Source organism: Genypterus blacodes, unplaced genomic scaffold (genome assembly GCF_046128005.1).
Source record: "Genypterus blacodes isolate CSIRO-AG114 ecotype Tasmania unplaced genomic scaffold, CSIRO-AGI_Gbla_v1 ptg000029l_1, whole genome shotgun sequence".
Classification (NCBI taxonomy): Eukaryota; Metazoa; Chordata; class Actinopteri; order Ophidiiformes; family Ophidiidae; genus Genypterus; species Genypterus blacodes.
This window is the reverse complement of record NW_027466842.1, coordinates 3,350,882-3,639,239: the sequence shown is the minus strand read 5'-3', so window position 1 is coordinate 3,639,239 and position 288,358 is coordinate 3,350,882. Positions and strand designations below refer to the sequence as shown.

Genomic DNA, 288,358 nt, shown 5'->3' with positions numbered 1-288,358 from the left:
TGAAGACTCGTAGATAAATATAGATGTCTACAGCTGATTTGTGTTTGTTTTATTAGAGGCAGAAGAATTCTAATGCTTCCCGTGCATTAGTTGTGCATAGAACAATATAATTATTATTCTGCAATCTGTCGTACAAAAAAAATCATTCAACAGCATCATCTGTTAACAATTGATTTAAATGTTTAACTTTCATCAGCCATGGCTTCATGAGTGCACATAGCCAGTGAGTGATGATTGGTGGATTTATGGTATCAGTCTAAGAGGTCAACAAGTCATGAAAGGGAAAATGAGGTCAACACCTTCCTAAACACCAGGTCAACAGGCAGGATCATCCAGAGCTGACCAGGGTTAAACAGGACTGTCAGCAAATCCCGGGTAAAGGTCTTGCTCATCTCTGACCCTAAACACACAGGGGTCACGGGCTCGACACTGGTGAACAGGCTTTTAAAGTGAGATGTGACGACAGAATGGCTCATTTCCAGGTTAAAAAAAGGTTCACAATGTGCAGTTACTGGAAATCTGAAGTAATTTATCAAGTCAAAATAATAAGAACACTCGTTATTAATATTATCACTACTTGTATTATTGTTATGATGTTGTATTATATGTAATATAATTATATACATTATTATATTGTATCATTAATATAATAGTAGTAGTAGTGTGACCATACTTATGCAGGTCACACACACATTTACACACCATGTTGCCAAGGTACTATGATCCAATACAAACATTGAGTAAATTCATCGAACAAATCCAACATTTAGATGTGATGAAATGTTTTTCAAACCAAGACCTAGGTGACGTCATCCACTCGGACATGAATTTAAATCCATGAATTTGAAGCAATAAATCCACATTAAGACAATTATGAAGTCAGCATACAGACTATATTAAGGATTAAAGGATTTATGTCTCAGCAACGTTTGGAAAAACCTCTCCCTGCACTTCTTTTCAGTAGGCTTGACTACTGTAACGGCGTCTTCACAGGTCGATCAGACAGCTGCAGTTCATTCAGAAAGCTTTCAGAAAGGCTCACTAAGACCAAGAAAGTGGATCATATTACTCAGTTCTCAGATCTTTACACCGGCTTCCTGTCTGGTTATTTACTGCATTTCTGGATGACTTAAAGACTATGTAAAACCATTTGAAGAACAAAAAGATTAGAGTAAATTATACCAAAATTATACATATAAGCACAACTAATCACCTTTTTTAGTGAAGACATTTTTTCTGTAGCTTTTTATAAGATAGATGTACAACTGTAAAGTACAAACAATGAACAATAAACCTCACAAACACCAAAGTCTGGGCAAATCCATGTACTGCATGTCTTATGTATGTAAGACGATGTAAAGCGCTTTGAAATCCCTTTGTGTTTGAAATGTGCTCTATACATAAAGTCATATCATAGTTCATTTACCCAAAAGTGAAATATATTCTTAATGAGAGGCTCCTTATGTGGCCAAGAGTGTATCGTGGAGTAACCAGCAGATGTCAGCAAAACATTGTTAAGCTTGGTACGACTGCTATTTATTTTATTACCCTAAGAATTTTAATACATAATACAAGATTTCCAATGATTTATTAGATATAGATGTGCTGTATGCAAATGTAAGTGTTAATAATAATACTACTCTAGCTCTAGTTATGCTCTTAGCTGTTGGTTTAGGAAGGAAATGCGCTTACGATTTCTTGTGACCTGAAGTTCTTTTATCTACCTTTGTTGAACACACTTATTGTAAGTCGCTTTGGATAAAAGCGTCTGCTAAATGACCGTAATGTAATGTAATGTAATGTAATAATAGACACAAATTGATAAAAAAGGGACAACAAAAGACAAATCTCAAGTGATTTTGAACACATTTTCCAGTTTCTATATTGACGTTATTGTATTATGTATCCATACTTCCGCAGTAATTTGTTTGATTTATACTAATAGCTAATATGTATTTATAGATTTCTCTGAAGTCTCTATGAAACACTTTCTCCTCATGCTGCCCACACACACACTGGTTTCATTTCTCTATCCGTCCTGGGTCGGTGAGGTCTTGGGGGCATTATTTAACTGAGACTTCTGCTCCGAAGCTTTGACTGCCAGGCTCAGATGAGCTGATGTGACTCGGAGTTAACGGCTCATGCGGGCGGGGAAACAAAGCCTGACTACAAATTATGTGGCTTCCTGCAAGGGGGGAAACACCATGGCAAATGCATGACATCTCTCTCTCTCTCTCTTTCTCTCTCTCTCTCTCTCTCTCTCTCCCCCCCCCCCCCCCCCCCCCCCCCCCCCACACACACACACAGACACACACACACACACACACACACCCACACTCCCCCTCTCTCTCCAATTGTTTGTGGGAGTCATAAATCAAATGTGAAACAGTACAGGAGTTGCACACAATCGAAGTTGTAGCACGTATCGCACTTTTTCCCCCCTTTAATCCGTCAATAATGGATTCTTATAAGCGATTGTGTGATTTCCTGTATGTGGTGCAATGACTGAGGTATTTCTACTGTAAGTGGGACGTTTTGGTTCTTGCATGAGACTGTGAGTCACCGGCGTTGGGGTTATTTTGTCGTAGGCGGGGGGAGTCACGTGTTTTATGGGCAAATCAAACTCAGGACCGATTAAATATGACTCAGTTAGCGAGATTTTAAGTTCACACAAACACATTCCTGACTTTGATTTTGTTTTTCTTGTCAGACTAATGATGCCATAGTGAAAGTAATGTGGTTTAAGTGAGAGCAAGCAACAATTGAAACTGAAGACCACAGAAGAAAACCAAAATATGCCTCAAAATTAAGCATCAGAGGTCACCAGAACCTCAATCTCCATTATGTTCACCGCTAGTTTTGTGTCTTTTTGGGGAGTACAAACTTCTGTGTCACGTTACCTTTATTTTTCATCCACTTGACTCGGTAATGAGCATTGCTCGCTTATCATTTTACAGTTGCGTTTCCCTACAACCTGAGGTCGAGGGGCCCAGCGTGAGGGTCCCTCGACCTCAGGCTTTGGGAACCTGAGAGTTCCACCTACCACTGACCAAAAAGGTAGTTTTCCTTCCCATTTATGAGGCTGCTAGTTTCGACCTGAAGAGGAACAGGTACGGTTTCTGTACGGGTTACGGGATGAGCATGAATTTTCCAGCCCTTTCGTTTGCCGTCAGGTCTGAAAACTCTCACCGCCACTATTTCTATCTATACTTCCCCTTTATAATATTCCACGTACATCACATTTCTATACATTATTCACATGCATTAGTCAGTGATGCTGTTTTCAACCAACATTGCCACCATCTGTAGATACTCGCAAACCATTTTTAGACATCAAATGACAAAGAAATTGGTGAAGAAACACAATCCTTATTCTGATAAATCACCATTTCAATAAAGTTCACCACAGGCCTTTATACTGTCTATGTTGTTTTCCACCCTACAAGCATTCGTTTTAGTTTCCACTGGTTTGACTGAATTCAAAGGACTCTGACGTATTTGGTTTTCAAGACAAACCCGATTCAGCTGAAACAGATTTTTCGTACCATGTAGCAGCCAAGGGGGGAAACAATTTGTGATAACAGCTTCCTCTGCTGCACCACCAGACCTGAGATAACATCTATTTCTCTCCCATTCCTCATCATCATCCTGAATTGAGATAGACGACGGACTCCGTGTTGCATATTATTGACTGTTCTACTCAAACTGTGTCTGTGTTTAGAAGTGTTTCACCTGCAAACGTGGAGACTCAATCGTGGCCTTTTTAGCGCCCCAACTCGCGTCGACGGGGTCAACTGAAGAATAGCGGCGTTCATTCACGTTGACGCTCCCTTCTATCCCTCCGACATATCAGTGTTATTTCTCAGGGGCCATTCTTCCTGTGCACCTGTGCTAGTACTTCCTGTCTCACTCGCCCTCTACTCCCCTCGCCTTCCCTCCCCACCACCACCAACACCGTGCTCAAACCGCATCCTTCACACTGTCACAATAATACATGCACAGAAAATATATGATCACGAGTCACACAAGACGCTTTAGAGACAGGGCAGTTTGGTGTGTGCGTGTGTGTGTTTGTGTGTGTGTGTGTGTGAGTGAAAACGACAGGGTCTTCCCCTCCTCTACCCCTCGTCGCCATGCCAACACTGCGATCACCAGGGGGGATCGCTCCCGTTGGGCTTTAGAGGGGGAAAATTCCCATTATAGATGATAACAGGAAAATGAATAACACACATGCACGCAAGTATTACAGAAATAATATTTAAAACAGATAAATCTCATCATTTACAACAACTTCAGATGGGGAATTTGCTTGATTCGTACATAATATTGATAGCAAAAAAACAAGTTTGAAAAATGGAGAAGAGAGTCTCCTTTTCCTCGTCCGGTGAAATTTTCACATTCATGACGGCTTGCAATTTACATTCACATATCTTCCCAGGGTTTATGATCGCGTGTGTGTGTGGGTGTGTGTGTGTCAGTCTTGAATGTGCTGTAGAGGTTTCGGGGAAGGATAGTCGACTGTAAGGGAGGGGTTGTGCTCCTGGATGTGATCGTAGGCCCGCAGGTAGTGGTCATTGCTCTGCTGGGAGTGGTACACCAGCTTTCGGGCAAACATGGGCTCCACCTAAAACGAAAGGATCTTCAGATGATCCCACGTCTAAAAGAATATCTCAGCTGTGGTTCCATTCAGTATCTAAGCTTACCTGTGCTGTGATCATCTTCCTCGAGCGCTGCGGGTCCGGATACTCGTCTCCAAAACACAGCACCACCTGGTGTCTGGGAGTGTGTCGGCCGTTAAGAGCAAACTCCTGAAGCTCTGCAGAGACACAAAAAAGGGGGAAGAGCGTGAGATGCGTGACCCACAAACCCAGAGTCTGCCCTCAAACACAGCGTGACACATTCAAGACCCTCTTTATGCAATCTGAATTTTCCTAATTGAGTTCAGTGGAGTTTTTTTGCTGGAAATTACTGATAAAGATGGTGGAAATTTTCTATGTGAAGGCACAGAGAAGTCTCACCATGTCGCCCTGTGTGGTGGACCACAGAAGGTGGGTGGGGACTCCACACACTCCGACCCACTGCTGAGAATGTGACTTGCTCCTTTAATGTGACCTCCACACTGACAAGGGGGGGACTTACCCGGCTATCGCACCTGTCGATTTTCCTTCATTATCAGTGATACGGCGCCACCGCCCCCCTCCAGCGTTATGACATCATCGCCAGCTTTATTGCTTTCTTTAACATGATTAATTTGAGCTTGACTGAAAAGGCACCGTGACAATCAGTCAGTCCTTCTCTTGCCTAATTTATGAGAATCTAAGCATATCGGGATTGTATGTATTTGCAGAAATGTTTTCACTCCAGCAAACATGAAAAGCTGTCAACACATCCTGTTGGTAATCAAGCTGAATAAGGTTCCACTTTATATAATTTGGGTCACTTAGTAAACTGTATAACCATTTTAAAGATAAAGCTAAACATCTATCCATTCTTGACACCTGATTAACCTCTTCAGGGTCACAAGGGGGTGGAGCCTATCTCAGTGTCATATATACCCCAAATAGCAACAAAACTTTCATCGATTTTAGCCCATGAACATCTACATCTGGATGTCCTTGTACCTGCAAGAATAATGATCACCTTCACTGAAAACTACACATTTTGAACCTTGTAGGTCTTCAAACTTAAAGCAAATATCCTCACCAAGAAGAAACTGCTGGGTGTCGAACAGTTTGCACGTCTGCTCCTTCTCCAGCTTGTTGGGTTTATCCACGTACGGTGCCAGGGGTCCCTCCCAGTACACCCGGCCCTGACACAGGCGCTTGGCGTACAGCCCGTCATGCGCCATCCACAGGAGCACACCCCTGTCCAAGATGTTGGCCAGTATCTCGGCGCCCTGCCTCTGAGACTCGGGGTACGGGAAAGGGAAGGAGATGACCTCTGCCCCGCCGTACAGCTTGTCCTCCGGGCACGGGGAGGAGGAGGAGGAGGAGGAGGAGGGGGAGGAGGAGGAGGAGGGAGAGGAAGTGATGCGGCAGCCTTCGGGACTGGTGGTGGTGACCTGCTTCACCAAAGACTCTCTGTAGAATAGGGACACGTGCAGGCTGAAGTCTGGAAGGAAGAGACGAGGATTTAGCACAGACACTTACAAAAAGGTGTCAAATTCTTCTCGTCTAGTCTTCTAGACATACAGATTTCTAAATTAATTTCCTTTCATTCGCGACCACAAGCGGCTTCTCTTAAAAAAGGGGAAGTAAGCATTGTGCATAGAGTTTGTAGTTTCTTATCTGTAAATGCAAACACGTTACAGATCGTAAACACGCATTGGTCCGATGAATGTGAGTGTGTCTGAGCTGAGATCCTTTACCAGATGCGACGCTGCTGCTGCTGTGGTCCACTGTGAACGCTGGCGGCTGGGAGTCTGAGAAGTAAGTATGGAAGGAGAGCTGAAAACCTGTGGGGAATACAATGTTCAAAGAAGATCTGGTTATTGGCTATGGTAATGTTGAACCAAGAATAACAAATGAGCAAGAACTTCAGCCGGCGCTTCTGTGTGAAGAAACAGATGCGAGGATGTGGCGAATTAGGCCTGGTGGAAGTCTAATAAATCACCCACAGAGTCCTGAGGAGAAGGCTAGATCTGTCAAAACGCCTGTGAATGAGTTGATTATCGTTCTAATTGTTCACATTCAAGTCTTGAAGTTGAGTTGCTGTTACATATATGTGCAGGTAAACATGACAAGATCTAAGAGAAGACCCTGATCACTGGCTCTCTCTATAGTCTCTTCACTGTTATGCCATCTCAAACTCTGTGACGTTTGGTTTGACAGGATGTCACAGTTAGTTGTGGTTGGAAAATATGTCATTATTTGTATAATACAGACACACACACACACACGTACACACACACATGCACGATGAGCTACAGCTTGTTTTCAATAAGGCAAAAGAGAGCAGATGAATGCCAATGATCTTTGAAAGCCAGGATTCTGCTGCACATTAGAGTCATGTCATGTCATGTTATAGTTTCATGCACCTTTAATATTAACAGGCCGCCTTACCGTTCTCTGTGTGCGGCGCAGGCCAACCCCGGCTGAGCGGTGAGGGATAGTGGCACTGGCCGTGGCCGTACTGCAGCTCGGCGTGCGATCCATGGTGATGTGTAAGCGTAAGCGGCGGCGGCTCCTCTGGGGCCGTGTAATCCCGCCAGTCCCTCCTCTCCTGGGGAACTGCATAGCTGGGAATCTGAGAAAAGGAGCATGAAGAAGGCCCATTTGGAAACATGCATCATCATCAGCAGCACATAAACATGACGTATCCTAATAGATTCATGTTTTAGATCTATGGTTTGTCCTGACCTGGTTGTACAGCGGCGTGTATGAGGGGAGATAGCCGAGAGTATTTACATGTGATGCTGTCTCCTCCAGGCCCATCTTGATCCCTGTAAAAGAACAAAACACAGTTAAAAAGGAGCATTAAGAGAAAATCTAAACAAAAGCCCAGATCAAAAATCTATTATTTCAAACAACAAAATCATTCTAATGTTGTTTTTTTATGCGGATTGATTGAAAACCACTGCCACTTTCACTGGAGTGCCATGGTGACACACAAATGAAATATGTGCCAATCTAAAGCATGCATATTTTGAGTTTGAACCCACAGAACTCAAATAGAAAGCAACGTTGTGATGTAACCGACGTGTGATATCACGTTGGATGCAAAGGTCTGTAACATTTGCACCCTGCACATGGTAACCGAAGCCCTCTAAAAAAAGCACTCCGGCCTTTTTTGGTTGATGCTTTGGCTTCCTTTGTGCTTCCTGCCTGATCAGAGTCGAGTGCGGTGTTGCACATGCATGTGTAAAATTACCAATAACACACAATATGATGCGAGTTCCTTTGTGAAATGCAGCTGTAGATGGGCTTCACATTACTATGTCCAGAAACTATTTCCCTTCTGACAACTTCACTTGCTACCATTTTTCAACCTAATTCAAGCCTGACAAAGTCTAACAAAGTCACTCTGCTTTGCCTAATTCAATGTTTATAAGACACCGTACCTCTTTTTGCTCCTTCTGGAATGATCCTGTAAACTTTATACGGCTCAGAGATGTCCAGCTGGCTCTTCTCCACCATCTCGTCAAAGTCGTTGCTTTTATTAAGGGCACAGCGTAGCCTGGTCTTCCATGTGGGGGGGTCCGGCTTGTCCACACCTTCCTTATATTTCCCCTTGAACAAGGCCCAAGCCTGGAAACAATCAGTAACACACCAAATACATCAATATACAACCACACTTCCTCTTTAATTGTGTCAATATACAAAGCCATTTTTGAACAGTTTAGAGTTTTGTACAGTAGATTAACATGCTTGTATCCCTTTCTTAGTGCTGATATTTTAAATTATAATTCACAGTAGAGCTCCAGCAGTCACAGGTGGGATGGATCTGACCTTGAAGAGTGCAGCATCCTCGTCTCTGTTGTAGTCTTGTTTGCCAGCGTGTTTCCAGGGAATCCTGAATATGGATTTGTCGTCGTTCTCCCAAACCAGGCCGGGATACCTTCCGCTGTCAATCTGATCGATCAGCCACTGTCTGAGCTTGCCGTTGCCGCAACTCACTGTCAGGCCGCCGTCCTCCTCCAAGTTCATCTCTGCATAAGAAAATTAAAAATAAAATAAAATAAAATAAAATAAAATAAAATAAAATAAAATAAAATGAAATAAAATAAAATAGAGGAGTTTTCGTAACGTGCAAAATATATTTAATCTGATATTTGAAATTATTTCCTGCAATCGACTTTAAACCGGCGCCGTCTTACCTTTGATCATGTGAGGTTGAAATCACTTCTAAAGCTCTCTGCGTGCTGTGCTTAAATGTTATCGCATCTTTATTTGTTAAAGGAGGAGCTTCTATCGGAACTACAGAGGCTGAACAGTAGATCCGCAGCACCGTGCAACACGTCGTTTCTGTGAAACTTTGCGCCTACACTGCAGTGGGGAATCCCTTCTATAGTGGCGACCGCCTGTGTGGAACACTTTACCTGCGTTCACCACCCAGACATGCTATTTTTAGAAATTTCTCGATAACAAATTCAGTAGCTGGTGTGTTTATTTCCATGAAGCCTTGATTTCGTTTTTGTTATTTGTAAAAAGCTGATATTAGTCACAGAAATGAGGAAGCAGGAGGAGAGTCAGAGGAGGATGTGCTAGTTGTGTGCATATTACTGCCCTCTAGTGGCTAACACCGCACACGTCCACCTTCCTCTCCTGTTTATTGACTTTCACCACACTATGTTGATATTAAGTGATATTATCTAAATGCTTTATGACCGAGAGCAGAGAGGGTCATTATGCTGAAGCCACTGATACACAACAACGTCTTCTTGGTGTGTACGGTTTGCCGTCACGCACGACCTTGCTCGAACACGAGACAAACAGGAAGAGAACCAGGAAACAGAGAGGTAAACAGAGCAGAAAATGTGTTATCATCACCCTAAACAGCCGCGACAGCCCACTGAACAACTAACACCTTTAACAAACACAGAGGTTCCTTATTTTATTTCACAAATTGCAAAACACAATGACACACTGTACAAAAACACCACTGTACACAACATCTATAAATTAAGTGAAAATGGTACAAGAAGCATCTGTCGTCACTCAGTAAGCCTCACAAGCTGTGCATGTTAATCGTCTCTTCCGGGTGTCAGCGTTCGTCTCGGGCCCGGGAAAGGAACGCGAGCGGGTCTACTACTCCAAAGCAATCCTCCAGTAGATCCGGAATAGCGTCATACTGCAGTGTAAACCTCCAGGTGGAGCTGGAGAGGATGTCAGGGATCACCCGGTGGTGTGGATACCCGTTTTTCCACCTCCTCCCCATTGACGTTAGAGGCCCTGGCGAGCAGGAGGCGTATATCGGCCTCGTCATTGAACGGATTGTCCTTGTATTCCTTCCGCAGCCACTCTCTGAACTACAGGAGAGATTGACAACAAAGTTAATAACTTCTCCAAATATTTCACTCTTTTCCTCCATGCAGTATTCATGTCGAGTCCCCCCCCCACACACACACACACACAGGACTGACCTCATCAGCCTGATTAGCCTCGAACTCCTGGAGTTGCCGCTGGAAGCCCAGATTGGGGCCTGCGCAGGGCCGCGCCAACCTCACAGCTGTCAGCACCTCCTGCCAGCCCAGACCCGTCACTGTCATGATGTAGGCCACCACCAGGGTGACGCTGCGGGACACCCCGGCCAAACTGCGGGATGAGACGGAGTGTGAGACAGGGAATCCAACTCTAAAGACCACATAAGGGGCACAAGCTTCGTCTGGACTCAGATCTTCAAACTAAAAGCTTGAAGATCCCCCCCACCCCACCCCCCTCTATTTGTGGGGGGGCCTGCGTCTCGGCAGATATGAGCGGGTGAACACACAGCACGGTCAGCTACCCTCAACACAAACACAATGTTCAGACCGGTTGTGTTTTGGGAAGTTCCAGAATAGTCTGCGTATCTGTTGATCTCTTCTAAGCAGCAGTTACAAATGGGTTCACTCGTGTCTATTTGGCTGAACAGCTCGAAAATCAAGCGTTTTTATTTATATAACTAACATGTCTGTGACTGTAATATAAGATGGAGGCAGGAAATCTGGCTGGTTTGGTGACTCAAGCAGCAGCAGCATGTGGAGCTTCCAAAACGCAACGTGCAACATACGGTCGTTCTCTCACCAGTGAACGAGGCAGCCTTCTCCCTTCAGCCGCGACTCGTGCATGAACACTATACTCTGTTTAAAGTGCTGAGTCCTGTGGAACACAAAACAAGGTGGTTGTAATCTTATCACAGGTTTATGAGCACATTACTTCATCGCGAGACCACAACAAGACGTATCTAAAGCTACAACGCGTCTACAGCTACCTACATTCATTCAAAGAGGTCGGTTGTGTTTGTGTGTTTGTTCCTGTGCATGTGTACGCGTGTACTCGTCAAACCTTCTCACCTCTTATCCTGGAAGGACCAGGATGAGGGTGTGTGTGTTCAACGTCGTGTTTGACTACAAGAGTAATAGTTCACATGCAGGTTTCGCTTAGGAGGATGAACGGAAGACAGAAGCGTGAGGTGACTGGGGCAGTAAGAGTGACAAGGGCATCACTATGTATATATACGTGTGTGTGTGTGTGTGTGTGTGTGTGTGTGTGTGTGTGTGTGTGTGTGTGTATGTGTGTGTGTGTGTGTGTGTGTGTGTGAAGGGAGGTGTAAAAATAGAGGCACGCCACCAATCCTCTTGCTCAAAGTGCAAAACTGAGCTGCGAGACTTCCTTCCTGCACAAAGATGAGATCGCCTGAAACATGAATTTGGCCACTTAAGATTTTTCTGTGTGTACATGTGAGTCGAAACAACCAAGGTATCCCTTAGCAACACAGACATTAAATCCACAAAGATCATTTACATGTCAAAGAAATCAAATAAATAGACCCAGAGGCTGAATTCTTCAACGTCCCTGTGATCTCGTCAGACAAACAGGCTCGCAGTTAAAACGTTGCGCTGGTGAAAACGTATCATTTACACGTTTCATTTTAAAAGAAAATGAACCTAAGACGCCCACACGGTGCAGCCTCAGATGAATGTGATGCTCATTCTCTCTCTCTCTCTCTCTCTCTCTCTGCACCAGCCTTTCATTGTGCTGCTCTGTGTGTGTGGATGTGCTGCAGATTTTGGCTACTCACAGGTTTTGTGTAGGCAGGTCAGCTGCCGATATGCAGAGATAGGTCATCTCCTGAGGGACAACGTACACAAGTTAGGGTTTGATGGTGGATCAACTTCACACACACTCACACACAGAGATCAATGACATAGAGACAGTCAGGCAGATAATAAATGCCATATTACATCCATACGAACATACATGAGACGGGTGTTAAACAATGTTTTTGTAAGATTACTTGTGCAGTTCGGTAATCGCATAATTGCGGAGCTGCATCCAGTTGGTCCAGCTATTAGAAAAGCTCTGTCAGGCTATTTGTCCTATATAGTAATCATAATAATGTTCACTCCATACTGACTGAAGCATGAGCCGCCCACTCTCTCGCCCACACAGGAACAGGACTCAGCACACTGACCGAACCAACTGTTGTTGACTGGATTTCTTCTTGGTTTTTAGCCGGAGAAACACAGGCATAATAAACTCCTGTGTTTATCGTGACCTCATTGAGGAATGAATGAGTGTTTATTCAAGGAAGAAGCTTGTTTAACGGATGTTCCAACTCTCAGGTAGCATTCCCTGAAATACCTGACAGACTGGTCTGCATGTGGGCTCTGAGCCGATAACACGTGACACGGCACCATTAACACAGCCACACACTCTCAGTCTGATATGTAATTTAAGAACAATTAGAAGGTTAATAGTTATTAGTCGTAGAAGCACACGGAGATGTTGGATTGGAGGGAGACTCACTTGCAGGATTGGAGCTGCACTGTCATGAATGGACAAGATGTGTGTGATGTTATTTCTTGCCAACTGCTCCCGGTCTCTCGCATCTAGTATTAGAGAACAACAACATCAATAAACAAAAACGTGCAGATGAAACTTCAGGGATTAAAAAATGACAGAATACTCATCATACCTTTGAAATTCCCCAAATATAAGTCAGGCAGGACCTATGGGAGTCAACATGAGAGCAGATGGTGACAGAGCAGCCTTGTTGAGATAATATGATATACATGCAACAGCTGATGGAGCTTTAAACAAATGCGTCTAAATGTCAACACTGCATATATGGTGCGATTATAAAGACATTATAATGGTTGCATTCTTCTCTCTCTAGCTCTCTCTCTCGCTCTCTCTCTCTCTTTGAATGTGCGTGTGTGTCTGTGTGTGTGTTTCTATTAAACTCCCAGCATATAAAGATATAAAGGTTGAGTGATGTTTGTCTTAGATGCTTGAACGCTACGTCACTAATTTAAACTATAATGACCGCAAACTTTTAATAGACTGTTCGACCTCTGAAACTAGCGGAGGTAGAAATCTACACACTCGAATCGACAAGGACGAACCCGCATGTGTAAACTTCCCCCAGTGTAACACACAGACACACACACAGACACACACATCATACCTTATTGATGCCATTGCCCATGCTGACGAGGTGCCGTCTGAAATGCCTCACTGCTTGTTGGAATTGTGTCCTGGACGGTTTTCCCAGATCCACTGCGAGAAAAGCCTGTGGGATCGCGTCCGAGCGAGCTGCTGCCTGCCAGCTGCCTGTTCCCCGCGTTGCATGCTGGGACTTGTAGTTTTCAAATGACAGGGAAATGCACTTTGCAAGTATCTCTGTGTCATTGGGAACAGGTTCAGGTTTCTACAGGATGGGAGGGGGGAGGTAAAGGCAGAATGTGGAGACTCACATCTGGACGTCTCCTCTGACCTGGAGACGACGTTCTAGTTCTAGTCTAGGGAATCTGTATTAAATGGCCAGATGTGGATACAATTCTGGTTTAAATCTCCACCGTCATGTACAGGGTTAACCGACCCAGTTAAGGCCTCAACCCAGACCAGTCGGCCCCCTATTGACTCCATGTCCCTTCTGTTTACTCACCCTGTCCTCCCCCAGTTTATGGACAGCCCCTCTCAATCACCCACACAGCCACTAAGCCATCGATGACAGTCAGAATGAAGCTGGAAGTGATGAGAATTACAAGTCTTTTATTACTTCTGTCTACTTTTGTACTACTTAACCTTTACACATGTGTGTGTGTCATTCTACTAAGACAGTGCCCAGTAAACTGTAACTGGCAGCGCAAGAGAGGTTTCCAAAATAACTTGAAGATTACCATCAATAAGCGTGAATTACAGAAAGAAAACAAGCAGTTCACAGAAACAATACCAGGCAGGTAAAATGTGATAGCTTTTGCTTTGTTGTGGCTTTGGTGTGCAGAGGAGGAATCGCCTGTCGTGTGTGGGCGTTCAAAGTGCAGGCTGCCCAAAATGTAGGCCGACATGTCACATGTCGCCCACACTATCACAGGATACAGTTGAGGTGGTTTCCCACTCTAGTTTCACATAAATGCTTGTTTTATCAATGAATCTACATTTTTGTTTTTCAGGCTGCCGTTCCAGTTAAGACAGGCCTTTTTCCAAAACATCAATAAGTTCTGCTCATTTATTAAAAAGGAAATCATTAATCATTTAACATTGTATGACAGTTCTATAATTGAACAACTTAATGGAAAGAAGGAAAACAATATTTATAAGTAAAAACACCCTGAAGTGCCAAAGGTGCTGTAACAACTTTCACCAGTAGATGACGACAAAGCCAAACGATTCCAAGTAGTCCTGTTTGAGATTAAAACAGTGTTTCAGAGATCTTACAAGATAAACGAGATAAATCATGTCAACTCTGAATTCACAAGATTATTAATTAAACCGCGTCCATGCCGTTTGCTTTACTGTGTGATCTATTTTGAAGCCTTTCGAAACATCCATGCTTCCTGACTCCTCTTATCCACCTTGATCTGTGATCGACTCGTAGGACTTGTTGTAGTTTTGGGAAGCCAGTCTCGTTTCACTTCTTCGCACGACGTCGAGGAAAAATCCCGGAACTGCAAACAAAGTGCCACGCCGGGGCTCTGCTGGAGTTTACTGCACTTTTTCGGTAACGATTTTACTCCTTTTATCGATATTACTCGTGTATATTGCGTTTTGACTGAAGATATTGTCTTACGCTACCGACTTAAAACTTCCTCAACTACGAGGAGTAACTTCCGAGTCTATCAAACTGTTTTCGTTTGTGTGGATGACTGAACATGAGCAATAACAGATGGCTATCGTCTCCTCTCGACTTGTGTCGTTTACATTTGCTATATTTAGCAACATTATGCATCCGATGTGTCTTTGTTTACTATTATTGACGTGTTTATTACTTGACTAGGGATGGCCACCGCGCCCGAGTCACTTCACATGAGATCTACCGACCTCATCAAAAAAGAGGCCCTGGACTATGGAGGCTTCGGGGACGTTTTCCTCTGCTACCATAAAACCCTGGGCCATGTTGTGCTGAAGACGGTGTACACGGGCCATCTTCGCAATGAGTGAGTCCCTAAATGTCGAACATACTGGGTTTTCCCCTCCATAACGAGGATCATGTGTCCAGCAGTGTCCGATCCTGAGTTGGGTTGATTGTGGATAGAGTGATTGAGAGAAATACTGTCTGTCTCCTGTTGTTAACCTTGTGTTGATAATGTAAAACCCGCTTATCAGTACTTCCTTGTTAAAATTGTCTTATCTGAGAAGCAGATTTCGGTCTAACACACACACACTCACGCACTGAATGACATTTACTTTAATTTCTATAGCGACAATAAGAGGTCACTGCTGGAAGAGGGGAACATCATGGCAAAGCTGCAGCATGAGCGGGTGGTGAAGCTGCTGGGTGTCATCATGGAGGACAGAGATTGCTCCCTGGTCATGGAACTCATCCCAAAGGGCAACCTGTGGGCCATGCTGGTGAAGGTCAGTGGGTTTACCTGCTCGGTTCAGACTGAAGACAGAAAGAGCAGTTTTCAGGGTAAAAAAAATTGTCACCGTTTCTCAGGTTGAGGTGCCAATATCCATTAAAGGCCGAATCATCTTGGAGATTCTTGAAGGGATGGTGTACCTCACAGAGAAACGTGTCATACACAAAGACATCAAGCCAGAAAACATTTTGGTGGATAAGGATTTCCACATCAAGGTATAATACACTTTAGTTGTGATCGTAACTTAAGCTTTCTGCACCACGTAAACAAAATGCTTGTTTTGTTGTTTTTTCAGATTGCCGACCTCGGCCTGGCCACCTGCCAGACGTGGAGTAAACTCACAAAGCAGGAGTCTCGCAGGAAGAGTCGCCTGGTGCAATCGGGCTCTGCGAGAGGCGCCGGTACGCTGAGCTACATGGCGCCCGAGCACCTGGAGAGCATACACACGGTCTCCACGGAGAAGTCGGACGTCTATAGCTTTGCCATCGTGGTCTGGGTCGTCCTCACTGGCAAAGAGCCGTACGAAAGTGAGTGGAGAGGCCGCGACCGTGCTCGAGTCGTCATGACAAAACACACTGAGCCATGTTGTTGATAGTTAAACAATGAAACGAGGATTTACCGACCGGGCTTATTGATTTACTGTTTCACCTTTTTGTGTCGTTTACTTTTTTCCAGATGCCAAGTGTGAAGATCATATCAGCCAGTGCGTCCGTAGAGGGGATCGACCTCATGATGACTTCACTCCAGCTGACACTCCTCAAGAGATCACTCAGCTAATGAAGACTTGCTGGCAACAGGATCCAAAGCAACGGCCCACGTTTAAAGGTGTGTGTGTGTGTGTGTGTGTGTGTGTGTGTGTGTGTGTGTGTGTGTGTGTGTGTGTGTGTGTGTGTGTGTGTGTGTGTGTGTGTGTGTGTGTGTGTGTGTGTGTGTGTGTGTGTGTGTGTGTGTGTGTGTGTGCGTGTGCGCGCGCATCATAACATACACTGGAGCGGTGGATAAAGAACAGGTGTGTGAGAGGCACTGGAAACAGCTGTAAGGACCAAAAAGAGGCTTTGGAGACTTAAATCATGTCACCCGCAGCCTTTCGAGGTCAGATTGAATTCAAATTCACATCCTGTTAGTTATTCAGCAGCAAATTCGCACCTTGGAAATGAATATTTTGCCACTTTCACGCGTCATTGATGGCAGCTGAATCATAGCTGCTGTTGGGATGAGAAACTGTCAGATCGCAGACTTCATTGATATTCATGATTATAAAACAGAATCTACAACCCAGAATGAAACACATTATCTAATCATTCCAGTCCTTCTTTTTTTCCCCCATAATAATGGATGGTTGAACCAACTGGAGATCAGTGTGTTAACGCTGTCGCCCAGCCTCCATGTGTTGTCACTGTGTTTGCATATCTGCTGCATTGTAAACGCTGTTTAGCTGGTGTGAACTTCAGTATGACCCCTGCAGCTCTCACCCTCTGTCTGCTTTATTTCAAAGAGGGTTACGACTCCTTCCAGCCTTTCTACATGGACAAGCTGGAGCCATTTGTAGAGAAAGACGCACTGGATCTGAGGGTAAACAACAACTCTTCTCATTTTATTTGATGGTGACGCCCTACATTTCCACCAGTGAATTCAAATGATCTGTTGTTTTATATCTAAATTCTCTTGAGCAGAATTTGTATGAAGGTCCAGATGAGCTTGTGGACAAGTTGAAGTGTTTATCAGTGACTCCTGAAAGCCTTTCTGCAGGTGAGTGTTGTTGGTATTCTGGACGTACATCTAATGTTCAGGAAAGAAGCTTAGGGAAGAACAATCAAGTGGAGATGAAGCTTCATCCATGCTCCCATCCTGTCTTCTCACAGATTGCCCAGCTCCTTTGTTGAGTTCAGACTCGGGGATGTCCGTTCCAGTTGAAGCCAGTATCGAGGACTTTCATTTCAGACAGTTTGAGGGGGCGACGGAGCCCAGCATCCAGGCGGACGCGCAGGCAGGCCCCAGCCCTCCACCTCTGGAGGAGAAGCTGAATCGAGAGCTTCAGTACCACATACACGGCAGCTATAGCGCCGAGGACCAGCGCTACCCTACCAGCGGGTCCCGCAACAGACACTCAAATCACTTCCCCGTAGACCTCACTCATTTAGATCACAATATTAGGCAACCGGCGGAAGACACGCCCTCTCACGCGTCCTCCGTCCAATCCTGGAAAGCCGAGGCGGTCCATCCCGTCAGCCAGGAAGAAGCTCGCTGGCGCCCCACAAGTGGCATGTACGAGTCCATGAGCACGTCACTGCCTCAGGTTTCCATGTCCGTCAGCACCTCCTCTCTCCCACATCTCGTCCCGCAGCATCCAAATTCCCACTATGAACGTCAGCAGTCCTTGCCAGTGGCTGCCAAACCTATCGACAATGTCGCTGCCGAGCATTGCCTGGCCCCTATGAAGGGCGGCTCGCTGCAAGACACAGGTACCTACTTCTGTCTCTGTTGTGGTTAAGCTTCTATTTAATAGATATGGCCTGAAATGTAGACATAGGCGTTGATAAGCTGGGGTGAGAGTGTGTATTTACAGTATGTTTGTGTTTGTTGCAGGAGGTGTGCACATTCATAATGCCAGCGCCATCCAAATTGGCCATTACAACACAATGAGCATCAGAGGGGTGGAGTCCTTGGATAGTTTATCACCAACTCTGATGAACAACGGCTCAGCAAGCTCTCTGCTCAGAGACGCCATTAGTAAATACGGTAAACAAAAGTTCTAGTTGAATATAGAATGCAAAGAATGGCCAAATAGCGCCGATGGCTCCCAAACATAATTATCGCATCTTCTGTCACTCCGTCCATGCTCAGAGGCCTACGCCGTGACGGAGGAGCATCTGAATCTGCTAAGGGAGAACATCGGCTCCACCTGGAAGCAATGCGCGCGCCGCCTTCACCTGACCGACGTGGAGATCGAAAGTATTGAGCACGACAACTCCATATACGGCCTCCAGGAGATGGTGCACCAGATGCTGGAGTGCTGGAAGATGAAGGAGGGAAGCGTGGGCTGCACCATCGGGAACCTTTGTCACGCACTGGAGGGTCGCATCAAGGTAGAGATCATCCGACAGATATTGTGCATCTGCGCCAATAATTCTTACGACTGACTTATCAAATTTGGAAACGTTCTCTTAACGGTGCGTGTCTGCCATCAAGTCACAGGTGCTTGGTTTGAACATGCGTTCTCTCTGATTGTACACCGATTTCCTCCCATTTGTCAATGATCATGAAATTATTTGATTCATGTTATGCAACTTGATTCACAGCAATAATGACTTAACAGCTACATTTTATAGTAAATGGCTCAAATCAGGACGAGACTGTTATGTGAATTGTTACATATTTGTTAAACACAACATGCTGCCAAATGTGTTTACAAAAATGTTCTGTGTGGTGGCATTATATAAAAACACATTAGTTTTATATGTTTATGTTATCTGAATGGTGTATGTAAGACTTTTACTAATTCTACATGGCTGTAGTCAAAGTTACAACAAAGGACAAAAACCTCAATGCATTGTTCAGCTTTATTGTTGGTGTGATTGCTTCCAGTACCATTCAAACATCAACATGCTCAGCATATTCTGGACATTATTCGCTATGACTTAATGGTGGGGTTTGTATCTTCTGATATATTTAGCATTCACCATTAAAACCTATTCAAATGTCTTCAGGCACTTCATGGTGGACTGGTTTGCCTTAGGTGACTGAATGAATTGTTTCATGATTCCACAAGTAAATCCAGGTGATGGTGAAAGCAAATAAGTGAAAGGGAGATGGTTTGCTTTTAAAATGCATTTGTGATATTCGAGGAAATTGATGTTGTGACTCAAATGATGCGGGTGAAGTCATCGTTCTCTTCTCTATAGGACTCCTGCAGCCTTACAGGCCCAGATAGGCAGCTTGGAAACATCTAGGAAGATTACATAATTGTTTTGGACTTCTGCTCGTCTCAGTTGAATCACTTCATGAATATCTGATGTGTTGTGAAATCTGCACAGCCTATGTATAAGAGGTCAGAAAGTCTGCAGGGCGGTGAAGTAAAAACCAGAATACTCCCACCAGGACTTGAACCTGATACTTCCTTTGGATGTGTTAACCATATGACACCACTGGAGTTTGAGAGGTTGCTACAGCGCCCTGCAATGAGTCATGACTGGCTGTAAGGACATACGTTTTACCTTAAGACTTAAGAATTGAGTGAAACACAAATCAAGTGTTGTAATTTCAATGCTCATTAAAAGTCAAGTGTAGATGTCAAGTCATTGTTTGAGCAGAGCCCCGTTAGCCAGCACATGTCCAGGTACGTCACAGCTCTGTCAGGCTCAGCCAGCTCAGCCCGTCTGGACTCGAACCTGGACTCAGCCCGTTTTTCACCTCCCACTGCGAGGACGAGGGGTTGGATTTTTGGGAGGCACCCACTCTACTCTAGCTTTGTCATTTTAAAATGCAGGATAAATGATACTTTGTAATTTTAATGGCTTACCCGCAAATACAATCATCATCTTTAAAATGTGTCCAGAGTAAAATTTGTCCAGACGAGGACAAGCACACAAATCAGCAAATTAAGTTTCCTTTGATTAAACATGGACGTGAACCCAATGCGCCATTGTATCATTGTGTTTGTGAGGAGCATGCACAGCTGTGGCCGCTGTGATAAGCTCCAGTTCCCTGCGACCCTGAACAGGTCTAGAGTTATGACAATGGTTGGATATTAAAGCTGTAATATCTGTCACAATAGCACAGAGTTAATGTGTTTTTCATATTTCCTCACACACGTTTTGACGTTGTAAGCTGTTATTCCACGTAGCACCACTAGATGTCAGTGTCACCCCACAGGTTATATCACATAGACCACTGTTGTATTCATATTATGTGAAGTTCAAATTTAAATGAATAAGAACATGTTTAAACCAAAAGATGGAATTGAATTGTTCAAATAATGTTGTTTATATGCTAGTCCGAAATATACAGGATTTCTTCAAGAAACTGCGAATATATTGTTACCAATTAAATACAAAACGGCTTGTAATTAACCGGTTGTTGTGCAAAATACAAATTTCCGTGCCTGTAGAGGTAAACAGACAAATACAATTAAATATGAGAGGTTCACACAAAAAACAATGTTCAATATTTTAATGAAAACAAGCATCAGTTGGTTTCAGAAAGTGATCAGTCAAATTAATTTACATTTAATGTCATCGGTAAGTAAAACTTGCCTCTTAAACTACTGGCTTTGGAAATGGAATTTAAATTAATTGTTTTTTAATAACTTTATAAAGGTCATATCTGTGTGACTGTAGCACCCTGTGAGCTTTATTTACTGTGTGTATTTGATGTAATATCTAAAAAAATATTAATTAAAGAGAATAATGAGACGTTTTGAGATAGTTTTAATAGCCCAATCAAAGTTCCACACGATTAATTAAATTAAAATCAAATTAATTTAAACAAACGTGACGTCTGCCGTCGACTCAGCGTGTCGGTTTGTTTCTGCGCAGCTTCATTAGAGAGTGGCGAGAATTCCAATAGAACGCGAAGGCAGCACGCTTGCCTCACTGCACGACAAAAACCGGCGGCGGAATACGGAACAGAAACAGAGCAGCCGGCAAATTTGAGACAAACACACTCGGGACAGTTCGGTCTTCAGCCTTTCCACGTGAGAATATGGACGTGACAGCGTTTTGTCAACACTGCGCAACCGGCTGAGACTATTTTGTCTGCAAGTTAACTAACCGGAGACGCACGCACACATTCACACATACACACAATAACCTCCCGCCGCGGCCGCGTTCACTTCCTCGCCCACTGTATCGGATATCTCAATGGCGGACCCAACCGAATCAGCCCGGGGCGGCTTGGAGGAGCCGAAAACGGAGCGCATCGACGACGCGGAGCTGGCGCTGAAAGGCATCAACATGCTCCTCAACAATGGCTTCAAAGAAAGCGACGAGCTCTTCAAGGCGTACAGGTCTGTGTGTGTGTGTGTGTACAGTATGTCTGCCCTCCCCTCCTGCTGTCTTGTTCCAACTGCTGCTGTCTGGGGAAACCAAAACAATGATCGTTAATATCGTGACTTTTTAAATTCCCCTGCACCTGATTTTGCAATATAATTATAATCACGATTCGCTGCTTCTGAACAATATGTACTGAAACTAATGTGGTGAAGTGTCTCCGTGCCAGCATCTCTTTGTCCCCGAGCATTTATTAGTGTTGCACCACATGAGCAGCTCACAAGGAGGATTAATATTCTTCCAACACCCTTAGCAAATGTTTACACCCATCAGGCATGTGACTTATGATGGTGGCTAATTGCTAATCATCGTTAGGAGTAATCGCTGTGGTGAAGATGCGAGCTCCTTACGCATGTTGTGACCATTAAAACTCGTGAAAACAATTTACACAGCCGTGGCGGAAGTTCTTAACAAGTCAGGATTCCCCCCCAGCCCCCAGCCACACAATCTAGCTTTCACTTTGTTTTATCTTCTCAAAAAATCAAGGTTTGTTTGTGCTTGTCGAGGAGTGTTTTGCCCTCAAACTATCAGTCAGATGAGTTTGAACACAGAGTTGGTAAATCCATTGATCCTCGATTGTGTGAGCTTTCAAGTTTAATAGTTCCTTTCCCCCCTTAATGCCACAGAAGGGCAGCCCCTATGTGTCCTCCTGACCTCCCGATGAGAGCTTAAATGCCACCTCCTTCTCTAATTACCTTTAGCACTCGGTGTCATCCTGCGGTTTGTGAATCAGCAAGAGAGATAGGGAGGCAAGTGAGTGTAAAGTGATGAACCAGGCTGCTTAATAAAGACCCCCAGAGGTTTCACGACTTGTTCAGAGTTGCATTTACTGTTCAGGAAAGATCAGGACGTGACTATGAAGAGTGTCTGTGTCTTACAGAATATCTCACCTTTCCTCTTCTCTCTCCGTTTCAGGAATTACAGTCCTTTGATGAGTTTCGGGGCCAGTTTTGTGAGTTTTCTGGTGAGTGGAGTTGAGTTGCGACATCATATTGCATCAAAGACAGAAATGATTGCACATGTCTGTACAAAAGCCACCGAAACAAATACACACACCCAAGTCTTTTTGAATGACTACAGCTAATGTGGCTGAACTCCACTGAACAGGTCGTCTCCTAGGAGATGTTATTTGACTCTATGGGTGGTCCACTGGTCATTTAATGAGGCCTTTAATGAGCCGGCTTCCACTATGGGGGAATTCCTGCTGCTGAAAGTTCAAGCGGACTTTCTTGCACTTGATATTAAAAACAAAGCAAAATTTAAGAATGCGCCGGTTGATCCGTTCCAAGCCTGCTGTCAGAGATGGAAAATATAGTAATACATCCACAACAAAACAACAGTGTGCTTGTTTGTGGGCCGGGGGCCGGGCACCGGGCGCCACTCGATCTCAGCAGCCGGTCCCTGAAGGTCAAATGTCCCCGGCTTGAATGTGGACGGCAGCCATAGTGAACACTCACACAGATGGAGTGACATTCAGACCGGCCACATAAGCAAGGGCCGCTTCAGCCCGGTCAATATACAGTATGGATCTAAGAGACCGGCTCAGTCCAAGCTTCTTTAAAATTATTGTTTTCCTATTGAGTACAATAATAGATGCCAGTTTGTCTATGGATAGAGAAGTGATGAAAGTTAGTTTTGTTCTCCTGCTTTCTGTATGAAACTGTCCCTTCCGCTGCACTCTTGCTCAGCCCCCCCTCCTTCCGCCGAGTCGCCCTCGGGTGTTGAACAGCGTTGCTATTCTGTCTGGGCTTTGTAGAACGCCATGATGACGTTTGAGGAGGAGAAAATGCAGATGGCCTTCGAGGACCTCAAGGCAACAGAGCGACTGTGTGAGAGCGAAAACACTGGCGTCATTGAAGCCATCAAAAACAAGATCAAGCGGAGCGTGAGTAGTGTTTGCAACGCGCGTGTGTGTGTGAGGGCTCGCCAAACCCGTCTTGCACCGCCCCGGTGAGTAAGTGTGTGTGTTGTGTTTGTGTGGGCAGATGGACTCGCAGAGGTCAGGGATCGCCGCCGTGGACCGCCTCCAGAGGCAGATCATCATCGCAGACTGCCAGGTTTACCTCGCAGTGCTGTCATTCATCAAACAAGAGCTGTCAGGTAGGACGCAGCGTCTGCTAATGAACGACTCCCAATCACACGAGACTATTGAGTTACAATGATCAGAGTGGATTTAATCAAAGTTTTATATTCCTCCATCCCCCCTGTGTCAAACATTGCATTAGCTTCCAATACTATTCCAAGTATCGTGTCAAAGTTTGAAATGTTAGTATCACTACAACCCTTCTGTCTACTGATCTTTAACATGCACATGTAAAGCTGCAGGTCATATGAAGGAAGGTATATTTAGACTTCCTCTTCCGTCCCCTGACAGGGTACATCAAAGGAGGCTGGATCCTCCGCAAAGCCTGGAAAATGTACAACAAATGCCACAGCGATATCACGGCCCTGCAGGAGTGCAGCAGGAAGAGGAGTGCGTCAGAGCAGCAACGGACGCCGCCGCCCCCGGCTCCGGCGTCCTCCTCCTCTTCCTCCGACCCGTCCACCCCCGGCCCCGACCCTCCGGCCGGGCCGAGCCCCTCCCAGAGCTCGGGAGGCATCGACCTGGAGGCCCTGGCCAGGCTGAAGGGTTCTGTCAGCTTCGGTTACGGCCTCTTCCATCTCTGCATCTCCATGGTGCCGCCGCACCTATTGAAGATCGTCAATCTGCTGGGCTTCCCCGGCGACCGCGGCCAGGGCCTGTCAGCCCTCACGTATGCCAGTGAAAGTAAGGACATGAAGGCCCCCTTAGCTACGTGAGTAGGTGTGCCAGCAGTATGGTGCCATGACGTGCCTGTACAGTACATTTGTGTTTACGTGTTGTTGTTGTAAAGAAGCTGACTCAATACTGGAAACATACATTCTGGAAAGAAGCGAAAGTAAGGAAGCTGCAGCTAATGCGAAACAGGCGATTAGTGGAAGTGAAAATGACTGAGAAGCACATTAATATGTAATGAGTTAATCTTTTTTTAGCCACGGTGGTTGAGCTGAAATGTCTTTAAGATATAAGCTACAGAAAAGCATCAAAATTGACTTCAGATTGTAAAATATTCAGCTTTAGTAGCAGACCGATGCCCTCAACCTCTGTAATGTATCCTTTTTAAATCTGAGAATTCTCAATGTTGTGTGCATTAACAGCTGCTTGCACTTTGAAGGAAATCAACATTTCATTAGAAAAATCCCCACCAACCTGATCATCCGGCTTTAACTTAAATTGGTGTCATAATTGTGTCTTCTAAACTCGTGACTCTCTCTCTCTCTCTGCTCTCTTCAGACTGGCCCTCTTGTGGTATCACACGGTGGTGCAGCCGTTCTTCGCTCTGGACGGGGCCGACACGCGGGAAGGTCTCCTGGAAGCCAAATCCATCCTCCATCAGAAGGAAGCCACCTATCCAAACTCCTCTCTCTTCACGTTTTTTAAAGGCAGAGTACAACGGCTGGAGGTGAATGCTTGTTCCGTGTAATCTGCCGACTCGGTAAAGCACACATTGTTGCATCGGTGGATCACTCACGCCACAATTTTGCCTTTTTAGTGCCAGATCAGTTGTGCCTTGAAGTCCTTCAACGACGCTTTAGAGCTGGCCTCTGACCAGAGGGAGATCCAGCACGTGTGTTTGTATGAAATAGGTATAACATGTTTACCCTCCCAGATTTTTTCAAAGCACCCCAATTTGGAACCAGTCTGTAGTCTGAAGTCGGATGTTTCAACGTTTCAGGTTGGTGCAGCATGATTGAGCTGAGCTTCAAAGACGCCTACAGGGCCTTTGAGCGACTGAAGACCGAGTCTCGCTGGTCCCAGTGCTACTACGCCTATTTAACCGGAGGTACTAAGAGCGCGGATGAGTTTGGCTCGGAGGGTTTGTTTGGTGAGCGACTGTGTTGGCACTCAGTTTGGGTTTTGTGTGTTTTTTTTATTTCTGTGGTTCAGCGTGTCAAGGAGCTGCAGAGGATCTGGAAGGAGCCGTCGCCGTCTTCAAAGACGTCCAGAGACTCTTCAAGCGCAAGAACAATCAGATCGAGCTGTTCTCCATGAAGAGGGTGAGTTCTGTCGAAGCCAATCCTCGAATTTGAAACCCTCCCCCTGCGTCCAAAGTGAATGTCGCATATTTCGCCAGGCGGAGAAACTACGGACTCCCAGTCTGACCAAGGAGCTGTGCATCCTCGCCGTGATCGAGGTGCTCTACCTGTGGAAAGCTCTGCCCAACTGCTCCACGCCCAAGCTGCACACCATGGCACAAGGTATGCGTTCACACCTGACACCAAGACGAGCGGCATAACATGCAAATGGCATTTTTGTTTCCCCGACTGGGTGTGAGCTCCTCCTCCTCCTCCTTCTCTTCTTTGAAACGCAGTCCTGCAGGGAGTGGACGACGCCTCCTGTACCGGCCTGAAAAACCTGCTGCTTGGTGCCATAAGCAAATGTCTTCATCATACCAAAGATGCCATCCAGGTACGCACAGTAGACTCCTCATGAATATTACAGTGCTGCAGATACTGGCTGCATTTTAAAAAGCACACAAGGTCTTTACAGTGACACCAATATCAATATGTCAGGTTAAAGTGAGACCCCGACTATGAAGTAATATACGTCTTGGCTACGTACACTACCCATTGTTTTTGGTAGTTGAGGCATTCTGGAGATACTTACCAGGTGTGTTAGTCCTTTTAAATGGACGTAAATATTGTAAAAATCGTGAAATTTAGTCAAACATTGCTGGGGAGAATCTGCTGGCTGATCTATTGGCTGATACGAGTGCACACAAACAACCATTTGTTTGGCAATGATTACTCAAATGTAGTTATTGAATGGCTGGAGCACAGATCTATCAAATTGAACTTGAACAAAGGAAAATAACTGCTAATAGCCGCTGCTTCTGAAACATCAATACAGCGTAGCCACCATACGCACTCGTGTCATTATTTGATGAATCAATATTGACATGTCACCGATCTGCCATGTTTGTTGTGATAAAACAGAATAGTGGAGGCTGCAGTGTATTGTCGTCCTAAATGTTTGTTTTGTTTTTTGTCTCCTTTTGTAGTATTTCCAGCTGGCTGCCGGTGACGAGTTGGGCCGTGTGACCAACTCTTACGTGCAGCCGTACTCCTGCTACGAACTGGGCTGCATGCTGCTGAACACGCCAGAGGCAAGTAGCATGCGTGTGTGTGTCAGCGTTGCTTATCTAAGTTGTGGAATAAGTTCTGTATTGTAAAGCACCTCCTTCTCGCCCTTCCAGTCTGCAGCGAGAAGCCGCGCGCTGATGCTCCAGGCCAAGGTACTGTATCATTCCTTCACTGCATGACATTTTGCTCCCGACGATTAAAAGGGATAATCCTGCATTTGTGTTTCATCTGGCAAATGACATCTAACAAGTCGGCGCCCGAACAAATCAATGCAACGACGCCGCCATCATGTCTAAATATAATTGTAGTAGCCGACGTTTATTCTTACTTCATGCGTTCCATTTGTGCAGGAGGACTTTGCCGGCTACGACTTTGAGAACAGGCTCCACGTCCGGATTCACTCCGCTCTCGCTTCCATGAGGCCCGTCGCCGATTCGTGAGCGGAGGAAAAGCCACCGCAACGCCCCGGGCACAAACGTTTCACTGTTACACACTATGTATTGTTGGCATACAGGGCCAAACACTCTTTTAAAAATGCGTGTCGTAAGTCGGAACGACTCACCCTGACGTCTGAGTGGACAAACCTGTGTTGCAATGCGTTGTACAGTAAATTATGTTGCAACACGGTTAACAGCCTGGACAGTCGGAGAAGAATTTATATTAGTTTGAAACTTAAACAGCAACAGTGACAATCCACCCATTCAGTTAGATTGGGAAGATTTCTTTGATTACATATGGAATACTACTGACAAAGCACTTAAAACCAACTACTCTGCTCCGTATTCTATCATCTCCATATTTGGCTTGGGACGTGTGCGACTGTAAAAGCTTTGCTAATCTGTAGAAACACGTTGGAAAAGGCCCTAATGGATTGTTTTTGTACTTCGTCGTAGCTCTCGTTTTTTAAGCTGAATTGTTTATCGATTAGTGTAAATACGCTTCGCACGGGGGTTTTAACAGACGTGCCAACACAATAATGTCACTTTGGAGTGGCCTCAGTCGCACAGTGTTACTCTTTGTTGTACACCGATTCCCCTTTCTATTGTTTCTGTTGTAAGCTAATAAAATGGACTAATTTTAAGTAGAGGTTGGATTGATGTGTTCTCTGTAATGCGTACAGTAGATATAAATTGGAATCAGGCCTAAACGTTCTTAAAGTAAAGCAAAAAAAACACAAATCTTAGCATTTCTAAAGTAACATTCAACTTTTATTTAGCAACAATAGAAATTGTGTTTCATTGATACCCCAAGAGAAAACAAAAACAATCTATAGCAGCTATCCACAACGTTAGAAAGGAATATTCAGTGCTTGTGCAGTGTGGGCTGTTGTTGTTTTGAAGGTGCAAATAAGGCTTGCATAGTCAAAAGTGATGCACATGCGTTTGTTGACAGACTTGAATGAATTCAAATGAGTGTGTATAGCAAAAGGAATATATTTATATATATATATAATTATACCTACTATGGCAAGACCTTTATACACACACACACACACACACACACACACACACATCTTAATGTGGGCAGCTAGAGCTTTAGTATGATTACAAGACTGGAAAACGGTGCGACTGGGACGGCTGAGTCCGGTAGTTTTATGTGCAACACTTGTACAATTTAATTAACTTCCTATACATTTGAGGCTATCATGGCCATTTACTTAAATCATCTTTAGAGGAAGTGTTTATAATATAATGCACGGGCTTCACAGACATATATATATATATATATATATATAAATAATCAATCTACATTAAGCAAAAACGTCTACTTGTCTCATTTGGAAAATTGAGGTGAATATACCTGAATAGTCTTGTCGTTGTTAAAGCAAATGTATTTGCAATGAATACAATGAGAATGTTCACCTTAATCTTCTAAATAACAGAACATAACATGAATAAATTAACTACTTTACATGAACTTTTTACAATACACCCTAATGTTTCCTAAACATGCTTATAAAGAAGATAAAAGAGTTGCTTTTGTGCTTTTAGTGTTGAAAGATCTGGTCACATTGAGTGTTTTGGAGCCTTTGACTGCTTTAAAGACGCATTAGGAGCACATTCTGGCATACTGAGCCCCATACCCAACTTGAATATCTACACTGACCTCATTACATCGCCGCGTGAGCCGATCTAATAGTCTGATGGTAGGTTAAAGTAGATAGCCATGCGTTGTGGTGTCCAAGTGTGTGTTGTTTGCATCTTAGTAGATGTCGGGCAGCTGGGTGTAGCTCCTGTCCCAGTAGCCTTTCAAGTAGAGCCAGTCCTGAGCTTTATTGTGGGGGTTCGCTGCTTGCTGGAACCACCTGTCAAGTTTGAACGAACACAACATCGGCTTTAAATTTGAACACAGTGTTTGGTGATAGACAAACACGCAAAGCCTAGGCACTAGTTGCAGTTGCATGTGTTCTCCTGAGGAGGGCGGTGTAGGGCAACATTTTCACACGAGCAAAACTACTGCAAAGAAGCAAATCAAAAGCCGGGTGCAATGGAACAAACCAAACCTTGGGCCGAGTGCAGAATTCCTTCTCAGTTACAATAAAGGGGACGGCAGGCAAGGTGGTCGACACAAGACAGACAGGGAGGGAGGGAGGCGGTTAGTAAATCAGAACGATAAAAAGAGACAGCACTCCTTCCTGCAACATTACTCGGCGACTAACCTCGTTTTCCACTCGTCCGTCGATTTGGTGCGGTTTTTCCGGGCCATTCTCTGTTTCTCCTCCAGTCTCTTCTTCTCGCCACTCGCCAAGTCTGCAAGACATGGATACGGGACACTGAATACCCACGAGTGTTAAATCGAGCAGGTGTGACACAATGGGGACATCACATCAGCGCACCACACCTATGTCGCCGTTCTCCATGGCGCTGATGTCGGGCCTGAGGCGGGAGTCGGTGGACGGGATGACTCCCTCCATGCTCTTCTCCTGCTCGTTCAGCTGCATGGCGAACGTGGAGAAGGCGTAGAACTGCCACAGGGATGGCAGACGGATTAGACGGCAAAACAGACACTTGCAAAGTAAATGCTTCTCATCTTCATCCTCTCTCTATGTCCCTGTACCTTGGCTGAGTTGTCTGGTCGAGGGGCTATCTTCCAGATGAGTTCGCTGCCCGGAATAACCTGGACCGTCTCGGCGTCAGGTGGGGGCATCTCCTCTGGCTCCTCATCCACGCTGCTCTGAAGCCACAGACATGAGAGAAACACACACAAATTCACCTTTAACGTAAAGCTAAATGAGGAAGGGTGTGTGAGGTGACAGCAGTAAATATATTATACCTGTTTGTTTCCCTTTTTCTCCTCTGAACTCTTCTTGTCTGACTTTTTGTGTGCCTCGAAGGCAGCAGGGTCGACTGTGTACAGGCATTCAGTCCACTTGCCGTATATTGCGCAGAGCTTCTTTTTGCTGCACACAAACAAAGAACAGAGCGTGTTAGTAAAGCTGGTATGAGATGTCAATTCATAACTCACACTAACTTTAGGAAGTACATAAGATGAGTACAGGTAACACAAGTAAACAAAAGACCTTTTATCTAGAATGTATCCTTCCACTTTATGCAGCTCATTCCCAAAGAGGCCACAGGGCTTGAACGTCATGCTGCATCTCTCTCCGGTCCTGCCACACAATGACAACAGAACTAAACTAAAGAAAACTTTCAGCCATCTTGCAGATCCTTTCATGTTAATTTGCAACAAACGTGACTTTACTTGTGGTTGATCACTTCCACGTTGCCGTACTGCTCGATCCAAAGCTGGCCGACGATGATGTTGTGGACGCAGCAGGTGGGGTTTGTCCAGGTGTACGCTTCATTATGTCTGCAGAGAGAAAGAAGAGGCAAATGGCAGAGGACGACGCGGCTCCAGAGGGGATTCAAAACTGATCAAATTGCGTGTTCGCTCACTTGGGGAGCTCCAGCGTGATGATTCCTTTGGGCTCTGCTTCTATGCTCTTTCCCCAGAACTTAAGTTTGGGGTAGATGGAACCATGGAAGACAAAATCCTCCTTGAAGCCTTCGGCGTGAAAGGCACTGACCGGAGGGTGATGACTTACTTGTTCCGACACCCACCTGAAGCCCAAGTCATCCCTGATGGAGAGCAGATGTGTGGTCAGGACAGCAAAAAGTCCAATAAATATAAACCAAAGTCATGCACAGAATCCTTTGTGTATTAGTGTATCATTGCTCCCACACACACACAGTTGTTTTGCGGCCAGCGTCTCACCTGATCAGCTCGTACGTTTCCCCCAGCAGTGGGTTGAAAGGCTTCCCGGTCCTCTCCCACTGTGACGCTACTGCTGACACGGCAAATGCTGCAACACACTAAAGGATAAGGAAATGTAGCAATTACTAAAAACACATAAAGGGTCCAAAAACAACGATGTCACACAATTCAGCTCTAGTTAAGTTGCTGTAATTCGTATGCAGTGCCCATTACTTTTGGGGAGGTTATCTTGAATGAGAGATTTTACGATAATGAAAATCCGGGAAAAACTGTAACGGATGTAATTGGATAATAAAAATATTTATTAGATAATTCTTTGGATTTTATAGTGGTGTAATACTGAAAGCTGTCAGTAGATGGTGCTGATTGCAAGACCATCTTATTTACTGTAAGCAATGATGAAAAATGTGTCCTTGCAGCATAAAACAAACAACTTTAGGCTGAAAATAAAACAACAGATATGATTTATATCAGTCAAGTTCAGGGGAAAAAATAATCCTGAGCCCTTTGTCTCGTAACCGCATGCTCGTTGCTATGTCAGATGCTTTCTTCAATAAAAATGTTCTGGAAAAAATTAAAAAAAAATCACATAATAAATAATAGGGATCTCTTTTATCTTGACTAAAACACTGAAACAACTTCTTGAATGAGACACTGAATGACTAATAAACTCATGTTGTTATATACCAATTTATATGCAAATGTATAACTGTGGACACGGTGGTACCTTCATCCTCTCCACAGAGTCTGTCAAGGTGTTGGCCTGGTGGATGAGGTAGGTGTGCTCCATGTATTCCGTTAGCCGCTGGAGGAAGCTCAGGGGCTCATTAAATATCACAGGCATGGCAATCTTTGACAGCTCCTATGAGACGAGGTGGAGATGATCAAAGAAACGGGATGGACGTGGGCAATGAGATGGATGTATTGCCATCTAGCCTCTTATTACATGGAACGTGCGCAGGGTTTTCTTTCTTTTTCTCCTTCTTTGAAACCGTCAAGACCAGGAACCCAAAAACCATTCATAAGTGAACCGTATGCAACGCCGTGCTTGTGTTTCCTGGAATTGAATCCGTCCCACACACACGCGTGCTGAAATCCACGGAGATTCCATTGAAATTTGTTATTGTAATTTTCTTTTGTTGTCAATTTTCCCTGAAGCAGAATCAGAGTCATCCAAGCAGAAATCTTTGTTTATTTAGAATGTTGTCTTACATAAAAGACTGAAAGCTTTAAAAACTTTCTTGATTTTACTTTATCTTAATAACAAACCATTATATTCACATATTTTCCAATGTAAGGTCAAGAGGTATCCCCTTATATGTGTGTTCAATGTAGATACATATTTTTAAAAGATATCTAAAATAAATAGCACTTAAACAAACAAACATTTTACTTCCCTATGTCTGTGTGAATCATCAGCTTTATTTGACTGCTGAATAAAACATAAATATTGATTTGAAAATGTAATTATAATCAGGGCGTAGCTGGAGCTGGAGAGGTGGGATCCCTTAGGACAGGAGTACTAATGATAATACTTTTAATGCCACCAAGAGTCAATGATAAAGGACAAAACTAATGCATCACACTGGCCCTAACCTTTAAAGTTGGTGATAATTCAACAGTCCTACCTGAAAACAAAACCTCTACTCAGCATTTCTCTTCCCCAAACAGCACACAAAAAGGGGACAGTAATTTGTCTGAGGACTAGAGCATGTATGTGTGTGTTTGTGTGTGTGTGTGTGTGTGTTCTCACCATGCCGATGCATTTTTTCAGGATACTCCAGATGCTGATGTCATTCCTGGAAAACATGGGAGCCGGCAGACATGTTCTACAGGACAGCAGGGCAGAGAGAGAGCAAAGTTTAACAGCTACACGTCGCTGGGAGGGCACATACCTCCACCAAGGCCCAACATTCCTGCAAGGTCACATGTTTGACAGCATAAAGCCAGACTACCTTCACCTTTAAATCAGACAATACTCATAACTACTATGGATATATGTCAAAAGTGTTTAATAGTGCAGAATAATTGTCATCTTAGCGACACGATGGTGGAAGTTGCGTACGATAAATCAGATCTGATCAATATCTCTATCTGTGACGCATTCTTATTATTTTTTAACCAAGCTAATCTCCCTCCTGCCCGATCATTCCTGCCACCGTAACACATGAGACATGATTGACATTGAGGTAATGGCTCCCCGTGTGGTAAAAGGGCGGTACTGTATGTTCCAAAAATCAGAAGGGCCGCTGCAGAGACAATATTTTCCACGGAGCATGTAAAGAGGATTTCAACTCTAGCCCCACCTTTCTACAGAGTTACTCACTACAGTTACTTTGATAGTGAGAAGCTATTTCTGTGGCAAGACAATGTGGCTAAATACGAGAACACAATTATGAGTGCAGTTACCCATTACAAAGCCAGACATTAAGCAACCATCCTGTTTACCGAATGCAGCCAGTTTACGATTTAGAACGTACAGAGTGGACCGTGCTTGACCCGCGGCTTGGAAACAAAGTTACCAGACACCTGCGAGTTAATGAGCTATCACCTTATCTGGTCAACCCTCATGCAATACCCATGATAGGATGTACAACTGGGTGCGTGTGTCTGCTGGCATTCGTGCACACACACTTGCTACATTGCTCTGCCTGCATGTTGAGTGTTTATGCAATGAGCCGTTTTGCAATCTATTGACAGCAAAAGAAAAGGGCACAGAAAAGCTGAGGTGTGGATCTACTGATACAACTGATAGTAAAATGTCGATAGCTGTAGTAACATTCATACAAAAGTAAATGATTTGGAAACAATTTCATTCAATTCAATACAACAGTTTTGACACAGTCTCATTAAACAACTACACTTAGGCTCATCTACATGTAACTAGGGACTGAAGCTTTTGAATGACAGCAGTAATACCAAATAAACAGACACCTCATAAATGTTTAATACACAACAGACACACACACACACACACACGCACACACACACACTGGGAGCTAGTCAGCCAGTCCAACTCCTTCTCTTGGCCAGCACATGCTAAATTATTCATGGATCACTTGTTGGATTAAGGAAGAGAGGGCGAGCCAGAATGAGCGCGCGGCCACAGAATGGAAATGAGATTGTCCAATCTTTTGAGAATGAAACGCCAAATGTCAAACGTCGCCGATTGCTGGCGAGGAGACTTCAGGCCGGGAGGGGAAAAACAAAATCGGCCTATTCTCTGTGGGTATTCAAACAAAAACACCTGACAGCAAAAACAGACGGAAAGGTGTCGCGTTACATCGACGGTGCATTCGCTGGCCTGGGCTACGGCCGACACAGAACATATGACGTATAAACTAAGCAGCCTGTCTTATGTATGATGCAAAGTCGCTTATTAATGCTATAATGTGAAGTTTAAATACGGATAAATCCTCCGAACACAGAGCGCTCCATCACACTTCCCCCACCCGCCCTTTTGCACTGCACCGAAAGCGGTAAACAAGCATGACTTCATAAATGGAACATGTCCCACCTGTGCTGCTTGACTCCGTTGGACTGGGCTGGGGGGTTGTCATGGTTACCCTCCCCTGACATCCCGGCGGGCCCCCTGAGCGCGCTGCGATGGTGGCTGAGGCTGCTGGGAAGGGGGGTGTCTCGGCCCTCGTCCTCTTCACAGGAGTGGCTGGCCACGGACAGGAAGCCGCTCACAGAGAGCTCCGAATCCGACTCTGCGCAACGACAGGGCGCCAGGTCATGCCAAAGGCGGACTTACTCTCACTCACACACACACACACACACACACAGACACAGGCGCGCGCACACAGTACACCGGCCAGCTCAGACACCTGCAGCTCTGCAACCTCGCTGTTGACAAATAAGCACCTGTCCCGAAGTTCCTCTCCAACTTTCCCTCCCTCCCTCCATCCCTCCCTCCCTCCCTCCGCCGGCCAAACCCCACCTGGGGATTGTGTCCCAATGAGAGGCCACGCAGAGGCTTCATTTCCTCTAACATTGTTTGCTCTGCGCTCGCCGGGAAGCTACTCCTCCCCTCACCAGCGCCGTCGGTGACATTACCCTGACACGCACAAAGGAGGGGAAGAACAATGAGGTATTTGTACAATGCCGAGGATGAGACGCGCTTGTTGACAGAAATTCTAATGCCAGCCGTAACAAATCTATGTGTGCGCTCTGTTTGCCGAGTCACAAGCAGGTGTGTGGCAAATCCAACGCTGCTTCATAAACCCACTATGTAAACATATACAGTATATCTATACGTTAGGGTTGGGCTCTCATGGGGACCCGGTGTCTCTGGGCAAAGGAGCTGTGTGTGATTAACCTAATGTTACCTGAGCAAAAGAAAAGGCTCTAATGCACGAAAGCAACTCTACTGTACATAATCAATAATCTGCTGTAAACATACAACACATTAACCACTACATTGCACGATATTAAATACAGTGTGGATTTGTGCGAAACAGATCATATTGTGTTCCCTTGGCAACCCCAAAGACAGACAGACACTGGACTGAGCTTTGGGTCTCACTGTATGGAATTAAACGTGTCGCTGGATGTGTTTTCTTTGACACAAATAGGGAGAAAATAGAAAGGAAAAAACAAAAAAAAGCTGTGACATCTCAACAAAGACAGCACTGCGGTGGGAGGGGCGACGGCGTGAGCGGACAGAAATAGTAAAAGCTGGAAATGTGCAAAAGATACAGAGAATTCACCTGCAGATCAGATTTACAGATTTAAACCCTTTGACGGCTTAAACAACAAAAATCAAAGATATAAAATCGATTAACTATAAAAACAAAACAAAACTAACTAACTAACAAATGTTGGTATTTACATCATGAGAGCGTGAACAGAGACATACCTGACTGAGCATCGTAGAAGTCATCCTCAGTGACGGTGCTGTGTGTGGGCGACCTCCTGCTCTTACTCGCCGACTGCTTGAGCTCGTAGCGATCGGTTGCCAAAGTGTGCAGGGCCTCAGTCAGAGCTCTGTTCTTCTCCACCTCCTGCTCTAACTTCAGACTCCACACCTGCAGTCACGAACACACACACACACGCACACACAGATAACAGACAGTGTATAGTGGATACTGTTCAAATATACACAGTGATCCAAGATTTCCTGAATGAATGAATGAATGAATGAATGAATGAATGAATGAATGTGTTCTATAGATTGAGTGGACTGATGAATGATTGGATTGATAGGGGAGGTATTGATCTGCTTCTGTAGCTGTCACCGTGTGCGTGTTTGCGTTGTGGAAGCTGCTTGCGTTGGCGGGTCATTGTCCTATCTCTGCCTACAGATTTGGTTTCCTCCGGCTCGGAACCAAACACCCCAGTCTCGCAGAGCTCCGCAGCCCAGGATTGGGTGTCGGTCCAGGGCAACCTGAGCTAGGCTACTGTCGTACAGACCGGATCAATGTTTCCTATTGTCTGATGCCGCTGTTGTGTATCTTTTACCGGCCAAAACCGAAGGCAGGAAACTCAACGAGAGACCAAAGATGCTCTCACAGAAGATACAAAACACAGGGAGGTATTTCTTCATCTATGGAAACTTTCTGAGAGGACATTTCTGTAACTAATGAGCAAGAGAGAGAGAGAATTTCATCATTACAGCGGATTGCATTCGTCAATGTTTCCACAAACTTAATAAAACCTCCCCTGCGTCACCGTGCGGAGGGCATCCAAGTCTGACAGACACGGGAGCTTATATATAGCTCACTGTAAATCTGAACGGATAGAAAACATTCCAACTTCATCAATTATTCCGTCCTGCACGCACAGTCGAGCACAAACGCGCAGCCGTCAACACGTCCGTCAGCGCGCCCGATGTAGGTCAGGAAGCGCTGGCTGTAAAATTATATCTGTAGCTCATTAGTTTTCTTAAACAGATGAGTATGTAATATATCTGCAATTTAAAATAACACAACTCAGACTGTCAGATAGTTTGTGAAATGGGTTTTGTGTGGCTCAACTCATGTTACGTCGCATGGTTCCTTCCGACCGCTTGTTCCCCTTTACTGTCCGTGTGTGTGGCAATCAAGCCGTAATTACATTTAACCTAGATTAGTATCGAAGGTATGGCTCTAACGCACTTGCAAAACGTGGAAGATCTCTGATAAGTGGAGCCATAAAATACCCATCAACACACATTAAGCCACATTAACGCACGTCGCATTCATAAACACGCACGTCTACAACACGCTTGTGTCTTTGCACCTGCACCACCAGCAGCTTCTTTCACACCAGATTAGACAGCTGTCTGGCACCTCGACTCAGAACTTCACAGTCACATCTGTCTCTAAATACTCCTCTCACACGTGCCACAGATCCGATGCACTCCTATGCTTGTTCTGATGTAGGGTTGTAAGGAAAATAAGCGCAATGTTGTGTATAGGAAGCCTGTGCTATCACTCAAGGAACTTGGCTTAGGAGCCCATCCAGAATGCTGTTGAGCAACCATCCCAGCCAGCTCTTTGGCTCTCACACCATCCTCTCGCCTGAGCACAAGCAGCGCTATTTTAAGCCCTGCTGAGGTCTGTGTGTGCCCGTGTGTGTGTGCCCGTGTGTGTGTGTGTGTGTGTGTGTGTGCTCTGTGCCGTGGCTGCTGCTGCTGCCAAAGCCTGGAAGGAACGCTTCTCCTTGGTTAACATGCCCGAGGGACAGAGGGTTTATTTTGTTCGGAAAATTTGCTTCCCCTGCTGAAATGGGCAGCAAACATTACAGCTGTAACCTACACATGGTGCTGTGATGCTCGCTGCACGTAATAAGAGCCGTTTGTTGTGGGGAAAGAAACCTGGACACCATCTTTAAGTTGGATAGGGAGGCCAGAGTCACAAAAGGTGGAGAGGTCAGATTTTTCACACTGTTAACCCCAATAGAGGTCAAAGATGACATAATTCAGTACCAGTATAATTAAAGGAAGGGTCACATGACATTTTGTGTGGACTGTCCAATCCCTGAGGGTTTTAACAACTTTCCCTGAGAATAAATGCGATATTCTGGCTGTAACAATGTAGCAGCAGATGAAGCGAGGTCGTACCGCGTCTGCTCTGTTCACAGCTGCCAAACAGAGCGACGACGACGACACACACACACACACACACACACACACACACACACACACACACACACACACACACACACACACACACACACAGTGACTCGTGCGTCTACGTCACACTACATCTGCCCAGATGTCGTAGCACAATTAGAGCAGCACATGGGCGCGTTACGCAATACAGGAAACGAGGGTTGTAAGTGGAACAAATGGAGACATCTGTGCGGCAACTCCGGGATTAGAGTTAATGCTGCCTAATGAGCCAATCTCGGCACTAGAAAATATAATCCAGTTAGTAGCGTGTAGTTACCCCAACTCAGCACGGAGCGAATGCATCGTGCTTGTTAGCGTTCGACTGCCGTTACCTCATATGACCTTGAGACCAATTCGGTGGTCATTTTATAGACGGAGTGAAGGCGTCTTGGGTGATAAGTCTCCTGTGAGGTCTCTGCCAGTTTATTTCCCACCACAGAATAGCAGCTGATGTCAAATAAACTGCACGCCGTCAGCATTTGGGGATTGTTAAGTTGTATTGCACCCGCCTGATTTCCACAATAGCGTTCTGTTGTATCAGGTGAGACCAAACACACACGCGCGCAGCTCCTTTGTTGCATCTGCACATAAGAATAACCTTAATGTCTTGTGTTACAAATGGTTCCCAGTGTGGTGATTCTGGCACTTTTAAATTGGTAATGAGACCAAAAAAACAAGTCTCCTCGCTCCTAAATTTAAAATGTTAAACCACGAGGGAGCAACTGCTGAAAAGTAGAACGCTGCAATGGTGCAATCGTTATTTCAAAACGCTCGCGCTCGCGTCATATCAGATGCTGTAAATCACACACACATTCTAATCTGCATAACGCGAAAGTGCATCAGCTGCTGGAACTGATTACTGTTAACAACGACAACTTCAGCATATTGATGACTCGATTCTATCCGATCCAATCTATGGCACAAAAAAACACTACAAACAACGTGGAACGACGCCGGCAGCGAATAGATGACAACAAAAAGTGCAGAGAGTAAGAGAGGAGAGAGCAGCTGTCTGGTTTGTACCTGTGTAGATGCTGGATGAATGTTGCTGGCACCCTCTGTCCCCTGTGACCGGACGCTCTGCTGGCGTGTGGAGGTACAGTGTGCCTGGCGAGCGTACGACTCCCAGCGTGTGTGAGCGCCGACGCCTGTGTTCTCGGCTCAGCTTGTGAATATGCAGGCGCTTAAGTTCCCTCGCTTAATGCACAGGCTTTCCCGAGAGTGAGCGCGCGCGTGTGTGTGTGTGTGTGTGTGGCTCCAAGTCCAAGGTGTGTGTGTGTTTGTGTGTGTGCGTGCGTGCCAGCTGAATGCAGACCTAAGCATAAAAGCGGATCTTGTCTCTATCCTTCCTCCAGACGTGCCAGTGATTATCACACAGTTTCATTCCTCCTCCAAGGGCACGGCGCAGCCACTGGGACAGGTGGACACAAACACAAACACACACACAGACACACGTAGAAACTTATTCATACCAATTTGATTGGTATGAATCAGCTACTATAAAGGGAGGGGCTAGAGGATTTTATAACAATCCAATACAGAGAACTAAAGCTATACTGAAAACCCCTCATCCAGATTTTCTACACATTCACCGTATGTAAACGACTCGATATCGCCTCACGTTTCTCCTCTATCGGTTTCTCCTCTTGCGGCGCGCTTTGTAAGCCGCTTTGGTTGAAAGTCTCTGCCAAACGAATAAGTGTAATATCACCCTACCTCCTCTTGTTTTGACAGAAGTCCAAGGCAGAGATGGAGGGCGGCGCAGGTTTCACTAGACAGCTCACTGGTCTCTTTGGCTTTCAGCAGAAGAGGGGCGGCCAAAACTAAAACAGCAGGGGGTAAATCTTCAGTTAGTCTTCAGTGCCAGTGATGCTGTCGAGATTCCTGACATAGTTTACACTAGCAACACAAGAGGCTAATTCCATAGATGAGCAAAGTCAGGTCTCATACCGGAATGTTCCTCATTTTTCACCATAGTTAGGAAAATGGATACTTGACTGTCCAGCTTCTGTTGGCACACATTGGCTGCCTAAAAGATGTAAACAATGGAACCCTCACGACTCAACTAGAGATTTAAGAACACAGGAATGATGTGTTTGGATTCCTCAGGGTCGTGTTTACAAAGCGCTTTGTTCTAACCTCACCTGAAGGGCTTGAGTCAGGTCTCCCACTGTCCTGCCACTATCTGCTTCTTCATCGCCAATAATCTGCTCCTGTGTGCAGTGGCGAGTGCTGTAGGCCGAATGCGCCTCAAGAGCATCCAACCATTTCTGACAAAACACACACAAAAACTCACATAAATCAGTGTAAAGGGAACGGTAAAGTAACCAACCAACCATCTCATCTCACTTTTCTTGTCGCCATGGAATTCGTCTTTGAAGAGACTTTAAAACAAAGCACGGTGTCGTCAAAACATCTGAGCGTGAAGAAGCAATGATCCCATGGTTTGATCTGGAGACACACAAACGTACATGTCAGGCGTCATCATAGTGCAGAATATGACCCTTGTGTCGTTGAGTCAAACCTCTACCTACCATGCAGTAAGCTTGCATTAGAGCTTTGCAACCCTGTTTCCTTACACCAGCTAAAGCATCAGCTCTAGAAAAATGAAAACACAAAATGAAAAGCCTGGTTGAACAGCCACATCGCTCTTCACATTCAGCTTCAAATCCTGCTTTGACACAGCATACGGGCTTAAAGGAGAACATCTGCCATAGCATACAGTATGTACATATGACATGTGTAACAGATCTGTGACCTTTGTTTAGTTTTGAAGCTGTGTAGGGGCAAAGATATCTCACTGTCTGGGGTACCAGGAGAGCATTCCATCCTCAATGACCACCCAGAGGGATCTCCATCCAAGAAAGCGTGAGCTCTGTGACATAGGGAATGATATAAATGCACATATTTATAGGCATGCACATAGTATGTAGAATGTAATAAAATATACAGCAATTATTGTAAACTATTTTATTGTCTCTACCTTTGAAAAATTGGTTTTCGGTCAAAATGGGTGCTGCATTTGAATGTGACAGTGTGTATACGCACGCACGCACGCACGCACGCACGCACGCACGCACGCACGCACGCACACACGCACGCACGCACGCACGCACGCACGCACGCACACTGAAATGTGTTTGAAAATGTGCTTCCTCCTTCATCTGCCTACCTTCCACAGAGGGCCTTCAAACCTCGACACCCTGCTGTTCACATCCTTTGGGGAAGAAAGTCATACTTGAATACTTACACTTCCCTTGCTTGCTTTACTGAAATACAGATTAACATTAAAACTAATTGTATCCAAAGTCAGGTCAACCTATACTAACCACAGAATCTGAAACCTGTGAATCGATCCGTTATATAACAGGAAAATCCGATATACAACTGAGTAAACAATGCTCTGGTCAATACGGTGCCAGTAAAGTCAGCTCATAGGTTACAGCCATTAGTAAGAAGCCAAATGTCATGTTAGGTGTTGATTAAGATGATTTTGACATCAGCAGTGGCCTTAGCAAAAAGGTCAGGGGTCATAAATTCATTATGAGTCATCCTGTGGTGACTATAAATAGCCGTGCTACATTTAATAGCCACCTGGTCAGTAGTTATTGATATATCCATTTGTAGTAAAACAGCTCATTTGTATTACACTCAGACTTTTGGATCCCACATGCTTTCATTTCCATGTCTTGCAGGCGAGTGCTACTTAGTTTTTGCCTTCTTAAAAGGGAAATATTAATATTTTAGCAGAGAAAAGGAAGAGAATATTTCATATGCCCCATTGTCTGCCCTCACCTTGTCTTGATATGCTGCTAGAAGGTGTCTCAGCTCATCACTGCAGACCAGATCTACAGCCGTCTGGTCTGCAACACAGACAGCCGTACAAGTGTCAGAGTACCTTATGAACCCGTGAGCCAGAAACATCAATCAATCAATCAGCCTGGAGGTTGTTAGTTATTGTTATACTTGTCAAAATGAGTTTTACGTGCTGTACCGTTGTTGTTCTTCATACTGGGACTGGCTCGAGACTTGAGCAGCTTTACAATACACTGCTTCTGCCCCCTGTAGGCTGCACAGTGTAAAGGCGTGTTCCCCACTGAATCCCTGCAGTGGATATCTGGGGCTTCCTTTAAACTGAGCTGAAGAGTAGAAACAAAGAGTTATATCAAATCCCAACTAAGAGACCCAAGTCTACAGTTTTTCTTAGGTTCTTAGCTCTTAGGGAATTACCCAACAGCTGTCCCATCAATTCAAAACAAGCGTCTTCGCTCATAACCAACATCCCATTTCCTTACTGGATAATTAAAATTTATTCCAAATAAGTGAAATGCTCTCAGAAAAGCTCATTATAGTCTGCCAAGGTTAAAAACAGGGTCAGTCTCTAACCAGCTTTGACAGAGTTGAAACGTCTCCCTCTCTGGCCGCTTCCAGAAGCTTCTCCTCCCGCCTCCTCGCCTCTCTCCTGTCTGCAGCTGCGTAACCCCCCCCCCAAAAAAACACTTTTTGAGAACAAGGTCAGCTCACCAACAGTAATGAGAAACCATCAGCCTCCTGCCATCATTTCATACCCTCGAGCATGGTAATGATTTCGTCATCCTCGGTGACATCTTTGGGGATTTGGGCTGTTCCATTGATTATGTTGGCACAGGCGTCGTACCGCAACAGCAACAGAACAATCTCCTAAAAGGGTTCGGTGTAAATTTAAATACACCTTTGTCCATACTTTCATCACTCAGAGGAGAAAGAGAGTGAAAGGGCAGAATCTGTGACAGTGATCAAAATTGGCAAAACCTTGGCGGAGGAGAAAGCAGATGGCAAGCTTGCAATCACGATATGGAATCTGACAAGGAAGTCCCTCTTAGTTTTTTTACCTTTCTTCCAGTGGAGGCTGCTTTGTGCAGAGGCGTGTCACCTATATTATTCTGGAAGTTTGCATCCGCGCCGGCCTGCAAACAACACGGATATGAACAGTTGCAAACAGAGCACACGGCAGGAAACACACAGATGATGCACCGTGACCCTGTGATCTCCTGAACACTTCATCTACGACGCAAGGCTGCAAAGCAACACGTGACCTGGTTTCAAACTCCCCCTCGCTCACTTTCCTAGGAGGGAAAAGTCTGACTAAAAGTAAAAAAAAATGGGGGGGGGGGGGGAGGGTGAAGATTTTGTTTAATAGTTTCAATGTGTAACTGGACTGAAAATGATGCATCATTCTTGTATAGACCATTTAAGCTTTGTATTTGTATGTTACTGACATGTTCAGCATTAAAAAGGGTGTAATTATTTCCAGCAATTTGAAATGTACTTCCCTTTAATTCAGCAGACACTAAATCATGATTTGATAGAAATATTTTTATATATTTTACATTTTTTCCTTTTAAACATCTACATTTTTGTTCATGCATTTCTTATGGATTTCAGGGGTTTTTTTCATCTATCATATTTTCTTACTACAGTTTTACATTCTGAATTTTAAAAACTATGATTAATTAGTCATGTATGGATTCACCTCAGAGATTCTCTAGTTTGTAATTCTGTTTCTTATTGGAGACAAACAGACAATTCGGAAGAAAGTAAACCACAGACGAGGCTAAACTCAAGGATGCTGCATGATTAATGTGGCCTCACCTTGAGTAACTCCAGCGCCACATCCCCGTGTCCATGGTAACAGGCTAAATGGAGAGGTGTCCATCCTGTAACAGCCTTATGCTTGGCTACAGTGGCAGAAAGGAAACACATCACCCCTCCGCCGCGAAGACATGACAACCACTTCAGATGAATAAACGAATGGTATTCATCAGGTTCACTCACATCTGCAGTTGATGTTGAGAGAGTTGTTTTGGTCGATCCTCAGCTGAAGGAGCCTGTAAACATGAGCACAGCTGCCCTCTGTGGCATTCAGGAGAAGCTGCTCCTCCAGTTGGCCTCGCTCCATTAACACTTGTCTTAAGAGGACGTCAACATATCCCTGTAGGTGTAAATCAGCGCCTTTACTGACACCCTACTTGTGAAAATGACGTCAGGTTTGCACAAGTCTGTTTGCCCTCTTTTTAGTTCAAAAAAAGCGCGAGGAAATGCCACAAAAAAACAACAAAATATTCCAAAAGCCGTCGCAGGAAGAGACGTAAACAGACAATTTCACCGAATATAATTAATTTTGCGTTAACTATAAAGTGGTAGAATGTTAACGGAGCGTAGTAGGTGTTTTAATTACAGCTTACTCACAAGTTTGCCATGAGTTCAGTCCGAGTTTCCAGCCTGACACCTGGTTGCTTCAATCAGCTGACAGCCGGAACGAGCTGATCACGTGACCAAACCGGTTTGTCGTCAACCCGACCCCCCTTCATGTACATTAAGCTGGAGTGAAGAACACAAACAACGAACACTTGTGTACCGATATTGAGATTGATAGCCATAATTTTACTATTTTTTTTTTTTTAATTTTACAAATCAAAGAGTGAAGACGCATCTTTGTTTGTGCCATATCCAGGGGACCTAAGCAAATAAATAACAATCATTTTTAAATTAAAGAATTTGAAAGAGTAGAAATTATACCAAATCACCTATTACAACCTATTGTTTTATTTCTATTTTCAAAACAGAAATGTACAAAATACAACTGTACAGTACAAACATACCCAACAATAAAACAACCCCATTAACTGTACATTACACATACACCCATTATCTATTATTATTATTATTATTATTATTATTATTATTATTATCATTATTGCTCCTCTTGTGTGCATTTCCAGTGCTGTCACACCTGAGACGTCCTCACAGAAATCCTTCCTCTCTGTGTTGTAAAACCTCACACAGACCAAAAGCTGCATTATCACTTCTATCATTTCATTCATCCACTGCTAACCCTTATGCATGGTGCTCTCTTACTGTCAGCGTCAAGCTGTGTTTGCACTTCCTCTGCTCATACTTCAGATCCTCTACAAGCTGTTGTAGCTGACAGAGGGATCTGCCTCATTGTACCCCTCTGCTCATTTTTTGTTTGCCATCTAGCAAAGTCTCTACAGCTGCATAGATGCACTGCTTCACTATCTCCCCATCTATAAATGGCTTTTTATGCTCTCCAAGCTGCTGGGCAGACATTCATGAGATGTCTTCAATATAGGCAAGTAATATCTTACACTTCTGAAATAATTATGGAGGTTTTGACCTCAGTGACCTCACAGCTACAGTCTCAGATCAGGCGCTTGTGTATGTGAAACTCTAGTCTGCAGTCACTTACTTCTACATATTTCTTATTCTGTACACTAGATGGAAGCATTATCTGCACCTGGTGAAGTCTGCACAGGCACAGAGCTGTGTATATTTTCTTAGCTTCTGTTCTGAACACCACACACTTTAATTGAGCCATATTCCTCTTTAAAGGTCAGTCAGACATTTCAGAATCTATTATTTTGTGTAGAAAACTGCAGGTTGCTGCCTTTCTGAGGCGTGCAGCACCATCCTGTGTGTGGCTTTGAAGGCTTGGTAACACAAGAAATTGGGTCCCCTGAGGGGACAGAGATTTCCCAGGCTGATGGGAGGACAAACCGACTTCAAAGATGAGTAACATCTTCCTCTCTGGAAGGAGATGTGCTTGTATTAGTCCAGCAACTTTTGATCACAGCGAAAGTTAGGTCACTATCAAACTAGGGTGAACAAAATAAAGTGACCTCACAATGTTTATCTCATCAGCTGTAAAATAAATAGCAGTCAGATTTTTAAGTGAATGGTTTAAATGTGGGTTCATTTAGTCGTAGGTTATGATGATCACATTTGTGTTTGTGTAATAACAATGCTTTGTATTGTTTTTTAAATCCAATTAAGTGATCCAGAACATCCCTCAAAGGGATTCCATTGTCACTCATTAGCAATAATCTTTTATTTTATTTATTAACCTTCATCATTAATTGTTATTGGTGACATACTGTAGGTAATTACAAGGGTTCAGAAGTTATGAAAACACCACTACAGACACGAATCAAAGCATATTCATCTGATCAGGTCTGGCGAGGGAAAGGAGCTCACTGGGCTAGTTCTGGCTAATTAGCGTGGCAATTATTGTAAGCTGTCACAGTTCTTAAGCAACGGGGTGGACCGTGTGTGCTCCAGAGCGTAATCCTTCACAAATTACAAGATAATGAAGGCAAAGAGAGGCCAGTGCTTCAGAAGGAACTAGGAGATAGTATCCCCAACAGGGACATTTTAGGGGCAGAGAGAGGTAGAGAGAGACAAAAAGAGACGGACAGAGAGAGAGAGCGGTAGAGAGAGAGAGACAGAGAGGGAGAGAAAGGTAAGGGAGAGAAGTGCGGTACATATTTTATTCCCTTTACTTAGTGCACTCTGAACAGGAGAGGCTCATTCAAAAGATGGCTCCATCAGAAACAGGTTGGACTTAATGTCACAGTATTTACTTCAATTATATTCCTGTAAATGGACACAAATCAATACTCAATCTGTGTTCAATCTGTTTTTTCTCACCTTAAGTCAAACATGCATATGGAGGATCAGAGTTGGGGGACGCATGTGGGACGCAGCAAGTCATTTGTTCTTTTCTCCAAATTCTTCAAAATTCTAATTTGTAGGATGGCCTCCTGGTGTCTATAATAAATTTTATTTAAGGCTAAAGTGCTCAATATGGAAATAAGTTTCACAATGATTATAAAGAATAAGTCGTCATTTTCACATCAAATCTTATTCATCTACATCACCAGACACACAGCTTGTTTCTGTTAATACTCTTTGCAGCCTCATCTTCAGTCTGTTGTTTGGATAAACCCCAGTGGATCCTTCTAGAATCACCAGGTTTAGTCATTATATTCTCCAACTCTTGTCAATAACGTGGGGTCAAGCCAGTGCAGTGATGAGATTTGTGAGAAGAATATCAGCCTGAAAACAAAGCTTTAATGTTGCCTTTCAGATAAAAAAAAATGATGCTATTTGGGAGGTGATTACGTCGGGTTATTCCTCTGTTGACCTTTTGGGAGAAAATTGAACAAATTACAACTACATTTCAAAATATTTTCCATCAGGTGCACAATATGTTTTGATAAGAGGGTGTGGTACAGTTATACATGGATTAATCAGCAGGATAGGATTCCTGGAGCGTTTGAAAATGAGATGAAAAATTTAACATGTGAAACTGCAGGCACACCCACGGCATTCAAATGAGCTGCAGTGGCTCTGGAACATTGAGCAAATTCCAGCATGCTCGAGCCAGCAAGCAGATCTGCCAGACAAGCTGTGGGACTGGGATTCCATTGAATACTAAGCCAAATAGGATTTATTATTATTATCAGACTTATTATTATTATTATTATTATTATCCTATTCCACGTTATTGTGGTCTCTTCAATAGGATTACGTGAGGTGTGAGAGTTTGGCTGATATTTCTGTTTGTTTATGAACACAGTGTTACGCCATTTCAATAACATTAAGCTGAATGCACATGCAGCAAAGTGACAGGTACATTGTTATTGGGTCATGGGATATAATGTTGGCGAAAGAGATTTAGCAAAAACAATAGCAGAGATTTAAGTCATGAAGACTATGCAATCATTCTGTGTGCACTCCAGAATCATGTCACGTTTGCTGACAGATTCAGGGCTGCATTAACAACCACGCAGCTGTAGAAGCCTTCAGTTATAAATCCATTTTTGCAACTAGTCAGTGGATGTTTGTGACTTTGGCAGCAAGTAACGTTGGCTGTCTTTCAGGAACCACTGAATTATTCTAAACTTGTCAGAGCCAAGTCAGAGTTGTTCACTGCAACACGATTAAGACTCATGACAAATGACAAATGTAATCTAAAGTAATTCCTCTTCTTTTTAATGTGTCTACACCTGTGTCCCACGTTCATGGAGAATAGCAACCACTCTTATTGGTCATTAAAACAGCCAAAGTCTTTTGTCCAATCACAGGGAATCTGATCTCTATGACATCGCAAGGGTTACTTCCTGTTTCTCTTTTGAAAATAATGGGTGCAAGGTGCAAGACTAGAAGTTAAAAGTGTTCTTTCCCCATTTATTCAAATTATTTACATTAAATTTATGAGTTAATTTGTTATTTTCTCTTATGCATATGTGACGAGACCTATTTAAATCTAGTGGTAAATTTCAGTGGCATGAAGCAGGCGATGCTTTGAATTGCATTTGACCCAAATTTAGTGATTCATATATTTATATATTTATATAACACCTGCAGTTGATTAGTTAGTTCATTTAAATGGAAAAGCTTTGGTATGTTTCTCTATAAGCTGAATGTGATGTGTGAGAGCTGCACTGCCCCTTTAAATCTATGGCACGAAAGTGATCACAAGAGAGAGTCATCATGTTGAGTCTGTGACATCTGCCCACCTGAGCTGATATTAACTGTGACGTCCACACATTTATACTACCAAGTTGCATATTACAACCCGCTGCGTTATAAATACGCTCTCAGCACGACTGCTACCTAACCTCTGCTGATCAGGAACCTGAACTGCATGTTGTGATTTTATATGAGCGGTGATGAGAGTGGTTAGACACACTGTTGTGACAGCATCAGTACTCCAGTACAGCATTCAAACACAAACACTTGAGGACCAGAGTAATGGAGAGCCACAGCAGGGCACAGTATAATAGCCAGCACTCGAGCGTCTGTGTACCCTCTGTGACAGCGCTTTGTTTCTGAGTGTCCTCCATATTCAGATGAGTCAGTGCACTTGTATTTCCAAATCCGACCACGATGCACCTGCCAAACTGATTGCTTCCCTGCTTTTTTTTTTACACTCTGTTCAATATAGTTAGTGGCCTAACATGTTAGACAAGAAAATGATTGTTGTATTACTGTTATTATTGAGCTGTGGACAAATTATTGACTCCTCTGTGACGGCTACATTATTCATGACCCTTTTTAGCAGCGTTTTCAAAAAACAAGAGCAATGCTATACTCTGTGTGTTTGTCTGTCATTTGCCTCTTAAACACAGTCGAAGCGATAATTTCAAGTTTTTTTCACGCTCTAGGTCATTTACAGTTATTCATCATTTGTCTTCCAGTATTATCTAATAACTGTCAACCCATAATACATGAATCCACACGTTAATCACAAAGGTGCAACTTCCAATGAATTTTGAATGAGCTTGTTCCTGTTACATTTTAGAATTAAATATACACTTGTCTCTCTTTTATGAAAACTGACATGTGTGAAAATGTATCATTGAATTTGATTGAATTGCACATTTGAGGGGGAATTTCTGGGAGCTGATATGATTTAGTTTATTGTCAGCTACACTATGCACGTCCTATAGGAAGTGTGCGTCCACCCATATCCAAGCCTGTCTGTGCTGCAGCTGTGATGTGAGTAACTGTGAGGTTGTGGTTCCATTTTTGAGAAAATAACAGTAATTCAAGCCAAGCTCCTTCAGTCACTTCTACTTTCCTGTAGTGTGTTTCTCATTTCGTTTGGACCACAGCTGTGGGACTGACAGGAGAGCATCAGAATGCAAATAAGGTGTGTTTACTCTTCCAGTGCACCAGTGGGAGGGCATAAACACTTGAAGAGCTAAACAAAAAGATAAAGATTCCACACATATTAGACTTTACAATACCATATAGGCCTGAATGCTTATGAGACGTGATGATGAGAGTTTAAGACACTGAGAGAGCCCCTGAGTATGGATGCAGATGCCTCCCACTCATTTCTCTTTTGTCCATCATGCTGTTATGGTCTAGCATTGAATTTCATATCAAGCATATTGAAGGCGTAATCTGTGTAAGGGATGGAAGAAAGAAGCAAAGAGGGTCGAAAATAACATCTTAACAGGAGGAGAGGTTTTTAAAAAAAACAATAATCACAACACTTACATAAATCAACACAAAGCTCGACAAAATATACAATGTTTTGTGCTTTTTGCGCCCTGTGCCACTTTCCCTTCAACATGCCGTGTTCATGTCAGGTCCTGAATCCTCTGTGAATGCACAGCATGCTCATTTGTAGAAAGCACCAAAATTGAGTGTGTGTGTGTGTGTGTGTGTGTGTGTGTGTGTGTGTGTGTGTACTTGTGTGTGTACTTGTGTGGTTGTGTGCACACCCATACCTACGCCATTATGTCTGATATTCAGGGGGAGCGTGTTGCTGAAAACCAAATATGATTCTGTGAATAGGACGGACAAAGACAGGGCAAAGATACCTGAGATACTAGGAATTATGATGAAGAAATTCAAAAGCATTGCATGCAGGTAGATAATAGAAATTGTCACAATGTGAACGTGACACTTGAGAAATATAATAATTAAAGATAGAATCAGATAAGATAAGTGCAGTGGGTAGTAAAAAAAATCGAATAAATGTGAGTACTATTATGTAACAAATTTTGATTCCGTTCACTTAGAGTTTGAACATAAAAGGGGAAATATATCCTTTGAAGTCATCCAATTTATTGAAATTGCCATTAAACAGCAAAAAGGTAGTAGTAATCGATTAGTGATGAGCTTCAGACACAAACATGTTATAAAGTTTACAATGGAAATGAATGATATAATTTGCCATAATGGTAAAGAATATGGAATATGGAAAATCATGTCACGTATCAAGCCCATCAATTGCTTTAGTATTTGTTATATCACCTCAGTCCATTATACTCTTCTAACGGATCAGGTGATGAAGTGAAAGTAATGTCTGGAGTTGAACTAGCAGCTCTAACAGGTAGCTGGTTGAGTGATGCGATGACTCGTCCTGGCTGCAAGCTGTGATCGCCTCTGTCTCTGTCTCTCCCTCTCTGGGTTTTCATGCTCACTTTCAGCACAATCGTGAGTATTCCAGAGGATGAGGGGCTGCTGGGCGCTGCTCTCGTCCCTCCGCTTCACACCTGTTGCTCTAATATTCCCAGCGTCGCTCTGCTTGAGGATTTATTAACGATCAAAAAACGGGGACAATGTCGGAGGAACAAAGTGATTATAACTTCAGCGGCTCTTATTTTGACAAAGACACGAGCAGAGTCCAGAGCAACTTGGTGTTTTCCGGACCTCTGTTTGTCGTCTTGATGGTGATGATGGTGACTTTGGTGGTGGTGATAGTTTTGGGAAACGCGTTGGTCATTTGGGCGTTTAAAGTGGACAAAAGTCTGAGGAGACAGTCTAATTATTACTTCCTGAACTTGGCAATATCAGATTTTCTTGTGGGTAAGTTCAACCTCAGCTGCTCTCTATGTGATGTGATATGTGTCCACTGCTGATACATATTAGATTATTTTAGACTGGAATCATTGTTATTGTTGCTGATTAAAAAAACAACAGCCCCAATACAACAACTTGGGAGAAAAAAGTCCAAGTTAGTTGTTTCTGTTATGTCCATCAAAGTCCAAGATGGCATCAGACATGTGACATTTAGAAAAGGACACATTTGATAAGGACTATCTGCAGCAACTGAACTAACAGGGAGAAGGAGAAGAAAAAAATAAATAAATCACAGGTAAACACTTACAATAACATCAATCTTTGCTGCTACCTCCAAACAACAACAAAACAAGAAAGAGTTAGTCTGTCTCTCTCTCTCTCTCTCTCCCTCTCTCTCTCTCTCTCTCTCTCTCTCTCTCTCTCTCTCTCTCTCTCTCTCTCTCTCACTCTCTCTCTTGCCCTCTATTCACAGCAGTCTGCATTTACAATTAAGTGGTTGCAAATGAATTTATGTTGTTTATTTATGCATCAAATACTGCTAGATTGGAGCGGTGGATGCATTTTGCTCACCTGTTTTCCAATTCACTCTATGTCACCTCTCCTTCTTTCCTTCATTCCTTATGCACTCAGTATGTATATGCGCTGGTACGTGAACCCTCTGCTCTGCCAAATCCTGCTTTCTTAGGGGCGTTTTGCATCCCAGTCTACATCCCCTACATCCTCACGGGCAGATGGATGCTGGGCCGAGGTCTGTGTAAGCTCTGGCTGGTCATGGACTACCTGCTCTGCTCTGCGTCTGTCTTCAACATCGTCCTCATCAGCTATGACCGCTTCCTGTCTGTCACCAGAGCAGTAAGTGTGAAACGGTATCATGCTGTATCTCGTGTGTGTGTTTGTGTGTGTGTGTGTGTGTGTGTGTGTGTGTGTGTGTGTGTGCGTGTGTGGGCTTGAATTAAAGTCTGCAATGATCTTTCTTTGTACCCACAGAAGTGTCTAATGATGGTGTTGTGTTGCTTTGCGTCTGACTGGTGGCTCTCCCAGGTCATTGTTAGGGCTAATGCCACCTCGTGCTCCCAAATGTGCCCATCTGCAGAGGTTAATCATTCCTGACCCGTCCAGGCCCAGTGCCACCCCTAATTATAGCCCTCCCTCATGATGAACATTTAAAAAGTCACATTTTAACTTCAACAACAACACGGACTTTAGAAAATATGCAAGAAACATCAGAGGACTATTAATAAGCTTGACAAAACAACAAATGTAGCTTCGAAAAACTACAGTTCAGCAGAATGCAGTCTCACATAAATTACGTAATCTCATTCCATACAACATATATATTGATAGATTTAGCTATACGGCCTCTGTTACATCAGTTGTCCTTTCAAACTTGGCACATAACCGGTAGTTAGCATAAATTTCCGAACCACTGCAGCTGTTAGTCCCATCGAACCTCTTGTTGGGGTTTGTAGTGCAAAAGCCAGGCGACTGTGTCCTATACAGTTGTGTGTTAACTCAAGAGTGGGCAGAGGCTTGGCATAGAAGACAAAGGGAGTGTTCTGTTTCCTTTCACAAGCAAACACTTCAGAAAAATGAATACAAATAACACCAGAGAGAGAGGGCCTCTTCTTTAATTAGCTAGCTTTGATCATAGAGATCCTCCTCCGTGCCTTGGTCCTTCCAACCTGGAGAGATCAATCACGGCAGAAACAGGCCACAGGCAGCCAAGCAGCATTTTCCTAAAAGCATTTCTCTCTGAACATAGACAGACAAAGCGGCTGCAAGAGTCAGAGGACAAAGTTTCCCTTTGAAAAGGAAACACTGAGGTATAGTAAACGCATGGATTTGACAGCCGGCATGTTTGACAACTGCTGACTGACTGACTGCTCGAGTACAAGACAGGAGAAGGAAGAAGATGATGTCGTGAGTTAAGATTAAACATGGAAGGCCTCGAAATATCATTCATCGTCAATTGATCGTGTCATATTGATCAGATGGAAGAAGGGAATCAACCACTGTAACAATAAGCAAAAATGTAATAATGATTGAAATGGATTGATAAGTACTAAAGTGACCCTGATGTTTGGTTTTTCAGTGAAGTGTAAATTCTATGACGTTTCATAACAACGGTGGAATCCAGCATTTATGCCTTAGATTATGTGGCCATATGTAGACGTTAGATTTATATTCATTTATTCTGATTTCTGTTACTGCAGGTAAGTTATCGTGCCAGACAGAGCATGACGCATCAAGCCATAATCAAGATGATTGCTGTCTGGGTGCTGGCCTTTGTCCTGTATGGCCCAGCGATCATATTCTGGGAGCTGGTGGTGGGCAGAAGCCGCGTGCCAAAGGATGAGTGCTTTGCTGAGTTTTATTACTCTTGGTACTTCCTACTGAGTGCCTCCATGCTGGAGTTCTTCTCTCCTTTCATCTCTGTGGCTTTCTTCAACCTAAGCATTTACCTCAGCATCCGCCGGCGGAGGAGATGCCACAGCAGGGAGGCCCAGCTCCAACTCCAACTCAGCGAACCGGCGTCTGCCCAGGGGGAAGGGATCCCATTGTCCCAGAACTGGGGCGCGGGGATGAAACTGGCTGTGAGGGGTTCCATTCACTCTCAGACCTCCTCTCCGTGTCTGGGTAAACTTGACGCCTCTGCCAACAGGGCTTCCCATCCTAGCCGTCTGTCCAGGGACAAGAAAATTGCTAAGTCCCTGGCCATCATCGTGTGTGTGTTTGCCATCTGCTGGGCACCGTACACCCTACTGATGATCATACGTGCCGCCTGCAGAGGGCGGTGCATCCAGCACCACTGGTATGAGGTCACCTTCTGGCTCCTTTGGCTCAACTCGGCAATTAATCCCTTCCTGTACCCACTTTGCCACAGTAGCTTCCGTAGAGCCTTCAGTAAGATCCTCTGCCCAGAGCGGCACACCACTACACCTTCATCTGACCTTCGTGCCGGCCAGTGATGCCCACGGATGAGACAGGGACGAATTGTGTGCCAAAACTATGTAATCGAAATATTCCAAATCTAATCCCTCAATTCCAGTGTTTGTCCGACCAAGCTAGACTGTGTACCTCACTGTAGATGTCACTGTCTCCATGTAAGGTTTGTGCTGTATAATGTGATTCAGTTTGCTGTGCTAAATAGTCATCCAAGGCATAAAAAAAGCTGTAATAAAATAAAGCTCAATGAATGATCCCTTCACTCATACTATATTGATAAATAGCATGTGGACAATGTAAACACATGGCAGATCAGCTGTGCATTATGTAGAAATATGGTCAAGAAAAACATTTTCCTTGAGTAAATCTCACATAATCCACATTAGATACATAGACATCAATTATACTTTACATCAAGCAATTTAAAGTGAATATATGAGTTATTAGTATGTTAGTTAACCCACAATCCAATGCAATCCGGTCAACTGCATCATGACGATTGTTCTTTTTGAGCCTGTGGTGAATGATGATGTTTTCCACTTCAATTTAATGTTTCTCCTCTTCCTTCCTTCTAGTTTATGTCTTTCAGAGTCGAGGAAACACAATAGAGTTAACGGACGGCTTTCATATTGGATCGTTGTTGTGTGTATTGAATAGTTCCCGTTAGTTCAACTCATAGATAAGAGTTCCATCCCAGACTCCAGCTACGGAAACACAGATCACTGTCACCCTCTGCTGTTAGAAAGTTTGGATCAATGCATTAAAACACAGCGACAAACACAAATGTTACCTCATCAAAGACTGGAAAGCAATACTTGTTATATACAGACATGATATTGAAGCATTGAATTTCTCATCATGTTGAATACTTTGTCTGCACTATCAACACTACTGTAACATGAAACCAAATGTGTTGTTTATGTCAATGTACAAAAGCAAAACACACAAAAATAAGAATTCATTTTATTAGAAATTATTTAGAAAGAACTGTGTGATATTGTCTTTGGCTTCATCTGGGAAACTGTATTAACCCTTTCATTGTCGAACTAGCCTTTTTAAGTGATAGTCAGGTGCATGTGCGTATCTATGCCACTAGATGTCAGCAGTAACCTTTCCAGCTTTCTGTGTGCACGCTACTTGGATATTTGAAGCTTCAATGCAGCATAAGGTGAGATCACTCCTGGACTCTGGTCTTGGTTTCCCTTATATTGAGTTCAGTTGCTTGTGTTGTTTGTGTTTGAATTAAATACAAATTATGTTTTTGTGACATGATTCTGATGTATTTGAGGTAAATTAGAGGGTTTGGATGGAGATCGCTTTGGCATCATCATCATCATCATCAGATCTCAATGGCTGATGCTTTATTTAAGCTTTATTTCACAGTGAGTCATTTCAGTATCATCAGTGCAACTACCAATCTAAATAGAATCGTGATTGAGTATATGATTTTGACATATATAGTATGTTACCTTATGTAAATAGTTGTTATTGTTATGGTAGTGGCCTAAATATTGTTTCCTTGTCTCAGAGGAAAGGTGTAATAATTCAGTAAGTAAATATAAGAAGCGATTTACAGAATCCAGGCAAATCTTTATGCTAAGTAAAAATTAATATTTAACTAATACTGAATAATTTGGGCTATAAATGACAGTAAATGTGCTTTGTACTGCCGGTCTACCTAATTGGGTCAGTGATCAAGCAAACGTTTCAGGGTCAAGTACCAAGCGGCTTGTGTTTGTAGTAAAGACGAAACGCTGAGGGTGCAGTACCACTTTTGTATTTTTCCACAGTCTAGGTAGGTTTGAATTGATGGATTAAATAGAGTCTTTCCAGATGTAGACTTATTAGTCCTGTAATTACGCCATCATGTTAGATAGTAGGGTTACGTTTGCAGGTGCCTGGCTCCCACAGGGGACTAACATTGCTCAAATTGTTGCTGTTGCCCGTGTGCACATCTGGGCCCCCGGTCAGGTGCTGGGAATAAGGGCACAGCTGCAGGGAACAGGCCTCTGCTCCCGCCTCACTCCCTCCCCACCCCCAATGGCTTGGTGGGGGGACAGAAGCACACTTGTGACCAGAGGGATGCAGACACATTTCCCTCGGGAGGACAGAACTGCATCTATCAGCAGAATGGCAAGTCTCGGTTTACTCCCCGTGTATCTAAATGCAACATCGAGAGCCACATCACTGTAAGGAGAGCATTGCATTGTGAGGCGTTATATTAGGAGGAGTACTGCTATTGATTTTGTTGATGGATTGAAATGTCATGGCATGTGTGCCAACTGGCTCCTGATTGAGGCCGACCAAGTGAATGATTCGGGAATCACGGCAGGTTAAATTAGTGTATGAGCAGTAGCACCACGGAAAATAAAGATGAGAGATGTTAATTTAGTGTGTGTGTGTGCGCGCATGTGTGTCTGTTTTAAAACTATTCCTCGTGTGTTGATGGGTCTTTTTTATGTCTGTGACTCCAAGCAATGTATCTAAAGAGCTATGACCCCAAATGGAGTGCACCTGTGCCCTTAAGTTTATATAGGCCCATTAGCAGAGACCCAGCCAGAGAGAATCTCTTAATAGTTAAAAGTCTTAGACGTTCCCCTTCAGCACCAAGTAATGACTTAATGCTGAAATCCTTTGTTTTCAAATTCCACTGGATAACCCCTGTGGTCGATGCTACTCAGTGACAACAAGAAGACGCGGAATGGAGCCGCTGTAGTGTCTGATACGAAGAAGAGTGCAAGAAGAAAACAGACATGCTACATTTATAGTATTCTAGTGAAATTCTTCTATCCAAAAGTGGAACAACACTCTGCTGCGGCTACAGGTCGTAACCGTGACCTCTTTTGAAGTAGTAGCTTCACTTAGTGCCCCACCCCCCCACACACACGCCTGTGTGGGCTGTTCACTTTCTCCGCAAACTAAATGTAAACCACAGTAAATATTTCATGAGGAACATTTTCAAAAGAAAAACAGACTTTCTGCTTGATTTTTGCCTTTTCCGTTCTTCCGCTTCCCTCTGCTTGTTCCTGCAGTGTACTTCCTGACTAGAGATTAAATAATTCCATTGGAATCCTCATAGGATGGGTTCCCAGCACTTGGCAATTAAACAATTACATTTAATCAGCATGGGGCGACGCTTCAAGTCACCCTCATTTCAGACGTTGATTAAAAGCAATTCTGCAGTGGTTATTGCTGTCGACTTTCGAAACTGTGGTTCACTTAGGTTTACTGCATCTGTGGGGTCAGGTTGGATAGCAATATGGCAGGTTGAGTGGTGGTCGAGAGTTGTATCTGCCTCTGGTGGGTAGAGCAGTAATGACAGAACTCATGGCGGATCTTATATTGTCCCTCAAGTCAGAGCTAGTTAGATTACTTAGAGACATTTTGACCTGGCGGCGAAGAAGATTCAACGAACAATGGAGAGGAGAGGGGCATCAAGCTATGCACGAGGGAGTCCAGCTGATGTGTGTGGATGTGTGTCTGTGTGTGTGTGTGTGTGTGTGTCTGTGTGTGTTTTCTAAATTCCATGCGTGTACTTCAGCATCGCTTCTTTTTGCATCTGTATATACTGTAAGTGCATGTGGCTTGAATGAAATGTGCCTTGACATATACAATTTCATCATGCTATGCAATAACATCTCCCTCTGTGATGGCAAACAAGCTGAGCGAGGGAAGAGGGGGAGGTGGCTTCTCCGCCAACCACATTTGACATTACGTTTGAGTGAACGAGTGCTATACGTGGCGTCGCACTACAGACGACTTGTGATGGAGGCCCGGCCCCCCTCTTGTGAAACCCAGGTGCCCCTGTTTCATAAGGCACCCCGCCGGCTCTCCAGCCCTCTTAATTAGCCGCTTCCGTCAGCTGGCACCCAGGCCTTCAAGCACCAGTCACTGGCCTCTCTCGTAGCTGAAGAAATCCAGTTCGCTCCAGATCATCAGCGTTTCTAATACATGGATACACAGGAAGGATTGGAGTCATCAAGTTTTACTAGTATCTGTGAATCAGATGCATGGTGGAAGGAGGAGAGGGGGGGAAGAGACAGACATGCTGTAGTCAGTATATACAGCTTGGCTTTATTAAAGATGGGCACGTGTAGAGAATGAGCCATGAGGGCTAAGTTCAGACTCAGCTGTAGATATTCTGTAACGAGACTGATGATTTTTATATGACGAGTTCAAATATAGATAAAAGGTTTCAGCAGGATGGGAACGTAGCCTTTTTCCTCTGTGCAGTATCACAGCAGCACCGTAACAATAGTCTCTTCTAATGACATTCCCCTAGTAACTTCTTGCCTCTATGAATCTCATGGGGGAATTGCTACAAAAAGTGATAATTACATGAAATATACATAGAGAATAAAGAGAGCATGTTTACATAACCAGGCCCATAAATATCTGACTGAGAAGACATTGTTCTCCGACTCCTTTTAAGCTGATCTCCCAGGGATGCCATTTTAATGACATGATGGTTTAAAGAGATGCTGCTCCATCTTGTTCCATATTTAATTAACTTTTGCGTTTTCTGACGCAGAGGAAAAAACTGAATAAGAAGAAGAAAAAAAAAAAAAAAGGCAAGCGTGATAGAGACAAACACACAAACACATGATAGCGGAGGAGACAATAACAAATAGCTGGGAGAACAGAGAGGGGAGGCAGGGGGAACACGAGGCGAGACCGTGTCGTGCTTTTGTGAGCTGTTTACAATACAAGAGACGCAGGGATGAGGTGGCGGTGAGGTGAGGTGGTGGAGAGGGGAGAGGGAGCAAGACAGACACGGGTGAGGCAGGAGGGTAGCAACAGATGAAAGAGACAGCAGGAGCTTGAACGAGGATCCCAAGAATTTAAGGAGAGAGAGGGATGAAATTAAGGGAGAGGAAGTGAAGGAAGGGGAGGGATGCAGGGATGGTGAGGAACAGCAGGGGAACTAGTCTGGAGAACCCAGCTCTTATCCTCCCATGGGACTCCATTAGGGTGCATTTCTTAGTTCATCACCGAACGCAAACAAGAGCGAGACTGACAGTGTGAAGCAACGTATTTAACACACAATCCCACATCTAGAAGAAAAAAGGAACGACAAAATAAAATAAACATCCCACAAAACTAAAAACAGAGAAAAGCTTTTTTAGTATTCTGGTGTTGCCTCCTGCAATTTTTGCACACATACAATATGAGATTGCTGTCTGTAATACACAGAAATCGTTAAATGAACACACACCAGATGTCAGTGTTCAAAGAAAATTTCATAACAGTGTTAATGTGCAGATTTGCAGTGAAGATTATGGCGCGGTGGAACATCTGAACTAACTACCGCTGTCACAATAAAACCCAAATTATTTTAACCATTTGAACTCAGCCCAGATTCTCTCCGTCTTACTATCAGGCAGCGTACTTTCTCATTTTTTTGTTGTTTTCACAGGTAGCTGTATACAGTTTACGTTCCATTATTGATACTCCCTCTCCCTCGCTCCTTCTTGTCAGACTTTTCCCTTGTCCTCGTCTCATCACGTCGGCCACAGTGGCTCCCATTCGGCCCCGCATGGTCTATATTTCAGTATGTGGTGTTTAATCCATTTTTGAAAATCCACAAAAGCAAAAACAATCCAGGGCCTTATCTATTTCAAGTAGTGCCGTATCAGTGAGTCAGAGGGAGATGACCGGAGGGAGATACTCACCTTCAGCTCTCCCAGTTCAGGAGACAGGGGGGATCATTAGCTATCAGGACCACGGGAGGAGAGCTGCAGAGGAGGGAAGAGCTCTTGCCCTCGCATGGCCTCTGGGTAGGAGAGCTCCAGAGCCAAGTGAGGAAATCATCAGCTCTTCTATGATTGATGTAATGACAGGCGTGATAGAGGGCAATTGATGTCTAAGAGCTGCTAACAATATGTCACGGGGGCGTAAATAAAGTGTTCAGTTGCTGGATTAAGCGTCAAATAGATCAAACTCATCTCGCTCCGATGAGATCAGAGTCTGTGTTAAAGTTTTGCAGTTTGCAGCTTGAGGAGCAAGATGGAGGCAGATATTTTCTGCAAACACCTGAAGGTGACGTTCACAGCTCTGTGTACTCTCCTCTAATTATCACCTTAAAAAACTTTCTTTGGCATCCATACATTTGCAGACCGGAAATGTGAGGAAAAACACATTCAAGTATCACTTTAAACCTGCCTTCTAAATCAACGCGAATACACCTGATACATTTCACAGCTGGGTGTCTGTAATCCCAAAGTATTTGTGACACAGCAGGTATCACTCTGGTTTTATCCGCTATTATTGCAAGAAAGAATTAAGGAAACGTAAACAGGCATTATAAGGTATTCAACATTGCACAGGAAATGAAGAGGCAACAAAGTCTGGTTTTGGCAGGGCTGTACAGAAAGGTTGAGGCGTCCATTTTGCTGACACAGTTCTGAAGTGAAAAGATGGCTCTCTGGATGTGGAGCGCCGGTGTGAGAGATTGGGTTACCCCAGACACTCCCAGTGGATCCCCCGGCCAAATGGATCTGGATCTCACGCTTGGGCGCACATATTGAATGCCATAAGAGGTCTCCGAGGTCTCCTTCAGCGGGAGGAATGCGCAGCCTAACAATGTGGAGTTTTCACCAAACTAAATTTTCCACCAAAGAAGAACGGCAGCAAGGACACGGTAACACAAGGGACGAGCACTGAACGCGTACTTATATCCGTTGATGGTTGGTCATAAGGGATGAAAGAGGCAGGTTTCCAGCTTTCTGGATTGCCACACACTGCACATGTTCAGTAGACACTCATAATTCTTTAATAAAGTCTTAACACAGGTCCCCACTTTCCCTCCTGAGCACTATGGCTATGAGGCAGTCAAATAAAGGCTCAAAATGCTTCTCGCCACACATCCTGAACGAGAACAAAAGCATTTTTGCAACTCCTGAACATCTGGCCTAACTGGCCCGGCTTCACTCAGGGCTGGCCGGCCTCTTAGTAGCATCGAGTGCCACTTGCATTGAGGTAATGTTCGAGCGACGACACCGCAGAGGATCAGCTGGGCTAAGTTATCTCTGAACAAGCCATCCATTCTGCTGCTTTCTGATGGAAGAATACTTGGGGGCTGTGTAATTATATTGCTTTAAATGAACCCTTGAGAGCGCCCCTGCCAAAGCACCCCACAAAGTCTCACACTTGGGCGAGTGTCAGAATCACAACACTTGTGTACGCACTCGTGTGTAGCTGTGTATGTGTGTGAGTGTGTGTGTGTGTGTGCGCGCGTGTGTTTTGCTGCTTAGGCTGGCGTTAAAAGGGAGGCCGCAGTGGTTCTGATACGCCTCACAAGTGAATTTAATTAAATCATAAATATGAGCTGGAGGCCGCCACCCAATTTAATGTAATGGATGATGTGGGCCAGTCCATCTCTGGCAAAGCAAAGTTCTGGACCCGATCAAATGCCCTTGAAGCTTATTAAAAGTGCCTGGCACAGCGAGACGCTAGCAAAGTTGTTTAATGGATGCCCAGCTTGCATTCAGTATGACAGTTAATGTTGGGCTGTACCATCTTTGATGTGGACGAGGGGTTGCGTCTCCATTGTGAGGACCGTCACAGCGAGAGGGGCCTGTCCATTCCTCATCTGAGCCTCATTATTGTGAATGTAATCTAATCTAGTAGATGACGGACAACATGCGCATTTGATGTAATGCTGTAAACGAGGAAACACAATAAAATAAACTCTATAAATTATGTAGCCGCTTCTATAGAATTGAAATATTATAACAAATTTGATATGTGATCTGCTTGAGTTGGAGTAACACCGTCATCCAGAATCCAATAGAAATATAATCCCGGTCTACTCGTCTTCTTATTCTCATCTATATTTACACTTATGATAACAAATTGAGCTTGTAAATATATCTGTGCATCTGAGTTTGTTTTCCTCTATAACCTACTTATATTTTCATAGTTATGCAGCGCCGAGCTTTTTCAAAACAAAACCGAAAGCTTGGATAAATGTTGTGCTGCGAGTGTCACCGTTGATGAATCATTTGCCGGGACAGACAGATGTTGTTGCACGGGTTCTGTCCCATTCGGCAAAGGCGGAGAAATCTTTTCCTTGGTCCCCCGGAGTGCTGGAGGCTCCCTAAATAGACCTAGCACAAGGGTGTATAGAATGGGACCGCACAGGGTGATGGGTAATGGAGTCATTAATAACACAGACCTCCCTTAAGATGCTCAGATGTTCGTTAGCGAGAGCCACAAGGGAGAGAGGAAAAATAGAATGCAATTTGATACGAGGAAAAAGGCAAAGTAAGCTTCTGATGATGATGGTGTTTATGCTGTCATGTCTGATGCGCTAATTGTACACACACACACGCACACACGCGCGCGCGCGCGCACACACACACACACACACACACACACACACACACACACACCGGGCACACACACACACGAACACACAAGTCTTATAAACAGAGAATGAAGGGACACATGAAGCCATTTCTTCATACAGTTTTTAATATTTCCATCACATGTGCAACACAAAAAAACGAGTTCTGCCAAATACAGAGCTCCATATTTGTACAATACATTTTAATAACATCAGAGATAACTGTCCTTTTGCGGCAGGAGATGGTGATTTCCTGTAAACTGTATACGAACAATTCTCAATCAAAATGTCAAAACATTAAAGTTTCATACAAAAGTGCATTTCAGGTTCAATGAATGCAAAACATTTACATAACAGAAAGGTTTAAAGAAGTTTCGTATGAAGCCACAATGGCTTCCAGCTTGAGCAGAGCAATGCAGAAAATAGAAGAGGAGCGTGCGGGCACTCTCCAGGAGAGCCGGGGATCCAGTTTTTCAAAACTAGTAAACCCCCGAGACGGACGAGAATCGGTCATAACCCTCGAAAATCCAAACGGATTCACTCCCCCCCTCCCGTTTGCAAAAAAACAAATATGAAGAGATAACCAAACATAAAAAAAACAAAACAAAAAGAGAATCCAGTAATCTCCAGGCTTCAGCGAGCAGTAAACATTAACAACAGAATTGTACAGGTTGAGTCAGTGGGCTGGAGATCCCCCCCCCCCCCCCCCCCTCCCCCTCACCCCCCCATGCTCTGAGAGCCACATGGGAGCTTCACGCCTCTGTTCACGAGCCAACCAGAGGAGCTGTGGTATCTAGCCTTTTCCAAATCTGTGTCACTGCGTTTGCATATATCAGCATCCTGTCCTGTTTTTCTGTTATCTGTTGTTTTTTTTCGTCCCCCCCCCCCCGCCCCCTCCCTCCCTCCCTCTCTCTCCCTCTTTACTCCGGCGCGTCGGTTTAGCGCAGATTAGTCGCGCCACTGTTCTCAGCTGGTCCTCTGGCAGCCATGTTACGACGGACATGCAGGCATGATCTCGGCCCGTGTGTGTGTGTGTGTGTGTGTGTGTGTGTGTGTGTGTGTTTGTTTTTTTCTTTGTTGTTGACGAAATCAAGCGTTAAACGCCGCCGTAATAATGGACTACCAGGTCAGGATGCAGGAGTGACATGCTGCGCAGCGAGAGTGGAGCTCATCAGAAGATGGTCCTCTTGACAACACTTCCTCCAGATTGCTACACTCTCAGTGGCACCCTGTTTCTCCTTTAAACACAACTGTTGGAGTCCCATCTGGTCTGATTGACAACGGCATTGATTTTTTTTCCCCTCCTCTTCTTTTTTTGGACATATATTTGAACTGTACATTGGCAAATACTGTATAAGACTGTAATATAGCTGTAGTTAAGCAACACATGAAGAATTCTATATACAAACATATTGGCTTTTTCTTTATTTTGAAATAACTGTTATAAAGAACGGAGAGGGTTCATTTATGATCTTTTCCCCTTTCTTCTTTTCTTTTTTTTAATCTTTTTTTTTCTCTCTCTTTCTCTCTCTCTCTCTGTCATTGTGACACGGTTCCTTGTGGTGTAACTGAATCAAAAGTTCAGTGCAAGAGAGTCAGCGGGAAACTGCACTGACGGTAATTGGCGGTCAGACATTATTTGCCGCACCACGTGATGCTCGTTCCCGGCCACGGCGCTGATCTTTGCCACGTTAGCTGCTGTGCTGAGTCAACGTGTGGTTCTGCGAAAGACACAAAGAGAAACACGGGAAACATTATGATCAGAAACAAAGCATTCCTTTCATTCGATACCTTCTGTTCTGCAAAATGGACACCGGGGCGTTGTTGAACGTCCACGCCGACGCTTTTTGCGAGTTACCTTAAAATATCGTGATTGACAAGCGCCGTCTCTTGACTATGCTGGTATTTGTATGTCGTTATCAGTCGTGCATTATCTCAGTCCAACTAACCTGCACGGTGGTCAAATCTGTGTGTGGATCAATAGCGTTTGGGATTAAGCACAGTTAAATCCTGGCTTGAGACAAAGACACAAGAGCACTGACAGATAACGTCCCATTCCTCCGTCATACTACATCTAAGATCAATGACTGTGGCCATGGAAACAAACCCTGATACACCTGATGGAAGATTATCAGCATTGGTGTGTTTTCTCAGCGCCTACACGTATTGAATAAGCTACAGAAAAAAAAGTTAAGAAAGACTTCAGTGCATGTAGAGGCTCATCATTCCAACAGTACGGCTGAGTTACCAATTGACGATATCACTTAGGTTTGCTCTATCTCCCAAATGTATGCACACACACACACACACATGCACGCACACACACACACACACAGAGACCATTGAGAGTGGTTGTAGTGGGGCAGCTGTGCCAGGTTCTTTAAAGGGAGTGTGGACCAGGGGGGTGTGTAACTGGTGTCCCTGGTGGGCTGAATCCAGGTCATCTTTTGAAGTGACTGCTAATCCCTTTAATGCAAACTACATGCCCCACTTGCTGCGCTCTGTTTAAAACACGGCCTTGGACTCGTTTAACTGGCATGGACTAGACACACCTGTCACAGGCTCATCATGCATGCACCCACCCACCCACACACACACACACACACACACATACAGTATGTACATAATTGAGTTTTAAACCATTTAAGATAACTTCCTTGCTGCTGCTCAGCTACTTTTTCAAATATGACGTATGAAAGATTTACAGATTTACAGAAGCAGTCACCTTCAGTTCTCGCAGGACAACCACACCCCCCTCCCTCTCCATCCATCCCTCCGTCCCTCCCCGCCTTCCTTGCATTCACTCCTTTACCCTTTCAGGTGCCTCCCATATAAAGCGTTTAAACACCTCGACAGCTTTGCTTTCAGCGAGGGCGATTACTTCCCGACAGGTGGGGTAATAAGCTGTTTGACGGGGGAGCAGCAGTGTGACCCCTTGTAAGGGTTAGCGTGGCTCGCCTGGGCCCCCACTCTCCCTTTTTTTTCCCTTTTTTTTAGAGAGGCTGCCCCAGAATGCTCCTCCGCTTCCTCTTTCCCTCTCTCCTTTCTGCTGAAATAAAGCTCCTTTAAGTGAGTCTGGGAGGAGACTCCCTGTGGGACACTCTCTCCTCTCCTCTCCTCTCCCCCCACCCCATCCTCCTCCACCTCCTCCTTACACTCCACCAACCCCCTACCCGCCTGCATCCCCCTCCGCCCCCCCAACCCCCCCGGTGAAGACATCCTTGGCGTTGCCGAGGAGGGACAGGAGCACGGCAACCTTATTAATGAATGCGGCCCATTACCCGTCAGCCTGGCTCCTCGGCGACTCCCAGAAGCCCCTGCAGTACGTGACTTCAAATGGCAGGATATTGACACAGGGAGAGCAAAGCAGCTAGGACTCGGTGTGTGTACCTCTCCCTCTCTCTCTCGCTTTGTGTGGGTGTGTGTGTATGTGAAAGAGAGAGAAACACAGAGAGGGAGAGAGAGAGTGAGAGAGAATGTGTGTTCACCTGAGTGTGCACTGCTTTTGTGCAAGTGTGCCAGTACGTCTAGGTGTGTATGTGTGTGTGTGTGTGTGTGTGTATGTGTGTGTGAGTATGGACCCCAAAGGAATGTAGCTCCTTGGATATAATGTAGGGCTCGTAACAGCTATTAGAGGGGAAAATAACCCCTCTGGGGAACGGCTCCCCCCCTCTGCATGTCCCAGCTCTGTCTGACACACACTGCATTCTACCTTTTCCTTAAACATGCCAGGAGTTTTCTCGCTGAGGGCTTTCTCAAGGACGGAGTTAAACGACTTCAGTGGCTGTGGCAGCCATGCAGACTAAAGGGAAATAGAGGGATAGAGGGGGGGAAACATTAAAAGAAAATGAAACTGATACCTTTATCTCTATGGATAGCGAACTCCGCCGAGGAGTTCTAAACTCTGCGAGTGTGTGTGTGGAAATTCATTCTCCCCATCTTCATTCTTGTCAGGTTCTTCCAAGTATCTCTGCACCAGTTTTCTGCAGGTCTGGGCTGGTTAATTTAAAGCTGGCAGTAAAAGGTGCCACACACACACAGACAGCGAATACACGCAACCTCTGCGAACTCCAGATCACAAACAAAACAACGCTCACTATTCAAAACTTGCGAAACAAAAGGCGATTCCGGGGCTCGAAACGTATTTGCTCCGTCCTTGCCACCATCCCAGCCAGGAGGATGTCACAGATTGTGTCACATTTTTCCAGAATTACAGCAATTTAGGATTAGATGCCCTCCATTAAACCTTTTTAGCTCTCGTCTCTAACTCAGCCTCTCAGCGCCATTCTGCTGCCCTGAACCCTCTGCCATTCCGCTTATCATCCATTTCCTTCCCTTCCATCCAACCCTTAATCTCCTCCTCGATCCTTTCAACCACCTGCTGGTCACACAGGCCTGCTGCAGGGCCCGGTTACCAGCAGTGTTCAGGTAAACCATAGCAGTCAATTCCCCACTAAATTAAATTTTGCTCTGATCAATAATGCGCACCCTCTCCTCCTTTATGAAGACAGGCTGCACTGGCTCCCAGCGAGCCTCTTCCTCCTCTCCTATTCTTTTTTCGCCGGCTCTGTGCCATCGCTCTGCCGCGACTTTCATCTGATTACATCACCCTGCTGCAACGCCCTCAGGGGTGGTGGAAGAGGAGGGAGAACACCCGGCAGGGGTCTTGTGTACCCATGCAAACAGGTGCAACATGTCTAAGGAATTTAATGCTGCAGCAGAGAGGGAGAGAGGAAGAAGAAGGGGAGGCAGGGCGGCAGATAGAAGAGAGCGCTAAAGTGCAACTAAGCTGGGGGAGTTGATTTATTAACTAATCATTCTTTATGTTGTTTCCCATTCCTCTGGTCTCCATCGATAGCACCCGGTCTCAAGTGAGGCAACAGAGGTGCATCTCTTACATCAGCCCTGCAGCAGAGGAAGGCCAGTGGACTAACACACACGCGCAAGCACACACACATCCTCCTTTCATCTGATGCCGCCGTATTAAAAGGCAATCTCCACAATGTCCGACATCACAGGGAGGAGACACAAAGCTTAATTGCAACACTAACCATGTTTGATTAGCATTATGCTAATACCTGCAGAGGACATGTTAATTAGGTTGTGTCTATACTTCCGCTTGGTGGTATCCAGCATGTAAAATGAAACCGAGGGGTTTATCGAGCGGTTAGAGAGACGATCGAGCAAGAACCACTTTTGACGCAGTGTAAAACCGGCCTGATCTGAGGTTGAAGGCGCTGCATGCAGAGAGGTGACCACCACCATCAGTGTTAGTGTATGAACCTACACTCCACGAACAAGCGTAAACAATGCAAGAGTCATTAATATGCTTTTAAGTAATACAGCTGAAAATGCTGCAGTTAAGCTGCAATAATGGAAAATGTACTCTCCCACTGACTGGAACGTTATTCCTGCTCATGTTGGATAAGATATGCAGCTTTAGATATTATATTATAGTTAATCAAGCCTTATTTATGAGCTGGAAATTAGTGTGTTTCTGGTGGATCAAAAAAGGGTTAATAAAGAGAAATCTCCATCCGGAAGGCAGGCGAGTAAGTTTGAGTGATACAAGTATGAGGTCATGTGTTTTGTATATGTTTTGGTTCATTTCTAATGTGTACACAACTTTTTAAACTTAAACTAATGAATGTGTTTGGGTGAGAGAAGCATCCTCTGTTAATGGAGATATAACAGAATGCAATAAAATAATTTACAGTCTTATAAATATAGTCTTATAATTATAAAGAGACATTTTTCAAGCCTGTAACGCTTCCAACAGTAATGACATTCCATTCAGTGTTACTTATTCTACGGTAAAGAGAGGATTACACAACAAAGAGACGTTTTACTTTGAATGTTCATATCGCCTATAGCCAAAGTGCCTTAGACTCTCTTCGCATACAGTCAAACATTTACAGGAAGGAGGGAGACGCGCCTCCTTCCAAGCCACTTCTGATTAAAAGTCTTATCACCGCGTGCAGAGATTCTCTCTTTACCGTGTGCGTCTGTCTTACAGTAAGTCTGGAGCTGCATCTGGAGCACGGGGAACGCGCGCAAAACCATCTGAGACCCACGCACACCCGTACTCATCACTCAGGAATTTAATTAACGCAGAGGAGGACGTCATCAAACGATGCTAAAACAAAGAGCCCGACATCTTCCTGCTGGGTGACTTTAAACGCTCCAAAAAAAAAGGGAAAGGAAAAGACGGAATGACGGACGAATTCAATCAGTGAATTTCGCTTCATCTCCAATTGGCAACAAACTTCCAAAAACCGGCTCTAAGGGGAGGAATGGGGAGAGAGTTGCATTCAGCCCTGGATCTTTAATGGCGCCTTGAACTCGGTCCAGCGTATTGACTCAGCCGTCCCTCCGTGCATTCCCTTCTGTTGACCAGTCCACTAAGGGAGTAATCCTTCCCCGCTCATGACCCCGGGGCCAAGCTCACTGCTGGCCAGTTCAGCCAATGAAGAACGCAATCAAATAAATAAATAATTCGGCGAGGTTGGCATTCTCCACAGTCAACACTTATCAGGGCCATGGGGGAGGTTTGACCCCCCGAACGCTGTTGTGCCACAACCCGGCCTGGTCTCCTTGGTAACAGACTGTCTTGTTTGAAGTAAGGTGCCCGGGGAGCAGTGGTCACACAGCTACAGGGCGGGCGCTGACAATAACAACGGATGTCAGATTCCTTTCGTGTGTATCGTTTTGCGTTTCGATCTCATTGTATGAAAAAAAAACTGAAAGAAAGAAAATAAATAAATCCATAATACTTGAAATGCTTTGATTAGACGTCTAACTACCCCGACCAGATACTTCTGAGGTGTAACTAGAGATGACGGACCACCCTTTTCGTGGGCTGGTGCTTTGTAGCTCCAAATGATACTCATTACCCTGTCTAAGTAGACAAGTGAATGGTACTAGAAACACACTATGCAGTGATCCTGCTGTTTGACTGAGGTAGCAAAACAACTGCACAACTGCTGTGTTATTATGGGGCCTCATTAAGTGAGGAGAGAGTGGGAGACGGGGAGAGAGAGAGGGAAAGCAATAGCAAGAGAGGGCCGCGGAGAGAGAGAAGGGAGAGGAGGGAAAAAACACAAGAGAGCGATACAAACTGTATTCTGAGGTGATAGCAACACACAGATGCCTTTCCAGCTAAAATGAAGACTATGACTAAAGAACCCAATTAAGGGCTTTCTTAGGGGAGCCATCTTGGGAGGGGGATGGGTCTTCCTGGGACATGAGCCCTGGGCTACATCCTCTAATTAGACAGAGCGAGGGGGGAGGATCTCTGCCTGTCACTGGGAGGGAGATGGGGTCCATGGGGTTCCACATGTCAGTCCCAGAAACAAAACACAATTACTCTCACATTTAACCACTTCAGTCGGGGACAGACTTTGACTAGGGGATGCTGCACAGCGCTGTCCCACCCTCCCCTCCCCTCCCCTCCCTCCCTCCCACCCTCCCACCCTCCCCACCCTCGCTCGTTGGCTTGCTGCGAGATATGCCACTTCGCAAACGCAGAGATTTTGAAGACTAAATCTTCCTCCTCCTGCATTTCCGTGCTCGTCTCTCTCTCTCTCTCTCTCTCTCTGTCTCTCTCTCTCTCAATCAGACGAGTGGCGACAAACCGAGAGCCAAACTGCGCTCTCATGTTTTCCCACCGAATGGAAGCGTGAGTCAGAATATTATAGGCACACATATTTAGTGGGCCTATCAAGTTTAATTGCGGCGGTCAAACGTGTGAAATTGAAATTTGAGGAGTAAATGATTGTGCCAACAGTGTCTTTATTGGACAATATAAGTGACACTTGAAAGTCAAATCACCGCAGACAGCAAATTAAACGTGTAGTGAAAATCCCGAGAAGTGCTGATGAGGCCGTTTATCAAAGTTGTTGAAAAGTCAAGCAGAAAAAGTAAAGAAGACGTTTGTGAGGGAGAGATCCTGTGATGGATTTGACGCACCAAGCGTCTCTTCTTTGTTTGGATTTAACTTTCCCCAGTGGTGCAAACGCAGGAAGAAGAAGAAGAAGAAGAAGAAGGAGGAAAAAAAAAGAACAGCTCAAAGGCTTCTGGGAGTTTTTGTCATGTCTCCCTCCAGACAATGTGTTTGCATGCACACATCAGACCCTTGGAGAGACAGAGACAAAGACAAATACATACAGCCTGCACACAGATGTATACGCAAACACGTATTCACACTCACGCACACACACGCACACATTCACACACACTGAGAAACACAATATCCTCTTAGGATCATTAGGTTTGCTATGCTGTCTAATTCTGATCTACCTACAAAACTAGAACACCACTATTGTGATACATCGTCAGTCATCCAAGGGTGTTTATGTCCCATTTACAGTACTGAGTGTTGTTTGTACATAATTATAAATAACCTTAAATATTAACGATGGCGCCTCGCGAGCTGCTGTCTTTTAATTCATTCTTTCATTTTTGCGCCGCAACTTTTTTCAAATGGTGACAGAATTCTGAGCACCTGGGGTGATGAAGACGAAAACAAGTTGTCATATAAAAGGGAGAAGGGAAAAAAAACCAAGATACAACTTTCAGAAGCGCGAGGAGCTGTCACACTTGGCAGATCGAGATATTCAGAGAAAGCCGAGATGTTTGAGAGCCACTTAGGGGCCCCCGACAAATGAAGCTTTGCTTTTGTGTGACACGTTAGGGACGTGGGGCATTTAGGGCATTTTTGAGGGCATGTTATGAAATTCATGACAGAAAGAACTCTGCTTTGGTTCTTAACATGGTAAAGATTGAACCTCCTGAGACAAAGACAGTCATTGTGTATGCATTTTTAATTTCTCCTTGCTTGTTTTGGATTAGTGGGACCTAATAAGTAAAGTAAAAGTAAAGCGTGTGATCATGAACACAAAGAGTATGACACATTTCTCCCTGTCTGCTGTGTTTTGTAGAGACCGAAAGCCGAATTTATACCAATAGGGGGCAGTGAATAATGTCCAGACAACAGCTTTAACAGGTTTAAGTTAAGCTGGAGGGAAGGAAAAATGTGTCCACATATGAGGACACAGGGTCTCAGGAGGTTAATGAAAAAAAGCTAGAAAAGGGGAAGTGGCCATCCAGAATCAACTTTAGGCTTGTTGTTTGTATATTCAATGAATTAATTTTACATTATAGGAGAGGCTAAACACATTTTTCGGTTGAATTTCACCAACACCTTCCACTTATTACTACTTATTTCCTCCTGCTCCTCTTGGCTCTCCCTTCCCTCCTCCTCTCCTCCTCTCCTGCTGTCCATCCCTCTCACCGTCTCCGCCAATTTCCCGTCTTAGACAGACATTATGACATGCGTAGCTGTTTACACTGACCCGGTGACCGTGCCGCCTATAAATATGCTTAATTAAAACAGTGGAATTGGTCACAGCTTGGCAATAATGGCTATCACACGGGGAGAGGAGAATCTCATTTGTGTGGGGAAGTAGAACATGATGCAGACGTGCTCTTGTCACTTTCAGCACTCATTAAGGCCGGGGTAGCTTTGGATTGTCTTTGAAGGAATCCTTTTAAAAGATACTCCAATTAAGGTACGTGTCCTGCGGGCGTCTGAGGAGAGGGAGAAGTCATACAGTACCCCCAGTCCTTCCACTCCTGCGTTGATCGCGCCACGACTTAACACATGACTTACAATCAACGTGTCACTCCCAAAGAATGGTAATGAAATCGGAGGACGGAGCGGATAAATGACGGGCCGGCTTAAAAGGAACCGGGGAGCCCGGTGTAGAAAATGTCATCCTCGCTGTTGTGCGACTTCAATCTCACTTCGGAATTGTCTTCGGAGGGGTTTGGGATGGTTGGGAGGGAGAGGCGTCCAGCTGCGCCCCTCCGGTACGACGCCTTAAAAACGAGCGCGCTTCTTCTGCCAATGAGTCGCACTCTCTGAAATGTCAGATTTAAGCTGTGGCTAATGCTGTGCATCCATCAGTTAATGAATCTGGCTAATTAATCCAGCCGAGCAGCATTGTCGACGGCTCCTTCTGCGATGTGAAAAGCGACTGTATCCGGAGCCAACGCAGAGGGAGAAAGGGAGCCAAGTTTATTATCAAGTTTCACATTGCACCGTGGCCTTTGTTACAACCCAGGGGCTTTTTTTTTCCCACATCGGGGAACGAGGGAGGAGAGGCTGCCTTTAAAATGAGAGGACAGTGGATCTTATTTGGGTAAGAGGATACGGTAGGAGTCCTCGTTGCTCAAAGGCTGGGCAGTAGCTGGGGGTCAGTGAGAGCGCCGCACAGCCATCCCTGTTAGCACAAATACTGAACTGCTTGCCCTCCCCATCAGCACCTCATGAAATATCTAGACTTTGCTCCATATTTTAATGGGGTGAGGGAGGGGAATACACTGGGTGGAGAATGTGTGTGTGTGTGTGTGTCTGTGACGATGGAGCGGAGTCCTCCTGAGAGTTTGGAGGCAATGGTGGTCTATTCATCTGAGTGCTTATTTTGTCTGTGAAAGACAGAGGAATGAGGGAGGGAGAGAACGAGAAAGAGAGAGAGAGAGAGATTATTCTCCTTTGGAATCTGGATTCTGGGGCACACAGGCCCAGGAGTCAGTCAATCTGGCTGGTCTGAGGGGGGCGGCTGGGCGGGGGGTCCTGGGAGGGCTGATTAGACGGATGCTCTCCCATCATCCATCTCGACAGGCTGGCGAAAATTGGCTCGCCCCTCGCAGGGTAGAGTTCACGGGGGGAGGCAGTGGGGGAGGATGTGGAGACGGTGCACTGGATACCTGTCACAGCCTTTGGTCTGTTTCAGGATCTCAGCAGCAAATTAATAAAATATCGTTCCTGCTTCCCTTTACCTGCCGTGGCAGCTCTCCCTCTCGCCGCTCCTTCTCCCAGCTTGCACTGGCCCTTTGACCCCTCCGACTACTCGGAGAGATGAGGAGCCCGGACAGCCGGAGAGCGGGCCAGAGTGTCAGGGAGAAATAGGGAGAAAGTCCAAACTCCAGACCTGGTAAAGAGACAGAGCTCCCTCTTTCCTCGCTGCTGGAAGACAGCTCCACTTCAGACGGACTGACAAACGACTGGCCCGTGTCAGCGAGACATTTTGAAGTGTGCTACGTGGGGAAAAGACAACTGCAAACAAACAACTAAAACCCAGAGTCCAACTTGCTCTGTTAGTCCAACGCTTTAACTATGGATGACGTATACGCAACACTTCCAGAGGAAAAGGGGGGAAGTTAGGAGAATAGGGGCTACGTCTCAAAATAAAGACGGATCTGGGAAAGAAAGTAGCAAAACCTTCAAACTGATCACAGCGTCAATCAGCTCTGCAGTCTTATTGCTGTATTTGAATGCGCACAATGTCTGTGTGTGTGTGTCTCTATGCGCCATGCTTGCGTCTGAGTGCGTAGACTCACTTGGGAGCGCCTTGCATGACACAGAGTGAGCATAATGATCACCTGATCCCCCAAGCTCAATCTGTGCTTCCCTTTCATAACCCCCTGTTTCACAACAAAGTGCCATAGGTCTTTCATGTTCTTGCTCTTGTCTCCTCGTACGCGTCGTAAGACAATGTAATCACGCCTTAAAAAGCACCTCGGGGAAGTGGAGATCACTTCATTCCCAAAAATGTCAAGCCATGGAAGACGGAAAACATCCCTAGGTTATTTGAGATTGTTTACAGGTATCTGCACTCACCCCGACTATATACAGAACACTACTGCCAATGAGAGATTAAAATCTGATAAATAGAAAGCCTTGGATCGAATGGAAAAAAATCTCCGTGTTGGCAGGGCGGGGAAGAAGAAGGTTTGCGAATAACCTTCTTCTCCGTGTTGGAGTTGTATGATGCTGGATGGAGCCTTGTTTTATTCATGGCTGCGGTGCTGAATGACCAATAGATAATGACCACATTCACCTTCCTTCTGGCAGACGCACGCCTGTGTGTTTACAAGCTGAATCTCAATATGAAAATCATTGCTGGTCAATAGGAAGCCGAGCCCCAGACGCTTCTGGCTCGAAGCGAAGGAACGCCGATGTGCTTCTAATCCCAGTTTCGCGTCGTGTTTCTGCTTGGAATATTTGGAAAGAAACATTTACGACGACCGGATTAGATTGAACGCGCGAGTTAGACGCTCTTCACGTTTTAATGATTGGGATTCAAAAGGTAATAGAAAAGAATCTGGATATGAGAAATGTGCCATGTGTACAGTGCAGAATCCCCCAAACACAACACTGCTGCTTGAAAACACCACCATACTGATCTAATATAATAAGGTCTGTTTCATTTTTTCAGGTTCTCCAAGGAGCCGAGGAAGAGATTGCTAGAAAATGGATTATCTCTCTAACGTCGCGAGTTCATAAGTCCAACTGCTAACTTTGTTGAAGGGCAGATACGGTCTCCCACAGGACAAAGCTCATATTTAGCCACGAGGCCTCCTCTGTGATTAGGAGGGGAGATGCAGGCATATTGACTCAACGCTGTTTTTGCCTCTGCACTGTATGTAATTACCTCCTCAAAAACGAACATTCCGCTAATCCTCTAATTCCAGATATTTTAGTGCTCTGCTGGCCTAATAAGCAAATCAAATCATATCTGCACATCACAAATGAGTTTTGGAAAACGGACTGTAATAATTCCTTCTGAGTCTTTTATCCCGACCGGGGGAATGGGAGGGATCGTCGAATCTCGGAGTGTTGGGTGTTTGTTAAGCTGCTGGCGTGTGTGTTGATTAGAGACGGGCGATTTTTATTTCTGCTGGTAGTTCCGAGGCTCACCTGTAACTCTGTCTGGAAGAAGAACTTCTGCGGGCACTGCGAGCAGTCGTAGATCTTATCCTCCTGACCGTGGGCGGAGAAGATATGCTGCTGGAGCTTATTGGCCTGGACAAACACTGAGAGAGGGGACACAGGAAGGGGACACAAGGACAGAGTCACAACAGGATCGAAAACTTTTCATTTCACAGCTCTTATTGTGGATTTAGCTCGATTAGAGAAAGGTCTCGCTCACGTTACCGCAACAAAGCCGACATCATAACTGCAGAGCGTGTCAAACGGCGAGAAAACGACTTAATTACAACACAAATTAATGTGCGATAAATCAAACGGACAAAAAAACAGTTATGAGATATATTGAATAATTGCAAAAAAAACTAAAACGAGAGAACAATTTAGATGTTGAGAGTGAAGTGAGGCCCGGTCATATCCGCGGCACTACAGTGAGTGAATGCATAATGGTTTGGGGAATAATGATGCTCTTTATTTAGCGCCACTGTGGGGACAACAAGCCAGAAAATAAACAACCACAAAAATGGCATGGCTTCAAGAGCAAAACATGGCCTCCATTAGTCTACATCGCTAATTATATTGACGATATAAATATTCATGGTGTTGCACTATTTATTCATGCAGACTCAGAGTACATTCATGATCATACAAACACACATCTCGCTGCTGGCACTTAAAACACATAACATACATTTTGTGCTTTAATTAAGCCATAGTCCACGTTGGAACGCTAAGTGGGATGCGATGCGTGTGTTGGAGTGCGGTTCAAAATGTCTCAGAGTTGTACGTGTGTGTGCGTGTGTGTGCATGTGTGTGTGTCTCTAAGGAGCACTTCAAACATGCCGTTTGTTATCCAGGACCCTTGTGCTTTAAGGATGGCTGTCTAATCTCAAAGGTCTGCTGGATGCTCCGGAAAAAAGTTAGCATGTGGGGGCTTCATTAGAATTCCTTACAGCTCAAAAATAACTTTTCTTCTAAGGTGCGCGCGACCGTGGGCAACCAAGAGAGGGAGAGGAGGGAGAGGCGGCACAGTCACATAAGGTGAGGCGTCTGTTGGCGATGTCACCAGGGTCGCTGCAGCCCTCGCGGTACACAAGGGAGTTCAGCGACATTACAGTGTTCCAATTTTAAGCACACCTGGGAGAGCAGATATTAATTATTGAGCCACGTACACCTGAGACGCGCCGCCTTTTTTTTTCGTGTGTGTGTGTGTGTATATGAGTGCGGAATGGATGCTCGCCACAATCCTGACCGCGGGAAATAAAAGTTTAGATGCAGAGAGGCGTCACACTGCGGCTCCGCTCTCAGACTGCTAATGCCTGGGTGACAGCTGTCTCTGGAACGCGGCAGCATGTTAACCAGAAATGAACAAACCTCCTCTAATGAACAAACAACAACTCCATGGTCCATTTCTGAAACTAATGACCACAGCAAGATGAGGATAAACATAATCACAGATAGATCGCTGTGCAGTTTGTTACAAAACATGGCTCGCTCAAGGTTAGGGCGTCGGGTGTAATGCATGGTTATGTTTGGAAAATGATGACAATTTTCTTGGTGGGGAATACATGCCCGGAAAGTAAAAATACGCTGATAAACAATTGTTTTTTTTCTTTAGCTGTGTTTTGTCTGCATATACTGTACAGAAGCAGGTCACAGCAGCTGCGGGAAGCCTTCATTATGTCTTTGGCTAGAGGAGGAAAAAGTCAATACAGCAAAAATAAAAATGGATTTGAGACTTGGGGGGCCTTCAAATACTGTACAATAGGCCTAAACAAAACTGAGATGTCAAGTTAGCTGATTCTCTCCTCGCATGTCTATCTGACCCAGTGCTAATAAGAGGCGCGTTCTTATCAGGTATGAATTTAATGGCACCGATTTATAGCTCATAGGACAAAGAGAGCTCGAAGCTAAGTGTGGACAAAATGTGCTTAGATTGGGCATTTAATGTGATTGGGGGCTAATGTGTCCAGGTCGCTTAATGATTTGGGTTATTGTTATTGAGGATGCAACATGTAATAAAGATAAAGAGACTGACAAGGGCAACATAAGGAGGACGGCGTAACACGAGTCACATTCAGAGGCGTCACAGAGGTTGTTTTTTTCCATTTCTTTTTTTTACAAGAGTTAAACTAAGGACAGAGAGAAGAATAATCCAAAACCACATCCAAACAGGATCAGTGGCTGGCCATTGTGGTTCTCCCTGCTGAGAGTGAGCAAGAGAGGGAGGGAAGGAGGGAGGGAGGGAGGGAGGGAGAGGAGAGGAGGGAGGGAGAACTTTGTGGAGTTTGTTGGCTATGGTAGCCGGAGCCGAGCGGAGAGCGCTGAGCCGGGTTGGGGCGTCAGGGGTGTCAGGGCTGAGGGGGCTGAGGGGCCAAGGTCTCCTCGCTGTGGGGGATATTAAGCCCTCTGATTAGATCTCAGGGGCCGCCCGTGGCAGACGTCTCCTTTACTACAGGCCCCAGCTCATCTTTATTTTGGCAGGGTGGTGCTCTCTGCAGGCTGCACTGCACCAATACTAAGCTGTTTGTGCAGGGGAGAGAGAGAGAAAAAAAAAAGTTTATCCTTTTTTTTTTCCTCTTTCTCCACCGGCCAGCCCCCCTAACCCCTCCCGCCACCCCTTTTTCTCCTTTTTCATTTATTTATTCGCCAAGCCTACATGTGTTTTGTTTCTGGTTAATCCGAGAGTTCACAATGCCGACGCCGATCCGAGCGTTCAGAGGGAAAACAAACAAGTCATTTGTGCGGAGCTGAATTGGAGTTTCGGGTAAATAACAATTACCGTCTTTGTTTTTCAGAGTTAAAACGACGGCTGTGTCGGATGTGTATGTGTGTAAAATGGTACAATCCTAATACGGTGCACTGGCAGAATGCAGGGGAGAACTATCTCACAAAACTAATTAAGCTATGGTTTGTGTCATACTGCGGAGATCTTGTGTAGTTTGTCAAGTTTTTAACTGCATGGGGGTGACATGAGTAAAAGAAAAAGCACACACACACACACTCACACAGAGAGAGAGAGACACACAGACACACGCACCACTTTCATCAGGCACACTTTCTTCTGTTTTGTTTGTCTTAAGTACATATTCCCAATCACAATTTCCACACCAGCCCTCAGCAGCGCTCCTAAGGGTGCAGGCAGACACTTCTAGCTGCAGGCTCCCCCACTTCTGAAACCTGTCAAATCTGTCCTGGGAGAGTCAGCCTCTCTCTCATCATCCAGGGGCTTATGGACCTCTCTCCATTTACCCTCCCTCCCCTACGCACTTCTCTTTTCCTCCTCCTCCTCCCTCCTTTCATCTCACACCCCAAACTTGCCAGTTGCGCTTCCTCGGCTTCCTCCTAAGTTTTGTCTCCTTTTCTCCTCTATTTTGTCTTCCCCTCATCTTCCGTCTGTGACTCACTCTTCCCCACACTTTTTCCCCCAGTCTATTTCCCCGGAATGATTTGTCCTCCCTCCACTCCCTCTGGTGGGATTGAGGATAATCAGGTATGTCAAAGAATGACAATCGTTCCCTGCCTCCCTCTGCGTTTTGGGTCACGGAGGGTGGATCAAACCAACACATGGGCATCGAGCGGGAGAGGAGGGGTTAGATCTTTAAAAACCTGAAATAACATCGCAAATTAGGCGAGACTCAACAACCAAAGCCGTGTTATCGCCTCCGCCACCTGCTTTAATCACAATTTTGCTTTTACGTTCGCTCTCATTATGTCTGAAATTATGATTGCCTTTAAATTGGTAATTCGAGTACTTCAGATTAGGAGGTGCAATAATTAATCAGCAGTATCTCATCCAAAGTAATGCAGTTAAAAGGGAACCGTATTAAATTATCTATTACACATCCGGTTGAGTGAGTGAGTGAGTGTTTGCTGAAACTAAACAGCAAATTTAGATTCTGGTATGATTAATTACATGTAAGCAGCTCTGTCAAATCCCAAATCTATCAATACATAATATGAGGATTGCATATATCTACAAATCAATACACACTGCGCACACATAGATTTTTTGGGTGCGTCCGTTCTCCCCATCATGCCAAACTCAATGTGAGGAAATATATTCAAGGACAGCTGTTAGGCAATCTCTCAATCCGTCCTCCTCCTCTGAGCTCTCTGGCTCAGCTCTGCCTGTCCCCTGCATCCCCAACAGAGGGAGGCCTTTCAGAGCGTCCTCAGCTCTGCCTTCCCCACCGCCGCTCTATTCGCCCATCTGTCTGTCTGCTCTGCGACCACTGTCCTGAGGGTGTACTCTCCCTCCCCCCGCTCCCTCCCAGCATCCCTCACTCTCTCTCTCTCCCTCTCTCTGTCTCTCTCGCTCTCATGCGCCGTGATCGATATGGACGCGGAGGGAGAGGGGGGGACCTGTCTGTCAAAGCTGGCGGTAGAAAATGAAGGCTCAGATGAAGGAGGCATGCTCTGTATATTAAATGCCCGGACCCCTGTGAGGTAGCGGGAGGAGGCGTGGGGTGGAGATATATCAATAGGGCCTGTGCGAAAAAAGAGATAAGGCCAAAACAGCAACGCCAGAAGAAATGGAGCCAGGAAGGAGGGGAGAGAGAGAGAGAGAGGGAGAAAGAGAGAGAGAGAGAGAGAGAGAGAGAGAGAGATAGAGAGAGAGAGAGAGAGAGAGAGAGAGAGAGAGGGAGAGAGAGAGAGAGAGAGAGAGAGGGGATACAAATGAATGCGGAGCGTGGATGTGAGGTAGATGAAGAGATAACGAAAGAGAAAGAGAATATGGAGTGAAATGCGTCGCGGAACTAATGATGTTAATTGATGTATCAAGTGGACCGGAGACACGTGGGGAAGGGGGGGGGGGGGGGAGGCGGGACAAAAAAATGAGGCGAAGGCGAATGACGGCGAAAGACCCCCTCGAAAAAAAGTGCGAGGAAGAGTAAAGAGCTGAGGAGGGAGAAAGAGTGAAGAGCTGAAGTTAACGACTTTGCAGATTTCATTATAGAGATAGTTAACCCTGTTGACACTGAAGGAGGGCGCTATCCTCTCAGGAGGAGTCCGGTCCTTCCACCTCCACGCACAGAGACAGATGAGATCATTACAGCTATCAGCACCAGTGCCATCCACAATTAGCACATCTTCTTTTCTTCCCCCCCCACTCCTCCATCCTCCTCTCTCCTCAACTCGCACCCCCCCCCCCCCCGGCACTCCTTCCTCCCCCCCCTCGTCCCCCCCCTCACCTCATGACACTTCTTTGGCCTTGATTTGGAGGCAATTTGACTAAATAAAAAAGCCGCATGCAGCAAACGGCTCTGGCCCGCTTGCTTGACCTTTTCCGACTCATTTAGAAACCCATTTTGCTTTCTCACACAAACGCAGAAGATAGCTTTGGAATGTAAAGATGTGGATTCGCAAGAGGTGTGTCCCTGAAAAGCAAGCACGTGCACACACACACACACACACCACACACAGACACGCACACATATATACATACCTGTAAAGCAGACGGGACACTTGAAGGTTCCACCCATGCCCTCGAAGCTGTGCTCAATCAGGTGGCATTGAAGCTTCGCCGGTGAGTCGAACGACTGACTGCAGAGCTTGCATTCATGGTTCAGTCCTTCCTCTGCCGGAGAAGAAATAACAAAAGCAGACGGAAATTCAGAAGAGGGAAATCAGAGCACGGATGGCAGAGAAGCATCAAAGGTCTCGCTCTCTCCTTTATTCCTTTTTGTCATCTTTCTTTTTTTTTTTACCCCCAATGCGAAATTTCAACTTGGACAAATTTGTGGCAAAGACTCCTGCCTGTGATTTTCATGATGCAGACAGGAAATAGCATTACATGTGATCTGCTCCCATCAGGCATAAATTGGATGGATCAGCAGGGGTCCTAATCGCCCAGACAGGGTCTTACACTTCGGCGAACGGTGAACGACGTCTGTGATTACCTCAGACACAAAAATGATTTACCGCTTGTTTATACTGTAGGCAAATTAACGGAGATGTGAAGAAAAGCTATAAATGAAGCAAACAGTGGGACTTAAAAATGGTATATTCCCTTTTGCAGAATATAAATTAAAACAAATCAAGCGTCACAACACAGCCTCGTTTCGGTGCATTCAAGGACGAAATGGAAAAAAAGTGAAAAGTTTCTGCAGCCTTCCTTCAATATCACCAAATCAACTCATCAGCTCTTAAATATACATGCGGCCCTGTCAAAGCTGTCAGAACTGCTCTCCTTTACAATAACACATGTTCACATGTCAACATTTTTAATAAAGCGAGATGGCACTTATGACAAGAGCAAAACAGAAATCTCAGTTTATCGGCTCGGCATTAGAATTCCCCACACGTCGATCTCTGCGTTCAGACTTTCCCCCAGACGCGGTGGCTTCAAGAAGTGCCGCTCAGCCTGTGTGAACCTGTGCGCTCGTTTGCAGCACCGTGATCCGCTGACTCAGACTTCCAGAGAACTGCCCGTCTTCCAGCCCATCAATAAAAGACCTGTGCACTCTGCCACGGGGGGTTGGACCGGCGCTCTATCAAACCGCTGCCAGGCCGGACATTAGATCAGCCGCTGAGAGGGACGTGGGGTGGGGCGGACACACCGGGGACTCATCTGAGGTTTGTCCCGATCTCCCCCTGTACTTGCTACGCCCTCATAGATTCTGCTTAACACGCGTACACATACACAATCATATCTATACTTTATAACGCCGGGTCCATTTTCTTATGAACTAATTGCCCTACAGCTCAAAGTAAGAAGCAATGGAAAGAAACGAGTATCAGTTTCGGCACCTATGGGCCGAGACTGAGTGAGAGTGACAACTGTAACCCAGCGACCCCCTTGGGAGGAGAAGGGGAAGGGAAAATCTCCTGCAGTGCCAACAGAAACAGAGGGAGTGTATACGTTTCAGTCTGGTATATTTCCACATGTTCTTTTACTGTCTTTCCCCTAATAACATAACCACATGGCACAAGTGCAGTGAATCACGCACGGCCATGTTTACAGGCTACAGGCAGACGTATATCCCTGCGTGACCGTCTGGCTTAGACAAATGGCCGATCAAACGGATTTTCATGTATTTTTGATGTAAAAAGAGATGACGATGTGTTCTGCAATCACGCATTCCCTTTCTGACAGACGAGACGAGTGTCTGAGTGTAGCAGCAGACATCTGGGAGGAAGAGAGTGTGTGTGTTGAGGGGGGAGAGAGGGGGGGGGTGAGGGTGGCACGCAGGCGTACAAGCAGATAGTTTGATCACCGTCCTCTTTGATCACCATTCACCGTGCTTATGTGTGAATGTGTGTGAGGGTGTGTGCACGAAAAGGTCAAGCGCGCTGCAGAGTTCACCGCTCTGCCTCCTGGACCATATGTGCAGCCCTCGTTTGACCCTGGTGCATAGCAGTGTCCCTTTGGAGACCCGGCCTGCTTCATTATGCAGCTAACTCTGCACCTGCCTGTCTGACCTTGTGCGTGCATGTGCTGCATGTGTGTGTGTGTGTGTGTGTGCGTGTGTGTGCGTGAGTGTGCAGGTGCATCAAGGGAAAATGGCACGAGGACATGAATACTGTATGTTTTCCTAATGCAGGTGGGTGCTTTGTTAAGTTAAGAGTTTCCCTACTTAAGTAAGAGTAAATTAGCACCAGTGGTTAAATGTAATCAGGTATTCAAAGTAAAAGTAATCATTGTGTGAGTGTTGAAATATTCATGCATTGTGTACATGTTAATGCATTAGTGATGAAAATCCCCAAAGCTGGAGATAAAAGCTTATTCATCCGATTCTACTAACAACCATTATCTTCAATTGTAGAGATTCTTGAATAAAATAATGTAACTTCTTTTGAATTAAACAATAAAAACAATTACCAGTCAGGGGACCAGAGTGAGATAAGATCCATCAAAAGTCTTTATGCGGCCCTGAATTTGAAAATGTGATGCAAATTAGTCGGCAAACAAAATGTAGAGAGAGAGAGTAACAAGTACAGCTGCAACTCTGGATGAATACAGAAGTGGACAGTAAGAGAGCGTGAGAGGTTTGATTGTGTCACGTCTGTGGCTCACACGGGGCCGGGTGTGTGTGTGTGTGTGAGTGTGTGTGGGGTGGGGTGGGGGGTGGCAACGGCCCTCGAGTCGGGCTGGCAGCCTTTTTTACTCGGCGAGAGCCAAGGGAGAGGAAGTCAACAACTCGCTCGCTCCGGACTGAGGTCACTTCCTGTCGCCACCATCCCTCCCCCCTCTCCTCTCCCCTAACCCTTCACTTGCGGCTCGCCCAATCAGCACAAAGCCCCACGACGGAGCCCCTCCTCTCCATGCGCCGAGCAGACTCTGGATATAGTTACAGGGCCACAGGGGACCGTCAGCTCTCTCTCTCTCCTCTCTCTATCCTCATCGCTCTCTCTCCTTCTCTCCCTCCTCCCGCTCTGTTTTCTGACTCTCTTGAGTGTTCTCCACTGCCACCACCCTGTCCCTGTGCACTCCTAAGAAAATTCTTCAGATGAGAACTGCTCCTGTGCCTGCTCCCTCTAAGCATCCCTGACACCAGCAAAGTAAGCCAATCTGCATATCCACAGGGCCTCGCGTTCCTGTGGCTCATGGTTTATGTATTTCACAGCTCCTTAAAACACAAACGCCTAATATCTCTCCCATGTGGAGGACAGGGTGGGAGAAGGAGAGAGAGAGGGTGGGGGAACTACTCTAAAAAAGAATGGTCTTTATTTCTCCTCGCTGTTTACTTTTTTTTTTTTCTTTATCTGAGCTGAAGTTCACGCGCTGTTGAAGGTTGTTTGGGACGCTCCGGCTCGCAGCTCCGGCTTTCATAGTTTAGTAAACTCTTGGTGTTGCAATGATACAGATGCGGCATAGTGAAATGTTTGCGTTTGCCGCTCGCCCCTGTGTGTGTGAGGTTGCTTTGCTGCCTGAAAAACGGGAGACTGCGGCAACGGAAGACGGAGAAACTTCCCCGATAACGGTAGTGTAGTTAAGTATGACGCAGGGTATTGCCTAATTAAAAACTCTCCCTCAGCTTCTTCCGCTGCCCCTCACTCTATTTAAACTACTCTGCGGAGGAGCAGCTGGAATCGGAGGGGAGTTCAGGATCACTTCTAGCATTTGGCTTTGTAACAGAAAAGTCTGATACCTAGATTTACACTCGTCTCTGGGGCAAAGTCAACGGCTCTCTTAAGCTCGCTCTTAAAGACACCCATGCCGCTTGTGTCGCCAAAGCAGCACACTCTAACAAATGATATTAAGGACATCAATCAAGACACTTCTTTACCAAGAGTAATGAGTAAACAAGTGGGGGAACAAAATGAGAATATTTAGTAGGTAGCAAAGGGTTGTTTGTGCTAAAACACAGATAAAACCGCCAGTAAAACTAATAGGTCACGCTAATGCCAAGATTCTACCTGCTCAGACTCTGTTTGCCACTCGCAAAAACGCAGCTTTAACTCCGACTGCACCATCTGTCAGATATTATCCGGCCTGACGTTGGAGTTGCATGTTAATAAACGGGGAAGATTTGGTTTTTCAGCAGACCCGCTGCTGTATCCACAACCCACTATGGGGATTGTGGATGGTAGCAGAGTAGAGAGCTTCAGGCCTGTAAACAGTAGGTGGGTTTACTTCTCTCGTCTCTCTGCGGGAACTATCCATTAACTGATAATGGGGGGAAAATCAGAGTGATTAAGGCCCAGGGAATTATGGGTGAATACAAATTGACTCCACCTCCGTGTGGTGTGCTCTCTGGAGGTAGGAGCACTCCTCAGAAGATGCCAGCTCGTTTCAGAAGCACTACAAGGCCCATTAAGGCCCGGAGAATGCTGCAGACGGGGGTAGGGAAGGTGGTGGGTGGGAGCGCAAAGGGATGGACTCCCTCCGGACTGCAGCTGATTGGAGAACGGGCGCCTGGGGGGAACATTACTAATATCTATTTCCTGCCTCCACAGTTTGAGAAAGACAGAGTGAATCAAGTGCAAAAATGTAGAAATTAAAGTGCAGGATTTAATCACGGCTCCTTGAAAATTCACCCCCATTCTATCAACGAGTTAATGTATTATGATGGAAATATGGCCTAGTGCAAGCTATATAATCAAAGAGATTGGAAAACTACCACAGCATGAAAAGAGAATCTTTACTCCGGGTTGCCTGTAGCGAAATGGGCATTTTAAAGAAACGTTCTGTGTCTGGAAGAGGGAAAGTCAGTGTAAGATGAGATAACCGAGGAACCAAAGACCCCATGTCAGGGTCCCATGTTCCTCGCATGCCTGATGCTGCTTTCAAACCTCCAGAGGGACACGGAGGGGTGAGGTGAGATTGTTGGCTGTGACATGTCAGTGGTGGCGACGCCCTCTCACAGCGAGAGCAAAGGATTCTGGGGGAACACGTCTCTGGGAGAATGTCAGCTCTGATGCATGGCAGCTCGTTGGAGGTGCTAATCAGAGCAGAGCTAGGCCCCTGCTAGGATCAGCCACTCTGCGCCTACATTAGCCGCCTCACAGCTCCCTTGGCTGCCGGGCCGGAGGTAGAGACGGCAAACTGACAGGTTTTTGTGTCGAGATAAACATGCGCGACGCTTGAGTGGATGTTACAAAAGGTTTAGCCGACTAGAACACATTTTTGGAGTTCAAAAAACATGAGGGGCAAAAAAAACAGGAGGACATTTCTTCTCCTTAACATACACTCACTGAATAGACATTTCCACTTGAGTTACCTGCCAAGTGCACGTGCGCGTGTGTGTGTGTGCGAGGCAGCACAGGATTTTTCACTGTGTAGCTCAAAAATCACTGAAAGGGGACGATCACTGTTGAAGCATTGATATCAGTGCAATAAAAGAAGAATCTGTAGTGAGATTAAAGTGGAATGATTTTATACAAACCTGAGCTTTATGTTTCCCAATGCATTTCACACAAGCTTTTATAACAAAACTAATAATTTGGACCCCATTGACTATGTAAATGTTTTAGAGTGTCATCGATCATTATGCAATATATTTGGAGCTTAAGGACAGGATAACTTTATGCTCAAATCCACTTTGAGACCCATGTTTCTGAATAGTTTTTAGCCTTAAATTCATGCCAAAATTGCATAACGCAGCCTGGAAATGGAGCTGCTAAAAACCAGATGGAGCTGTGTTCAATAGTATCTGTAGCTGCTGTATGTATCCTTTGAAGGATAGCCTGCCATTTTGTACTCTGCCCCGGACGACATTACCTGCTATTCTTACAGCCGAAAACCCACAATGGCTAAAACTCGGTCAAATGAACAGTGTGTAGGTCACAGAGGCAGAGGGAAAAAAATAAAAAAAAAGGTAGAAATCCACAACAACAAAGGCGAGAGCTGAAGACTTGTTAACGAATGATGTGTAGGCGCTGCAGCTGCAGGCAGGTATGGAGGTCCATTGGGGACAAACAGTGCAGGCTACTGAGATGGATTGCATGGGAGTGCTGGACCCCCTGCAGCCACACAAACACCATTCTGCGCTGAAATGCTCTAATTTACTCTATACATGCCTATTCTAAACTGCCGGGTCTATTTCTTGTTAAAAGGAAATAAAGGTCAAGTGACTGTGCCCCGACTTTTTCCGAGACTCCAGAGCTCAATGAAAGTTGCGATTTCGACATGAGCGAGAAGGAAGAATTAAAAAAAAAAAACAATAATAAAAGAAGCAAACAGCACAATGGCCAAAGGGGAAACTTTCTGGTAAGCAAAGGGAAGAAATGAGGTGTGAATCTATCCAGAATCTCTCTTTCACGTCTCTGAAGAGTTGGTGGCCTGAATGTAAAAAGTTAATTATGGGCACATGCCCGGCTTTCTTCTCCAGCCTGGCTGTGGCATTGTCAGGCTGAGGTATGAGGCTCTATGGGGTCTGTGGTCCACACAAAGGAGCAGGGAAAGGGAGCGTAGCGCCGAGGCCCCTTGGCTGGGCTCACGGCATGGAACACTGTACAATTAGCCAGCCCCTGCGTTCTGCCGGCTTATAATTATCAGTGCTTTCCTTAATTGACTCCCTTAGCCTGCTGTATAGGGACCCCCCCCTCCCCCCCCCACAGTATCCCCTTCCTCCCTCCCCTCCCTCCCCCCACCTTGCTTGATGCAGGCCGCCGAGCGCCACGCCGGGCTCTCCAAAGTCATTTAGAAAAGCGCTCATATTTTCGACACAAAAAAAGGGGGAACATTTGGTGAGAGAGAATTCATCATCAGGTGTCTAGAGGTTTTCCTTAATAGAAAAGCCGAGTCCCACTGAGCGCGCTCCGTGTAGCGGCCAGCCACGCATGCTCAGGACCAGCAAGCCGCCATTCGCAGCGGGCTATGAGACATTAGCATAATTTTATATAACACAGGCACCCGCGCTGGAAATTTAATACATCTCAGCAAATACGAGACAGGCGTTTTGCATAATTTTCTTTCGCCTGTTCTCTACCTTGCCTTCCTCCCCTCTTCGTTCAGTCTCTCTCTCTCTCTCTCTCTCTCTCTCTCTCTCTCTGTCCTCCTCTTCCATGTCTCAATCCTTGTCTTGTCTCCTCTCCGGCTGCCACTCTCTCCTTGCCCCTGCCGCCGCCTGCCGCCACCCCCTCCCCCCCCCCACACCCGCATATCCCCCCCTCCTTTCTCTCCTCACCCCATGGTGCTGCTCTCGCTAGGAGAGGGGAAGTTCATTACCTCAGCTAAATCAGAATTAGTCCCTTCATTTTGACGGGGCGAACTTCATTAGAAAGGCCCTTCCTTAATCCAGCAGGGAGAACTGATGAATCTACATGGGGGCAATAATTTGCTTCACACAGCACATTCAGCCACTTCCTCCACACTGTTTTCCCCTTCCTTTCCTCCGTCTATCTGCCTTTATGTACTTACGGTTACATTTTTATTAGATCTACAGCGAAAAAAGGAGAAAGGAAAACACCTGCATATAATTAACTAATGGAAGCAGAGAGGGTGTAAAGAATGAGTTATGCTGTTTGGAATGTCCCGTCTCCCCGACAGGCTTCGGGGCCTCTGGAGCAGCCATGGCTGACTTGGCCGACACTCAAACGCAGACTGAGTGAGCACGGCCGGCAGCAGACTGGGTCCCTGAGTCTGAGCTGAACTCCAATTCAGGACTATTACAATGCCGTGATTATATTCTCCATGTTTTTAGACACACGAATGATCCCGCACGTGTGAGCGCAGTGGACAAATTGCGGAAACAGTGACGTTTCAACATGTTGTAAAAGTTGAAATCCTACACCAATGTTTTTTTTTGTTTTGTGTTTTTTTTTTTTTAAATCTACACAGCGTGCGGTATTGCAAGGTTATATGATGAAACGGAGCTCAAGCAGTCGTCTGGATGAAGCAGAAAGCAGAGAGAGAGGAGATGTGAATCAGGACAGACAGCCCCTGACTGGCATACCACAGCGCCTGGTGTCAAACAGATGTGCAGCTTGGCAGCTACGCTCCCCAGAAAACAGAGAGCTCGCGGTTTCCAGGGTGGCGCTTGAGTCTTGCCGCCGCCCCTCCATCACTCCCTAGCACCCCCCGCCACACACACACACACACTCCCCAACTCCCCCCACACTGTGCCCCTGCAGTCTCCCTCCCTCATCACCTCCACACAGGGGTCCCCTGACTGGTAATCTTGTCCCTCGAATGTGAAATCTCCAACAGCGATGCCCCGCGCTTTTACCCCCTGCCTCCGCGGCTGATGGGTAAATTGGAATGGCGCACCCTGCTGGTGCCGAGAGCTCTGAACAGACAGCAGCACGCACACGCTGAGGCACCCCTCACACGCTCTGTCTAATATAGTGGACACGCACACTTTTTTCTCCCTCTCTCTCTCTCTCCCTCTCTCTCTCTCCCTCTCTCTCTCTCTCTCTCTCCGAGCTGCAATATCCATGCACACATGTACAAGCTGCAGGTAAATTGAACACACAGCTTCAGTTTGCTTTTCATTCTAATCTGCATAAAGATGGAATATGGCATAAATAAACCGATACAAGGAACCCCTGTGCCGTTGTGGAAATTGCGCCTGACTTTCGTTGCTAAGCGTCCATTAGATGTAGTAAGGGTTGGACAGTATACATGCCAACCATTATACGTTACCAACTGGAAACGCGAGCACACAAATAGTTCAGACGTGTACAATCAGCAATAATTAAAGCAGAGGGTGCTTCCATTGAGCCGGATTTCCCAAAGGGCTGCCTGAGCTGTCCGAGGCTTCCGCTCCATCTCTCTGTCTATTTCCCTCCCCGGGCCGGCGCACCGAGAGCACGCGTGAACGCTCGAGTCTACCCTCAAAAATCACAGGGACGTCCTGAAATAGTCGACGGGACCTGAAGGGCGAAAGATCAGCGCGGGAAGAAGCCGTCGAGGCCTTTCCCTGTCAAAAGCAGTGCTTCCAGGGGGGCCAGGGGTGAGGGGGAGCCAGGGGGAACCAGGGGGAGGGAGGGGGGGAGCCAGAGACATGACATACATTTCATTACACTTAAACCAACTGTGGGTTCAACTCGGAGCCCCGGATTTCCAATGGCGTCTCAGAGGACGGAGTAAGTGAAGGTATAAGAGAATGGTTTTTTGGACTAAGAACACAATGGGAAGGTGGACAAAGGCAGGCAGCTGGACTAATTGCTTGGGGGTTTGTAGGAATTTTTTTGTTTTCCTAAGTACTTCTGTTTAAAGATCATTTTCTGTGGCGTAAGTCACTCCGGTATCTGTTGAACGCCTCTCAAAACTCCAGCTGCAATTAGAGATGACGTCTGTTTCATAACCTTTACGCATACAGTATCTGTAATTAATGACAGCTTTTTAATATTTAATTCACGTAAGTTTTCTATAATTACAGAGATTGAAGCTTGGGTTATTTATGCTTCTTAAAGTGGATCTCCCCTCCTCTCCTATCCTTTCCTCTCCTCCTCGTCTCCCTCACTTGTCCTCTCCTCTACTCTCCTCTACTCTCCTCTCCTCTCACAGCTGTCTGACGGCTCCGTTTAATTCCTGCCGGTAAAACACAACCTTAGATGGGCCCGAGACAAGAGAGGAGTAGGGGGGAAAAAAACGGTACTTATCCCAGGCATGCCCAGAGTGGTCTTTTCAGCAAGAGCTCTCCTGGCCTTGTAGAGAGACTACTTGTCCATTAAGACTGTCAGAGGATGCTCTTGGAAATGAGAGGCCAGATCTTGGAGGAGGTCTGCAGGGAGCCGGGCTCAGACAAGGGCCGGGGTTAAAGGAGAGTGAGCTGGGTGGTTGCAGCCATTGCCGGGTCAAAAGGAAGTGTGTCGACTGACAGCCGGACCTGGTTTTGGAGGGTGTAGCATAGTCAACATCAACTGCTACATTATGGAAAATAGAATTTGCTGTCTAACCTACTTTGCTTTACAAAGAAATTCCTTGGCGCATTATTAGAAAGGCTATACAATTACAAAACATGATTATTATTGCTCACTTGGGGGGAGCCCTCGCTCATTAAGCTTCTAAGATGTCGTGGGTTTTGATTATTCTATCAGCTCCGTTCTCTTATTATAGTGCCAAACTCCTGCTATTTTGTTGCCAATCTCCTTCCAGCTGTCATATCTTTTGCGAGATCACAGAAGCCTTCAAACACACTTGTGAAACGTCTTCAAATCCACCCGCCATCGCTTGATTCCCCCATTGAATTTGCCGGATTAACTTGAGGAGAAGAACGTCTCATACTTCTTAACTGGTTGCTACATCTGACATCAGAGCGTATGAGATTCTGGTGTACTGGTATTGTCCAGGGGAGGGAACCCTCACTCTAACCGTCAATGCCTCTCCAAGTGGGACAGAAATGATTAAAACACACCATGGCTGTGACTGACAGACTCCCCGCCGCTTGTAGGAGATGACACGTCTCTAAGTCACACAGAAAAGCAACTCCTCTAATTTTAACTCTGACTACAACACCGGCGTCCTCTGTCAAAACCCAGAAGAAACAAGCATGCTGAGATTCTTAACCACAATAAAAGTGGTTACAACTAAACAGAGAAGTAAGTTTAAAAACAACAATGGGGAGGGAGGAGACAAAAGGGCTGAGAAGGCACCATTTCCCTCTGGTGCACACAAACAGCAGGAGCCTGTGAGCTTGTGACAACACCTTCAAACATTTCTGTTACTTTCACAGAAATATCTGATGCTGGTGCTCCAACGTGATGCTTCCGCTGCAGTCTCGTCCCAGTGCACATTCGACTTGGCAAAGATCTTGCTTACCAAAAGGAGAAAAACACACACACACACGCGCACGCACGCACGCACACGCACGCTCCTAACTGACTGTGTTTGACATTTGTCATGACAGGAATGCGGTAGGAGCGAGAGGAGAGGAGAAAAGGCGGAGTGAGAAGGTGGGAGGGGACGAGGGAAGCGGTGGAGGAGTGGCGGAGGGTGATCGATGTGTGAAATAGTACGTGTGAAAAAAAATAATTCAGGGTTTGTTGCGTTTCTCATTTTTTTCTCACTGGAAGGAGGACAGAGGGGGGTTTCCTGTTATTGTCACGTTGTGTAGAGAGCTCAGGGTCGCGTACTAAATGATTCACAGAAAACGGAATCTTTTACATTGGCGTCAGCAATTCAGCCAGGCGCCCTTGTGGGGGAATTCTTTTTGTGTGTTTTTATTGAAGTCTGCACTGAGCGCGCCCAAAAGCTCTGACAGGGGGCCCCCGAGGGCGCTTGTCTTCACCTCCAAATCATAAGATGGAGAGACGAAGCTCCCTCTGTGCTCTCAATTATACCCCTCAACACCCCCCTCAAACACACAGAACCCTGCCCTCCCCGCACCCCCCCCCTACCCAAAAAAAATAAAACAGAGGCAGAGAAGAAAAGCCTTCAGTAATACAGTCCCAGTGGAGGGCTCCGCAATCGCTCTGCACTGCAGGAACAGCTGACAGGCTCGATGCGGCGGGTCCATTCCCTGTGGCCTGTCAGAGTTGGTGATACAGCATGACGGTTAGTACTTCATCTCTGGGGATGTGCCTCCTGTGTCTGCCCCCCGTGCCCCCACACATGACAGGCCCCTCCTCTGACCCATGGAGGCTCCGTTGCTTTACCCCAATTACTGCGGCGGGTAGGAGGAGCCGCGAGGTTACGTGCCCCCTTCCGCGTCTCCTCACCTCGCCTGCTCTCCCTCGTGATCGGGACACCCAACGGTGGGGCTCCTGGCTGATTCGGAGCAGGGGGAGGTAGCGGTGGGGGGAACCACTTGAGGGGCCGGTTGCGAGGGGGGGTTTGGTGCCGGTGTCGGGAAAAAAGGGGGTTGGTGTAATTTAATCTGAGGGCACAGCTGCATAAACAGGGGTATCGAGGAATTTCTGTCAGCTTGGTGGAATGGGCTTTGAATGAATGGCCCCTCTTCCCCCCCCCCCAAAATGGGCTATTTTCCACATGTCTCAATGAATATGACTACATCCCCGGCAATCTAAGTGTAATACTGAGACTGGGGGGAGCCGCCCGAGTCTTTTCTTTAGCGATGCAGCTCTCGCTCTCTCTAGCTGTCTCTGCTAAAGACCTCATCCAAGTCCTGCTGCCCGACCTGTCAAAAGCAGCCCCATCCTCTCTGAAATGCCCAAACAAAATAAACCAACAACCACTGGCAGGGTCAGAGGGCAGCTGCTCTGGGTGCCTGGACTGTGGCGAGCCCTCTGATTGGTGGAAAAAGGACAGTGAGTAAAGGGGAATCTTTTCAAAGTGAAATCTCCAGCTGATGGCTTAGAGCTCCACGCTCCACAGTTAGTTTCTCTCGCTGCTGTCAGGAGTTTTGCCCGAGCCATTTGGAAGGATTAGAAAAAGTGAGGAAGGAAAAAAAGGAAAAAGAAAAAAAAAACCCAACTGGGCAGATCGTGTGGACTGTAGGAACTGAGTGATGGCTCCAGGACCCCTCGGAGAGTGATAAACCTTTGACCTTGACAGCCCCCTGTGGTGACCCCTGACCTCTGGCTTTATGCCATAGCCTCAGCGAGACAGGTGCAGGCAGGAGAGTGACCACACCCCCACTGTCCAGACCAAAACCCTCCCTCATCTGACCTACCTGTCCTGATGGTGTGGACAAAACAAATACAGTACATCACTAACAAGAGGCAGAGCAGCTCGTATTACAGATTTAAAAAAACAAAACAGGAATAGTCCCAAAATATTGTGTAGTTGAATATAGCTGTAGATTTACTGAATCAATACTGCAAAAACTATATTGATAGATAATCATATGAGACGGAGAGGAGGATGAGATGACTAAAATGGAAATGGGAGAGACTGAAATTCAGATGGAGGCTTGAAGCTCACCAGTAGCGATCACAGAGGCACTAAATGAAGGCAGAGGAAGACAGTCAGTTTGCAAATGGATTAAGTTCCATTTTGAAAAGCACTTTGAAAAATGATCCCAGGAGTTACGCAAGAAATACAACTGGAGATATTATTAAAGTGAAGGAGCGCAGGCACAATGACACATCATCACGCGGCCTCGTTTTCTGCTCCACAGCGGGCACTGGCTCCAAGGTCGCACCAGTCCGCGCCAGTCTTTCTGCAGATCCATTTCCTCTCCCTAGGCACTTCCCTCATGTTGTTGGCCCAGTGATTCAGTGCCTTGCATTAAGAGCAATTCACCTGCCTCCGGCGTCCCAGTGGCACAGGTCCCCTGGGGAAACCAGGTGGAGCATAAAAAAGTTCCACATATGGTAAAGTCAAGCTGCTCGGAGGCTGCCGAGTGTCTGCTGTGGGGATAGAGGCTCCTAAAAGGCCCAGCTGGTACTTGGAAAAGGGCTTCTGCATTACTACACCTCAGTGTCTGTTTGGGCTCCCCTTTGGAAAGTGTTGGCCGGCGCACATGACCAGCCATTTTAGATTTCTCCCTCTACCCCGCCTCATCCCTCGCTCCCTCCCGCTTTCCAACTGGTTCTGTATCCAATTGAACATTTGGTCCTCCACTGCTGGTTAATCAAATTCCTCCATCTGGCCCCCCTATCCCTGTGGAACACAAAAGGTGCAGCCTGAGCCCGGGTCCAAGTGCATATTGGGAGGGAGGAGGGGGATAGAGACAGGGACTGCCTACCTAACTTACACAGCCCAGTCAACTAGATCAGGTAGAGAGCATGAGGCCAGGCCTGATCGTTTTGGGCAAACAGGAACAGCTTGGGACTAAGTATCAGAGCCCTGCTGTTCATATAGAGCTCGGGGACGGCAGCGGGTTCATATGACAGTAGGAGGGTTTTATGAGCTAATACCTTCACATACAGTCTAGAATACAGAATAGAGTAGTGCCTAAGTACTACTGGCAACAACAAGATGAGAGGCAGTGCTCGGAAACTGTATTGTTATTCAGTCTCCGTGGCGGTAGGGGGCACTGCTTTAGGAAAAAGAAAAATCCTAGAACAAAGAAAACACACCGACGTGAGAAAAGGAATTTCAAGTGAAAATTGCAGATTTGTTTGTTGGCTTCATACACTTTTTTATTTGAAGTCAACCTGGTAGTGGTGTGTCAGTGTCTAAGCCTGCAGTTTGATCAAAAACAGCTACGGTAAGATATCACACAAAGCCACGCAGTGATCTTTTAATCCCCACGGGGGCTCGCGCAGCCTTTACAAAATACCTGCTCGACTACGTATTTATCATAGACCTTTCAGAAATCAGTCCTGCCGTACAAAGTTAAATCGGGTTTGAAGGTAAAGGTCGTTTTTCTTTAAATGCTTCGCTCGCTAAGGCGCATACAGCTGATCTCTCCAGCTCTGATTCAGCACCAGAGACTACAGCGAGGTGATGACGGGACATAAACTCTAACACACATACATAAACACATGGCATCTCAAGTGCAGCTCTACCCGTCCATAATTTCTATTGTATGATTTCTATTCATGTCCAACCTTCCTTTCCCCTGCCAGGTGGCAAAACATGTGTCAATAATTAAACTGCTTTTACATAACAGGATACAGAAACACAATGCAATTTGCTCCCCATATTTCATTGGGCCTTTATGAAAGCACATGAGAGAGTGTAATTAATCAAACCACTGGAATATGTGAACGGCAATTTCCACTTAATGGCACTTACAGGGATTGGGTCCCTTAAGCACCGCGTTCTGTCTACCAAACGAGCGGGATTCATTTTCATCTTCATAGTTTAGACAATAAAAACCTGGTGCTGATGTTAAACAACACCCATTTCACATTAGGAACTCCGAAAACGTGACCCATTCTTGCCGGACGTAAAAAATGCATCGTTTCCCTGTGCAACAAAAAACCTGTCAATGCATATCTAAGAGCATTTGATTCAAGTTTTGGGAGAACCGCAAAGGCATTTCAGCGCATATTTGAGTATTTTGCTGTAACACTATCTAATACAGTTGCATACTTATCACCTTATTCTCATGACATTATGTGGATTAATGTCATTCTTGGACTGAAGATATTAATGTTTTTAATGATCTTGCTTTGACCTCAAACCCGAGTGTATGCTGGAGTATTTACTTAACCACAGGAGACTAACTGCCTCCCGGCCAGGGACAGGAAGAGGATCATTCACTGCTTTTAGTGGCTTTTTGTGAGAAGATGGCCCTAGTCTAAATGGCACCCATGTCCCTAAAAGTGTTTCTCTCTCTCTCTCTCTCTCCCTCTCCTTTCTCTTCCTCCCTCTCTCTCCCTCTCTCTCTCTCTGCCCCTCCAAAGGCTCCTCTAAGTGCAGCATCTTGTTTCAGTAATTCAGCCAGGGCAGAGACAGTGGAGAGAGGAAAGTAATCGATTTCTCTCTCATTCGGTTCCTCCTAGACTTGCTGTAAGGCCTCTTAGGGGAGTTCTGGACTATTGGACAGGACAATGTTATGGGAAAGAGTGTCATTGCGTTTAAGGTCATCGTTACACCAAGGTTTCATTTTGAGTGTATTTTTATTGGTGTGTGGAACAAACTAGACAAACAAACAATGCTGCCGCCATTTGCAGGCTGGCAGACATCAAAGTGTGCCAGTTCATAACAGCATCACAATTCGGAATGATAGAAAGACATATCCCACACTACCGCAATACGATCCACTATAGAGACAGTGTGCCCTGAAAACGACTGTTAAGTAGCAGGCTTTTAGGAAGGGCCATAGGTAAACCATGTGCCTATAAAATACACCATTACTAAATAATTTACAGGAAATGCCAGGAAATGCCTTTACTGTATGATTACTATTTCTGCTTCATGTTTCACATCATCGCTCCAGCGAAGGCATCAACAAAAGAGGAAACAGAGCAGAAAAAAAGCCCAACAACGTGGAAGAGTGACAGCGTGAGGGAGAAATAATATTGTACAAACATAAAGTATTTGAGTTTCCCCCTCAAAATTAGAATTTTTTAATCAAATACCTCAGATTTTTAACAATATTATCAATATATCATTATTGAATCTGCATGTGTCTATATTTTGAAGGAATAATTCATATTTTGATTATAAAATAAAATCAAAGCCTTTCAGTCGTCCCGCCCGCCTTATCAACAGGTCTGTGGTATGTCAAGCTGTTCTCATCTCCAATACCTCACTTTGCATTTTGTCAGAATGCAGAGCCTGTACAGTTTCTGATCATTCACTGCCTTTCAACCAACCCTTTCAATTCTTAATAGCGGCCGGTAATTCTCAAGTTGAGCTTCCACTGATATACATCTGATTGAGATATGTTTGCACCAACCAATTAAACACACAACACATCTACCTGCAGGGCTCGGTATGCACTCTTTTCAAAATAGAGTCCAAATCTCATGTGTCATTAAGGGAGCAGTAGCTGAAATACAAACAAGACAAATCAATCTATTGTTTATTACCACCTCAGGATTTTTACCCAGAGGGCAGAATAAGAGAGGGAGGGGCAGAGGTCAGCATCATTACCATTCACTCACTTCCTCGGAGTCAGACAGAGCTAAGACATGCATTGGCAAATTCCATGGCAGCATCGTATATCACATTATCATAAAGCCCAGAAGAGCTAACCTTTGTTCAATTCCATTTGATTCGAAGACAGAAAAACAGTCTCACTGACAGCCTCACCCAGCCTCTGTTTCATGAGTTCAGTTGTTTGTCTTTCAGCCTTGTGACTGCTCTTGCTAAAGATGTGCTATTCCAAAAATAAAGTGCCAAGGGACGTGGGGGATCGTTGAATCATCCTGGGTAGAATATCACATCATCTGGAGAGCTTCATGGTTCAGCCTCAAACTATAACTTGCAAAAAACACGGTTTGTCGTGAAAAGAATACATAACTTAACTCCAAGCCACTTTATAGACGCAGACAAATTCAATAATTATCGAATTGGTTGCACATAGTCTCATAACAATTACACAGATTTCTGTTTTTTCGGTTACAATCTTACTAAATAATATGCCCCTGGCACACTGGAATCCACCTGAAACCACGCTTCATTTTGGCTTCTGTTGACAAATAATAAAACACCAGCATTTGCAGCATCAGTGCACTCTAATATGTCTGGCTGACGGAAGATGAGACTACCAGCGCTGACAGAATGTAAAATACTGTTACTGTGCAGAGGAGGTTTCTGCAGGCGCGCTTAAAGCCAATGGCTTCCGCTCTGCATGGCAATCTTTAGGACAGACACATGGAGAGAGAGACACACTCACTCAGAAGGGAGAAACGTAGGAAAAAAAAACCAACTGAAACATGGAGGTGGACAAAGAAAGTAAAAAGGTGAAGTGGAAAGAAAGCAAGATGGAAAGAAAGAAAGCAAGAAAGAAAGAAAGAAAGAAAAAGAGATCTGTGAATTTCCCCTTCCTCCCCTGAGACCTCCCTTGATGCCAAGCATTCATCATCCAGCCTCTAATATCAGTTATTCTGTGGCTCCTCTGCTTACAGCAGAATTAATTTCTGCTTTAATTACTCTCATCGGCGGAATGCTGATGAAGGAGAGGGACGAGGCATTCTGGGACTCGGGCCTCATTCCACCGCTTTAATTTGAATGAATTCCACCCGGAGACGCTGGCAAACAACTGGCAGCCGAGCCCCGGGAGCCACTCTGGGACTGCGCAGAAGAGCTGCAGCCATGGCCCCCACCAACCTAGCTACCTTGTGTGTGCATGCCTGTGTGTGTTTGCCTGCTTGTGTGTATTGCGTTCAGCACGTCGACTGCGTGCTAGTCTGTGCGCTGAAGTGAGAAGGTAAGGGGAAAGAACACACATGGGGAGAGAGAAAATAAAAGGGATTGATGGGTTTAGTGATGAGCCTGTGTAAAGCACATGTGTGTTTACAGTGTTTGCATTCGCAGAAATGAAAATGTATGCAGGGATACAAGAGCGTCTATGGAAACAGAATGTATGGGATTTCATGCGGGGAGACAGTGGGAGCACATCCATATGGACATGAGACATGAAATATGAACAGCATCATTGACTGCAGCCCACTGAGTAATACAAGTGTTAGTTTGAGAGCAAAAATCATTAATAGTTAATTTGATTATTCCAGATATGGCACATCATACTCCCAAACAAACCCCAGCCCATGTATCATAGAAGCAACAGCCGAACAAATAGGAAAATAGGATTTAACCGTTTGAATATGAAAAATCTGTACATGCTGGATGCCCACAGTCCATGTATGCATAATGAAAACAACTGCAGCAGGAGTATCACAGAAACTGGGCAGAGGAGCAGACAGAGCGGCAATAATTGACTTTTCTCTAAGCCAGCTTGGTAGTTACTGAATGTAGCATATTGGATAAGGATTTTGATTGATTGTGTGGGTCTGCCATACAGATTCGTTTGATTAAATGTAACCACCGGCTTCTTTTCCAAGTCCTAATGAAGCAGCAATTTGAAAACGGAGCGAGGCAGGGAGACCGAGCCAAGCTTTGCCTTTCAGCCTAACGTCGTGTTTATGTGCGTGAATATGAAGACTAAGGTACAGGGCTCATTCTGATGGGAGTCCTCCTCCCCAAACATGAGTCATCGCACAACAACCTTTCCGCACACCTCTGACGTGACAAATTTATAGATTTTGTGGGAGTTATCAAGTCACAGCCATTTTATTTAATGGTTTAATATATGACATTGTTAGCTTTTGTCTGATTTCACCAATTAAGCAAAAATATAACTGGTTTGCAAAAGTGACAGTTTTTAATATTGAAAAGAGGGGGGGGGGGTGTAGTTAGTTTTGGCACTCCCAGCTTGGAATAATGGCAACATTGAAATTCAATGAATATTTATGTGAACCGAATCTCTACAGAGAAAACACACACATCTCCCCTATCACAGTAACATAACTATAATTACTATGCGTGGCCATATTGTATAAGAGGGAAGATGCCTCAAATCACTGGGTTGTTATACTTTGCTTGATTCACTTGCAGTATTAACTTCATCCCATGCTGCATTTCACAATTCATCTCTTCCAATTTTGCGTTCCAAGTCATCCCTCCTCCGGTTGGGCAGAGGGCAGAGGGGTAGGTAGGTGTGACCTCCACTGACCCTGAAACCTCTGGACAGGTGGGCGGCGGCCTACGTGCACTGTCCGTTTTGGCAGCAACTCTCTCCCCTCCCCCCGGCAGGGAGCTCAGGCCATGATGAGCAGCTGGGTCGCAAACACTAAGCACATTAATATCTTCTTAATGATAATAATCATTATGGCATAAGCACCTTCCCCAAAGTGGGAAAGGCTCACTGAAATGTGCCAGGGTAGCGTCGTCGTTAAGGTAAAAAAAAATAAAACAGAGATGAAATGACTCTTTTAATGGGCAGCAACTTACAGCCACCAGGATAATGTAGACACTAATGCAATAATGTGATAATGAGATGCACCAAAGACATCAGGGAGACCAAAAACTCAGTAAAAGGAGTGTGAATGAATAAATAAAATCTATTCATACCTGAAAATGTGTTCCGCACAATTACTAGACGTACAATAAATGGCAGATATATATAAATATATAGCCCTTATTGCATCACCGATAAATGTTTAATTTGCACAAAGCTGAATTTCTATGGCTGAATCTTTTAATGCTTCAGGGCCTTTACAGGAGTTAAGTGTGAGTACTTCAGCAAGTTGTCTCCCCGTGCCTTTGAATCCGTGAAGTGCTGCCTGCGCGCAGCATTTCCCATACACTCGCTTCATTTAATATAACTGTCAGCGTTCACCTATCATAGGCCATTATCTGTCTCATCCACGTTCATTATTGAAGCTAATGATCTGTTGTCCTCTCTGCTCCCCATTGAAGGAGGACTACATTAAAAGTCTCTTACTAACTTAATTAGTAATTATAAATGTTAAAGATTAATCAGAGAGCGAGTGGCTTAAGGTTTACGTCTCTAGGCAGCAGCGAGACAAAGAGGCCACGTCGCTTCAGTGTTCCAGCTCGCGTGTGACGCCGACAAAGGAACAAGACATATGAAAGGAGTGGAGGTGAGGCTATTTAACCTCCTATGAGTCACGTGTCTTCCTGTGCGCTCACACACAAAACTAAACGTGACAAAACACTCCGAGCTGCCTTTACGCTACAATTCCTCCAGCATACTCTATCCATTCTTCCCATATAATCTACAAGCAGCCTCTGTAATGGATATAATGGTGTTACAAGAGCCCGTGTTTAATATGGCAACCTATGATGCATACAGAACTCAAATTATCTCTTTTTAACAAGATAGAAATAGATCCCCTTAATTAAATCCTGGGTGTACACTAATTCCTTACTAAATCTCTACCTCCCTGACAATTCCACCTCAGCAGCGCCGTGCACTCCACTAAACATATAAGCACCGAAATCAACATTAAACCTTAATAACTAATAAAGCTTTCATCCAGGGAGGTCCTGTGTGATTTCCATTAATGTGCGGGAATCGCCCAGGACCATCTCCCGGTTTTCCGGAGCATGTTGACGCTCCAAGCCTGGGGGTTGGAGGGTTGGGGGAGGGGGTGAGGAGGGGGGGGGGGGTCGGTACTCTTGGCACAAACAAGGAGGAACTTTTGCTGCTGTGCTGAGCAGTGACGGGATACAGATACAACACTCAAATTAAACCTATCATCCAAACAAACAGAATCTGCCTAATGTATTTTCTGTAAACAAGTGGCGAAACTTTGGCTTTTCATCTGTAAACAGTGACGTGCCTCCACTGCAGAGCTCTGTCCTCTGTCTTTTAGAGGAGAAATAGGAGTGCTTTGACTGGGGAGACCTATCTCACAAGACACAGAGTGGGGTGATGGCAGGGGGCTGGCCAGTGGCCTGCAGCACCTGAAACCTATTAAGAGAGCTTTGGAACATTCCACAGGGTTCTTCCACTTTGGCCAGAGGGCATCGTAAAGGTCCTTGCAGAGCGTCTCGGCACGACTCAGACACCCTCTCCAATGAGCTTACCAAGGTGAAAAAAAACCGAAGCTAGAGTCTGACTTTGATGACATCGTGAGTGCATCTTCCATTGTCTTTTGGTTGGAAATGTGTCTTCTTATCTCAATGGTCTCTGCAGGAATGTAACATGCAGTCCAAAAGCAAAGCGGGACATAAAGAAACGCGTCTTCCTAAAGAAACACTATGATTAAAACATGTACCACTGGCAAGCCAGGCAAGACTTTTATCAACTTTTTATCAAATGGTTTGCCATCTGGACTTAAAACAGTGGGGGCCCAATAGTGCACTGACACTAAAAACAAACACACATAAACACACGCAAACTGCTGCCAAATTTCTTGGAGATAGCCACATCTTCTCTACCATGTTTGTGTGTGTGTATATGTGTTTTAGTGGTACCAAGGCCCATCTTTTTAGTTGGATCGGTTTCCGTGCCTCAGTGTTATGCTCACTGGGTTTAGCTCTATGGGTGTCTGTGGCCTCTCCTCTGGCCGCCCGTGTCCATTTGCTCTGCGGGTATGGCAGGCCTGAGCTGACAGATGGCCGCCCCTCTCCATTCCGCTCCAGAGTAACACAGTAACTGGTTTTTCCTCCGCCGTTGACCTTGCCACAGCCAGCCAGCTATCCAGGCTGGCACTCGGCCTGTCGAACAGGAGGGTAATGAAGTCCAGCGCTGCTCACATGATTATTAAGGCTTTGACGCTGGGGGGCCTTTCAGAGCTCTATCCCCCTCCCTTCTCTTCCCCTGTCTGCCATTCAAACAGCCAAAGTTCGACGAGGATAGTCATTCGTTACACGGCACTTTGGAAAACCGCAACTCTGTTTCATAAAGAGAGGGGGAAACTTTTTGCCGTATCCTTTTTTGAAGCATGCTTGGATTCTAAAACCAACAGCTGCCTCTCTACACCTACAAAGTGCACTTAACAACATTGAAACTATTTAGAATTAAGTAGCACATGATAGCTACCGGTGTCCCAGCATGCATCTCATGCCAAAACACATTGGGTGAGAGTTAGATCAGATGAAGTTATCTGTCACACTACTATTAGTGGTGACAGCCTCTAAAAGCAATGCACCTCTGCAGTAGCACACCACTTCAATCTAGACTGTAATTCTCCCTTATCACAAGCATCTCCAGGCATGCTCGGAACCTGGTCCCACCAGGACCGGCCTGGGATTTGAGAGGTGTGGGTTGCAGGCCTGACCTTTACTAAGGCAGGACTGTCTGTTTGCACCTTTCCCATAAGCCCCCATCCACTCAGACTGCTAAGCGACCCCCATCAGACCACTGAGGACCATGGGTGCGCAAATACACCTACGGCCTCGGTGACATCTCCGAGCCCCTGGGGAGGCAAGGTAACGCAGAGGTTAATTCTGATCATCCAGTATTTATGGGCCTCACTTCAGAACAAGGGTTGGCATTAACACTCTAAAGGAGACATCCCTCCTGTATATCAATAAAACATAGCCAGGAGCACAGGAAGAGCCTACCTTTATTCAGGTCACCAAAGTCCCTGAGTAGTCTTACATGGGAGGATGCTGAAAGTACACCACTTAATCCTGCATTAAATGTTTTTTTATAACATTCAAAGACGACGGCTGTATTGTTGTAGAGTCTAAGCAAACTCCTTTTCATATTTCTTTCTCATTTAAGCAGGAAAAACGCAGTGAATACAACAAAAAAAGAGAGCACAGGTCAACTGCAACACTAAAAGGCATTTGGCCCAAATCACCATGGTGACATCAACCTAGCAATTGCAATGCAGTGAGGGGCAGCAAGTGTTCGCTCAGAGCTTGTACAAACAGGCTGTATGAACTGAGAGCATCAGATATTTTCTCACATGTTGGCCTAGTCTGTGAGGTGTGGGGAAATGTCAAGAAAATCAATAGATAAGGACCACATCAGACCGAGCTTGTCTGGCCTAGCAACAGAGCATCCCCATGGTGATGTCAATTACCCCTGCTTTACAACAAAAACACGAGGAAGAGCAAAACAGTCTCCGCAATGCTGTAAAACTTTTAATGCAGTCTCCAAGCTACATTGAGGAATTTGTAAGAAACTTTTTTTCTCTCTCTACCCAGCTAGGTAGGTAACACGGCGAATGTGCGAATCCTATTGATAGCTCTTTTTGCAGCTCAGTCTGCTTTCTATTCTCCTCATGGACGCCACATTAGTCAGGGAGAGGTATAATGTAACGAGCAGTAAGGTGCGCATAATTGCATATTAGCAGCAACACACTTGGCTGCACGGGAGGTGACTGTGCTAACGAACAGAGAGGCGTTATTAATCACCAATTAATAAAAGCAGGCAGATATCACACTCACTATATGGCATGCATGGTTTCCTTTGTTTCCACTGGCTGGTCCGACCTTATTCTCTTATTTATTTCTTAAGATTGATCCTGTTCCTGTGCGGTGATGTCTATTGAGTTCTGACTCTGATCCAGCCCCCCAGGAGTCAAATGAGGAGTGTTTGGCCATGTTTGTTCGCAGATAACATGTGTACATACTGTGTGAATCAGCATCGGAGGAAACAGCGGGAACAACACCAGACGCAATCAAAGGCGGATTACAAGGAACGGTGGAAAGAATAAAAACACCATAGTCCAAGGCAAGAAAAGCACTTAATGGAGAAGTAAATGTGTTGCCACCAGGGTAGAGACAGTGACGGAGACCATGTAATCAACATACACTGACCAAGTTGCTCTAGGGACCCTAAACAAGAGGATATGTGTCAAGGATAATTTGCGGCCCTTAGCAGGCAACAAAACAAGGCTTTCAGCTTCAAATACAGTTAAAGCCTGCTTCCTGGTCTCTACCCCCACTGACAGCCAACACGGCACACGTTGCCAGGTTGGAGCTAGGTTAATATGAAAATGTGAAAGCTAAATAGCGAGGCCGAGTAAAAGGGGGAGATAGTGGACAGGCATAGTGGGACGGAGAAAAAGAGAAGAGGGAGGAGGATAAACTGGAGGAGAGCGAAAGACCTCTCACTCGCTCTCCTCCTCAGGTCTGTAACTGCCCACAGTGCCTGCTTCACACAGAGCGGCCAGCTGTACAGCAAATGTGTCTTTCCCTCTCCGCCCCCGAACCTTTCCACCCCTCCAGTGCCCCCCTCTGCCTGGGCCGACCAGGCCACCGGCTCCTCTCTGTGAGAGAAGGCTCCTCCCCGACTTGGCTTCAGGCTCAGTGCTGTCACCAACCCAAAAAATTGTAGAGGTGACCCCGAAAACACTTTCTGGGATGCGGTTTGGTTTGTTTACGACTGTCCTTCTGAGTACTGCCACTTTGGCAGTAGCTGCTTGGAAAGGAGAGGAGTGAGATGACAATTGGATTGAGAGCAGAAATAACAGAAAAGCAAAAAACCTTTTTACCTTTAAGACAGAGCCTGTGCTTCAAAACATGTCAGGGCTCTGGAAATCCACACAGGGGCATTTGAACAGTGCGATAAATGGGCCAAACGTGCCCCCCATGAGGCTCCAAATGTCATAGTTCACAGTGGGGTCAAAGTGAAGCAATGGGGTGGCATGATGTCATGCTGATAAAACCAAACAGGCTTTGTTACAAAGAAAGACCTTCAAAGGTTCTCTTTAAAAACAGATGACTCTGTCACAACAATGGGATTTTCAATATTTTGTCATATGTAATTACAGATGGGGATGGCAAATAATTTACTTAGATGGATAAATTTGCTTTCTAATCTTAAGGAAAATAGAAATAAGCAATTTGATAGTGACTACAGCAGCTGAAAGCTGTATAAATCTGTGTGTCTCTGGAGAAAAATCGGACACCCTCAATTCTGTAAGTGTGCCATGCCAAAAAAACTCTAAACTAAAGAGTGGCCAGCTGTCTTCTGGCCTGCTATTAAATTGCTCCTTGGATGGTGGCGATATCATTTTTTTCTCCATAGGAGTATCACACCAGGTCCCCAAACAGAGCGACCAGCTGTACAGCAAATGTGTACTGATCCATCTGGGCCCTCACAGGCTGCGGCCTCCATCTTAAGACACGTGGGGCCGTTCACGGGCTTGGCTGGGGTTGTTCCGCAGCACACCCTCCTGCACCCATGCCCACCTCCTTCCCTTTCATTTACCTCCATTATCATACTAAATGTCGAGTAGCTGGGCACCAGTGCTGTGCTTTCTGTCTGCACCAGGACCGTCATCATGTGAGTGTAATATCCATGCATCAAAATGCGCTGGCAGTCATACAGAAGAGGAAGCCACAAGCTCTTGGGCCCAATGGGAGGAGTTGAGGGTGGAGGCTGAGTGCACTTGGTTTAGGGAGACTATTGTATTACAAAGGCAGCTAATATGGACTTGTCTGGGTGAGACAGGCTCAGGTTTTGTTGTTCCATACACTTAGCACTATGGTTATGTCACGCCACATCACTATATATAGAGTTATCAGTGTGAACTGACACCATGGAGCGGGGCATGGATGAAAACAACACCCCTATGAATCCAGCGTCTGCTCCATTACCTACGCTAATAACGCTGACAGCTGAGCGGAGATGACCCCAGCCCCCTGTTTCCCCTCTCCTGTGCAGATGGCCATTAAAAGGAGAAAGTGTCCCTTTTTTCAGTGGGAAGGTATTTAGAGCTTTTCCAAATGAGTATTTTTTTTTCTGTGTTTTTGGCTCAAACTGCCTTTGCAGTGATAACAGGCTGGCTCAAATTGAACCCCATTCTACGTACATGAAGGACCAATTTTTCAGTGGCTACATAAAACCACTTACATACATATGAGATCAACATTTGTGTTGTAACACAACTAACATGATACATATGTTTCCCTTTATACCTCATTCAGTTAAACATTATGAATTGTCTATTCCTTTTTCCTTTGTCCCATTCTCCCCTTTGTTTGCTTGTTTGATTTAAAAACACGATCACTTCATCGCAACTTCATCTGTCCTTCTACCATACTTTTATTATGATGAAATTATTTTTATTGATGTTTCTCCGATCGCAAAGCAAATGCATTTGACAAAAACCCTATCGAGAATGCTGATGAAACCCACGATTGTGTTAAAAATAAAGCAATGCAATATCAGAGAAACAAGACATCAGACAATAACCCAATCACCTATCCTCCTGTTATCTTAAGCTGTCTGAATTCCACTATTATGGGGAACTGTGTGCTTGTGTGGCTGAAAGACATAAAATAACCAGTAGGGGGGTTTGTTTTCTACCCTCCCAGTGTGCTCCGTGCCTGCCTTTGCGAGAGAAAGGACTAATGCTGGCATGGTACTGTATTAGGCACCCCCAGTAGAATAGTGGGAGAGCAGATCGCAAAGATGAATACAAAATACACACCTACACACTCTCAGCTCATCTCTTTCCTTTGCACATACGCCGCAGCATCAAAATCACAAATCACATGCTTCTGATTGTTTATGCACAAACAGTGGGTCCCTGATAGAATTGCCTACCGGTCCTGATAGAATTGCCCACCGTGTTTAAATTCACCTGCGCCTAGAAGCGTGTCCCAAACAGAGAGGCGGTTTGGTTCCAGATCAATGAGTCTCTCTCCCACTGAAAACAACAGATAATGCAGTGTAATGAAAGAGCCGCCAAACGAGCTGAATAAATGAATGAATAAAGGAACGTGAGACCGGAATTCAGACGCCTACTTACTGCGGGCAAGAAAACCTGTTTTCCAATTGTCTGTTCTCTACAAATTATTCTGCCTGCATACAAATGCAAACCAAGAGTCAAGACGTTGTGAAAACACAGAGGTGAGTGTTACACCGGCACTCTTATGTTTAGGAACCTGGTGTAATGAATTAAGCAATTTCAGCAATTTTGCCATGCACAGTCAAAGTAAGAGCATCAAAATTGTATCGAATATAGAATTTTTTTTTGGGGAGCTGACATCAAAGGTAAAGAGCAAGAAAGAATGCAGCCAAATCTTGTATTCAGCTCAGATGGATGTGACAAACAACAAATAAACAACCGAAACGAAACCGAAAAAATGCGCAGTGCCAAAGTGAAAAAGGAACATAAATAATTAGGATTTTTGGAAATAATTTGGGAAAAATGAACTGATTTGAATATTTCAGTAATCTGCATGTTTCCACTACTTCAAGCTACCCCCAGTTACAGAGTGGTTTGAAGAGGGGAGATTGTGCTGCACAACCATGCACACATACAGGTACTATATTTTATCATACATGTGCATGCAGAAATGAAGATGGTGGGTTTTTAAAATGCAAAAAACACAGAGGATGTAGTTGATGGTTAAAATATTAAAGTTATTCCACCTATTTGGTGATGTGATCCAGATACTTGTAAACCTGAGTGAGACAGGGTCAAATATTGTATTACACTCTGTATGCATAGATACTTTAAATATGTAGAAATTGTTACATCTTCTAATAAAAGCACCTGGATATTCCTCAATGATCTGTATATTGAGTTGATAATTGTCACACAAAAGCATTCACAGCAACCTTTAAACTCGTAAATCTAAGAAGTCGAGTTTCATTAAAATTATGCTTGGTTTGAGAAAAGTTGAGAAAAATTCAATCCACTATGATATTAACTTTGTACTGAAGGAATTGTGTGATTGCAGGGCTGCTGCAGAGACCATAATGAATAAAACAAAAGGAGTCATCTCTTACCCAGCATGTGGTTGGCCACATGAACTTGGATGTCCCATTCGCTGTAGAAGACCATCTGACATTTTATGCACTGGTATGTCTTCTTCTGTACATAAAACCAGGAGGAACGAGTACATTTTGAATGTCAGGAAGAAACAACAGATATTAGAAACTATTAGAAGCTATTATAATTTATATATGATAATCAACAATAGTAGCCAAAACAAAATTCTGTTTCAATTCCAATGAAGTTATAGTTAATTCATTGCTCATCAAAAATACCTCTTCTGTTTGTGACGGGCTGGCTCTGGGCATGGGGGACATCTGGGGGGTCTTGATCTGCCCGCTGTTACTGTCTGCAGTCTGTTCCCGATGCACTGTCTGTACATGGTTTTGCAATTCTGCTTCAGACTCAAACTTGACATTGCAGCTGGAGCATCGTGTCTTTGCGGCAGATAATGAGGATGTGGAAGAGGATGAAGATGATGACGAGGCAACTTTGCCTTTCCCCTCTCCGGGGCTGAGGCTCTCGCCCTGTGCCCATCCAGCCGGGGTGGTTGCTGGAGTGCTGGCTCCACCCTGATGCTGTAGTCTTCCTCCATTCACAGTTGGGCTGGAGCTCTTGGAGGCTGTTGCAGCCACGCATGATGCACAAAGTCCATAAGGTAGTCCGTTGATGTCCAGCTTTACCAGGTCCTGCTTGGAGCGGAAATCCTTCAGGCAAGAGGCACACTTGAAAATTTTTGGGGCGTGGTGTAGATGCTGATTATGAATGATGGTATTGCTGCGACCCACTGGGTAGTTGCCGGACATGGTGCCTGTCTTCTGCATGTGGAAGGTACCATGAATCTTCAACTCCAATGTGGAGGTGACTGTCTGCATGCACACCACACAGCGGAAACCTGTCAGGGAGTTCCTCAGGTCAGGGTGCAGCTGACAGTGCTCCAGGAAGTCCTCCTCACTGTGCAGAGGCAGCTTACAAATGCGGCAACTTCCTGTGTCCAAACTCTTGCTATGGGTGACCTTGTGCTCCGTCAGGGTGAGCAAGGACGGGAAACGTTCCCCACAGATAGGACACATGTAGTGTTTGACAGGCCCAAGGTGGGTCTGCATATGTTCTCGAAGACCAGCCTCAGAGAAGAAGGTGCGTGAGCAGACATTGCACTTGTGGTTGCCCTTGATCATTTCAGCTTTCCTTTTTAACATGGCAGTCTCCCCAGGGCGTATGTTGTGGTCTCGCAGCTGGTGGTTGGTGAGGAGTGACTCCATGGTGTAAGACGCCCCGCAAATGTCACAAGCAAACATGGGGTCTGCAGTGTCCACCTCCTCCTCACTTCCATCACGGCTGTTATGGGACTCTACCACAGTCCCTACTGCTGCTACTGTACCATGGCTGTTAGTCAACAGACCTTGTAGGTCAGTGTCGTCTTTAGCCTGTCCTTCCCCACCGCCTACAGTGGAGCCATTAGTACCACAGTTCTGGGCCTTCCCTTCAAACACACAGTGCTTCTCCCTCAAATGCTTCTCTAAAAGCACGATGGCATGGAAAGCCTTACTGCAGAAGCGACAGTTATACTTCTTGCTGTGCGTAGTGATGTGGCACTGCAGCTCCACCTCTGTGCCGAAGGATTCACCGCAGAAAATGCAGCGATGGGCGCGGCCTTGGTTTTCCAGGTGGCTGTGTTTGACGTGTAGCTGCAGATCTGTCTCATGTCTGAAGTCCCAGTTGCAGGAGGTGCAGCGGTAGACCTTCTTCTCATTGCTGTGCTTGACAGCCAGGTGGAGCTGGGTGGACACCTTCGAATCAAACACTTCCTGGCACAGAGTACAACGGAAAAACACAAAGGTGTGCATGTCCAGTAGGTGCTTTTGTAAGTCATCTACTGAAGTGAACTGCTTGTCACAGCTCTCACAGATGTAATACGTGGAGGTAATGGTGAAGTGAATGGTCACATGTTTCAGCAGGGACTCTTGGTTGGGGAACTCTTTGTTGCACTGTGGGCAGGTGAGCTGAGGCTGCAGGCCATCCAGGTGAGTTTTTAAGTGAGTCTGAAAAAGGTCCAAGTTGTTATACTTGGCTCCACACTGATTACAGATGAACTCACTGGTAGCACGAGAGGCTACGTTGCTTTGCTTCAGCATGGCAGTATGCTCCACGGGGATGGGGGAGGAGGGGCTGAGAGTACGCAGGGATTTCTTGCCATTATTTATGTAGTTCAGTGCCAGTGGAATGTTCTTGTGATTCTCCTTGATATGCTTGTTCAGTTTCAGAACACTGTTGAATATGGGGGAATTGGTGCAGTATGAACAGGAGTATACTTCCACGATAGGCTCCTTGGGAGTTACAGCCATGGGAGAGTCAAAGCGCAGGCTTCCCCCATCACAGTGAGTCTGACGGACATGTTCCTCCAAGGTAGCCTCTGTCAAGAATCCCATGAAGCACTGGGGGCAGAAGAAGGCATTGCTCTCCTTGGCCACAGGGCTGGGGAAGCCATGGGAACAGCGGATGTGTTCCTGGAGGCCATTAAGGTCACTCAGCACCTCAGGGCAGAAGTTACACTGAAGAAGGGCATCAGGCAAGCTTACAAGTAGAGCCGCGTGGTCCTCAGCATTATGGACCTGTCTAAGGTGTTCGTTTAGATTGACTAAAGATGGCAGAACCTCCAAACAAAACTGGCAAGTGTGAGCCTGCTCTGGCTTGTCTAGATGCATAGTTCGAAGGTGAATTTGAAGCACAGCCAAACTGGAGAACACCTGCCTGTTGCAGTAGATGCAACTGTAAGCAATCTTAGACTGTTTGGAGGAACGTCCTCCCAGGTCTGACGTGTTCTGGGCGGCCCTCTTCCTCCTGCCCCTCGCCTTGGGGACAGGTGGCGCTGTTTCCACCATGGTGGAGCTGTCAACAGACAGGTTAGAGTCAGGAGTAGTGCTGGAGACAGATGTGTAACCTACAGTCAGCAGAGAAGGGCTGTTACTATGGTTACTAGATTCAGGGAGCTGGTGGATGTCCATATGCGCATATAAGTCCTCAACAGACAGGAAGTGCTCGGAGCAGATAGCACAGGTGTGGCCCTTCCTGTCACGGCTGTGGGCCTGGTCAATGTGAGTCAGCAGGGTGCCCTCATCACTGAAGGGCTCGTGGCAGTAGATGCACTGCAGGGTGGCGCCCAGGCCCCCGTCCTCTGATGGAGAGCACTCAGGGTGGCACTCAGCGATGTGTCTCTGGAGCTCTTCTGGGACATCAAAGCCCTCCTCACAACGGCTGCATTTGCGTGTTTCTTTCAACTTCCATTCATCAGCTCTCGAAAGGCCTGAGCTGCTGCCATCTTTGCCCCTTTCGTGTACTTGCATGTGGCCGTGGAGAGAGCTAGAGGACAGGAAACCTCTGCGACACACAGGGCACTTGTGGGGTTTGTTGGAGGCGTGAGTTTTCATGTGAATCTTGAGGTGATCGCTGCGGGAGAAAGCAGAGTCACACTCGCCACAGTGGTACTTCTTGTCACCGGTGTGCAGCTTCACGTGTCGATCCCGGCTGCGTTTGTGCTTAAACAGACGGCTGCAAAACGTGCAGCTGAACGGGAGTTTATCGCCGTGGCTCTGCTCGTGACGCTTGAGGAAGCTTAGGCGACTGAAAGACTTGTCGCAGAACTGACACGGGTACGGCAGACCAGGGCCTCCTTCGTCCTCACCAAAGTCATAGTCCTCACAGTGTCCTGGAGAAGTCTGATCCTTACTGGAGGGAGATGATGCAGGCCAGGAACACGATGGGTCATCCTCAAGATCAACACCTTCTGGATACGGATGACAGAGAGAGAGAGAGAGAGAGAGAGGGGAAAGAAGACAGACAGAGAAAGAGGAGAACAGGTGGATAGAGAGGGAGAGAGAAAGGGAGAGAGGAAGAAAGAGGTGTTCTGTAAGTCTGTATTAGCAAGTCATTTGTCTTCACCCTTTTGAAAAGAAAATGTGGGCCACTGTGGTATTAATTGTCACGATAATTATAAGGTACTGGTGTATGAATTTCGATTTCTTTTTAAACATTTTTTTTTCCTTCCACCGAAACAATACCTCTCCTAGGTGTTATCTAAAAAGTTACATTTAAATATGCAATTTAAAGTATAATTAGAGAACAGAATAAGTGGAAATACTTTTGCTACAATTAACCTTGTATGTGGCCATGTAATGGCTTAGCCCACTGTGACTGAAAACACAATCTCTCTGACATTTAAAGCCAACACAAGAAAATGGGTGCACTTTAAGATGTAAGCCCTGCATGAGGTAAATTAGAACATTTCTATTATTCTTGAACAATTACCGGAATATTTTTGAGAAACAAGAGCCCTTGAAATGACCTTAAGACAAGAGAAAAGGAGCAGGAAGAATGTGTTCTCAAGGGTAAAAGGGAAGATTAAATGTGCAATTTAGACCACAGCTAAGGATAGCCTTTAGGTACCCTACACTGCAAAATAGATGATTTCCATTTCCAACACAGGGCTCTCAGAACATCAGTCAATACATATCAGATTAAAGAATATGCGTTATTATCATATTTGTCTGCAAAGTCTGAGCTAAGCCGCGAGGCGACTGATACTGGATGGATGAATGTGTCCTGCGCTGATGCGGGTGGGTGGCAAGGAGGGAAACAGATAGGGGAAGACAACAGAGGTGGACTACCTCACTGAAGGACAAGCAGGTGCAGAGAATGTCCAGGGAATACTGGACAACTGACAATACACCCCCGTTCTTTTTTACAATTACTTTAATGTGTCCCTATTCGAATCAGCCTTGTTGCCGACATTCCTCTCCGCTGCTGCGCTGCACAGCGATATGAATGGAAAACACCTCTTGCAAAAAAGTTCAAAAGGTTACAGACCATTTCTTTCCGCTGCCGAACTCTAAGTGCTGTGAACTTCCTTACCTAAATAATACAACGTAATCCCAACCCCTTCTGCAACAAAAAAAATGTGTCAAAAGGCCAAATCTTGGGATGGGAAAAACAAGAGGAAACTGTAAAGATTTATGAGAGGGACAAAGGAAGCATGAGCTCTTTCCAGTATCCAACCTCTGTATTCTCCTTCAGCTGACATATCCACATCCTTCTGTCTCTCTCTCTCTCTCTCTCTCTCTCTCTCTCTCTGTCTCTCTCTCTCTCTGTCTCTTTGGGTTGTTTTTGTTGGGAGATCTGCCCTTTGTCAGGATAGCATGCCCTCTCCGAGCACTTACCCCCATCAGGGCCTATCTTCAGGAAACAGATGGGGTCAGAGGCTATTCCCCTGCCCCTCCAAATTGCTGAAAGCGGCACATTGAGAGCCCACCTCCACACCATGGCCCCCCCGGAAACCTCCCACCCCTGGCAAGGCGCCCACTCTGTACACATATCTCACTCAAGGAGTAAACCTTGCCTGATTTGCTCACTTTATCTATCTCGTGCACGTCTCTGTGGTCGCTCTCTCCCTCTCTCTCTCCCTCTCTCTCTCCGTTCCTCCCTCTCCCTCTCTGGTTTCAGGGAGGATGGGTGACTCAGTGCTATGCCCTCCTCCACAGAGGGGGTGGATCTGCCCTCTATCGCATTGCCTCCCAGCGTATAGGAGAAGAAGACAGTGCAAGAAGAATGACCCAAGCCAATGCCTTACAGTCAAACATATTGGCTGGGAGACAACAGTATAAAACAAACAAATAAATGGGCCTGTATATAGGGCTAAATGAAATTCTACTGTCTTAAATGAGTCTGTCTTTGCCTTGAGACATTACTAACATGTCAAGACAGCCTTATTCCATTTTTTCCTGGTTTGTTTACTAGATGTATATTATTTATTTAGAGCCGTTACGCCAATAAGACACATACATAAAGTCGTGTCTGTGGGGGACATATGGTAGTCACACACTGTGATATAGTATGTATGTGTTTAACTCAAGGAGAGCTTGAACTTGTTTAAACACATAAATCTTAATGGTCTCAACAGATGGACAAATAGATTCAGTATGTTGAAATTAGATTTGTGTATCCAGAAGGTTTTCTATGCAATGGATACACTCCCTTTTAAACACCCTGTGCGTTTGTACACTCCTACTTATTGTATTGCCATCTGAGTCTGAGTTATGTACACATCCAGCGACCCAGAATGCAAAGTGTAAATGGAGTTTGCTGCTGTGCGCTTGTATATTCTGATTTTTTTTCAAGGCATTTACTCTAAATAAGTGGAGTATGTGTCGTTATCCAAACATCCATCCAGGTTCCTCAACCATTTTGTACTTCATCTACATTCTTCCTTCCTGCAAACAGTGCAGAGTCTGTTTGCACGCACACATTCTGACAGATGAAGGAACAATGAGCCAAGGCTGAGTAGTTTTCCTTGACACAGACAGTTACAGGCTTCCATTCAGCGCATCTTTCAATAATTTCCATTGAAATCTGCGCGTAACATCTGCATTATGGAGAGTTTCCACTGAATAACAATTTTGTGCGTATGACTGTCCAGCATAGAGAGACTTCCTACACTTCCCCTCTTACACACACTCCCAGTCACACAGACATAAAAGAGCAGAGGAGTGGGGTGCTGGGGTGCACACATTGCACAGACACAGTAAAAAATATATAGACACACACACACACACATAGAATATACAGATACAAGCACATGGCCGAAACAAGTGTGTGAACAACTGTAGATGAAAGAGCTGGCTTCCTCTTGAGACCTCAAGAGGAAAGAGAGAGAGACTTGTTTTTTTCCTTCTTCACCCAGACAAGAAATGCCCAGGCCTCAGCAGCCTGAGTAAATAAAAGAACGGGCCTTACTTCCCTGTCTCTCGGGCCGGGGGCCTGTGCACGCCAGCACTCTCTGTGCTGCTGCCAAAGGGGATGCTGGGGCCTGAAAAACTACACCCTGCAGCTGAAGGGCTGTCTTTGTTGGTCTGCCAAGGCCTTCCTGAGCATCCTCCAGCCAACAGCCTGTCACGTCCTGGGAGGAAGACCTCCATCTTAAGGCCTGTCCCTCTCTGGGAGTTCTGTCCCTACCCCCTCCCCATTTCTCTTTTAAATGTCTCCTATATGGAACAAAACAACCTCATCTGCACTACTCCTATAGGGGAAAGAATAAACTGTATCAGAGTCGTATTCACCGGCAAGATGTCACCGTCGCCATCGGCAGCACAACATTAAAACTTTTCATTAGTAGGGATTTGGGATTAAACATATATAAAAAGGCGTGATACAGTTTTATGTTATTTTTTAACTAACATCTTGTATCCGCCTTTCATGTGCCAGCTTCCTCCAATCCAATCTGAGCCGCTCTTTGTGCACCACTTCCTCTAAGTTCGTTTATAGCACCCTCACCCAGAGTAAACACTCCTGTTCAAATAAGATCCTTAATGCTGCGCCCAGGTAAGACTGCTGTTTCTGTACACAAAGGCAGGACTTTAAACCACTGCCAGGTATGAAATGAAAGTATTTGAGAATTATCAATATATATAAGTACAGTATATATTACGGAAGAAGTTGCTTCGGAGTAAATATGATTGAAAATAGTGTCTTCTGTATTAATGCTCAACAAGAACAAAACTAGAGTGGAATTCTTGTGTATGGAAGCAACTTAGGCAAGGTACAAACTGGACGGAGGGCAAATTGCTGTGTGATTTTTGGACTGCACACTCCTTCACACATATTAGTGGCTGATTTCATTAGCAGTGGCTTACTAAACCACACAGACTTCCGCGGCTGCTGTGTAAGACACGTTAAAATCCAGTAAATTTCCAGTCTAGTTTAAGTCTGAGGAACTTGGTGGACTATTATGTATGTGGTGCAAAAGACTGAACATTTGCTTTGGAAATGTGGTGGCAAAATGTGAAATAAATATAGATTTTTTAATGTATAATATGATGAATCGAGTGTTTTTTAAAACTGGGTGGAACTTGAAATGGAAATGATGCTAAAAATCCATAAACTGGCCAAACCGGGTGGCGCAGACCGACCATATTTTATAGTGATTTGTTATTGTGTTCGCACAGTAAATAACCCTGCTCAAACCGTACTGGAACTGTTGGTTTGAGAGTGACTCACCATTGGCACCTGAACCTTTGCGTCTGAGGTCCTGGATGCGGTTCAAGATGGCTTATCACCGCCTGACAGCACCAGAGAACATCTCCTCTATGTGGGAAGCCAAAGTCTAATCCAGGTCCAGCACCATATCTTATCAGCAAACTGTTTACACTATCACTCATCTACAACTTCTGTAGCGAGGCTCCGCTTTGTTCCAACTCCATTCCAGCCGAGCAAAAAGGCCGTCCACGCTTTCCCGCTACCAAACCTTATCGAGCGGCGCGTTGTACCACACATCTGTACACGGCGGTTTGTCATGAGAGATGTGTTTGTGCAAGTGTGTTTGTGGCACATTGGGGATTGGGGATTCATTGAATAAACAAAAAGCTGACAACTTGTCTGATGTAACACCGTGACCCCACTTCATATTCAGAGAGGCGATCTTTTTACAGTTACTGGGAAGAAGTAGTGAGCCTTCCCCAGGAGACCACGCGTGTGTCATCTCTACGCTTTGCCTGTTCTGATGCCCAAATAGGAATGTGCGTCTGAACAACACGCGTCGCTGTATGTGACATAACCACTTAAGATCTAATAGAAGGTGCAGGGAGTATTTACATTAGACGAGACCGTGTTTTGTAAAGCTATTTCCCGTTTTCTCACATGTACAAATTGTTAAGTTGATTCAGGACCCTACACAGATTTACACACTACATTATGCGTTGCTCAGTAACTGACATTCTGCATTATTTTCCCCATGCAACTGATAAGGAAAGCAGATATTGAAACGCTATTATATTTTCTATATATATATATATATATATATACACAAAAAGGTAAATAAACTGCAGTACTTTTACTCAAGGATCTAAGTAGATTTTGTTGTTGTATTTCACTTGATTTTATAATAGATTCACATTCTGCTTTTACGCCACATCAGAGGGAAATATTAGTTTAGAATAGTTTTTAAACTCACTATATTTACCAGTTAATAATAGATAGAGAGACCAGATAATTTATTGTAATATAGATGCGAATAATCATTCAACTGCCCTGAAATCACGACAAATCTCCCAAACTTGACATTGACAATGAATCTCTATCTATTTTATCATTCCTCTTATTTCATTCTGAGATTTGCATTGTTTCCGCACAGCTGGAGATAAAGGTTTGTTTACATCGTCAAATGAAGAAAAGCAAAAGAAAAAAGCCGAGCCACAACTTTGGGGGATTTTCATTATTAATGGGATAACATGTAGCGGATACATGCAAGGCATAAATAATTGAGTACTCTCACAGAGATAATTTAAAACAGTAAGTACTCTCACTTTGGAATACTTGACTACATTTCACTGCTAATCCTTATTTACCTTTATCTCTGTAGAAGTTCCATTGAAGGAATTTTACCTTAAAACTACTTTTTTTTGGATCATGGTATTAAATAAAGGCTTTCATTACTTCTTCCTCTACTGCATACAGATAAAATATACGCGTGTGTGTGTGCCAGTGTGTGTTTTGTGTGTAAACTGAGCTTCTCTCCCCTCCTTTTTTTAAGCAAACACAATATGTTTTTTACACATCAGTGAAAAATGTCAGGTCCCTCTCCCCACCTTGCTACAGATCAATCAAATCCGCTATGCTACAGGATGAAGAGGAGGGGGGGGGGGGGGGGGGGGGGGGGGGCTGGGGCGTGGATGAGGACGAGGACGTTATCTCTTACTGGACAAGGTGGAAGAAGCGTAAGATGAAATGAGGACTCGCTTCCCGGGGTTTCTGGTCTGTGCGCGGCACCAAATCGTGCTCAGTGGGGATCTTTTCACTCAGGGCCTGACACAAAGAGCTGGAACATCAAGCGCTGTCCTGACTCTGTGGTCCGGGTGTCCATTATCCTGGCCCTCATGGCTCCGTCTCTCAACCATGGGGAAGCGGCAAACTGTCAACTACTTTGTCCACATTACCCACGTCCCCCAGCTCAGACAGAAGCACTTGGTCACTGTCCCAGAAATCACAGTGCCCCAGTGGCATCCCGGGAAAGTTAGACAAATGGAAGGCCAGAGGAGGGAAAGTAGGGCGGCCAGTCATCCTTTACTGGGCTTTTTCCTTCCATGATACTAAGACACGGCAATGAGTGGAATTCCATTACTTATCTGGTGTCCCTGATACACTGACATCTTTCCACAGATGTGGACAAACTGAACTCAGCGGCGCACCTAATCCATTATGTTTCTTAAAATAATTACACAGGTCAGTAAAATCATGGAGGATATCTGCTCTGGTGAACGAGCTGCTTCATTGTGTTTCTCGCGCAAATGAGAATCACATAACAATCCATAACCGCAGCGTTTTGAACCCTGAGAGCCGGGATGACGCACTGTAATGCGGCGCTTCTCCTCCATGAGTAACCGCATGCTATTACAAGTTATTGAGGTCAACAGCGCGCGCGCACACACACACACACACACACAATCACACACACACAGTAAAAGCGCATTTAACACAGAGTGCAACTATGCAATGATTCGTCTTAGATGTTTGTTTTTTCTTAAATACTTAAAGCCTTAGAATAGCTGCTCGGAATAGAAATGTAATAATATGCAAACAGACCTCGTGTGGTTCTGGCACCCCTAAATCGTGTAGGAAAATGGTTTGGCCCGACCTGCTGCGTGTTGTGTTTATCTCCATGCGGTGGAGAGAAACGGACAATCACAGCAACAACCAAAAAAGAGCGAGAACAAGAAATAAGAAAATCAGAACTTCCATTTTTTTTTCAAAATTACAAAATGTTCATATAAATAATATTCAGTATCGCTCTTTCCATGTAGTTTTACCTGTAAAATGGATTTGTTTTTCTCGCTGGACTGCTGGACTTTGCGCCCTGTCATGTTATATTTATATTTTCTGGGAATGCTGTGTGAAACTAAAAATTCTACATCAGATGTTAAATAATTCTTCCTTATGCAAGATAAATGACTGTTTTCACCACTGTTGCAGCATTTCTACGACTTTAACAGCTGATAGCCAAAACGCAAAATGAAATGAATAAGAATCTAATATAATCTTTTTCAGAGAGATGTGTGTTTAACTGTGTGTCAGTGTGTTGTGTGTCTGTAGTGTTGGGTATTGCTCTGCATTATACTATCAGTTGACTGTAACGGATTTGAATGAGTTTTGTTTTTGTTTTTGAAAGTGTGAGCTCATTTCACACTGACATGATGATGGTTATTCATCAAACTAAATGTGTTCGCTTTTGTGCCAACTCTCAAACTCGCCTGGTAAACGTAAATGCATAATGTTGACATTATGTAGATAAAACGGTAAAATGGCTTAATGGAGTGTTACTGTCCATAACACAGGAAAGAGAAACAATTCACAATTCTCTGTTTTATTTTCATATTTTTGCACTAAATTTGATTTGAGACTGAATCGCACTGCACACAAAAACCACAGGGCAGTATTTCTATAATTTTGTGTTGCCCTTTTTTTAAACACACTGATACGATTACTGTGCCAAAGCTAGAAATCCCTTCAGTAGGTTACAGGTAGCATTAGTGAGCTTTAGAAGAGTGACGGTGTGACGAGACGCTCCGAGAGCAGAGCTGCGTTTAGAGTGACGTAGAGGTCAGCGGAGTGTGTGGAGGAGGGAAGGTTGACCATTTCAGGTACACCACGACACAAACAGGAAGGAGGCTGTTCCCCAGGTCTTGGCTGGACCGGTAGCCACAGTGAGCCTCCCAGGGGGAGAGAGGAGGACGACAATCTGTCCCCCAGCATGAACCTTCGCCACCTGCCTCACTGCACTGCTCTCTGAGGGAGTACTGGGCCAGGCGGGACTGGGCTGGGCTGGGCTGGGCTTCAATAGGCAGGGGAGCCCATGTATGTGTGTGTGTGTGTGTGAATGCCATTCCCTCAACACTGCGGCAGACCAGGCGCAGGACCCAGTGGACACCGAGCTCGCCAGTCATCCAGTGAGCCACTGTGAGAGATACTGCGGCGCTGTGCTGTGCTGTTGCTCTCCACCAAGTACTTCCTCCCCAGTTTACCCCTGTTTTATTCTCTCCTCTCTTAGTTACCGGCGGAAATGTGATTTATGTGATCAAGTTGGCGAAGAGAAAAAAAATTGTGTGCATACAGCAATATGCTGAGTTACTGTATGTTTGCTTCATTAAAATAGGGTTTGCTCTGCAAGTTCCAAACGCACACGATCCATTACCTAATAAGACCAAACAGCGCTCACAGGATTCACAAAAAGGGATCAAATTTTTTAAATCAAACTCCCTCTTCGTGACCCACAAAACTTGCGCAAGCGAACAGAGAACGATTATACTTTTGATATATGACGTCATCTTTAATTATAAGCATGTGCGTGCGAGACAAACAAGCCCGCCGAGAGACTCCGCTGTTACATTTAGCATTAGTAGTCACCAAAAAGTCTGACCCTGCCTTTTGACCCGCCTTTGGCTCGTCTGATTAATACACTCCGGCTCTATTTGATCGCTCCTCAATGCCATCTCAGCTTGTCAGCGGTAAAACAAGCAGAGACGGCCCAGGAGAGAGGCCAAAACATGCATCTCGGAGAGGAGGGAGGGAGGGGAAGGAAAACAAGCATCAACTCAAGCAAGACGATGTATTTTCATGCATCCCTGTCTTAAATGTCAAGATTTCTTAACCCTCAGCGACTGCAGCGCTGACACCTCTCCAAGGTTCAACAGAAACCGCATTCATTAATAATTAGCTTAGCCACGAGGACAGCGAGCGAGGCCGAGAGGAAGAGAGGGAGAGGGAGCGAGGCTGCGAAAAAATTCAAAACTTCTGTCGTCCGCCAAGAGAATCAAATTTCACTACGAGTTTTCTTTCTTTTTTTTTTGTTCTTCATCTCTTCTTCATCTCTTGTTTTCCTGCCTCGTTGGCCAAAATCCGACAGGCGGCCCACGAGCAGCGATGCAGACGTCGCATCAGCCCGCACTACTCCCTCCTCTCCTTAATCATGGCTCTAATACCCTCCAGATGAATAAACATCTTCATCCCCTCTCCGTTCAAGCCAGAAGGCTCCACCACGCCGAAATCCAAGAAAAGGGAGAAAGCAGAGAGTGAGAGAGAGAGGAAGAAACGAAAGAGGAGCGGAGGAAGGAGCGGGGAAAAGAATGACAGATGGAAGGGTGGATCAATCTCCAAACCAAGCGACAGCAAAGTAACAAAGCCACGGCGAGATTTTGAGGTTCTTCTCGTCATTTCGTTTTCTGATCTATTTCCCTCTTGACACAATTATCACAATCCCTCTAATTATTTTCATCTGCTTTACATCTTCCTAATGGCGGCCTGCGTTTTTAAGTCGGGGGTTTCGTAAAGTGGAGGTCTGAGAGCTGTTGTGCAACCTTGTCGCCTCAGACTGTGTCCACAGACTGCACAGGAAGGGGGGAAGGGGGCGGAGAGGGAGATGCGTGTGTGTGTGTGTGCGGCGGGGGGGGGGGTTGGTCTCTAGAGAATGGGCCAGGCCCCAGACCAGCACTTCCCTGGCCCGGTAACTGTGCCAGAATACTCATGACATGTGTGTACAGTATGCGAGCGCAAATGGCAGACAGATTTAGGCGTTTGCTTTGTTTCCTCTTCCATTGTTTTCCCCGCCAGTATCCAGGCAGCTCATCATAGCATCTTCATACTAGTAAGTGCAGATGAGAACGCACGCATGCACACACACACGCACACGCCATGCGCCGCTGAAGCACTTCCTCCTCCGCAGCTCATCCTCATTTGCTGAACGGAGCTGCAACACGAGGTCCGAACATAAGCAGATAAATGACCACAGGGCATTTTACTTATTCATCCATCACTTCACAATGATTTATTCCTGTTTATCTATTTATTAGCAGGGAGAAGAATAACAAAAAAACGCTTCCCCCTCAGATTGTTTTGCTAAAAGTTTGCGTGTTGACGTGCTTGCTACTCGGTGGGAAACTTTCAGGGTCGCTGTATCAGAATCCGTTATCGACAGTATTGGTTCATCTTGCCCTTGAACGCCCCTCCAACTCCCCCGTGGATACTGTCCCTATTTACATAGGCCCAGCACTCCTTGGCTTAGTAACCATTTACTTAGTTACACGCTGCCCCCTGGGAGTCTATTTATGTCTCTCTCAAGAGAGGAACTCAGCTCACCACCAACCAACCAACCAACCAACCAACCAACTCCCCCTTATGAATCATCGTCCATTCATTACTTGTAAACTTGAATAAAGATCATAGTCTGTATATGCGGCTTCGGAATTGATTTTTAGAGATGAGCCATATCTAATGATAAAAACTCAAATGAAATTACAAAAGACTATACTGCATCTTCAATTATAGCACATATGCAAGGGATTTTAATTATGGATAGTGTGATCATTATGGAGGTATTCTCATGTAAGGGAGGAAACTATTGAAATATAATATCAAAGGTTTTTTTTTTTTCTTCGTCTCACTGTGACGAACCTATTTCAAGGCTAAGGAATCAGTCGCCAAATATCAGTTATCACTGCAGTAACACTCATATCAGCTAATTACTTTTCACAGGGCCGTGGTTGACTAGGAGACACCAGCCATTATCAGTATGTGAAAAGAGAGACTGTTACTGTTACGCTATTAATGGGGGGGGGAAGAACTTGTGCTACTGTACTGGCTAATATAGACACATCACACAACGCGATGGCATGGTAATAAAGCCCTTGACACTCTTCCAATGGCCGCCTTACTTAGCTACTTTAAATATCAAGAGAATTACAAATAAGGTGACCTTTAATTAAATTTGGCATGCAAATAAGTTGACGAGTCAGGAGCAGCAGAGGGAGAGAGAGAGAGAGAGAGAGGGGAGGGTTCGTTCTAAGATTACCATTAGAGTCTTGATGACAACACGTAGAGCTTGAGCCACTTGGTAACAGGAGCCGCGCATTTTTTTTTTTCCGGGACCAGCGTACATGCAGCACAAACAGAGGAAGCCAATAGGTCAGAGCAGCGCTTTCTCCCTCACTTAATTTGTATTTTCCTTAGCGTTCCCGAGGTTAGTGAGGGGGCTGTCATCTCTGCGGCGGGTTCATTGTCTGCGAGGCGAGTTGGAGTTGGAGAATATAATCCCACGCACTATGCATACAGCGGGGAGGAAATGCGGGCACAGAGGTGGTGCAAACCCCCCTGGGTAATTTGTAAAACATGAGCCATGGCACCCAAAGCACCTCGCCGAGGCTGGGGTCAGGTGACTCGCGGGTCGCAGGTGCACCGTGGGAGCATCGCCGGTGTGAAGGCGCGCTTCAGCCGCAGACCGAGGTGGACAACAGCGGTGGGTGGAAACAGCGTGAGGATGAGATGAAATCAGAGATGGTATTGGCGTTTCATATATTGGATTATCTGCCGGAACATACCACTAGACACGCCAGTTTACTAAGACTGTTTGATTAGGATTCGGGCGGCATAACATCCTGCATGCACGGTCTCTGCTTTCCTAGGCCTCAGATAACCTTTATCCTATAGGGTTTAATTAATGTCAGCCAGTCCACGCTGCCTTTCAGATGGAAACGACTTATTTCTCTGCCCTCATGAAGCCCAAATCCCTTTGTTTCACTGGTGAGGTCTGCCGCCTTGTTTATCCCATCTACAGGTACTGCACCCTATTAAGGCCAGCACTTGTTACAGGGAAAAGGTTGAATTATTTACCAACAGTGTTGGGGGAGGATGGAAGAGGGAGAAAGGAGAAGCGAGAGAGTCATTTCATACATGGAACAAGAGGTGAGATTAATCATCCATGGACTTTAGGTATAAGAGCAGATTACTAAGGTACACAAAGAGCACACTGGTATACTGTAAATATAAAATAAGGGCGTAAAGGTGGATGAACGGCACAACACCCTGATCGACAAAATGCAGATATCACTTCTGTGCAAAAGATAATAAAGCAGAGATGAGGGGAGAATGTTCTCTGCTTCACTAGTAGGTGGAGGGTTCTTTTAAATTTCGATGTATGTGTTTTGTTAAATTGATACCAAGGGTGATTGTGCACACTCTTTACCGAGGGCAAACTGTCTGTATTCTATCTGCATCTCAGCCTCTCTGCACAATGCAACAAAACATACAGAAAACAAAAGGGAGCACAGAGGGGGAGAGCGCGGAGACAGACCAAACAATAAACTCAACCACAAGAGACAGAGTTTGACTTTGTGTGTGTGTGTGCGCGTGTGTGTGTGTGCGTGAGAGTGTGTGTGTGTGTGTGCGCGTTTGTGCATCAGAGGGGGAGACAGAAAGAGAGGAGGACGAGGGAGAGGGAGATGAAGACAAATGCAGAGAGGGAGAGAGACAGAGGGCGGCGGAGAAAAACGAAAGACAGAGGGAGAAATCAAATTTGCAAGAACATAACAAAAAGCTGTATCTCTGACAAAAGAGAACACACAAGGGTATTTGTCTAGCTGTCTGCACCAGCAGGATCCTCTGAAAGTTTATTAAACTAGAGCCCTTCAAGAGAAGGCAGAGAGTAGTAAACTATACTACTGGGGAGTGAAAGAGAGAGGGAGAGAGAATGGGAGCGAAGGGGGTTGAAAGAGAAAAAAGCTAGCTTTTCAGCCTCTGTCTCTCAGAAATTCTTTTATTTCAGCCATGCATTAAGTAACCTCCCAACTGAGTTCTGCTCCCCTTCCTGGTGTGGATAAAGCCGTCCCTCGGGGGAGCCGCTGGTAATTTCCAGCTTCGCCAGAAACTCAGGTATTAGAAAAGACCGCTTGGGGACCTGCCACAATATACCTTCACAATTTCATACGCTCTGAAAAAGAGGGAGCCCCTCCCACCTCGTCTACCCCCACCCTCCCAGTAAACCCCCTCGAGGGTCCCCAGTTCAAATTTCTGAAGTGCAGACAACGGGTGTATGTGTGGGGGAGGGGAGGGTGGTGGTGGGGGGCCCGTGGGACTGAGCACCAGCAATAGAAAATCCACTGCATAGAGGAGGGGGAAAAAAGCATTTCCTCTCTGGTCTGGCAGGAGTGCCTTTTTTCCCCTGGCTCCCACCAGAGGCTTTTTACAAAACATGTGTTGCTGACATGTTGACAGATTGCTCAGTGAAGTGTTAGGCGCATGCACACGGCTGGCCATTTAGGGGGACATGGCTTCCTACCCAACATCCTCTACCTGAGGCGCCATGTTTTATACATCATCCCCCAAAGAAAAAAAGGAAACAATAAAAGGTAAGGGAGTTGCTTCCTTTGTGAGGAAAGCAGAATATCAGAGAGCAAAGCGAGACGGAGCATACTGCTGCCTTAGCTGAACTGCGGCGATGGGGAGGAGCAACGGAAGTGAGAATGAGGGAGGGAAATGGTTTCAGGCGGTGGAGACGGAGATTAAGCAGAGAGGTGGGAGAAGGAGCTTGAGGATGGATGCGTGGTTTGCTTATGTACAGCAGGTGAGCTCGTCAAAACAAGTAAAAAAGCCCTGGACCTCCTCTTTGTATTCCTATAATATAGCTACCAATAGCAGGCGAGGGGATGGAATCTGATCAAAGGCCAGTTTCCCGATCCAACTTCTGCTCCTATCAGGGTATCGACAGCACACGTCTTAATCGCCCTGCGGCTCTAAAAGTGCTGCCGTGGCAACAGGATGGAAATGGGGATCATAATGTATTCATGGTGCCGGCGACCTGGGGGCTGCGGAGCGTGGTCTCCGGGGACCGCACTTTACCCAGAGCCAGACGTGTCTGGGCAAAATCACTCCACACAAGACAGCAGCGGAATACTGAGGAGCCGTGACAGGATGGAGGGAGGGAGGGAGAGTGAAAGAGAGGAAAAGAATGGATGCCGCAGAAACAGAGGGAGAGCCGGGGATAGAAAACAAAGACAAAGAAAGGATGGGACATTAGAGGTAAACAACTGCTGCTGAGTGTTGTCAGAGATTACAGGGGGAGAAGGAGAGGAAAGGTAGCATTACTGCGGCCCCAGATTGAAACCTCAGAACACACACGCAAAAAGAACAGAGGATTTAGAAGGAGGGAAAAAAAACTGGATGTGACTGGTGGGAAAGGGCTTGCTGGGATGAGTGGCTCTACCTTGAGAAGCCTGATGCTGCTTGACCAGGTGGGTGGTTGGCTGGGAAATAAATTGCAGAGGAAATTGGTCCAGATTATCAGGGCCACAAAGAGACATGGCCCCTTGGCCACGGGCAAGGATGGATAAATGGCTGGATGAGTAAATGAACAGAGGGATGGAGAAGCAGAAGATTGATGTCTGAGCAGATGGATGGTTCAGTTGGATTGAGAGTCCACTTTACCACCCCCCACCACCCCCAACACACACATACACACATACTTCACTCCCTGCTCATCCTATCCACTCCTGAAAAATAAATGCTTACGTTGGAGACATATCTTTTTTTTTGTACCCCCCCTGGCTCAATGTAGTGTAGCTCCCTGACCCTTTCCATCCTAATGATCTCTCCCTCCTCCATACATGTGCAAACACACACACACACACACATACATAGACAAACGCACGCCCACAGAAACACTCGTGCGCGCAAACAAACAAACACAAAGCTGTAGCCTGACCTGCTTTTCCTCAACAGGAGGGCAGCTACAACAGGCACCATGCCAGGTAAACATCCTCAAGCCTTGTGCACTCACTGCAGAGGGTAAAGCTCCACGCTTGAAACACACTCGAAAATACAGGGAATAGTCAATTATCTTTAGGACCGGGAAGACGTTCTCCGAATATATATCACTCGGCAAGACCGTCCTGCTGTGTTTGGCTAAATAACTTATGCACAATCTATTTTATATCAAGGTTCCTTCCCGTAAGAGAAAGTCAAAACGCTAGCTTTAAGAGGTGATGATTCAAACACGTTCAGGCCTCCCAAAATGAAAGGATTCACCTGCAGACCGCGGTGCATCCACTGCACTAACCATCCTCCACACGTAGCGCACCCTCAGGCATTCAAACTAAGGCCACAGACAACTCCCCTGTCTGTCTGCTCTCTTTCCCTTTCGCTGACAGGTTCTTCGACCGCTAAGCTCCAACAAGGACCTCTGTTTTTGTAATGACGGCGCAGAGCAATCAAGGGAGGGAGAGACAGACAGAGAGAGAGAGAGAGAGAGTGGGGTTGGGGGGGAATGAAAGAAGAAGAGTGAGAAAGGAGGAGGAGGAGAAGAAGAAGTGGAGAGGAACAAGGACAACAAGGTGTTCGCGCAGAGAGATGACCCCTGGCCATCCCAAGGCATCTGGTTTATCTGGCTGTCTCGGTAAGCCACGCACACACCTAACGACTCCAACCTGGCTCACATCCCACAGGTTTTTGTTTTTTTTATCCCAAATTACAGATGGGGAATGACAACAGCCTGGTTATTCTGGTAGTTCTGTTTCAGACAAGATGTCCTCCGTGATCCTAGAACGGAGTCAGTTCGGAACAAGGCCACAAGTTGCTGACAAGTTGTGTTTCCTGCATCATACGCACAATTGGATGTAAGCTTGTAGAACATCTGAAACGAAATGCATCTGCCTGGTCGATGCTGCTGTATTCCTGATTTGTATGCAGCATTAATAGTACATAACATCTCAAGCCGAAGGTCAAATATACCCATAAATCTGAGTTTCGCATAATGTTTGGGCTAATATGGAGATGCAGCCTGGACTCTAACCTCACTGATTTTTATTTTTTTATCCTGTACGTTGCGTGGCACTGCTGAACAGACCTCAATCTACTTCTGCAGTGGAGATTAGTAATCATCTAGGGTCTTCATATTGATGGCCAGGCTCAGCTTGTTTGCATATTTACTGGCCTCAGAGCCCAGTCGCCTGAGGTGAGAAGCAAATTACATTTCTGCTTACCCCCACGCGCACAACTCTCTCGCACACACTTTCGATTTCTATCCCTCGTTTTCTCTTCTTTTTTCTTTTTCCTCCCCAGCTCGTTTCTCTTAACATGCTGATCAGTCATCTTGTGGTAAGCATCTACGCCCGCCCTGGATGCATCCGAATAGCGGTCTCATTTGGCTAACATCATCACAGTGTAATCTTGTTGGAGAGAGCAATCAGTTTACTTTGGAATTAGGTATTCCGTTGGCGGGCCGGGAGAAGAGGGAAGGCTCACAGGGTTTAAAGGATGCAAACGAAAGCATGCTCTCCAGAATACAGTCTGGAGCCTGATTGGGCGATAACAACCCACACAGGCTCCATGTGAGAGTAATGAACGGCCAATGGGAGGCCAGAATAATAATGCAATTGGATTAAAATCCAATCACATGGTGGTTTTGTCTGTTGACTTTATTTGTGGGGTATGTTCTAAAACCCAAACCCACGATGAGGAAGATGCACCGTGCTCTGAAGGGGGCACGCGATGTCCTAATATAAAGATTACCACTCTGTTTACTACAGTCCAATTTCTTTTAGCCGTCAGTCCTTAGGGATTTTGCCAATCTTATTTGTTTTTAGTGCAAATATGTACGTATATGCCTATAAAATGACTCCGACAGAATGATGAAGAGATGGGAACAGTTGATACTTTTGCTGTCTTTCTTACTGCCCCGCGTGGCTTCGGCTGGACGTGATTTACTAATGTTTCTAACGGCTTGATTTATCACAGGGACATGTACCAAGCTGGCACCACACAATCCAAGCCAGTCGTTGGAGGCTATCTCTTCGTAGAGCCTCTCTGATCAAATCGATCGACTGCTTCAGGATGATCGATCAGCCAAGCAGGTTGGAGGTGGAATAGATTAGATGACCTTTACATTCTCAGCAGTGTTGGACCCCCACTGTCCACTGCTCTTAGCATTAAGAGGATGTCTCTGTACTACCTGACAGCATGACTTTACCCTCAAACCATTATATTCTGTACAGACACACACTGTTCCCGCTGCCAAAGTGTAGTCCAGCTGGTGGCCTTGGAGACCCTAAACGGCACCCATTCTGCCCATAAAAGGAAATTTATGGAGGCACCTTCCAGTCCAAAACTGGCAATTAGCGCGAAGGAACAAATGTGTTACTTCACGAGATATTTGAGAATCCCTGTCCTTGTGTGCTGCTGAACTCCCCATATCCTGAAGTGTAGGAGTGGCTGCACCACTGAGCCCAGCAGCAGCCCCCACCCAAACACCACCCCCTGGCCAACAAAAACAACCCCCGGGAGGTGCGGAGGAGAGGGAGAAAATGTTGAGCCGGCGATAGTGTGGCCCCGAAGTTCCTAAACCACACTGGCGAGCAGGATGCCGTCACAGCTGGCTCCGCTCCTTCCTGTGGGCCCGCTCCATGGAGCCGAGCCTGCTGGGAGACATAAACCTGTCGCACTGGTCACTCTTTCCACCGCCCTCCATCTCCCTCCTTCCTTTCTCCCGTTACTGGTTAGTTTGGCAAACGGCATCTAAGGAAAAAGCCCTCTGGGGATCAATGCGCAGTACATTTCCATGCACACATAAGCAAAAACCCCTGACCTTTGCATTAGTCTGCAATGGCACCATTCAAAAGCCTATGCAGGTTTATTTTAGAATATGATGTCTGAGGGCAGAGGACAGGTTGTTTGGTGAGAACTCTTTGTCTCACCGCCTTGTTACAGCCTGTCGACTCCTGGTGCATATTATCTTAGAGAAACATGCCACAAACAGGCACTTTGGCATTTGATATGCTAATACGGAGTGTTAATTACACACAAGTGTTTTTTCATGTTCATACACTTCACACAATTGTTTATTAATTCAAATCGGAGTCAGCGAATGCTCGTTTTCCACAAACACACAAGGCACCTGTTAGAGTGACATGTGATCAAAGACGAGTACTGCAAACAAATGTGTAGGAATACTAACTCAAGGTAAAGGTCGTACAAATATTTAACATTAATATTGTGCTTTGTGTGCGAAAACCTTTCACATCTGACATAATAAGTGAGGAGACAGAGTCCAGTACGTCCACACAAGTTTTGAAATAAATTTTTGCCTTTTCTTTGTGTCTAGTTATGTTTCTCTGTATCTGGTTCATCATTATTCTGGTGAGCAGTCCCACGTTTGAAAGAGAAAAAAGAAAATCATTTGAATTCCAGGGACCCAGAGGAGAGTGAGTAAAACCCAGAGGTAAGATCCAAGCTCGCTCTCCGTGCCCTTCTGTTGGCTGCCTACCTGGTAAACATCTCCACAAGCTCCTTGCTTTCAAAACACGTCAACCGGCGCCTATGTGCTTTAGACCGGCCGGCCAAGCAGGAATTGAGACTTTATTTGTTTTTTTCCTCCTTCTCCTTTTCTTTGTCTCTCATCCGAGTCACTGCACATAACCTGTCTGGCATTAATGATGTTGTTAATAAAATGGGGCTGGTCTGTGGGTGGATTTGCCTGGCAGGCCTGTTGCCTGTCCTTCGCAGAGATAAGCCCACTGCTGGCCTTATCTACCTCCCACAGCCCCACCCAGCAGTGCTGTGCACTGGACACACAACCAGTCAACTCATCACTGGCTAATTACCACCTCTGACTGCCTTACAAAGCAGGCCTGGATCTCACACTGCTGCTTCACTCACCGAGGCTCTGCATAGATTTTTGGTTTTCTCTACTCATCCCTATCTCAGTCTAAACTCACACTCTATCTCCACTCTCTCTAATCAAAAGACAACGGATCCTTTACATGCTCCAGTAAATCAATTTACAGTCACATAATCTAAGTTTGTTACTCCAACGCTGATTCGTGCTGATGATTATGGTGTGTATTCGACGTTTGAAAAAGTCTTTCGAATCCCTTAATCGTAATGGAATCTGAATTTTAACCAAGCATGATTCAGAATGTGTGGATTATCTTTTTACTGCATGTTACAGCTTCTGTGTGGGTGGTCAGGTAAATCTTGCGGCTACCTTCCAGCGTGTGTCTCTCCATTTTGAGACCGTTTCTCAGTGAGGGCTCGAGCCATTCTTGAACCAGAGTCGGTTCAGTCTCACGGCTTCGGCAGCAGCAGCCACTCACTTGTGTTACAGAGGGAGGGAGCGGTTTCTTTTATTCAATTGTTTTCCACTTCCATGAGCGTGTGCCAAGGGGGAGGAAAGCGCCGGCTTAACACGCTCTGCAATTCAACACGGCCAGACGCAGTCCTATTAAGATTTAATGTGCCATTCTTCTGCTTGTGCCGCTGAAAAAAGACTTGCAGGCTGAGGAAGAGAGTGAACAAAGAGCGGGCCAGGGAGATCTATGGAGAGAGTAAGAGACAGAGAGACAGAGAGACAGCCGCTCCATGGCCCGGCCTTTGTCACATGACTGAAGTCAGTTTCAAAGGGATGCTACAAAGTGGATGGGGAAATAACAACAGTGTTGGTGATATAGTGTTTTCATTCTGTGAATGTACTTTTGGGTGAGTATAGCTATGTTTTGTCCATGTGTGAGCCCTTCTATGGTGGCTACCTACTTAAGAAAGAGGTCAACTGGATGAAGTCACAGCGTGTGTTTAGCCTCTTGGGCGATGAATTATGTGTCGTCCAAAATGCAACGTGCAAGCACGCAGGTGCTGCAAGGCAGCATGTGCACACAAGTGTGTGTATACATGTCTGTGTGTGTGTTTGCATGACTAAGTGGATGACTGAGCGAGCAAATACATGAGAAACTGAGTTTGTTAGATAGAGGGGGGGTGTGAGTATGGGGGAGGCAGAGTTGCAGCGCTGGCCATTGTGCTGTCATTTCTGCCGTGAACACACAAACACCAGCGCACACATAAGCATAAACAAATGCAGCCTATTCTATTCTTATTTTGATTGTTTTTCTGCAGAAAATGCAGTTCTCGACTGACAAAGACCAATAAATACTTTATACAGTGCATAATGTGTGCGGTGTGAAGCACAGGGGAGAGAAAAAGAGGGCGTCCTCACGAGGGCATATGCTTTGAATTTCTAATGACACTCCTGTTAATGTTACTGGCACCGTCGCGCAGAGAAGAAATGCATGGGGACGCTTCGCTACGGAGTCAAACATGTCGACTATAATACTCTCTTTCTCTCGCTCTCTCTATCTCACTGCTCTACCTATCTCTCATTCTCAGGGACTCTCATAGACACCGACATCCAATACACACCCGCACAAACACGTACACACACACAGAGGGAAGACTCAAGCCCAATTCTGAGAGCTCACTCTAGCATGAGGTCTCTTTTCAGTGGCTGCGTTGTGCCAGAAGTAGCTATTCTCCCCTGACCGCCTCTCCTCCTTTCAAAGCCTTGTAATCAGTGCGCTGCTCTTTGTACCGGGATGTCGCAAGACGCCCCGGCAAAAACACAGCAGAATTTCTGATGAACGACGGCGACGGCGCGGAGTTCGGCTAATCAGGTCCTGCTCGCGTCGCTCCCCTCTTATGTCAACCCTTTTGAAGCAAATAATGTCAGTGCAGTTTGGCACATTCTTTTTGGCAGCCGCAAAGCAGCTGTTGGATCAATACACAAAGTTAGATGGAAAAGAAAAAACAGAGAACGGGACAACCAATTGGAGCCTGTTGGAAGCAGTTAGTAGAAAACACGGCCTGCCAGAGGCCTGTTCATAGTTGAGGGTATTACTGGATGTTTCCATGCAGTGGACCCAAAGACTTGATGTAAATGAATTCAAGCACTTCAAACAAACATGTCGTGGTTAGAAGTGGAAGGAGGGAAATATATATCTGTGGCTTTAAATGTCGTCTCGCCCCCGTCAGAAACAGAGACCTCATATTAGAAATTTGTCATATTACCACACAATGCATTGTGGGAAGTTCTTATTGTTTTCCATGAAGTATTCCTATTTCATTTGTATTTTTCTCATAAATCTGAAATGTATTTCGTTGAAGCCGAGTGCATTTTGCAATGTCTATGGGGAGGAGAATGGGGTAATCTACATATTATAAATCCATATATGGGCCAGTTATCTCTCTCTTTCTCTGTTGCACCCTCCTCTGATTGATTCCTTTATCTGAGGGAAGCAGAAGACATGCTCTGTTTGCTCGCACAGTGGCCGGCAGGAAAACAGAGAAAGACACTTATTAAAAAGGTCATCTCACAGAGGGTTAAAATAGCAGGGCACAGATCTCTCTAGGGGGAGCAGCCATGCCCCTCCTCTAGTGAAGGACACAAGAAAAGGTGTTGCTCAAGGGAGCTGGACCCGTAATGAAAGAATGGCCACCAGCCTGTCAGCCCATGTGTGCATGAGGCTATTCAAATGCCTTCAAAGACAGAAAAAAAGAGAGCGGACAGAGAAAGGCTTTGTGGAAATGAAATCTTTTGAATTAAACTCTGAGCTAGAGGTGTTATTTTTATTTACAATCTGGGCAGGTAAACACAAGTGGAAATGGCATTTCTCATTATTAAAGGCATTTCTTTAGTGAACAGGTATAAAAGCATGTTTCCTTGACGACCACAGCAATCTCATATCTAGCGCGTGAACGTGTTTTGTGCCAACTGAGAGCAAAAGTCAAACTACGCTCTTTCTCCGTGAAGGATCAGTAACAATACAAGGGTGTACAGACGATACAGTGAGACAAAGCATTTGTGAAGTGTTTTTGGAAAGGCCTATGGAATAGCAGCGCCTCCAGCCTCCTTTCTCCTCCCCAGGGCAGCCTAAAGCCCTGTCGGCAGGATGCTGATCCCCACACGGAAACCTGATCCGCAGCCATCCTGGAGCCGGAGGGGGGACGGGGGAGCGCACTCCCCCCGCGGAGCAACTCTACTTCTGCCCCACAGTTAGAGGGGTGCTCTGGGGGAACATTCCTCTAGCCCTGCCCCAGCCAGCCTCCACTCTCAACTCCCTAGAGAAGCATTCTTCCAGCCCTGCCCCAGCCTTCACTGGGATCTCCAGGGGAGCATTCCTGAAGCCCTGCCCCAGCCCAAGACGGACTCCCCAGGGACACATTCCTGCAGCACTCTCTCCCTCTCTCTCCCCCTCTGCCTCGCTCCCTTTCTCAGGCTCTCGCCTTCCTCTGCAGTCCAGCATTAGCACGATCGATAGCACCGATCGCATCGGGGACACGAGGCAATCCATACCCATGTGCTCCCTTAGCGCACTGCAGTGGTCACGGCTTAAGTGCATGGAAAGGTGTTATACCTCCGCCAGACGGAGGGAGACAATGGCTGCCATTGATCGGGGTGACATGTAACATCTTTCTTCTTTCTCTCGGGTGTGGTCAACATGCTGTGTCTGCTAAGACTTTTCTTGCGATTGTTTTAAACATTGCATTCACCTAAACAGCGTAAATGAGAATGATAATGAGGAGCGTGATAAGCATGCGAGGCGGTGAGCGCAACACATAACGCTTATGGGATGTCAGCTGGTGGAAAGGGCTGAGTTTTGTCAGGGAATAGCGAGCAAATCTGCATATGTGAATTGGTTCCAGTCAAGCTTGGAAATTTGTTTACAAAAAATAAAACATTTGAAAATGTAAAAATTGAGGGTTTAGCAGGTGCTGCTGGTTGATTAGAAAATGGTTTTAATAAAGGATCCATCTGTGAGTAGAGACTTGATGTAAGGCAGATTAATTGGTCATGGATGTCTACATAATGCCACATAGGAAATCTCCTCCCATATTCGAGCAAATACACAAACACACGCACACACACACACACACAGATATTCAAAGTACTTAGTATGCCATCTAGAAGTTTCTTTTCTCCCACTGTGTTTGAATACTAATAGAGTGTTTCTGCACAATCACAATACCCTAATGGCAATTACGTTCTTTTGTTTGGTTTCCATGGGGGCTCTTATCCAAACTCTTATCCAAATGCTTTTTTTTGGCATCGAGCAATTACGAGTTATTTGTCCGTAAGATTGACATTTATAAAAGGCAGGCTTAATTATAGGAAAAATATGGCTGAGTCACTCATGACTACATGACGACAGTGCTCAACATAAGGCCTGCACTCGAATCAAACACACCTCTCTCAGACCTATAATGTCCATTTCCTCTCAATTACAATGCCCGACAATTCTTAGTATTATAAATGAACTTAAACTTTGTCTTATGTTGTCATTTCCTGCGAGTGCCAATTTGAACGTTGGTACAAATCTGCACCCGTTTGATGAATTTTAGGTGTCATATTGGAGAAAAGGTGACAGGGCCTCTGCACTCACTTTCACTCTAAGCCGACAAATGCTTTTGCAGGATGACAGTCACCTGAAAGTGAACAGTACATTGATTTTCACACCTTCTGTCAAGTTAGTGCAACTTGAATTAGCACGCACACGAGTGCACGCAGGATTCACACAAGGGTGTGCACACACACACACACACACACACACACACACACACACACACACACACACACACACACACACACACACACACACACACACACACACACACACACACACACACACACACACACACACACACACACACACACACACACACACACCAATCAAAAGCACTCCTATAACACAGATTATCTATTAAATTAACACCACTGGGTGGGTGAGAGAATGCATATACACACACACACACACACACACATACACACAAAACAATGTCAAACAAAAGATGTGTTTATGAGACCTTAAAATCTTTGTGAAACTCATGGGACATCGACCCTATGATTTATGGTTTGAAGGCTGTGGGTTGCAAAATATGTTGATCTAACTGTGCTTGAATGTAAACTGAATAGGGGCTAAACAAAAATGTTGTTCCACGGAGCTTTTGAATTTGTTTTTCAGTCATGCGTTTTGGCATCAAATCAGCTTTGGAATGGTTGAATTCCGGTCTGTGTAATCTTGTCCTTTTGAACAAAATCGGAAGAGACAAGGTCTGTGTCTAAACACTGGGAAATGTGTGTCAGATGGCGCTTCTCAATGTGGGCCCATCAGGACGTGTAAAGGAGGACAGCTAGTCCAAGAGAAGCACATGGAAACCTTCAGTTCACATCATTAGTCCTGTCTGCCACCTTGTCAGGGTATTTATAGCCCTATTCATCCATCAACAGGTCAATGACACAGTCTGCCAATGGCATCCTTCTCTTTCAGTCCCACTAGGTATTACCACTGCGGCTAGCTAGCATCTAGCCCAGCAAAGGGACTTTCCTGGAGCAAGGATCTGTTTCCAGTTGGTGGTCTGGTTACTGTGGGACCTCATGGCTGGTTTACTGTATAACACTCTGGGAAAGTGTTAGAATTAGTATAACAGTGAATAAAATAGCACACTGGCACAGGCAAGGGCACAATACACACACACTATAAATACACACGCTGTAGAGTGCATAAACAGTGACCTATTATAAGCACATATGGAGGTCTGTAGTATATCTCGTCTATAGACTTTCATGTGCATAATAAAAATGTGCAGCGTGTGTGTGTGAGTGTGTGTTTGTTTGTGTGTGTGTGTGTGTGCCTGTGCTGTTGGACATCTACCAAGGAAGCTGGTAGTCTGGTGTTGTGCTCCCCTTGGTGCAGTGTACTAACACACATTGCGTGGCATATTCTCTGGTGAAAGCGTAGAGTGAGAGTGGGAGTGGGAGAAGAGCTGAGTGGCAGAATGGAGGGGAGGCTCGGTGGGCTGAGCGTTGTTTACCTGTCAGCTGGCATTGATTAATCTTGTGTTCGGTGAGATCGCTCAGCGACTCGAACACCTGCCGGCAGCTGTCGCAGCTGTGCAGCGCCGGCTCCTCGTCCTCCTCCTCTCCCTCTTCTCCTTCCTCTGGAGAGAGCAGCCTCTTCCTCAGACGCCCGGCCTCACCATCCTCCGCCGCCCTCTCGAGGGCGCACTCTGGATCTGCCGAACCACAGGAAATGACAGTGCCACATAGTCAGTAGGGTGACCCTCGCAGTGAGGTACTACAGCTTCCTCTGGGTGACAATAAAATGGATTTCTAGACTCTGGATTTAATAAAAACAATAATAAAAGCTGTAATAAAAATGCAGGTTCAATTTGGGCTTGTGTAACTCAACCACTCATGCCATAACAAAACTGTTGGGCAGGTGAGGGTGAGGAATATACAGGCACACACACACCCACACACACACATGCCTACGCACACGCAAGATGGCACAATGCTTACACACAAACCTAACACACAAACACGCACACACACCTCTGTTATTAGAAATGGTTTTACGTTGTGTTTGCCCTGCTTCACCCAAGCAAAACTTCAGTATATGAAACTAGACTGATGGGAATATTTGTAGTTAATAAATCCAGGATTGCAGTTTTGGCTGGACTAAAGAAATATGAAATTCCACCAGAGAGCGCTGACTTGCATCCGTCAGCGTGTGTCAACGGACAAAGACCTCATCCTATAATCTCGACATCTAGGCCAGGACCGCGTGTGCACGTATGTGCACAGCACAGTAACACACACCAAACTAAGATCGGTGTGTGTTAGGCTGTCGTCACAACACACTTCCCTAAATTATTCAGCCTTGCTCGCAGGCAGCCGTGGGTCGCGCACATCAATATTCTTCAATCCATCTGCAGTTTTGTCTCTTGTTGGCTTTGTGCTGCAGCAGTGCCAGGGGTGGGTGATTGACTACCATCAACGAGGACTCAGTCATTCAGCTCAACTCTAATCTGAAATAAGGCGTTGCTAAATTTCCCAACCACAAATCAAGTCTGGTATTATTCACTCACAGCAAACATCTTCTTTCAGTAGCGAACCTAAGTGTACCTGACTCGCATCTTATAATTAGGCTATACGACCTGCAGCCCCCTTTGCCTCCCTGCTGTGACTACTGCACTTCACAATAAGACTGATTAAAAAGCTATACTCAATCACACAATTATGTCCCACTGCTTTGGCCATTGTGGGGGGAAGAGGAGAAGCCTTGGCCTCCACTTTACTGGCAGCCATTTTAAGCCCAACAGATGCTTGTGTGTTCCTAAGCTTATCCTCAAACTCTGGATCGGAACATTCGAAGGAAGACTATTTTTCTCACCTAGCGACCGCCGCCTCAAGGATGAGGAGTGTGTTCCACTAACGCGTGGCAGTGCCTGGCGAGGGGCCGCGGGCGGACTACACATTGGGGCAGCCATTTTAAGTCCTCCTTCTAGGGTGCTCTTAAACTGTGAAATTCCTTGAGGAAAGGCGTTCCAGAAGTCATCAAGGCCACCCAGGATTTTTCCTTTCCCCCCACTTGCGCCAAGTATTGATGTAACATCACACCCTCCATTGTCCTTCCCTCTTGGCGACGGAGGCTCTCGGAACATGCCCTCTAAAAATATCAGCGCTGTGGTCCCAAGTGGGACCATGCAGAACAGAACAGAAGGTGTTTCAAGAAAATGAAAATCCCAACCCAATCCTCACAGATGCGGGCCTTTCTCGCTCTGGGGGAAACACTTCTGACTGGGGCCAAAAGCCACACAATATAGAGTTATGATTCATCCACACACGCTGACACAGAATTCACAATATCCACCCCAATGTGAAGACTTTCACGTGGTTACCGGAGCGCCTGTCTGCAGCGTACGTTCAGACTTGCAACTTTTTTCTTTTTCCAGTGGCCTTTATGAATCATTAATTTACATCATATTGCAGCTTATTCCTGTCTGAGAGCAAGAGAGAGAGGGAGAGGGAGGGAGAGAGAGAGCTACATTTAAGCGTGATTTATCTGAAATAAAACAGAATGTCTCGGTGCAGGAAAAAATCCAAACGAATGTCATTCTTTTGTTCATATTGGCGGATAAATGCTTAAAAAGAAAGACGCTGGAAGGGTTCTTTGCTTAATCCCCAAAACACTTAATTTGATTCCTTTGTTTTCTCTTGTTAAAAGTGATTTAAATGAAACTTGGGGCGACTCCACATTGGGTCGACGCTCTCGGTCGAACTACGTGACCTCCTGCGATGTGGTCCTGAAAGTGTATACTTTCACATGTAAGGATGGGGGGTGTGGGGAGGGGGGTGGGGTGGTCGGGGTCTTGACATGGCAAGGTCACGTCCAACAGTGGGATTAAAGAGCCACGTCAATACAGAGGTTCCTGTGCCTCTGGGCCTCATACAGTAATCCATCAGATCAGGACATCCTCTCCGGCACGCTCTCTACAGGCCGGACAGCAGATCAATACCACCATGCTTAGAATGGCTGACAATCACATGAGGAATACAGCTGGGCCTGATGCGGCATACTGAGAATTTTCCATAATTCCTAACACCCTCGTTAATTTTGCTAATGAGGCGGATGGCGGCGGTGTACCAGGTAAGAGCGGAGGGAAGGCGAATTGACGACAGATCCATACTCTGATATGAAGAATGAGTGCGGCTTTAAATTAACCGGGAGGGAATATGATGAGGAAATTAATGGAAGATTTTGAAGGATGAATTTTCGGCCATTATTGGACTTTTAAGCGCACCGGTATTGTAATCATAAAAATGTGGAAATCAGAATGTTGATTGACATCTTTAGAGCTGTGTAATATCCGTCTGAGTCTGAGTCCATCCATCATGCAGACTCTTGTCTCTTATGGTGCCTGGTGACATTTATCATACCACAACTTTCATCTTGTGAGATGGAGAGTCCCATGGACCCCCCACCCTTTTATTATTGAATATTTCTGCTGTTAAATATTTATAACCTTTTAATTGATATTCACTTCTCTGCTCTATTAGCCCCACCAGGGACCCGTGGTCCCTAGCAGGGAAGCCTACCCATGTCCCCCCACTGTCTAGCCCACACACTGAGACAGGCGGAGACACTGACCATGGCGACGCGAGGGAAGGGCATGAAAGGAACAATAGGGAGAGCTGAAGCTGTACAGTCGGAATTTAAAGGAATTTTCATCGCAACCTCTAGCTCTCAGTGTAATCCTGTCTTAAACATCACAGGAGATTCTACTTTTAACCTCAAGCTTGCAGATGGAAGAAAATGAGAAGAGCCGAGAACGAGAAGAAAAAGGCGCCTGAAAGTTGTTGTTGGGTATCAAGCTATCAACATGTGAAAACTTAAATTTATTCAAATCCCATCTAAAAACCAGAGTTTGATATCACTGAGGGCTATGTTCTTACTTGCCTGTAGATACCGCGCGAGCAGCTCCATCAGGGTTTAGCCGGAGTCTTTCTTTGTGCAATGAAAGACCTTGGTGTCGAAAACATCATTATCAGTTCACCCAACTCCTCCATTCTCCATCATCTCCCAGAGATTCTGATCCTGCGTTGCCCCCTCCCCGCCATCCCCACCCCTGCAACCACCCACCCCCAAGTTCAAATTAAGAATTTATTTTAACCAGCGAGCAGCTTCTGTCGACACATGTCGGCGGGCCTGATCAAAGGTGAGCGCGCTCCTTTATCAGAGTGAGGGAGGCTGTCAGAAATAGGAGGACATTAAGATTGAATAACCTTCACACGGTTGCCGGCACCTCATTATTTAAAAATCTAAAACTTTTGCAGAGCACCCGCCATATATAGGTCACACTACATTCTAATGCCACATGTGCCTCGGAGTGTATCCTCCTCCTCTTCCTCCTCCTCCGTGTGGATGGGATTTGGGGCTCTCCACTTAGCCCCGTCACATCCACTGATCCCCCATCATTAAAGAACGTCATGATCCGACGACGGGGCCGCGAGCTTGACACTTGCCACATTGTTAACGATTGTCAAGGAATTTGCATCTGCGTTCACACGGTCCATACTAGCGATTCGATTCATCGCCTTCAAGCCGTCGGATTCATATTAGGGATTATCACCGTTGAGTATTTCCAATGCGTTTGGAATTTGAAAGCGGATGAACGGAGGAGGCGTTTGTCAAATGCCATTTCTCTTAAATCGCAGAAAAGAAACACACACGCATTACGAGCTCTAACAGAAACAGTGACAGGAATGTTTTCCAGCTTGTTACATGCAGTAAATAAAAGAGGTAGTATATTTATGAAAATTTCATGACGCATGCTGACATGAAGATAGAGTTTCACAGAGAGGGAGGGGGGAAAAAAGGAAAAAGGTGCCACGCAATTACAGGAGGAGGAAGAACAAACAGGAGGAGGACGAGAAAAAAAAACACACAGCAAATATAATCACAGGTATACAGATGGCATCATTCACCATTAAAATCTTTGCAGCAGAAATGATATGAGCGCACGAAGAAGAATAGAAATCAAAGCGACTGAATGAGAAACAACAATTGAATATACCACATGCTCTCCCTCTCTCCATCTCTCCCTCTCCTTCCCTCCCTCTCACACAGGGAGTGATAATATTGAACGGAGCGCCTTGCTATGCCATTAGTGCAGTAAAACAACAAAGGAAATGAATAATAGAGAATATGATTTTGTGAAGTGGTGGAGTGAAAGAGTCCTTTCCTCTTCCTGCTGTAGCGAGCCCTGCAGTACATTGATCTGCGGGCTGCCTCCACCTAAGCCAGAGCCAGAGCGTCTGAGACGCAGCACCGCCACGCTACGCTACGCTACTGCATCTCGCCACCCAGACACCCCTTCAGATCTTCGCACGGCACTTCTTCTATTCCGCCTCAGTCCTCTCTCTACTCTCTGACAGAGCTTGCGCCATCTTCTCCCCCCCCCCACACCAAAAAAAAAAACAGAGCCTCCATCTGACATAGCCGAGAGCGGAAAAAAAGAAAGGAAAACAAAAGAAAGGAACATATATATAATAGAGAGAAGAAAGAGCAAGGAGCATGTGGTTATAATTACACACAGGCAGCACAGTGGTAAAGCCAAGCCGTAGATCTTAAGCCTGCTCGACACTCTCTGGGTAAAAAAAGCATGCTGCCTCATTAAATCTCAGATATCACACTGTTCCTGCCCCTCTGCACTAAGCATAATACTGTCAATCTTTTAGAGGACCTCTTTTGTTAGCATTTCTCGTTCGCCTCGGCTACATATCAAACATGAATGAGAAGCGGGATGCAGGACCTGCAGAATGCTCGAGGAGAGGCAAAGGAGAGCAACTGTGGGTCTACTTATGAGGCAGCTCTCTGCGGTGTGTCTGATTAAGCCCTGAGCTTGTCAGGAGTCTAATGGCCATTGTGGCCGTGTCTGCTGGAGTGGCAAATGCAAAGCAGGTAAACTCCTCTGCTGTTTTCCATTTGCAATGAGAAAGAGCTTGTTTGGGTGGGAAGCAGTTGAGCCAAAAGCATGAATTACTGCCGTCGTGAAGAAGAGCTTGAAAAAAAAAAGGAGTGACGGGCGAAACACTAGGAAAGTTCGCAAATTCCCCCCTGAATAGGTCCACAAATCTGACAAGGACCTTAAAAAAGTGCAGCTACGAGGGAGCGCGTGTTTACATTGACCATTCGTCACGGTGCATCCTGAGCCAGGGTTTTAAAAAAAAAAATCAGTCAGACGAAGTCAAATGAGGAAAGTGAGAAATTAATTTGTGCGCCCCCCTGATTTCTCCACAGGCAGACATCGATCATGTGGTGGCTGTCTCCCCTCACTCTGGAGATGGAGGTGGTGGAAGGCCGGGGGGGGGGGGGGGGGGGGGGGGGGGGGGGCGGGAAGGGCGGTGGGGGGAGAGGGAGATTCGTGTGTCTGAGGGGGTCGTTGTAATCAGGCACACTCATTAGCTCTGCTTTGGCTCCGGATGACAGGAGGTCTCCGAGGCGAGTCTGCCTCTTATGCCCAGTCCTTCATCCCTTGAGCTGGGGTTAGCGGGGCTAAGGAGGCAGATTCTTTCCCCAACACCAGCCGCCGATACCCATCCATACAAGCTAACACAACAGCAGCACACAGACACTGGGTGCCGTCGTTAAACGCGGGGAGGAGATTACAGAGACTGTGGCGAACTGGACTCAGACTCATAATGTAGAGAGCCTGATGTGTGCCAAGAGGGCTGAGGGCTGCTTTAGATTAAAAATGAAGATGAATCCGCTACACGCCGCCGCCGCCTAATTTTGTGAAGAGCTTTGTGTTGAATAAAGAAGAGGAGAATACGGAAGGTGCCCAGCATATGGCGGCGTGATGCAAGCGGGCCGTGTGTTTTTGCACAGGAGCAGTCTGAGAGCTGTGGGTAAATGCTGGACTAATGTGGCAGCCTAGGAGTACCCAGGGTCCCCAGCCTGCTGGGCAAAACCATCCATATCGGGTTTAAAATAACCACGCCTGAGACTTAACCTTTACCAGAGACAAATGAAATGAAAATATACAGTGTGGCGCATCAGGAGCAGGCTTCATTCATAGGGGGCTTTCTGCTAGCCTGACCTGAATTACCGCTCTGTTCCTGGAGGGCCACTGTGAATGGCACGCGAGGAGACAGGACACATTCATCTGGGCAGCTCTATTCTACATCATACAGAAAGCTGGGAAACAAAGATGCTAAAAAAAAATAAAATAAAAAATAAAAAAAGGGCTGGAACACACAGAGACAAACGCAGGCAGACAAGGGCAGATATAAGCACACCTGCATGCATGCGTGCACACACACAAGCACCACAAACACACAAAGAGAAACACCTGAGTGGGCTTTGCTAAAATACAATGTGCATGCATTCTCTAGCACTTTCACTGGCTCATAAACACACTGTAAGCATGCGCGCACACACACACACACACACACACACACCGAGTTTATCACAATAACAAAAATAGCAACACATGAACTGAACATAATTCATATCATTTGAGGTGCAAGATTCTGCACACACACACACACACACACACACACAGACACACACAACACGCACACAATTCACTTTCCAGCCTAAAATGATGAAATATGAAATGGAGCATTACCGCTTGGAATGGCAGTCTGCCCAGGACTGTGCTGGTCCTCTGTCACATTGTCTTCTACTGCCAGAAAGAGAGAGAGGGGGGGGGGGGGGAAAGAGGGGAAGAAACAGTTAACAGTGAAAAACAAGTTCGAAACATTGAGATTTCCTTTTTCTTTTTCATTATTTACTATTGAGATTTTTCTTGTGGAACCTCCAAGAGATTTCAACAGCTTTCGACAGCTCAACCTGCGGTTTGGGAATCCACGCAAGCCTTTCATATGTATGAGGTTTGGCAACAAGGTAAACAGCCACCCACGTAAATAACATATTGGACTGGGTAATGACGTGATGAATAATGAACGTCTCCCATGAAACGGCCTCCCAACATCAACAGTGACCAAGTGAGAAACACCTTGATGACTGCATTAGGCAGAAGGTTTTACAGAGCCGGAGTTAACTTAATTAGAGCACGGGTCTCCAAAACAACATGTCCAGGATTAGAGTAAAAACTCTAATGACGCAACAAAATAAATCTGATATTTGAACATACAGTATGTATTCATGTCAGTCAAAACAGTCAAAGTATCCGCAAAGTGCTTTGTCTGTTTTCATACAGGCTGGTTGACAAAATAGTGTCGGCTCGATCGGCACTCAGATGCCCTTATTAGGCACCTGGGAGCTAAAACCACTTTTGACTTTTTGACAGAGGCACTAATCTTGACAAACATAACTTCTATTTGGTAAAAGGCAAGAAAGTCTTTCATTGGAGCCCTATCGGAAGTGGTGAGGGTTCCTTGTGGCATGTCAAAAACGGGGAATGAAATGGATTTTAACAGCGGGACGAGAACAAAAGAGTCTCCCACCTGTTCCATGTAAAATGAGGGTCTTACTGAGGACTTCTTACGCCTCAGCTTTCCACCCCTGCAGTTGAAATGCATTCTCCATTTTGTCTTTTCTTTTTAGCCTTTCATTTTCCTGGGCAAAAAAAAGGGAAGGGGGGAGTCTGACAGGACCTCCCAGTAGGGAAGTGTGGCAGTGATTGCCAAAGCAGAAACTGGCGCACATTTAAAATTGCACAAAATATCCTGTACTTTGCATAATTAAGCCTGGATCCTATGGTGGCAGAAGCATTCCCCTCAGGGGAGCATGAGTCAGTGTCAAGTAGGGTGTCAACCCTCAGTGAAAAATGAAGAGGAAAGTGTCGAGCTGTTTCTTACGAAGACGGCAAAGGACGATGTGTCTGTGTTTCACTGTCAGGCCTTGTCCGGCTAAAACTGTATTCCCGAGGAGCTGCTGCGAGAGGTTTTTGTTCAAAACAACCTACGTAATGGAATCGGCATATTACTTTAAATACGTACGATAAAGCTGCCTAACATCAGAAAATATCCCCCCCCCCCCCCCCCCCCCCCCCGGTAACAGTTATAACGGTGCACATAGGCTGAAGAAACGGACATGCGCTTGTAATTAATTAGGAAAAATCATTTAGAAGTGATGGAATAGTTGGACACGGCAGAGGTACGTATATCCCTCAGAGTCACCCAAGACCACTGAATGCAGCCAACACACAAACACGGTCCTGTTAAAGGAGGCCTTAGTGACTGACGCCCTGAGAGTTTAATGAGTTTCTCTGGCGCTGTTGCATCCAGGATCATTTAAATGGGCAGCAATAGGGGGGTCCTATTAAATCCCCCATGGTTCTATCAGAGATTGGCGGTGAGCTTGAGTTTTTGTTTTGATTACCGTCCCTGTTGGTAAGATGGGGGAGTTCAGGCAGAAAATTCTATTTTACAATGCTGTAAGAACTTAAACATTACAGCATCCTGTGATGAATTGTCACCTCTGACAACTTATTAAAAGTTTTGCCATTTAAAGTAAACACATTTTATTGCAAATGTGCTGATTTGCACACGTCTGATAGATAATTAATAGCTAAGCTTCCCGCAACCGTAGTAACTGTAAGCTGTCAAGATGGATATGTGACGCTGATGATCAGCTAAAAATGACAGACTTTTAATTAAATATATGTTTATTTGATTTGCTACATTGTTGTTAACGCACCACTGCGATTAGTCAATTAATGTTTGACAAAGTGGAGAGAATGACTGAGCCTCAGACAAACTGTAGTCCTACTGCGAGGTTCTGTTGCTACAATACCAAACACACATGGGAGCGTTTCAGCGCTGCTCCTTTGATTTTCAAAACAAGGAGCAGAAAAACATAATCCCACAACAAGTGTCACAGCATTAAAGGCCACTAATTAACCAACTGGCCACACACACACACACACACACACACACACACACACACACACACAAACACAACACAAACACACACAACACAAACACACACACACACACACACACACAAATGAACGCGGAGCAACTGTCATTATGTTGTGACTGACAATCCCCAAGACAGAACATCTCCTTCAAAAGGATGAATTAATTCTCCGGGAAGATACGGGAGGAAAAACAAGAAACTAAAACAAAAGCAAAATAATAAAGAGAGCAAAACTAACCAAAACAACAACAACAACCAAAATGATCGCCGCATTCACAGTCCATAAGTCACCACATCCTCATAAATCTAATGAATTCAACAGACATGAATAAGCAAAACATTATAAACTCTCAGCAGCTTCTACCCCTCCTAATCCATCAAATGAGTTCCTGCTGTGTAAAAGACTTGAGTGCAGAGAAATGGTGTGTAGGCGCAGGCGAGTGTGTGTCTGTACATGTACGTGTTTCTCTGTCTTTACGTGCCGTATGTGGGTGAGAATGCGTGTGTCTGTGTCTGTGTGTGTGTAGACGCGTGTATGGGTATCTCAGAGCACCTCCCTCCCTCTCTCTCTCTCTCACACACACACAGAAAAAAGGCCCTGAGTGTGTTCCTGGATATGCGTGACTCATCTGCTTGGTTACAGCCAGCTTGGACGATACAGTGCCGAACACAATGGCTGTGTAATCCGCCCTGACTGACCGGGAAGGAGACGCTCGCCACAGGGACTACAACTCAATTTAGCTCAGGTCAAGGGGTCAACCCTCCTCAATTAGGGCTGGGAGGGGAGGGAGGAGGACACACACTGCACATGAATAACTTTCTTAATGAGCATTATTTGAACTGGTGATTAGTGTCATAAATTATTTGCAATAGAGGAGAGTGTTAATCAGATTGCGTAATATTTGTAATCCGTCATTTATTGCTACGTGCTGTAATCAAATTTTAAGCATAGTTATTCTGGAATACTAGCGGCAACGTCGTGTCATTCCTCAATAATCCTCTTGCAAATGTGCTGGCTTTTTCAAAAACGATCTGCAGCGTTCCAGCTATTTGTGGAGACAAACTAGACACATGCAAATAAGCGGCGTATCATTTCATATCTGCTGCAGTGGCGGAAATCGATCACCGAACTCTTCCTCCATGTGGCAGACGATCCATGACAACAAGACAGACACATGCCCACGGAATGAGGAGAGATATCGGCCAGCTCCCGCGACACCCAGTCAAACACTCCGAGCCGCATGTCAGGAGCACTGACAGCCGTGCTAATGGGATTTTTGCACGGCTCTATCATAATTTCCTTAATGATAATACTAACCATATTTTTGTGTCACATTAGAAAAGTGTTAATGGGTGTTATGCCACAGATCATTAATTGTGAGCAGACTAGAATACTGCGGCTTCCCAAAACCAGCGCTGACACAACTGTTATTAGTCATCTTAACAGGAAGAGAGGGGGGGAAAACAGGGAGGAATGCTTTGTGTTTCTGGAATTTTAATATTCACATTTAGTAAAAGGGGCTTTCATTTCATCTACAGTTTAATATTAAACACATGTGTGAATTCAAAACATTGAGCTGATGACTTTTCAATTTGCATTTGTTTTGTTTTTTAACTAACATTAGGGTCAGGATCCATTTTTTGTTGTTGTTTTTCCAGGCCTGTATAGGGACTTAAAAGGGGGAGTGGTTACGTGTCCCTGAGCGTGACGGACAGGCTCAAAGCCTGACATAAACGGATAAAAAATAATATTACACACTTTTTACAAAAAAGAAAACTACAAACATGACACTAGTGGAATATAAAGATCTATATTTTTTAGTTTTCCTCGATCGGTCACATTTGAATTGCAGTGTCATTCCCCATATCATCACATGTAGGAACGTCAAATGATTCAAATGTGAATCCAGTTTGTGGCAGTTTGCTGTTATTGACTTAACTTTTTAATAAGACCTTCGCCGATTCCTTAAATTAAGCTGTTATTTCTGTTATTTATATTTTTAGTGTAACATAATAGTTCCTTCATGTATTGCCAAGCAAAATTCCCGGAGTTCCCTCATGTGGCGACAAAACGCAGCCCCTAAAAATACATCAAATATTTAAGGTGTGCATGACACAGTGCTGATTTCATGACAACCTCTGTACTTAAAGTAAATGGCGCAGAAAATATATTTACATATGCAGATGAAGGGAGCTGGAAACTTCCTCCTCAGCCAACAAACACATTAGTGCTGAGGCTTGAGAGTGTCATTTGTGTTCCCAATGAAAATATCAAGGGCCCGGTCTGGCATTATTCAGGAAGTGCTATAGGACAGAGGCAACGTGGCAGCGATCACACACACTCACACACACACACACACACACACTCTGTGCAGGATTCTGGAGCCGGATCCTCCTTCCTCCTTGCTGCACGCCACGCTGAACTGACTGAGGCAATGTGCTGACCCGGAGCTTCAGCACATCAAAACAAAATTACAATGTGCCTACAGTTGAGAAATGTAGAGGGCTCAGGATTGAGTAAATGTCAGTGGCTGGGGTGAAGTGTTTGCATATAAGCGAATGATGTATGGTCTCGTCCTGTGCCATTTATTCCCCCAAGCAATAACGTAGCCGGATCTGTCTCTCAGACTTAATTGAAACGGGACTTGTAATGTTGCCCTTTTCCTCGATGGGACCAAAAACATAACCTCTGACTCCCACAAGCAGCCAATACTGAGAAAGTGAGGGGGTGGGTGTGTGTGATTGGGGGGTGGTGGGGGGGTTACACAGGGGGGGCAAAGAGTACCAACTGTCGGGTGTTATTTTCTCATCTCTTCTACATACTCTGTCCACGCCAACGCCAGTCTCTCAAACGCCACACATGATGTCCATTCTACCTTCCCTCCGTTTTCCATCAGCGCCTGGGTTTATTTTCCTTTCTGCAGAACAAAGTGTTCTTTCTGTGCAGGAAAAAAAAGCACTATGCGTACTGACCACTACCTCAAATCAGCAGAATCTATAAAAGTGAAACGTTAACTCGGAAAACCACATTGTATTCGCTAAAAAGGTTTGCTCGTGTAAACACACTCCCACATACTCAGGCGAAGGAAAACACACACAAACACACACCACAGAGGAGCAGATTCGGCTTTGTAAATTAATGAAGAAAAAAACACAGAGGCTCCCCAAATCAGAGTTCTCCTCTTCTGGCAACAATAGTGAGGAAAACTGCCTCCTGCAACTATTTTAAAGAATGACAAGTAAAGTTATTGTGGACATCTGTATAAGTGGAGCTCTGTCCCCGAGGAAAGAGATAGACAAAGAACAATAAATAACATCTGCCTGGCCTTCTTTGGGTCTAATCCAAAACAGGGAAATATCTATGACGTATCTGCATATCTGCTCTGCTCAAGCAGTCGGGAAGGAAGACATAAAAGTCTGGACATCTTTTTTCCCCCAATTTCAATTTCAGTCCCAATAAGAAAACAAACCATGTCACCGCTCTGACTTCATTTGCATACTGATTTTCTCTCTTCCTCTCTCTCTCAATCTCTTTCACTCTGTCCCTCTTTCTTGCTCACATACAGATGTACACAAATCTTAACAGATGTTCGTTTGAATGCTTTCACACTGAAACACGCACACACACATACACACACACACTCTCTCTCTAACACACGCGCACACACACTTGTAGCATGGTAGACATGCTGGCAGGAGAAAATTATGTGTAAGTGATGTGTCTTCTGAGAACAGTAAATGTCACACAAACAACAAACAACAAACTAGTCGATGCCAATCTGGTGTCAGAACATTGGAAATCTATGTATGGAGCTGCTTACTGCAAATTGAGCAGTGCAGGCCTAGAAACAGAATGTGACAATTTTAAGATGTGCATGCACTCACATTTCCACCCTCTCCTGGGTATTGATTTAAAATGGTGGCTGCATGAATGTACTACCGCAGACCATGTAATCTTCTTTTGAGATGAAGACTTCCGAGAACGAAAGGGGAGAGAGAAAGGGGTTCACAGACCACAAGCTGGGAATGTGAAATTGTGGACAATTATTTGCTGAGCAAAATACAATGCCTGCCAGATGAACTGGAGCTCAACCTCCAAACCCAGCAGCTCGCCTAACAAAATGCAACAGAAAAGTAGTGTGTGTGCGTGTGTGTGCATGTGGATCTGTGCTTGCCTGAGTGTGTGTTACTTTCTCCCTGGCTATCTTTCTCTCACACTGGAAGAAAAGTAAAAAGAGGCACCAAACACCTCCAACCAGTGCACAACCACTGCTTTTCCACACACACACACACATGCAAACAGCATGCACTGGACTGACTCTCACACACATGTTCCTAACTTTTTTAATGATCAGCTCCAATTACAGCTATAGCTTTACATTCAACACACACTCCACATGTAATTTCTCTAACTGTACACACACACACACACAGACATACTCACACACACATACACACACACACATACATACGTACAGCCCTCCCTTTCTCATCATATAAAATGTTTCCTCCTTTAGTTTCTCAGACAGGAGGGGTCACGTGACTATGCGCCCCATTCCATCAGACGGCTTAAGTTCCGACCAGGAGCGTCTTTTAACACATCCAGATGTTTTTTTTCCCAGCGTCTCACTGCACTGTTGCTCTCCAAAAAACGTGTGTGTCCATGCCCGAGCCCTGCCCTTGCGCCTTTAATAGCATTACAATACAGCGCGGAGCCGAGCGTTTCCCCCCTCCGATTGCCAAGTGTGTAAAATGCAATCGATCCATGCGCAAAAATACCAGGAAAAACACTTCGGAAAATGCCGATAGGAGGAGAGGACAGTGACATTACAGTGAGCGATAAGTTCAGTTCATGCTGGTCTAGACTTGTCAATGCGATCAAAATCAAAATGTTTGCTGAGAGCCATCAAACACAGGCTTGTCACTTACCTTTCAGTGATCTTGGTTTAGCTTGCTTGCGGCGCGACATCCTACAGAAAACGCTGAAGTTGCTCAGTTTCTGTCTGATAATTTGCGTAAAATGCGACCGTCTAACCGTAGATTCTCCGTAAATTTCGCTGGTAAAAATAACGCGTGTCTTTTTAGCATTACAGAAATGTCCAACTTAGCCCCTGACGCGCCGCCGAAACACGAGTTTGCGATTATTTTGTGATGAGTAGGTGGAAGATATAAAATCCAATTAGCCCGATCGGTAGGCGACTCTGTTTAGTTGAGCTGGGTATCGGGAAAAGTGAGAGAATATAGTCATTCCGTCATGCGCTTCCATTCTCCGGTAAAACACACACGCGTGTGGGCATGATGTTCGCTTAGAAATAAAAGCGGAATATTTGCTTTTCGCCTCTCATCTCAAACACATTCGCGTGAGAAAGACATCAGCAAAACGCCTCCTGTGAGAGTGCAAAAATGCCACAAAACCTCCAAAACGGAGGAAAAATGATAATAACACTTTTCACTGCATATCCACCTAACAGCATCAAAACTATTATAGACTCTTCCTTTCCTCACTCCAGTCTGCTAATCATGGATTAGGTTCGGAATCTGATCTAAGTCTACGTCTAAATTGCTCTAAAAAGAGGATGAAGAAGCAGAGAGAAGATGGAAGCTCCCTCCTCATCACAAACCTGCAAGGTCTTGGACTGCGCTGTCGCTCCGGTAGTCCACATAATAATGGAAAATGGAAGCAAGGCCCCCAAAGCCATCAGGATGGCTCCAGAGGGGGCCCCTACCCCGCAGGGACTCGCTCTGTACGTAATCACTGAGGAAATCATTGTCAGCCTGCCTGCACTCACACACAGACAGAGAGGCATGATTAAAATCCTAGGGATCACGGCAAGATGCGGATTGCTGGATCTGCTGGTCCCCGGATCCGGAGTCGAACTCTAAACCCAAAGTCGGCTTGCTCACCCTGGCGTCTCCTCTGCCTCAGCTCGCCGTCGGCCACTCTCCGTCTACGGCAGAGGGACTGGTCCCCCTTCTGGTAGAAACGGTTAAGCAGAAAGACAATGTTTTAGCGGGGCTGTTGACATACATCTGTCATGTAACGGCACGCGTGGAAATATAGGAAGATGTGTTTATTTACTTGCGGATTTTTTATTGTTTTTTCGCAAATGATTAAAACATTATATTGTGAAACATTTAAATATCATACAGACAGCAATATCTCACGTTTTAGTTTTTTATATATATTAAAATTAATTATTTCTGCTCGATGTATGAAATATCTCCCCTTTCTCTTAAATGTATTTCTGCTGGGATTTATAATATTTTTTTCTTATTTTCTCATTTTAATGAATGAGGTAATGTAAATATGCACATCAGTCAGTTTCACCTGCGTATGTTGGAGCAACACGTCCGTGTCATTGTGCCAGTCTTTCTTTCTGTCTTTCTGTCTTTCTTCACCCATTTACAATGCTGCATGGCAATCCGCTCTCACCTGCATATGAATGTCCGGGCCCCCTATACCCCTGCTATGTGAAAATGAGATCCAGAGAGGAGTCCTGCAGTGGGATTCTCACTCTGCACTCTTCCCCTCCGCAGCCTGGAGGTAGACTCTGCCAGGGGCCTCATCTAAAAATCACAGTCACGCAACTGTTTTCCCCACTTTCAACCCATTTCTATTCTGACTCATGCACAGAGGAAATGTAGAGTTAAAGGAGATACAGAGGGGAAGGTAATACATTATGTTAAGGTAAAGATTATGTTGTAAGACTGATTTGGTGGGTGGATTTTCATTACCAGGGACTGCTGCACACCCAGACACTGCAACAACTGTTGCAATGAAATGTAAATATAATAGGTTACAAAAAGCTACAGATAAGCCACATTCAATGCTATCAGTAGTAGAGTTGGGACATCATATCATATGTATTGCCTATATTTGCTATCAACAGATTTTGATTGTGTTTTCCTAATTTATATCTTTAAATTGTAGTCACCCCTCCTTGCTTTTGATAAACCTCCTCCACCCAGGTGCTGCTTTAAACGTGCCACATATTAATAAGATAAGAGTACGACACAGATTGACATGATGTGCTTTGGTAAATTCAAAGCGCTCTCAAACTACAGTAAAAGTGGTAAACACACACATATGAAACATCGACTTTGTAGGTGCTTGGAATCTGTCAGGAGGTCTCAGCTGCCTTAAACTTCAATCTTAACAATGCTCCAAAGTTCCCCCGCTCAGTCTCAGCGCTCTGTCAGGCGGTTCTCCCAAACTTTTACCACCTTACCTCCCCCCCGTACCTCTCGCATGCTCTCTCAAACACAAACAAACAGTGCTCCTCAGTCCTCCAGGGCTCTTTGCTACTTTCATTAGTGACAAAGTAACTGGGAAAAGGCTTGACTTGACACAGTGCACAGTTCAGTCTCTAAGTTACAGTAGGCTCGTGCTCAGATGTTGTTTTTTGTCTTCAAGTGGAAGAAAACCTCATATGAGGAATGTTGCTCATGATGCTCCAAAAACTGTCTGACATGGCACATCCCTTAGGGATCGCCTTATAAATATGGAGAGGAAAATCAAATATACATTTGCGGGAGCAAATAGGCACGATGAAATTCAACAAAAATGCTTTTGTTTTAAGTCTTGCTGTGAGCAAAAAGGTAAAGTGAGTGAAACAGATAAATAAAAAGAGCAATATGGTTGGCATGAAAGAAGACTGGCTTGTTTGGTCGTCCTTTATGGTGCAGCTTCCTATTTACTATTCACATACAACTACTGTATATAATTAGTGTGTTTCCAGATCACCTTCACTCCTTACCACAGTATTTGTGGTGAAACTGAGCAGTTATGTAGTGATTTTTCCACCACCCAGAGCTTTTAGTTAGACATCGAGGCACCACAGCAAGTGTGTGTGCTGCAGCATCTGAGATTCCACTCTGCCTCCCAGCAGGGTGAAATGCTCCCCAGTGGAATCCGTGGCCCTCAGTTGGTGGGATCCTTCAGCTTATCTTCTTGACCTATGGCCCCCTCAACCTCCATCCATTTGCCTCAGACGGCACTTTGACCAAAAACAAGTAGCAACTGACTTTAAAACTCAGAGAAAGTTTTAATCCCAATGAAGCGTCTCCTGTAGAAATAATAATCACTGAAGGCTATTTAGTAGAATACTCTCGCAAATGGTGAAAAACGGCGGCTTAAAAGCAGAGTCGGTCAATTACACTCGTTAGAAGAGGGCAGATACACAGACATGCGTGCACACCAACCACACACACATTTGACTTGCCTCATTAAAACCCATCCAGCTACTAGAACTCTGAGATGTGAATGTTTCCCTGGAGGAGTGGGGCACGTTCATTTTGAGAAAGGCAGAAGATTCAACTTTTTTCTCACTTGCTTATAATTACAGAGATTGCTGGAATGCATGACCCTGAGAATAAGGCTGGGTCCTGGGAGAGTCCACCAGAAGCATCACCAGCCTCATTCTTCCCCTCCACTGTGTTTCTCCCTGGTTGGACGCCACCCACACCAGGCATGAGTGAGGTCGAGGCAGTGCCCCCATCACCAGAGCCATCCCGGGGGACTTTACACTGTGCTCCAACAAGCCAAACTCCTGAGGCTGATGGGAAAAAAATGAAGAAGAGAAACAAACACACAAAAAACAAGCTGGAGAGTGACTAAAAACATTGCCCTCTCTGAACAAACTCTCAGTGTGAAAATGATTAAAAAAAGAACAAACGCTTACAATCAGCAGCCAGATTGGGCAAGTGAGACACAAAAACTGTCATCTAAAAAGTTTAGCAATAACACTAAATTATTATTTTTTAATTCATATATGCATGTAGTTCACGAAAATACTGAGACTTTACGGAGAAATTGTAACTTGTTGGACGTCGGCAACTTGTTTCAAGGAAGAATCGCTGGCGTCGCCTCCTATCAAACATCCTTCCGAGGTGCGGGGTGTTAGCAAAAGCGTAGGAGAAGGTGAGGCGAGTGGTCTTCCTCGAACCAACGGTGACCTTCCAGCTGGATATCCACAACTTCCATCTTCCCAAGCCAAGGAGCCCCGCGGAGCAACTCCCAAACCAGGTCATTAGCGCGGTGGTGTCACCAGACAGCAGATCACGGGCCAGAGAGGGAGCGAGAGGGGGACTCCTGGCACTGCCGCCGCTGCTGTGCGGTTTGACATTCAGGGCTGGCTGATCTATGGGGCTGGGGAGACAGTGCCCTTGCTCTGGGTCTTCATGAGGAGAAGGCCCTGGCAGTTTTCCCTTTTCTTACTCCATCATGAAAGCAAAGTTGGAAGGTGTTACTTACGCGAGCGGCGTCCCTCACGTTGCATCATCACGACACCCCAAAAAAAGCACCAGGATGGTATCGCTGATCATCACCGGAAGAATCGGCAGCTAATCGAGAATATACACCTATAAATTGCCGATTTATACCCACGGACCAAGTTTAAATTGCTTATCACAAGGGTAATCTTCATAAAGATGCGTTACTGGCATGGAGCATACCATCTAACTCACAATGGGACGGTTTCATAGTGTGATCAAGAATCATTCGAGGGGTTTTATGTCCTTTTCAATGGCTTTGACCTCCACAGCCCATCTCCAGCAAATGGTGACCACTACGCACCTGCCAAGAAAGAGCATCTCCTGGGGGTATTATCACGAGCCAGGACGAGCATAAAAATCTCCCAGTGAAAGATGGATATTTTCCACTTGGCACCGCCGCACAAGATGAAAGGAAAAAGAAAGCAAACCTTTCAACACACTGAAATTAGTGTTTTTTTTTCTTCTTTTTGCTCATTACCACATCCTCATTAGGAGACTGCGAGCGGAGAACTACGTACATATAAGACTCACCTCAGACAGTGTGATTACCAGGTTCAGTGGATCTAACATTTAATTATTATTTCCAGAATTGACTCTTCATACTTTCTTGAGTTTCACCCTAAAAATATCCACTTAACTGTTTATCTACTATATCTGCTAATATAAGAGATGAAAAACTCAACTATTACAGGAGAGAAAAACAAAAGCGACCGTGTGCTTCTGCAAATGCCTACAAATTGGTCGTCAATGTCCAAAAGCAGGAATGAAAGGCGGAGTAATGAGCCGTGGTGCAAATTAAGAACAACCATCTTCTCATCAAGCATGTCCAATTTACCTCTGGGTCATCCCTGGAAAATAGGCATCTGTGTAACATGCCTGCTGTGTTGTGTAGTTCTGTGAAGGCACGCGGATAAAGAAGGCTCCAAAGGATTAGGAGAACCCTCGCTCCCAGGCCACGCGCGCATTATTCATCCCACCTCCTCTTCCTCCTCCTCCTCACCCCGCTCACCTTCATCGCTCCCGCCCGCCCACCACCTTTCTTCTCTTCTTTTTTTTCCTTTTGGTCCTCCCTGATGACTCCCCCCACTTCCCTGACAGTTGCATAAGCCCCGAGAACCTCTCTCCGGACCCCGGTGGTGGGGAGCTGGGAGTTGGGATGGTGTTAATTAAAAGAAAAGGTTAACACACCTGGGGTTGGCAGGAGGCGCGTTCAGGAGACTCCCTCGGTAGAGCAGCTGCTCGTCGTCGTCCCCTCCCTCAGTGGGCCCCCAGGATGGGACGAGGGACCACGTATGGAAGCCAGGTGATTGGGGACACCAGAATGAGGGAGTGACTGGAGCATAAAGGATGGAGCTGATTTGACCCTCACACTAAGGAGCAGCCAGGGGGTGTAGTGAGTGTTTCCACTCACCTGTCCAGTGCCTCCCCTGCCTGGGCCTTGGTTTTGAGCTGATTAGTGTGTCCCAGAGAAGGTCTCACCTCCCCAAACACCGCCCACACACATACACACACACACACACACACCTACACATACCTTCGTCAGACAGTGGGATGCTTGCCAGACCCATTTAGAGGATCACGTCACGAAGCGAAGGAGAAACAGACAAAGCACGAGGCGAGAAGATACAATGAGAGGAAACGTAGGGGAGTCTGTTCAGAAAGAGAAAGGCCTGCCGGACGTCAGAGAAGAGGTCAAGGGGTCACACAGGGACGGAATAAGTGAGAGAAGTTGAGTTTTTGCAGGAGGAGCCCATCAAGATGCTGCACAGCTGTTGTTACTGGCTGCACCATGTGTGATGTTGTGTCTGTGGGAGACCATTAAATAATGATAAATTATCACTCCGTATTGCTCAAATATGTAACATTATTCTAAAATAAAATGAATATTCATTTGGGGAAAGTTGGCCTAGTTTAGTGGAGCTAACATTGAAATAGGTGTTTTGCATCAATTGGGAATAAATGATAAATGGATCACATTTTAAAGATTAATTCATTAGAGTAAATTAAGAACACGAAATCTGATTAATATTACCGAAATAGCTCTGAATGTTTAACTAACTTTTAAGGAAACACAATGTGGGTCTTTGTTTTGTCGGGAGTTCCTTCACGATGGAGTTTTTGATGTTTCTTTGCTCCTTCATCATCACAGGTCGACACTGATCGCTGTTCACATTAACACTTGTGCGCTTTTAAGACAAACAAGAGGGAGCGGAACAGTTTTTCCCTCCTTTCCCCACCCAAATAAGCACAGATAATTACACGTCTGTCCTCAGAGGAAAGGCATTCCCTCTGGAAGGTTGTTTGGTTTAAGGATTTACTCTGCGGTTTGAGTCGCCGGGGACTCCTCGCTCGCAGAGTGAATCTCAAGGTTTTATATCTCTAACAAGGCTTTAATTGCCAAGGTAACCGTCTACCTGATTAGGTCTGATAACAAGTCTGAGGATACGAGTGGAGCAGAGTGAAGGCAGACATGGATTCACGGCCGATGTGGTGATTTTTATTTACCACTGTGAGCATGTAGTCGTATAAACTTGCCTCAAAAATTCTATTTACTGCATGTCAACTTTGGAAATCCAGCGCGTACTTGCAGGAAAGATCCCAATTCTACTGAGAGCATGAAGGAGGCGGCACTCAAAGCCTTGAGGTCCCATGCCATGTGCCCTCCTTATTGTAACGAGAGCATTTCTCTCCTCAAACTCTGACTGGTGAGCGTGAGGAGGAGGAGGAGGACGAAGGAGGTGGGGGTGTATTCTTCAGAGGAGATGAGGAGCGTCTGCTGCTGAAAAACTCTGTGTTAAAGTCCCATCTCTCCTGTCAGAGGGCTGACACGGGGCATCCAGGGACGCAGGGCCTTTGGTGCTCCGAGCCTGGACACTGGCCTACTTTCCCCCCCCTCTCTGCCCCACTCTGCCCCCCACCCAACCATACACACACACACACACACACACACACACACACACACACACACACACACACACACACACACACACTCCACATCCCACCTACAAAACACTCCTCAGCCGACCCATCTCATCTGTTCTTTACTGTCATCCTGACCTCAATGAACTAAACCCCCTCTCATCACCCAGTGTCTCCATTCTTTCTCGACTTCTTTCTTTCTTTCTTTCCTCTGTTACACTGGAAACAAAAAAAAATCAAAAAATGAAATGAATAAAACACAGAATGTCCAGACGTTTCATGATCAGAAGAATCAACAAAGGCAAACAAAAGCAGTCGTCTCCTCAAAACTACAAATAAATGTAAACCGACATCTAATAAAATTTACCAATCGAACCAAAGTTTTATTTTACTTTATTTTATTTTGTTTTATTTTATTTTTGTTCCATTTTATTTTATTTTATTTTATTTTATTTTATTTTATTCTATTTTATTCTATTTTATTTTATTTTATTTTATTTTATTTTATTTTATTTTATTTTATTTTATTTTATTTTATTTTACTTTATTTTATTTTATTTTATTTTATATTTGTAATTCATTTTTGTTTAATATTATTTGGGGTTTTTTCAGCATCTCCAACCTTCTACATGTTTGTTATTCAGGGCTATATGCCAGTTATTGTTATTTTTCAACTTATCATTTATTCATTATGTTGTTAAAAGTCATTATTGGCACGGTTGATATTCTGTGACATTTGCGCCTCACCTTTGTTATGACGTGTCAGGATCACAGCGTCGTCTTTTCAAAGCTTCGCCTGCCTCTGTGTATACAAATGACTTTCCTCGCCAACCTCAAAACAGTATTAATAGAGCCCGTGTGATGTGAACATGCAGTGTGTGTCGCCTCACCAAATTCAGACTGACACCAGGCCTCAACTCTCACACTTTGCACCGTATGTGGCTATGGAAATTTCCTGTGTCAGGGTGTGTGTCTCTCTCTCTCTCTCCTTCTCTCTCTCTCTGTCTCTCTCTCTCTCTGGCAGGTGTAAATGGTGCAAGTTTCTGTCTTGTTCGACACCCATTTCGTTTTGATGTATTGGCAGTCCCTTTGCCAGACCAATAGCTCCCTCACACCAGCACTCCTCTTTCATGCTGCCTGCTTTATTCTCATTCTTGGGGGAATCCTCCTGAGGTACATAGCGTGTCTCTTAATTTCCCCGGGGATGCATGCAGGAAACATACACTAGTGATTTTCCAGGGATGAAACACGGGGAAAACATAAGATCAGGATATATCATGACATCTATAGCTTTTGGGTCAGATAATCAGTTAAATGGGCTCCGTAACGTGTCACAAGTCCACAATGTACTTTGAATTTCATCCCTTTGTTTGCCTCCCGTTTCAGTTTGCCCTTTTTTGTTTCCACGCCTGACAGTGGAATTATTCTGAACTGTGTTGCACTGAGCGGCACGCAACCAGTCAGCTCGGCGTAGTATCCCGGGAGACGACGTGGCCCGGTGGGTTTGGTTTGTACGCCCGTCACACACACTTCTGAGGGGTGACGTGCATCACCGCTCCACTGAGGGAGAGCCTCTGCCATGTTTACTGTCATGTTCCAAGGTATGCTACGTGGCTTCAAACGCATCAAACACATCTACAGGAATACTGATATTGGGAATGCCGTGGGGAGCCACACAATCTGTACACACACATACACACACACACACCCACAAACACACACATGCCAATGCCTGTGCCACAAGCTATACACCCAAACTATGCTGAAACAGATGTAAACCTTTATCGTCAAATTTCATTTTCATATTTTACATAAATTTTTACTCTTCACCTCAAACAGCCGTTCAGAGGATACTGTCTCACTCACGCCAAATGCTATATCTAAATTTGCCAATATGCCATTTTCTCTGTACAGCTGTTTCCATAGTAACAATGCCAACAGCATTATTACCGCCGATGATATAAAAGCAGCTATAGCCAGGGGATTCTTTGTTCTGACTGTGAGAGCTGATTGGAAACAAAAATGATCAAAGTGTCTGCAGGCGTTACAGCCTTTTAATGGTCGGTCTACCTGCAGCAGAACGGCTCCACAGCCAAAAAAAGGACAGAATTTGCGAGCTGTCTTCCCTGTCAAATTAGCTTTAAAAGCACTGAGTGACGTGAGTTGCATCAGAATCCGCCAAAATGTCATCAGCGTTGCCATTCGCACACCGTGACTCAGCTTTTTTGGGGCCACGATCATAATCTTGATGGAGAAAGAACAGGTCAAGACTGATTTGACTATAGGAGTAAAAGTGACCAACTGCCCCCCCCCCCCCCTCTCCTGGCCTGCTGTGTGTAGCGTCGAGCAGGGGCTGAGTTGTTTGCTGTGCCTCTAGGCATGAGGAAGAGGGGGGAACAGCCTGGAGTTCCTGCCTGGCTCAGGGGGGAGGTTGGACTGGATTAGACGGCTGACAGCTGGGCCACATCTCTGGAGGGTGCACGGGGTGCAGAGTCGCCCCCCCCACACACACACACACCCCCATGCCTGCCTGCCTGCCTCTGCACCAAGTGTCAATTTGAGCATGAAGGAAGGATGGAGTGAGCCCAAAGAGTGAGTAAGTGAGCAAAGCGGGGGCCACTGGTGGTCCTGGGTGGATTGACATCAGAGGTGCATGGGGCCGTGCACACCGTTAGGCATCAGGAAACACACTGTTTATTTAGTGGATCTTGACTCGGAGGTGTGTGTGTGTGTTGGGGAGGGACAAACCTGTGCACACTTGGACGGACACACAGACCCCAAGACAAAGCGTCCTTACAAGGTTCAAGCTCCTGGCCTCTCTTGTTTGGCACTGGCAGCCAGCGCAACGTGTCGCCGGGGCACCGTGGCGACTTGACTCCGCCGTCTAAGTGTTCCTATTAATTGCATTTGGTGTCATAATCAAAGCGCAATCTTTTCCTCGCAAAATCAACGCTTTTCAATAATGCAGAAATGGCAGCCAAAGGAGTTCGCCTCAGGTGGCATCCTGTACAATTATGCGCAATCAACATTACAAACTGCTTCGAAATCAAACGCACCTCTATTTAACTTTTGTTTTCACTGATGGGATATCTAATTAAGTCTGACTTCTGCAAATAGTTCGATGATTTGATAGGCCGACTTTAAACGTTATTTCCAAGTTGCAGAGGAGGTTCTTTGATAGATTATTTGATTTTAACATGCACAACAACTGGCATCATTTGCTTGCGAACAACGGTGTTAATATGAAGAATGTTGCATCGCCATATGAGACTTTTCTGTAATAGGTTTTCCCGAATCCTGAGAGACGGCTTTGTGTATTTCCTGCACTGAGACTTGGCTATCACGGGGACGTGGGATGTGGGCTGGAGTCGACTTTATTAGCCGGTGATGTTCTAATGTGATTTATTTTTATAAATGAGAGTGGGGTGGGAAAGCGAGTGGGGGTGGAGGCCAGTATGCAAATGTGTCCCCTCATTAAACACTACCACCACACCACATTATCTCCCGCTTCTTGGATTGTTTGTGTGCATTAACGAGGTGCAACGGTGTCTACGAACTAATGACGACGTAATGATCAGGACGTTGGTGATAAAGTTGTCAGATGGCGTGACATTTATACAATCGACGTGTTAGTGCGCGAACTTTCAGGCTCGTGTTCATGAATTCATCAGTTCGAGAAGCTTAAAGCCGAAGTCTATAACAGTGACACTCCAGTGACAACAGATCGCGCATTTATATCATCAAAAACGATCAGTTATGGCGATTCTTTACCTCTAAACCTCAACTGAAGAGTAATGTGCTGCTTTATAAGTAAAAACAAAAACATGTATGAAATGCAGGTGTTTAAAAATGCATTAATCTCAATTATAAAAACAAGAGCTCTTTATAGCTCCATGGAGATACGAGTTCTTTACCTGTCACACAGAGAAGATAATATAAATTTATTGTGCGAACACGTAAAGACAATTTGAATGTGTGTTGTTAGGTAGATAACACAAAATGCTTTATGCATACCAAGCCACTGATGCTGGAATGGCTGTAATTGCCTTCTATAGAATGGCGGTAGTTTGACTCCTCTTAAGGGGGTTTGTGTGTATGTGTGTATGTGTGTGTGTGTGTGTGTGTGTGTGTGTGTGTGTGTGTGTGTGTGTGTGTGTGTGTGTGGAAGGGTTCAGGTGTGTATCAATTCCAATGATGCTGCTGTATGTGCTGATGTGATCTATTACCCATCTGAGGTTAATAAAAATCAGTCTGCTTTTGAATGTTTTTAATTGTTACACTGCAGAAGAAGAGCGGCATCTTTCATTTATTACTTCTTTAAACTTTTCCCGGTGAAGTTGTGAGTGCGTGGCTCTCTGGGGATCCTCACCAGCTCATTTGCGTGTAAAGATGTTTATCTTTATGGCTTTTTGTGAGAATGAGGAGATTAACCCCGTCACTGGCAGACATCTTAGAGTTGATCTGAGCATCATTAGTCCACATTAATAACCCATGGAAGTGCAAATGGACTTTTTTTTTCGTATCATCTTAATTACATGACATCTGAGCTCTCAATCTGAAGACGGCGCTCTTCAGAGACGACGCGGGCTGCTGTGAGATTTTCGAGGATCTTTTTTTGCTTATTTATTTATTTATTTCTATGCGCGTCTGACACGCAGACATACACACACACCTGCTCTCACACGCACACGTGCACGCACGCACGCACACACACACACACACACACACACACACACACACACACACACACACACACACAGAGAGCAGCCATTCCAAACTAAAAAGGATGCCATTGCCCATTAGAGAGATGGATTGACAGGAGTGCAAAATAAATCTTTGTGGCAGTGAGTCAGAAATATAAATAGAGCACCTAAGATAGATTTGTCTCTGGTGTTGATGAAGTTACCTTTGGGGGTTGAGCTCTACCTTTTTAGTAATGAGGACAACCGCAAACACTTTGGTCTTTTGGTCTCCCTAATGAGAAATGATAGGTCTGGAGGTGCCACACAAAAATGCCACGGAATAACGTTGCACATGTGCATTTAATACAATTATTCTTAAACAATAAATACAAACTCTAGGACTCGGTGGTGAAAGAATGAGCCCCACCTGGTGGCTTTGATGTACAATTTGTGCCTTTGGATATGAGGAATAAATAGTAAATGATGAGTCTTAAGTCAACGCCGACATGTTTAAGTGATCGATGAAACAGCAGATTGAGAGATAAATCCCTCAATCTGCTGTCTCACTGCCGTGTTAAGCCTCTTTAATCAAAACTTTCATTCTGTAAGATGTATTAACAGCTGAATTGTTTTAATTATATCAATAAACGATGGTAAAATCAGGTAGGAAGGGGAAGGGAGGGCAAGGGAAGGGAAGGGAAAGCACTCCATTTTATCATCAAAGGGAGCGCTGTGCTAATTATGCTAGCAGCACCCAGTCAGAGCAGCTCACCAGGGACTGATAACAGACGAGCGCTCAGTGTTACAGTGATTGCACGGCGCGCCGGCTGCCTCTCCGTCTCATCGGACAGGTCGGGGCATCGCTGATATCCGTGCAGAAATAAGAAATAGTTCCGCATAATGATACGTAACGGCGCCAGAGTAGAGGGTGTGAGTGCCCCGACGTCTTCTTTTTTTCCGCTGGGCCCCTGAGTTTGAGAGCTGGCATCCCATTAGAGCCGTATTGCTAATCAATGCGAGACATTATAGGTTGTATAAATCACAGTCTGACACCTGCTGTATGGGTCGTTAACAGAGAAGTCGCCAGGGACGGAAAAAGACAGAGCAAACCCGCAGACACGCCGAATTGAAGCCTGGGCCGCATTGATACCAACATACCATTGTGGTGATCGAGGAGTCCTGGCGAATTGCAAAATTAAGCTAATTTGATCAATTGAAACATTTGGCACGACTTTAATGAGGTTATACTCTAAATGACCATGGGCATATCTCATTTAGCACCACAAATATTGCTTTGACTTTCACTACAAAAGCTCACACGCTCTTGAAATCTCAGCGCTTTCTAATAATGCAACGTAATCTAGGCCCTGAAATGATTATTTGCAATTTGGCGGTTAACAAACAAGCACAGAGCACTGGAGGTGTTTCTCAAACATTATGAGGCAAAAAAAACAAAAAAGCAAGCGGGTTTCCTGTGAACATTTTTTAATTGAGGATGTAGTTATTCTGCCCCGAAAAAGGCGCGCAAGAAAGTGCACACGTCGGCATTTGTAACCTGAGTGTGGTACAGAGAGGGACCATCTGAAGACTCACAGGCCCTTTGATGTCTCCTGAATACGGGCATAATGCATGTGTAATTAATAAGCCATTTGCATATGATGAACTAGGGCACTTAGTCAATGTTCACGGGATACAAATACCTGAGGAAAACAATAACAACGGAGAACATTAAAAAAAGGGAATCCACGCGAAAAAGACAAATCTATGGCCCGCTTCGGATTAGAAATACATTAGCAGCTAATTATGTCCTAATTGCCAATATTTTAGCAGGTGTTTGTACTTAACCAGTGGTAATGCCCTCCCAGAACAAGCTCATCAGGCCTATTCTCAGGTGAATCGCTCCAGTCCTGGGTGATTAGGATGGGATAAAACGGACTTATGGTCAAAATATATGGATGATAATGAGGCTACTGTACATAACAACAACAACAACAACAACGACACTGCTAATGTAATAATGATACTAGTAATGATAATATTTCTACGGCTACATCTGAAATAACTTTCAATGGATATTTATTAATATTTATTATTTTTTCCATTCATGCGTCACTTTAAAAGAAATGGACAGAAGTTTTGGTTTTCATCAGAACTTTTGGAGTCGCCCTAATATTGACGATAATCAATAATAAAAATGATCAAGTGTTGTCTGTGGCGGAGCAATCACACACACACACACACACACACACAGGAGTGACAGCTGAGCGCTTCGAGGTTCAAAGAGGAGGATTAATCTTTCTTTTTTTTCAACCAAATATTTGCAAGGCAATCAAAGTCTCTGGGAGGTGGAATTCTCCGACCTAATCAAATGGCAAATGTAACCCAGCGCTTGATTAAATATTGAGCTTAGGAGCTTCAGATATCTTTTTTTCACCGGCCCCTGCAAACGTTTGGCAGCGAGGGAGCATCAAACTCCTATAAGTCCCTGTCCGGTGGCCCACATCCAGGAGACGAAGAAGTGCTGAGCTAGCAGATCTGCACGGTGGAACTTTCACAGAGTGGAAGAAAATGCGGCACAACAACAATCGTCATTAGAGGTTGTTGTTGTGATGTGTTTGTATAGTTTGTGCCACCCTGCGAATCACAGGTTGTGTGTGTTTCTTGTGAAAATGTAGATTTGTTCCGAGTTGTAATTCCACATATCCTTGTCTGTTATTGAAACTACCCCAAACAATCACACAGGTCCTTTGATTTCTGCCTTTCGGTTTCACACGTGCGAAATACAATTTTTTCCCAGTTCTCCCCTCGTTCCCCGGTGCTACATCAAATATCTGTTCAACTTTTTCCTGTCGTTTTTTTCCCCGTTCCACTCCCAACATTTACCATTGTATTGTTCGACCTTGAGTGAGACGCTGTCAGGCGCTTTTTAGAACATAAGCGTTGCAGTTTCCCATAATCCTCTGGGAGCGCTGAGGTGAGAGCTGTGGCCCAGTAGCACTCTGAGTGGCTGGCAGCGGATCAAAAGCAAACGAGGTTCCTGAGCTCATTCCAATTATAACAGCACACACTATCAACTACAAATACAAACAGCACGTAAGTGATAGCGCTGGTGGCCTGGAGGACTGCTGCCAGAGAGCAGGCAGCATGCTAATCAGGATACCTCTTGCCATGGGCTATTTAGGGAATAGCCTCTCATCCCACCAATTCCCTATGCCTTAGCCAGTGAAAAGAAAGAGAAAAGGGGGAGTGAATTCCCTGAGTGCACAATCCAAGGACAAAATATCAGAAAAATGGATCTTTATCTTTGCTCTCGGCCAATATCCATATTAATTATGTGGGAAAAAAACAATGCATATGTACTGAATAAAATATAAAGAGTTTTGTTAGAGACATAAAGCTACAAATGTGTGGCCACCTGCTGTAATTGCCTCTTGTTGCAATTTCAATTTCATGACTAAACAGAAGTGAGATAAAGTGGAGAAACAGATGGGTACGGTTCTGCTTTTTGGCAACGCAGACTCAACCCCACGGTTTAACCTTTGCAAAAGCAGGATGTGAAAAAGCACATCCGCAGCCGTTTGCACTTCATTTCACTCTGCTTATTGCAGTCAACGTGATTATTCATAACAACATCTTCCGTAGCATCGCGTTGTCATCGGCCAATCCTGGAAAGTGATTTATATCCGGTCGGCTGTCATGGGAGAAGGCGAAGTGAAATGTGTGGAGAGAGGAATCTGTGGTAAGGCGCACACACGCACGCCACCCCCCCACCCCTCCTCGCATGGACAACCCCTCAGAGCTTGGCAACTCTCCAGAGCCACGCAGGGGCGGCGGAGTACAGCGGGAGCCTGAGTGAGAAGCACACATTGTGCACGGCGGGACCCCACCAGCCCCGGCCCGAAGGCACAACTCTCAAGGACATGGAGAACTGGGGCAGAGAACTTCCAAGCTTCCCACTGTTAGGGCAGGCTGAGGGAGAGGGGGAAAAAAAGGAAAAGTTTCCAAAGTGTCTGTGTGTGAGTGTGGCTGGTGAAATGTGTTGTTAAGAGAGATGCATGGCTTCAGAGAGTCGGTAAACACTAATCATGTTAACATTGACCGGGCATAAGAGGCCTCTCAGGCAGCCAGACTTTAGATTGTGTACAACAGATTAAAAATAATTCACACTTAGATCGTGTTTTGCAGCAAAAAAAGGTAGCGTTTGCATTTAATACATAAGATGGATGTGAATATGAATACAGATTAGAAAAAAGCCTGTTGGTCAGTGGTTGGTCTTCATTAATATGACATATATATGCATGTGGATGGGCATGTGTGTGTGGTGCTGTGAATCCATCGCCTGATCTCCAAGTCTAATATAAATCCTGATTTCTGAGATCACATACACACCCCAGGAAGGATCAATGGATGATATAGACTCATCATGCAGGGATATGTAAATCTGTATTTTGGCAGATACATTAAAATGCTGTCTTGAAGTGGAGATTGCAGCTTAGATGGTAAATAAATGAATATATATTTGTTTGCAGTATGCTAAAAAGGAGGAATAAGCTTGGGGTGTGTTGTCCTGGGATCTGTAGTAGTAGATTTGTAGTATCACATATCAAAACCGCAGATATGATGGTGTTTGGTGTAAACTGGCACACAGAAAAAGAGCTTCTTTAAGAAAACCCTTTGATACAGCCACAGCTTTCTCCCGCATTGTCCTTCTAGTCAGGAGCGCAGGTTTACTGTAGGTCAGCCCCCTCCCTCTCTTAACATCAGGGGGAAGGAACCACACTGATCTGAGATGGAGTACCCCCAACCAAACCTGACCACATCGACCCATGCCACCATCCTGGGCCTCTAATGGAAGTCCCGCGCATCCAGACGCCTCCCCTGCTCCGACAGGAGCGTCAAGTAGCGCTCTACTCATCATTGGAAGCAGCGGGCTTCACGGCCCCCCTTCCTTCTCCCTATGACTGGCTTTTTGGAAACATCGCGGGCAGATGTGGCCAGATGAGCACGTTCTAATTTGCTGGCCCAGGTTAATGCTCCACCAGAGGCCCCGGAGGATCAATAGCTTTATTTCCCTAAAACGCCAGCGTGGTGAGAACCAGCTCACGGGGTGCTTTTAATACCGCCACAGTTCCAGTGACGACTGTGCTGTATTGATTGTGCCCATGTGGAACTACGTGCGCCTTCTGGGGAAGGATCTATTTGTGTCACCCTGGGCTGGGATGGGGGCTTCACTGGAGGAGGAGAGAGCTCAGCCAATGGAGGATGCCAAAAACATCAAAACAGCCATGTTTACAGATTACCCAAAGGGAAAGCAAATTACAGCAATTATGCAGGCTGTGGGAATACTGATATCAGCATACCTGCTATTTCACCCAGAGACTACTTTTATGAGGCTAGAACACACAAAACAGCACACTCAATTTGATTTGATGGCTAAACCCTCAACAAACGACAGGATTTAAACAAAGTAGTGTGCATGAAACGCATGCAAAACAAAAATCTTTCTAGGGGATCGTTGTGTTTGTGTGTGTCAGGTCCAAAAAATCTTTTCAGTTGTTTTGAAACTCGATATAATAGCTCAGGCAAATGTCTGTAAGGCAAGTCTAATTTGGCAGGCATAATTATGAACATGCAGGAGTGTATGTTGTCTCTACTATAGCCTTTTCCCAAACAATGGCAATTAATCTCTCAATGTAAACACTGAAAATTGCTTCACAGGAAACTCATTTGCCTTTGCTGCATTTATCTCATATATCAGCAGAGAGACAACATACAGAGAAGTCTTATCCAAATCACGGGCTTTTGTTTGCAGCCATCGTGACATATTCATGACTTAGGCCATAATAGTCAGATTCCTGTTATATCCCCTAAGGAGAGCAGAGAGAATGGTGTCACATCCAATTACTGCAGCACACTGTAGAGGTAAATCAAAAGTCATGCCGTGAACTCTGGAATCTAAGGTGCAAACACACACACACACACACACACACACACACACACACACACACACACACACACACACACACACACACACACACACACACACACACAACACTGCACGAGCAAGGCAAGATTGTTGAAAAGACAACAGCTATATCAACATTAATAGAATATTGGAAAACACATTCTCCTTTGTTACTTGGAGGTCATGTATTGGATTGCGCAGGGAGATGTGATTGGCTGAGGGCGATTGCCTGTCTTCTCAAAACATAAACCGACATAGGTACGTAGGCAAGAGAAGTAGACAGTGCTGGGTGGAGATTTTACAATTATGGATTTGTTTGCCAGTGTGCAGTAAATTGAAGTTGCAGATGAGGAAAATAATAAAACATCGGGTCACCAAGTTCACCCATACCTCCTCCCCAGAACCAACATGATGATTTTTTTGTGGAGTGAAATTAATGCCTTTGTCTTTTCCTTCCACAATAGTCATTGGGAGGCCTAGTGGTTTGGTGGTTGGAGGGTATCTCAGCAGTGCATAGCCCCGTTTCACCCTGGAGCGGTGCAAAGCTCCTGCCCAATAAAACAGGCTGCATCCCCAGGGCCCCTCCCTCAAGCCTCCAGTCAGCGCTTGTTTTTGCACCATTTATTTAGTGTGACACATCTCCAATTAAACTGTGGAGGCTGCTGCATTCCCCCCATAACTACCTCTTATACCTCCCCATAGACTTTCTGTCACACTGAGAGTGTGTGTATGAGAGAGTGAAAGGGAGAGTTAGTGGGGGAGAGAGCGGGAGAGAGGGAGAGAGAGGGAGAGAGAGAGAGAGAAAGAGAGAGAGAGAGATCACATCTTGCCTGCCAGCTATGATCACAATGTCATTTTCCCCTCAGTGGTTAGAAGCCTCCTCTGAAAGGTGCCTTGAATCATAATTATCAAAATATTGAACAAGATAATCATCCTCTTAAATGATGCTGCCACCTCACTATTTGCCTCGCCATCACACAACCAACATGCGGCAATGCAAACCAGAAAGCTTTCTTGATCAGTCATTAAGACACACAGTCAGTTTTTGTCTATAGGCAGCAAACAGCATAAGTTGTAGCAGCGAATTCTGAGTAATATTAGATCAGACAGATTACAAATGTTACAACTCAGCTGGAAGTCTCCTAGTGTCGTTTTTAGATATTTGTCAATTTACATTCAGCTGTTAAAGGAGATCTTTCATTGCAAGTAAGAGTCTCCTTGCCACCTCTTCATCCCCCCACCCCCAACGGCCCCAGACACAGTCACAGGAGGAGTGACTTTGTCCGACCCCAATACCGTCTGCGAGAGCACAGCTGAGGGCAGCAGCTGCCAGGGAGGACTGGTGGGGGAGCGCCCAAAACGCCAGCTCTGCCAAGCAGAGGGGCCGGGGGGAGCCCCAGTGGCAGCTGGGAAGGGTGGGGCGGCCAGCTGTGGAGCAGCAGGACGGTGGGGTGACTAGGAGATGCCACATAACCAGAGCAGGAACACCTACACAAATTGCACAAATAAGCACGTCTTCAAATATAGAGCAAGAGTAGAAAAGTTGAGGATTTGCACTTCTTTTTCCCTCAGAGCATGTCTGCGGCGCTCACCTGCGTTTACACTCGCGAACACACTCATCATCTGCACCAAGGCAACCCAAGCGGTGGCCCTCTAACACCATCACCACTCTCCCGTCACGTGCTCCGGCCACACATCTGGTGTACCATCTGTATCACTCCCCCCAATGTGACAGGTAGTCCCTCTCCCTCTCTGGAGGGAGCAGAAGGGGAAAGAGGGACACGGAAGGTAATTTTGGGTGTAAATGTGCTCTGGACCTCTCTGAATGCATCTGGACAAAGCAGGCATACTGCTGAGTGGGGCAGGGTCATTATCAGTTGGAAACCGACTACCAGATAGGAGATTAAGACAAAACAATTATATCAAACTGTCACATTATGACAGCACCAATAGTGCATGTCTTGTTTATCTGCAGTCTTCAGGATGAATGCTTCTGCACTTTGCTTTCAATTAGCAGAACCTCACTCAAAGGTCAGATTAGCATAAAAACACAAACTAAAAGTATATTAAAGATTCTTCCGATTTATTGTAATGTACAGTTATACATTGCCATGACATAATTGTGACCATCATTGGGATGAGGCGCAGAATGCAAAATATTACAACAGCTGTATAAACACTATCAGGGGCCGTGGATTCATCTCCTCTATGCCGCTGTACATCCATGGATGATAAGGTATGCACTATGAAACACATATCAAGCCACTGATAGAAAACTGCACAACCAGCCTGTACGGTGAGACATTATTTTCACATCTTATGTTACATATTTGACAGTAACAATCTTTATTATTCACAACACTATTTGAATGACATCAACTTAGACATTTATTCCGGGGGCGGGAAGGGGAAGGACGTTCCAGCGTTGTCAAAACCAACTCAACTAAATCAGAACTAATCGCTTTAAAAAGTTTGATCTTTCCAATTGCCCAGTTTGACCAAAGGCTATTACTCTTGTTTTCGCCCCCCAAAACAAAACCATTGACCTTTAAATACAAAGTTCAACACAGAATGTAGCAATGGTTACATGCTCTTGTTTTTCTTTTCCAAGACGTGATGGTATTTTCAGGAATGAAACTGTATTAATTCCAGGTATGCTGTTTATTTTTGTACTTTGGGGATTTTCTGTGCATCTCAATTATTTTCATTAGTACTAAAAGCAGTCATACAGTGTCACAATGTCATCGAAATAGCAGATCAATAGCACAGTTATACAAAACAACAAACCGAAAAAAGGGAGACAAGGAATAAAAAAAATGTGCTGGATAGGATCATCAGTTAAGTTCATTAAAAACACATTGACACGTACACTTAATAGAAATAAACAACACGGCATTTAGTACTAGTTTCCAATGTCTTATACAAAGTTAGCTCCATCTAAAAAGCATAAAATATATCTTACATCATCACATACATCATGACATGTACCACGGCCGAGCAGGAAGTTTGTCGGGGTGCGTCGTCGCCTCTCTCAGCCTCCATCTGGCGTTATTGCTTCTTGTGAACGGGGAGCTGAAGGACGGCGGAGCGACGTGCCGCAGACGACCGAAACGTTGAATTCATCTGCGACATCCCAAATTTTGTTTGCCTCTTTCACAATCTGCAATGCTAAAGGATAAGGCAGTTCTATTTTTTTTTAAGGCATTGCTGCTTTTGAGACATAGTGGATGATGATGATGATGAGTCATGGACTTGGACATTGAGTGATTTTTTTAAAAAAAAGAAAAAGAAAAAAAAAGAATACATTTTATAGGCAAGGACGAGAGCCCAAAGAATGGAAAATGCATCTTGTGTTCGTGTCTGAGAGTGTCTCAGGGAGCTGCAGCCATCATTTAACTCTGCTTAGCAGTTGACCAGAGGTCAAAGCTCATACAGAGATCAGAGCTGGGCTGTGTGGGGTTGCTGTGACCATCTCTCATTGCTGGTAATTTCCATACTGGCCCTGTGGAGAGAAATGTGATGGACTCGTGTTACTGACCTTCTAAATAAAAACACCACAGTAGACTCAAAATCTGACATTCATAAATCTTAACGGGGTGCAAACAAACATCTGTACTCTCAAACCATAATCATACTGGCAACCATGATTTACAGCTGCATCTAATGTGAATGACCAGCAGATGGCAGCATGGTCTTACAGGTTGTGAGTTCTACATTTTGGATCTTAGGCACCTTGGGTTTCTGTAGCAGCATGGCCGAGGAAACAAATTGACTAGTGGCTAGTTTAGTTATGTGCTGAACTCACAGTAACAGTGGATGCATTTCTACACAGGGGTCGAAGTATGTGTGTGGAGTTACTGGAACATACGCTACAAAATGGAAATACATCCCGATTTGGCATTTAATGTGACATTTAAATACTTTCATTTCAATCAGCACAACAACATACACATTAAAAACCAGTGTTGTTTACTGCACAGATTTAAAGGAGCCATGGATTTTTAGCTTTTGGCTGCAGACTATGCATGCTGTGTTTTTGGACCTCATGACAATTCGACCCCTGGTTACCAAAAATCATAAACAAAAACAAAAAAAAGTAAAAATTAAAAAAAACTAAAAAATATAAGATATCGAAGGAAATTAATAGAAAAAGATGGGGGGGAAAAAGATACAGACATGGAAGAAACAGAAGAAACAAAATGCAAATTAAGGCTAGGTGGTCAAACGTCTAGCTTGGACGTTGAGGTCTTCACAGCAACCATTACCTTTGCTTCTTACAGAGCTAGTCAGGGGTTCAAATCCCCGGGTCTTTATTTCCTCATGTGTCCCTGAATATTCAAAGATAAAGATATCAAAGTGTAGCTGTAGTCCCCACATAAGACCACAGGAAATACAGGGCAACAAATGGATCTCCCTTCGAAAAACGAGGGATAGCCTATCAAGTTCACGGAAGAATCATCTTTAAAGCCCTCATATTTCACTCGACACATAGCCCAGGACACATAACTGGATTAAAACTGGATTTACCAAGTGAAACACTACAGTTAAACACATCAAAGCATTCTGGGAGGTACAGTTTTATACCACCAATATGATGACAGCATGCAAACGATGCTACGTTTCATGTCTTATCGTCTACTGATCTCTCATCTCACTTGCGCGTATCAAATACAACTTGGCCTGACAGCAAACATTCAAAAAGACCATTGTGCAGACAGAAGTGCTGAGACTTTCTACTGCGGTTGTATACTTACCTGGTCGTAGCCATAAGGGCGCTGCTGCTGGCCCTGTGGGGGTCCGGGCTGAGGCGGGCGATAGGCCCCGTACTGCTGTCCCTGCCCTTGAGGATAGTTTGGATACTGTCCCGGGGCAGTTTGGGAGGGACCTAAGACACGCAGGGAAGATTCAATGTTGACATTCTGCAGACTCGAGTAAACCGGATAACTTTGGAAAATGCCGTTAAGCGCGGCCAACCTCAAACTTCTAAACTCTCGGCCGCTTCTTATCCAGCAGCGTACGCCGGAAATAAGTTCTGCTCATTAACCGTTTCTGTTCTCCTACTTGTTACTCTGCGATCTCTGGGGGAAATCGCCGTTATTAGACTCGCACTAATGGGCAGTGATAAAAAGAGGGGAAAAGAACAAGCGGATGGGTGACGGAGAGAAGTTAGGCCCATTTGTTTAGGCGGCGGCTTTGTAATGAATGAGCCTGAGCGAGTCAGGTTGGAGCTGGGGCGGTGCCTCCCTAATGCAAGGAGACATCAAGGAGATTCTGTTGGTCTTCATTAGAGGAGCAGGCTTCATTAAAAATCACTTCATCAGCCCCCATACACTGTGGCCACGCGGGCGCTCTGAAGGGCCGAGGAGAAGCTTGACTGGGGCCGAAGTCAAATGAGGCCCACGCAGCATCGTTAGTCGCTCATAATGCCCGACGCTGGTGAGCGTAACCTTGTGGGGGCCTGTGAGAGAAGGCGAGTGCGTGTGTGTGTGTGTGTGCCAGATGGATCTCACCTCACAGCCTCTGCCTTTCAGATAAGCTCATTACTAACCCGAGATAAAGGCCCCTGGCTCGGCGTGGAAAGTTTAGAGCGAAAGAGAGATGAGGAAGATCTACACGAGCGTCCATACTGTCAAAACCCCAAAATTGAAGGAAGTTTTAGGTGAATGGTTATAGCTTAATAACAAAAAGCTAGCTTAAGTTATATCGATCAAACTGGATATTCTTGTATTATAGTTAGGCATTTGTAGCAGGCAGTTTACTCATACATTAGTGTTGTTGATGCTGGTGCTCGTAGATTTGGTAGCTTATCTGCAAGTCTCTCGTTCCTCGGAGGAAACGGCTTTTCTGTTGTGAGCCGATATTTGGCCCGGACGCAAGATCGCCTCCAAATGCCAGCCGTTTCCAACCAATAGCTACACCATTCCCCACAAATTTACACATTTTCTGCACTTAAATTTTTCTAATTTGGAGACGCTGCTTAAAATTCAACAGCGCGTCCAAACTGGTAAAAGACAGGGCGTTGAAAAGTGTTTGGCTTGCAGTAACCCGCACATGGCCCAGTGTCTGTACCCATCAGCCAAGCTCCTCTCCCACTCCCCGGGAACACGGTGTCATATCAAACAGATACCGCAGCTCTGGGAGGAATGCTAATGCCGTGCCAGTCTCCGCTCCTGATTAAATTTCTCTTCCACCAAGCCTCAATCCCCCGACCGTTCATTAAGGTGGTCCTTTCATCCCTTGCTCTTGACGACGCCTTGACATGTGTTTGGCACCGCTACATTTCCGAGGGGCAGTAACTGCCGACGCACTCGGGAGGGATGATTATTTTAGCGGGCTTTAAAGCCGGGGCCGCGGAGAGCAGACGGCGCCTCCTACAGGACGACAGATGCGAGCCGGGGAAGCTTACCGTAGCCCTGCTGCTGTGGCGGGTAGCCTTGTTGGCCCGGGTACTGCTGCTGGGGAGGGTAGGCTTGCTGCTGGGGAGGGCCTTGCTGGTACGCTTCCTGCTGCTGGCCATACTGGGCGTTACCTTCAGAGGGGCGACACCAGGCAATGTGAGCAGCAACAACAACAACAACAACAACAACAGAGCAGACAGCTCCTAGCAAACTATGTCAGAACTAGAGAACGATCACTTTCCCCAGTTTTGTAACGATTTAGCTCTTTAATATAGCAAAGGGCAGTTACACAACAAAAAGGTGACATGGAAAGCAAATCAGGATTTTTAAGCTTGAGGAACTGAAAGTGCAAACAAACTTACCTCACATTGAACAGCCACAAATAAAGACAAAACAGCTTAATGTGAAATTAAAAATAACATGGGATGGAAGTGACTACAGCAGGAAAACAATGAGTAGACGGTGGAGCACGGATTCTTCTGGACCGCTGTGAGTCTTCTACGTTTACCTACCTTGAGGATATTGCAAAGGCAGGATTCTTTACAATATTTAGCAGTTAAGTTTGTTTTTCAGATTTTCAAGCACTGCATTGCGCTGGAAATTAACTGCAGCAGGAATGCGTCCAAAACTGGGCAAGTGTTATAAATTACTTAATGAGCTTATGTCAACCGTCCACATTGATAGGAGGGTGTAAGCGACTCATAAGAGCGACCGATCTCTTTATAATCTACTGAAAACGGCTCAAATTGCCATTAATCACATCAGTCTAATACAAAAAATATCTACAATATCTTTTTTTATATATCTTGTAACCCAAAAGAACGAAAGGACGCTTGCGTTTTAGGAAGGTGAAGCAGAACATATAGTGAGGAGAGAAAAAGAAAATAAAGTAGTGAATGTTAATTGTGAATAAAGGAGAAAAAAAGTAAAGAGTAAATCATGAAGCGGTGATTGTTGGATGTGTGACCTGAAATTAAACCTAAATTTGACTTATGCATCTCTGTCACAAACAATCACAACATCTAGCGTGTGTCCTGTGCCTCAACATGATCGCCAACAGCTTCTAAGCTCGGGCACCGAAATGTTTGTCTCAAAGTGTTAAACCGGCAGACTATCAAATCAATATTCCCTGTCTGATATGTTGTCTCGTTGTCTCCACTTGCACTCCTCAATTAATTCATTCAAAGAGGTGGTCGAGGTTTTGCCGTTTCACGATCAGGACATATGGCTCTCAAACAATACTGGATGGTTTATACTGTATTATCAATCAATCAACTCACATGATCTCGTCTTTAACCATGCGGTTGTGTTTGGGGTGTGACTCTAGAGACTCACTGTTGTCAGGGTTTTGTCAGTAGTAGTTTATGTGTTCACTAACCATCACCGGGTAAGCTCATCTGTATTATGAAGTCAATATGACCACCAGTTGCCACCTCCACCAGAATAATCTGCAGGATTAACACTTTTTAAGAATCTAACACTTATTAAACAGAATTGTATAACCCTGCGGGCACGAGTGGTGGACAGGTATTGCAAAGACTGGGTGCTAACCTATCAATCAACTGAAGCTTTGATTCGGGAAAAGGAGAACATTCGGGCAATGTTGAGTGCTTCTTCAAATCCAGACACAATACTGTTGCTTTGATGGAGCCCAAAGTAGCTTTAATTTCCCAGAAAATAATGAAGAAACTGAAGCACAGTCTCTTTTCATCATCTGTGTTTTAACACACACCTGGGTTAATGTTTTTGTTCATTTTTTTTGTTTTTTTTTCTCTCCAGAAGCGACTGGATGGTTCTCCTACCTTCTGAGGCTGCCTGTCCTGCGTGACTGTACTGGTCCCCATAGTAGTCTTCCTGCCCTGGGTACTGCTGAGGGGGTCCTACATACACATACACACAACATACACACAGGTAGATTCAAGGTGTTGTTGAATCGGTTGTGTGAGGGTAAGGGAAGTGAGGAGGATTCCTGGCCACTAGTTCTCATTGAAAAGCTTTCTTGTGGTCACCGACTAATTTGGGTGTGTTTGGGGCTTTAAGTTACATCTTGAGGCTTCAAGATGTCTGTGAGGAACAAAGTGGAAATAGTTAAAAATTGAAGAGAAGGTGAGAAATAGAGGAAGGTGGGTTAGGGAGGAGAAACAGCACCGCTCATAACGCGATACTTGCTATGAAGGGCGTACCTTGCTGCGGTGGTCTGTATGGGGGCATTGGTCTCTGCCCCATGACATGGTTCCCTTGGTTGACCTGACCCATCATGCCCATTGGGTTCTGTTGCCCTTGGTAGTGCTGCCCACCACCACCAGGAGGCATATTATACTGCTGGGCGGGAGGCTGCTGGTGCATCATGGGGCCTGAGATTCACCGACAGAGGTCACTTGCATTTAACAGCAATAAATGGAGAATACAAACTATATAGTCTACCAGATCTGGGTGAGCGCGGCACAACAACTACCAGTAAGACATGACAACACAGCTGTTTTACCTTGGTTGGGCTGCATGTTCATGTTTGGCCGAGGGCCGTAGTTCCCCATGGGCTGGCCCTGTGTCATGTTCATTTGGCTCTGGGCTGGCATGCCCTGCGCAGTGGGGACGGTGTGGTTGTACCCACCCATCGATCCGTGGCTACTTGGGGGTATATTCATGGAGCCACTGGGCATGTTTGGAGGCTGGTTAGGGCCTGGGCCAGGACCTTGCATGGGCATGTGATTAGGTCCTGAAAAACAGCAGTGGAAATGATTTATTTAAACAACAGTACTGTAGTAGTATTTCTAAAATGACATTGTATTTGAATGAATATGAAGACACTGTTTACTGTGATAACATGCAAGTTTGATTTATTAGTGTGGAATAACACACGGGTGAAAAAAAATCACATCATCATTTTCTGCTTCCAACCTTTCCCTAGTCAGTCAGCTTTAACTAAAAGCCTAAATATGTACACTTGCAAAGAAAATCACTCTCAATCAGTCCAGATACAAAAGGAGGAGATAGAACCAATCAAAAGGTAGCAGAAGTCCAGGACCACCAGAGCTGGCAAAGGGGTGACATCATCTTTCAGCAGCAGAGACCTCCCTCACAGTTCTGTGGTGTTGCTAGGCAACCCAAGTGAGACAGGGACCAAGGGAGAAGAAGGGGAAAGAAAAAAGGAGAGAAAGAAGAAGGAGGGAAGAGGGAGGAGGGAAAGGGGGGGGTCACTTACCAGGCATCTGTCCATTCATCTGGTTCTGCAAGTGTGGGGCTGGGGGGCCGCCGCTGACCATACCCTCGGCAGGCATGTTGTGACCGTGAGGGGGCTGAGGGGGGGCTCCGCTTTGGTTCATCCCACCGGGGCCCATGGGCATGTTTTGAGTGGGAGGCTGCAGGTGCACAACATAAGATACATCAGCTGTACGACAAACACACTGGAGCTCAAACCATGCAAGACAGAAAATCCAACGTGTGTGTGTGTGTGGCAGGGGGGAGGGAGGGTCATCCTTCAACACAATAACATAATGAAGTGTTACTGTGATGTATCGAGGACAATACTAATTAGAATGGCCATATTTAGAGGGAAAACAACTCTCTAGCCAACATAGTGACGTGGTTCTCATCAAGGACTGCAATAAGAAATGAAACAGATTGTCTAACTAACTAACAGAGCAGAATTAAAGCTACATAAAAATGACTGAATACCTGATTTAAACTCTCTACTGCCTGCTTTAAATAAACACTGCTCTACAAACCATGACAGAAACTCAAACAATTTATTACCTGGTAGAGTGACTGTTCTAAGCTCTGCAGTATGTTCAAGCATTTCCCAGTTGTATACTTTTGAATACTCGCTTCGGAAATTCAGCAAAAGTGAGACACGTGTTGGCCTTCATAACTGAGGAGATATAACATTTAAGGGCAAGGAGAAGACAAGCAGGACTCACAGCAGGGAGCAGAGACTGCATGTTCTGATTGGAGTCTGCTATTGTGGCCAGGTAGACTAGATTTCTGTGCAGCATCTGTTGATACCTGTGAAGGTGAAGCGTCATCGACAAAAAAAAGAAGCTTTGCGTCAATGTCAAATCAGGAAGGAGGCGCAAATAAAACAGTGATAAAGAAATGGCATTAAAAAAATAAGTGGACGTTCAGCACTAACAGCTATGACTCCATGACTTACTGTGAACATTCTGTCGTTTTGCCTTTGCTTTGGAAGTCCATTATACACTGAATCAGCTGGTTGTTCTCGTCAAGTAACTACAAAAAGAGCAACAACATGTACATGCACCAATTTAAAATCACGAGTATAGCACCTTTGGACACGCCACATTCAAACGAAAATTACGTAGAAATGATTGAATATGCTTTGTTCTTGCGCCGTGATGGTCATTGTGTCGTAATTCAACAAACAATAGGAGGAGTGGGGGCGTTTGGTGTGAATGAAATGTGTGTCTTCGTTTCAAGCTAACAAAAGACGCGTCTTGTTGGCTAGCGGTACTCTGCTAACAAAACCCACAGGCCTGAGAACGTTTTAGGAAGTAATTCTACGCTATTCTGTAAAAAATTCACATAGCAGCCATTGCCTCCCTCTAGAGAGTTTCATATTCACCGCGCTGTGACCCTGCGACATTGTTCCCGAGCTATATTCAATGCTGGACGCGGGCTAGCCAATGATACGTTGATGATTAGCTAAAACGGCTAACAGCGCCTGATGCCATAGCCTCCATTCTGCGACGCGCAAAAATAAGATGAATTACCTTTTGTATTCCAGCGGGTGTTATGTCACCCTTTCCACGCTGTCGATGAGGTGCAAACGCCACCGACATTGTGCAGTTTCAAAAAAATGAAAGGGAACCAGAGCAGAAAGTAGCTAACACACTTCAGAAATCGGTACCAACTCGGATCAAACTGTTTAGAATAGGATGCAATTTTTGAATGCAATGATCCGTTGTGGGGGGAATACACACATTTGAAAAATAATGCTGAGGTTTATTGCTAGGTATACGTGCAATAAAAACGTAGTATACTATTATATTTTGAATGAATTGAGCAACCTTGTAATGTAATTCTCTATAAACTAATAGAGGTTAATTTATTTCATAGTGGGATTATCGTGTACCCCCTTTTTGTAATATGGAACAGTCCAGATTCAATCCAAAGGCCACGGGAAATGGACGGTTCAACCAAAAAGGGGCAATGCAGTCAAACACTTACTATATATTTATACAATATATATAATATGACAAGCAGTATAAGCCAATATCTTAGCTAATATTAAACCATTTTATTCCCCGTATTATTCGTTTAAATAAAATCACTGTTCTCGACTGATATTTCAATTTAAAAAATGCGGCATGAAAAGGAAATCGAGAACAAGAACATTAAGATGAAATAACTCGAATTATATGGTTGGTTTGTTTCGCAAAAATCTTTACTGAAGCTGGTTTATGAGCTGTTTATCTTGTGTTTTTGAAAGATTTCCCCCGGTTTCTTTTGGTATTGCTCGGGTCGGGGGTCACGCGCATGCGCCCTATCGAACACACCGCAGCAACACAGACCAAGCAGCTAACTGATAAGTAGCTGAATCATTTAGTTGATTTTCGCGTCTTTCTTCTGAGTCTACGTGTCTTGCATCGCAATGGCGGCGAGGTATGACAGAGCGATCACTGTATTTTCTCCCGATGGGCATCTTTTCCAGGTAGAATACGCACAAGAAGCCGTCAAGAAAGGTTCCACGGCGGTAAGTTCTAAATGAAACTAATGCTAAAGCTAACATTAGCGGCGTTAGTTAGCCGGCCAGTTAGCGGCTAGCTCGCTTTATAATCTTGTTCCCTGCAGATTTGTTACTTTTTCTCTTAAGCGCAGCCTGCTACATCAAAGTTCTGTGTTATAGTTTAGTCTAACTGTTGCGTGTATATAATTAAAATGTGAAAGTGTTGAAAGAAAAGGCCGAATAGTTTTAGCTATTTGTCGCTGTGTCACTCTCAAAACAGTTTCAGTTTCATTGTGGCACCGGGTTAACAAGAAAAATAACGATGATTGACGTTTACTTTCTTTAAAATTACGCTCTAAAACTGCACAATTAACCACAAATGAGTGATTAAAAGTAAGAAGTACACTCTAATCAACATTCTCTAGGGATTCAATGACTTAAGTAACCGACACACCGAGGAGAACTGCCTTAATTAGTCACATTAGTTAATATAATTAACATATGACGTAACCAGTGTAATTCCTCAAAGGGGCCGGGTTGTCCTCATCATTTATTTTACTTACAACTTTGAAAAACGAATGCCCAACCATTTCTCTTTAAAAGAAGCTGTCAGTATCTTGCTTTACTGCACAATATTAATATGAATCTCCTGTAAATGAATAGAATGATAGACTTGAAGGACATTCTGTGTTACGTACAGAGGTCACTAAGTATTGACACGCTACTGGACTGTTAAATAACTTGTTTTGGAATTCAGTTCTATGCTTCCATTAGTGTAATGTGTCCGTCCACTCCTCTTCTTTTCTGTGCAGGTCGGAATCCGAGGCAAAGACATTGTCGTCCTCGGGGTGGAGAAGAAGTCGGTAGCGAAGTTGCAGGAGGAGAGGACCGTCCGCAAGATCTGCGCCCTGGACGAGCACGTCTGCATGGCGTTTGCAGGTACGGCGATTTCAAAAGTGCTCGTTCTTCTCAGATTTTGTCTTTTTCTCACCATAAAAATAAGCCCATGATTCCTCACTAAATGTTTCCTGCTGTACTTTGTCGTGTAACTATTTCCCCGCTCTTTGCGCTCTTCAGGTCTGACGGCAGACGCCCGTATCGTGATCAACAGAGCTCGCGTGGAGTGCCAGAGCCACCGGCTAACTGTGGAGGACCCGGTCACGGTTGAATACATCACACGCTACATCGCCACACTGAAACAGGTACCTACTTTTTTGATGCGACTCTGAACTGCTGATGTACTTTTTGCTGTTCACTGTGAAAGCGCTACTGAAATACAACTCAGATTTACAAGACTAACCCGTTGCGTTTTGTTGCAGCGCTACACCCAGAGCAACGGGCGCAGGCCATTTGGCATCTCCGCCTTAATCGTTGGCTTCGACTACGACGGGACTCCCAGGCTGTATCAGACGGACCCCTCAGGAACCTACCACGCCTGGAAGGTGAGCAGTGCCATCTACTGCGCCCCGCCGGCGACCGCACAAATTATTGTATTGTATAATATTTTTGTTCGTTTGTAATAAAGAAAAAAAATCTCGGTTTAGGCAAACGCAATTGGCCGCAGCGCAAAGACGGTGAGGGAGTTCCTGGAGAAGAATTACGTAGACGATGCCATCGCCGGTGACAACGAGACAATCAAGTTGGCCATCAAAGCTTTGCTGGAGGTAATATCATGCTCGGTGTTTGCATGGAAATGTTTATTCAGAGGAGGCGACAGCGGTTAGGTTGTGAGTTTCTGCACCTGGAGACTAATCAATGATGAGCTTATCAATTGTTGTTGTGAAACTATGAAGCAGCAATCCAGACAAGACAATGTTGTTTTAATCTCACTGTGCATAATTGTGTTACTGGTAAGTGTCACCATTCTAATAACTAACACTGAAATCTTAAATATATAAACATATATACTTAAGGACAGTTGTTAGCCCTGCTTCTCTCTGGCCTGAGTCGAAGGTGCTTATGTTTCTTTTGAGCAGAGTTACAGGCCTTTGTGACTTTAAGCCTCTCTCTTTTTTACAGGTTGTCCAGTCAGGAGGGAAAAATATCGAACTTGCCGTTATCAGACGGAATCAGCCACTGAAGGTTTGTCTCGCCCCCCTGATTGTGTCGCAGCTTTTATGTCTCCATTCATCAGTTTTACGTACGGCCTAATAATTGCTTTCTTCTGGCCCGGTTGCAGATATTGGAGTCGAAAGAAATCGAGACCCTGGTGGCCGAGATCGAGAAGGAAAAGGAAGAAGAGGCAGAGAAGAAGAAGCAGAAAAAGTCCACTTAAGGCAGAGAAATGGGAGAGTTTTTCTTTATTGCACTTGGATGGCAAAAGCATACGTGGGGGTTTGCAGTTATAAACACGTGTCCTGAGGGTTTACGCGTCCCGTGACTTGTTTCATTGTAGAGAGCTGAACTCTAACCTGAGATCTGTTTATGTCACATCACCGCTTTGGACACATTCGAACTGCGGTCCGACTCTTTAATATTCCAGCCGTTTTGAGTTTGACCGACGTATAAATGCGACATATGTAGATCTCAGTTTATCATTTCGAGCTCAAGACAATATTTAGAGAATGGTTTTGTACATCAAGCACCAATTTACTCACAAAACATTGAAATAAACCATTTTTAACATGAGTTCTACTGTACCAAAGTACTCAATAAAAAGCTCTTTTTGTTTGTAAAAGCTTTTCTTGTTATTTACAGGAGGGATTTAGATTTCATTAGGCTAATTTATAGACTTTGGTTAAATGCTAGTGACATGTGGGAGAACATAAACGACAGCAGGTTTCTACTTTTTACTGTTCTAGTTTTGTTGTACATCAAAGCAAGTACAGTGATAAAGATAAGAGTTTAAAATGCTACCTGAGTCCATTTAGTGTGTGTGTGGCTATAAAGTGCAGTGTTATTCATTTATCAGCATTCTGCAGTACAGCCCTAGAAATGAAAAAAAGTGGCTCAGATTGCTTTATAAAGTGCTCACCTCTCCCTCAGTCATTTAAAACAAATTAGCAGTGAGTGAATGTAGTGTCTAATGGCGGCCCAACGAGACCCCTTTTTTGCCTCTCCCTTTTATTTCACCCTAAATTCGCTTATCAAGCAACTGCTGCTCTGAATTCTCAACGACACAATTATGGCCGGCGGTGTGGTAGGGCTGCTTAATGGGATCCTGGCCTCAGACCCCAGTGGGAACTTTCAGTGACTTTAATCTGGAGCCCTTTGAAAAGTTGTGCCGTGCTGTGCAGAAGAGCCCCGGGGGTTCCCTCTGACTCTCACCAAAGACATAATGGTGAATGGTAAAGTCCTTCATTTAGAGTCATCTCCCCAAGCCAGGATTTCCTGAGTGGGTGCCTTGGCAATTGCACTTTGTCTGCAATTTGTCTTGTTTGTGAGTCTGGTGTGTAAGTTGATATCAGAGAATCAACTAAGCTGTGATATTACTTTCCCTTACATGCTAGAGGTACAAATCCAGGGGAGGCTTCACAAAATGGCTAAACAGTTCAGATAGGGTGTGTGTGCCCCGTCCGATACGTTTAATTGCTACACGGTAATGTTTAAATCTAGATCAGGACTCAGATGTCGCAGCCAGGGGTTTTTACTGCAAAACACGGCGCTCTGAATTCGCCAAATGACAAAACTCCCTACTTGTAAACTATAATAAAGTTTATTCTGGGTAATCCTCCAGCTGCAGAGGTTATCTGATCCATCTTGTCAATAGAGCAAGAGCAGCTTATTCTGCTCTTGCTAACACTCCCAGTCTTTTGATGTGCTTGTGGGAAGAGTTTTCTTCTTTCTTTTCTTTCTTTTGTTTGTTTATTTCTTTTTTGCCAGCGTTGTTGTTGCCCATAATCAGTGTTACAGCGCCTCGGGAAAAAGTCCATCTCTCTCATCGCTGGCTGCTGCTCATCATTAATGCAGAAAATAATGGCTCCACCAGAGGTCATCGACGGAAGAACGAGGCCTGAGGACACGTGCTCTCCGAGCAAGAATGCACACCGCTGCAGGCCGTCGACTGAGTGCATTGTTTGTATGCACGCACACACACACACACACACACACACACACACACACACACTTACACACACTAGCTTACAGGACAATTTCACATACACATTGCAGACACGGTATTAAAGTGAACACACAACAGATTTATTTGCCTTAGCAGTGCACTCAGCTCTCTCTCTCTCTCTCTTGATCTGTCGTGTGTCTACTCTTAAGGCAAAGTGTGTTCTTGCATTGCAGTCGATAGAACACATCTACTGGGGGAAATGATTTGCATGTATTCACGTATGACACACTGACCAAGTCATATAGGCGGATTTCACTTTGGGGATGTGGGGTTTTTGTCATTCTAATGTGCTGCCTCCTGGTTATAATTCACACTCTGCTCCTCTTGGGGTGTTTAAAATTTGTCACTCCTATGTCCTGGGGTTTTAAATAAGGCGGTTGCTTCAAGGGTAAAAAAAAAGCACACAGACACTTGCACCCTTGGGAAAGTAAGGTTACATTAGTCTTCTGTCAGAAAGCCTAGCTGCTGAATAACTAAAGGTGTTATCAACTTCTACCAGCAGGGTGCAGTATTGCATAAAAACAGCAAAGTCCCATCATATCACTTACACTTTCATCTCACTTTTACTCCTGCAGATTGACAGTGTGACTCCTCGAGCTGCCAGCGAGCAGAATCCACTGGCTGCTGACGTGTTTCTTTTGATTTCTTTTTTGTATCTGAGTGTGTTTTTAACACGAGCGCACAAAGCCTCTCGGAAGAATTGAACCCATAGAGGGGAGAGTTGTTTTGCTTAAAAAATTGTCAGATGAAAAAGCAGCGTCGTTTGTGTCCCCCAGCCATGGCCAAGCTGTCAAAGTGTGTTGGGTCATAAAAGGCTACCCTCCTAACACTGTCCCTTCCCTGTTTGTCACATGTTGACAGTTACACACAGACACCATTATTTGGACATGTCTCGCTTCTATTCTTACCCTTGAGGCGTTTTTGGAAGCATAACGTAAAGTTTAAGCAGCATAATGGTGCGTTGGTTTACATATCAATAAGTCATCTAAATACGTTCTCTTTTAATGTTCTCTTTTAACTTCAAGCTACAGGGATACATTTTGAATAATATTCTATTATCTCATATCACAAATCTGATCTTTCCTGTCTGTACATTTAAATCTCTCTCTCTCTCACTCTTTCTCTCTCTCTGCTCTTGATCATCATCATTATCCCACAGATCAACGTATGCTGTCGGGTAACAGATACAGCCGGCAGCTTCGGTCATCGTTTACCTTTGTGTGCCGTGAATGGCGTTGGAATACTCAGGGTTGGCGGCGAAGAGACTAAAGGTACGGTTTTGGGTTACCCCTCAAGAGTCACCTGTCAAGGGTTTTGTCTCACGGAAGAATACAAGTGCATCCTCTCCTAATTGAAACTCGATACCACTGGGTCAGATGTAGAGAAAGAGACAGCAGGAAGGAGAAAGCAAACAGAGAGAGGGCGAGGCAAAAAAAGAAAAGGGAGCGGGCAAAGCTAAAATAAACTATTCCCGGATTCCCTGGATGCTGCAGGGGGTGAGCAAATGGCTCGGGGCTCCTCGGCCTCTCAGGGCCGTGGCAGAAGCCAGTCATACACATCACATGGCATTACTCGGGATGGGGTTACAGGAAAATGTCAGCCGACGCATAAGGAGGAACCATCGGCCCATAGGATAATTCGATTGCCTGAGGGAGGTGCAATCTTGCATTCCCACGATTCCTCTCTTTCCACCCACGCCCTCTTTTCATTGTATTTTTGAATCCATTTTTCTCTCTCTGTTGTTATTTAATGTTTTCAATTGTGTTGTTTGCTCTGGCAGCCAAGCATAGTTAGGAATGTGCCGTGTTATTGTAAATGGAAGGATACTGTTGTTCTGTAATGGGTTGTTGTGGATTCTGTGCTGCTTCCACCGTACCCATGGGAATTTTATGGGCCATTGGTTTGCAGGGTACCCCCCTCACACACCCCCCTGCCCCCATACACACCCACCCCCTGATGTCTTGATTTACAACCTGATCCTCATCAGAAATTTCTCCCCACTCTTCCTCCTCTCTCCTCGTGATGATGTGTGTTACGTGGCATCGCAGCAGTCATGCAATAAATCTCCTCCCTGCCAGTGACATTCAATTGATGGAAGTGATGATGAAATAATCCTGAAATATGACTCGAGTCAGCGGCACAGCTAAAGCAGCTTTTTTGTAGCTTCCTCCTTTAGAACGTCTCTGTTACACAATCACTATGTCTACCTTATTAATAGATTTAATATTGAGCTCCTGAGTGCTCACGATTGCCGTGCATGTTTGCGCACACAAGCTCTGACGCCTATATGTGTGTGTGTATTAGATAAAGACGGCGGGAAGGGTGGAGAGAGAGAGAGAGAGAGAGAGAGAGAGAGAGAGAGAGGGATAAAGAGACAGCAGGAGAGTTCAGTGCAGATATCTGAGTGCGTCTGACAGAGAGGACAGCCCTGCAGGCAGGTCTCAGCCCCGCAGCACCCGAAATGACACATGACTGCTTTGACTTTTGTCATCCCGTCTCCCCCCGCCCCAACTCCCCCCCTCCGCCCACCAAACCCACCAACCTACAGAGAGCCTCCAACAAACACAGAGGAAAGCGTAGCTACACACACTCTCACGCACACACACACTCACACGCACACACACACACTCAAAGACACCCAGTCACACACTGTATACTGCTTAGATTACATTATCTTTATCCTGGGGACATGAACTCTCCTTGTTGGATGACATTTGGGCTTGTGCAGCACTAAGGTTACCTTTCTGTGCCCCTGAGTTAAAGATGCCTGTCTGCAGCATGCATTTGAAATGAAGGATGAAAAAAAAAATTGATGAGAAAGATTTCCAAAAGCACTTTGATCAGAGGCATCAACAGTCACGCACAAACTTGTTAAGCAGTATGTAAATTTGGGCTGATACTGAATAAAGTTGCCAGAATGGCATGAATCCATTGTGCTGCGATGATCAAAATAAAAGAGGGCTTCAGATGCTGGAGGGCAAGAAAGTCACAGACATGAAGGTTTTTTTTTTTTCCCTTCCTCTTTTTTTCTACAAAGGGGCTGATGGGATGCAAAGAAGAGAGAGGGAGGGGAGGGAAATGAAAGATAGGGGAAAGCCTGGAAGGATCTCAATCTAAATTAGCCGAGTAGAAGGAAGGCAGAGCAGAGTGAGACATATAATTAAAACCAAAGTGATGAAAACATCAGCATCCATTCAGTCAGCCAGTAGATGGATTTGTGGTATGGCTCCTCAGATGATGTTTCAGGGCTAAAGGTACATCGTGCTCCTTCTTACAGCATCTTTCTCCCTTCTTTACCCATTATTTGGAGGTTTCTCACCGTCTCTTTTCATCCAGGTCCTCTCTGGTTCTTTCTTTATCCCTCCCTCATTCTCTCTCTCCCTGTCTGACACCCTGAGATGAATAGATGCTGTCACCTAGACTCTTGTAGCCTGTCAGCTTTTAAACAAACAGTTAGCAAAAGGATCACTTTCACAGGAGAGCTCCCAGTCTCAGCAGAGGTTATCAGTTTAGCACACTCCTAGCTGTTCATACAGGAAGATCCCCCCCCCATGGACGTCCCTGTGGACCGGTCTCACACCTCGTCATACTCCACTTACGTCCACAACTAAATGTCACTTTGTATTTATGTTGTTTTTGGAGCTCAACAGCAGCAGTTACGGTCACTTATTCATTCTAGCAGTCCGTGTTTTAATCAAATGCCTTTGCCATTTAGAAAAGAAGCAATCTTAACTGAGGGCCCTTTCCCTGCCTCCAGTGCGGTGTTCCAACACTAAATCTGTCCCTCTGACAACAAATGTCCCCCGCACTTAAAAAAAAAAGGCCCCTCAAAGAAAAAGCAAAAAAACAAGCCTGACTTTTGGGAAGAAGAAAAAAAAAGGCCCCTCAGGTGTGTTCCCTCTCGCTCTTCGTCTCAGCACCTGCACTGAGTCTCTCAAGTCCTCTGTGTGTCTCTCCACACAATGGAGACGGTGCGTAGCCTCTGGCGCCTCTCTCCAGCTGAGAGCCACCTCTCTCCAGAGGACAGCAGAGGGAAAAGTGCCAGCACTAACAACTGATCCTGGCAGATAAAGGAGCAGATAGGAGAGGAGAGAGAGCGCCTCGGCCAACGGCTACCTTGCCCCGGTCGCCGGTGCCGCCTCCTTTGGCTCTCAGATAATGACGGGAGTCACGATTATGATGAAATGCAATGACGATGGCGAAGATTAATCTCAGATGGGGCTGATGATGACAAGTCGTGCTCTGTTTGGACTTGTTTTGATTTGCTTCTTCATCGATAATATGCTTTCATTGGACAGGATCCCACAGGTTACACAGTTGCAATGCAATATGCACAATTCAACTGGCACCGATTGTGAGTCTAAACTGTATCAGTCACTATTAATCATATTAGCTGAAAAACAAACACTATCACTGGGGTAGGTTTAGGGTTTTTTTAATGCGCTGTAATGTGCCAAGCCAGATGACCCGGCACCAGGGGGCATCTGGCTGGAACAGCAGTTAGGTGAGACAACAGTCTCAGGTCGGCCAAGCCGGGGCCACAGCTGGCAACCCCTGGGCCAAACTGTTGACCTGATGTGATTAAGTGTACACCCAGCTGCATGGAGGAATAATGCCGATACACGGCGGTGTTATACTTGGAGAGAGACTGCCGTTAATGTAAACCTCAAGTAAACCATGTTTGTTCCCGATGTTAAGAGTAAAAGAGCCGACAAAGGAAGTCAGGCTATTTTTACGAGGCCTGGATTGATTTGCATACAACCTTTTGTCTCCTAATTTCTCTTAGCAGTCCCGTCCGTTGTGTGTGGTCTATAAGAGCCAAGCTGCCGGTATTTGTCCTGAGAAAGACCTTGATAGGAATGGGGTCTGAGAGAGAGTGAGAGAGGGGGAGAGAGAGAGAGAGAGAGAGAGAGAGAGAGAGAGAGAGAGAGAGAGAGAGCTTATTTTATTCTCCTCCATGCTGCTGCAGGCTATGGCTGTATTAATGCAATGGCAGGGATCTTTGAAGTTGTGACTTTATGAGACAAAAGCTAATTTCCTTTCCTTTGTTCATTATCGAGAGAGACTTCCAGCCAGGCAGAAAGCATGCTGTGCTAATTATTCCATTCATGAGTTGTCTCTAAAGTATGTAATGGATTTTTACTGGGCGTACACACTTGTGCAGGTATCTCCTGTCAACACCCCTGAATTGCACGAATAAGACCTTTTAAGTTCCTTTAAGGTTGAAATAAATGAACAAATCATCATCTATACCAGTACAATATCTAATGTGTATATGTGTTTTGTAGAATTGAACATGAAAACAGAAGAAAGAACTGAACTCAATCTTCCTTTGCAGGGTTGAAGGGACCAAAGTTCTCTGCGACTCATTACGACCTGAACCAAATTTGAGAAATGAGTTTCAGAGTTTGGAGGGCCAAGTTAGACATGTGACATAATGGGATTTCCATGTCTGCCTGAAACAGAACTTGGCAGAGCATGAAGGCAAAATGCAACATTCCACGTTCCCATCTTCCACGAGTCAGTCGCTGCGTAGCGGGGGATGCCACCCACAGCACCTGAGCGCTCCCCGAGCAGCCAGCGTGTTGTTGTGGTGCTGCCACGAGTACACCGACATGTCCGCTGTCACCCACAGTCAGATCAGACAACGACAGAGGGGAAAAAGGTTTAGCCGTGATACGAAAGAAGCAATACCTTCTCCTTCTCCTCCTCCTCCTCCGCCGCCGCCGCTGCCTTACACCCCCTCTCCACCCTCCCCTCTGCACACACTCTCAAACCACACTCCCTCTGCTTTGTTTGTGCTCATTTCATTCCGTGCGCAGCCTCCTGGCAGGCGGGTCAAGGTTTGCCCTCGCACCACACACCATTTCCCTCGCATGCTGCCTCGGGGAGGAACACTGGAGGCCCGAGGCAAGGGCAAGCCCAAACAGCTCGCACAACACCGCCGCCATCACCACCTCCAACCATGCAGATGGGAGGACAGAAGTGCAGGGCGCAGAATCACACACACACACACACACACACACTCTTCCTTTCTTCCTTTCTTCTTCCTTCCTTCCTTCCTTCCTTGCTTTCTCTCTCTTTCTCTCTCTCTCTCTCACATCCTCCCACTTCGTCTTATTGTACATTATTGATTTCTGTCAGTCGTAAGGTATATGTCTATTAACCGACAGATTTAATAGAGCGACAATAGAAAGCTACTCATTTGTTCCCCCCGTAGTGTAAGTGTTCATTTTGAGAGTCTGATACTAACCCTGGCTAGGAGCGAGTGCTGGATTTTTAGCTGTAAATGGAAAACGCCTGTGGGCTTTTCATTTTCTGGGCCCAGACGTTCCCTTCATGGTGTCGGAGCCCTTGTGTTCACAGAGTTCATGTTTTGCTGCGGGGCTTTCTTTTTTTTTTTTTTGTTTTATCTCATAGCTTAGACTAGCAGGGCTTCAACTCCCAGAGGACTCCTGCGTAGCAACAGCAGAGATCCACAAAGTAAGTTTGTTTACGTTGGCTGTGTCCGCATGTTGTCGACTTATACATTTCTCAGTCTCCATTTCCTGCCTCTCCTTGCCCCAGGGGATAGGAGCCCTCTAATTGGATCTTGTTCTAATTGAGCCTAATACTGGAGCTAACCGGAGTTGGGCCCTGTGGCTAATGAAGAGCTGAATCAAAACTAAGCACTAAAACTTTGACTGTGCATGTGCGTGCGTGCGCGTGTGTGTATGGGTGTGTATGTGTGTGTATGTGTGTATTTTGCTCTATATTTCATCGTGGATGTGACCTTTCTCAGCTCAGAGTTTAATCTTCGTTTTTTACCTTTTATACTCTGAGACAAATCCTGTTTTTTTTTTAGACAGAAGATAATTGTGGATAAAGTAAAACACAATTATCGGGTCACCGCTTGTGCTTTTTCTTAACTTACCACAAACCCAAGCCTGCATATAAACCAATTTTCATGGGATTGATTTTTCTGCTCCCTCTCTTTTCCTCTGTCAAACTAAATGCCAATCCATTGGATGTAAAATGAAACAAGTCATGTACTTGCTGCAGTTTCAACAGACGCGTAGGCAACAGAGAAATGGAAATGAATAAAGGTGTTGTTGCTGGAGGGCATTCAAAGAAATGACTGCTCTCTCGCCCCCAGCTAGAGATTCTCTCCTTTTTACATTTTTACCTATCTGGGAATGATTATTACCTCCTGACAAAAGAGCAGAAGCCTGCATATGTGCTTTTATATAATATAAATACACAAAATAGCTGTGCACCTGTGTCCACACTGCGCTATTTAATCACAATCAGTCAAACCTGTATTACAAAGTAGGTCACAACATGCAGGCTACTTTAAATGAATTAGTTCATATTTTGTATTGCGTTTTGTTTTTCCTATCATAAAATCCAACGCAAACCCTCCAGAATGTAGCTTTATATAATATAGACCATTTTAGTCTTACATTTTAATAAGAGGCGTACTTTGAAATCTTATTTATGAGGTGCACAGGTTCAGTTAATGAAAGGATCTGTCATCTTATTTCCAGGCATATTGTCTGGCAAGATGTGTTAGCTTCAGGTGTTGCTGCAGTAACATTGACTGTTTGCCAGTTGATACCAGAAATAAACACGGAGATTTGACAAGGTGCACTTGCATGCGGCACGGCGTCTCGTTTGTACTTGTACTCCAAAAGGCCCGGATTATGAATGGTGATGGTTGCTGCCATAAATATACAGCTGCGGTCGGTCAAGCTTCCACTCATGTGCCCATATGCTTCAAATCCACATCTTCAGCTTACTTGTGTGGCATTGTTTACTCTTGATGTCCAGATTGTGAAGTCCAGATTTCCAAACAGTTGCTTAATTTGGAACCCCACAGGGCATAACCCATTGCTGCACGGCTTTGGTGACTACCAGTAGGGGGGGGGTGGAGGGGGTGGGGGGGAAGGAGTGGAAGCACAGCACTCCAGGTGGCCCATGTTGCATCTCCCCCCCCTCCCCCTCCCCCTTCGCCATTCTGCTATATCTTGAGTAGGAGGAGAGCGCAGTAAACGGTTCCAGAGCAAATATACTCTTCCAAAACCTTTTCGCCTGGAGGATGTAGCCTAAAGGCCTATAGGAGGATTGGAAACGGATGAAAGAAGGAAAGTTTGTTGGAGCTTTTGGTTGCTCTTATGAAACCCAGCTGCCTGAATGTGCTTTCTACACGACAGAATTGAATTACATGCGCGTTACAGTATTTTGATTAAAAGATGCGAAAGGAAAATCTTGGTATATACTGTTCACGGAGAGTGTATTGCATATGTGTGTGTGTGTGTGTGTGTGTGTGTGTGTGTGTGTGTGTGTGTGTGTGTGTTGGTGTGCATTTGTATGTGCTCATACTCATGAAAGAGTGGCATTGCAGTGCCTGAGTAGCCCTGCAGCTCTTGTCTTGTTTGTTGACAGTATTAAACAAATGGTCAGAAAACCCATTACTCAGGGGGGAATGAAGTGAAACTCGGTATGTGTGTGTGTGTGTGTGTGTGTGTGTGTGTGTGTGTGTGTGTGTTTGTTTGTGTGCATTCTAGTGTACAAGTGTGTATGTAAGCCCCTCCCAGGCCCTGCAGCTTTCTCTGGGGTTTCTTGTCACCCCCATGTCTTGGAGGTGAGAGGGCGGGTGATAATTGAACGCTCCCTGGCACTTTTAACAAATGTATTGAAAGAAGGAATCGAAAAACCTGTTAATGAGATTTCCCTCCCCGGGCTGTGCTCAGGGTTATTATTCTTATAATTTTCTTAATCTAATGAGTTATTCAAAGTTTATTTTCAAATGTGTTTCTCACTCTCGCTCGGCAGCTACGACTTCTGTTTTATTAGCTTCCGTTCCTCTGGAGCGCACAAACTTTATTAATAAATCAATTTGTGATGCTTTGGAGGGAGACCTCGACGGAGACTTCTGACTATCCGAGAGTCTTCAAACCAAACAAATGTTAATACAGCGGCTCATGGAACACAGTGAAGGGTGGAACAGCACCGGCCACATAAGGTGCACATCTTTGCACTTGGGTTTGTTTACCTCACAAGATGGCTCCTGGCTCATGGAATGGACCATGAAAATGGCTGCTCTCCGGCGCCTGCAGCAATGGGTATAGATTGGAGTTTTTCATGTGGCAGTGAGGGCTGCTGGGAAATACACCCCAGGGGATGTGCTCTCATTAAGGACGGTGGCTCCGGGCATTTTTTTCCACCTCTTCCTGTGGCCACTGACCTCCTTTTCACCTGTGGGCTTGCAGCTACACCGCGGCTCTGCTTCGTTGTCTCCCCGTCACTCCCGACAACGCCCTGGGGGGGCTGTTGTCACATGACTCGAGTGACTCCTGACCCGCAAACCCCTCCCCTTTTCTGTCGGACCAGTCGGTCGGAATGATCGCAAAGGGTATCAGGGTCACTCGTGCCCCCAAAAATGGTCGGTTATGTCCTTTTGCAATTTCTGAGAAGTCTGAGACATCGATGACAGAAAAGGACAAACTTATGTGTCATCTTAAAGCTGTAAGAGACGCAGTGTTGTTGAAACAAAAACTTTCAGCAATACAGTAAAACTCGCCAAGCCATCCATCATTTTTGCACGAGTCACTCAGAGCAAATTAGTGATAGAAGACACCTGTCCTTTTGGACCTTTACCTTGAGTGTAAGCGAAAGCCGAGTTGTGTCGCTTGAATGGACACGAGCGGGATAATAACACTGTTTCATCCTCATCCTCCCTGAGCTATTTCTGCAGCTATTTCCTCCCTGTTGTGGTTCATTATGGCCACAAGACAAACTAGGAAGTGAGGAGCACCTAGAGGAATGTCACCAAAGTGATCTAAGAGCTTGACTATGGTAGCTAATCATCTATCAAGAAAACATTACTGTGGACTTGGGGCATTATAGTTCCATGCCTGAAGTGAGCCGAGAAATATCAATAAAAATCCCCCCAATCTTTTTTAAATTAAAAGCTAAGAGCCCCGATGCTCCCTGCTGTAACTCTGCTGTCGTTCCTCAGCACAGACTTTTCGCTCGCGTTTTCATTGAACATTTTGGTTTGAAAGAAATAACGTATAATGAAAATTTAGAGGTAAGAACTGTTGTGTCGATTTTTAAGAGGTAGACTATACGGTGGCCCTGCGTTACTGATTGGAGGATTGAGATATCAGACCAGTTCTCATCAACACTACCCATACGTCTACCTGCAGGCAAAACAATAATGTCCTCCACTAGTAAGCAATTAGATTATATTCAAACACACACACATAGAGACACACACAGACACACACCACAGCCTTCACAAACTGTATTCCCCCTATGCGGCACTCTCCCTTCCTCGAAATGACACTTCCTTGCTCCATATGTGTGAGTTTGTGCTAACACAAGGATGTGAGCACAGACACACAGACACACACACACACACACACACACGTGCACGCACATTAACACACACATGCACATACACATATGCCCTGTAGGTATAAGGTTCCAGTTGGTATATCTCTGTCTCTAAGCCCCAGTTTGATGCCCTAGTCTCATGGTATCCAACCCCCACTCTCTCTGCATCCCCTCAGGCTTCCATGTGTGTGTTTGTGTGCGTGTGTTTGCGTGTGTGTAAGATGGCTACTGAACCAAGAGGGCATTGTTTCTCTCCAGCGGGGTTTCATAATTGAACGCTCACATTTATGCACTCGCTCAAAAGGATACTAAAAGTAGAAACCAAGTGAGGAACTCCGTGACCAAACTCAAACTCCAGGTGACTTCTGCCGTTGCCAGGTTTGATTGGTATTGTGCACGATTCTTACATCACACACACACGCGGCTGAGGATAATTACGTGCACACTGATTGGAGTCTTTCCATGAGGAGGTGCAAACTCCATTCAGCCCGCATCAGGTTGTGCGATTTCTCCGGCACATGTGTGAGCGCAGGCGGGGAGGAGGAGAGACGGCGGGCGGGCAGCGGGGACAAACCCGTCAGCCACTCAGATCACATCAGGTCTGTCGGGACACATTGGAGCACAGCGAGCCTGATGGGATTTGCCCCCCAGGGTGCGCGAAGCAGGCCAGATGACATACAGGAGCGATGGAAGACGGAAGGAAGGATGGAAGGATGGAAGGAAGGGAGGAAGAAGGAAGAACGCACAATATGTTCTTATTGCACGCAGATAATTACGCGCATTCGCCACGTTCAGTATTGTACTAATTAAACGCCAACACCAGACAGGTTCACACACACACACACACACACACACACACACACACACTGAGACACGCGCAAGTACCTGAACCCCCCCCTCCACACACACACACATACACCAAAACACACACAAACATGCTCGGTTATGTTGCCTGCGTCTCACAACCGGATAACCTACATCTTAACAACAAGGCACATATGCTAATGTGAAACGTGAGGGCATGATGTTTACGAGCCACACACACACACACACACACACGCGATGCATATGCTTGTGCGCGTGTGAGTGTAAATGCACAGACACGCTCGGATACATATGTCCGGGGGGGCATAATGGGGAAATAGACACTTCTCTTCATGCCTGTTCTTTAATTGGGGCATTTATTGTTTTGTGGTGGTGTTTACTTCATTGAATTAAGCCACATTCCAGATATGCAGCATGTTTCAAGGTTTATATAAGCAAAAACGATGCTTTCAGCCATTAAGTTGCAAATTAACCTCATCTTCATGACTGTGGGATATGCCAGTCGAACGTGCTTTTACATTTTCTCACTAATCAACTTGACTTTAACATGTTGGATTCTGTTTGATTTGCTTTCATCACAAATATTGTTTCACCCTCCGGCTGTGTGTGAGCGTGTGTTTGTTTGAGTGTGTGTGTGTCTGCTTGTGTGTAGCTGTCTCATTGTGTGAGTGCATGAAAGTGTTTGTATGCCGCTGTGCTTATGTTAGTTGTCCGTGGCAACTTCACGTCAGTCTCTTTCGGAGTAAATCAGAAAATGTGAGTGTGTAAGGAGGGGGGTGGTGCGTGTGTGTGTGTGTGTGTGTGTGTGTGTGTGTGTGTAGGGGGGCGGGGGGGGGGGTGTTACAAGGACAAAATGAACTAATGTTGAATATTCCGTATTGGTTTTGCTGTAATTCTTTTCTAATTCTCAGTTTATTCAATTTCATCTCCTTCAGGCTGGTAGGTATGGAAATGAGGCCTGTTCTTCTTCTTTATTTTTTATTTTTTTTCCGCCTGTGTAAATTGCGGCGATCACCTCAAGCCTTTTGAACAAGATTACCCAGATGGCCTTGCGTGGTGTGCCTGAAGTTTTATTTTCCCTCCTTTTCCCTGCTTTTTCCTGCAGGGGAAAGAGGAGAGGGAGCTGGGAAGCCTCCTGAAGGCTCCGGGGGTGAAGCCGGGAGGCAGCAGCTGTGGCACAGAGAGATCTGGGGAGAAGAAGGAGAAGAAGAAGAAGAAGAAGAAGACGGAGAAGAAGAAGAAGAAGACGAAGAGTGAGGGAGATGGGGAGGAGGCACTGGAGGGTGAGACTGGTGCATGGGGTGGGGTAGGGGGGTAGTTTCTGCACGTGTGTGTATGTGTGTGTGTGTGTGTGTGTGTGTGTAAACCCGGAGAATGCCAGCCATCATGAACACTACCCCCAACCTGGCTGGGATGCCAAGGGGACCATCATAACCGCTGTAATACACACGAAGAAGGGCACTGCTGGAGTGGCTGCACTCTGCATGGGAACAGGAAGAACAAAGGGTGTGTGTGAGGGTGTGTGCATGTTGACTAAGGTGTTGTCTGCAACTATAATCTAGTTTGCCCCCCCCCCCGTAAACACAGTTGCATCACCAGTCACCTCGGCAATGCTTACAATTCAAAACGCCAAACGTCTCGCACCTTCAAACATCACGCTTGATAAATACAAACTGTCTGCCCAGGTGATCCTTGTTGTGCGAGTGTTGGGATTCGTCATTGGGTTTTCCACTCACCATGCCCTGGACATAATCTGCTGCCGGTTTTACTACCCTGAGGGAGAATATGATTTTAATACATTAAAGTTTTGGAAAGATAGAGAATTATGGAGAGTTAAAGTGTTCAGCTGTTTATTATTCTAACGTGCGACAGCCTCCCACCACTAATCTCCAGAAGAAGAACACACCTAAATCCCAGATTGCTGATCTTGGCTCGGAGGCAACAGCGGAAGGAGATTCTCACCTGAGATAAGGTGAGGAGAGGAGAGGAAGGAGCAGGAGTAAAGCTGCATATTTCACCTCAAATATGCTCCCACGAAACAAATGGGGGAATGTAAGATGGAAGACGGTGATGTTCTTCTTCCTCCTGTACAAAGATACTTCCAATCTGGGATCAATCCATTAATCGATTGGAAGAAGCTTGATGGAGGAATTATAACTGAAGTAAATACGTAAAAACTTGAAGTGCTCCTTAAACAATGGTCCTTGTTAAAGTGTCAATACTAGTATATTTTTAAAGCATGTAGTTTTGGATCATGTGGATAAAAAAATTCAGATCAAAACATGAAAACAAACTTAAAGAGCTATAATTACATGGGGAAAAAATGGAGATACAAGGTTTCCCCACCCTGTTAGGAACAAAAAAGTGTCAGATCTCCATTTAAATTCTCTGACCTCTAAAACATCTCCAGGTAATGACTAGAATTCCTTGGAGCAAGGTTAGAATTCATGGTTTTTACATGAGAGCGACATTTTACGAGTTTATCTCCTGTTCAATTTGAAGTCTTCATTTGCTGAAGTAAAGAGTTTATCGTCAGGAAATACAGTACAAAGCGGCGCAAACGAAAATATTCAACAACAAAGTACACTTAAGTAAAGTACTTGTCAATACTTCTGTATTTAATCCAGATGCCAAGACGTGTTCCTGAATGCATCGCTTTCATCACCATTTGTCAAATTGTCTACATAGTTCCTACATATCAGCGTAGAACACACACACACACACACACACACACACACACACTCAAACACACACTCTGTCAGCCTTCTCTTCCTTTGCGAGAGCGTCCACGTTATTCCCGCAACACCTTCTCCAACTCGGCTGCCAAAGAGTCAATAGTCGGCTATCACTGTTTGTTTTCAGTCCCTTTACTTGTTTGTTTTGTTAAGGTTTTGCTCTCCATCATAATGAATCACTATTTTTTTTCATCTTGTTCTTATTTATTCTCATGGCTGGAGGTAGAATGTGGTGGTTGATGAGGGGCTGAAATGAACTGAGCCTTAGCCTTATAGCCCGAGGGCCGGCGCATATCTTAGCATAAGTGATGGCCGACCGGAGGGCTAGAGCCTCGCTGAGAGCGCCCTCAGGACAGCAACTCTGACAGATCATGTATTTATAGGTCTGTTGAAAGACCTCTATTGTGTCCCACATAGCCTGGGAGCACGTCTGTCCTCTGTATTATAATAAAGCCGCTGGCCTTACCCACTATGATGGATGGGTGGCCCTCGAATGGCAAGCTCCAGAATCATTAGAGCACTCCTAACACGCAGGTCTGCCCGTGTGAATGGCTGGAGCAGGGACGAGAGCGATACAGTACAGTGGAGACCTTTTAATCAAGGCTAGGTAGCCCTTATTAATTCTCAAGCGAGAGGGAGGAAAAGAGAGAGAGAGAGGGGAGAGAGAGCGCGCGAGAGAGAGAAAGGCGGAGAAAGGAGCGAGGACGGAGTGGTGCCAAGGTTTTGATGATGTTTTCGCCAAAGGACACATTTGCAATTATCTCAGTGGCTTAAAACGCCCCCAGGGCTTGTTCAATACAGGTTAGCGAGCAGCACCTATAGCATTTACAGACAGGTTCAGTGGTCAGATTGCATTGCCGGTGAAAATTCCACCCAAGCGAGCATTCCATCACACCTCCACTGAGCCGTAGACCCTCTGCGTGCGAGTGTGTGTGACCGAGGTGAGGTGTATCTGCGCACGGCTTATGTATTAGGGAATTTGTGGAGAAACTTTTTTTTTTTGGGAGAAAACAGAGAGCAGAACTTGCTTAAATATGCTCGGCAGCCCTAACACAGCTTGACTTTTCGCCGCCTTGAGCCTCGCGAGCAGAGTGGCGTTTGAGCTGTTTCCCAATCTCATGTTCTTCTGTTACCTCTGGAGTAGAATATAAATGATCCCCTCTCGCTGTACAGTGTGTGCCAAGGGGCCTGCAGCGACCATAGTCCGGTCTAAAATTCCTCACTGCAGTGCACCATAACTCAAGGCCCTGACTGATAAATAAACAATGGATGGCATTGCAAGTTGTGACGCAATACCCCAAATCCTCCACTTGGAGCACTGTCAGTTGTTACAAACCAATTACAGTGTTGTGAGGAGGGGCTCCGACCAGAAAGTTGGTCCAATCCGTGGCACGGTGGAGGAAGGAAAGCAGTTTGAAACGGTGCATTTAGGTTCCATGTATTGATTACAATGAAAATAGCGTTTTGATGGCATGGATGCTCTTTTCACAACATTCTTACATCAACTAACTAACTGTGTCAAATGTGGTTTTCTTGGTCACGCGTAAGGAAAAATGAAACAATCAATAGTCCATCTTACTAATTGTTGAGCTATGATGCTGCCTGAAATACATTGGAGGGCAAAGCACATAAAACCATCATGGAGGTGATTCAAGGTCAAAGGTTTTCAGCTCTGGTAAGTGGATTAACGCAGAGTGGCCTTGGGCTCCAGCAAAATAGAAAAACTGAGGGTTGGAAAACATAAGGATGTAAAGAGTAACATGATTTCTCTTGCGGCTTGTTTCTGAAGCATGAAGAAAAACCTACAGGTGCTGCTCTGCACAAGCTATAAAACATTTACACCGGTTCTACTCTATGGTGAGATTTGAATTTCTATAGCTCAACAGATTCCGCTGTGACATATTATCCTACGAGCCCGGTGTCGAACGAGAGGTAATATTCCACAGCGATTGTCCGTCTCGAAGCATTGAAAGCCCCCAAAGACACTGAGCGGGCATTCATCACACAAGGTGGAGCTAATTTTTCCACTAGAAATAATGGTGAGAAATATGCGGCCATTATATTATAATAAAGGTATTTATGAGGCTTCAATCTTCAGCAGCACTATGAGATATCTTTGAAAATTTCGAATCAGCTCCCGAGGCTGAGGAGGGATGGAGGGAGGGCGAGACAGAGGGAGGGAGAGAGAGAGAGAGAGAGAGAGAGAGAGAGAGAGAGAGAGAGAGAGAGAGAGAGAGGAATAGCAAGGGAGTGATGTGGGAGTTGTGTTTTCGCTTTTTTGCCAAGGGTTACATTTATAATTATCTCGCAAAAATGGCCGAGAGGCTTTTTCAATAAAGGTAGGAGGCACCTACAGTAGAGTTTATTACCTCCTGATCAACACACAACTGCAGAGAAGGAAGAAAACAGACAGAAAAAGGCACAAAAAAGAGAGAGACTCTATAAAGTACATCATCTAATGTTATTTACCTATAGGATGTTCATTAGTAAGAGTGATGGCTGCCTCTTGTGCAGGCACTGTTAAGGGCTCGGGATTTGGAGACGAGGTGAACGTGTCCGTGACCTTCACTGTAGTGGTGAGTAAGCAGAGCCCGGGGAGCGAGGGCAAGATGGCCACAGTCACTTTCTGCGGGGGCCTCGCTCTGCCTTTTGATGACTGGGAATAATCACGAGAGAGAGAGAGAGACAGAGACAGAGAGAGATCACAGATAGCAGAGTGGAGAGGCGGATCTCAAATGACTTTATTCTCCTCAAACCTCCCCTCCACCCCCCCCTCCCCGTCCTCTAAAAGGACTGGAAGTCAGTTCCTTAATACCATTCATCTTTTCTTCGACAGGCTGTGTCCTGAGAGGAGGCTGTATCTCTAATTTCTTTTCAACTTGGTCTGAATCCAGGAAGTGAGAGGAGATACAGCTGGACGGCGTCTCATTATACTCAGGCTGCCTCACAGCTAAGAGAGTTAAAACACACACGCACACGCACACGCACACACACAGGCACACACACACACACAGATTCAAACACACACATGCAGAGGTGCAGGAAAAAGTATCTCTGAATTCTCTGCACATCTGATTTCACCTGCTCAACACTGATTTATTTCATTCTGGAATCGTAATGTATTGATAGGGAGAATGTAGTATTCAGACAATATCAATGTGAATAGCGTTCTTGTCTGATACAAGAAAAAGCTGTAAAATTGCTGTAAACCCCTTCATCCATTGCAAATCTATGCAAAATTCATACAGGAATGTGGATCTGTTTGCCTGCTGTTTTTGAGCGGCACTGATGTAAACAAACAGTCAACGGAGTAATGAAATGTTAATTTAGATACAGTTTGTTTTGCACATTTTGACCGAATGCTCGGCATTCGCACGTTTGCCAACTCGCCTCACGAATTCATCCTCGCCGCACAGCCGCCGGAAAATTTGCCCTGGTGATTAAATAGTTGTACCTCTGGCCTGTGAGCACAACAGCCAGTCCGAAGGGAATCTAGGGCGAGGAAGGGCTGAAAGGGAAGACATATAGCATAAACCGTAGATAGCCGAAGAGAGTGGAGATTCTGCCAAAAGGGATGCAGACAAGACGACAGGGCTCCGTGTGGGATTTCACTTTGGATTTGGGCCCTGCAGGGATATGTAGAAGCACAACTGACAGGAGTTTGCGCGGAGAAGTCGGCTCTATTCAGTATAACGAAGTAAAGAATGCTCCATCTTGTCACCGACGCACCAGAATAAATCCTCCCAAGGTACAATATTGCCTAAGTCAGGTTGGTTTCACCTGTCTTGTTGTGGTACATAATCTTTTAAGAAGTTACACAAGGCGTAGTTTAGTTAGGAAACACTAATTTTATATGTGGAATTATAACGCCTACTGCGGTGTGGAAACAGTGAAACAGGCGGCAACCATAACGACTTGAGTTGAGCTTTATTTCACATCTTTGTGCTACATTCCTCTTTTACTCGAATCTAAAAAGGAGGTGCAGGTGTGTTTCAGTCACGTCAGCAATACTTTCACGTCCAACTTCATATATCGACATGTGCTTTACGAGTGAAGGTGGGTGGTACAATAAGCTTTTAATCTGTTCAGTCACGTCTGAGGCAACAAATTTGATATTTTTAAAAGATTCAATGTAAAAAAAAAAAAAACACACACAAACACATATACAATGAAAGAAAAAAAGCTTTACAGGTCATTACCCAGTGGAATATTATGATCCAATTAAGTAATTCCCAAGGTGGCAGCACATGGGGGTTAGTAGTTCATACTCCCCCCCCAATGAGGCAAATAGTGTGGAATAATAATTTACTTACTTATCTTCTTTATTGAGTATAGATTGGTCTTTGACATTAAATTTTGATGATACTAATGTGAACTATAATTCATAGCATAAATCCAATAAAATAACTTTCATTAAAAGGGAAGGAAAAAGAACACTTCATTGGTATCACAATAATCAACAGCGTGTGAATTGTTTAACAAAAGGTGATGAATGCTTCGATGAGACGCACACACGGAGACATTCGGCACTGTGAGAAACGCGTTGGTGACCTTTTTTTGTACAATGTGGGGTCAAAGCAAATCGTCAGTTTGCCAGTGAGACGACGGATTTAAGTCATTGGTGATAAGCTGCAACATACTACATCAGCAATAAAACCTTTTTTTTTTTTTTAATTCATAAGTGGGGAGAATAGAAATCATGTTCAACCTAATGTAGGCTCCAAGTTTTAAAACAAACTTTATTTGGGGATCCAGCGTATATAAATGCTTTCTAAATCAGTTTATGTGGGGAGGGGGCGGGGCTAGACAATCACAAATGTCCTTGAGATCTCAAACTTATCAAACGTCTCGTGTCTTCTTATGGCAAAAAAAAAAGAAAGGAAAATCTCCTGTTGCACATCTTTTTTCGCTCTTTTTTTTTTTTTTTTTATTTCTCTAGATGGTTCTCAAGTTTAAGAAAACAAAAACATCAACGAGGAAAATACGGAAGAAAAAAAAAAAAACAGTCCAGAGAGCTCTGCAGGCGCCACAGAAAAGTCTAGCACCCCCTGCTGTTGGGGAGGTTTCTAGTCCAGCTGCTCCTGCTTTATCCTGTTTGAATTGGGCCCCCGCTGACTCGTCCTCCTCAGCTCCCTCCTCAGGACGTATTCGCTGAATTGGGACGAGTCCACTCCGCCGCCGCAGGAGCCGGCGATCTCGAAGCCGCGTTGCTGCAGACGCTCTAGAACCTGGAACATTAGGGAAGAGGGCGGGAAGGAAGAGAAAGAGTGTGTGTGAGCCCATCTTTCCAAACGCAAACCACCATCCAAATTTGAAAAAGTGCAGCTTTCGGACCAGACTTTTACAAAACTCGACACGGAAACGGAAAAAACGAAAAAGGAATGTGTGTCTGCGCGAGAGAGTGTGTGTAGTTGTGTTCCCCCTGATCCCGCAGCCTTGCAGACATCTACAGACGTGTCCGGGGGGGCTGCAGGATCACATTCCATCGAAGAGGCCCCGGGGAGCAGTGAGGCTTTCTCTCTCTCTGCCACTTGGCTCACTGTGGGCCTTCGCGGCAAACGCCCCCCCTCGCCTCTCTCCCCGTTTCTCCCTTTGCCCCCAGGCTCAAGCCTCCGCCAACACTACAAAGGTCCCCCTACTGCTGGCAGCTCTCTCTGCGCCCCCCCCCGCCATCCCCAACCCCCTGCACGTCTCTGAACCCCCCACCCCCCCTCCCCGTCCTGCCTCCATTAGCCGCAGATACAGCATCCACCGCCGGCGTGCTTTAATAACCAAACAGGATTATGGGCCCTGCCTGGGGACAACCTGCCAGGGAGCATGCTCACTGTCTCTGTCTCTCTTTCCCTCTCTCTGTCTTTCTCCACGACTCGCACAGCTCTTGTTTGTTTTTGTGTGTGTGTGTGTGGGAAACAAAACAGAGATTTGGACTTCTTCAAGACTGAGCCACGGTTCCAGATCGTTGGTAAAAGCTCGTCAAATATGCCGCTTCCTGCTCATCCTCTGCCCTGACTTCTTAATGTGCGTTGGAGGATTTTTTACCATCAATGGATTCGTGGATTACCAATGAGTAATCCAGGAAATGCCACAGCGCCAAATACGTGGAGTGTGTGAGTGAAAGTTTAAAAGGTTATTTTTGCGTGGAGTGGAAGCAGGAACAAATTCATTTAAAGATTTGTCTTTTGGAAAATGAACGACTTTGCTTACACAATAATGTGATAAATATGCTCTTCAAGACAGAAATACATGTTTCTGATGTCAAAAAAGTCTAAATTTACTCTACAGAGGTTTAGTGCTGCACTGGAGTGACACGAAGTGTTAACAGTATACAAAAAATGGCTCTTAATACTTTTATCTTTGAACATAAAACGGCTTCATCTCATCTTGTTGGTATATTCTGATGAACCACTGTGGCCTCTCAGCTGTTCCTGTTACCTGGACGGAGTTGAGGTGGCAGTAGCCGTTGAGCGGGAAGCGGATGACGTGCGTGGAGTCGTGGTTCCAGCCGGCGTTGACGGAGTTGCACATGACGTCGCCGATCTCCGGGAACACGTCTTCGATCAGGGCCTTGTCCCCGCTGAGCGTGATCCTCTCGCCCAGGTCGGGCGCTACCCGCACCACCAAGCACTCGCAGGGACGAGACACCCGGGCCAGCTCCTGATCCTGGCGCCAACGCTCCAGCTCGGACAGCATGGGCTGCAGCTGGAAGTATCGCGCCTCCTCATACAGCAGGCTGTAGTCCTACAGGAAGCCGCGGACAAAAAACAGGAAATAAGTGTGATTGTAGTGTATTGTAGTTCAATCTTTAAAAACATCACAAATACTGCAGTTTAGAGTGAGTTGACATATGCATTTTGGTTGGAATCGATATTTGACAAGCTGACTGCAGAAATGTAGCACACAGAACTGCAACAAGTTTAACTTTGGGTCATAATCAAAATATCAATTTCATTACTAATGAGCATTTTGGATGAACCTAATCAGGCCACATGCTGAATGCTGTTCACCTTGACACCACACTCAGGAGCTTGAAGAATTATATCAAGTATCCTAAAGACATTTGTGGTTTTAAGTGGTCTTGCAAAAACAAAATACACACAGTGCATTATGATAAATAGTTTTCTATAGTCTGCATTTCAAGGTCGACAAAGCTGAATGTTCTGACGCTGGAGGCTGCTGGCCTAAATCCACCGTACATCATTTCAGCGCAGTAAACCCTAAAACAATTAGTTTTAGGTCATGATTTTCTTCGTATTGTGGATCTAAAGACACAAAAATGAAAGCTGCTCTTCAGCATGAACAAGCTTGGCCGCCGTTCGGCAAAATTACAAAATAATAAAGAGAAGAAGAGGAGGTGTAGTGCAGCGTTTATCGCAGGTTGGCTGGAGGTGCGGGAGCAGATCTTTTCCCCCCGCAGGACTGCAGGGCCTGAATCACACGCCATGCTGGCTTTCTCATGCTCTTCACCCACTGTGAATCTGGCCCGAACATGAACTTGAGCCTGTCTTTTGTCTTTGCTTATTTTAGCTGGCATACTTTCCACTGATTGAGTCACACTGTGGACAGTCCATCAGATAATGGGATTATTTGTTTTCTCTCCGGGCACGTTAAGCAATTACAGACTGGGAAAACACATAAGAGTAAAAAGAAAGGAATGCTAATGTGTCACATACAGTGAAACTCGGGCTGGACGGATGGACATTTACTATCGGGGACACACAGAGCTGCAGAATGCATGCAGCACAAGCATGGGCAAGCTTGTCGTTTCCTTTACATATCTGAAAATATCTTTGACCACTAATAGCTGCGGGGATTAATTTCCTCTCTCACGGTGAGTAACGTCAGAGAGAGGATTTCTTGGTGATTCAGCCTCGTTTGTCTCGAGCATGAGAACCGTTTCCCACAATTCAAGGAGAAGGACCCAAGGCTCTCCGTAGCCTCAGCATTGTGACAAACCAAGTTGTAGGATTGCTGACTGGCCGATTGACTGGGCCTTTACACTTCCTGGGTTGGACGGCCACTCACTTTGAAGTCTTCTGGGATGAGGAGCTTGGACGTCCTGAGGAAGTTGAGGATGTAGCGGAACATGTGTCCATCCCTGTCAATGAAGTAGTGCTGCTTCAGGCTGTCCAGGACTATGGGCTCTGTGCCATCAAAGAGGCGACCAATTCTGCTCACAGGGAGGGGGTGAGGGGGTGGAAATGGGGGATTTGAGAGAGAGAGAGGCAGGGGGACCGACATGTCAACAGTCAGAATCTACTCATCAAAAATCGTCAATTTATTGAATGCATAATGTAGTGTGCATCGTCTGAGGTAGAGTGAGAGTGAGAGTGAGAGTGAGAGAGAGAGAGAGAGAGTGAAAGAGAGAGAGAGAGACAGAAAACCAATGACTACAGTGAAGCGGGAACATGTGCAGAGGGGTGTGACTCACTCGGTTTCTTGTAGCTGTGAATTTGCTTTCACACCTTTGCACATACATGCTGTACACATTACTGAGCTCAAATCGTGCACCAAGAAAGGAGAGAACGAGAAAACGAGAGAAAGAGAGAAAGAAAGAAAGAGAGAAAGAAGGTCTGGAGAGGTCAGGGCCAGCTGGTAGATGGTTGCCTGAGGCCGGTTGCCAGTCGCCTTTGGGCCGCGGCTCGGGGCGACTGCACGGTCTCCCGGCCTCCAGATGGCCCTGTGCCCTTTGGCCCTTTACTGCTGTGACATCTGTCAGAATAACTAAGTTGCTTTTGTCTCCCCGCTCTGCGTTTTGGGCTTGAATCCCTTTACAAACTGCTTATCGCTCCAGATTAAACAACAGAGGTCTTTCCTTTTTAACGAAACATTTGATTGATTTTTTAATTTGTTATCCTTTAAAGTAAATAGCCTGACAAATGATCAGGCTGTGTTATATAGATAAATGTAAACATCATCCACAAACATGTTCCTGCCTTACATCACAATCATCACCACACAATAATAACATGAGATAGCTTTATGATCGGATGAGATTTGGCAAAAAGCTAAAAAACACCACCAAACAGTCTACACATGGTACGCTGGATGCTTATTGGCAGACTCACCGGGATTCTGGGTATTTTGTTAAGGTGGCCAGGCTGCTGGTGTACATGTGTCCGCCCACATCGATGTGCACAGGGGCGTTGGACTTGGTGAGCTGTGCAGGTGTAGGGATGCCCTGGTTACTCAAGGGAGACACTGGCGACCGTGTGATCATGGGCCTGGACATGCTGGAGCGATGATCCTGCAACAAAACAACGCAAGGGAGAGAATATGACTGTGACAGGTATGAAAACGTGTACATGTTCAGATGCAGATGGAGGAAAAGGTTCTGATCCTAACAAGTTTATGATTAAGATTTGTAGAAGATGCAGAAAAATAACCTGCTTACAACAATCTAATATTCATGCTTTGCTCCACAGTGAAGTGCAGAGGATTTGTCTCTGCAAAGTTGGAGCAGCCTGACCTTGACCTCAATGTTGCCACAATCCACAAAATCCAAAAGCAAATTAATTTGCAGCATCAATCTCGTAGTCTTGGAGATGAGCGATAATGAGTCTTCATTTGAATACTGTAATAGGATTTGGAAGGATTCTGCTGTTAACCTACAAACAGAATTGGAAGACGATCCGTGCAAAAGCTCTGAAAAGAAAACGACTTTTCCTCAACAAAAGTTTCACGCCGACAGAAAACCTGTTTCTTTCCTATCTCCGTTACTGCAGGTCGCTATAGACTGACATGTAAAGGAGTCGCGATTCGTGAAAATGACAAGACTACCTCTAACAATCAAATAAAATGCACCAAAAGCGTGATTTTCAAATAACGTTAGAAATGATGCATTCAATCGATCCAAACGCTGCATTCGGGTAAAAAATTAAAGTCACACTCCAGTTATTCACCATCTTTTTAGTCTCGAATAGCAGCGGGATTTGCGCGTTTACCTGCGCTGGCATCACTGTGTTTGAAGATGAAGTCACCGAGTGGTCATTTTGCTTGAGAGCCGCTGCGGGTACCGGGTCTCCTCTGACGGCGAACATGAGCGAGGACTCCCGGCACTCAGCCGCGCGGATCGGCAGCCGCTTGAGCGACGCGTGCACGGACTCGTCCGCGGAACTGATTGGACGCGGTCGCTTTCTCGCTTTCTGGTGCGTCAGGTCCATGATATCCGTTTCGTCCATGGCGGCGCGCGCTCTTTTCGGGGGGTCGAGACGGGACGCCCGGTCAGATTTCCGCCGGAACGCACCTGCCTAAATCCGGGGAGGCGTCGCGCACACACACCGCTGGGGGGGAGGAGGTGGAGGCGGGAGACGAGCGGCGCGCCGTGGCTGTCGCGCGGAGCAGCTTCCTCGCAATGGCTGGGAGAAGTCAAAGCCCCCGATAACATTAGCATTGTAGCGCCTGCGGGTCTTTTGGGCTGTCGCTCTTTCAGAGGCAGGTGTGTGTGTGTGTGTGTGTGTGTGTCGCATTTTCCCCCAGAATGAAACACATTTCGTCCGCGTAAATGAGTCAGCGCCGGGTCACCGCGCGCACCTGGAGCTTCTTTGCCCTTTGCCCTCTTTCAAGCGGCGTCTCTGCGGCACGGACACGCCGCTCCTCCCGGTGCCGCTCGGCATTGTTCGTGTGGCTGTGAGGCGGAGGGGGGGTTTGTTTATGTCGAACCCTCCTCCGACAGCCGCACTAAACGCAAAGTTCTTTGACAATACCGACGTTTTTTTGGTTATTGCCATTTAAATAGCACACGCAAATACCACCCACTCAACCACTGACCTGGACAAATACCCCTAAACACCCCCCACCCACACACACCCATCCCATTCTACACCCTCCCCTCACACAGCCACCTCTGCACTGCAAATCTAACTGGTTCCAGTCACACCACAGACATCAGAAATGGTGTTTACACGTACATTGCTTGTTTAACAGAACACGCCTCATTATTTCTACTATCCATCCGTGTATCTACCAATCGTCTATCAGCATCTCTTCAATCCATCCACCCGGATATACACAGATGTTGATCAAAACAAAGATAAGTGCACATGCGTCACATAAAACTGATAAATTGGGTATTAACTATATGCTAAATGTGTCAGTGAAAGAGACAAACACAACATAAATGACTATATACACACACACACATCTGCAAAAATCACAGAACCAGACCACAACACGTCCACTTCTTGCTTTCCAATACCGCCGTAGCACTTTCCCGAGCTGCTTTCCATGGAAAACGCAGGGAATCCAGACATTTTAATAACATTCAGATTAAAATTAATTAGTTCAACCACTGGCCTTAAAACATCCACATTTCTACTTCTCATTGGCAGCGCGCGTTTCACACCTAGATTCCCAATTAGCAATTAAGCTTGCCTTTGAGTGTAGGCTTCCAATGTGGTGTGTGATCCTGGTCTGATTTGCATGCCGTTTGTGCATGCGCTGATAAGCTCAGGCAGCAGCCATACATAGTTTTAAAATTCAACTCCAGAATCCCTTGCAGAAGGCAAAGGGGCCCGCAGGGCAAAGAAAAAGGGAGAAATCACATGGCTGCTCTTCAAAAGGGGACCTGTGTAAGGCAGCCGGCAAAGTGCGTGGGATCACACTCAGAATGCAGGTAATTTGTTCCCTGACTAATTTGTGGAGATGGTGGTGTGTGTGCGTATGTGTGTGTGCATGTGTGCGAGTGTGAGCAAGTGTGCGCCTGTGGAGAGTAAGTTCTGAAAACAGCTTGGTGGAATTGGATTTCCTCAAAGCCTTGTCATCGCAAAGGTGGATTGAGTGTAAAATCTGTAAGGCATTATGGAAAATTGCAGGCGAGAGAGAGAGAGAGAGAGTGAGAGAGTGAAGGGAAATGGACGGCTGGGTAGGTGGGAGAGTGGGGGAGGGAGGTTAGCAGGCTTTGGGCTCTTATATCACGCAATCACTGGCGAGTTGTTGAAAAGGAAAGATGGACGTTTTGTTCGTCCGTTCCTGGGACGACTATTTCTCAAGGACAGTTCAGAGGTCACCGTGATGGAGGGCCCAGTCTGATGTCGAGTCATTACCTCCAGACACGCACTCTGACCCCCTCCCCTTCCCCGACGGCACGATTTGTTTCCCCAACCTGTTGCCATTTTGAATCTGGAACGGGCGCGCACCGCATGTTTACGTGCCACGTGACGCTGCTGCGGACACGCTTCCAACTTTCCGGGCCTTTTCTGAAAGGAGTTGAAACGCAAGTGTTTTCGGGGCGACTCGCTCGTTTACCCAGCTCGTGTAACTTTGTTGACGGAATCTGCACCGCAGCGTGCTCGGGTAAATCTAAACCAGGCGGCGCGGCACATCAAAGCCCGGTGCACTCGGGCTGCAACGGTGCACCCTAGCTCTTTTTTCATTTTCCACTGGTGGTCTGAAAGTTTTGTCTGGTAGGCAGAAGCGTCAAGTTAACAGCAGCCTTCTTTAAATTCAAAATTCAGCAGACACTCACACACACACACAAACACGTGCCAAATACAGCAGGTGAGAATCTGTACCTGTCAGCTAACGCTTCGCTAAATGCCACGTTTGGCGAACGTGCCCGTCGGGATCAGGATCCGGCAACCAGCTTTCAATTTTCCTTCCCGCAATTCAGCACGTCGGTGTTTCGAAACATATCGCACAAGACGCAATTAGCATTTCAGATCAGAGCATTAGCATTCACTTGGAAGCAGACAGGCTGGTATTTACATAATCTGGATGGGTTGTCTCTGCTTGGTCGCCCGCAGCCATTTGTTTCAAATGTCCACACACAGACTACAGACTTTGGGTTAACTTCACTTACTGCCAGCTGTAAAGTCTCGTGCAACACAGGAGGACATGCAGTCATGCTTACATTATTGGTTTGGGAAATCACTGTATTCCAACGAGGTTTAATACACAAGAACATCAGTGTATGCGAGTAGGAAATAGTTTTGCTGTGTGTTTCTGTGACATATAGTTGCTTTCTAAGGGGGTTTCACAACTCAAACTCACTGTCTGCCTTGTTTATGAAGCCACAATGAGACATTTGGAGAGTACTGGTAGTAATGCCTGCTTCAGAAATCACAACTTCCAGTGACTCATTCTCTTCTGTTTGTGTCCGTGGTGACAAACGCAGGAATGTATTTGGCGTGCGATGATATCTGGCTCGCTCTAGTTGAGCCATTTTGATTGAATAAACCACTGGAGTCTATGTTGTCCCGCTCCTGAGCACACAGATTTCCTAGGATAAACTGCTGTTTTATCACTGGAAAGGAGCTTAGGTGAATCAATCTGTCAATCAACAATGTCATATAACAATGGTCTCCAATCCAGTCCAGCAGGTTTTGTAATTGATTATTGCTTGCACCTGGCATCCCAAGTACCTGAGAGCACACCCGGCAACTTTAAACACAAGGTGAAAGCAATTTATGTAATTGCAGGATACAAAATATACGACTTGGAGCTTCTTGGATAACAATGAATTGTAAAAAGTTTCATGTTTGACATTCAAGCGAGTTACTTATGGCCGTTCCAACACATTTAGAAGACGAGAAACACAGTTATATGCTTAGTATAAGTAACCCACTGACAGCACCAGCCAAGCTATCCACCTCTTCAAAAATCATCCTCTGCGGTGATATTAATACAGCATGACATCACAGATGAGGAGGTGTGATCGGGGCTCTTTGGCTTCAGGTTGTGAGTGGAGTAGAGCAAGTTTACTGGCACGGATCAAGCCGTCACCAGGCGAAGGAACGCGTCTAATGTAACACACTGACTTCATCTCCAAGCTTTAACAGGAAGTGCAGCACTTCAGGATGGATTATGTTACAGTTAATACACGTTATCGCCCTGAGACATATATCAGCTAGTATAGTATAAATAGTTTTAAAGTGTAATTTTAGTGAGAATGATGATACTATTAGGCTTTGTTGTTACAGCGCCATCAAGTGACGAGTCCTTATAACTCACCATCAGTGTCATTCTTTTCATCTGTGCGCCTTCTAACTGTAATGAAGCACATTGGTGTTTGTTACAGGTTTCATGAACTTTCAAAGACAGTCATTTATTTAGATTACAGACAAAACTCGTGTTCTGCAGCGCAAAATACCAAAGTAGCACAATCTACCTAAAATCTGTTTGGGATTAAACATTTTTTATCTTTAACCAAAACCGTTATATAGGATTATGTGTTTACATCATTTATATTTTCCCACATGATAGTCCAGAGCTAAGAGTTTTACTTAGGTTATTTCCTGCGTCGTACTCGGATCTTGGAGTTTATTACGCACAGTTACAGGTCAAAAAGACGAACGAATCCTCTAAATATGTCCCATTTTATCTTCCCGTTTACATAAATACGATTATTTCTTACACATTCGAGGCTCGCACTATAAGATGATTCACGTATTCTGTAGTGATGTGAAGAAAGGAGCTTCCTCCTGTCTCACAGAATAAGAAAAAAAAAAAGAACCCTCCGGCGAAATTACTCCACAATGGCGTCTTTCATTAGAAGATCTGGGACAGCCAGGAAATGGAACTGTTTCGGGACAAAACCCCGACTTTTTAAAAAATCTTCACGGGGGGGAGGAAGACAAACGTGGTTCCAGTAAGTTTACAAGCGGTAACTTGTACAGCAACAGCGACGCGGAAACGGGCGACGTGTTTTTGGAAGCTTCGAAACGCGCCAGGAGCGAATTCACACGGTGGATAGCTGGAGTCTGTGCCCGACGAGATCGCACTATGATCAGCCTTTTCGCTCACGGATCATCCGTATAATAGCTACACGTTTATATTTGCACAGTTACCGCGGAACAATAGCAAGGAAGTGGTTAAATATTTTAACAACTGTACCGCTCGAATCGCTTGGCACATGCGTAAAAGCTGCTGCGCCTCAATGTCCCAGTCTACCCAGCCTCGGAAATAACAGCAAACCAAATAAATCTCCGCTTACCTGAAACATGGAGCGGCATAAAGTATCTTTTTGTGCACCTTTTCCCTCCGATTTGGCCCTCGGTCTGCTTCTCTTCCTACACCAGTGAGAAATGCAATAGCTTGGCTAAGGTAGACAGAACAAAATACAGAGAATACTTGCTCCAGGGCTCCAAAACCCCTCAAGGCAAAGATCAGGATACAATTAGCTCATGTCTCTGCCCCAGTCTAAACCAATCTGCAGAATAAAACTCCCGAGCAAAGGAGGAGATCACAGCAGCAGCGCCTCAGTCTTTGTTGAGTTTATGTTTTATAAAATCAAATAAAGAAATCTATTTTTTTCTGCATTTACAACACCCTTACTCCTCCTGCCTCCAACTTGCCTTTTGCCTCCCTCTTCGGCAGAGAAGCTGATTTTAATCGTTATGATTAGTTTTGATGTAACGTTCCCCCGGGCGGTTTCTACAAATGGATGGAGTGTTTCTTTGCCAGGGAGGAAAAGCAGCAGATGATGATAATTATATAGATTGTTGGTGGAGTCCTTTGATTCCCCCCACCCCCCCTTCTCTACCTCTCCAACATGCAACCTGCCTTTCTTTTCTTTTATTTACAACACACACCGTTTCACACTCTATGTACATCTGTAAACTTGTTGATCAGACTGTAATCAACTAAATAAAATTGGGGCTTTTTTTGGGTCAAAAATGAAATTCCCACAGTGTTTTTGTTTTCGCCTTTGTAATCTTTCAGCCCTTTTCCTCCCTTTGGACTGCCTCCAAATGACGTAGTTGTATAAATAAGCACTTGCAGCTTGCCTTGCCCCAATCAAGTCTGAATCAGTGCCTGGGGGTGATGTGCGAGCTCATTTCAAATGTTCAACCATGCATGATTTCAGGAAGATTGAGGCACTTCTGAGGCTTTCACGTTTTCTTGGGGGAAACAGACAGTAAAGGAATTGCAGGTTATAAGCCATTCCTTTGGTGTAACTCCTCCATGAGAACATAATTATTCTGTCTGAGTCGAGAGCGCCGTTCTGTGCACATCTGGACATAAAACTGACAGTTAATCCTTTCTTACACACTCACTCATGCCATGTACAATAACTGGGTAGGGCTGAAACTCGCTCTCTTTCGCCCCCTACTGTCCAGAGCGCTGCTTCTTTTCGCAAAGTAAATCAATTTGTCCATGTTATTGTAACGTTATCCGACATGAGAGGCAGCAAAAACATCAGAAATTGATGAAGAATAACATGTAAATCCTCCATTTGAAACTGATATATGCAAAAAAAAGTACATTGTGTGCTTTAATGTTCAAACTAAATCCACATTTGTTTACATCTGCAGTGCACTTCATTATACACACAGCGGAATATGAATGACGTTACAAACAAATGCTTTTTCCAGCTCTCTTCATAAGAGGAGTCAGCTTATGGATGATAAACAAAACATGCTTTCGAGGAAGAGCCAACTATCCCGCACCCACCCGATAAACTTTCCACAGTTTGATCACCGCGTCGCACAGGAAAACAAACCTGGGATTAAAGTTTTTACGATGAGGTTGTTTGCCCTGGAGATTACTGGCTGGCAGACAAAACACCACGTCTGGCATATACTGTATACTTCCTCAAATGCACTCACACACGCACACACGCACACACACACACACACACACACATTTTTTCTGTCATTAGTCTGGCAAACTATAGCAAACGAAGAACACCCCAGGCCTTAAAATCTCATACGTTGTCCATTTTCCACCCAAATGGAGCTCATTCATAATGGGATCCTCGTACTTCAGTATTCAAAATATGCATCAGATGTTGCAGAAATCGACAGGCACAGATCTTTGAATACGTCTGGTGTTGGAGGCCAAAAACAAAGCCATTGTTCTCATGCTGCAGTAGAAGAGCTGCATTTTCCCCCCATCCAGCCCTTAACTGCTACAGCAGCAACAGCAGGCGAGCACTGACTACAACATATTTTGGTGGACAAATTATCCAGATCGGTTGCAGATGTGCGTTTGTCCCGAACAGAGACCGCGTAGCCTGTATGACATCATAGCAGGGATTATAAATGCATGCACAGGAGAAAGGAGAGTGGAGGAGGAGGGGGGGGGGGCAGTTTTGAGAGCTCAGCATGGAAAACTTTATCCACTTATTGGAATTTTTGAGACACTGATTGTGGCAATACTCCAGGGAGCAATTCATGAGTTTGAATGAGAACTTATTTATGCTAAGGACTAAAAACTGATTATTTTAATTTCCAGTCTAGACTTTCTGATATCTGAATGTGTATTTTGATGTCCCAAGAGTGTAGCAGACTTGCTTTACTGTAAAGAACCCCTGTGATAATGATCTGCAATGCCAGTGCACAAAGCCTTGCACCTAGTAAAGCTGGTTTCAGCTATTTCAGCTATTTCATACTGTTGACACTGAATTACCTCGTCCTCACAGCGATGTCGGTATAGCCTCCGACCATGTTGGTGATTGCTGATGTACTCGCCACACCCTCATAATGGCCTCTAGTTATGTAAGGGAGTGGAGAGGATATGGGAAATTTGCTGATTCTGCTCCAGAGCTTGACTCAATCTGCCCTGAAGGGTTGCTCAATTTTGAGGCCAACGCTGTTCATCAAATATTATTTTTGGCACAAAGAAGTTTAGTCTTTAGAGAATAGCTCCGTGGCCGAATCCTCATCTGAGCCAGGCACGGCCCCTGGGAGGCAAACGTCTGACAATGGGAAATGTGTGACAGAAGACCTTATTTGAAGAAGAGCTGCATTATATTCAAAGGTATTTGGTAAAAATATCTGTTCTGATCCTCTTGTGTATGTAAATGAAGGGAGACGAGGGAGACGAAACACTGGAAACACTTTGCAACACAATCTCATAAATGGCAACAGCACCTCACATGGTACAGAGTCTTATCCGTTAAGTAGGGGGGTTGGTGGTTTGAATCCTATCTCCTTCTTACTCTGACACTGTGTCTACTGTTGCCCTGCATGAAGGCTTGTGAGGCTCATGATGTTCTGTTTACAAATCCCTGTCAATGCCTTGCATGGCAACTGCACCACATTTAGTGTAGGAGTGGGTGAGTGAGAGGATTTGTGAAGTGCTTCGGTCTGTACTCAGGAAGGGAAGCAGCACATATTGTACATGCTGTGCAGTTTACTTTATAAATTGAGTTACGTCTTTATTCGTGTTCTTCACCCGGCGCTGCGGAGGGAGACTGACACTCACTGGTCTATTCTGTTTAGAGGAAAATAGACGCCATTTTCTATTTCTTTAAATGAGGATTTCTGATGCATGAGATCATTTGCATCATCACTTGTTAGTTTCTATTGAAGTCACAAATCCAGCCACTGCGCTTACAGTGGACAGAGGAGTCGGTGACACTAGAATAAGGGAAAGAGAGACAAGAGGAGGGGCTGCTTGGGTAATGCTGGGAGGCTCTAATAAAATGTAATCCTATTATATGGTTCCCACTAGAGGGCAACAATAATAAAGGTTTCCCTAATAACACAAGCAGACCAAACCCAAATGGAAAACAGCTCCTCCGGTCAAGTCCCAGAGTTGTACATATATCCTCTCATTAACCCAATTGCTGATGGGCCACATTACACCGGCAGGCCTTCGAGATTTTGCCACGATGGCGAGGCAAGAGTTAAGTCAAACAAATGTGTTTCATCAAACTGCAGTTTGGGCTGCTCTGCATAAAGGAATTGAAGGGGGGAGTGGGAGTGAGGGAATGTGCGGGTGGGAAGTTGGAAGCAGAGCCCCGAGGAAACCAATCAGAACTTCTCCACCCTCCCTTCCTCTTCCAAAGCCACTGGGGTCTCAGGTGTGCGTTACATGAGCTAATACCTCCCAAACTTGATTGTTTGAGTTAGAGTAATCAGAGTTTTGTAAATTACCATTTTGGAAATGAAAGTGCTATCATTGGTAAACAAAATCACAATGCAGCGGAGGAAACTAGAAATCACACGATAAGTTTTGATAGTTTAGCAAACCTCCAAATGATTATGAAGTGTAATTCCTCCTCGTGGGCCAAATGAAATGAAATATTCATTTTTATCGATGATACAAAAAGCTGGAACTTGATCAGATCAGGAGCTTTCACAAACAAGCCACAACAGCAGCAGTGCGAGTGACTTTCTTTGACTAATGTTAACGAGAAACTCTCTGCCGGAATGGGACATAAACACAAAATCTCATATTCGTCTTATTTGATAACGTAATGAATGACTGAGTTATTCGGTTTCCCAGCTATCTAACACAAACGCAGTGACATATTTATCACAAGTGACAAGGTGAGTGAGAATATCAATCATATTCTCAAGACAGCTTGAGTTATTAAGTGAGCCAATGTAACAGTATTATGAAACCCAGAATAACAAAGTTATTTATCTCTCTTTCCTCCCCTCTGCACGCGTGTGTACGTGTACGTGTGTGTGCGTGCATGCTGTGTGTGTGAGCGGCATGTGTGTGTGTGCGTGTGTTTATGCGTCTGACAGCATCAGACAGAGAGAAAGTGTCGCATGCCTTCCTGTTCCTGTACCACCCTCCAACCCCAGAGCCGCAGACTCAAGGCAGTTTCCAGAATCAAACAATTTCACGCAGCTACTGGAGGAGGAAATGAACTGAGCCCAGAGCAATAATAAAATTATACAAATGTTATTACAGACTCGCCTGCTACTGTCCTACTTTAATTCAAATTTGGGCACTCCAGGCGGCGCTGGTGGCAGAGACCTTCCTGAATAAATCAACATTAGCTTACGTCTAAATTATTAAGGAAGTGGGAGACTTTCTTGTTTATAGTATGAATTATTAAACAAGTGTTTAACGCTGTTTTTCTCCACGAATCCACAAATATTAATTGCTAATGATCTTTAAGGTGTGTGTTTTATCTTTTGCCCCTCGTGTTGTACGCTGGGAAATTTTTTTTGCATCAGAATTTTTAAATGGCAAGAAGCGGTTGTCACAGTTAGATAAGCATAAGATGCAGTTGGAGATATACTTTGCCGGTATCTGTATGATGTGCAAATGAGGCTCCAGTTAGAACAATATTCAGCCCATATACAGCCACTGTTGGTATTGCTATGAATGTAAATGAAAATTATTGAATTATGGAGTGAGACACAGTGAAGGTTATCCATGAATTATCAGCTCTCTGCTCCACAATATGAAGAAGAGTCAGCTTGTTTTTTTGTTATTTGCTGTTACTTTGACTTTGCTTTGTGTTATAATAACCCACGTGTCTGGAGGAGACTTTTGGAATTTTTGGAACGCACAGAGATCACGTTTCTGTTTGACAATTTAAGCACGTTTTCGGCATCTGCTCGTTTAACCAAAAGGCGAGGAAATGAATTGCAATAAATCCAAACCAAGCCTTCCACAGGACACACACACCAATTCCCATTACCAATCCTGTGTTTGTGACGCTCACACTGTGTCTGAGAGGTGTTGATTCATCTCTATGGTAACTGTGGAAATTGCAATTATTGTTGAATTGGGCTTTATTACATTGTTAAGTGTTTACAGAATTTTGGCCTCCTACATTTTCACACACAAGAGGGGCTAGAATACATGTAAGACCTCTTTAATCAACACCTACCTGATACCATCTAACTGCTATACCTAATAATCTGATAACAGCAACTCATCATAATATAATATGAACACTTTACTCTCTATCAGCAGTGCCAATGTCATAACAAAACCATAATCTAACCCAGTGATGACATCTCCCCTCACCTGTCCTCCCCTGTTTAATCTCCAGGTAAGCTAAGGCCTGTAAATCAAACCTGAGTGTAAAAACTCCTCACTGTCTGTCCCGCGAGGACGACGTGACTGTATGAAACATCAGATTTATGCACTCATTTATTTGCACCGTAAAGATGACGAAGGGGAGGTGAGGGATTGTCGGCCCCCCGAGCCACTGCAGGCAGCATGCCCACAGGTAGAAGAAGAAGAGTGTCAGATTCAACAGCAGGCCTTCAAGAGGAGCATTAATTAACATAACAACAATGCCACAACAGGAGGATTTTAATAGTTTAGAATGTGCCAAACTATCTGCAACCCCGAGTGCAGTAAAGTGACAATAAGCATCTCGGTTCTTTTACAAAAATGTATATGTGCTTTGGTGTACTTTACTCCAGACAACATTAAGGATAAATACTTAAAATACTTTTGGAATTTACGGTAGTGTTTGCTGCTGTCAAACCTGTTATTCCCTGTTCTGCTGCTCTGCAACACCAAATCCTTCTGCCTAGCTCTGAATTAATGACTGAGCCTGGACCAATTTCAAATGAAATGTGGCTCAGACTTATGAATAAAACTGACTGCGTGTGTCTAGCAGGGCCTGCAGTGGGAGCGGTGCACATCCAAGGCTCTTGGCTGCCCTCCCCTGGAGAAATACAAGTGGGAGAATTATTGCAAGGGCATGTGAGTATCACAGTGGCCGGTAGGTGACGCTGTTGCCACACACAGAAAACCCCTTGCAGAGTTATAGGAGTTGAGGGAGAGAAGGTGAGATGGGGTGAGGCGATGCCGAGTGGGAGTAGGGGAACAACTTTGATGTAGTGTCTGAGTTATACTGGCATTCTAGTCTTGTAAAGGCAATATAGTTGCACCCATGTAGACAACCTGAGTTGATGAAGCAGGATCGGTGTGCCGGAGCGTCACACAAAAGATTGAATCATACCTTTTTCTTGTGGAAAAGGAAATAAAGTGTACACATAACAGATCGCCTCTATTTCATATCACAAAGTGGGATCATTTCCGGTGCTCTGTGCTGATGGAATGGCCTCACATGAAGCTATTCTCTGAGATTTAACTCATAAAGGAACACACACGGTGGACATTTATCTGGCCATAGGGAGACATAATGTAAAGGTAGATGAGCCTATCCATCATTGATCCCAACTGCTCCCCGCCCCAACCGCCGAGCCAACACAAGCACAAAACTGTACCAGCACCTTCACTACGGCCCTATGATGAATGAGTGTGTGTGTGGTTTGTGCGGTTCTGTGTTATGTATTTACGTGCACATATTCATCGTTTCAAGGATTGACTTTATTAAAAAACTTTATTATAGCAACTTCAAAATCATACAGAAACATTGAGCGTCCAGTTTGTGCTTCTATCAGTATCAGTCTGTAGTGTCAACAGGAAATGCAGAGTCATCAAGAAAAATGTGTGTATTATTTTATTAGTTAAATAGCGTATGAAATTGTGGCAAATCTGAATATTCATTAAGGACCAAGTGCAGCTATGGAAAGGGTTTGTGTGAGATGTAAAACAGCCTATATTCTGGAAAATAAGAGATAAAACTGCAAGATTTTAGTAGATAGACATCTTTTCTTTTAACAAAGATAGAGAATTTCTATTAAAAAAACAAATCATTATTTCCCTGACTAATGCACTGAAAATGGAGGACATGATTACGCTTGTCAGAGCTGTCTTGCATTGCGTGGGGGACCTGTAATGTGCTTAATGATCACAGGGAAAATCTCTCCTGTTATTACATCGACAATACGCCGAGCAAATGTGACACTAATCCAAAAATAACAAGGCTGCATTTTCATCTTCTTTGCATTTCTCCAATTCAGACTCGTGACCCTCCAGAACAAGTTGACCCTACACGTATTTTCCTCAGCACGATTTATTGCTTAGTATCATTCTCCAGTGCGCAGCATGTGCTTGCATTCCAACACTGCAACAAAGGCACAACGGACTTTAGGAATAGTGATGAAAACACAATAGAAGTTTGTGGGATTCACAGAAGTCCTCAAGCAGAATTGAAGTCTTTGGAGATGCAAATGCCCAACTTGGATTCCCCCAAAAAGTTTGTCATCATCTCTACAGATTGGTCTCCATCTCCAGTGCACGTGATAGTCATACAGAGGGCAACGCTACTCCTGTCGGGTCCTGGAACGGATCCTTTTTCTCTATTTCCTCAAGATCGTTGCTGTGTTTCTGGATCTCGGCGTCCTCCGTGTACACGCTGGCCTCCACTTCCTTATACCTCCCCGACGAATCCTTCTGGAAGACCTGCTTCAGCCTCCTCTTCATCTCTGGGTCAGGGCAGTACAGGTACTCGTACAGGCCGGCAGCCAGGATGGCACCCAGAAGCGGTCCCACCCAGTACACCTGCGGAAAACAAGCACGTGTTAATTAGCCGGCCGGGTAATCTGCACGCTTGGGAGGCTGTTTTAATAACGCCGGCACAACGCAGGCACTGACATGGATACCAAAACTGTCAAACTGCCCTGCTCTATTAGACGACAGATAGGAACAAGAGGATCAACTCTGATGTGACTGCTGCATTAAGGATTTAGAGAAGATCTGCATACGATTCCAGTCGCAGTGACACTTAAAGTGAATGTGAATGTGTGTGTGTGTGTCTTGTTAACCAACACCTCATTATTCAGAGGAGAAAATGGAGTTCATGCGATATCTGTGGCTCTCTCTTCTTTGGAAAATATCAGAAATGTAAGGTCTATATGTAAAATATGTAGCCCCGCCCCCCTCACTAACACTGCATGATTTATATCCTTGTAGTTTCAGCAGTGAAATGTCACATATACTGTTTGTCTTTGAAGTTCTATTCAGGTCACATCTGTCTTTGCACTTCTGGCATGGTGGTGAAGTTGCAGCCTTACTAGGTTTCAGCATGCCACATTACCTTAATCAGGACATAAAAATAAGACCATCAGCTAACTGCAAGACGTAAACATTGGAGAGGATCTTCTGAGAGAACTTAACGACATGACGCCGCAACCTGCTGATTTATTCTATAGGGTACGAGAGTGTGAAAAGACTCTAAAAGCTTCGTCTTTATTCAGACTGTGCACATGGCTGAGCAGTCTGGGTCTAAACCTGTAATGATTTGTCCCCTGGAAGAGAGATTGTTCTATAAATGCAGTAATGTTGTATCTTACCCAGTGGTTCTCAAAGTTAAGCGTGACCATCGCAGGCCCAAAGGAGCGAGCCGGGTTCATGCTGGCCCCCGTGTATGGGATCTGCAGGAGAGGGAGCAGTATGTATCTGTATCAACATCACAATTTCTACATTACATTAACGCCAGACGTCTCTTTCATTTCATATTTCTTCTGAACGTCTGCGTTTAGGGCACATTTGCTAAGAGAATAACAGGGGAGGAATCAGTGGAGCGGCACATGAGGCAACATCTATTTCCCTGTGCATTCATTTGCTCCGCAGGCTTCAGAGAGCTCCCCCAGAGACGAGTTGCCATGCGATGGCAGCCTCCAATAAAGATGTGGACGTGGGTGTGAATCAGCCAGACGCATGCAATATCACACACTGAAGAATAGATGCTTTGGCTCTGTTTCAATAAACCTCGGCGGTCAGGTTTACTCTTGGAGCCATCCTGGTTTTAGCAATTACCTTCCTGAGGATGCTTGAGTATATATATATATATATATATATACAGTATATGTTAGGAATATATAGGTATATGTTATATTATATAGGTTATGTAATATTTTCAAAAACAAATGCTTCAGTATTTCCCTCTGTCTGTAGTTCCTCTGTCTTCTGTATTATGGTCAGGGAATATTGGAACAATCCCTGCAATAAATATGTTCCTGCCCTGTTGTTGTTTCATATGTGATGCTTGGCAAACTTGCTGACAGATACTCACAGCGAATAAGTGACCGATGGCTACAGCCAAGCCAATGGCCAGACCAGCAGAGCCGCCGAGGTCTTTGCGTTTGGGATCGCAGGTGGCGAAGACGGTGAAGACCAGCTCGAATGTTATAAGGAGCTCCACCACAAGGGCGTGTCCCACTGAGATGGTAGAGTTCACCTGTAGGCAGAAGTCTCTCCTTGTGAGCTTTTAACTTCCTTAATTGTGACAAGTATAACAGCAAATTCATAAAGGCAGAGTCCTTACCGTGGTGACACCGAGGGAGCCTCTAACAGCAGCAGGTGTTACGAGGTAGATGATCCCTGCTCCTGTAATAGCTCCCAGGCACTGAGCCACCACATAGAACACAGCCTTAGCCAAGCTCAGTTTTCTAGTGACAACCATAGCTGCCGTGACTGCTGGGTTAATGTGCCCGCCGCTGATGTGGCCAAAGCACTGCACCATGGTGGCAATGCTCAGGCCAAAGCACAGGGAGATGAGGACGAGATCGGCCGGAGGGGGCTTCTCTTCCCCCGCGGCCCAGTTGATGGTAGAGCCCAGGCCGAGAAGGACAAAGATAAGAGTGGCCAGGTATTCTCCGGACACGGCCCTCCAGAAGTCCTTGGTCCAGATCCCTTTAAATGCCACCATTATGCTCTGACAGTTACACAAGGACAGACACCTCCTGGCAAAAGGAATAATGAGCAAAATGATTAGCCTAGTTATGTATTCTTAGTGTGTGTGTGTGTGTGTGTGTGTGTGTGTGTGTGGATGGAAATGTACCAAGCCCTATCAGGATGGCCGCCCCTGGGCACAGTATTCACAAATCCACTTGGGATTGAAGCCAGTGACTTTCCATCACACATTGCCATGCAGAGCGTTCTTTAAAAAATGTGTGTATGAGCTAATATTGCACTTCCACCCTGGTGCATACATTTAATCATTACCACTTAATGAACTCCAAACAGGGGAATGAGGAAAAAAACATCTCTCTTCCCTCTCATTTTAACCAGTCATTGTGCCTTTTCTATCATCTTTCCATTACAGAAACAACTTCCCAGCGGTTCAAAGCATAAAACTCACCAGGCGCAACAGTGTGTGCTCCCACTCTCTGTCCTTTTTAGCAGTGAGTTGTCCTCATTCATAAGTCCCATGGAAGTTACTCAACCACCCGATCCATCAGCATGAAAAGTTGGAGTGCAGTGAGCTTGGAGCAGTTACTTACCGGAGAGCAGCAGACCGTCTGAGCGCAGGAGAGGAGTGGAGAGCCGTTATGTCAGATGGAAATGATCCACACATTGTGCCGTGGGATTGCATGCATGCCGCTTTATTACTAAGCAGGCTTCACCTCATGGGTATTAAGCAGCTCTCTCAGTGGGAGGAGTCAAAGGTTTGCTTTGGCTTGTTCTGTAACAGTTGCAGAAACAGCCTGTTGCTGCCCGCACGAGTGAGTCAGCCAGCATCAGCATCTAAGTCACAACACACGCTTGTAACAGTTTTAAAGCCACTGCAGGGGAAAGTGTGTTTATTTTCATTAATTCTTTTTAGCACTTTATTCATCATTTGAGGCTTTATTTACGAGAAATCCCCATAAAAGTGATTGTGGATACCGTAAACAGTGAGTAAGTCAATGAGTAAATACAAAGTACTTATGTCACATCAAAGGTTATTGTGTTAAGGTGTTGTTTTGTCAATACTTACTTATGTTGTGAGGTTACAAAAGTCACCTTACCTCTGGAATAGCAAAGTCCAGTGTTTGGATTGACCCCAACTAAGGTCAGAGGTCGAAAACATAATTATCAAGCTAAGAAAGTTGCACAATCACCCCAAAAATCCTTAAATCGCGGCTCCACGTCTGTATTATCAAGATTTAATCACAGATTTATCTGCATCAACATTAATTCTGGAGTTCACATGTTTGCTTCATTATTTGTTCTCTGATAAGCTTGAAGAAAGGAATACCTAGCCTATCTAGTATGAATAGAAAGATAAATATGTTACTATTGTGGTGTTCTAACTGACTCATTCCTTTGGATGAGTTGATGAAGATTAGCGCCCACACTCACATTGATTTCACCGAAGCAGCTATCACCCAAGCAGCTATCACCTATATTGAAAGACAGATATAGATTAATGAGTTTAAGTTCTTATAATGAATTCACTATTGAATTTTAATAGATTTTCAGACACAGACACACAAAAACAAGTCGCCTTTTTTCCCCTCCAGATCTGGTCTGAGGTCAAGTTTTGAGTTTTGCTTTGGCCAGATGAAATTGCTTGCAGCTTTTGTTTTGGGTGCCCTTTTGATATTGATCTTAAAATGACAAACCAAACACCGATGACACGCAGAGTCGTGAGCCCGCTGACAGACGGAGCGGAGACGCTTCACAGTCGCAGAGTGAACCTTGAACAATCAGGATCTCTTATCACCTCTTATATCATTAGGGTATATGCAAATTAATGTTGCATTTGCGATGTAAATGGAGGCTTGCATTCTCTATGGGAGACTAACGTTGACAGATTGGTCTCACTTAGTGTTATTAAATCTTCGCTAAAGGAATTTGAGAAGGAACGATTTGGGTTGCCTCTGTTTTAATTAGTCGCTGCTTGTATTTGCATTTTATCCTTGTTCAGTTTGGTGATTTGGCATTGGTTTGTGCTTTATTGTGTGATTGTGAAACTTGGCTCATCTTGGCCAGGACTCCCTTGAAACAGAGGTCATTAATCTCAGCGGGCAATATTAAGGTTAAATATATAAATAAATACAAATTGTAATGAAGTCATTAAGACTGTGAGCTAAATTTCTAATCAGAGGCCTTTGTTTATTTCTTAATTTTCCAACATTACTAACTGGATTGCAGCTGTGCTCTAATGTAACAATTAAGAGACACTCATAGCTTTGGAAATCACAATGGAAATGTTAAAATCATATCCTTGCTTTCCCTTTCTTTGATGATATTCTGTTTGTTTGCCACTTTGATTATTATCTGAACACAGCAGAGGACATTTGTCAGGTCAAAGAGCTGGAGTCGTGATATTCTGCACCCATTTGAAAATGGTTCTGGATGTTCTGGCTGGCATACACGGTGAAAGCGCAACAAAGGTCTGATAGATTTGGTCCCTGAAATGCCGCCTGAAAACATCACTCGAATTTTTTTTATCTTCATGTGCAAGAGTCCTTGAAAGCCCAAGCACTGTTATTTTCCTCCTCTTTCCTCTGTACTTTTCATATTTTGTGTAAGAGTGCTTCTGACTTGACGTCATGTTTAACACAGAGTTGTTCACAGATTCAAAGATGTGAGAGAATGTGAGAAAACAAGTTATCTGCTGTTTAGGTTAAATTTAAATCTCAGGAAAAAAAATGTGGCAACGAACTGTAAGATCAATTAAGAAAATGTGGTTAGAGCAAAGCACATTTAGGCTTAATCTGCATTGCTAGAGGTATGAGCTTGAAGTGAGGGTCACTGAGTTCTCATTGCTTGGAGAAAATGAAAGCCATGACATAATAAAAGAATGTCAAAAATGTAAACGTTTTTCATTTCCATTCTTTTGATTGTTTAGGATCTTATCATCAAACGCCTTCAGTACCAGAACCAAACATCAGCTCCTACTCTAAGATAGGCACATAGGTCAGAATTGCCATGGTTGAGCGAGCTTGAAAACTTGTGTAAGCCAGTGTAAGTGACCTTGTTGTGAAAGGTGATCACCTTGAGGCGGAGCAGCTTCATGCACCAGTTAATCATTGTTCAAATGATCTTTTCTCTGAGCCAAAACCAGAGTTGTGCTCACCTTGAGGTAAGAAGGATTTGAAGTCATTTGAGCCACAATGTATTTTTTCTTATTTTTGAATTGACACAAGATGAGATGAAATATGTGTGTGTGTGAGTGTGTATTATCTGAAATGTGTGTGGATGTGCTGAAAGGAGAGTGTGCATGGATGTATATTTCTTTGAATTTGTTCTTTCTTAATTTCCTTATCTGTGGTAGATAGACCTTGAACACACACACACACACACACACACGCACACACACACACAAACACACACACTCACACACAAACACACACACACACACACACACACACACACACACACACATACACACACACACACAAAGTAGATTAAAAAATGCCCTTGGGTGCAATAACAGTTAAATTCTTAACTATCGGAATAACTTTTCATATTAACTTTTTCAAATACATGACTGATAAGTCGTGTTGCAAGAGCAAAAGTTGTATAATACACATGATACTTTGCCTACTTGGCTTTTGCGTAGAAGAAGAAGAAGAAGATGTCAGTGTAAAAGTGTTCTGGCAGTGTCACTGATGCCCACTGTGACAAGCCGTGATTTAAAATTCAACGTGTGGAACGCGATCCCTGCTGATACCAAAATGTGAGACATGAAAGGAGTGAAGTGGTTCTGTCACCTCTCTCAGTCTCTGGCTGGATGCTCCACGCACATGTAAATGGATGATAAGACACTGTTCTAATACGTTGGGGCTTTAACGTTAATGTCAACATAAACCCCACAGAGTGAGCGGGTCTGTTGTCATGGCGGGAGACTTTCACACTCGCTCTTCAAAGTAAACATGACATTTTCTGTCTTCCACTATTCTAAAAACACTTTAGGAACACAAAATAAGCATTCATAAGATAGTTTGGGGGTTTACTTTCAAGTGTAAACAAAGGAGGTCTTACGATTATTCACTCAGTAAAGCTTTATTTACAAAGATACAAGTGGCCACTGGGCAAACTTGTGTTATATTGACATTTAAATCTGCATACCACACATATTTGAATATTAATGACATGCATTAATCATTATAAAACACAGTTACTGGGTAGCGTGGCTAGCGTTTCTTAGCATTTCAGAGGTACCTCCGAGGCATCGCATACTTCAGAGTGCACACTTCCTTTCTTTACTCATTAAAAGCTCCCCTCAGCATCATATTCACTTGCGTTGAAACGGCAGTGAAGTCAATCCATATTTGTTGACACTGTGTGAGATGTGCTTGATTAGAAAACTGTCAATGTGTAAAGAGAATGACTTAACTTACAAGAATAGCCTGAAAATTTGTTATTGCGGCAAATTATGGATAAATGATGAACGCGATTTATACCAGTGATGCTTTAATTCATTTGATGAACAAAGAGCCACGGAGCAAAATCATCCATTTGCAAGCGCATTCATACAAATAAATAATTGTAAAGTACAAGTACTATGCAATCGACAAACGTATGCTGGTAATTCATATCTGGTTGCTACTGATGAACCCAATTATGCCTAATAAAAGATTATAACCATTACATTTTCAATTCCATCTGCAATCTTGGGCAATTACCACATGCAGCATGAGGTTAACACTACAGATTGTTTTCCTCGCTCAGTATCACCGCCATGCTTCACTGGACATGAGCTCCGGCCTTTGTGAGTGTCGGGCCGTGCCAAGAAATTTCCAACGTGCCGCAGTGAAGAGAACCACAACGGCGTTACGTAATCTACAGTGTTGACAGGAAGCCGAAATCAGCGGCCTCTTCTCCAAAAGACAGGACTTGATTCTTATTGAGGGAGATGAAGCAAACGAGAACAGAAGCTGCGCTGCGAAAAGCTTGTTTGACCTTTGACACGGAGACGAGAACAAACTGTTATGCGTTAATGCAAGAGGATGGCATGACGATCACATGTATGCAGCCAAACACAACATAGATACAGTAATAATAACACGCAAAAAACAAATTCTTCACTTATATCATAGAAAAGAAGGAATAGAAATACAAGGTCAACTTTGAACCGTGCTCCAATTACAGCTTAATTGTTTCTCACTGATGAAATTTAACTCATATAGCTATTGTTGGTTATAGTCACCCCTCCTCCTCCCCCTTCCTCTCTCACAAAATATTTTTTTTGCACAATTAGTGAGCGCACATGTCCACCAAGTTCAGTTACAGTAGACTAATTCATTCATGAGATACAGCATTTTTTGAAGAATGAGGCGCTCCCACTCAAATTTGGCTGCCAATTATGGTGAAAACTGCAAGGAAGGCCAACCAGCACCAACATTTAATGGGATTTACCCTGGATCGTCTTCAACCTTCACCACTTTGTTTGGTGAAAAGCAGTTCATAACTTTTCAAGCAAGACAGACAGATGGATAGACAGAGCTATACTCAGACACGCCTGATTATTACTACTATTGTTATTATTAGTATTATTAATAATATTTAGTTTTTCAGGGTTTATATATGCAGCAAAGTGTTCTGGAAGCCATTCGCATTCACTCATGTGCAATAACAATTCAGCCCTGGAAACACTTAAACTCTTTTTCAAATAAATGGGCATCAACCTGTCACACACACACACACACACACCACACACACACACACACACACACATACACATACACACAAAACTCCCTAATTTAAACACTTTCTCCATTTCTATCTGTGTTTCACTCCCTTTTGCTGTCCGTTCCTTGCCGAAGCGCTCAGAGGACCTTGAGATTATCGTGCGGCCGAACAAAAACAACCTGACAAGATCCCACTGTTTTCTGCTGTGAGAAGAGGGCACATTCCATGTAAGCTTCATTACTCCTATTCAATCACTCCGAGTGGAGTCTGATTTTCTACTTGGGCTAACATGAGCAAATCCATCAAAAATGTGACCATCAAAAACAATGCATCGCATGCAATACTTCAGGCATGTTTAACATTTAATAACTTGGGTATCTTAGTGTTAATAGGTACAAACTGTAGCTTCCTCTACTCAGGACAATGACATTTGTTGTTTGTTTGAGATTTTGACATCAGAGCAGAACAAATGTGGACGCCATGCGGCTCGCCATGCTTATTTGTGCAGCAATTTGCACACAGAGAAAAAGGCCAAAACAAGGAAATGGACTAAGGATGGACGTGTGGGCTGCATTCCAATCTGTTGATCTTCAAAAGGACTGGGGTGTCAATCAAGATAGCAAAGTTCTGCAGTGATTAAGAAATATAAAATGTTTTGTGGGCTTTCTTAACTCTTAACACCTCTAGAGCATCATTATCATCATCATCCTCAGCTTGTTTTCATCACCTGCTGGACATTTAATTTTGAACCACCCTATTTTTCTTCTTTATCTCTTCCTCTATCAGCTTCACTAAATTCGATTCACGTTAAAGAAGATTCAGCGGCCTGATAGGATTTTTCCATCTCCGTCCCAAACATTACCCAAAACCTTATAAGACAACAGAAATGGAATGCTCTGAATTCAACCCCAGCAACTCAGAGCATTGCAACGTTTCTATGTGATCACTCAGTTGGAAAAGGGCAAACAAGCAATTAAACTCTGATACTCCCTCTCTCCTCCCACCATCACCCTCTCTCACTCTGCTCCCCCTTACAAACACACACAGATGCACACAGAGGCACACAGACACACACAGACACACACATAAACACACACGCACGCACGCACACACCCTGTTGAGTTTCACCCTGTTGCATATTTCAGATGATGCGTCAAGCACGTACCGTAGCAAATGTTTTGTTATTTAATATCTACCTCGATGTGTCAAGTCTTTATTCCGTTGGATGTTTGTGAACTGGAAGTGTCTTCTACTTCTCGTTTTGTGGAAAAGCTGGTGTCACCCAGCGAGTCCCTGTTCTCTCAAGATCAATGAGACGCACCGTCCAGCGAGCATTGATCATAAATATCTCTCTCTCACAGCAGCTAAGCACTGTTGAGTGTTTTTGTGTGTGTATTGTTGCCATAAGTACACTGGAGGAGAACAAATTATTTGGTTTTGTGGGAGGACCAGAGGGTGTTGATAGAGAAACAGAGGTATTATATCGCAACAAGGAATTTGACCCACTGACACTTGTTATGATTGGTAATAATACAACAGGTCACAACTGTTGGCTATAAGGTCATTTTGTTTCTAATGATAATGGACTATGCAACCTTGCTTTTTGCCCAGTTTCCCCCTGAAGCAAGTTTTAAGCTAGAAAAAGCCAATTTCCGAAACTAATATTGCAGTTTGTATTTGATGTAACTGTTGCTATGGTGAAATAAAATAAAATAAACATGTCTTGTTGTTTTAATGTTGTGTAATTCAAAACCTTTCGTCCAGTTGGAGAGATCAGTATTCAGTAAGCACAACCTTTATAGATTTATAGGAGGTCACCCTGAAGGCCTGAGTTCACGCAGAAAATAGAGAAGGTCTCTGAAGGCAACACCGTCTGGTTTGAATTTTATGGTTTAATGTTGCACAAAAACGTGAAATCTTGGCCATTGAATTTAAAAGCACCTAAAATCATTCACTCACAGGTTAAAACGTTTTATTGCAGCTTTCAATACGTAATCGATCGATCGCAGAAGGCAGACGTTGGCCTTTCCTACACTTTGGCAGACATTGAAGTAATTAAGATGGCGTACTTTATTGTAGCTTCGCCAAACAAACGCTGCACTGCGCAATAATAAGGCGACAGATATCGATCAATAATTTTTTTTAAATTATCATAATGAGGAAACGACACCGCTAACGTTCGTGATCCCAGTGTACTCTCGAGAAATGAAAAGAAAGGCGATGCAGATGGCGGAATCGTAACCTAATCTTGCTAGCTTCTGATGTTGCCAAACTTTTTTCGGATTTTAAATTCGCCACACCTGAGGAGGACGATGAAGATCAGACCCTGAGTTTGTGAAGCTAAAGCACGAACTAACCCAAAAGGTAAGAGTACAATACACACGACCCATGAGTGAAACTTGTTTTAGAAATAGAATAATTTATATATATAAAAAAAAAACCTTCATTGATAAGTTGCTAGCTTTTGGTATTAGGGAGATTATGTTAGAAAACAAATAACAACATCGTCTCCCTTGTCTATAAAACAAGGCTCAAACCTTTTCAATCAACCTACCAGTGTGTGTGGCAAAATCAGGTGAGAAGTTCTCTGTGGCACTTTGCAGTCAGTTGAAAGTAAAATAACTGCAATGGAACTTAGTCCAAGTCTTGATAATGATTTACAGGCTTTTACATCTTGTCACCAACTGGTTGTTTGTATTTGAGCCAAGCCAGATGTTTGGATGTGCATCCACATGTTTGCAGTTTAGTTGGTGTTGACATTTTGGTTGATCAATAGCAGTATGTTTTATATTTCTGGACTAAAACAAGTTTTCAAACCAGATGATCTTAAAACTGGCTGATTCAAAGATGATTTGAAAGTTATATATGTATTGATATATTTATCTTATTAATATAGTGGTGGTAAATATCAAAAATCATTCATGTCCCACCTTTAGCCCGGTCTTGAATGCATCGTCCAAAGAAAGATTACAGTAATTCTGCCTGTCAGTAGAGAAGCAAAGATTATTGTGATTATTTCAGTAAATTGCTGACTGGATCAAGCCATTCAGGTATTTTATTGAATTGAGTTACTTTACCCATGAATTCTCTGAAGCATTTTGAGTTTGATATCTACTCCATCTCTTATGAGCACCCTCAAGGCAGCCTCACTTGCAAATACTATCACTACTGAGCAGAAACAGGTGAAGTCAAATAATCTTGTTCAATTTTTGGGGAGGATTTCGTAATCAAGGGAACAATGAATCAAAACATCTGACTCGCTCCTGGTTCCCGGTGCTCTGTGTGGGGATACTGGCCCTTAATGTTTCAGATCGCCCACCAAGGCAGCCAGGTCACATGATGTCATCAGAATGTCACACTATAAATAAGATTTTACACCTGCTTAAACTTGATATCTATCAGTTCACATACAGTTTGTGGAGGTCAGGATCGGACCAGTTTAACAGTCATAGTTTGCGTTTTATGCACTCTGACACCTTTTAGATTAGCAAATTAGCTCACACTTGATTTTGATTATAAAGTCTTCCATCTTAAAGTTGCTGTAACATTCCAAATCTTACTCGCAACACTGACTTCACTCCTTGGGTGGGAGGAGCAACAGAGCTTATTTCTCCCCACATTCAGCTGTGATGCTAGTTATTCCCAGATATGAAATAGTCCAGAAGATGTCAGTATAAACAATGTTTGGATCTAGTGCTAAGTCACTCTTTAATAGTACTTCCAGCAGAGACGGAGCAACAGGCACGGCTCAGTGAAAGGGGGGAGGGGCTGCTGTCATTCGAACTGCACAAACTGACATGACATCCCTTTGTTAATGGCTCTCCACATCTCCATCTGCATTTAATTAAGGAATCTGGTTTACATTGTCTATCTGTCATCATCTATCCATATGCTTTTCTGCTCCAGACATTTGTAGTTGCCTTGGTTGCGTTGGAAATGTGCAAAGACTCAAGGATGCAACGTTTTATTCCCATTGTGAGATTTGTTTGAATTCATTGCGCTTATGTTTTGCAGTGGTGATTTGCAGGTTGAATGTGCTTGAAACACAAGCGTGATTATCCAGCGCAGCAGTCGCCCGTAAGGTGCAATGGAGTAGAAAACAAGGTCACTTTTGTTTTGTATCTCTCCATGAATGGCATTCCGATCCACAGGAAAAACACAGTGGGGTTGCAAATGTGAACGGGTGGGAAACGTTTGATATCTGCCAATCAAAGGAGTTGCTTCTTCCCTCGGGTTTAGTTAAGAATTAGGTGTTTCAATTGGAAGTAACCCAACTTGTACTGATATCCTCATACTTGCATTCTCTGTAATTTTAAAACAGCAGTGTCTTATTCCCTAAATAATTTAAGGTTGAGGGAGCAATTTTCCCTTTTTTTCATATCAAAGAAATTGTATATATTGACAGTAATTTCAATGTATTAATTGATTTACTTGTTCATACATACGGTATACTTCCACACTTCTGCTCAGTCTGTCCTCTTCCATTCAGCCTACTTTGCAGCAGCAGCAGTGAGACGTGAAAACTGAACCCCAAACCGTAGTTTCTCGACATTTCTACTTCACGTTTGTCATGTATGTAGAATCTCATAAGCCTCCACCAGAGACACATAAAAAAGCTGCCGATCACAACTTCAAACTTGGACAAATTGGGGCTGTAGATATGTTTGAATGGTTGTTACTTGCATTTGCCTGCTATCCTTGTCAAACTATTGTAAAGGAGCCTCGCAGTACACACAAGCTCCAAAAACAACAGCGTATGTGTCATTCTGACACGTGTAGACAGAATGAACACACAGTCCTTCTCATTACCAAGCCTTCATGGAGACAAGCTGTCAGGTTGAAACCCACAGGAGCCTACTGCAGATGCTGCAAACCATCAGCCTCAACTCCCCAAACACAGGAAATAGGTTGTCTGCTAACATCAGCGTTAGAAGCAAAAGAAAATATTTACAGAAAAAAACTCCCGCTCAAACCGAATTTTTGATTATAAATCACATTTGCAATGAGGTTTTCGTCTGACAGGATCGGTCCGAGTTTACAATCGGCTGTCTGTGGAGAGATTTTGACTATCTAACAGATACAGTATGTCTGAACTTAGAGCGAGAGATTTGGCTGCTCCTTTTGCGGAGAGGGAGGGGGAGAGGGAGAGAGGGGGAGGAGAGGGAGGCTTTTACCGATATACAGTCAATATGTTGTAGAATGAAATAGTCCATACTTAACTATGAATATCGATCTAAAAGCCAACGTCCTCTCGTTTAAGTTGAGGTTCGCCAATACATTTCACATCTCTGAGGATAATGTAACAAATGTAACAATACAGAAACAGGAAACTCATTTATCATTCATTAGAAAGCAAGCATGAATGCCAATAAATCACTACAGTGGTCATCATGAAGTCTTAACAACCAACAGCCTCTCCACGTGCCACAGCTGAGATATATAGAATTATACAACATGGGTCGTTTATTAAGCGAAACACTAGAAGCTAGAAATACCTTCTGCTATTTTATACAAAAACATATCTTAGCCAAAGGAGCGATGGAGCTGAATCACTTATTTCTAGCCCCGAGAGGTCGAGAGAGGTCGAGAGAGTTCGAGCCGCCCTTTTCCTCTGCGTGCACCAACTTTGAATCTGACCTGACGCACACACACACACACACACACACACACACACACACACACACACACACACACACACACACACACACACACACACACACACACACACACACACACACACACACACACACACACACACACACACACACACACACACACACACACACACACTCGGATTACCAGGGCCAGCACACAATGCCAAATACCCGCTGCTGTCCCCTGCACTCTGGCCATTGGGGTGAAAGGAAGACCCTTTTCAGAAGGCATCAACTTTCAGACAAACATAGACGCGAACACGATTTTAATGTCGGCCCCTGCAATGGTTTCCCAAAGAGGCAATAACCAGACCTGTGAAATAAGGACAGAGGAAAGTGAAGGATACTCAAGTGGAATGTTTAATGAATATGAGTGGAGGCTGTTAGTCAGTCCACACTTTAGAAAATGTGTTCTCTAAAGTGTGTCTGATTGAAGCTTTTGTCTGCGTTTGGTCGCGTTTGCATTAGTCATCTTTTCTCTCCCGACTCCCTAACAAGACAGGAGGTTTGCAGTTGCAGCTCAATGACCTGTCTAGCCGCCTCGTTTGCCACCAATTAAATGAAATATTCCAATTCACTGTGCATTGTAGCCATTGATTCAGCTTTGTTGGTGTACCTCTACTAATAAATGATCCCCTGGGGGAGAGCCATTGAATGCTGCTCCTCTCACCCCCCCGGTGCCAAGCACGTCCTCCCTCATTGCACCCTCTTCACCCCCCAACCCCTCCACTCATCAAAAGGACACACACTCCTCCACCTCGCTCCAAGTAGCATTTCATTCCTCTTCAGTCACCAAAAATAGAGAGGGGGTCGGAGGTGGCTCTGCAGAAAGAAGCGTATCACTTGCTTGTTTTAACCCCCCGTGATATAATGGAGAGCCGCCTGGTGGTCCAAGAGGCAGGAGGCTCATTTAAGGCGGTATATCTCTTAGATTACCCGCAGGGACGACGGTGCCAGAAGCTCCAGGCTCAAAAGCAGTTTCACGTGTGGATACATTAGCAGAATATACCAAATTTGAACTGAATGGTAAAACAAATGTGTTGATTATGAATATCTTAACACAAGCTGAAATAAATTGACCATTTATCTCTTTGAAAAGGAGTTAAAATGGTAATAACAAGAATGACTAGTGAGTTTAAATCCATGCAAGATGCTTTGATTTCTTACTTTTTGTCATCATAGTTGAGTATTTTTGCTCCATTTCTGAAAGCAGTAGTAGCTTTTGCTGTTGTTGTTCCCTAAAATTGTGCAGTTGCTTGTGAAGACCTCAGGGTGGCGCCAGTGTGCTGTGAAAGACCTCCGGGCAGCCTACAGCTCCTGCATAAATTTGCAGCTGTAGCCTCTGAGTGACAGCCTCTGTGGCTTATATAATAATGACTTAATGGTGAATATGCTGTCACAGTGTGCTCTCCCTGTCAGCTTTCACAATCTATTCATATTTGTATCAATCTCGCTCCACTATTAACAGCAAGACGGCCCCACGTGTTCAAAATCGGGCTCACATACTAACTGTTGGAATGATTTGCGCTCGTGTAAAATCTCACAGTCTCGGACTAATGTGCTTTTATTAAGAGGGCCATTGTCCGCATGCTGATGTCTTTATGTGTCCAATATCCACATCGCGGTGGTGCACATGGAAAGGATTGCATAGCTCGGTCTTCACCTAAAAAGCAGCAGCTAATTGGAAAGCATTAAAATTTAACAAAGCAGCTAATACTGCGGCTGTGTAGCTGCTACCTGAGAGGCCGCTTGGTAATTACCGCTTGTGTAAATCAGCCGAATCTACAAGGCGGTGACAGTTCGCCGACCAGGTGCTGTGGTTGACTGAGTTAACTAACAGGCTGCCATTAACCCTAAACAGAGGCTAAATATATCCGGTCACACGTTAGTCGGCACAGAAATGAGTCATGTCTGCGCGGGTTGAGGTTGCCGAATCCCGAGCACCCGCACTTCAATTAACTTGCTATATTTAAGGCCTCGCTCATGTTTGTGTGTGTCGTGCACTGAGAAATCTCCAGATTTTTACAGAGAACCATTTCCGTCGAAATTGATTTCCACTGGGATTTCATCTCCCTGTGCAGCTCATCATAGTTTACAGTGAGCATCTCTTGCTGCCTACACTGTTAAAGTGGAGAGAGAGAGAGAGAGAGAGAGAGAGAGAGAGAGGGGGGAAAAATGCAAATGAGCTGCCAGTCCTGTGCCACATTTCTGTTTCCTTTCGTAATCAATTGATTTTCATCTGGATTTTTCCTGCCATTGATTAGTTTATTGGCTCGGGTACGTTGGGTCCTGTTGATTCCTCTGCTTCACTCATCCAGTAGACCTTTAATGTCCCATCCCCCTCATCACTTGTCTGTTAAACACATTGGTTATACTCCCTTTTAACTGTGTAATACAAGTCTGCAAAACAAGCCATAAATCCACCCGCCATTTTTGTCCTTTATGCCTTTATGAGTTCAACCTGTATAATTGGTTGCCTACAGTGAGTGTTTTGTTGAGTGTGAGTAAGAGGAATATTTCCCTATGGTGACATATAGTTGATGCAGAACAAAAATGACATTTTCTTCCCCTCATGGATCAACTGCCAAGTATAAAGCACAGGAAATAACTTCCCCCTGCTAAAAGCCCTCACAGCTCCGACCACGGCACATAAAGGTCCTCACCTGCTCCCTCTTTCACAGATATACAGTATAGTGCTCTGAGTGCGTGCGTGTGTGTGTGTGGGTGGATGGATGCTTTTTGTGTATCTAAAAGCATGTTCTATATGTTGTAAACCCAGCGAACAAAACATCATCTAAATATCCGCACAGAAATACTCATCGGTGCCAAATATTCTCAGCAAATTTCTCAAAGGGCAGACGTCTGTGTGAACCGTGCGCTGTTTGTATATTTGAGATATTTTTTCCGAGACTCAACAGTTTGGGCTCACACGCTGCGGTGAGGCAAGGATGTGTTCTGAGAGTCACAAAGAGAAATGTAAAAAGTGGTGCATTTTTTTTTGGAGAGAGCGGTGAACGGTAGTTGTGCTTAAAGAAAAGGGGGGGACGGAGGAATTGTTCCCTTGTGTAAGTGGATGTGACAGCCTCTCGCCCAGGAGAGCACTTGTACTGAGCACACACTAGAGGCCAGCAGGGCCACCTGTCACACAGATCTGTGACTAAAGAACTCTATTAGCGAACAAGCACCCCCCGGGTAACACGCACGCACGCACACACACACACATAGACACGCGCACATGCATGACAGCACATACGCATTCGGTATACATGCACACATGCAAACACACACTCACTCACACACACACACACACTCACTCAAATAAGTCGATGAGTGAGTGTCATAAATATAGAGTGATTAGGTAAGACGACGATAAACAAGCCGAAGGATAAGACAAGCGTTGATTGACAGCCCGCATTCAATATTAATGCACATTTTAATGATCCAATTCTCTAGATTATATCCTCCGTGTCACTGTGCTGTGTGATATCATTGCTCCAAAGAGCGCGTTTTCATTCTGCCTGATTTACTCGAACGTCGAGGGCGCGAACGCCAGCGAAGCTACATTTTCTCCATAATGTGCGTCTGCGTTGAAAGACGTGCGGCCATGTTTCTCTCTGTCCGCACGCTGCATATGACAATTATCAAGATGGATTCGCACTACGCCACGTACGCTGCGACTGCCTGGTGGATCTGAATAGATAACAGCGGCTCAAGAGTTGAAATACGAATGATATATGTTTCAAATAAGTGTCGGAGCACACTGCAGACTTAATTGGACCTTCAGCGTTCTTATGTTACTTTTCCTTTCCCCCTTTATTGTCTAAAATAATTACCTGTCTCGTAGTGTTTGTGTGTAATACAGGTTACTTAATGTGCAGAGATTCCCTTTCTGGAGCGGAATAGCCAGAGGAATTTTCCACACTGTCACTCTGTTGCAGTCAAAAATGTAATCATATTTGACACCGCCGCATCCTCTGGAAAACCACGACAAGTGGGGCTGTCAGGCCTCTTTTGCTCGGCTGGTGTCCTTGAAGCCTTTTGTCGTTTCTCAACTTCTTACAACCTCCCTCCACCACCCCCCCCCCCCTCCTCCGCCCCCCAAGCGAGAGAGGACTGGCGAGGTTTGATTTTTAAATAGGTGCTGGAATAACACCCATGAAATCAGCGGTGATCATCGCTGTCTTTCAAAGCGTCTGCCTGCCCATTACCTCCCCCCCCCTCCCCCCTGCTGCAGTGTCTCACGTGGTACAGTCGAGCTGATCCAAGAAGAGAAATTCATTGGAACAGGTGGAGCTGTGGACCATATCCCATTAGTGAGCCTGCCAAAGGCCCGGTCCCTGTAGGAGTAAACCCTCCTCTTCATGCACCATAAGCACAAGCTACTGTACATGTAGACTCAAATTTATGGGCTGAAGCCTGCTTCCCTGGCAAAAAGTAAGGAGTGAAAGATAAGAGTGTAGATCACAACTTTCACTGCCTTTAATAAATCTGTAAAATACATGATGTAGGCCCATACATGATAGAAGCCCGTGTAGTGTGAGGGATGCATTAGGCTGGAAACATTCAGTCATTTGCAGTGAAAGTCAGGGGCTGAGAATGTTGATGTGTGTGTGTGTGTGTGTGGGTATGTTGGGGGTGTATGCAAAGGGCGGTCACGGCTTTGACTTTGGCTGGGCGGTTAGCCCTTGGCTTCATGACTCTCACCATGCGGCAACACATTATGGTACCACTCTATACATAGAACCAGGAACAGCTAGAAAGCAAAGCAAATGGGAAATGATGCAATCTGGCAAAACAGCTATATATAAAGATGTATTTTATAGCTTTTTCATGTTTTTCATTTACATTATGGGGTTTATTTTGAAACATATGCATGTGCAAAACACCTTGCCTTAAGGTCCACGCTCCTTGCTGCAGCATCACTATGCACACTGATGGAAAACAGACATTGCGAGGTATTAATACATCTCACGCCTGTGTTCTTGATTCTGATTGGTGGAAAAGAGAGGCTGAGAAACCTAAATACCAACTAGCTTGACGTCAGAGCCGAATCTAATGGGTTCAGACTGGCCAATCAGTGGGCTTGATCTTGAGTCGGGGTCACTCATCATCATCATCACAATGACCTGACCGGCCTGACAGCGGTCTCTTCTTCCTCACTCTCTCTCTCTGACGTTTTGGATCCGGTGTAAATATGGTAAACGTGTTATTATCTAAGGTGGAGTTCTTCCATCAGGTAGCTCAGACTGAAGAGAATCGCTCTTATCATTGAGCTCAAATTCCACGCACCCATTACCGTGTGTACCCTCCGATAAGCTATCTGTGATGTTAAATGCATTCCATCAGTTTTTCCCCCCTTTGTGAAGTTTTGTAATTGCTTTTTTTTTGTTGTTGTACAGTACACACACACACTCAGCTCTGTGTTTGTTGCTCATTCTCCGCATTTCAACAACCCCACTGGAATATTCCTTGCCGAGGTAAACTGAGTTCAACGTCGGGTCTGTGGATGAGGACTCTTGATGCATGCAGTCACGTGATCAGTCCTACCTCGTCCTCCTCCTGTCCCATTTTTTTGCAAGAAGGCAAAATGCAAAACGGTGTCATAACAAACCGCTCTTTCTTTTCCACCTTCCCAATACAAGGATAACGTGTAAATCTCTCATCGTGACCATCTTTGTTTACACTCCGGAGCACAACTGTTATTACGGTGTTCCAGTTGCGGACAAGGAACAATTAATGTTTCAGGCCCCGGCGCTGGTGGATATAGTGTTTAGTTCTCCGGATTGACGCACGTAGGGAGTATGCAAGCAACACTACTCTCGCCGCAATTGTTGGTTAACACAGAGGCGGAGATAATGTCAAGTATAACCCCGGCTTTAAAAAAGAAAAGCGTCTGAGATAAAGCAACGCTCTTTGCAAAGGCACAACACGTACAGAGCTTCTGCCTGCAAAGAAAAGAGGTCAGTATTTGTGTAAGTCTGTTGATCTTTGATAAACTCTGTAGTGTAAATAAATTAGGAGAGGGTAAACAGAGGCCTAATCATAACCGTCACCTGTGCACAAACACCTCCGCAAAGTGCTTTAGACAGGTTGGATCGACGCTTGATTGGTGCCATAGGTACAGGACAAGTCCTCCCACACAACTCTGGAAAGCCTTTGACAAGCTGGTTAATGGATGCTGGCATCTTCGCTGATTGAAAATGCCCAGCCACAAGTGCACGGCGCACCGAAGCCGGCCGGAGTGAACTGTTGCAATAAAGTGAATTCGCTGAAGTGGACTTTGTTTGATAGAGTGGGGAAGCGAGTGTAGCCATTAACTTCTGTCCTCGTCTCTATTCTTTTGGTGTTGTAAATTCCCACATTACTCTCCACATTTCGCAATAATAATCTCCGCAGATTCGCAAGTGTTTCCGCCGAATGATTAAACGGTGCTATTTGGTGTATATGTGATGGGCTTGTGGTTTAAAAATATATGAGGTTAGTTTCTGGGAAAACACGTTATCCCATCTGTGCGGTGTATCCAATGGCATGGAGTGTAACACAACATGCAGACGCAGAGAGCCATAGGGACGGAGCTATTAATATGGACATGACATAGAAGTTCATTATAGTCTATTCCATTAGAGCAAAATGCAGCTCTGTCACCGAATTCATCTGCAACTGAGCCAAAATCCAGAACTGAATAGATTAGAATGTATTCACCTATTTCTACAACCTTGAAGCTCAGTTTGTGGATTAAATGGCAGGGATGTGCCTTCACTTATTCAGTGAATCCTTTTTTTTGAAGTGGTTGGTAAGAATGTTATTAAATATGAGACATCTAAGTGCTTCCAGTCTTCCTAACCTTTTACTGTTTTGTCGTTTAAAACAAAAACAATCTTTACTCAAGGGTTCCAGTTTTGTTTTGTTTCCCGTTCAATTCGTATTCCCAGCTAAAAGAGACAAAACTGCATAACCTATTGCATCAAACTCACACCCACAACGGGTGAAAACTCACTGAGCTGAGTCAAAGCACAACAATGAGCCGTGTCAGACAGACTGTCGGATAATCTTACATCACAATCTCAGCATTTAACAGTTTGTGTTCATCATCAGTAGAAAGTATTGCAGTTGATTGCTGGATCATCCCGGTGCATCAAATGATACTGTGGGGAAATAATAACCAGTGTGCTTCTGTCCACGTTCTCCTTGTATCGCGGCTTATTGTAGTTGAGCTGAAAACTACTCAATTTAGCATCTGGTATCTACAGAAATGTCTGAAAGCATTAAGGGGATCAGTTGTGGATTTCACTTTGACTCCCCTCTCTGCTCCTCTCCTCTCTTCAGGCTGTAGTAGTGTGTAGTTTCGCCTGTCAGTCTTTCCACAGGCACAGTTTGACGTGTTGTCGAGAGATCGCCCAGTGAAGAAAAAGGCAACGGCATTGTGAAGGAAGCAAACAGACATGTTGCTATAGCATTTCACGGCCAGTGTGGGGAACCTTGTCTCTTCATGATGGTGTGCTCGCGGCGCCTGTTGGCTCGCGGCTCATTGCTGATGTTTATTTGGGTTAGCTCAGTGTCCTATTAGCCTCTTGTCGGTTTCCCACTGGTCGTAACCAAATGTTGATGAAAGGCAATGAAAAATGTATCCAGCATAGACTCGGGCTCCATGCTGAGCTGGAAAGCTGATAGAAGAAAAGGGCAATATGATTCTCTTCATCATGGGAATACCCCAGTCTGCATGTCCAGACCAAAAAAAGCAGTCTCACTTATCATGCACCAATAATCCATCATTTCCCATCTTGCATTCTTCCGTTTCCACACTTCCACCGCTTCCTTTTCCCCGTATTCACACTTGTCCAATCCGAGTTGCGCACCTGACACATAATAGCGTTGGACCTATACCTCAATACATCCTAATAATATCTTAATTTACTTGTAAGTGGGATGTTGTGGTGTTTGGCAGTGTGTCCTTGAGCAACAAGAGCCGGGGGAAGTCAAAGTGTTGCATTGCTCTCCAGGGACAAGAGGTGGCTAAGGATTCAGTTCATGACTCTGAACGTAATGGGGAATGTCATTATAATAAGAAAAGTTCCATCTCATTTTTCTTGACCTTTCCTTTGAATACTCCCTCTGAGTATGTACATTACTGTAAAATCAATATATGTATCGTGGCGCTCTTTGTTCTTCATGCACAGCGTCGGTGGGTACACATTGTTCTCGGAATATGAGCTCCCTGCACTACGCCGGTGATTTCTTTGTATCTGCAAACGTCCAGCTGGAATGGTTTAGTCACACACACGGTATATGAATAAGATGATACCCAAGTGAAAGGACCGATAATCAAGAGAAGAGACGAATCAATAGTGTATATGTGCGTCCATTGAGTCTGTGTCTTACTGTAAGAGACAAGAAGGAGAAATCTAAAACTCCAAATCCCCAACATAAACTAATTTTAATAGTAAATCCTCATAGTTCAGACAGTTCAAACTATGCAGCAGGATAAATAAAATATAGGCGATGGGGTTGCAAGCTTGAAATAATCTGCGTACTTTCATAATTAAAGTGTTATCCCATTAGTACTTTATAAGAACCAATGTTTTGCCTTCCATCCATAATGCCTTTACCTTCCGCCTTTATGCAGAATCCTCTTCTTCTTCTTTTTTTGTATAATGTTTGGCAACCAGCTGTATGTTGCGTCATCGCCACCAAGTGGGAATGAGTGCGGGGGACTAATCAATGACATGCATTTTTAAATCGAGTAGTCAATAAATATCTATTAATGGTGACTGCATTCATGAATGTTACAGGCGCTCCAACCTGCATTGATCACCGGGTCACAAACCTCTCACATTTTTTATTTATAAGTGTATTTCCTTTTAAAAACAAGCTCTAATCTGGAACAGCAATAAGTCAATAAGTGTGTTTTGAATCGTTGAGTATCGATAGATGAGGCGGGTGATGCCCCTATCTCTTGCTTTGTTGAGGGCAACCTGAAGGGGGCAGTATTTCCCACTTAAACTCTTATTAGAGAGACTCAAGCAACAACAAGCTCTGATATGATCTCAGAAAGCAATTTGCACATGTGTTTTATTTGACTTGACTTGTATTTTTTTGGGGGGGATCTGGAATGATTCTTTTTTATTTGGAATGAAATGTTAAAGGTACTCGGTCACAGCGATATTCCAGATGAAAAATGAGGTAATCAAAATGTGTTAGCCTAAATTTGTGTGTTGCACAGCCGTTGGCAATCTCCTGGAACAGTCACTGGCACGGCCAAACCTAAAAATACTGCGTGCTTACATCCAGACACTGATTCATATGCCACTTTTAATGAAAGCTGGTGAAGATGATTTGCCACATTGAATATTGTGTTAATTGACAGCTGGAGACAGCGCTGCGATGCAAAACAAAGTAACATATTTTATCTGTTTAACCAAGAGGACTCGTAAGGATGTAGGAGTCTCTTGGAAGCGTACTGGCATTAACACACTGACAGATGAAGGAATTGCCGCGCCTGTGGTGGATTTCACCTCGTCTCCACATGGGTATTCTCACATTATCAGTCATTGACATAATCACCACACCATAAGGTCCACTAAATAGGCAATTTTCAAGCCTTTAACTAACTCCGTCCTCATGTGATGGACAATTTTGGCTACCCACCAGTCGCATGATCTCATCATATCTGTCCCTGGTGTCTCGCGATTGCTGTGGATTTGTCACGTCTGTAAATATTTATGCTAATCAGCAGCAAATGAATATTAACCCCTCTCACAGTGACTCCTGCTAAATCCCTAACAGACGAAAGTTGTTTTTCTCCAGAAGCTCCTTTTCTTTCTGCATGTATTACTTTTCATTATGGAAGTTTAACATAACCCTTTCTTAGGAACACATTATGACTGCTCGCTCTCTATCTCACACACACACTCTTGTTTCGCTCAGCAGTCATACCCACACACTGAAAGGACTTGAATGCCATTTACATGAATTTTGCACTGCCAAGTATTTGTCACCTGGATGGTCGCTGGGGTTGTGAAGCTCTTTCTGCATTTGAAAGCAAAGAAATGATCAGAAAAATGTCCATCTGCACCGATGTACTCATGTAGCTGCCGGTGAAGAACATCACCAAATGTGTGTATGGGCGAGATTCCTTACTTTGCATGCAGTGGCCCGTATGCACGATGCATATAATAACATAAGGAACTTAATCCATTGCATGAGACTATTGACGGGATAACATTTCTTTCAATAAGGACAAGTAATGACCTCAGTATGATATTACATACAATATGTGGTGACTGTCATTAGCTTGACTCATTTTACAATCCACCAAGGGTTTACATTTGCTCCAAATATCACCTCCTCTGTCACTATATTCCGTTTTGTTGATGTTGATGCAGATCCCGGTGTTAGAGTAGACTTCAACATTCATATTTTATCGCTACACTTTCACATTTAGAGGATCGTACAGCTTTGACGTTCTCTCCAACTAATTACATATTAATATTCTCGAAAGTATTCCATTCCAACACCAAAGACCGTGAACCTTTCCCCTCCTCTTTCCTTTCCTTTCCTTTCCCATGTCTGGATTCCATTTGGCCTTTTCCTCCCTCTCTGTCTGTCTGGTCAGTTATCCTCTGCACCTCTTTGTGATGAAAAGGCTGATCCATCAACTCTGTCTGTCAGAGTGCTGATGGATCTAAAAGATCTCCCCCATGTTTGATGGAAATGAAATCAAAGCTGTCAAATTTTGGGGGTTTAGTCCTCTTCCAGCTTTATTTCACATGCTGAAGTGTGTATCGTCTGCTGGGGCCGCTTCAACGAGGCTAGCGTTTTGGGCAGATTTTGAAATAAAAAAAAAAAGATGAAAGAAATTTGACCCGCTGTGGCTTAGGTTACTACATAATGCAGATAGAATAGAATATGTGACATGACATGGTTTGACAGTGTTGTCCTATTGAATGACGATTGCCATACTGCACTGACACACACAATTCAAGGTTTCACTCGGAGACTTTCACACTCTGGAGTCCCAGCAGGGTATGAAAGGAATCCTGAAGCCCTCCGACATTTTGTCATTAATTCTGACCTTGCGTTGCAATTGTATGACAGGAATTCTAATGAGCGGCATTATTACCTGATGTAGCACTCCGACCTCAGCACTATATCACGCCGTATTTACTTTTTAAACCCTTTACAGACGGCTAAACTCTTGGCAGCCGGTCAATAGAGGCATGCTCTGCCCACTACGCCTCCACAATTCATCGCAATAGAGCTGACTTCTAATCCAAATGGTTTGTTTGTTGAATACGACTTTTTCTGTCTGTGTGTGTGTGTGTGTGTGTGTGTGTGTGTGTGTGTGTGTGTGTGTGTGTGTGTGTGTGTGTGTGTGTGTGTGTGTGTGTGTGTGTGTGTGTGTGTGTGTGTGTGTGTGTGTGTGTGTGTGTGTGTGTGTGTGTGTGTGTGTGTGTGTGTTCACTGCAGTGTGACAACTACAGCGTGTTACTGGCTAGATGGGAGCGATAGAGAACAATGGAGGGGAAGCAGAATTCTGTGAAATCACTTAAGCCATGTTTGAGAGAACAATCCAAGAGAAGCTCCAAATTAAACCAACCCGGACTCGACCAGACTGACCTTGATTTTCCTCAGCAACACTAGGAGAGAATTTAGAAGAGATGATACTCGCACTTTTCAGCATTCACGAGGATGTGAAGTGAAGCTAATGCACTTGGAATGGATGTTACACAGAGTCGGTGTGGAATAAGGAGGATGAAAAAAACACACTTAGTATAAATAGATAAACAACAAAGGCCTATATTGTCCACCTGTCCTCCCCGTCAGACCCAGAGACAGTAGGGACAGCTGGGACATCTCACCTATTCAGGTAGGGCTCGCTCAGAGATTTTACCGGCTGTCGGACAGTTGTTGTCATGCTACCATCTTGTGTTACTTGGCAGAAATATGGAGGTGGCGCTCAGATTTCACTAATGCCATGTGTTTGGTTTGATTAAACTGTGCAAGCATTACAACATCGGCGTGTAGGCTTTTAAAGGAGCAGGAGGTAAAGAAGCTATGTAGCTTAACGGGAGCTTGGCATGGCAGTGAAGTGACAATAACACAGATGTTAGTGAGCTGTCATATCTGGGGCAGGTGCTGCTTTTACGTCGTAGAGTGATATGATTCGTGGTTGTTTTTAACGTTGGGCGAGTCCAATTTAATGACAGCTTTCCGGTTGTGGATAAACTGTTTTTACTGAGAAGCAGGATCCCGGTTTGGCAGGTGGGGTATTGTTGCGTCGTCAGTCATTGTTATTGCCATTCTTGTGTTCACTCATATTGAACCAATATGGTGTTGAACACCTACAGTGTCCTTTGTTGTCACAGTGTTTTCACTTGTGAGACAGGGATGCATTGAAGACGCTCAGGATCGTGACTGAGGACATGGATCAGCGATGTCAGAAATGAGGCCAGGATTATACTGGATGTTAACAGGATGCATAAGCATACACACACACGCACACACACACACAAACAGAACCGCCTTCAGCATTCTGATGTGTATTGTCCGATCTCGGCTGCATTGGAGGAACAACAGCAGAAGGTTTTCTGGCGAATTGGCTAGTATTCCGTATTTCATACTCCTACGACTGCCAGCAGAGTCCAGGGAGACGCTGCATCCTGGCAAGTCCAGGGTTTACAAGCAGATTTCATTGCAATAGTATGCAGAGGTACACAGAATAAGCCTGCGTGTGGTTAAACGATGTGATCACCAACTCAGATTTGAAAATGCTCTGTCATAAACAAAATCATATCTCCAATCTGTCGCGGCCCTTATCATCATCATCATCATCATCCTGTGGACCTGAAGCACAATTGTCTTTTCCTCCTATGATTACATACAGTTTATTCTTTTTTTTACACTGTGAAAGTATGAATAGATAGTAGAGACACTATAGACATACGATACATTGGACGCTCACGTTAATGCAGTGGACACCCGTCACATCGAATCTTCCTGATGTGTGGCTCGTCAGCGAGTGGCTCCGCTCTTCCTCTCTCATGGAGCACAGGGGCACGGAGTGTGTAAGATGGACTGGCTGTGCTTATTGAGGAAGACAAGTCACGCTCACATTAATTTTCCCGAGCCTTTGTCAAGATGCCAGGCTATGTTCAAAAGAATTTCTATTTTTCCCCGCACCCGGTTTCAAAATGTTCCTCTCGGCACAGAGAGGAGATCTCTTCAAGCCTTTTGCAGGATGTGTGTTTGTCATCCCGAGACATACTCATAACAGTGATTGATGACCCTACAATGTGCTGCGAAAATGCAAGTAACAAGGTATTTTCCAGGAAAAATCAGCCCTGCCAGTGCCGCATTTATAAACTTTCAGAGAGCTGCAAGTAACTGCTTAATGCAGTATCTTTAAGGTGCCGGGTGCTAAAACCAGGCTTATAGCCCTTCAAACTACTCGGCAGCCAACAATAACAACAACAACAACAACAACAACAACAACAACAACAACAACAACAACAGGCCTGGATGTGATGGAATAAAATTGGATCAACATTAACAATTTTAAAACTTGGGGTTGGATGATGCAACTATAATTAAACTGAACAACAAAATCTGTTTTGTATCATATCAAGCAACTGTTAATAGAGACGTGACTGAGCAGTAAAGCAGCTTTGTTAAGTTGCCACTGGAGTTCTGCCAGTACTACAACTTGGAGGGGTTCTTTTTTGTACTGCGCCGCAACAGGGCCGGATAATTGCAATGTGGTACAATCTTGTTTGTTTTGGTTGACAGCCGCAGAGCTGGATGGGATTTCAGCTCCGGCTTGAATATGCAGACAGGCCCGAGGAATTTTCACAGTGTAGATATTCAACCCCATGATGATCTGGTGGGCTGAGATCCGGGGAGGCAGCGAGCGAGCCAGAGTTAGGAAGATATTAACGAAGATATTTTTTGCATAATCCTAGAAATAATGGTAGATTCCGGCCAAGAAAAATCCCCCCCCCCCCCCCCCCCCCCTCCACCCCAACACTGTTAGACCCTGACCTGCAGCCTTTTACCTGCGAAATGACGGAATTACAGCGGTTCGGTCTGTTTGGTTTGATCCAACAGAGTGGAGTCCGTCACGCTGTTTTGTAGCTGTAGCCCGTCCATTTTCAAACTTGACCAGCTGTCTGTATCCAGATGCATCGCTGTTGCTGAGCTGTTACTGGGGTTGTTGTGCTCCATCCATCAGTTTGAACAAGCCTTGCCTGTCTAACCATGACCTCACCGACTGGATTTCTAGACATTTTTATTTTTGTTTTACATCAAACATAAATCACATTTTGTCTATTGTATTTTAGAAAACAGTAACAGAATCTGCTCGTCATGTTTACATACATTATGCCCACGTATTTCCTCTACGCAGACACATGACTCACTGGTCTGGATGAGTCAGCGCTGTGCATCAGTAAGGATTTATTCCTCGATATACTAGGTTGTGAGTGTACATCCTCAAAGAGAACAAGGATTATCATGCACTACGTTTGCTTTGGACCTTTTTAAAATGCGAACGTGGCTCGTGGCTCTGTAATAACTTACAGCATTTAAATTGAACTGACTAGAATGAAATAACCTGGAGATAAATGCACTTGCTATGCAAATAAAGCAAGAAAAGAGAGAAATATCCCACTTGAGCTTATTTGTTTCTGTCAAATGCCAACCAATTAACATGAGGCCAAAGTGTCAACACACGCTGGATCACAAGATTGTGACCAATCAATCATGAAGTGTTTTCACCGTCCTTGATATCTTTTTTCCCCCTTCCCAAAATACTACAGCAATCACAATTTAAAAACAATTAAAGCATGTATAGAGCGACATGGAGCATATTAATGAAATTGCAGTACAATAACAAAAAGGGCAGGAAACATGCTTGACCCTCGACTAATATTCATGAAGATAGATGCTGGAAAATCTAAACGTTATTGGCTTGTGCGGACTTGTTCGGCCTCGGCGGAGGTATGTGTTCTCATGAGGGCCGAGTCATTTTTGAAATTAAGTAGGTATTTAACATCCATGCTAGGAGAGAGTTTGATTACCATAATAATGATAAATTCTTACATGCAGCCTGTCAGAGGTTAACTGTAGCTGTGACAGAGAAACTAAACTGGTGCGACATCCTGGAAAAGACCAATTCCTTTGTGTTGCTGACGCTCCAACAAGAGGAAATGGCCTTGAAACAGAGGTGAGGCTGAACCAACCGCTGATCCCTCTGAGTGCCGACATCAAAACAAACACACGGAGGAAATAATCTGCGGCAGCGAAACAACAAACAGCTGTCAACCATCATTGCGTTACACAATGGGCCTGAGCCGCGATGGGAACGACTGCGATTAAATGGGACAGATGGACACATCGGTTCAGTCTGGGTGACAGACTGCACGGCCCTTTTGGAAAGGCGCACAGGTGACAGACAACTTTATGAAGTGTTATGTTTGACACGGAAGCCTACTGTGATTTCCCCACAATGAATAAAATATTTGGAGTAGTCGTACAACAGAAATGAGCTGATCATGAGTTACAGGGGATTTAATCGTCAATTGTTCCCATTTAAACTCTTCATCCTCTACAGTTCCTTCGAGTTAGATTGGGGAATGTCGTCTCTGAATAGACAGTAATCAAGCTTTGCTCTGGTGAGTTAGTCATTACAGATCCATCCAGGCCAGCTGAGTGCGGTGATAATGAACGCCACAGCGCTCGCTTGTTATCTCCATGACAGCAACAATGGATGTGCAAGCACCGAGCGCACCCTGGTGTATTTCTGCGTCGCGAGTTAATTCAGACGTTCACGGGCCGCGGCCGAGCGTCCAGCCTATGTCAAAATATCAGCCATCTCGCATTTTACTGATTCTAAGATGAAGATATTAGAGAATGGTGCAAGCTGTCTTGCACCTTTTGTGTCATCGCCCCAAACCAGTGGAAGAATATTGCAGGTGTAAAGGCGAGGCAGGGGCGTAGATTACATCCTTCACTTCCCTCCATCTTTAGGGAATCACTCCCCCGCTATAGATCTTCTTCAATCTGACACCGCCAGTCAATTGTTGTTGTCTAATGGCATGGCAATGGTGTTTCTGAGATTGAAATGCAGAGCGGTACGCAGACGCGGCCGGGCATGCAGAGCGCGCAAGCGACTCGCCGAAGAAATTATTTGATTTGAATTTATATATTTTCTTAATAGCCATGCCATTCACACGTCCCTGATGTGAGTCATCTGGGAGCGTTACTTGGATTTCAGTGCTTGTCGTAAACCGTGAGGGACGTTTTTGCAATGCTGGGAGTTTGTCTTCCTCGCCGAATGTTGCAGAAGAAGAAGAAGGAGTCGTACACGATCTCGGGAGACAGAAATAAGATACTACAAAGAAGATGAAGTGCCAAAATGAACAAACCGGTCCGTCTAGGTGTCTTTGTTGTCTCTGTTATGTGAGATTAGAGGAATGATTACGCCTCGGAATGTTTAAATTCTGCTCAAGATCACACAGCTGCTCGGATGAAAACGCGGAATTAAAATAGATCAGATGTGTCAAAATGTGTTGGAAAGTTACATATTGTTTCCTTTTAAACCAAGTATGTTGCGTCTGGATCAGGTTTCACTGATAAATGGATCTGATCGCCGTCACAACACCAAAGCAAATTCAAACGATTTAGCCCCCGACTTGAACTTTTGCCGGCTGGGAATGAGTTTGTCGCCCGATTTAGATCAGAAAAAACATGTTTACGAGGATGTAAAGGATTTTTAGAAGCTTGCACGGATGTTTAGACGACTACAGTAGAAGTCATACCATAAATGATTTAGCGGTATTTGGGACGGGAGGACATAGACTAACATCAATAGAGCGTTGATGAGAGAGATTGTGATCAATGGCTGCTTTGTTTGCCGTCCTCGACCACAGACCACAGATTGAATGCTTGAATAGACGGCGATAGTTTCTTACACGCAGCAGATGGTTTGTATGCTGTAAAGTCGGCGCGCATTGTTGATTAAAATCAAAACAGCAGTTTATTTACAAAACCGAGGTGTCTGGAACTACTGGCTGATGAAGAAAAGTCTTTTTTACTTTGTTTTGTATAGTTCAGATTGATTTAGATCTGTTTTGTCTGAATGTGACCATGTAGATATAGCGACTACAGCATCAGCTCTCTCATGCTTCTACCAGTTTTGATAGAAATTGTCTAGTTCACTTTTCTTTGTCTGTATCTTCTGTCTGAGTTATCTGGGAATTTTCTTTAAACCCAAGTTGCAGTTGTAGTTCAGCTTGGACGTTCCTGCTGGCGGACACGTTCAAAGTTTGCCCTGTCTTTTCTTGTTAAGTCCAAACTTTATGATATGAAGTATCTCAGTTCTGCACTCCAAAGCTGTAAATGTCTCCAACTCAAAGGTCTGTTCTTCCAGTGGAAAAATGACAAGACTGCAAAGATGGCTTGCAGTACGTGCACATGGCGGGATCCTTTATATATGTGTGTGTGTGTGTGTGTGTGTGTGTTGGTCTCTTGTGACATGCCGTGGAGTAGCAGTTACATTTTCTGTTTAGTCTTAAGATGTTTCACTTACGCAAATGGAATTCTCCGGCCGGCTGCGCTGTCATCCTCTCCTGTCGTCGGCTTACAGCAGCCACTTTCTATACGTCGCATTGATCTCCTCTGAATTCAATTACGGTTCGCCACAATCTTCTTCCAATGACCCGGGGTAGAGACTTGTGGTCCTGCTCAATGACACTCAAACCAGCGTGTTTACTGTCATCGTTGGCTCGAATCTGGACTTATCTCTCAGGCGGCGTGGAGAATTATCTTCATAAGCAACGGTTCTAATCACAGTATTTAGTGTCAATGTAGGAAACAGCGTGGTGTGATTTTTAAATGGACTGATTTCTTTTAACTTCACTTTAAGAATGTAATATAATCAGGCGTTAGAGTTGAAACACGATGTCGACGTTTTCACAAATCCATCTGTTGAGCTAAACCAATACATCCTCAACCGCCTTGAAAGCTTATTTCTTGATTCGTCTCTAAAACTATAAAAATAGCTTCTTCTCTCACGCTGCGGCTCTCGCTTACGTCCGGACTGCCACGTTCCTCAGTCGCTAAATCTATTACACGCAGGATTCACGTGTACGTACATTTGTTTTACACAGTTCCTCGTTTCCGCTCGCGTTTGTATTTATAGTTATTGCACAAAGAAGACTGTGATGATGGAGTACTGGGATGTGTTTGTCTCCAGCAGCTACTCTGGGTTTGGATCGTGTCCCGTATGAGTCGACGATATCATTTCATCATGTTTGCCATCATTAGTTGCCATGAGTGGTTTTTGTCAGGGTAAACAATTCTCACTTGCGCCACGATGTCACATGACGCAACTACTACTGCAATTGGCAGATCTTTGTGTTTATCTATAATTGGATAACTTGGCTATGGCTTTTTTTTCTTTTTTCTTTGCTTGATGCCATGTTTTATTAATTGCGACGCCGCTTTCTGGCACGGTAACTTATTTGTATGCAAACACAAGCTTTCAGTTTTTGTCCATTCTTCCTTCCTTCCTTCCGTCCAACATTTGCCCCGAAATAACACTTTCATCCGCGTTCAACCAACGCTCTCCCCTGGCCCGACCACCTGACTGAGTAAGACTCATTCAGACTCTGACCAGTGACGAGTCCAAGTGCCTCTGAAGTGGCTTTTCCACAATGAGCACCTCTTGTCCACAATCAGTTCCCATCCTTGATAATATTTTCAATCCCCTAATGTGGCCTTGGTGGCTTGGACGCTTCCTCTTCTTCTTTATCTACTGCTCAGTACTCTTCATCTCCTGTGATATAATGAATAATTCCATATCAAAGCCAATTTTCTTTATTTTACAGTGAGATGAGAGTGAGAGTGATAATGTTATACTGCTAAAGCTGAAATGATGACACTTATATTCTCTATCAAAGATGCAGATACTTGACCCGTGTGTGTGTATAGATTGCTTCCGACGTGCATAAATAAAGTGCAAGCGTATTAAGATGGTTCGCTTTCTTATTGACAAGATATTCAAAAGACCTTGAGGAAGATGTACTGCACAAAAGAGCAATTCAAAAAAAAATCCGATTTTTCCGCGTCTTTCTGTGACATCTCGGCACCGAACGCTTCAAAAAGTCGCATTAACGGCAATTTAGTCATTGCCTAACACTCGTACCACTCTAATGATTCTCAAAGTGCTTGGTATGTGTGTGATGTGATCTCCGGCAGAAACATGTAGAGGTTTGCCAAGTGCACGAAATCTTAACGCATCTCAGACTCTTTTGGGAATGGAGTTTTAACGAGCTCATCGGCCCTTGAGTTGCCTGGAGACGGCGGCGGTGGCGGCGGCGGGCGGCGTTCTAAAGCATTAAAGGGAGGAAATGGAGACCTCCTGAACAGAAGAAAGAGGAGGCAGAGATTCACACTAAGCTAGAGGAAGGTGCACAGCAGAGGAGGTCAGAAACGGGATGAATTTAAACAATATAATCAAGAGGTCCTAAGCTCAGTGACATTTGGATAAAGCCAATTTAATGCCGTATCCAGATTTAAATCTTAGGGGAACAATTCCTCCTCCTATAAGTTACTGTTCAGCAGGTTGGAGGCTCAGAGATGTCATCTTGAAGCACCAAGCGCGGCCTCGCACACCGTTTCCTTTCTTAATTACAGAGTGAATCACAGCCGTGTTTAATAATAGGTGGTGTCAAGAACTGTCAAGAGGTATGTTTTTTATTAAAAGATCTCTTTTGTCCTTTTTTTTTTTGTTCCTCCCAGACTTCAATTTTTGCTTTTACCGTGAAAAACAATACCAAACGTGACATTTATGTTAGCAGATTCAGAAGTCACGGTCACAATACCTACTGAAGGGGTTACAGCGCCACCATCAGGTCGACCGATTTGAGGGGAAAAGGGAAATCTAGTTGGATCGTCACCATTAGGGCTCGACGGGAAAACCCTCTTACCTACCCGAACCCATATCAACCTGCCAGATTTGATCCATATCGAATTATAACTGTCCAAGTTATCGCTCAGTCGAGACGGACGCCCGTGATTCAAGAGGTTGTAAAAAACATGGCAGTTGTGTTGATGGCATCGCAGGGTAAAATATCACCCAGCTGGTATAAATTAGCCGCACTTTATCACCTTTCTTTCTCTGTGAGAACCTGGAAAACCCCTTTGTTTTTTGCAAAAGTCCCAACCTCATTTCCTTCCTCCCCCTGCGCAATTTCTGTCCCCAGTGATGAGACGTTCACTCAGCAGGTATCAGCAACTTGACATTTGAAACCTTTTTTTCCCCGTTTTGTTATCATTTTCATTTCGTGGTTCGAGAGAATTGCCGATACAATCCCTGTGACAGTGAACTTATAAAGACAAAACGTGCCTTGCTCCACACATTCCAATGTTCCTTGTTTTCACTTGAATGTGCAGGGAAACACATTGATCCACTCTTTCCACGCCGTCTCGCTGTAGGTCTGGAGTGTGCGCAGGAGGACAAATGGGCTGCTTTGCATACTGTCTCCCCATTGGCACACCAGCGCTGTTCAGGGGGAGATGCAGGCAAATTACACATACACACACACACACACACACACACACACACACACACACACACACACACATTCATACTTAGTGTTTCCGTTAAACCAGGTGCGTAGGTGGATGGATGTGAATCTAAAATGTGTTGTATCTCCAGGACACGTGGGTTTACTCATTAGATGGATTTCTATTGAATGCAAATACCAGAAATAATCAATGAATAATACATTTTGTGTCATCATAAACTACCTTGCTGAGGACCTTTTGCTCCTTTTGACATGTTTGCATTCTCTGATCTTTAGAGTTGGATTTCTGCTTCTAAAAACAGTTCACCTGGATTGCAAACATGTCTCTGGCATGTAATAACCTGTTGATTAGGCTGTAGTTGGATTGCAAATGAAAACGGAAGTCACAAGGTGAGGAAACCGTGCGGGGGAGGGAGGGTGGGTGATGCGGTCTTGTCGCGCTGTGTAGTAAATACGGGAGCGACGCGGACCCTGAGCTTCATTTGATTGGCGTGGATCCTGATGGCTCCTGAAGCGTCCAGTTGCCCTCTTATCCAATTCTGTGTTCGGCTGGGAGTCTGGAGTCTATAATAGTCCCGTTACGAAAGACTGTTAAATTCATTATGAAGGAGGGAAGCAGGGGTGGAGTGTAGGGGCGGGGGGGGGGCATAGGGGTTCCGCAGCTCTGACAGTCTCCTGTCAGGGACTCTGGAGGGAGGGAAGTTGGAGGGAGGGTGGGGCTTCTTATTTTCATCAGTTTTGATTAGATAACACCGTGCTTTTTTTACGAGCGGGCTGCGAAAATGAAATGCTATTTTGCACTTTTGATGCGTCCTCTGCCCACACAGTGCTGCTCCCGAGACGATGTCATTTTTTTTTTTCTTTTTTAAATGGAAGCGGCGGCGGCGGGCGGTAGGGGAGATGGAGATGGAGGGGGAGGGGGAGGGGGAGTGGGGGGGGGAGCAGCAAGTTATATTCATCTAAAAATACAAGCAACCTTCAATTTGCTTGGAGCGAATGTGGGTTGAGTGTTGAGGAAAGAGTGTTTGACACTTTGCGAACTAAACTATCACAACTTTCCGCTGACATAATAGGCTGACATGACAGAGCAATGTTAAACATTTTCTGATACAGCCGCCCACGTCTGTATCACTGCCTGCATGCCACGGTCTGCAGCACCTCCTCAGCCTCTGAATAAATTATCACGCTTCCCAACCTCGATGAAGTGGGAGATGGCACGCTAGAATATGCTAGATTAAGTTTGACGGTGGGAAAAAAAATGGTGTTCGTGTTTAGTCCCAGTCAGTTGCGAAAATGTTTCTCAGGGGGGCACGCAGGCGGACATCAAACTCGCCACGGCCTCCTCTTGTGCAATTATAATCACGGAAGACGAGTGACTTCAGGTGAAACCGCTCGGTTTATCCAGTCTTGTAGGTATTTTTATCCATAACTGAAGACCTATGCATTGGTTAAAAGAGCAATATTCATGAGTGATGTTTAATTGATGGAGCAGGGATCATGTATATCTTGAATGATATTAAATAGTAATCCTAATATGTTTCATGATATGAGTGTAAGACAGCCACGCTCACTTGCTGCTGTCGTCCTGACGGCTGATGTGATCAGCTCGCACATTCGCTTCCCCCGGCTGTGAGTTTTTGCTCGTTACCATGGCATTTAGTATAGGATGAAAAGGTTTAAATTGTCAGAGGGCCAATGAGATTGTCGAACATACAAAAAGGTGTTTTATTCTGTACTTTTCCTCCAGGGTCATGGGAGGAAAAACACAATGTTGATTTGACTGATCGGGTCTAAATGGAGCTCGGTTACCTCAGCTTGTTTACTTGTTTGAATAGGCCTGTATTGTGCTGTTGTCACCAGTGAAATCACCTCTCACACACATGCACGCACTCATCGCCACCAGCAAACAGTTGACAGACACTAATTTACACTCTGAAACATGCAATATTTTCTAAGACCACCTATGATCAATGTGGGCGGTTTGAGCCCTGAAATCAGACGGAGCCGTTTGCCGTCATACCGACATTTGATTGACTGGTTCCATTTCAAATGACATTATTACATTATTATGTCATGTGAGACGTGTTGGCGCTACACACACACACACACACACACACACACACACACACACACACACACACACACACACACACACACACACACATCCCAAATGCATCACGATATGCATTTCAAATCACCTTTTTTTTCTCCCTTTCGAGCCGTTTGAGAATAATGTATTAGACCAAACACCCCGTGTGTTGCAGAGTCTAATTAAGCAGCGTGTGGTGAGTTCATGTGTACGACGGGTGCAGTTATAAATATCCAAGCTCGTATTACAGCTTCCTCACCAACAGAAACAGTTTCAAGATTTTAATCCCTTTTTTTTTGGTAAACAGGAACTTGTTGGCTTTTTTTTCTAATTCTGTCACACACACTTTTTTTCTGCATAACTGCGAGTGTCACAAGCGGATTTATTAAAACAGGCTTCAAACTTAAGCTAACGCCAGCAGGAAAGAGAGCAGTTTGACTTCCTGCTGTGCGACTTGTTCTTTTACACGCTCGCAACGTTATGGGCAGCAGCAGCAAGCTCATTTGCATACTGCAGCCCTAGTAAATGTGTATTAAACCAGCCAGTGTTCCCTTATTATACATCATAATCATATATTAACACTGAATTAAGCTGGGTAATGGGTGTAACTGTGGATAATAGTCGTGGGAGGAATCAGTTTGTTTAACTACAGTGCTAAAAGATTTGAAATGTTTTCAGATGAGACTTTTTCCTCCAATTAACATTTCTGAGCAAAAATTCACTCGTTTTATGAAGAAAAACGTGATTACATTAAGTCGCATTACGCGTAGAATCGCCCCGTCTTCAAACATCCCAACGCATATTGAATCAGCGGCTAAGTTTAGTTTAAATATTGAATCGTCGAGTTGTCCAGGAAATCCCACGCCTGCCGGATTATGCTTTACATTTACTTTATAATGTTGTAATGTCATATTCAGGTGCAGTGAGTTTACGCATCAGGTTTTTACACCAGATATGACAGATTTTATCTCCGAAGAAAGGGTGTATTTTTTCTTTAATGCATGCACACCCTTTATGTTGAAATTGTTATAAGAACAGATTTAAAGCAGGGAAAGTCAGTCCCTGCTTCTCCACAAACTTCACAGATTTAATGTGTTTTCATTCTTACAGTCTGCTGCCAGGCCACTTTAATCATCTGGCAGCTCTCTTTCCTCCTGATAGACGTCCCTCAGAGGATTCCACAACCGGCTCTCTCTTTTTTTTTTCCCTGGTACAAGCATTTTAGAAGTTGTAACTCAAGTTGTTTAAGTCCGGTTTGGTTCCACTAAGCTTTTAAAGCATCCTCGGGTCTCTTTATTTCTAACCAAATTCCCAACTGGGGTTTTTGCAGTGAAGCGATGCGTTCTGTGCTGCAAATCTGAAAGCGCTGCATCTTTAAGAGTGTAACCACACTGTCATGTCAGCTTCCTTTTAGTGACCTGTTCTCGCAGAACCAACATGGAGGTCATCGAAAACCGGATACATCTCTTAAAGAAGGATTAAAAAAAGCAGAATTGCAAAGTAAAGTTGGATTTTCTTGAAGAACATTTGAAGAAGTGGATTGTTGTAATTTGCACTGAAGGTTGCCGCTCGATTTCCTGGGTTAACAGCAGCAGAGGCCTTCTATGTACACTTAATGCACAGCAAAGTGAAATGAATTAGTCTCTAATATGTTTGATCTGTGCTGCTTGATGTTTCTCTTTTCCTCCAAAACAGAAAACAATTTTTCTATGTATTCTCATCGCACTACTATGAAGAGAGAGGAAGCTTTGTGATGGCCGAGGTTAGGGGGTTAGGCGCTCCATTCTGAGGCACGACACAACTTCCTGTAACGTATCGCACAAAATGTTTTCGGGAAATATAGCTACAAATCGGCAGATAAGACTAAACGATGAGAAGTGACAGAATTGTGGGACATCAAGGTCCTAATGTCAAATCAGAGCACATCAGTGTTGTAAGATGAGACATTCAGGGTGAAATATGCACACGGTTTGGCTTTTAGAGTGAAGCGATGTGACTTTCATTTGGCTTACAAAACGCTCTTGTGTGTTACCTTGAAAGCCATAAATAACAATGTTTGAATCGACTCGGGCACATTAGCTTGACTGATTACTGAGCTGTGGCGCTTTATGTGTGTGTGAAGTGCTTAACCTTTAAATACTTCCCCATCCTGTTTCAACACAGAAGCAGAAGGGTTCAGAGTGGAAGTTTGTCACATTGTCTTTTTGAATGGTCCCATCGCGACAACATCACACATTAACAGAGCATTGATGTTGCAGTTGTGATGGTTACATTTGCATTGTTGCGTGTCCTTGAGCAAGGCATTTCAACCCTTAATGCGGCCGGCCTCTGATGAAGCAAACAGAGGAGACAACAGTTGTGCTCAGCTTCTTCAGCGGACCTTGATTCAAGCAAACTTTGCTTGACTGGCAGCCCTGAGTGTACATGATGGTTTTGGTCTCAAGATAAATGAAAAAGCATTCTGGACAAAAACAAGTTGTTTCTTGTCTGGCTCACTGGTGCAATCCTTTGAAATGGAATGACCCTGGATCGCTTTGGTTGAAAGATGAATCGTGTTGCCTCTGTCAGCAGTATTGTGCGGCCCTAAGCTCCTGCTGGTTTGAATGCTGCGTTGCGATCTTGTCTCTCTTTCACAGCGACAATGGAGTGAGACCGTCTGAATCCGCTTCAGACTGATGAAACTCCTCCACGACGGCGTATGAACTGTAGGACGCGCAACACCCGGGGGGGGCCACAGGAGACAGGGCGGCGGGGATGGTGTGTGCGCTTGTGCGTTCTTTGTAATCTCAACATGTTTAAATATATAAACGGTGATAACAGCACACGCTTTCACTCCGGCGCGAGGGGAGAAAGTTAACAGGAAGTCTGTGACTTTGTCGTGCTTTTGTTCACTTCTATATAGGGCATTAAAGTTTCACTTCCCTCCTCAGACTGCAGATGATGTGAAAGGGAAGAAAATAACTAAGTGTGAAGGAGAAATAGGTACAGTGAGCCTCTCGTATTGAAAGATTCTCTCTATATTTCACAGAAATGAAGGTAAATGACTCCAGCGTCTGAGAATATTACTTTCTCCCTTTTTAATTTGTTTCTTTAATATCCAAGAGGCTTTATTGACTTAACGATCCATGGAAATAACCCATAAATTCATTCATTTGTCGTACAACTTTATTCATCTGTAACCTGACATTCCGAAAAACAAATAATTGATGAAAACCATTTTTCTTCCTCATGAATATATGAAGAGCTTCAGTCCAGACCAGTTGTCAGACGACCTTGAAATATTTTGTACCACCTGGAAACGTACGAGGGACTCAGCACTTTGCAAGTCGGGCGGTTACGTTTAAGTGCGCCATAAATACATTTAATCGCCCCACTTCTCCGTAATATTTTCTTCTAAACGATTCAGCGTCACACGATCAGATTCCTATTTGCTACGCTGCGAATGATTGGGCTGAAAAGAGAAAAGCAGCAGAGTTGTATTTTAATTAATTCTAGCCAGCAGGGACACGTTTCCTTACGTGTTTATGATTGTGCCGTAATTCTCCAAGTCCCCTGCTCAGCCCCCTCAATATGTCATGTTTAATCAGCAGTTTACGGCATGAAAAAGATGTAGGCCGGCGCTTTACTGAAGACAAATTGTGCGTTTTTTGCCTTCTTTAACGTACGTCACCTACGTTTGGCACGCGATGCCGCTCCTCTGTGCTAGTTCGCCTTTTCTCCGTCGCCGTAAACAAAAATGATCCGAGGGCGTTTGTTCCCTGCCATAAAGTGTCTGCTAATCTGTCGGACGTGGCGTTTCACAGAGAGACAGAAATCTCCCGGCTTGCTCGCAGTGACAGCCATGTTGGGTAAAGATCAAAGCTCTCGCTGGAATTTCAGTCCTGGATAATTGTGTCGTACGTTACGTCACAGCAGGATAGGCGAGCTCCTGATTGTTTGTTTGTCTTTTTTACTTTTTCTCCAGTCAGAAAGAAAGAAAATTGATTATTTGTGTATATCTGTCTATTAACCCCTTAATAGATGCACTTGTTGTGCGCTGGCTCTCTCCCAGTGCATGCTGGGACAGATTCCAGCCCCAATACGGATCTGAAAAAAGGATAATCAGTACAGGAAATGGGTGAATTGATATAAATAGAAAGTTGAATAGACTTAGATTTAGTCATTTATTGAACTAACCCCTCCTCCTCTTCATCGCCCATTCATTTCCCTCATCTTTCCCCTCTTCCCTCCACGCTGACACCTTCAAATGCTTCAGCCGAGCGTTTCATGGCCGATGCCTCATTGACTTTGATTCTCTCTGTTAAGCAGACACCACAAACCCTATGGACATACATTCATTACACGCCATCACTGCCATAAAGCAAAGAGCTCTTCATACAAGAGTCATGTTTCCATCATTTATTCATGTGTATGATTAAAGTACGTAAGTGCAAGTTAGGGATGCAAAGTCGAAGCGGTTTCCTTAATTGATCGTCGGACTGAAAAAAAAAAGATGAATTTTTCATTTTAGAATAAACAAAATGCTTTCATTCAAGTGTCATTTTTTGCAGAGAAACCCAGGAAATTATATATTTTAAACACTATTTCCCAGTAAGTCATGAATGGAATAAAAGAACATGATGACCTCACTCACATTGCAGCTTCTGCTCTATACCGGAGGTCAGATCGGAGTTTATAGAAGCAAATGGAACTATGGGAGGAGGAAATTGTCTGAGATCATGAACGTCAGGTGAAAATAATGATTACTGCATGAAATGCTGTTATAATGGTCGACATATTGCCCCTGGGTCAGCACGGTTTATGACGATTTAATAATGTCTAGTATTGGGGCGGATAAGTGCTTTAATTTGCTGTTGGAGTAAAGCTTTTTCCACCTGAACATTTATGCTCAGTATGGGGTTGTTGCTCTGCTGTTCCATATTCAGACTCAGCCGGTGGGGGGGGGGCGACCAAAACAGCCTTCATGTTCCACAGCCATGGCACAAACCTGCCACAAAGCAAAGCCTGCACTTAAATAGAAAGTGCAGTTACGTGGCTGTAACTGTAGTTGTGTAAGTGTATGCGTAGGCCTGGAGCAGCGCAGCAAACAGGCCCTTTGTTCACAGCTGGATGACTTCAGCGTTGGCTCGTCAATCTTACACTGAGCATGCTCCCGGAAGATGCATCAAGTTGTCTCTGGGTGAAGCAATAACTAAGCTTATTAGGAGGTTATGTCTGTACGCGCAGGGCTGAAGATACACCAAAAGTAACTGTGCTGCTTTATAAAGAGGTGCTGCGCTTTTTGTGATTCAAGATAGCAACATTTTCTTTTGCACCAGGCAAATGAGGTTCGCCATTAAACAATGAACCATGCAACAATGAGTAACGACGTCATCAGTCGGAGCGGCTGATTTCTCTTCAATGAAGAGTCTGATTATCTCGAAATTGTTTCAAGCAACACGAGTGTAACACAAGTGTTCCTAATCAGTAATCAGAACAAGTGCTCACTGTTGGTAAAATACAAAAATGGATCTGAACTGTACCTTTCATTCGTTCTGCTTCTTTCCTCCTCGGCTGAAGTCGAAGCTTTCAACAAAGCGCTGATATTTAAATCAATACATCCCTCATTACAGAATGATGAATATTTCATAGGCAAGACTATTACTTCAAATGAATAATTTAACTCTGTTATATCAGTCAGGGTTGGGGGTTCAGTTGGTACCCTGGTCCCTCAGCTTTTAAACCCATCCACTCATTATGAAGCTCTTTAAAACACTGCATAACTCGCCAAGAAGGTCCCGGATTAGGTTCATAGATTGTTCTCTCTGAAAATGCCAGGGTCACGGTTCAAACCACTGATAGTAAAGGTATCCTCAGCTCCAATTAGTCATGATATACACATCATATTGAAAGCTTTTTCTCTTTATTATACTGAGCTCCATGCTTGGTCAAATCCCACATGAATGAATGGCTTTTGTGCTCATTATACTGTACTGTAGATACGCAAAACCCCTTTATGACCTTAAACGGTAATCTATCAAACATTCAAAGGACGAAAAAGGAATACATTGTGTCGCTTCGGAATGACTGTTGTGTTGCGGTTGTGGTTTGTGACGAATGCATTTCTGTTTTACATTCCCCTTACTTCAGTGAGAATTAATTAAAATGTTTGCTTTTTGTACTCGTCTGTTTCAAGTCAAGGTTTCGGTGAGATGTGACGCTTTTGTTGTTGGGAGTCGGTGGCTTTCATGAAAGCATCTGCTATGATAATGAAATAAATTTGTTGGGTTGTTTGATTTGCTTTTTCAGTTCTGGTATTGGGGTCATCACAGTTTAGAAATGTTAGACTTGTTTGAAAATAGGCATGAGGAAAACCGGTGTTCCAAAAATGAGACAGACCGGAGAAGTCGCTGGAGGAGAGTCGGACCTGATCCAAATCAGACCAGAGGAAAGTTAGACATACAGTAAAGAGCGAACACCCAACACTTCAGTTCACACACTTCTACCTCACACGGGTGCCAACCTGAGCCGATTAGACTAGATGGGATTTGAACCTTGATTCTAAGGAACTGAGTGGATCCACAAAGGCCTTTTAGCAAATCTGTAAATCCACAAATTCCAGCACCTTAAATACCATGGACAGAGCTTAGAAGACTGCCTTATTATCAGCCACATCAATTTAGCTGTCATACATAAAACATCCAGCGAGTGGTTTTTAACCCTTGGAATTTCCACGGGGAGGCGGATGAATCCACTTCCCTCCTATGAACTTCATCAAAGTGAAGATAAGAGGTCTTTCAAGTGTTGAGCTGTGCTGGGTATTAAGAAACACAAGGTCAAATTCAGTGTTCGTGTAAGATTATGGAAATGTCAGTCTTTTCCCTGCCTCTTAACGCTGTAGTTAAAGAGGACTGACACACACACACACACACAGACACACACGCAGTGCGGTTGTTAAGTGTGTCAGGCACAGCGGAGAGATGTGTTGATTGTATGAGGAGCACCTATTTCAATCACATCCCTTCTCATTTGCACTCTTTCACTCAGACAGGTTATAATTTCTGTGTAATTACTTCCATTAGGATGAATTGCTCTTCTGAAGCTGGAGAATGTAATGACGCACGCCACGGTGTCACCAATGCAGACGACAAAGCGCGGACTTCACTCCCTGTCTGCAAATGAAGCCGACGTTGAAGTTAATTCGCCGGTATCAAAGCACAACAATCTAATATATCCGCAGATAAGTTCCTCCTTCACGGCACGACGCCTCTGATGTTCGCCCCCAAGTTTCTCTGTGTTTTTCCAACAGTTTTTCAAAGGCAGAGATTAGACCTAGGGGGTGTAGATTTTGTGTTTATTTTTTAATGAATAATTTTTGATTTTGAAGTGTTTCAAGGCTGTAGCTGTGTTGAAAGCTGTTGCATATAAAGTCAGATTATTGCAGGGAATGGGGCTTTTTCCTCCTCTGCCAGGGAAGGTTGTGTTTCCACCTCACCTGTTTGTGTTTCTGCAGGAAATCTTTAAAAAGTAGCTGAAAGATTTTGATGACATTTTGTAGAGTACTCTTTCTTCGATCAATGGAGGGCTGATTAGATTTTGAAGCAGGGAGGCCTTAAAGAAAAAGTATTCACTACAGCGTGACGGTCTGTTTTCACTCAGTGTGATTATAGTGCTGCAGTAGCAAGTGAAAGCGAATTCCATTTTGAAGCAGGGAGGCCTTAAGGAAAAGGCACCTACAGTATGATGGTCTGTCTGTTTTCACTCAGTATGATCATAGTGCTACAGTACTGCAAGGGAAAGCTAATTAGACTTTGAAGCAGGGAGGACTTAAAGAAAAAGTACCAACTACAGCATGATTGTCTGTTTTCACTCATTGTGATCTTAGTGCTGCAATAGCAAGGGAAGGCTAATAGATTTTGAAGCAGCTAGGCCTTAAAGAAAAAGTTCCTATTATATCATGATAGTCTACGTTCACTCAGTGTGATCATAGTGCTGCACATTAAAGCATCACAAAATCAGTGAAAGTCCAAAATGTTACTGTTGTCATGGCGCCACCATCAGGGGCCTGTGCTACAAAATGTAATGAACAGGTTAAAGTGCATTTGACATGGATGGCTCAGTACCCTTTATATAGAGACATAAGAAATATGAAGACACACAGTCACAAGATCCTCTGATGTTGAATTGCGTGTCTGCATGTGACCGTTCCATGTTGTTCCCATTGGCTTGTCTTTTCAGACACGCCCCCTTTTATGAGAGCGTGCACGTCTCATTAACACAACTGTCTGATCAGCGGCTTTGTGATAACGACTAAGCCTGATTGCCGTGTTTCGATTTTGTCGAGACAGCTTACGCAATCGAGGCCGAGGTCAGTTGAGCTTCCTTCGCAGGACAGGCCCCAGGTCGACTGATGTCTCACGCATGAGAAGTGAGCTGTAGTACGAGCTCTTCCTCTTAGACCCGCCGAGAGGGAACCACTAAATATAAATGGAGCTTTCTGTTTCCATTTCATTTCCCCTCCACACACTGTTCCTTCTTTGTCTCTTGCTCGGCCAGCTGTCGATTTGTTGGTGCATTTGCATCTGCCGGTGGCATTTTCAGCACGTCCACTGTCATATCATGTCCACAGCGAGCATCCTCCAGGCCTTCAGGGGGAAATAAATTAAACATTTTCCCTCAGAATCCTAAATCGGCACAAGTAAAAACTGGATCAAATCAGATATGTGTGTCTGTGCTGGCCTTCTGTACGCACTAAATGGTGAAAGCCGTGACCTTTTGAGGTATTAATCCAATGTAGCTTTGCTGGTAAACCTTAAAAGCAGTAAGCCATTCATATCCCGTCTCATAGTCCATCCTCAGAGGCGCCGATAGTGACGGTGGCTGCATCCTATCTGGATCCATCTCTCCCTCGACTCATCCTTATCTCTCCATCCTCTGTCCAGGAGAGCCACTGAATGACAAACGGTGCTGTTCTCTGCGGATCAATGGCTCATAAGTATAAACCAATTTCCTTTACAAACTGCACTCTGGGAAATAAAGGGGCACATTTCCCCCCGGAGCCTGACGCAATGTGAGCCCGTTGATAGATGGACCGAGACTGAGAGATTAAGCTCAAAAATATGTCACGTTTTTAGAAGGATGCTTATATATAAGAGGCATCCAGATTGAAATACAGTCGTCTACTGATTTCAAATAGCATGTACATCTCACAGGGCCAGAACGGTGCTTGTGCATGTTTTAGCCCATTAACTACAAATCATGAAAATAGTATTTCACATTACTGCTGACAATTTTTTCCAAAGCACATATTTTAAGATTTATTTTCCTCCTCCAAGGCAACTTACTTGCTTCCAAACAATTTCACTCCAGTATGAAAATCAACTTTGCAGAGATTTGAAACTGGCTTCAGATGGGTAATCCATCAACCTTTGATTCACTTTTACTGTGAAGCTTGCGAGTGAATCGGGAGCGGAGCATTTTTGAAAACTGTTTATTACCGATGCTTCAAGTTTTTTTTGAGATTCGAGAATTGTTTGGCGGAAACATAAATCCTCTGGAGCACTAACCAACCGCATTCGCACAATCCCTCTCACAATCTTCATGTTTGATTTGTTATATTGTGGGATAAATTTTCCGGGACATCAATGGAGCCGTTGCCATGGCTGACTGAGGTGTGCTAGCGTATTGAAGGCACTTAGGCACTTAGAGGTTTGAAAATGGTCCACGCTTTCATGTTATACCTCTGGTAAGAGTGTGAAGAGATCAAGTGAAAGCCAGCTGCTACATTTGGTTATGTGTGTTTTTGCCAATCACCTGTCCTTGCTTAACAATTCGTCGCTACCTTCTCTTGTCTGGTCTTCTGATCATTAACCTTGCTGACAGGTGGGATACAAGCTCTCTAGCTCTCTTTTAGACAATGTTGTGAACACCAAACTGGATTGGGGCGTTTCTTCCGAGTGGCTCTTTAGGTGCGAATGAAAGGAACGGATTGGCACTGATCGAGAGCAGTTCTTCTATTTTTTCTTTAGCTCAGTCTGTTCAAGATCAAGTTCAAGTTCAGTCCGCCTCCAGGGTTTCCAATGTAGAGCCGAGTCCTTTAGAATATGCTTTACTGTCGATCCATCATTAGTCCAACTCAGAGAAAGTTGTTTAAAAGACCGTTTGCGGCGGCTTTGCCAATTTGTAGTGTTGTCGATTGGTACCGCCGCACATTTTCCAGTACATCTTCTTCGCCATCTTTTATTTACCACCTCACTGATTATCAGCAGCATTATGTTGCGTAAAACCCATCATCTCATCCCTTTATGGGTCACTCTTTCTTGTTTAGTGCTTTTTAAACTGACAGGCTTAATTTCCCCCACCACAAAATCGTAAGGGTTACATCTGAATGAATCTTATTGAAATTCCCCTTGGACCAGCAGTTAAAACAAACCAGTCTGTGTCAAAGAAATGAATGCATAACTCTTCATTCTTTTTTCAAAGACGTTACTGCTTTCAATTCATTACGGACATTTGATGATTAAACTGTGGCAAAGTGAATCTCGGCCTCATTCATTTAAACCACTCACACCTTTTGCCAACCTGGGCATGTGTTGTTGTTGGTGGAGTTGCAGTTCTCAACATCGATTTCAAATAGTGGCCTCTCTCCCTCTAATTAGCCATGGGGGCTTCTTGATTAATGGCGAGTCTCTGGGTTCATAAGAAGCTGCTTCTTCATCTCTCTTCATTGGTTTGAATTTGACTTATTCGGACTCAGCGGCCAGATCATCCGCGGGAACTCCAGCAAAGAAGCGAAACCAGTGAGTGGAACAGAAAACACACACGTAGTCCACCAATTATGAGGATATCACAGCGCCACCATCAGGCCGTCTGGAAATCAGTCAATAACTTTTTGAGGCATCCTAACAATTCCAACAATCCAAATGTGTGTTTGTATTCATGTAATTCATCGACTCATTAGTGGAATTCTGCACTGTGTCACAATAGATAATGTAAATAGTGAGTTATCATTGGGAACACCATGTTTTTATAATGAAACAAAAGACCCAATTTCACCTGAACTGCCTATTTAATGTGATGACATCGCTCTGCGTGCTCCCCTTGAATACTGAGAGCGGCGTGTTCATTTGAATGATGAAGACTGGTTGAGAATTAATTTCATTCACAGTAGATGGTAATTAACACAAGTGAACAGGGGTTTTTCCCTGTCTGACAAATGGTCTTTGGAGGCAGACGTCCTTTTGTATCTTCCTTCCTCCTTTCCACAAACTGTATGCACGCATTGTTGTAATGCTGCAGTGATTCTGCTCTGGATATTCCGTCTGCCACATTCACACAGAAGGTGCCTAAGGTCTGCTCGCTGAACTTCAATTTTTAAACCGCGATGCTCTCTCATTTCAGTTGCTTTTGCATTTGCGACGGTAAGTTACTGACCGCATCCATGACAGAAGGTTTGAAAGGATCAGGGACACGGTCAAAGTTTTTCCAATGACGCTGAGGGAAAATAAAAGGCAAATTTCTCCTCCAGGGCTTTAGAGGTGAAGAGGTGTGTGAGTCCACGGCGATGAGGAGTGATTAGATGTCCAGCATGACTGAGAGGAAACGTGTTTTTGTCTACATGTTGTTGCTAAGGAGTGTGTTTGGTTCAGAATCCACGCAGTTTATCTGTACTTCATTCATTAATCTTTGAGCTGTAAATAACAAACTTTAAGCACTTTCTATACATCTTTAGTCCCTCCCAGGTGATGGCATCTTGGCTTTCCCACCTGTAAACACATTATATCACATCATGTCAGAAGGTATTACATGCCACACATTCTGCACTTTCCTCTGTCAGCATTCATGGACTTCAGTTTTCATGTCAGGTTTAGTAGCGGCAAAGTTTTCCTCCTCCTTGGGCAAATGGAGATCCTCTTCTGGGAGGAGGAGTCGGTGCAGAAGGCTTTAAACGGCGGCAATGGAATCCTCCTTTGATGCTGAGGGGAGAGAAAAGGCAAAAAACAGGAAAACACAGGAGATAGAAAGGAAGAGAAATGGGAATACAAAGACAAATCAGGCAGGAATGGAAGCTAATATAATGTGATAACTGATACATGTCATTGCACAGGAACAAACCTCTCTACTGTTGATACTAAGCACAACCTCATTCAGAAGCCCAAAGCCTGTGCACTGCCAGACGTTATCAATATTTCTCTGAGCCTGACAAAGCCAGGGATGAAAAGAGCCAACTTTGTATTGTACAATAAACTCTGCCTGTAATTACACTCAAATTTCCTCTTTTAACAAAATTGTCCTTCATGCCGCCGACATGTTCAATTAAGAGCGAAAAAGCATTTCTGCCTCCGCTCACAATGGTATTGTGTGTGTGTGTGTGTGTGTGTGTGTGTGTGTGTGTGTGTGTGTGTGTGTGTGTGTGTGTGTGTGTGTGTGTGTGTGTGTGTGTGTGTGTGTGTGTGTGTGTGTGTGTGTGTGTGTGTGTGTGTGTGTGTGTGTGTGTGTGTGTGAGAGAGCCATTTGTCTTTAATCATACGCTTATCTGAAAACTGACTTCTCTTTTTTTGGGTATGCAATCTATTTTCTTCCCAACAAAGATGTACTTGAAATGCAACGGTTATTGTGAATAAACTTATAAAGCCCCTGCTTGGAGATAGTGTGGAGAGGGAGGGAAATTGTTGATCGCATGGAGGGGATAAAAAGCAAGAGAGTAAAAGATGAGAAATTTGAAGGGGGTCCGTGCATTAGAATTTGCATGAGTTTACCATTTTAACCCTTAACACCTAAGCCTCAAAAGGTCTTTGTTTAGTTATTTTGACTATAAAAAGGTCAGAATGTCCTGTGAGTAAGTGCTTTTGCCCATTTTTCAAGAAAACATGGAACGTTCAATATCTGGCAGTTATTTACAATTTTACTACAGGTCATAAGAGTGTATTGACAGTCTTAAGTGAAGAAAAACACTTTCGGGAGAGGCTCAAGTGAAATTACCTTATGGACACCTTATTGGCTACAAAGAGCAATGTCTCAGCCTTCAGAAACCGTTTGAATTTTTCCGATAGCGCAAACCGTGACGTAATTATGGCAATCCAAAGTGCACCTGCGCAACATGTCGCCGGCAACACACTCGGCGTTAAAAGGTTAAAGCCACTGATTTGATAGTTTTCCTTGCAATGCTCTGATCTGACCTCCTATCTCAGTCACATTCCTGCTAATCTCAGTATGTCAGCACCGTCATTTGGGGAATCACCTCATTGTTTTGAAATGTCATGTCCAAAATAGTGAAGCGTGGCTCATTCACACGTTAGATTTCCTATTTATTATTCATCTGTTGGGCAGCTCATGTTTGCTTTCTTTCTTTCTTTCTTTCTTTCTTTCTTTCTTTCTTTCTTTCTTTCTTTCCTTCTTTCCTTCTTTCTTCCTTTCCTTCTTTCTTCTTTCTTTTAAGATTTCATCAGGGTTTTTGAAGGAACACTTCCTCTCTGCGAGCCCTCTTCAGATTCCTCCGGCCTTGTGCGTGTTCATTTGCACGTACTGTATGCATTCAGGGCTTTTAAGCGTTTTATCCTAGCGCAGGGACACGGCATCCATCAACAAGCTCGGCTCCACTCAAACTGTCAAGATGCAACTTTTAGCTAAAACACTTCAGCCCGAGTCGTCTCTGTCTTTGCCTGCGAAATGGCATTCGGGAGAATTATCGTTTTTCCATCGTAGCGATTCTCGCAATTAGTCGTTGGCTTGTAGGTTTGCGTGAAAGTTTCTTAAAAGGAAAGAATCGACGTCAGGGATGTCACAATAAAGCAGATGCAATATGAAATTACTCACGAGTGTAATTATGGTGTAAAAAGTAAAGCAGTGAGTTGAACAGACATGTGGATAGAATCACCAATGTTGATTTATGTGTATTCAAAACTGACTATCGTGTTACATATTCAGATTGAAATGTATAGATACATGATATTTACATACAAAGTCAGTTTGCTGCCTTAATGGGATTACAATCAAAGTGTATCTGCACATGTTATTGTCCTTTCCAGTCATTTGTCACATTAATATACGTAAGTGTTAGCACCATATAATATACTGGCCTCCATATTGGTGAACGCCAGAACTGTTGTGTGTATAAAAGCTAAGACAGCCAGGTAACAAATTTCAAAATAAAGGCGCTAGTTTGGATCGTGAATCTTATGCGTTATGCTCCAAACTTATCGTCGCGTTTTGATCGCCGTGCTTTCTAAATGCATTACCTCGCTGCATGGCCAGTGCCAAGGCCAATACTGTAATGGATGCGCGTGTAAATAAAGGGGTGATATTTCAACACGGATTTACAACCTCGTATATGGAAATTGTTGTTCATATTGAAGGTTACTATTAACATATTTATCTTGGTGATGAGAGGGATTTGTGCGGAGAATGTGTCACGCTTTGCTGTGATTCGCTCGCCGACGTCAATTCCTCGCAATGTATCTCTTTTCAAAGTCCCGTCTGGGTTCATGTTGGAAATTAATTAACTGCGTACCTTTTTAAGTGAAAACATTTTTATCAAGAGTAGTATGAAGTCTCTTTTTTTTAAATTCAATTACCTGCTGTGGTAGAGTGGACACAGTAGCTTTCAGATAGTGAGAGAAATGCGTGTAAAAGCTGTTAGTTTGTAAAAGAAAATCCATCCACTTTTATTAGATTTCATCAGCAGCGATGCACTGTAGTATATCTTTATGCTGTGGTATATAGAGGAAATTGCACCGTGATTGGGGACCTGGGGGCGAAGAGAAAGGGGTGATGGTGCAAGTAACATCATGAGCGCCCTGTCACTACGTGTGGACAAACTGTGTGAGGAGGATAGGGGGACAAAGGAGCCGATTAGTTGGACGGAGAGCTCGTAATACACTCTCGGGGGACCAGTAAGTCAGACGGCTCAATGCTGCCGCCAGGTTCACTGAGCAATTAAGAGAGCCGGGAGAGTCAAAGTGGCTTAGCCTGATGCTCTGCGGCTCTGCGCCAGCGCGGAGAGCACAGGGTCACTTTCAACTCCTATCAGTCCCACCTGCATGGCCTAATGCACCCATCCACACGAGCTGCAGGAGCTGAGAGACCAGCCTGTCCAAAGCCGAAGGGACAAGTGAGGCCAAAGCAGTACATGGGAAGGATTATTCTCCCCTTTCCCCATAATTGTGTCTGACATATCCTTTGGCTCCCCTCCCAGATCACTAGCAATACGTATATTTTTCTTCATGCTGTTGTTATCCCCGGCTCCTTAATGAATTATTTATTATGGGGAGAGTGAGGGGGAGAGCTTTTCCCTCCGAGTAAACATACCAATAAAAGCAGAGATGACTGCAATAAAATGGTACGGATGACATCGTTTGCTCTTTTACCAAAACAGGGTTTCAAAAATGTCGCTTTATGAGGCGTACAGCTTCAAAAACAAATGCAAAAAACTCAAACCCCCACCACTTGAATCACGACGTCTGGCCTCGGTATCGCAGGAGCCCTTTGTTATAAACGAGGCCGAAATTAATGCGTGATGCACAAACAATTGATCTTAACTGTAATAATCCTGGCTGCTGCATAAACCAAATCGATCAAATCCTCTTAAGTATTCCATTTTCTAATGCCATTTTGACCCTAATAGGAGAATAAGCATAAACTTCAAACTGTTATTCCCATTACGGGTTTTTCTCAGTAGAAACGAGTTGCCCTTCGGAATCAAAAGCACCAATCAAAACCTTTTTCTGCACTCGAGTACAAACACAAGGCCAGTGGACAATCCTCAAATGATCATTTTTTTCTTAGCATTTCATTTTTTCTCCCTCCTCAGAACACATTACAACTGAGATTACAAGCACGGAGGCATCGGTGCCTTAAGGGGGACAATTTCCAACATACCAGCAATGTGTTCACGAGCTCTCTCTCACCTAAAGGCCCTCAGAGAAATCTCCTCTCCAATTTACAACTTCTGCAAGAACGTCTGGAAAGGCTGTGCAGAATTGCGGAAGTCAGCCTTTCATTAATTTGGAGGAGAAACCGGCGCATGAGGACAATCACAGGTCCAAAATTGAGCAGCATTTAGTGATTGTCGCTCTCCCTGAGCTTCCCGTGGAAGTCTTTATATTTTATATTAAGGGCTAAGAAGGTGCACCTTTTCAGATTCAGATTCACTCTTCAGTTCTCTAAATGAGACACATTGTGAAATTGAATTATTCTTCCCACATGTAAGCGCCTGTGAACTTTTACTTTTCTCTTACCGAGAGATTCCGAGCTGGCAGATTTCCATTCTTGCGTAATTGCACAGGGGGGGTCACGTGAGGATAGAGGATAGGTCAGAGCGAAGATCCTGTTAATTGAGCTTCTACATAATAAAAGAAGGGATCGGTGGAGGAACCGGGCATTAATAATTGATCAAACGGCCGTTAAATTGAAATGTGTTTGCATCAATTAATCATCCCCCCAGATGCCACTAATCAGCCTTTTCCATCGAAGCGTCATTGCAATCCTGCAGACTACACCAGTTGTGCCTAGCCGAACCCATCATTCATCCTGTCACACTGTGCTCTTAAAGCTGCCTCAAGTCTGCGACAGAGTGATCAAAACATTATTGCCACTAGGTGCTGCAGGCTTTGCTCACAATCTCCTCCGAAAATTGCTCGCAGTGTGTACGATGTACAGTGTGAAACATGATTACAGTTTTATACGTGCTATTGATATTCTTTGAACTTTACACAGTCGGTGACAGGTTTTTGCAGCAGCCTGTGGTACAGTTCGTTTCCTCTCCTAAAAGAGAATTTCTAATAGTAGGAATAATAATTTACCAGAAGCGTTGAAGGAACAAACCTGGTCCCCTTTTTATTCCCAACAACATAATTATATGACGCAACGCTGAAAGTGCCGTTTCTTGACTTACACGCCTGAGGTCGACAAAGATGAAATGTTCCAACACTTTCATCTAATCTCCCTATGATCAAACCCACCAGCTTTAATTAAGGTGAAAGCACCAAACCGACGCCCCTTCTGATATTCACGACGTCATTGAACACACACCAACACACGCGCGCTCGAGTTAATCCGAGCAGGGATGATCCGCGGCGACAGAGTGACCGCTGGTTTAATAAACTCTCAGGTGAGGCGACTGCGGTAAGTGGCAGAGGTTCCTGCTGTGGAGCGAAGAGAAGCGACCAGTCACAAGCCATCATATCACACACTTACCACCAAGCCATGTTAGGAAGCGTCCCCGTAGTCTTTATTTAAAGTTTAATATCTCCAGGCTGTTTCTCCGGCCCGGTGCTGTTGACACAAAAATGATCAATGACACTAGATCAGCCCCGTGGGAAGTACAAGATTCACATCACATGATTAATGGCTTTGCCAGCTGTCATGAACTATACTGGACCAATACGGTGAAAGCTTCATAAATCATAACTCTTCTGACACGTGAAGTTTTTTTGTGAGCTTTAAAAAAGGGACGCATACGGTGTTTTCATTTTGCTGCTTTTGAATTTCTGTATCTCTGAGAGATAACGGGATAACTTTGACTCCGGAGTGTTTCGGAGCTTTTGTCGATATCTTTTACAGGGAAAAAGTCGGTAAGGATGACTCATCAAACGGAAGAAAAATGTGTTTTAAAACAACCTGAGTGAATGTGTTTTAAACCTACGTTCCATAGTTTTTGACCCCTAGAGGGCAGTCTTCCATACTCGTTCATATAGCGTGTATCGTGAACAAAAAGGCCTATCTACGAATATGTTTCTCTCCAAATGACTCGAGTGAATACTTTCTAATATTGCAAAAAAAGAAGAGCTTGTTTCTATCTGCATGCATTCCACTGAAATCTATCACTTTGCATTATGTTTTGTATTGGGTAAATGAGTTTCTACTGCATTTCATCACATCAAACCAAAATCCATCTGCCCCAAGTGAGTGAACATGCATTTTCTGGCACATTTTTGAAAAATAAAAAATGTGTTCTTGGATATTTGCCATTTCCATCAAGTCTTTTCCATTTGATTTGTCAAAGGTGGTATAAAAAAATCTTAGATGGGAGCCTTAGCTGGGGAGAAATATTGATATTGGTTTGCGAATGCTTGTTAAATATAAATACAACACTGAATAAAATGCGAGAAACATCAGTGTAGCCGTGGATACGTATGGTTGCTTCTATCTGCATTTGATTCTTGACTGAAATACTGCGAATGAGGCAGAACAACTGGTCAGTACGACTCCACTCATCGGCACTTCTGTTCCTCTGACACTGATGGATGATTGATTCACATTTTCGCAAAGTTTGGCTGATCAATTCAAGAAAAAAAACATTTAAATTGCTTGTTCGGCTCTTGAATTACTTTCACCCTTCACCATTTCGCCTTGCAGAGGTAAATTGCACTTAATTTGAGCTTGTTTGCTGCAAATGTCTGTGAGAACCCCCCGAGATTATCTTTTTCCAATTATTTCTTGCTCGGTGTGAAAAAAAGAAAACACACTGCTTATCATAATAATAAACTTGAGATTTGATTTTATTCTCCCTTTTTTTAGCATTTGTATTCTAGCTGGCACATTTGGCTGCCATGCGGTCACAATAACTCTGCTTAATGGCCACATTAGCAAGACAGGTCGCCCGGGTTACGACGCAGGAATGATTCTATATCCACCCACCAGCAAGCCGCACATACGAACGTATACGCTGACATTCGTGTGTGTGTGTGTGTGTGTAGTGTGTGTAGTCAGTAGAGACACGACAGATAAAGAGAGGCCGGAAATGAAGAGAGATGGAGTTCGGAATAAATAAAGTATTCTTGATTAACACCATACAACGCTGAGGCTATTATGGTTATAATTACACCCATTAGCCAAATATCTACTCTTCCATCCTGTCCGGGATGATGTGCAGCTTGGCTGAGATACATCAGCCTCACACCCGTGGGGAATGTATGAACATATGGCGCGTTTAGTGATGTGGAAAGAGACAAAAATAACTTCACATAAATGTACAATAGCTGTTTGTTTGTCCGCAGCTTTCATAGCAGAGCCTGTTTGTACTGTTAGAGGATCCTATTTTGGTTAATTCTTTTAAATTGTGCTCTGATCATCTAGGTTGTAGTAATACTTAAGACGCAAAACCGCAAGTTATAGCAGTGGAAAGATAGTTGTCCATGTTGTAAATAAAGTATACAGCATTTAAACATTAACTGAGGTTGCAGAACCTTGGAACTGGTGACTTCTGCCTTAGCGCAATGAATTAAGTGGAAACGGGTCTACAGGCGGATGCTATAGGGGTGCCCTGCTCCATCAAAATGGCACCCGGGGTCTGGTTACCGAAGAGAGTCCACTCCTTTCTTTTTATGTGAACAAAGAGCCGAGCAAAGCACATTTCCGACGACCTTTTCAGAGAAATCTTGGAAATGGCTTTGAAAAGCATCTTGCAGCGACCCGGGCATTCACCGATCCCACTTTAAGTAGTGTACAAATGGACACTCTGTCCCGTTGAGTGGGCATCCTGCAAAGTTCAAACCATCAACGCAATATGTAATGATGGAGGTGAAAAAGAACACAAAGTTAACACATCTCTCAGATATCTCTCTCAAAGTTGTTCTTAAGGCTTGAGTTCATGTGTTTTTGAAAAGTAAAAAGTGGAGCACTTCACCAGTCTCTCACACACACACACACACACACACACACACACACACACACACACACACACACACACACACACACACACACACACACACACACACACACACACACACACACCCCATACAGCTGAGGAGTGACCCAACATTAACCTCTTAGAAATGTTGTGGCATGACCCGAGGGCGGCTGTAACATGCAAGAAATCCCAGAAATATTGCTGAAGTGATGCAATTACCAAGGGAGGAATGTTCTAGAATTCCTCCTCTCTGTTGCAAAACCTGATCTGCGGCGATATGTAACCTTTAGTTTAGACGTCATTGCTGCTAAATAAGTCTAGAGCAGTTTGTTTTGACATACATAACACATCCTGAACTGTAAATGAGTTCAAGGAAGACGTGATCTGTATTTGTTGGCGTATTTTGAGTTTATTATGACCTGAATGAATATCAGACTACATTTTCTGAGTAATTAATGCAAGAATTCTATTCACGCTAGAGGAGAGACAAACTATTTTTCTTTAGTTCTTTGCTGACTTTTGCACAAAACCCAGCGAGCCCACTTAACACTTAACGCTTTTCTATTTACGCCTCAATATTTACTAATGCTGTCACTTGCTGGACTAATTGAAACCTTTTTCACCCAGCTAATAGATGCCGTTTGCCTAATGTAAACATAGCACTTTCCCGCTGATGGGGCTGTTTTTGTTGTTTTTAAGCTGCTAAAATTCAAACGGCGTTTCTCCTCGACCCTCGACAATTCAATCCAAACAACAGCCTGTGCGAATGTACCACCGGTGGAAGTTTTAATCTCATATAAGGCAAGGTCAGTGCACTATTCCTGAAGAGTCGTTGCTATCACACCGGGAGGATCTGCAGAAGTATTTGCCGTTGCCAAGAGGCGAAGAAAAATACAGGAAATCCATCTCGGAACTTTAAATCGACCCGGAGCTCAACCTGGAGTCCAAACTGTTAAATTCAGCGTGCGGCTCGTGTTGTATTCTGCCTCCGATTTTGAAGAGATTCTATTTCAGATGTGCGGCGTGGTTGATGATTTTCGTTTACGGCCGGAATTAGAAGCATAACAAACCGTGAATGGAACACTGTTACGTATGTCATTGTGGCGTTTGCACTGTTTAGTCTCTCACATTCATGATTAGTTTTCCCCTTGTAGGCTATTATGAGGTTTTTGCTGCTGTTGTTGTTGTTGTTAGGGGAAATTCCCACAAAATCACATTATAAAAGTAATTTTCTTCATTCAGGGGATTTGTGCTCTCGATCAGAATTCAGGAGCATTTTGTGGAATACCAAGAATAAAAATGTCAGACAGAACTGAAGGCATGAAGGACTTCTCTCCATTTTACAAAGTTATTGAGAAAACTTGTGATTATTAGCTGTGCAGCTCGGCGATACACACACACCCCACACACTCTGTAGCTATTGACAGAACATCCAATGGACATTGTGATCTCATCCACAAGAGCTCAGGATCCTGCTTGTATTGATTTTTTTACATGGTCAATACAGTCCAGAGGAGTTTTGATTTATTTTTTCTTTCATTTTTACTTCTCTTTTCTGTCTGAAGAAGCACAAAGCGGCTAATTTCCCAGACTCAGTGGGCTAAAAAGAAGCCGTCTGGATATAAAAGCCCTGTGAAACTTGAACAGTGATAAAAAGGGGATGGTGTCAACGTTACAATCTTGTGTCCGGTGGTTGACTTGAAAGCCAGTGTTTGTGTGACAGAGGGAGGCAGAGGATACAACAACCTCATTAATCCCAGCATCTCAGGCTGTGAACAGCAAGGCTTGACCCTTTGATTAGAGCAGAGCCAGAACAAAGGCATCGAAAATCCACCCTCATTCCTATGATTAATACTGTATTAGCCACAGGCTTCCTTTGCGTCTGTCACAGTGGCTTACGCAATAGTTAGATTAATAAAAATAAATGTGAGATTTTTTTTTTTTTTTTTTGAAAAACACTTCAAACACCATTACGCAACGGCGGAGTGAGGCGAGCCTTTTATGGCTCATGTGCTGTAGCAACGGTCGTCAATCCATTCTTCAGCATTGTGCAGAGCCATTAATAGTCCAAATCAGTGTTAAAATTAGAAAATCAAATTAGATTTTACAGCTGTATTCAGTGGGCAGATGCTTGTTTTTATGGGTAAATGTAATGATTAGAAATTCCTAAATGTGTGCATCGAGGAGAGACTGTAACCACACAATGTAAGTATCCATAAAAGACAATCGCAAGCAGCCGTGACATTTTATCTCTCTCCACTGGACTAGAAACCAAACTAATAAAAGTGTTATATGTATGTGTACATGTGACTTTAACACATCTGAAATGGAAGAGAATAAAAATATCCCTCATAAATCAAATATAAGGATGGTCTAAAGCCAGCGTTGTCATTTTCTCTTTGTGTGTTGCGTTGCCAGGCTGCGTTGCACTGTGACCGGTGCTCGAGAGCACAGACGAAAAATAGCAGCGGAAGCACAATTATGGGCCGAGATGAGAACAAGTTGCAGCTTCTTGAATGAGACATAGAAGAGGAGATGTGAAAACGATAGAAAACTATGACTTCAGTTGACATTTGGGAGTCTTTATTGTCCTGATTCATGTGTAAACTGGTTTCACCAAACGTGGTGGCCAGGTTTGACAAAATACAGGAAAGAATACATTAAATTTTGATACCGCTCGGCGCTGTGATTACCACTGTTATGTTGCCTTCCTGTTAAATATTTAAACCTTACGCTTTTTGTAAAACACAAACAGACCTTCACTGGCCATTTCTGCCTGTACTGGACGAACACACGGCTGAGTTAACTTCACTCTTCTCTGATGTTGTTGACAGTTTTGTGGACGAATGATTCCAAATCAAACGTGTCATATGTTCCCTTGTTTATGCTGGTTAATGCTTGCTTTTTGCTAACAATAAATGATTAGTTTAATCCAGTATAGTGCAGGCTGGGGGTGCTGTCGTAAAGCATGACAGTTTAAGCTGTATAATACGAGGGAGCTCTTATTATACGGCCAGACACTCAATAGCAACCAACACAGCTGGTGCTGTATTACAAAGACTATAAATACAACAGCTCATATTGAACTGAGATTAAATTTATCGTTATTGAAAGAATGGCTGTGGCGTATCGGATGATATTTAAGAATCATCACACAAGGTCCCTTAGAGTAATAGAAAACTCAGGCTGCTTGACAAAACTCAGACTAATACGGCTTGAGATGCTAGAAATGTGCAGTTTGTTTGGGTTTTATGATAATAGAGAGGATATTCACCTCTTAATCCAAAGGTAAGAGGCGATTATTCAATATAAGCTTGTTTTCAGTGACTATAAATATAAATCTGGTGAAAACATCAATGAATTGTACAGAAATATAAAGCGTAGCCGTGTGTGGAGTGTGTGTGGAGTCGGGGTACCAGAGCCACAGCCAATGATGCAACCCTGCCTCTATGTTAATGATGTCATTATATACTTGCGTGTATTTCAGATTGGATTCCAGCCCATGTGTTATAAATCACAGCGTTTTAATAATGTGATCAAGCGAGTCGTATCTGCTGCTGTCAGAGAGATTTACCCATGAGTTTTTAAGATTCATATCTCTTTCTACTTTACTCTGCAATATCTGGAATCAATACATCCAGCTCTGCGTCAAACTTTGGGAAAAAGTTGGCAGTGACATAATGTATGCAAATGCATCTCAGCCTGTGTGAAATATGAATGAATTTGGCGCATGAATATGGAGAAGTGTCATTGGCACCTGCTGTCTCACTACACATGGTCATTACTCTGCTGCACAGGTGTTGCTTGGACAAGTTTGCGTCTGTCGTTATTCTAACCTCCCCCCCCCCTCCCTGTCGCCGTGTCCTGGTGTGGCTTTCCAACACACAGAACGGACATTTGCCTCTCAGGGAATGGACGATGCACCAAGACCGCAAGACATCATATCAACCCTCCAAATCCAGTAAAATAATCTAACAAATATAATATGAAATCGCTTTTTTTTTTTGCCGAAACTCAAGGCAATAGCTAACCTTGTAAAGTGGTATCGAAACTTATAAAGAGTTCCTCTCAGGGGAGCTGTGCTGTTTCTCACTACCCATCATTAAATAGGCGAGGAAGCAAATGGATCAGAGGAGTTTGAATAAAAGCTAAGATCTTGGAATAATTATCAGGCGGCAACTTTCAAGTTTTTCAGCAGATGTGTCAGCATCTCCACGCAGGGCCAGGTTAGTATGCAGAGAGGCGGCTGCTCTCTATTGCTACCTTGTTATTTACTGACTCACATAATCTCTGCAGCATCCTAATCACTGTCAAAGTACACAGTGATGTGTTTTTTTTATTTTTTTTAGGGGGGAGAAATAATTTAGCAATATGAATTATTAATTAAGAGAAAGGCAAAGCAGGAGTGGCCTGGATTGGGGCCGATGCTGAATCCATCGTGTGTTTACAGCCAGGACAATACCAACAGACTGTCATACATAATGCAGACAGGAGGCGAAATCCCACTAATCTTTTTTGGAATATTCTGGCTGTTGTGTAGGTGAGGATGCTAGAATGCTGCATCCGGCGCGGTACAGCCGGCTCCGGGGGAGGCCGTGCCACGGAAGCCAATGCTGTCTGTTGGCAGTCACGGCCCACTGAGTCACAGGCCAGTGAAAAATGTCAGATAAACATCACACTGGGAATGAGGTTCCTCCCTCTCTCCCTCTTTCTCTGGCAGTAAGTGGTTTAAGAATAGCGCACAAGATGGAACTGCTTATTTTAAGTGACACCATGAGAGTCAAAAGGTCACAGGGAATACAGAAGGTTAGAGCAGACGAGCGGCGGTGCGGAGTAGAGCAGGCTAGGTGCGCGGCGGGTTGTGTTGTGTACTTCACTCTGATTCAACACCACGCCGCATGTTATCCTGTCTCGCCCGACATCTCGCCTGTCATCCTCTTTTCTGTACTATCAAATAAAGCAGAAAACACCAGAGAGGAGACGGAGACGAGCTGAGACCTGACACACTGAGTGCGTACAGATCTGCTGCAGAAAATACCGCATTAGGATTAAACCCAAGCTTGGCTTACGCTCAGCCGTCCAATTCATGCGCTCACACAAACATTTCGCAAAAAGCTTGTCGTAATTTCCTGCGAGACCTTAAAAAATGCAGTGAGGAACATCTCTCACTGCAGGCTGCTGCTCTAAATCACAGGAGAGCGGCTCAGATATTTCATTTGTGCTGAACACCTCTCTCCTCATCGACCGCTGGGAGAAAGCAGCCTGTGAAACATCTCTTCCACTCTCATGTCATGTTACACAACCCTGAGTGGAACATTTCAACTGTGTAATATTTGTGCGGAATATCATAGCTTTGACCTGTTAAACCAGTGGATATGAGACGGAATTCTTTCATTTTGAAGTTATGAAAGAGGAAGGATGATTGGTTCATCGCTTTTTTAAAGGTCGCTTTGATTTTACATATTTCAAATCCCATTCTGTAGCTGCTAAAGTCTCTGCAAAGTGATATTTTATCAATGAAATCAATCAAATTGTATGTATATAGCCATCTTTTGATTTCATTGTATTTTATTGTATTTTATTTATTTAGTTAGGGATTTAGTTATTGTATTTATTTATTTTTATTTATTTTTATTTATTTTTTATTTTTATTTTTTTATCTTTTATTTTATTTTATTTTATTTTTTATTTCATCACAGACATTAGAACCCAACTCATAAAGATATGAATAAATGTTGAAAATTAACTGAATCAATGATATACATACATATCTTACATATGTACATACATGTACTTATGTAGAGCCCTGCCGTGCCTGTAAATATAAAAGAGAAATATTGAGAAGTTGGGTGCTGTCATGTACAAAGTTTAGGATTTAATTATTTATTTCTAAAACCATCAAAATGTGTTTTGACACTGCCATGGGGAGGCTCCTGCCCATCACGGGGGCCCTAAGCAGCTGCTTAATATGTAGAGCCGGCACTGATCCAGCATTAAATCACACTTCCCAGCCTCAGAAGATGAAAAGCAAACGTTTCAGTGCAGTTCTTTTTCCACTTCCTAATTGCCCCGCTAACCGAGTCCTGCCCGGCTGTACGGCTCGCGGCTGCACAGGTCGGGGGATGAGCTAGGGTGGGTGATGTCCAGCTCCTCCGCCTCCTCCTCCGCCCTCTCCTCCTCCTCCTTGGCATTCACTTGTGGGTTCAGACGGTGATCATGGCAACGGAGGGCGTTTGGCCGGGCCTGTCTGGTCTTGACTGGTCCAAGCTGCAGTAGTCTGCTGGCTGCTGTGCTCAGGCGCTGTGTTTAATTAGGCCCATCCTGCTGAGATGCGGCTGTTTATTTCCCCCGTGACACTCGGCTGATCTCCACTGAGCCGTCGGAGCCAGAGAGGAAGATGGAGAGACGGAGAGACGGAGAATCATTAGGCGCACACCTCCACACACCAGCATCTACACATTCACTCTTATCCCGGCATATAGGGTTACTCACTTATAATACTCTCACACCCTCGGATCGTGCTTGCAATGTGCGCAGTCATTTAAAGGGGAAATTCATTTTGCTGTGGGAGTACAGCAGGTCACAGCGGTCACTACTGGCTGCCGTGCACTTCACATAAACTAATACATCAGGGGCCCGAAAAAAGAATCTTACAAAACTCAACACAGGGATTTCAGGCTCTGTTTGTTTTTCTTTGTGAAGAGCCCTCAAGCTGAACTTTTGTTCTCCACTTCTCGTACCTCCCTCTGACCAAATATCACCTGACTGGTTGCATCAGTAGCCAGAGGCCGTCTGACAAAACTCCACGTTTGATTCGCTCCCTTCGCTGCCCGCTCTGCTTTTGAGGCAATACTAAAAAAAAAAGAGCCAAATCCTCCCCTTCCTCGTCCTCCTGCGACTCTGCTTCAGATACAGGACTTCACTCTTTCACTGCCTCTTCTCATGACAGTTGGTGACTTCAGACCGTTCGGCGCCCCCTACTGTACCTGAGTGGCATGAAACCCCACCTGCCCTCCTCAGGGCTGGACACTCTTTGAGGTTTTCAACATCCTGCTCTTTCCTTTTTGAAGTCAACCTGAGCCATTAGTGAAACACAGGTGTGCACACATTAATCACACCCTGAAATGTGTTCAGCTAAAATAATATGTACATCACCGTGGCGACCATTAAACCATTAACTGTTGCCCGTTAAATTGATTTTTAAAGTCGTATTTTTTTATGCGCATTCCAGTTAATATCAGACAAACACTATGGGACTTTTTTTGTGTGTGAACTTCTTTAATTACTATTTACGAGCAGCATATACCTCCGCTCCACATGGGTGTTCTCAAATTGCCGTTCCCCTGTTTGTAATTATAGATAACAACCACGACATCGATTTTTGATGTATGTACGCTTTTGATTCTCGGCATTCTTAAGCACATCGATTATACCGTATGACGGCGGATACGCGGTATTAAATCTTAACTGCATAAAATAAATGACGAGAGACATCTTCTGAGAGCTTGAGAGTACATTTGCTCGAGTCTGTCTGAATGGGAATCGTCTCTTTCTTCTCCTGTTTCTCTCTCTTCTTCGGAGGCCATTGGTGTTCAGTGTCATGCCGTCTCCTTCTCAGCAGGATCTTGTCTGTCGGAGGTGGAAGAAGAACACACAGATCCCTTACTTATGTCAAAGAAAAAAAAAATACCCACATGAAAAGATACTAAAAGTTAAAGTCGCATTTGGAGTCAAAGTATAAAAGTCAATGCTCTGAAATGTACTTACTTATACTTGAGGTGAAGTATTACAGATATGATCACTTCTCACTTCTACTCATATTACTGCCATTGGTGATGAAGGTAGCAGCGGCTCTGTGTTGTGTTTGTTGTGTTGTTTTGTGCTCCAGCTCCATGTGCCAAACGTTCTCCTCCAGTAAACATGGCGTGTTTGCTTTGCCTGTGCCACACTCGGCTCTCATTCTTAAGGTTTCGCCAGCAGGCCGGCAAGACAAATGGCGGCCAGCTTGGAAGATGAAGGTTAAGTGACAAAATGTTTTCGTTTTATTTTTTTCCCACTCTTTTAAGGACGCTCCCCCGGGTACAAAAGAAAACATGCACGGAGACGCGGGAGAGAAGAAGAAGAAGAAGGACCTGTGACGACGGGAGACGTAAGTGCGAGCGAAGTGAAGCAAACGCACAAAGACATAACAATAATAGCGCGATTTCCACTCAACTTCTGTTTTATTTATATTTCTGAGAATGCAGAGTGTTCAACATTTACATAAACTGACTCATTTGTTTGTTCATTGTCGAATCCTGGCATGAATTTCAGTCTGAATGTGCACTCAAATTAACTCTGCCTCTTTGTGTAAACGTGCTGATGGTGGCATTTCCTTTGAAATAAATGGAATTTGATGCAGAATTTGGCAGTGGTAACAGGCAGCAGCCAGCGTTCCATAAGCTCGCACATTCCCGCATTATCACACAGTGACAAAGCGCCGGGCTCAGACGCGTCTCGCCGCCCGTCAGAAGAAGTCCGAGACACGGCTGAGGCAGTGTGTGCTTGATATTGGCTTTACCATCATTTAGACATATGATCAATCCGTAAATGAATTAGTCATATGTCAAGTTTCCTTCTGAGAAAGAATGTCTATAAAATCTATCATTAATAGAGACATCAAACACACTGGCCGAGCGGGAAGGTCACAAATCCGATCGTGCAAATCATCTCAATTTGGCTCAGAACCTGCATGAGTATAGATGAATCTGCCTGTAGTAGGCCACTGTAACACCACACACACACACACACACACACACACACACACACACACACACACACACACACACACACACACACACACACACCGAGATATAGAGAATGAGGTACAGGGCAACAGCTGTGTTTATGGTACAGAAAGCAGTGACAAAGAGGAAGGAGCCTTGACACATTTTAAAGACGGGGCCGCTGAGGTTCCCCCGATCCCTGCGGGGGCGGAAACTCCACCGAGGTCTTGTAGACATTAGTTGTTTGTGTGGGGCCAGCGTGCCGGAAGAGAATTGCTGTTGCCTGGTCTCTATGCAACAGAGAGAGGCAGGGAGAGGGAGGGAGAGAGAGGGAGAGAGAGACATCAGGTCAGCACAACAACATCACAGCACCAAAATGAGGAGAAGGACATAGATGGATTCTCAGAACACCTCGGCGGCAACGAATCGCAGGGAAACGTTTTCCCCCCACGTGCAATTTAAGCTGCTTAGCCCGACAAATCTGCGTGAAGCCAAGTTAGACAAACAGGAAAATATGCCATCTACACACACACACACACACACACACACAACACACACACTCCACCTCACTTTTCCTTTTCCTTATTGTGTTTTCCGTGGATGTAAGATGAGAACAATCTGAGCACATGGCGTGTTAGGAATCATTTGACTGCTCTGGCACCGAACGAACTGTGAAAGTGAGACTGGCAAAGCGTCCATATGCTCAGCGCCAGATTCACTTCATCACACAAAGACAACTCACACAAGCACTTAGAGTATTTAAAAAAAAAGGAAGCCGGGGAGGTAAAACTCCTGATTGTTTCTTGTTCTAGAAGGCGACGCATCCTCTTCCTCAGGGCTCTCATTTGGAGTGTCAGGCTCCATATGTGATGAAGAATGGGCACCGGGCTTCGTCGGTTATGACACGACATTAATAAGAAGGTGGTTTAGATGTTTTAAGCTCAAATTACTCGCGTATCGACCCTGAATCTGTATGCATAGATTCTTAAACAGCTCAGGGCGGTAAATTTTTACGACATTACAAATGACATCTCTGTTTTCTGCTTCCTGTCGGTGCCCCCCTCCCGGCAGGCCGGGGCGGAAGGTAAGAGATGGATATTTTATTTGGTAAATGGAATGATTTTCTCCTCTTTAGGCTAAATATATGCGAAGAATAATGCATGAGACACACTTTCATGGTGCCTGCCCGGGCCTGTAATTCATTGGCCACATGGTGTCATTGTGTCTGGGGTGAGAAGAGGAAGAAATGAGTGAAAGCAGCAGCAGGAGGAGAAAAAAAACAACACAAAAATAAATAAATAAAGTAAGTACATCCTGGGATTCTTTTGAAGTGCACAGCTGCGCTCGTACGGGTTTGTGTGTGAAGTATAATGAGGAGGCTCCTTGTCGCCGCTGCTTTGTGATAGACTCATCAGACTCCAAAATCACAGGGCTAATGGAGAGATCACCCAGTGGGACGCGGCGGCGTTGTCGTCGTCATCGTCGTTGTTGTTGTTGTTGTTGTTGGAGGCTGTTGTGTTATGAGGCTCTGAATTGTGATGCATGATGTTGGATTTATTGACGGCGCTATCGTAGTGGAGAGGACCCTCATTTGTCCCGTCAGCGTGTACACTTGACTGGAGAGGATGGAGATTAGCCGCCGAGACAAAGTGACCTTGATGTCTGTCGCTCCTCTTTTCTCTCCCCGCACCGTCTGCTGCGCCCCGGATTTGGTATTTTCCCTCAGCGAGTGCGCGCCGATGCAACCATGAACTTGGATTAGGGAAAGTCAATGGAATCAGGCTGTGTTTGCGCAGGATGACAAAGAGCAATCTCAAAGAGGAAGTGTTTGTTTGATCCGGTGCCTCGCACTGGAAGGTTTTGGCGAATGCCTCTGAAAGC

At 44.6% G+C, this 288,358-nt stretch overlaps 11 protein-coding genes across 22 annotated transcripts; 4 read left to right on the top strand and 7 right to left on the bottom strand.

Moving 5' to 3' along the window:
- Nucleotides 1-4,243: 4,243 nt before the first annotated feature.
- irf4a (interferon regulatory factor 4a) lies at nucleotides 4,244-9,003 on the bottom strand. Its single transcript, XM_076145125.1, has 9 exons — nucleotides 8,816-9,003; nucleotides 8,448-8,647; nucleotides 8,060-8,246; nucleotides 7,359-7,441; nucleotides 7,062-7,245; nucleotides 6,368-6,454; nucleotides 5,704-6,111; nucleotides 4,704-4,816; nucleotides 4,244-4,624 (listed from the first exon to the last, which is right to left on the bottom strand). The coding sequence occupies exons 1-9, from the start codon at nucleotides 8,823-8,825 to the stop codon at nucleotides 4,475-4,477; spliced, it is 1,422 nt and encodes a 473-aa protein (XP_076001240.1). The 5' UTR covers nucleotides 8,826-9,003; the 3' UTR covers nucleotides 4,244-4,474.
- A 523-nt stretch (nucleotides 9,004-9,526) lies between these two features.
- dusp22b (dual specificity phosphatase 22b) lies at nucleotides 9,527-13,297 on the bottom strand. Its single transcript, XM_076145153.1, has 7 exons — nucleotides 13,108-13,297; nucleotides 12,616-12,649; nucleotides 12,447-12,529; nucleotides 11,719-11,768; nucleotides 10,722-10,796; nucleotides 10,082-10,253; nucleotides 9,527-9,967 (listed from the first exon to the last, which is right to left on the bottom strand). Exons 1-7 carry the CDS (start codon nucleotides 13,126-13,128, stop codon nucleotides 9,827-9,829), a joined length of 576 nt encoding a protein of 191 aa, XP_076001268.1. The 5' UTR covers nucleotides 13,129-13,297; the 3' UTR covers nucleotides 9,527-9,826.
- Nucleotides 13,298-14,514: 1,217 nt separating this feature from the next.
- ripk1l (receptor (TNFRSF)-interacting serine-threonine kinase 1, like) lies at nucleotides 14,515-20,278 on the top strand. Its single transcript, XM_076144489.1, has 11 exons — nucleotides 14,515-14,643; nucleotides 14,920-15,079; nucleotides 15,344-15,500; nucleotides 15,583-15,720; nucleotides 15,801-16,032; nucleotides 16,181-16,330; nucleotides 17,001-17,077; nucleotides 17,179-17,254; nucleotides 17,368-17,967; nucleotides 18,092-18,244; nucleotides 18,350-20,278. The coding sequence occupies exons 2-11, from the start codon at nucleotides 14,922-14,924 to the stop codon at nucleotides 18,643-18,645; spliced, it is 2,037 nt and encodes a 678-aa protein (XP_076000604.1). The 5' UTR covers nucleotides 14,515-14,643; nucleotides 14,920-14,921; the 3' UTR covers nucleotides 18,646-20,278.
- Nucleotides 20,279-21,061: 783 nt separating this feature from the next.
- Nucleotides 21,062-27,799, top strand: LOC142993930 (tetratricopeptide repeat protein 39C-like). Its single transcript, XM_076144488.1, has 14 exons — nucleotides 21,062-21,509; nucleotides 22,468-22,516; nucleotides 23,309-23,437; nucleotides 23,538-23,652; nucleotides 23,927-24,347; nucleotides 24,866-25,034; nucleotides 25,125-25,218; nucleotides 25,308-25,415; nucleotides 25,520-25,629; nucleotides 25,707-25,830; nucleotides 25,944-26,041; nucleotides 26,634-26,738; nucleotides 26,829-26,867; nucleotides 27,066-27,799. Exons 1-14 carry the CDS (start codon nucleotides 21,364-21,366, stop codon nucleotides 27,153-27,155), a joined length of 1,797 nt encoding a protein of 598 aa, XP_076000603.1. The 5' UTR covers nucleotides 21,062-21,363; the 3' UTR covers nucleotides 27,156-27,799.
- Nucleotides 27,800-27,914: 115 nt separating this feature from the next.
- On the bottom strand, nucleotides 27,915-44,314 carry LOC142993928 (oxysterol-binding protein-related protein 1-like). Of its 3 annotated transcripts, XM_076144485.1 has the most exons (29): nucleotides 44,255-44,314; nucleotides 43,841-43,997; nucleotides 43,658-43,743; nucleotides 42,898-42,972; nucleotides 42,595-42,706; nucleotides 42,413-42,498; nucleotides 42,021-42,165; nucleotides 41,822-41,889; nucleotides 41,199-41,243; nucleotides 40,828-40,901; nucleotides 40,561-40,624; nucleotides 40,376-40,477; nucleotides 40,171-40,296; nucleotides 39,977-40,055; nucleotides 39,743-39,849; nucleotides 35,792-35,960; nucleotides 34,448-34,643; nucleotides 32,684-32,759; nucleotides 31,658-31,792; nucleotides 30,931-31,028; nucleotides 30,612-30,794; nucleotides 30,418-30,525; nucleotides 30,236-30,325; nucleotides 29,989-30,115; nucleotides 29,773-29,889; nucleotides 29,557-29,680; nucleotides 29,375-29,465; nucleotides 29,219-29,239; nucleotides 27,915-29,020 (listed from the first exon to the last, which is right to left on the bottom strand). In XM_076144485.1, exons 2-29 carry the CDS (start codon nucleotides 43,962-43,964, stop codon nucleotides 28,918-28,920), a joined length of 2,931 nt encoding a protein of 976 aa, XP_076000600.1. In that variant the 5' UTR covers nucleotides 43,965-43,997; nucleotides 44,255-44,314; the 3' UTR covers nucleotides 27,915-28,917. The 3 variants fall into 3 exon arrangements, with proteins under 3 accessions (XP_076000600.1, XP_076000601.1, XP_076000602.1); XM_076144486.1 differs by lacking the exon at nucleotides 29,219-29,239; XM_076144487.1 differs by lacking the exons at nucleotides 42,021-42,165; nucleotides 42,413-42,498; nucleotides 42,595-42,706; ... (2 more) ...; nucleotides 43,841-43,997; nucleotides 44,255-44,314 and having other exon boundaries at nucleotides 40,785-40,901.
- Nucleotides 44,315-51,033: 6,719 nt separating this feature from the next.
- On the top strand, nucleotides 51,034-54,156 carry LOC142994269 (histamine H3 receptor). The gene is made up of 3 exons (XM_076145017.1): nucleotides 51,034-51,193; nucleotides 51,873-52,039; nucleotides 53,401-54,156. Exons 1-3 carry the CDS (start codon nucleotides 51,055-51,057, stop codon nucleotides 54,154-54,156), a joined length of 1,062 nt encoding a protein of 353 aa, XP_076001132.1. The 5' UTR covers nucleotides 51,034-51,054.
- Nucleotides 54,157-63,199: 9,043 nt separating this feature from the next.
- Nucleotides 63,200-151,705, bottom strand: LOC142994328 (zinc finger protein 521-like). 3 transcript variants are annotated; one of them, XM_076145111.1, is made up of 8 exons: nucleotides 151,580-151,705; nucleotides 143,701-143,754; nucleotides 136,600-136,800; nucleotides 108,381-111,889; nucleotides 108,120-108,204; nucleotides 80,702-80,833; nucleotides 75,244-75,359; nucleotides 63,200-64,201 (listed from the first exon to the last, which is right to left on the bottom strand). In XM_076145111.1, the coding sequence occupies exons 4-8, from the start codon at nucleotides 111,531-111,533 to the stop codon at nucleotides 64,172-64,174; spliced, it is 3,516 nt and encodes a 1,171-aa protein (XP_076001226.1). In that variant the 5' UTR covers nucleotides 111,534-111,889; nucleotides 136,600-136,800; nucleotides 143,701-143,754; nucleotides 151,580-151,705; the 3' UTR covers nucleotides 63,200-64,171. The 3 variants fall into 3 exon arrangements, with proteins under 3 accessions (XP_076001226.1, XP_076001223.1, XP_076001225.1); XM_076145108.1 differs by lacking the exon at nucleotides 151,580-151,705 and adding an exon at nucleotides 150,888-151,565; XM_076145110.1 differs by lacking the exon at nucleotides 151,580-151,705 and adding an exon at nucleotides 150,888-151,565 and having other exon boundaries at nucleotides 108,120-108,201.
- A 19,154-nt stretch (nucleotides 151,706-170,859) lies between these two features.
- ss18 (SS18 subunit of BAF chromatin remodeling complex) lies at nucleotides 170,860-180,082 on the bottom strand. 4 transcript variants are annotated; one of them, XM_076144768.1, is made up of 11 exons: nucleotides 179,923-180,082; nucleotides 179,346-179,422; nucleotides 179,113-179,197; nucleotides 178,398-178,554; nucleotides 177,681-177,911; nucleotides 177,379-177,549; nucleotides 176,998-177,075; nucleotides 175,204-175,326; nucleotides 173,552-173,682; nucleotides 173,063-173,125; nucleotides 170,860-172,299 (listed from the first exon to the last, which is right to left on the bottom strand). In XM_076144768.1, the coding sequence occupies exons 1-10, from the start codon at nucleotides 179,989-179,991 to the stop codon at nucleotides 173,108-173,110; spliced, it is 1,140 nt and encodes a 379-aa protein (XP_076000883.1). In that variant the 5' UTR covers nucleotides 179,992-180,082; the 3' UTR covers nucleotides 170,860-172,299; nucleotides 173,063-173,107. The 4 variants fall into 4 exon arrangements, 3 of the variants coding, with proteins under 3 accessions (XP_076000883.1, XP_076000882.1, XP_076000884.1); XR_012961339.1 differs by having other exon boundaries at nucleotides 173,063-173,682; XM_076144767.1 differs by lacking the exon at nucleotides 173,063-173,125.
- A 602-nt stretch (nucleotides 180,083-180,684) lies between these two features.
- On the top strand, nucleotides 180,685-183,555 carry psma8 (proteasome 20S subunit alpha 8). The gene is made up of 7 exons (XM_076145101.1): nucleotides 180,685-180,905; nucleotides 181,691-181,817; nucleotides 181,956-182,080; nucleotides 182,198-182,320; nucleotides 182,423-182,542; nucleotides 182,898-182,960; nucleotides 183,058-183,555. Exons 1-7 carry the CDS (start codon nucleotides 180,804-180,806, stop codon nucleotides 183,151-183,153), a joined length of 756 nt encoding a protein of 251 aa, XP_076001216.1. The 5' UTR covers nucleotides 180,685-180,803; the 3' UTR covers nucleotides 183,154-183,555.
- A 20,103-nt stretch (nucleotides 183,556-203,658) lies between these two features.
- kctd1 (potassium channel tetramerization domain containing 1) lies at nucleotides 203,659-214,237 on the bottom strand. 5 transcript variants are annotated; one of them, XM_076144480.1, is made up of 7 exons: nucleotides 214,165-214,237; nucleotides 213,808-213,879; nucleotides 212,826-212,861; nucleotides 207,944-208,122; nucleotides 206,901-207,045; nucleotides 205,311-205,616; nucleotides 203,659-204,106 (listed from the first exon to the last, which is right to left on the bottom strand). In XM_076144480.1, the coding sequence occupies exons 2-7, from the start codon at nucleotides 213,814-213,816 to the stop codon at nucleotides 203,945-203,947; spliced, it is 837 nt and encodes a 278-aa protein (XP_076000595.1). In that variant the 5' UTR covers nucleotides 213,817-213,879; nucleotides 214,165-214,237; the 3' UTR covers nucleotides 203,659-203,944. The 5 variants fall into 5 exon arrangements, with proteins under 5 accessions (XP_076000595.1, XP_076000597.1, XP_076000594.1 ...); XM_076144482.1 differs by lacking the exon at nucleotides 212,826-212,861; XM_076144479.1 differs by lacking the exon at nucleotides 214,165-214,237 and having other exon boundaries at nucleotides 213,808-214,158.
- A 7,391-nt stretch (nucleotides 214,238-221,628) lies between these two features.
- aqp4 (aquaporin 4) lies at nucleotides 221,629-224,097 on the bottom strand. Its single transcript, XM_076144911.1, has 4 exons — nucleotides 223,699-224,097; nucleotides 223,447-223,611; nucleotides 222,725-222,805; nucleotides 221,629-221,933 (listed from the first exon to the last, which is right to left on the bottom strand). Exons 1-4 carry the CDS (start codon nucleotides 224,080-224,082, stop codon nucleotides 221,679-221,681), a joined length of 885 nt encoding a protein of 294 aa, XP_076001026.1. The 5' UTR covers nucleotides 224,083-224,097; the 3' UTR covers nucleotides 221,629-221,678.
- Between the last annotated feature and the right edge of the window lie 64,261 nt (nucleotides 224,098-288,358).

Bases quoted from the DNA above. Each gene is read 5' to 3' on its own strand.
- dusp22b (XM_076145153.1), bottom strand. From the start codon at position 13,128: ATGGGCAATGGCATCAATAAG. The intron at 10,797-11,718 runs GTGAGTAGCCAA...TGTGTTCCACAG, and splicing joins GACCTGCCTACACAAAACCT to GACTCAGCACTTTAAACAGA. The intron at 10,254-10,721 runs GTGAGAGAACGA...CTCATCCCGCAG, and splicing joins GAAGGCTGCCTCGTTCACTG to TTTGGCCGGGGTGTCCCGCA.
- LOC142994328 (XM_076145108.1), bottom strand. From the start codon at position 150,927: ATGTCGCGCCGCAAGCAAGCTAAACCAAGATCACTGAAAG. The intron at 111,890-136,599 runs GTAAACAACGCT...ATCCGTATCCAG, and splicing joins TAATCAATGCCAGCTGACAG to AAGGTGTTGATCTTGAGGAT. The intron at 75,360-80,701 runs GTATGTATATAT...CCCCTCTCTCAG, and splicing joins GTGTCCCGTCTGCTTTACAG to TGTTTGTCCAGGCCAATAAG.
- LOC142994269 (XM_076145017.1), top strand. From the start codon at position 51,055: ATGGTGATGATGGTGACTTTGGTGGTGGTGATAGTTTTGGGAAACGCG. The intron at 51,194-51,872 runs GTAAGTTCAACC...CTGCTTTCTTAG, and splicing joins AATATCAGATTTTCTTGTGG to GGGCGTTTTGCATCCCAGTC. The intron at 52,040-53,400 runs GTAAGTGTGAAA...CTGTTACTGCAG, and splicing joins TCCTGTCTGTCACCAGAGCA to GTAAGTTATCGTGCCAGACA.
- aqp4 (XM_076144911.1), bottom strand. From the start codon at position 224,082: ATGGTGGCATTTAAAGGGATCTGGACCAAGGACTTCTGGAGGGCCGTG. The intron at 222,806-223,446 runs GTGAGTATCTGT...CCTCTCCTGCAG, and splicing joins CCATCGGTCACTTATTCGCT to ATCCCATACACGGGGGCCAG. The intron at 221,934-222,724 runs GTAAGATACAAC...TGTTTTCCGCAG, and splicing joins TTAACTTTGAGAACCACTGG to GTGTACTGGGTGGGACCGCT.
- LOC142993928 (XM_076144485.1), bottom strand. From the start codon at position 43,964: ATGGAGCGAGGCCAACTGGAGGAGCAGCTTCTCCTGAATGCCACAGAG. The intron at 40,625-40,827 runs GTGAGATATCTT...TCATTTTTCTAG, and splicing joins CTCTCCTGGTACCCCAGACA to AGCTGATGCTTTAGCTGGTG. The intron at 40,056-40,170 runs GTGAGGTTAGAA...TACATCTTTTAG, and splicing joins ACCTGACTCAAGCCCTTCAG to GCAGCCAATGTGTGCCAACA.
- LOC142993930 (XM_076144488.1), top strand. From the start codon at position 21,364: ATGGCGGACCCAACCGAATCAGCCCGGGGCGGCTTGGAGGAGCCGAAA. The intron at 25,219-25,307 runs GTATAACATGTT...TCAACGTTTCAG, and splicing joins CGTGTGTTTGTATGAAATAG to GTTGGTGCAGCATGATTGAG. The intron at 25,416-25,519 runs GTACTAAGAGCG...TCTGTGGTTCAG, and splicing joins CTACGCCTATTTAACCGGAG to CGTGTCAAGGAGCTGCAGAG.
- ripk1l (XM_076144489.1), top strand. From the start codon at position 14,922: ATGGCCACCGCGCCCGAGTCACTTCACATGAGATCTACCGACCTCATC. The intron at 15,721-15,800 runs GTATAATACACT...TTGTTTTTTCAG, and splicing joins ATAAGGATTTCCACATCAAG to ATTGCCGACCTCGGCCTGGC. The intron at 17,078-17,178 runs GTAAACAACAAC...TCTCTTGAGCAG, and splicing joins AAGACGCACTGGATCTGAGG to AATTTGTATGAAGGTCCAGA.
- psma8 (XM_076145101.1), top strand. From the start codon at position 180,804: ATGGCGGCGAGGTATGACAGAGCGATCACTGTATTTTCTCCCGATGGG. The intron at 181,818-181,955 runs GTACGGCGATTT...TGCGCTCTTCAG, and splicing joins CGTCTGCATGGCGTTTGCAG to GTCTGACGGCAGACGCCCGT. The intron at 182,961-183,057 runs GTTTGTCTCGCC...GCCCGGTTGCAG, and splicing joins GACGGAATCAGCCACTGAAG to ATATTGGAGTCGAAAGAAAT.
- kctd1 (XM_076144483.1), bottom strand. From the start codon at position 209,056: ATGGACGAAACGGATATCATGGACCTGACGCACCAGAAAGCGAGAAAG. The intron at 208,123-208,819 runs GTAAACGCGCAA...GTTTTGTTGCAG, and splicing joins ACACAGTGATGCCAGCGCAG to GATCATCGCTCCAGCATGTC. The intron at 204,107-205,310 runs GTAACAGGAACA...CTAATGTTCCAG, and splicing joins GCCACCTCAACTCCGTCCAG to GTTCTAGAGCGTCTGCAGCA.
- irf4a (XM_076145125.1), bottom strand. The intron at 8,247-8,447 runs GTCAGATCCATC...GATTGTTTCCAG, and splicing joins AGGATGCTGCACTCTTCAAG to GCTTGGGCCTTGTTCAAGGG. The intron at 4,625-4,703 runs GTAAGCTTAGAT...CTTTCGTTTTAG, and splicing joins GGAAGATGATCACAGCACAG to GTGGAGCCCATGTTTGCCCG.
- ss18 (XM_076144767.1), bottom strand. From the start codon at position 179,991: ATGTCGGTGGCGTTTGCACCTCATCGACAGCGTGGAAAGGGTGACATA. The intron at 179,423-179,922 runs GTAATTCATCTT...CTCTTTTTGTAG, and splicing joins CACCCGCTGGAATACAAAAG to TTACTTGACGAGAACAACCA. The intron at 178,555-179,112 runs GTGAGTCCTGCT...GTGCACCTGCAG, and splicing joins TGCAGTCTCTGCTCCCTGCT to CCTCCCACTCAAAACATGCC.